The 247,061-nt window shown below is 41.3% G+C and overlaps 19 protein-coding genes across 42 annotated transcripts; 10 read left to right on the top strand and 9 right to left on the bottom strand.

The window, feature by feature from the left end:
* The first annotated feature begins 3,658 nt into the window (after positions 1-3,658).
* Positions 3,659-14,024, top strand: LOC114872746 (serine proteinase stubble). The gene is made up of 10 exons (XM_029180317.2): positions 3,659-3,764; positions 6,632-6,954; positions 7,090-8,524; positions 10,044-10,190; positions 10,351-10,497; positions 10,940-11,016; positions 11,443-11,543; positions 11,980-12,251; positions 12,319-12,473; positions 12,608-14,024. Exons 1-10 carry the CDS (start codon positions 3,659-3,661, stop codon positions 12,770-12,772), a joined length of 2,928 nt encoding a protein of 975 aa, XP_029036150.2. The 3' UTR covers positions 12,773-14,024.
* Positions 14,025-21,080: 7,056 nt separating this feature from the next.
* LOC114872715 (serine protease filzig) lies at positions 21,081-32,465 on the top strand. The gene is made up of 9 exons (XM_046288620.1): positions 21,081-21,144; positions 25,714-25,801; positions 27,832-28,682; positions 28,758-30,278; positions 30,357-30,795; positions 31,156-31,342; positions 31,416-31,681; positions 31,764-31,918; positions 32,028-32,465. Exons 2-9 carry the CDS (start codon positions 25,714-25,716, stop codon positions 32,187-32,189), a joined length of 3,669 nt encoding a protein of 1,222 aa, XP_046144576.1. The 5' UTR covers positions 21,081-21,144; the 3' UTR covers positions 32,190-32,465.
* Positions 32,466-34,069: 1,604 nt separating this feature from the next.
* Positions 34,070-38,789, top strand: LOC114872751 (prohormone-3-like). The gene is made up of 6 exons (XM_029180326.2): positions 34,070-34,231; positions 34,693-34,887; positions 35,352-35,481; positions 35,800-35,949; positions 36,475-36,563; positions 36,641-38,789. Exons 2-6 carry the CDS (start codon positions 34,726-34,728, stop codon positions 36,782-36,784), a joined length of 675 nt encoding a protein of 224 aa, XP_029036159.1. The 5' UTR covers positions 34,070-34,231; positions 34,693-34,725; the 3' UTR covers positions 36,785-38,789.
* Positions 38,790-40,785: 1,996 nt separating this feature from the next.
* Positions 40,786-44,253, top strand: LOC114879975 (T-complex protein 1 subunit epsilon). Its single transcript, XM_029195459.2, has 7 exons — positions 40,786-41,059; positions 41,488-41,912; positions 41,991-42,183; positions 42,506-42,775; positions 43,088-43,273; positions 43,514-43,832; positions 43,906-44,253. The coding sequence occupies exons 1-7, from the start codon at positions 40,952-40,954 to the stop codon at positions 44,037-44,039; spliced, it is 1,635 nt and encodes a 544-aa protein (XP_029051292.1). The 5' UTR covers positions 40,786-40,951; the 3' UTR covers positions 44,040-44,253.
* A 130-nt stretch (positions 44,254-44,383) lies between these two features.
* Positions 44,384-61,585, bottom strand: LOC114879974 (unconventional myosin-Va). 2 transcript variants are annotated; one of them, XM_029195457.2, is made up of 21 exons: positions 60,969-61,585; positions 53,473-53,897; positions 53,101-53,401; positions 52,680-52,997; positions 52,092-52,580; positions 51,812-52,018; positions 51,609-51,731; positions 51,250-51,548; positions 50,457-51,075; positions 50,195-50,386; positions 49,773-50,135; positions 49,402-49,701; positions 49,228-49,333; positions 48,577-48,763; positions 47,816-48,014; positions 47,650-47,743; positions 47,267-47,323; positions 46,979-47,146; positions 46,223-46,898; positions 45,765-46,047; positions 44,384-45,689 (listed from the first exon to the last, which is right to left on the bottom strand). In XM_029195457.2, the coding sequence occupies exons 1-21, from the start codon at positions 60,993-60,995 to the stop codon at positions 45,570-45,572; spliced, it is 5,553 nt and encodes a 1,850-aa protein (XP_029051290.2). In that variant the 5' UTR covers positions 60,996-61,585; the 3' UTR covers positions 44,384-45,569. The 2 variants fall into 2 exon arrangements, with proteins under 2 accessions (XP_029051290.2, XP_029051291.2); XM_029195458.2 differs by lacking the exon at positions 47,267-47,323.
* A 956-nt stretch (positions 61,586-62,541) lies between these two features.
* LOC114879977 (DC-STAMP domain-containing protein 2-like) lies at positions 62,542-65,458 on the top strand. Its single transcript, XM_046288707.1, has 9 exons — positions 62,542-62,690; positions 62,771-63,046; positions 63,125-63,275; positions 63,330-63,489; positions 63,550-63,813; positions 63,894-64,107; positions 64,162-64,477; positions 64,576-64,883; positions 64,945-65,458. Exons 1-9 carry the CDS (start codon positions 62,542-62,544, stop codon positions 65,279-65,281), a joined length of 2,175 nt encoding a protein of 724 aa, XP_046144663.1. The 3' UTR covers positions 65,282-65,458.
* A 3,210-nt stretch (positions 65,459-68,668) lies between these two features.
* On the top strand, positions 68,669-70,546 carry LOC123988453. Its single transcript, XM_046288635.1, has 3 exons — positions 68,669-69,002; positions 69,103-69,336; positions 69,839-70,546. The coding sequence occupies exons 1-3, from the start codon at positions 68,784-68,786 to the stop codon at positions 70,037-70,039; spliced, it is 654 nt and encodes a 217-aa protein (XP_046144591.1). The 5' UTR covers positions 68,669-68,783; the 3' UTR covers positions 70,040-70,546.
* A 446-nt stretch (positions 70,547-70,992) lies between these two features.
* On the top strand, positions 70,993-75,633 carry LOC114879981. Its single transcript, XM_046288706.1, has 5 exons — positions 70,993-71,423; positions 71,521-73,745; positions 73,830-74,375; positions 74,653-74,880; positions 75,059-75,633. Exons 1-5 carry the CDS (start codon positions 71,238-71,240, stop codon positions 75,204-75,206), a joined length of 3,333 nt encoding a protein of 1,110 aa, XP_046144662.1. The 5' UTR covers positions 70,993-71,237; the 3' UTR covers positions 75,207-75,633.
* A 1,133-nt stretch (positions 75,634-76,766) lies between these two features.
* LOC114879976 (cysteine dioxygenase type 1) lies at positions 76,767-80,144 on the top strand. Its single transcript, XM_029195461.2, has 5 exons — positions 76,767-77,206; positions 78,859-79,000; positions 79,063-79,177; positions 79,609-79,778; positions 79,863-80,144. Exons 1-5 carry the CDS (start codon positions 76,974-76,976, stop codon positions 79,896-79,898), a joined length of 696 nt encoding a protein of 231 aa, XP_029051294.2. The 5' UTR covers positions 76,767-76,973; the 3' UTR covers positions 79,899-80,144.
* A 716-nt stretch (positions 80,145-80,860) lies between these two features.
* Positions 80,861-83,313, bottom strand: LOC114879972 (peptidyl-prolyl cis-trans isomerase 6-like). 2 transcript variants are annotated; one of them, XR_006830060.1, is made up of 6 exons: positions 83,170-83,313; positions 82,142-82,346; positions 81,877-82,079; positions 81,671-81,813; positions 81,253-81,501; positions 80,861-81,112 (listed from the first exon to the last, which is right to left on the bottom strand). XR_006830060.1 is itself a non-coding variant. In XM_029195455.2 (5 exons), the coding sequence occupies exons 1-5, from the start codon at positions 83,272-83,274 to the stop codon at positions 81,396-81,398; spliced, it is 762 nt and encodes a 253-aa protein (XP_029051288.1). In that variant the 5' UTR covers positions 83,275-83,313; the 3' UTR covers positions 81,204-81,395. The 2 variants fall into 2 exon arrangements, 1 of the variants encoding a protein (XP_029051288.1); XM_029195455.2 differs by lacking the exon at positions 80,861-81,112 and having other exon boundaries at positions 81,204-81,501.
* Positions 83,314-83,795: 482 nt separating this feature from the next.
* LOC114879973 (carboxypeptidase B-like) lies at positions 83,796-87,125 on the top strand. The gene is made up of 6 exons (XM_029195456.2): positions 83,796-84,090; positions 84,274-84,468; positions 86,026-86,159; positions 86,230-86,405; positions 86,465-86,693; positions 86,763-87,125. The coding sequence occupies exons 1-6, from the start codon at positions 83,796-83,798 to the stop codon at positions 87,123-87,125; spliced, it is 1,392 nt and encodes a 463-aa protein (XP_029051289.1).
* A 136-nt stretch (positions 87,126-87,261) lies between these two features.
* On the bottom strand, positions 87,262-88,648 carry LOC114879970 (trypsin-1-like). The gene is made up of 4 exons (XM_029195453.2): positions 88,456-88,648; positions 88,058-88,364; positions 87,616-87,925; positions 87,262-87,547 (listed from the first exon to the last, which is right to left on the bottom strand). The coding sequence occupies exons 1-4, from the start codon at positions 88,505-88,507 to the stop codon at positions 87,383-87,385; spliced, it is 834 nt and encodes a 277-aa protein (XP_029051286.1). The 5' UTR covers positions 88,508-88,648; the 3' UTR covers positions 87,262-87,382.
* Positions 88,649-88,744: 96 nt separating this feature from the next.
* LOC114879982 (transmembrane protease serine 9-like) lies at positions 88,745-92,471 on the bottom strand. The gene is made up of 8 exons (XM_029195448.2): positions 91,780-92,471; positions 91,358-91,673; positions 91,139-91,301; positions 90,265-90,318; positions 90,119-90,220; positions 89,722-90,028; positions 89,311-89,614; positions 88,745-89,242 (listed from the first exon to the last, which is right to left on the bottom strand). Exons 1-8 carry the CDS (start codon positions 92,460-92,462, stop codon positions 89,087-89,089), a joined length of 2,085 nt encoding a protein of 694 aa, XP_029051281.2. The 5' UTR covers positions 92,463-92,471; the 3' UTR covers positions 88,745-89,086.
* An 85-nt stretch (positions 92,472-92,556) lies between these two features.
* LOC114879969 (trypsin-like) lies at positions 92,557-93,830 on the bottom strand. Its single transcript, XM_029195451.2, has 4 exons — positions 93,721-93,830; positions 93,299-93,602; positions 92,888-93,194; positions 92,557-92,817 (listed from the first exon to the last, which is right to left on the bottom strand). Exons 1-4 carry the CDS (start codon positions 93,788-93,790, stop codon positions 92,665-92,667), a joined length of 834 nt encoding a protein of 277 aa, XP_029051284.2. The 5' UTR covers positions 93,791-93,830; the 3' UTR covers positions 92,557-92,664.
* An 802-nt stretch (positions 93,831-94,632) lies between these two features.
* Positions 94,633-96,333, bottom strand: LOC123988452 (trypsin-1-like). Its single transcript, XM_046288633.1, has 4 exons — positions 96,260-96,333; positions 95,856-96,150; positions 95,097-95,412; positions 94,633-94,943 (listed from the first exon to the last, which is right to left on the bottom strand). Exons 1-4 carry the CDS (start codon positions 96,300-96,302, stop codon positions 94,785-94,787), a joined length of 813 nt encoding a protein of 270 aa, XP_046144589.1. The 5' UTR covers positions 96,303-96,333; the 3' UTR covers positions 94,633-94,784.
* Positions 96,334-97,967: 1,634 nt separating this feature from the next.
* On the bottom strand, positions 97,968-101,153 carry LOC114879968 (trypsin-1-like). The gene is made up of 4 exons (XM_029195450.2): positions 101,094-101,153; positions 100,690-100,984; positions 99,923-100,241; positions 97,968-99,775 (listed from the first exon to the last, which is right to left on the bottom strand). Exons 1-4 carry the CDS (start codon positions 101,134-101,136, stop codon positions 99,449-99,451), a joined length of 984 nt encoding a protein of 327 aa, XP_029051283.1. The 5' UTR covers positions 101,137-101,153; the 3' UTR covers positions 97,968-99,448.
* A 480-nt stretch (positions 101,154-101,633) lies between these two features.
* Positions 101,634-105,216, bottom strand: LOC114879966 (carboxypeptidase B-like). Of its 4 annotated transcripts, XM_029195445.2 has the most exons (10): positions 104,940-105,216; positions 104,545-104,856; positions 104,376-104,475; positions 104,203-104,308; positions 103,948-104,109; positions 102,885-103,098; positions 102,553-102,783; positions 102,304-102,488; positions 101,768-102,002; positions 101,634-101,700 (listed from the first exon to the last, which is right to left on the bottom strand). In XM_029195445.2, exons 1-9 carry the CDS (start codon positions 105,119-105,121, stop codon positions 101,827-101,829), a joined length of 1,668 nt encoding a protein of 555 aa, XP_029051278.2. In that variant the 5' UTR covers positions 105,122-105,216; the 3' UTR covers positions 101,634-101,700; positions 101,768-101,826. The 4 variants fall into 4 exon arrangements, with proteins under 4 accessions (XP_029051278.2, XP_029051280.2, XP_029051277.2 ...); XM_029195447.2 differs by lacking the exon at positions 101,634-101,700 and having other exon boundaries at positions 101,825-102,002; positions 102,553-102,768; XM_029195444.2 differs by lacking the exon at positions 101,634-101,700 and having other exon boundaries at positions 101,974-102,488.
* A 719-nt stretch (positions 105,217-105,935) lies between these two features.
* Positions 105,936-224,636, bottom strand: LOC114879978 (tensin-1). Of its 16 annotated transcripts, none has more exons than XM_029195465.2 (22): positions 223,480-224,636; positions 180,827-180,935; positions 180,396-180,433; positions 154,437-154,619; positions 137,694-137,759; positions 133,607-133,828; positions 133,084-133,247; positions 132,865-133,014; positions 130,258-130,555; positions 129,711-129,948; positions 117,329-117,612; positions 116,605-117,224; positions 113,359-113,572; positions 113,075-113,266; positions 111,743-112,330; positions 111,093-111,442; positions 110,459-110,548; positions 109,396-109,501; positions 109,144-109,276; positions 108,710-109,075; positions 108,347-108,629; positions 105,936-108,220 (listed from the first exon to the last, which is right to left on the bottom strand). In XM_029195465.2, the coding sequence occupies exons 1-22, from the start codon at positions 223,570-223,572 to the stop codon at positions 108,061-108,063; spliced, it is 4,947 nt and encodes a 1,648-aa protein (XP_029051298.1). In that variant the 5' UTR covers positions 223,573-224,636; the 3' UTR covers positions 105,936-108,060. The 16 variants fall into 16 exon arrangements, with proteins under 16 accessions (XP_029051298.1, XP_029051296.1, XP_029051297.1 ...); XM_029195463.2 differs by having other exon boundaries at positions 109,144-109,327; positions 223,480-224,635; XM_029195464.2 differs by having other exon boundaries at positions 109,144-109,327; positions 117,329-117,609; positions 223,480-224,635.
* LOC114879980 (putative sodium-dependent multivitamin transporter) lies at positions 198,658-203,483 on the top strand. 4 transcript variants are annotated; one of them, XM_029195482.2, is made up of 7 exons: positions 198,658-198,889; positions 199,134-199,265; positions 199,884-200,105; positions 200,164-200,507; positions 200,562-200,681; positions 200,942-201,616; positions 202,706-203,483. In XM_029195482.2, the coding sequence occupies exons 1-7, from the start codon at positions 198,884-198,886 to the stop codon at positions 202,968-202,970; spliced, it is 1,764 nt and encodes a 587-aa protein (XP_029051315.1). In that variant the 5' UTR covers positions 198,658-198,883; the 3' UTR covers positions 202,971-203,483. The 4 variants fall into 4 exon arrangements, with proteins under 4 accessions (XP_029051315.1, XP_029051314.1, XP_029051316.1 ...); XM_029195483.2 differs by lacking the exons at positions 198,658-198,889; positions 199,134-199,265 and adding an exon at positions 199,389-199,837 and having other exon boundaries at positions 200,942-201,294; positions 201,379-201,616; XM_029195481.2 differs by lacking the exons at positions 198,658-198,889; positions 199,134-199,265 and adding an exon at positions 199,388-199,837 and having other exon boundaries at positions 202,709-203,483.
* Positions 224,637-247,061: the final 22,425 nt, after the last annotated feature.

Below are 247,061 nucleotides of genomic sequence, written 5' to 3'. Positions count from 1 at the left end.
GAAAGAAGGCACGTTTGGAAGAAGAGAAGCAACCGAGGAGAACGGTCATTGCCACCACCTCACCTCGAGTCCGCTGCTAAAGTCCCCGTCACGAGGTGTATCCTCGACCCTGGCACGGTCTACCGTGCGGAATTGTCCTGTAGTTTAGCCTGGCTTCGTTCTATGGTGGTGGGGCCCCGTTCAACGAGCAAACGATGCGCCTTGCCGGGATTCGTGCATACGGAGCGCAGTCGAGAGCACCTGGATCGGTGATCCAGAAGTCGTGAACCACGTTAAACATCGGCCAGGACCTGAAACCAGTTCGATCGGTGGCGAGCTGCGGAGACCAGCTCGAGTTTCATTGACTCTCTTTACGTGGACACCTTCGTCGTGCTCTCGACGATCCTGTCAACGGATCCTTTTCGTTCGGATCTAACAGTTTTTCGAAAAGAAAGAAAAAAAGAAAATATACACCGTTAACGTGTCCGTCGCGAGCTTTTCTCTTCACGTCGACCGATGAGACCCGGTCTGATCCTACGCGCAAGCTCCAACGGGAATTCGACGGGACACGGGCTGAACTCTACGGTGTTGGCACGGGGTATCGTGCTTCGAAGGGGTTTCAGGTGACTCCTCTGTCAGGTGGACCGGTTAATAGCCACGACAGTATTTCCGCAGGGTGAGAATTCAGGGATCGCTGGGGGGATGATGTCTCTTGGAGTCTGACAACGGAGTAGTCTTCATCGTTGCAGTCGTGCGCCGGTATCAGTCAAGGTAAGGTTATCAATCGGTCTCAAGGTTGTCGAACACTTAAAGAGGATACTCTTTTGATTCGGTAAATCATTGCAAGTTTTCCCTTTTTAAACGAGGACCCCTTTTTTTTATGGGGATCCTCGGTATTCAGGAATCCAAATCTTATATAGTTAAATAATTAATAAAAGGGAAACTTTGTATAGCATTAATAGTATATTAAATTAAATTTGCAATGTGTCTTATAACACATGGCCATTTTCACTCTGCCAGCCAACATGTTAATGAACTCGAAAGGAACTGCAAACTACTGGAGAAACTGAAATCAGAGAATTATTGTAATTTTTATTGAAACTGGTAGTAGCTCTTTTTTAACGGGAACACGTTTATCGTACAGTAGACGGAAAGGTATTTCAGAGCTCGTTGCCACTGATTTGCCAAAGTGAACCGTATGTCGTTCACGAATAGCGGTACCACTCATTCCTTTAAGCAGAATTCAAACTTTCACGAACGGTACGACTTTAGTATGAGTGTCATTCTCTCGATGATATCGCCTCGTTTCGTATGTAATACACGATCGAACCGGAAAAAGCATCGATAATATTCGTGCCGTTCTTTTCCACTTGATGTTCGACTGATAATTGAACCTGCTTTAATCTCTATATTAATCTCTATATTGGAAGTTTCGCATCAAATAAGTGATATTAAACGATCACGAATATATCCAAAAATTAATCGATAATCCAGTAAAATGTTTGATGCATTATCATTAACACCCTATTTAATGTATTTTTTGTGTTTCGTGGTGGAATTTTTGAATAAGATACAGACGAGTTAATTCGTCGATTAAATCAAGTATTTGTGACCTTACTGTTAACTAGTTCTACTTCAGTACGATCGTCTTTTTGTTTCCAAATGACTGTTTTATTTTACTGTACCGTAGTTCGGCGCCAACCCACATGTGCGCCTCGTATTAGATACGTGCGTACAAATGAAAGTGGCCTGTACCGTTACAACTTACGTACTACTGTACAACAAAAGCTTTTTATACAGAGACATTCGTCTACGTACACACGTGAATGTTAATTAGTTTGGACTTTTCGTATTTTCTAATTAACCCTAAGATGAGGGATTGCTGACGTCAACAATTTTTTAATCTCAGATTTCTATTATTCTCACTTCACAAATATTTTATTATCTCTTTGCATGTTATTTTAAAAATTTGAAGGCCTAATTTTATTTCAAACACGGTGGTTAATAATTTTTTTTTCAAGGGGTTGTGAAAAAAGAGTTGCTCTCGTGTCTTCTTTTTTTATAAAACGGAAATTCTCGATTGCCTCCAGTACAAGAATGATTTAATATTAAAGCAGGTTAACGATAGTAATCAACGATAATCCGTTCGATGCTCTTGATCAAAGGAAATCAGTTTTCCTGTATTCTTTCTGGAACGAAGAAACGTTAGAACGACCTAAATAAGGGACCATCCTTCGGCGTATGCTAGTGGAGTCTTCGACAAAGAAATAAAAGATTGATCGTTCAAAATCGAAACGTGGAAGATAACTGTTGCCTAACTAATCATGAAGCAGGAAACCAGTAACCTGACCATCGACAAGCTAACACAACTCACGTCGACATTTGTTGCTTCATCCACCCGAATTCCTGTCTCTGGGTAACTGTAACGGTTTTTATCACTTCCTCCTAAGAGGAGGAGCGAGTGCACACTGGATGAGATCATTGCATTTCTTCGGACACGTTGAAAGAATACTAGAATTACCTGGTTTAGTTTCATAGTAAGATCCTTTAATCCCCTCGCAGATTTCAATCAAACGTTTCAACTTCTTCCCTTAAAAATGATCTTACGGAGTAGTTTCAATCCTAACATCAGAAGAGATCTAATCGTAAGATTACAAAAGTCGATGCATTCATAAAATACAGGTGTTTATTTTACCGCAGTCTGGTAAACAAAATTCTCAAAACTGTACAAAACTTCCGAATCTTCTGTTACGCATAAAATTATGAAAGAATGGTGAAACAGGTAGGGGTTCCTCGATTTGACCGAAACACGATTCACAAGTCCACGGTGATCCGTGATTCAACTGGACAGGATGTAACGTTACACCCGAATTCTTGCTTCTGAATAACTGTAACTTAGTTGTTGTACGATGAATATCGGTTAACCGTGGCTCGACATCGTGTCAACGTAAACGTAGTTCGAGAAAGGTGAAAAGAAAACGATACGAGGAAAGTGGCCGTGCATCTCGAGGGAAAATACGCGAATCTCATTGTTGCTTTCGCGTAATATCGCGGCTCGTTTTCTTGAAAACGAGCGTCTGTTCTCATAAGGTCGTTCCACTCGATCCTTTCTACTCTCAAGATGAATTAATAATTATTAATATTCATCTGTTTTTATCCATCATCTACGAGTTTGCTAATCAACGTCCGCATCCTCTGCAGCTTTTTACCTTCTCTCCTCTACCAACTTCCTTCTATTCTTTCGTTGTAATTATTTTTTTTCAATTGATCGTGAGTTGACACAAATATACCAGTGAATACGATAAGATTAATTATCTTATCAACGAAATTCGTATGTCTTATCATATTGAAGCATTTGTTTGTAACTTATTTACGCTTCTGTTTAAAATTGATGACTACAATGAAGAATCGTTACAATTATTCAGCAAAAGGTTCAATATATCATTCACTGTCATCTAGACTCGAGATTACACTCGCGAAATTAACTAGATTCCGGGCGATGAATTAATTTCGTATAATTGTCGGTTGAAAACAGGGTCTGTTCGTTCCATGAGAATTTTCTCAGGTGTACCTTTATAAGAGAATTGCGTTCTCTATACGGCCACCCTAACGCTACAAATCATTTTTCCTTTTTCTCTTCCCTTCCTGTCTAAAACTCATTCTCGTTTCTCTGTTTCAGATGTGGGATCGAGAGAGAACAGTCTGGGCCTTCGTCTTCCTAGGCAACGTACTGATGAACACCGCGATCGCCTCGCCGATCTACGTTCCGCAATTTATTCCAGGAAGTAAGTCCCTTCGAATTTGCAAACACTATTGAACGGATAAAAATGAAGAATAGTCTCCGGAGGAGAAGGAACGAATTAGTAAGCGGTCATTGAATTACTCAAACGAATGGAAAGCTTAAATGCTGATTAATTGCAATTGTTAACGAATTTTCTTCCATAATTGTCAGCTGAGTAACGGAGCATGGTACACGAACATTCAGGTGCCTGTACGTTTACCGAAACATATTTAAAACGTACACGCCTGTACGGGGATATATGTACAAGTGTGTTTCTTTGTCATCATCGTAGGACGACATTGAACCTACCTTGGATTCGAGTACGAATGAAACGTGGGCGGACTGGTCAGTTTTCTGTACAAGTGGGTCAGTCTCGGTCATCGTCGCGCACGCGACTTACACTGATTTTTCCGACCTCGTCATCCTCCTTCTCATCGGTATTCTTATCGTTTCATTCAGACGCTGGTGGAGGTGTCACATCGAAAATCTTTGACCCTCGAACACCACAAGTGAAACTATTTTCATTGCACCATGCTTTTATTAGCTGGAGGATATTCACCTTTGCGAATTATTTATTAACGGGTTACAATTACATCGAGTATCAAATACATTGTAGATTTGACGAGAAATTTCTTTAAATGACAATCAATTCGAACCGATGATTAACAGCTCGTTTTCGATCTCTTCTCGATAATCAGCGAAATACTTTCTTACCGTGAGTGAAACGCCTTTCGAGCGTGGGCGTACACGTGCCATCGCTGAAATTCCGACGAGCTCGCAATGGAATCGGCAACTTTCTTTCACCATTGTGACTCACAATCGGACGACACTTCCGCTAGCACAGATTTCCTACGCGGAAGCAACCACGAAACGTGGAACACCTTGGACGGAGGGAACTGACCGACTGACCCGAAACGAAGGATACCGAGTTTTGTGTATGATTTTACGGTCGATTTTCACTCGCCACGGTCATCAACCTCGAAGAAAGTAAATATTCCAGGAAAAATGCGTTATGGTTAATTAACAGGGCATCATACCGTCAGGAAAATGATTAAACAGTGACTGATTTCGAAATCTATAAAGTCATGACATAAAAGTGTCAGAAAATAGCATTTATGATGTATCAACTTGAAGTTTAGGGTTCAAAGAATGTACCTTCATGAAAATTCCATTAAAACATTTTGGAACAAAGTAGCTGCCTTTTTGTTGGATCAAAGCTTAAGAGTTATATAATTTTGGAGAATTTAGTTTCTTATCTATTCTTCAAAAATTTCGAACGAAATCTTATCAACTATCGTACACTATTCTCTATGATTTAATCAGTAAATTCAACGGTGTTAAACAATAAATCCTCAAACACACATAAAATAAAAACAAAAACAGAGAAGTATTCAGTCAACATTCTCTGTTATTTTTCTGAATTATTCGATGTTGCAAATAATTTCGTAGACATGGAACATGAGGAATAGGTGAAAAATAACTATCGTTCTACGTGTTTCTCTTTTACGTTGATACATCGTTAATGCGTTCCACTAAAGGTATTCAGTGCACAGGTATGTCCATGATCCAGGGAGGTAGCTCGGGTCAGGTATGACGATTTAATCGCGCCAAGTTGAAGAACCTTGGAATGCGCGCGAGAATTTCGTTCGGTTGGATAGCCAACGTCGGGAAAGGATAAAGAAAGAGAAGAAAGGCGAGATTGTGAGTGAGGTGTCTTAAAGAGAAACGTGCTGTTACATTAGGCTATGACTGTGACCCACTTTTGGCTCGGGCAACTAGCTCATACATCGAAACTTAACGGTACCGAGATGCTTCGCCTTGGCTGACATCAATTCGTTCTTCGATAACGCTTGCCATGTTGTATGCATCATTGCTGCCTCGTAATCGATCGAAAATCAGCCGATAATCATCGACCCGATAATAAGAATGATATATAAGGATCGGAATTTCGATTTGCGAAAACAAATGATAAGCACTTTTTCAGAAACACGTAGCCCAAAAATTTATTTCACTTGTACCCGATAATTATATACTCCAAAATTGTACGAGCGCCTGACGGGTTGAAATTGTAAATGAATCTTAGCTTCCATCCTTTAACTATGCTTGTTCTACATTCCCTTCATGATACTTCAACCTAGCATTATCATCGTTTACAATTCCTCTTAATCGTCGTACAGTGTCTTGTCGCAGATAATAAACGAGATCAAGCAACGTAATTAATTAATAAGCCGTCTCGAAAGAAACTGTTAAATCTCTTGACGGAAACGCGTAGGCAGTTTCTGACGTCTAATTGCATCCGTTATTAACGGATTACTGGATAACAGCAGACGCGATTATCTTTCTAACACCCAAAATATCTGTCCTAAAAAAAAAAAGGAAAAGAATGGTCGAAGTCGGGTAACGGAATGACACGAACGAGCTTTGACAATGATTCACTCCGTCTTTCTGGTACAGTTATTTTCTTCTACTGGAAATTCAGAATACAAGAAGAAACTATGTTTTACAGTTCATCAAATTCCAAATTTCAAAATAACTAGATTGGTTGATAAGTTTCATTTATCAATAAGTACTTACTTACAATTATCAAAATAACGATATATCGTTAAAGATAAAGTACGATAAAGTACGAACGTGATCGAAATTATAAAAATTTTGTAATAATATAAGTGAACTTTATTTAATTTAGTCGATACTGATCTAAACCGCGCATCTTAAAAGATATATCTTATATAAATTGAAAATCACAGCTACGTATTTTAGTATTTGTTACAATGTAACGTGTTCGATATCAGGTAGGCCACTTTGTGGAAGGAGAAATGTTAATATGTTTTAAAACGAACGCGTAATTAATTGTTCGTTATTCCTTTCCAGGTACGGGCAGGAACATTAGGCACTTGCCTTGTGTGTCTCGTAGATCCGGCGAGACTGGGGTTTGCATGTTCGCGTTCACCTGTGCCAAAGCGAATGGCACACACCTTGGCACATGCATCGATCGTTTTTACTTCGGTAGCTGTTGCAAGATGGACGAGGAGCCTGATATTTTCCCTCAGGACAACAGCATCGACGATGGGCCGCTCGTGAGGCCGTTCGTCACGACCCACGGGCCCATCGAGAGCAACGACATACCCGAGTACTTCTCAAGGCCGAAACCGATTAACGAGATGAAACCACCTGGAACAACGCATTCCACCGAGGTATGCGAATCACCGTTTCAGAGAAACTATAAATTAATTGATAATTAGAATAGTCTCTGCAATAAAAATGTTAAGAAAATGTAACTCCACACAAAATCATCATTCCTTTTTCCTTTTTGCCTCATGATCGTTTAGGGGACAATAAGTAGCCAGGTTACCCAAAATACTCGCGCACCGTCGACGACTGTGAAAGACACGACGAAGCTCGCGACGAAAAAGCCGATCCTGACGAGCGTCGAAACGACCACGCAACCGGTTCGATTATCGACCTTTCAAACCGTGCAGAACTCCACGATCGAGGACTCGACGACAAAAAGTCCTCCGAGAATCACGAGCAGTACTGTACGAACCACGCAAAAACCGTCCAGCACAGTCACAGAAATCACGGCCACCACTGGCAAACCTTCCACGCTGATCTCCACGATTTCACAAAGGCCAACGACACTGGAAACCACGACGAAAGTGGTATCCACCGCTCAAACGTTTGCTCAAACCACCAAACCCATCACGAGGAAACCCGTTCATACGTCGACGACCAAGAGACCAACGTATTCGACGACGCGTAAACCCATTCAGTCGACCATACACAGGCCAACGGAAACAACCACGTTGAGACCGGTTCAATCGAGTACTCATAGAACTACAGAATCGACAACATCGAGAACCGTGACCACGACGACCCACAGGACCACCCCTATCACCAGGTTCCCTCCAAGGAATGCGACCACCGCGAGACCGCTCACTCACGCCACCACCAGGAGACCCACCACCGCTACCAAGAGACCCCTGATCAGTACCAGTACAAAGAGACCCACGATCACCACGAAGAAACCGACTGTACCCACGAAAAGGCCCATCCTCACCACAAAACCATCCCCAAGTTCAACTTTCATTACATCGACTTCTACGACTACAACGAAACCTATCTTGACGTCAGTCAAGGATCGACCATCGACCATCGCGACCACTACCGAAAGTGTCCTTCCATCAACGACGGAAACAAAGCCGGCGACTTTCGCCACCGAGACTACGATCATTCAGAAGCTCACGACGACTACCACGAAACCTGTGCAGAAAATCAAACCATCTACGATTCGAACAACGACTTCCAGGCCGTCTACCATCGCTTCAAGACCTCTGACGACTACCCTGAGGACGAAGCCGACGAAGATCAGTACGACGACCACGAAACCGGTGGTCAAGCCTGAATACACGACGACCACCGAGAAAACGGTACCTTTGTCCACCATCGATGCTTTGAATAGTACTGTTACGAAACCTAGGCCAACCACGCAGTCAACGAAACCCACGAAACCATTAAGCAAGCCCATATCCTCCACGACCCCGTCGACCGTGCCCACTGTAACGGATACTAGCTTCGCTACTGTGAATTCTACCGATGGTTCTACCATGTCCACGTTCGCCGCTTCGACGAAGGTGCCCGTGGTCAATCTGACCATGGATGAAGTCTCTCAGACGACTTACGCCCCTGGTATCGTTACTTGGACCTCCAGTTCCGATGACACCACGAGGACTCCCGAGATTTCCTCCACGACCACCGTCGAATCTGGTGAGTTAACAAAATTAACCCTTTCTTAGGATTATGGGATTCTATTTGAATTTACATAGGAATTCGCATCGTTCATATCTAATTATACTTTTAAAATATTTCTTTTTCTACAAAATTAAATTCGAATATTTCTCCGTAACGGTTTCGAAGCAACAGCTACTCGTAATTGATTTCGTAACGCCAATTAACAGTTGTCTATGGAATTCATTAATTTCGAATCGCTGTCGTAATTAATGTGTACGCTGTGTACATTACTCGATACGCGTGTTGCATTTCGAATGCCGAAGAAATAGGAACGATTCACGCGGATTCTCAGTGAAATCGAAGAAAACGGATATCCATTGTATAACGAGACGCTTTTGTCGTCGATAGGAAATCATCTCGACGGCGATTCACGTCGAGCAGCACGCCTGCTGCATTAACGAGCATCAAGAGAACATCCCGGAAAAGCATTGTGAATTTGATTGATTACACACGGATCTCCCTGTGTCCGTTCTTTTACTTTATCGGAATTCTGTCGGTTTTCGAGTAGCGATCAAAGATATCGTTTCGAGAAAGTTCGGTACACATTCTTTTCGTTAAGATAGCCAAAAAATTAGTATCAGATATCGTGTGTTATGAAAGAAAATGCAACAGTTCAATTACGTAACTTTTATTATTCCATCGAGTAAGGTTACACAAATACATTTCATGCATGCAATTAGTCAAGGAATTAATAATTTTATATTTTTCTAAAAAATAAATTCTGCTGATTCATTTTTATCTTGTTAATCTTTTAAGAACGAAAATTGAACTTCAAACATGTCGAAGTGAAATTGTTCACGTGTCAGCGATAAAAATAGGAGTGAAACGTCGTTATTTTTCAATGCTACGCTAGCAATTTCCGCCTATGATACACGTTGCATCGATTTACATCAAACGCGATCAACGTCACCGCCCAAACGTGTCCTTCCTGCAGTTAATTGCAACGAACGCGTGAAATGGAATTTGTCTATGCGACGTTAATCGTATTCGGTAAAACGAGTATTCTCGTTAAATTGAAGTGTTACGTTTGATCGATTGGTAATTTTTCACGAAAGATCGTTCAGTCCCTTTTCCCTCGTTTTATCCAATCATAAAATAAATAGGTATCTTCTTGTTTTGTATACGCTAGGAATGCGAAAATCTCAGCAATTTAATTTAATCAAAGACAACGTTGATATTCGTTCCCCGTTTGATAGAAGATGAAATTCTGCTTTCAAGGAACGTTGTAACGGTTTTAAACCGTCCACCGTAATCTTTCCTCTCGAATGCTTTGCGAACAGCATCCATCTTTCACCTCTTCCCCCGTTTCAATTCAAACGACTTGAATTATTACTGGACAGCTGCTCTCTGCTCCAGTTTTCATAGAAATAAAGACAAGTCGAATGAAGATCGTTTCAGATATTTCGTTTATAAAAGTTTGCACCGTTTAAGGATTAGTTGTAATTTACAATTTCATAACGATTGTTATCGGATAACAATCCGATTATTTTTTTAGATCAAACTGAAAGCGATTGGACGCCTATCACCACTCCAGATGGTTGGATCATGATTCAATCGCCCAGTACGAAAAAACCGGGTCAAATTTTACAGGCAACAACCGAGAAACCAATTTCGGCATCCACGTTACTTGCATCGATTTCGGGTACAACTGATAAACAGATAACTTTTGATAATTATGCGATGATTGAACGTTCATTGAAAAAATTTGTTCATATCTAAAAGAAGATCATTCATAAAATTATATTCCAGATCTTTTTTTCGATTTGCCTTTCAAAATTCAATGAATGTATAATATTTTTTAGTGAAACCAACGACGGAAGCGACCACCGAGCAACAGGTGACGAAAAAGCCTTCCATCATGACAACCCTATCATCGATCGCGAGCGTGACCATAGATACGGAACTTCCGGTACCAATGGAAACTCTCAACATGTCTGATTACAAGCAAGGTGAACTCGAGAAAATATCAATAATTTTTTGCGTAAGCCGCTGGGTACCTAATCAATATACTGATCGCATCAAGTACTCATTTAACAAGATTAGTTTAAATGTTTTTTTCACGCGCACCGAATTTATTAAGGTCGAGCAGATAAAGACAGAAACTGGGTATTATCTAATCTAATTATATAAACCTCTGTATGATCTTTAATCGCACAATTAGAAGAAAAAATTCAGCTAGGATTTTTCCATCGTTAATAATTACGGTTCGTTCAGAGATGAACGAAGAAGATAGAAATGACGATGAGAAGAAAAAAACCTGTTCGAAATAGGCGCGCTTAATAATACTAATTGATTGATTCATGACGAATGTAATGTTCTCCAATATGGCCGTCTCGATGAGGCTCACGAATCTGTTGAAGGGCTTAAATTCAACGATGCTTCTTCTTGCAGTGTGCGGGAGAAGATTATTCCCGGAGCCTCGTATCGTCGGTGGAAATCGCAGTTCGTTTGGAAAATGGCCCTGGCAGGTAGGTACAATTTCAGAGATATTTCCAAAATTTTGTCAATCCTATTCGACTCTCAAATAGCGAAACATTAATTAGACATTATTTTTCTAATATACGAAACTTTTATGATCAAGGCACCATTGTAAAATCGGTTGCAGTGATCTGGGTCATAATTAATCCGGTTCCCGGGATTCGAGGGTTAAGGAACGTTCTATTATCCTTTAGCTGTTCACGCATCGTTTAACGTTCGATCAATTCAATCATCTTCATCGAGTCACGTAACACGATGTTTGTAGAGGAACGATCGTACGATCTATGTTGTGCATGTACATACATGCATGTGTGTTTAATCCTTGGATTTCCGCAAGCGTACGCGTGTCAAGGCGTGCCTTCGTACACATTCGAGCAATGTTCTTCGTTAAAGGAGATGAATGTTTGATTTTTCAGATCTCGTTACGACAATGGAGAACGTCCACGTATCTGCACAAGTGTGGTGCAGCGTTGTTGAACGAGAATTGGGCCATAACTGCAGCACATTGCGTGGAAAAGTATGCATCATGTTTGTTATTGTAATAAATTCTGATTAATTTTCTGTTTCTCTACTTTAGAGACGAGTATCGAAGCAATTTTTCAAAATAGTATATTTTTGAAGTACGTTCTTATCTATCATTAGTAAACTACTTTGATCTGTGATATCATCGGTGATTGATATTAGTTTTAATTATATTTGTTATTTTTCAATCTTACACGTGTGCTACTTTAAATTAGAAATATCTATTAACGTAATTAAGGAGAGTTCAAGGTGAGTCTGATCATCTTATCATTCTAACATTTCAGAATTTCAAGATTTCAGATTACCAAAACTTTAGAACTTCTAAATTTCTAAGGGATTTACTTTAGAATGGTTTCCTAGTTACCCAAATGTGAACATTTCTAATTAATATATCAATTAACGAAACATGTGTCGTTCCATTCATTTTACAGCGTACCACCCAGTGATCTATTGCTAAGAATAGGCGAGCATGATCTTGCGAACGAGGATGAACCTTACGGTTATCAAGAGAGAAGGGTTCAAATCGTGGCGAGTCATCCACAATTCGATCCTCGAACTTTTGAATACGATCTCGCCCTGTTGAGATTCTACGAGCCTCTCTTACCTTTCCAACCAAACGTTCTACCCATTTGTCTACCAGACGATGACGAAAGTTACGTTGGTCGTACTGCTTTTGTCACTGGCTGGGGTCGACTTTACGATGGTACCAATATTACCATTTACACAATGAAGTCGTTAAGCTTTCATACTAATTGAAATTTCATTTTCAGAGGGGCCATTACCATCCACTCTCCAGGAGGTGGCTGTACCAGTCATCAACAACACCATGTGCGAGTCCATGTACAGAAACGCGGGATACATCGAGCATATTCCTCATATTTTCATTTGTGCCGGCTGGAAAAATGGAGGATTCGATTCTTGCGAGGTATACTAATTTTTCCAACCCTATACTACGTTGCAAATTCAGCCCAAAATGATAGAAGTCTAATCGAACATTAAAATGAATTAATTCGTTATTCGAAGATCAATGTATCCAAGGTTTAAATCTAATTTTCGCAGGGCGATAGTGGAGGACCGATGGTGATCCAAAGGGCGCGCGACAAACGATGGATCTTAGCCGGAGTAATTAGCTGGGGAATCGGTTGTGCGGTACCCAATCAACCAGGAGTTTACACTCGTATCTCGGAATTCCGCGAATGGATCAATCAGATTCTTCAGTTCTAAGTGAAGTCCTTGTTCATTTGGAACGAACACTATCGCGAAATTAAATGCGCGATCAGATTCGTTGATCACGAATCTCAAACGTGTACATACGATGCATTCTGTGCAAAAATCGCATACGACGTAACTTTTTCATTTTTTTATGAAAAATTCGCTTGCACAATGATCGTTGTACGAAGGAATATTTTTTTTCATAAAATTTCGATCAGATACGTTATCTAAAGAGATTAGGCTTTTGAATGTGAACCGTACGATACGAGACGTGCGTGCATAATGTATTACGTCACAACGTAATTCACGTATCAGTGGATTATCAAATGCAACGTGTTGCACTTTTTCGAACGAGACCGCCCTGTGACCATTCGTAGCAATGCCATCTTTGGCCTAGGATACGGAGACTATGGAAACCGACAAACCAGTGCTCTACGATGCCAGCAAGTGTTATTTTCATGAACATTCTAGGAAAAATGACGTGTACACTAGTGGCGCTGTGAGTTAGATACTCGTCTTATCAACGTAACTCGATGGACTCGATTCGCGTTGTTATCAGTTGATTGACGAATGATAAGGGAGACGGCGGGAAAATTGAATGAAATCGAATGTGAAATTGAACTGTATTACTTATATAGTAAGGACGGAAGCAAGGACTGTATAAAGGGTTGACAAAGGAAGTGTCGTTCAATTTTCAGCAGGTTGATTAGCAGAGAAACAACCATCTCTGAAGAAAAATTTGTAAGATAATTTAATGGTTCAACAGCACTATGTGGAGGATACGCGTTTCTTTACGATGTGCAATACTGGCGAAACCATTTTGCTCATATTATATTAATATATTAACAGATAATGTCATGATGAACGATTTGTGACAGCTGCAAGTATACTGAAAGATGTATACCGAAATATTTATAGACATTTTCAGGAAACCTTAAGCTTTAAATTAATATGCTATAAGCTTTATTTGGAGATACTTTTATGTCATGAAATCACGTCAGACTGTTGATGTAATAATTTTCATTTGATGAGCATCAATCTAATGTAAGAAGTAATAATTTATTTAACAATTGCAGTTGGGGCTGCAAGAATACGGAACCTCAAGCTTGTAAATATTCGATCGATTGGTGGTGCGTGTTGTATTCTATTATACTCTGTTATTTTCTACCGTTTCGTTACCCTTCGCATTTGTCCCTCGGCGTCTCTGTATTTATCAATGCATTAAAAGAAAAAGGAAAAAAATAAGAGAACAACGTGTCCCTTACCAAGATGGAGTTCACTGATTACCCGATCGTTAAAGTGCAATCCCTTTATCCATCATCATTCTTACTATCCACGTGGGTGTTGATATTTGCGAACCAATTCGTCCCACCGACACTTTATACTTCGCCCACTCGAAACACCTACTCGATTCATTCGTCAGAGACTCGAACACCTGTGAAATTTGAATATAATGGACCAGCTTCTTTAATGAGTCGTCGATTATTATACAGGTGGCGCGATCTTTCATCTGGACGATTAGGATGTAAAAAGATACCAGTTACATTTTTATAAAATTGTTCACGAAGGCGGAACGATTTTCTACAACTTTCTACCGCGCTATGGATATCGTGAAATTTAAGAACTATTTCTCAATGATACGTTATTATCGGGAGATTTGCATAAACTCGTCCTGATTCCTATGAATGCAGTGAAACAAGTATATCCTGATCCACTTGTAATTGGAATTCAAGCAGACGCGAGATGGTAGTGACGTTTCTGCTTAATTGAAAGACGTCCTGCTCGTGACACTTCAATCGTAACTTTGATCATATATTCCACTCCATTTGCATTTAACACCTGGGAGGCCGTCGAATTGTACATGTTACATTTTAATAAATAATCCTCCTGACAAAAGATGCATAAGTCGTGCAGTTGCCAATTTAATATAACTTAGATCGAAGATATTTCATTCATGGTGGAAGGATTAATTCTTTTATTGACACACCGTCGAGCAGACGTCAAATCAATGCCTCGTGAATCGTCCAGAGTAGTTACAGAATAATCGGGTCGATCATTCTGTTTTTACCAGTGTGGTAGTGAAATTACACGCGATAACTTGTTGGTATTAGGAGAAAAACCTCGATGGATGATTGACGCTCGTTTTCTCACCGAAAGATAGTCTCTGGCCTAGAAAGTAACGCGGTTTTTAGACTTCGTTCAATGGGGCAGCAACAGATCGTCGCGCCCAATTGTGTCGTGATGTTTGTGAATGTAACTCTCTCTCCTTTCACGCCATAACATTGACATTCCAATTTTTAACTGCTGATGTTTATGCCTTTTTATTAAATTGCATCGAAGGAATCTTTTTGTTATTTACTTCCAAAATTGATCATTTTCAAGCAAGGCCCTTTTATGAATTCTTCCGGTCGTTGAACAGCTAACGACACTAGCTGCGATTTGGAGCGACCGAAAAAAGCGAGTGCTCTCCAAGCGTTTGCATCACATCCGTGACTTCCGAGCACTCGTCTAGAGTGTTAAAAAGAAACGAAAGAACTCGTCGAGGCCTATTTCCGCGAGACGCTCCTTTCATGTGTCCCGTGGCTGTCGAATAAAACTTCAATCAGCAGAATCTACGGTACGTTCGACGGAAGAATGATAAACGTTACTTCGTCTTGGCCGTTTCCGGTCACGGCTAATTCCGCGTTATTCCATATACGCGGACGTACCGTTGTCCACGACGCAGCAATTTACTCGAACATCACGGAAAAGTTGGCAATTTGAAAGGTGTAACCTCTAATTGGAACGGTAATAGAATGTAACTGTTACAAACCGCACGAGATCCGAGCCGGTGTCGAGAGGGAACAATAATTCTCGTTCGTAAATTATTTCCTCCCCAGTTTTATGCATCCATCGGGAGGCTCGAAACCGATCGTAGAATTACGTGTTCGTATTCTATGTTTTGCATTCCTCGACGAGGCACGAGCGAAAACGTACGCGTTCAGTATGTAATTGAGAGAAAAGTTTGTTTCAGATGTTGCGGTGCCATCGAAAATGTCACAGGCGTGACGGGCTCCATGGATGGATGTTACTGGACCGGGTTAAGTGGCTTTGGAGAAAGCCAGCTTACCTCCGCCTTTTCCTTATGAAGTCACGAAACCAACAAGATAGTTAGCCATTGACGGCCTTCAACTGTCGGTCGTGTCATAAACGACGCGAATCTCGGAGCGAGCATACTCACCTTCTGTAATCTCTGATAGAAATTGATGACGTTCAGGATGTTACAGCTACTCGATTAGAAAGTATCCAGCTTATGGTGATTCTTTTTTCGAAACGTTTCAATTAGCGGGTTAATGAATGGAGGATCGAAGACTTACGATGAAGAATTCTTTTTATTTTATTTCATTCTCGACTATGCAAATAAGGATGTTTATTCTTCCAGATAATTACCGAGTTCCTATTCATTTCTACACGCTTCACTTAGTATTATAATACCAGTTCAAAGGGTTAATTTCAACAGAACGGAATCAGAAAGTTTGCAACTTGTTGTTGATATATTATTTTCCAGAGAATCAGGGTGCAACCATTCTGATAACAGAAAAAAAAAGAGTAATGTTCAGTGTTGCTTGACGAAGCGAGATAAGTAGCTGAAGTATTATAGGCGGTTGCAATTGAAAGTACAAAAGAGATCGCGGAAAGGTGGTAGGTCATAAGGATGTGGTCCTGGCTAGAGGGAGCAAGGTGCAGCATCGAGGACGTGCGTCGGCGCCTACACCCTGATATCGATCAACAAATTTTATTCGAATCGCTAGGAAACTACTCGAGCAGGGTCATGGTCTGGCCTTGATAATCTAAAATGACGTCGTCAGCATCTTGCTGACTTGAATTCTCAGCTACTCGAGACCTCGTCCATTAAGATTTCAGAAAGATTTCTGATCCTTATCATTGATGACCAAGTCTGTCATACAGTAAGATTTCTTTCTTCTATTATTTTACACTAATTAATTAAATAATCATCATGGGATAACAATAGGGTTCACGAAAATGACAAACACCAAGACTTTCATTATTCTTTATATATTTTTATTTATTTTATATTTACAAGAATACAAAAACTATGTCACCTTATGGTATCTAGAAATGAATCATTAGACTAAGAAAAAAAAAGTGAAATCAATGTCTTTTTTTAAGGAAGGATTAAAATGAGAGAAGAGAAAGGAGAGTCTCGGGTACTCGCGATATCCGCGGACTCTTACGAACAACGGTAAAGAAAAATAATGCGCGGAACGTGAAAAGACGCGGCTAAATTCTGACCTAGTTTTGCCAAGCGTGTCCTGGGTCATGACCATCGATTGTTTCTCCTCGTTCCTTCTCGCGGGTGCCTTCCCATGGATATGGGGTCACGACCCAAATGTTTTAGGGATCTATTTCTGGAATATTAAAAAATTCTTTTAAAAAATCAGGTACTTTGTTTAAAAGCTTCTTTTCGATTTTTGCGTTGGAATTCTTATTACCTTTTACTTCTGGATATCCATAAAATTTAAATCAATTTTATACCCACAGACGTAGAAAATATTTTCTATCCAAAACTTGCAGAAAAATTGAACTTCGTTTGCTTCGTCGATCATTAAGTTTCCTTCTGCAGTCTTTAAACTTCTTCGATGCACATTTTTACGTAACAATTCCACGTTTCTTTCACCACTCTCGTAATTTCATGAGGTAACTAAGAAACACTTAAACGAACGATCGTTGCACCTCGACGGTTAATCACCATAATGATAATGTTAATCAGGAGAAACTCAATAACATTACGAGGGGCTCGTAACGCCGCGTTCTTCGCGGATTCAGCAAGGTGTAAAATCCATTTTAAAACGCGGACGAGCTCTAACCTACTTACCGAAAGTCACGATCACGGTCAACGTTTGTATATACACACGTTCCTGCGAAATGCGTCACGTTTCACGAAGTGAAAGAAAGAAAATAAAAAAGAAAGAAGAAGGACCATTCTTACCGTTCGAAAGATTAATTTCCCAATGCCGAAGATTCATCGTTTTGTAAGTCATCGTTGAAGTAACTGTACAACCGAACAGGTACGCGTACGTGTACAATCAAGTTGTTGTACTTAATAAGAAACAACGTAAAAATACGTTGGGTTTATTCATAAATTTCTTTGCCATCCAACAAGGAACAGTAATTTCAAGAGGCTGATATTCGCCAGTCAATTATACTCTCGGCTCTAAATAAATGGGATGGCACACAGCCACCAAAGACAAGACACGGTGTTGAAAGGTACAGGTCCTGACCTACTTAGGACCAGTCACGTTCACGATCAAGGATTGAACTTCATCTTGCTCTCTCTTGAAAGGTACAGTGAGATGCATAAGTATTCGTAACCTTTCAATTAAAATTCATATCCTACACTTTCCAAAAAAAACAAAAACATTATGCTGTGTAATAGAATCGATGGATCCTGGAAGTTTAAGAGGAAATTATATAAATTACAATTAGCACATAATACGATAAATGGAAATAAAGAATACCGACACAGAGAGTGTTAATTAATACCAGGAAATTAAATAACAAGCATTACGTTTAGAAGATTCAATTTAGTGTATAGCACGTCCACGCTTCTTGAGTTACATCGACGATAAGATGTGTAAACATCATTTAAAGGGTTAATTAAGAGGATAATACTTTTGCAATTCACTGTATGTACACAGCGTCTGAACGCGTAATTATTCGGAAAGATCTACTACTGTGCGCTTCTGCAACAGGCACCACAAACGATGTTAGATGAGATCTTATCCGGACATTCTTTGGTCGCAAGGTGAACCGTGTTAGGTACCGTAAAAGATGGCCCGACCAAGTTTGACACACTTTGTGGCCGACCTCGGTGAGATTTCGAATCGTCGATTTATCGTGGTGCTTCGAATGCAAATTCACGTCCTACCGATATTGCGTGCAACGATACACCTTGCTAACTTTGAATTTATTAATTAAAAGGTTTTCCCTCGTGTCCCGGATCGAGCGTTTGTTGCCGCGATACAGCTGCTTTCTTTAAATAATTATCGCTCGTGTGCATCGTGTGGCCCGAAACGCGATTAAATAATACACGAGTTGATTTACCGAAACTTGTCGAAAATTCGATATCGGTAATTAGCGATCTTTGGTTATTCAAAGATGGATCTTCTGGAACTAACGCCACAGAAGGATATTTCAGATTATTTAATTATACCAGCAAAAAATTTCTAAAGTGGTAAATTACATAGATGCTCTTTCCTCCGATTGCAACCCGTACCGATTATTAAGCGTTCGATTCTGCCCGGCTGCAAAAGAAAGTTGCTGATCACTGTTCTAGATAATTATGCACGGGAAATTGGTTGACAGGTGTTGTTGATATTTCAACGAGACTATGTTAGTTTTCATGCTCGATTGGTGCCTCGCGAAGACAGCGTGTCTAAATTGAAATTATATTTTACAGCACGATGTTTAAGGTTCGCGTAGAGTAAAAAGTTAGAAAGTTTCTCTGCGTCTGTCATCCTCTGATATCTTGTATCCGACGTTTCTATGTTATAATTGGTTAATTTCAGGACAGTAGTATGTTCACGATTCGATTCGTCATAAGTAGTTGACATAGATTGACGTTCTGACTCCGAAATGAAGTGAAATTCGATCGATTGAGATTCTTTGCCGACTTGTACCTCTATTTTTTCGATGTCGATTTTCTTTTTGTTCTAGATACACCGGTAAAATTCGTCTACGTTTCGCATAAATCGTCGCGAAACTAGTGAAACGATAATTTAGAAATTTCGTCCGGAAGGTCGGCGTCGCACGATACTATTTCTAATGTAACTTAGATTCTTTGCTTTCAGATAGAATTTGAACTTGCAAACTTTTTCCTCGGTCTTCAGGGTCTTCCTGATATACTTCCTGATAGATACCAAAAATCCGTCCGGCCGGTTCTCCATTCGTCCAACAGCAGCAAATCTTTACCTCATCAAATGTAAGACAAAGTACACTTTATCCTCTTTAGTTTTCTTCCAAGAGAAATTTTCTATTTGCTATAAATACTTGAACGAGAGAAACCAGCTATCCCAATGTTTACCCGTGCAAACATTAAGTTATCTTCGGAATCAATGGCCCACAACTTTTGCAATCACGATTCGTCACTGTCAGAGACTCTGATTCATAAATACTCCAGATTTCTGAAACATCTCTATTTTATATCCCAGAGTTTAACGATCCATAATGAAACAGCGCCGTTTCACCCTTTTAGAAGGAGAAACAGCGTGCAATCACTTTTCCATCGAATCTAATCATGCTCGGGTCGCATTCTTAACCCGGCGACCTATCTGCAGAAGCATCGTGGCTCGTAATTCAGTGTTCCTTCCGTGAAATTGTTCTCGTCAACGGGTAAGCGAGCGGAGGTTGAACGGATCGCGATACGTTTCCTGAATGGACAGATAGAGAAGCGAGGAGGCGGCGGCGGCGACGACGATGCCGATGAGTAGGACAGTGTGTCGCTGTCGTGCGCGTTGGGCCTCGTTCTTCTCCACGTGACCTGGTCACTGGCCCACTTTGATTTCTCCTGGTTTATCCGCTCCTTCTCTTCGTCATCTCTCCTTCTTTCCGTATTATCGTTACCCTCACTTCCCATTCCCTTCCTCGATGTTCCGTTCCCGCTTCGTCGTGTCTACCATCGAAGAGAGGTCTCCACCTCTCTCTTCGATCGACGATCGGTCTTCATGGTCTTACGTTACCTCCACCATAAACGACCTCCACCACCGGTTCGTTCTTCGACCACCACCATCACCGCGATTCCTGGTCGAAGGCGCCGCTTATGACTTAGCCATGCGATTCCAGCACATGCCGTGGCACGAGGTACAACAGTCAGACAGGTACCATCCAGTTGACTAACCGGATGGACGAACGGTGCGCGGAAGAGATCGTTATTGCTATTAAGATCGCGTGAAAAAAGTTTCGATCGAACGTTCTTTCCAACTAGCAGTGTCCTGCGTCGAGCAATCGGCGAAAACGTTCGAAGATCGGTAAGGATCACAGTGTGTCGTGAATTGGGGACTCAGTGAACGAAATTTTGTCGTAGACGAAATTTGGATTCTTCATCGGACGTTCAAAGGCGGCCGGTGTATGAATCGGGAACTAGGTGACGAAAGAAAGGGAAGTGGAAGAAGAAGAAGAAGAGGATAGGTTCAGTGAAGAAGTGCGACACGTTGAGGAACTGGGGTGACAACGTGCGAACTTGATTAAAGACGTTCCGGTGTAACGTTGAGAAAGCTCGTGTTTGCTTCCGGACAACGACCGACGGAGGTTCTATCAAGGATTTCAGACGTTATGAGACGGTTTTAACGAATCGTTTAACGTATCACGGGATAACACGTTGCACGGTAAGCGCTCCTTTCTAACCCTTTGACACTTTATTCTGGGTCTAATATCCAATTAGGCAGATGATTAACTAATAATCAAATGGCTACCTTCCATTGTTAATATAACAGTAATATCGAAGAATTAACGTGTTTGGTAATGGAAAGCCTTCCACCGTCCCGATCACGAATTCGGCCCGCTCGTCTGATTCAAATTAAGGTTCATTAGTATTCCGAAGCAGCTGTAAAACTCATTTCCAACAGTGCCCGCCGCTTCCATTAGCCCAGGCTCGATATACTGTTATCTCATCCCGTTTAGACGACAGTCGTACGAATTCGGTCGATTTCGCGAATAAAAATAATATTCTTCCATATAGCCGGCTAAATTTCTCATTCCGACCCGATGAAACGGAAACGATACAATAAATATTAATGTAGAAAGTCTGTTCTGTGTAGACGAAAAATGAAGAAAGAAATCGGTCGATTCGAGTCGCGTAGGATCGTTTATCGGAACCAGGACGTGCGATCAGGAATCAGTGCGATCGTACGGAAGGTAATCTGACCGTGGAGGCAGGAGAAAGCTCGGTTTCCGACTTTGGCCCGTAGCAAACGAGGTGATATACATAGAAGATCATTTGGCATGCTCCGCTGCCTCACCGCATCCTTCTTCCTTTTTTTCCTCTTTACCTATTCTCTTTCTTCCTTCACCTCTCAACGATTTTATCCACGCGTCGTTACCTACGCGTTGCAGATTCTTAAAGTCTCGTTTCGAGATATTTCAATAGTCATGGGTAATTACTTCGCCGTTCCTCTTTTCATGATCTATCGTCAAAACGCTTGCCCGTAATGAATCTTCCCGTTCCGTCAATGTCAGCTGAAATTTCGTCCTGGATCGCTGTTAAGTTTCACCGGCTAATGAGGGATGCGTCGGCGAATCGATGACGCGGGTAATGACGTTAACCTCGTTCGTGTCGAAAATTGATCGAGCGGCTCGTTAGAACTCTCTTATGACTCGGAGCTTTCGTTAACGACGGGGATGAGCGTGGGTCATCGACGGGCTTCCTTCGAATTCTTCGCCGAACGTATCGATAGTCCCGGTTCGAAACGCAAGGAATAAGATTCCTCGCGATGACCCCGAGTCGTGTCACCGACACACGGCTGCACGCGTGTGTGTATACCTAACTTAGGTATGCCACCGCAGTGGGTAGTGGTAAGTTGGTAACGGTTGTCAGCGAGCAGACGGTTCGTGTCACTCTTTCCAATCGCGTTTGTTGATTTGCCCGTTTAACGCTCATTCACGAACCCTGTCGCTCTACTTTGACGAAACAATTTGGATAATTGATTTGTATGGATCGATGGAAAAATTTCTCGTTAACGAGGGGCACTTTCCTATCGATGTTTCCAAATTTCGTGGAATTCCTTTAATTTCACCACTCGAATCACGAAGACGTCGCTATGTAATGATCGGCTTCGTGACCAGCCTAGATTAGCCGGTTTAATACCTGCAGGAATCGTTGGCCTACATTCCGGTACCACTTTTCCACCCTCTTAAAATTCACACGACGCACTGTCCCTTTCAAGTTGCCCCAAATAACTTAGTCGATTTTGACACGTAGCGAGGATAGAAAGTGCTACCAGTTTAGCCTCGTCCTAACGTTTTCTTCGACTTTTCCTCCGGTTCGATACGGGCCACGGGTAAACTATCACTTTCTGCAATTCGTACGAAGCGAGATGATAGGCTGAACGGTCGTTCGACTCGAACCGTGATGATCGGTTTTGCACGAATGGCCGGGTTTTAAAGCGTTTCAAACGTTCGAGTGAAAGCAGAAAGCGTGTACGATACCGTTGTTTCGTGTTTCTTTACTGCTTTGCCTGTCTGCTCGCATCGGTTCATCGGATTATCCACTATTCGTTACCACGATCCCCAATTTTTTAAAATTCTAAATCACATTGGTACCAAATGGAAATAAATTGGAAAATAGAACAATCCTATTTTTAATGATTGCAATTATGGTTTGTCTGTCTGACTGTATCAATGATCCATATAATAGCAGTATTTCTACTGCGACAGTCAAAGTATCAAGTCCACAGCGCGTCAGACAATAGAACGATCGAGCTAGTTTTTCTCGGTGACAAAGACGCGGAACAGTTGCAAAAGGTAAACGTTCGTGGTTAGATTTACTCGATCCAATTCCGAGTAAAGAAAGGAAGGCGAAGAGGACAAAGATGACGAGGAAGCGTCTGCCCGTTGGCCGGCGAGGCCAACCCAATCGGGTCACCCAGATCCAATAATGAAGAAGAGTCGAACCGTGGGCTTTCTCCGAGGTCCGCGCGTACCTGCAGAATCCTATGCATACCTGTATGCTCCACGCATTCGCGCGAGTTGACGAACGGCCAATGAACGGCGAAGAATTTCGTATCCTACACTTTGACTCCTTACCTTAGGCCATAGAGTCGCGAGATCGTGATCGTGTCCCATGCTTTCGTGCTCGTGTACCCTTCCTGTATGCATCGCGATACGTGTCGTCGTTTGCAGAACCAAACAACTGGAGATCGTTTGTCGTACAGCTGGTTAAACACGAGGGAATTGCTCGAAGCAGAATGGAAAAAATGAGAGATGTAACGGGACAACTCTGCCGGACGAATTTTTATGGTACCTCGGATCTTGGGTGCAACATTTTTCATGTTGTGCAAGAGGATCGAGACGTATATGAGACGTGGGCCGTTTTATGGGTATCTTGCTATGAATTCATAATAGAATTGATGTTTATGGCGAGGGAATTTATAGATAATTTAGCATGAATTGCATGGAAAGGGAATGTCCCAGGCTTCGAGAGTCTGCCCTGCAATTTTCACTTATTCGCGATGTCGACACCTGTCGAGTATAATTTTAAAAGAAGACATAAACTTCACTGGGTGATAACAGGGAACCGTGTTTGCCTGCGTGCCACGAGCTTTGCTTTCAATTTATTGCCACGGTGTTCCGTTTATCCACGTTATGGTACACGAAACTACTTTTAGCTATCATGAAGATTTATCCTCCGGGACACATTAGCATAGATCCAGAGGAACATGGAATGCAGCTTCGTTCCTTGAACCCGAATTCACGAAAAACAGTCTTTCCAAATCTTTTATTTAAAGAAATTCCAAATAAACTCGGTCGCAGAAGCTTCAGTTTAGATCACAGTTAAGGTGAGGATCGTTAACGATAATTACCTTCGTCTTCTCCTGAAGACGTTTTTATCGCGATCGACGGTGCTTCGAAATCGAGCACCGAGAAAACGGAACGGTTTGAAGGAAAGTGATTTCCGGGTATTACACCTATGTCGTATCGGGCGTGAACGAACGAAAGGGAACGATTGTCGCGTTATCAGTCGTTAAATGTTCTCGCAGGAGTTCGCAATTATTCGCGGCGGACAATGAGCATGCTGTAATCGAGCCCGGTAATAGGAAGAAATACTTTCTCCGTGAAATCGAAGCGTTACATCAAACTATTTGTATTTTTAACTTTCTACAATATCTATACTGCTGCGTGTCGCTGATGATTTGCGAGCAACGGAAAACGAATTCAAGGCAGATTTCATTTTTACCGCTTCGACGAATTGTCGCGGCACGTAACTGTGCGTGCAGGTAATGACGCATTCCACGATGAAAATAAACGAGAACGACGATGGATAACACGAGAAATTGATAATTGATAGTACCGGTATCTTCCTCCGGTGTCAATTTCCAGGAGTTCTATTTAAAGAATGAATTAGCATAAAATATAAAGAAAATCTAGCGTCAAAGCTGCAAGATGATGAGAATTTCTCAGTTCTGGTAAGATTGTGTAATTTTTTCTTGAAGAAATAGATAACACCGTTCGGAATAATTAGAGAATGAAAGAATGGAATAACCAGGGGGAATTGGTAACTGGGTTACCGGGTGTCTTCTCGAGGCGATCATCTTCTTACTCTTCGTCTTCTATCTCACGGTCCGTTTCAGTAAGATCAGTCCCTTGTATAATTATTTATTCCTTCTTTCTCACATCCATCGCATTACGGCTTCGTGCGATAGGTAGAACACCTCGTACTCTACTGGGCTCTCTCTGACTGTTATAACGGGATTTTGGAACACGTAGGGACATCGTGTGCTCACCTTCCAGACACGCGTGTACCCGTAAGCGTGTAAATCTCCTCGTGAGATGAGGAAAACCGAGATGACGAAACAGCATCGCGGTACTTTGCTCGGTTCATTTGAAGTACCGTTTATCTTTTGTCACCTGCCTGCTACTTCCTCCTTCTAATTGACTCGTTAAGGATTAAAATACTGCTTGAGCTGCTATGTTGAATAATTAAGAAATTCAAGCTAAAGGCGTGTACAAATTTCACCCCCTTTCTGAATACTGAATAAAATTATGAAATAAATAACTCCATTGTTTAAGATAATTATAATTATTATCTATGACCTCTTCGCTAATACTCCCGTACCGTTATAAAAGGTAGCAAAGGATATTCAGTGATTAATTCACTCGACAACTGATGTAATTATTAAACAGTTTCTTTTGTGTAATTTATCTTCTTTCAGTATTAATGATAGAATCCTTTGTTGCAGATGGCTGTCGGGAAGAATATCCACTTGTTCCTCGTCATCCTTTCTTCGACGTCCGTCATTTCACACTCTCACGTGCCCGAAGCCGCAGGTAACAATCGTGTTGCGTAACAAATTGACAGTTGTAAATAAAGAATGAATTACGATTAAGACAAATACGTGCCAGGGATTGTATTCAATTTAAGAAATTATAAAAGAAATTCAAGTTCAACGATCTTTATCTCCAGGAGGCGCGAAAGTGATTAAAAACCGCGTGCTAATTAATCGCCCAATAAACCTAGAAACTTGATGACCATTAAACCTGCTCTAATTAAACAATTCAGCTCAACTAGTTTACAGATATCTTTCTTTTGAAATTCACGAGACTGGTTTGAAAATTCTTTCATAAAATTGCCAAGTATGTGTGTCACTTTGTGTCGATCGAGAACGCTCGAGCGTGCATTCGAAATAAGATTCGAGCCTGTATGAACATGGAATTCGCGACTTTCGAAAGGAAGTGAGACGTAAGTGGAATTCGGTGTCAGTGTTGGCACGTGAAATTCTAAAAAGCCCGATTCTCGGCTCGGGTAAACAGAGGACGATCGTCCTATTCAAACGCGCGCGCTTTTTCAATGACTGCAATTGGAGGGAATGATTATCTGGGAACACGTTCAGCCGGAAAAACACGCGTGGGAAATTGCGTGTCTGTTCGACAGCGTTGACACGCACAATTACGGGATCGCAAACAATTCGCGCGAGCCGTGTTTTGCCGGTCAATATCATCGTCGAACCGTGTTGAATGGCAGTTTCCACGCAATTGAGACTTTTCATTGACCCCCGACATTTTCTTCCTTTCATGACGAAGAAAAATGTAACGCGGGTTGATAAGTATCGATTCGTTCTACAATAAAGTTCTTCATGCGAGTTCGTGTAATTTTAAAGAGTAGATACTCTTTCAACCCTTCTACTAATGAAATCATTCGAACACGGTTTTATCAGTAAGTTGTTTGTAAATAAGGCTTGTGCGCATCACGTAATGTTTCCTTCCCGAAAAACGAATAATTCAGAAGATAATTGCTTAGTCGGATTAAAATGGAATATTCTGTATAATTAGTCCACAATTCATATTCATAACAAAAATGATTGTGTGCATAGTGAAACTCTGAGCCGTTATCCAAGCATCACGCAATATTCTAATTACCTTGTGTTCGTGCTACCGTATATTAAACACACAATCGATACGACACGGTTTGTACTATCGTCATCCCTGTAGTTGTTAATTAAAATCCGTTGATTAATGAAATTAAATATCGATAAAGGTATCAGGTTGCAAGCTCTATCGAGTGCGAATATTTTTATTTATAATCGAGGTAATAATACATAAAAGCAGGAGAAACGTCCATTAAATCTATAATGATGAATAAATTGATCGTTGGGTCAGAAGTTCATGACAGGTTGAATCGATATCCTTTCGTGGCACGGTTCGATGTTAAACGAAAGTCCGTGAAAAATAAAGAAAAATATCTGGAACGCCGGAAGAATACTGACAAACAGTTCGGCCGATTCACAGAGTAGGTCATTATATCGGTAGTATGTAGGCATATAAGGAGGCACGTGCGAAGCCTACATGCTTGCTCGCCTATATCTTAGTCACCTGAGCATAACCGATCACTTTGTACGTCGACTTCAATACAAGATTTAAGAAAAAGAAAAAAATTTTCGTGATTCCATTCATTTCGTATTCCTCCATCGTTGGAATCCATTGAAAATTTTGGCTCGTCCCCAAAAAATAAACGTAACAAATGCTCTTCCACGCTCGTGACCCACGGTTGAACAACCGATTTCTCTTATAAGTCAAAGAAACAGAATTTGGGACAACTGTTCCTGATTTGCATGTCCGACTAACAGGTCGAATACCAAACGAGTTCACTTAGTTTCGTTTTCGACTCGTTCGTTGAGAACCGTTGTACGTTCACCGTCTAATTACTACACCGTGATTAAAATAATTAGAGATACAAGTATATTGCCAGTTGGCTCGAATTTCAACCGATAGTTAACAAAATTCGAAACCAATTCCAAAGCACTTGCATTCTATCTGTGATTCTCACAGATATTCTAAAACATCTCTTCTTTATTTTACAGGTAGAAGGTTGTTCGGTGGATACAGGATAGTCCCAAAAGCCTGTCAACCGACGCTTCCAACCCGAGCGAATTCAAACGAGCCAACACTATGCATGTTCAACTACGAGTGTTCACGTAGAAATGGAAAAGTAGTCGGCGCGTGTATGGACGGTTTCCTATTCGGCGCGTGTTGCCAGCTGCCGTCGAAAATCAGCAGCGACGGTGACAAAATTCCGTTCACCGATGAACTGTTCAATCTGCACGAAATCGATCACGTCCCAGATATACCGATCCTCTTAAACTCGGATGGCACGCCGCTCGGAATGACGATCTCTCAAGACAGCACCGTTAAAACCGAGACGTCCGGGACATCCAATCACCCCAGTAACGAAGGAACCACCTACACCAAGATTTCAACGTTCGACGCGCCTTCTAGCACCATAAAAGCACCGTCAACTGGTGCACACCATGAGGACATCGTCGAGAACGCGGAGAAACCTCAATTACCTGCTCAGCCAGACTTAAGTCACCTGGAAGAAGATTTTCAGGCTCTGTTGGGCCAACAGAACGTGTTGGACGATTTGGCTCTACCTGGACTGTTGAGTCATTCCGACTCGAACAATGACATTCAGAATCATCAGGACAATTCAGCTGTTAATCCGGTCACCACGCTGCTCAGTCCTGATCAGATACTTCAGATAGCTGATCCAGTGGATCAGTTGCCAGCTTTGTTCTCTCAAGGTTTGGGTCAGAATAATCACAGTTCAGCCGATACCATATTGTTGAACGAGAATGGAACCACACTGAACGAGACGCATAACCCTGACGATTTGTTCAAGCCTACCGCAGAACCCAGCACCGAGGACAGGGTCGTTGAAACTCAGAGCACCACTCATAGATCAAAAGTAACTGAAGGTGTAATGGAGACGAGGAAACCTTCTTCAGAGACCACTTATCAGGGTAGTTCTACGAATCAATGGTTAAAGTTCCCTGCATCCTCGATATCCGACACCATGATTTCTGATTCTGATGATCACAAGTTTAGTACTTCCTCGATGACGAGATTACCGGTTGTTACCCAGATGTACGCCAACACGCAGAGGCTCACCACCGCTTCCTCCATCCTGGAGACTGCCATGGACAATTTCGAGAAGATCAGCACGGTAGAGGAGAGAGTGTCGACGAAGTACGTGGATGCTCTAAGTTCGAACGATGATAAAACCACCACGCCGATGAGTACTTTGAGCGATAAGAAGGAGGAGCTGATCAGGGTGCCTACTATCACTTATGACACGTCCTCAGGGAACAAGAAGGACGATGAGGTAGATAAAGAGGAGCTGGCGATCAATCATATCATATCAATATTGAACGATACGAAACCCGGTGCTGGTACCACTATTCAAACCCCAAATTCGTCCATCAACAAATGGGTCAGCATCGATGAAACCTCGAAGCCATCTCTGGTCAGGATCTCCACAACGAGACCCACGAGTGGACCCTCCTCGACCTTTCCTTACACGTTCTACAAGCCGGGACAATCGTCGAATTACTATATCTACGAAACAGTGCCCACTGAAACGACCTACTCTTCGTACCCAACTTCAAATTCGTATTCTTCAAGGCCGTCGACTCAGTCGACCTTCTCCAGTTATTCCACCAAGACGACCACGAATCCTCCTGCTCCTACTGTGATAGTTCTAGGTCCACTCAACACCGAGTACACCACCGAAATCGCCCAGAAGATCATCACCAAGAAACCGGTGACTGATTCCGTCAGACCCAACACCTCGTCCTTCAGACCTACCTCGGGACCCTTCAGACCTCTCACCACCAGGAAGCCCAGCGTCTCTACCACCATAACCCACAACATCAGCACGGTGATTTCGAACGTAGCCACGAATAACGTCGTCTCGACCAGCTTCTTCAGCGTTAATTTAAAGGACGGGACCACTTCGAAGCCAACGGTGAGCAACAACTTCAGCACAGAGGCTGCTGTCTTAGAGAATGATACTGAACAGAATTCTGAGAAGATATCGACGAAGAGACCTAACGTTTGGACCACTTCTTCTTGGTCCAGTAAACCAAGCTTCTATTTGAAACCATCGACGCCATCGGACGAGAACATGACACCTGTCGATACTATAGTCTTCAAAGAACCTGTCGTTTCGACCACAATCAATTTCAAGGCGACCACGTCGGTGCCTCATTGTGACGAAGAGACAGCAGCACCAGATGACTTGATCAACTTCCCACCTGTTCGAAACCCGAACCTTAATACCTCGACGCCCATCGTTCAGCACGAGAAACCAACCATCGTGGAGACTTTCAATAATACAGGCTATCCAGATATCGAGATCATCAGCGAGAATGATATTCCAACACCGACCTTCATCGAGGATGATGTCTTGAACAACAAAGTCGATACCTTTGTGAATAAGATTGTTCAATCGCTACAAGGCAATTTTCAGGTAGAATTATTTTTTATATTATAAATTAATTGCGTTTCTTATATATAATTAATATACTAATCTTATAAATATTTTCAGGATCTCAAAGATATCGTGTACAATCGTGTCAATGCGACCACTGCTGCTCCATCCACGGTGACAAAGAGACCAGCGACCACCACGAGGAAACCCGTGCGAAGACCAGCGACCACTGCGAAGCCTTCGTACACGACGACGAAGAAACCAGCCACCACGAAGAGGCCAGTTAGTCGTCCAACATCCTCCAGGCCGTCGGTGTCAGAGAAACCAGTTCGTCCGACGAAACCGACTACTGCGAAACCGAAACCGACCACGGTGTCCAGTGCGACCACGAGGAGACCCCAGGTTACAACGAAACGTACGAAACCGACTAGAAGACCAACTACAACGCCAGCGATAAGCACCGAAGCGATAGTCGCTGACGAAGACAGCAGCATTTCGAACAACATCGAAACTACCACTACCCCACAGATCACATCGTCGAACGATTTTCGTTCCCGTGAGTATTTGCACCTTCCATGATTTTCAATTTTCAGATTTTCATGGTTACAATTGTTTTAATAAAGTTACTGTGATATAAGGGTCGATACTTGTGCTTGATTTAAATTTTATAAATGTAGTGTAAGGATAAATATTTCTAATCCAAATCCCAAATTCCATGAGCCTTGAAATGTCTATTTCATTTGGATTCTTGGAATTATCGCATGATTGTATTTCCTCATCGTTGTTTATTTATTAATCATGTATACATTTATTTTATTTTAGAATAAAAGACAGAAAAAAATATGTGGTTTTTGTGTTGTCCATTGCAATCACTCGCTTCTTGCTCGATTGTAACAGGGTGATTAACATTTTGCAGAATGCGGTATAAGACCTCTGATTAAGTCAGGTAGAATCGTCGGTGGTAAAGCAGCGACTTTTGGCGAATGGCCGTGGCAGGTTTTGGTTCGCGAGGCCACTTGGCTTGGTCTTTTCACGAAGAATAAATGCGGAGGTGTTTTGATCACTGATAAATACGTCATCACTGCAGCTCATTGTCAACCAGGGTAAATAACGATCTTCGATTTATATTCTATCCAAGTCAGACCTCGAGTAAACATCTGGATGAATTTTCTGCAGATTTTTAGCAACTTTAGTAGCTGTTTTTGGAGAGTTCGATTTGTCAGGTGAATTGGAATCCAAACGCAGCGTGACCAGGAACGTTAGACGAGTTATAGTGAACAGAGGCTACAATCCAACGACTTTTGAAAGCGATCTGGCTCTTCTGGAACTGGAATCGCCGATACAATTCGACGTTCACATCGTGCCCATTTGTATGCCCGATGATGGTATAGATTTTATTGGTAGAATGGCCACGGTCACCGGTTGGGGACGATTGAAGTACAGTGAGTACACCTGATTCTGGTAGTCATAATCTCACCAGTTTGTACAAATAATCCCAAGTTTTTCGTTTTGAATAATTTACAGATGGCGGAGTACCTTCCGTTCTGCAAGAAGTCCAAGTGCCCATAATAAAGAATTCCGTGTGTCAAGAGATGTTCCAGACTGGTGGACATTCCAAGCTGATCCTCGACAGTTTCTTGTGCGCTGGTTACGCCACTGGCCAGAAAGACTCTTGCGAGGTATTTTTTTGCGTAATTTGATGTACCACTGGAAACCATCAACTTCCCGTACCATTCGTTTCTTTCGTAAATTCGCAACGGTATCGCATTGTTGGATTGACGTTTTTAGGGTGACAGCGGTGGACCATTGGTGATGCAACGACCCGATGGAAGATGGTTCTTAGTGGGCACCGTGTCTCACGGAATAACCTGTGCCGCGCCCTATCTTCCAGGTGTCTACATGAGGACGACTTACTTCAAACCTTGGCTGCACAGCATCACCGGGGTCTGAGGACCAGGAAATCCATTGATTTTCTGGACACTTGATGGGCACTGACGATTCCGTGCCACCTGTATAAATGTACAAAGGAAGACTAATTTATTTCCTTCGGACTAGATTGAGGAATACCAGTTAAGAGATATTAGAACTAAACGAACACGAATACGTTTCATTATATGTAGTATCGGGTCATCTGATCTCAGGGTCCATATTCCATTCTTCAGACCATCTTTGTTAATTGAAAAAATTGAAAAACTAATACTTTATTCTATATGAATCATGACATTATTTATAGGGTGATCTGGTACTTGCGATTTCGAATAACCTCTGTCTAATTATATTTGGAGAATGTTGATCAGTGAAATTTGTTTTTGTTGAACAGACATTTTTTTTCAAGAAACAATCGAGTATTTAACCTGTATCCATCGAACGTGTTGTGTGTTCCCTGTATGTACATATACGTGTTTCACGTACTATACGTATAGAACTACGAGCCTTATTTATTTCGTTGTTAGCTGTTATTTATTAAACTCATTTTTATACGAGATAACAATGTTTTACTTTTCAGCCTTACTACCCTAATCAACTAGACTCTAGCCTAGTTAAAAACATTTGTACGTTTCACGCGAAGACAAACTTATCAATCAAGATTAAAACTCTTCGAATTTCACTGTACCAGCAGTACTGCGATAATCAACCTCCCGTGCGTGTTAATGTTAATAAGTTTAATCGTGGATGAAGTTTTCTTGGAAGTTTAAAACCTGTTACGTTGATCAACACGCGACAGTTAATCCTAAGTAGTACAACTACACGATAAAAGTGTACAATGTGTTTGTTCGTCATGTGGGGAAGTCACTCAAGAATAATGAATAAATATGTTCAACTCTGGTAAGTAATCCGACGGAACATAAAGCGTGATACGAACGAAATACATACAGGGGTGACTTCATCCCTTTAATTTTACTTGATGGATAGTATAGATCTTGATTCTTGCAAGAATAGAAAATTACACAAACCGTGATTAGTTGCATATTATAAAAATAACTTATACATGCAACGTAAGCAATGTACTTTGGCATTTCCATAAAGAGGTGATCGTTTATGCGGTTCAAACATGTTTACAGAAACCTTCAGAAAATACCTGTTCCTAAAGTTATTGCGAGCAATTTGTCGAAATGAAATTTAACAGAATAACGAGCACTGCGAAATGTATACGCAGGTGTATTATTAACGAATCTCCTACAGAAGAAATATATGGAGCAGGATCGACCGCCAGATAGAGCATCAGGACACGTCGGATCAATATGTTCAAGAGAGACCGAAACAACGGTGATCTACTTGGAACAACGAGGAAAGAGCTAAACACCTACACGAAAGTGTGCCCAGTGAATGGCGCTGTTCTATCCTTCGCTGGGGTGCGATCGCAATTTTTCCTTTACCCTTAAACGAAAATTATTAACCATTAAAGTACTATTTGCACAAACAAGAACTTACGACTACGAGTTTAATCAAGCTCGTAAACAATTTTGCGATTTAACACGATATTTGCACTTCTCTGAACAATAAAACGATCCTGGCTATGTACCATTTCCATCCGCGATTGCAAATTTACAAATCAAACAAAATCACTCTGGCAGGAAGATTCAAAGCAAACAAACGGTACCACCTCCCCTCGTTAATTCAACAATCTGTATATATTGATATTTTAATAATGAAGTGAAATATGAAAATGTTTCTTTTCATTTCATATTTGTTTCCGTGTTATGAATAACACATAAAAGAATGGAAAATCTGAATGAAGAAAATGTCACCTAGGTCGTGTGCGTAAAAAGCTCGGCTGTCGCGCTTGCGCCGATGTTTGTACGAGCTTGTACAAGGGAAACCGGAACGACGTAAGAGTATAGATTGCCAATGCTAGCGGAGCTTGGATTCAGTCCTCCGGCAAACTCCATCGAGGACTTGTTGATCCCGTGAGCAAGCACGAAACGCAGCTGATCCTTCCTGGTTGACCTACCAAGAAACACCGGGCAAGAATTAGAGTGACTAGGGATCTCGTGAGTTCAATAATTATTTTTTCATTTCTATTTCTACCACTGTCTTCAATTACCAAATTATTAGCAAATACCTTGTTGCATAATTTTGAATCATTCATTGACGGTGGGTGAAAAAGGTATGGCACACTTTTGCGCAATCAATTTATTGTAAGGGTAGTTACTTTATTTTTAATCTTTTATGATCTAAAAGCGCCTTCTAAGCTGGGGTTTAATTAACCCTCGGCGACAGGTCGCTGAGACGGCGATAAATTTAATTTAATTTTAGACTCCTTCAGATGACTTAGCAATTAGCGTATTAAAAGATATTCAGAATTAATTTTTTCATATAATTTGCTATCTCAAATTATTATTCAAAATTGTCTTCGTTCTTAATTATTTTAATTTAATTGAATTCGTAGTAGACCGACGTGTTAATTATCGTTGGCTCGAAGTAACGATTGGAAATCTTACTTAAATTTCAGAGGTTTAGGAAACAGCTTTTAACGCGACCAAAGATGCACACGTGTTTTGCAGTGACCGTCGTCGTTTTAGCGATCACGGTACACTTTGGTGTCGAAGGATGGGGTGGTTTGTTTAATCGTTTCAGCCCGGAAATGCTGTCGAATCTTGGCTACGGAAGTCACGGTGACTACATGAGCAAAACGGGACTGTACCAGGTACGTACCGTTCTTTTCATTTCATAACTAGCTGCAACTACTTAATCCAACTGTACACAACAAAAATAGCTAGCTGCAATTTTGCTGCAGCAGTGTCGGCATACGATCGATAACATTATTCCCGCGTAACTGTATCCACTTACGTGCCAACCGCTTGCAATCCTCGCGAGAGAAGTGTCATTAAATTTGCTTTGCCGTCGGCAAAGAATCAAATGAAAATTGTTAGCTGCTCGTTAAACGATCCCTCGAGTTCTCTATTCAAATACAAGAGGGAAGGTTTTTAGACCGTCCACCGTTGACCCGAATGCGTCCAAGGGTTGTGCATAATTCATTCGTAACAGGTGTAAGAGTCAATTTACGACAAGCAAAGACACGACCTGCTCCACTTTTCTTCCTGCCACGCGATATTTCAATCGCGTGTCCGTTTCTTACCGGGAATTCTCTAACTTCCGTTTTCATTCAAGCGACCATTGTCGGCTGGATATGGGAATTCTTATGGAGAATCGTTAGAAGACGTGGTGCCGTGTTTCGAAAGAAGATGCACCGCTAATGAGCACTGTTGTCAGGGCTCTATCTGCGTGAACGTTGATGGAGGTAATTTTTACTCCTTTTTTTTATATGACCCACCTCATATAAAAATCCTAGTTACGTCAATATTTCCCTGTACACCTAAGTGCAACGTAGGAATCTCTTGATTAACATTTTCCATCCGATTTGGGATGCGTGACAGCTGTTACGCTGATTTTAACCGGGATTAGGGGGTAGATACTTGCTGTCACTTGCTCTGGGTCTTGGAAACAATTAAGAAAATTCTTCAGAAGGCCATGGAGTGTTAGGAGAGTTAGGGTAGTCAAAGAGAGCCTGCGTTGCACACCTCGAACTCTAATAATACTTACTTTTTTTCTGTTTCAGCAATGGGTCATTGCGTGTACGACTTGGGACAGAAACAGGGCGAATTATGCAGGAATGACAACGATTGCGAAACTGGACTGATGTGTGCCGAGATAGCCGGTAGCGAGACTCGTTCCTGTCAACCACCGGTCACTTCTAATAAACTGTATAGTAAGTATTAATAATAGGTCTATTACCAAAGGTTTTAAAGCGGACTAGGTATTAAGGCATTAGCCTTTGTTCTTTTGATATTATTCAGGGGTGGTTTTAGACACCTTTGGACCCTTGATTCTTTTGGATATTCTTTGCATAAATTTTATTAGAAACTTGGTATAATAGAAAAATATTAACATGTAATCGGCCCTTGATGGGCAATTAAGATACTGTGGTAACCATAAGGGTAAAGGAACATAGGGGTGATCGATAAAGGTCAACTGGAAAACGATTACGTCAGAGCGATAAGCTCTTACGTAAGTCGTTTGCTTATAACTTTTAAAATATTGTACTATAATAAAAGAGAATCTAATTAATTTAAAATGCCAGAAATATTGAGCAAGCCTTCTTTTCATGTTTCCTAATGTTATGTCATTGCACACTTTAAAATGGCACCAGCAGCGCCATCTAATGGTGCCCATGCAATCAGAAAACAAAAAGTTGCTTTCTCCAAATTCAAAAGAAAAACATTGATTGTTCCAGATGAGGAGTGCAACATGTCTGGGGAATGCGATGTCACTCGTGGTTTGTGCTGCCAGCTTCAAAGACGTCATCGACAAACGGCAAGAAAGGTACTTTTTCTTTTCTAATGAATTCATCTAATTTTATGGTTGACTTAATTGCTGAAGAGGTTCTAATTTTCTGTTAGGTTTGTGCATATTTTAAAGATCCTCTGGTGTGTATTGGACCAGTCGCGATGGACCAGATGAAGTCCGTTGTGCAGTACACTTCCGGTGAGAAGCGTATCACTGGACAAGGAAATCGACTTTTCAAACGAGTTCCTTTCGCCTAAGAATTTCACACGAATCGAAGAGAACGAGAGGAGTGTCTACATTAATTAAATTCTGTCCTCATTATTGAAAGTAAAATCCAAGCTAAGTCTTTCGAAGTTCTCCTGATCCCAGATTCTTCTCTGTCTCCGTAAACATTTCATAATTTTCATCATTGCGAGAGTGGTAGGAGAATCTGGAAACAACGTAAACGCGCCTTCCAAATCATTTTTCTTTAAATATTACGACTGACAAACACATATCATAATCATAAGGTAACATATCAATGAGAAGATTTATGTACGCAGAGGCTAATATTAATAATTATTAACAAACAATGTGTACAGGGTATACTTTGAGAAGAAATAAGAAAGTATATCATTCTTTTCATTCCTTGAATGTTGTTTTTGAGAAAATTAGAGTTTTAAAAATTGAATAGGAATTGAATAAATAAAAAATAGATAACGATAGAAGTAGAAAAGATAGATAAATGAATCTCTATTTCTCATAAACCGAAATGATTAGAATATTTAATTTCTTTATTGGTTTACTTCGACATAATTATTTTGCAGTAAATATACGACTGAAGAAATAAATTTTTTGCCCTGTACACGAGCAAAACTTTTCCTGAATTTATTCTTAAGACTTTTACTCGAATTACTCAAACGCACACGGAATAAGATATGCTTTATCATTCTTCTGTTTCTGAAATTGATGATTAGAACGACATTATATATTAATAAGATCAATGTTTCGAATTTAATTGAAGAAAAAACACTTTAAACAAGCTTCGTCGGTGTCTAACAAACGTAACTTAATATGCATCGTGTCGTGAGGTTTAAAAGTATTTTAATTACATATCAATGAAATTTCTGCTTATCGTAGCGTATATTCCAAAAAATAATTGAAACTATACGGTGTGTACGTAGACACATTAAGTAGCAAATGATTTCTTTACGTGAGAATCGCACAATTAAAACGCTTAACGCGTGAATCATTCGATCGAATATTAGTAATTGATTCGCTTTTAAGCGTTACGTTAATTAGTAATATAATTAAAAAAATCTTTCTATGTGTGAGAATTGTTACGTTAAATGGTAATTAGAAAAAAAAAGAGTTACGTGAATAATCATGATCGTGAAGATGAAACACACGAACGAAACAAATGTTGAAAACATTTTCCGATGCGTAAAGTACCTGCTGCGAAAAATTTTTGGACAAGAAAAGCTCGCTTCTATGCCATTGGTGCTAGTCATCGAGTGTCCAAAACACACACAAAATAAAGAGAGTAATATATTTCTAGTTACACGTTATTAATATTATTACTTCCAACGTTGACCTGTTTATCTAATAAGGGGAAACTCGTAACATATCATGCCTAATCCATTAAGGGAATCTTAAATGTGACATGTTACTACAAGATATATATCTAACTGAAATTATATTTTTATCTTTCGATCGATATGTATACTTAAATGCTATATATACACATATTTACATAGTATTCATATATTTTCCGGATGCGTATATCTCTATATAAAATAATGTTACTACCCTCTGATGCGTCGTGCGTCGTCTCTAAGGGTTTATCGATTAGATGATCTTTGTTTCAGAAGAAATGATTTGTATTAATTGTATCAATTGTCACTTTACTCTTATCCTCTTTGTACTAACATTTTCGTCTCGAATAATTTATAACGATAGTTGCTTTTAGTCCTCGAATCCTACTGTTAATTTATAAACCAAAGAGACGAGAATGAGTCAATGAACTGAAACTAATACATATCATAGGATAAGTAAATTTCCCGAAGGAAGATTTGGAAAACTTTTTTCCATCTATTGTTTAAACGTACGACTCATTAGGGGACTACAGCCATTTCCGGCTCGAGTCAAAAGTACCTCTGTCAAATGAATTAATTCCAGCATAATTATGTATGTGTAACTACGTATATGTAATGTTTAAAATTATACTACAGAGTTGAAAATAGTTTAATGTGAAATAAATTGTGATGCATATGAAACAGTTAATTCTGCTTCTCCCATTCTTTTTGTAAATAACCCTTCATTTGGTTTATTATATTTCTGCGTCCCTGATATGTATGCATCTCTTACGTGTCTGACCTTTCTGAATTCTTACCTTATCTTACTTACCTTACCTTTCTGAATTCTTTACGTCCCTGCATCTCTTACATTCCGTTTTTTTTTTTTTTTTTTTTTTTAACGTGGTGGAAATCTTCAGAAAGACACCTCTAGCCCCCCTGGGGAGGGGCCGGAGGTAGTGTGGGATTTTTACCCACTAAAACCACCACGGTGGCCTACACTAGGGCTATAGGGAGGGCTCCGGGACCTTTTACAAACACACCGGCATCCCCGCACCCCTGGCGCACTAGCGCCCATATTCTTTAACCCTTTCCCGTTTGCTAAGTTCCGCCGACATCAGGGGCCACACCCGATGCCGGCGCTACTCGGGCCGCGTGCAGTGGAGACCAGGGCCCCAGCCCCGGCTTCCTGCAACCCTTTGGCCCCGCTTATCCCTTATATCTCCATTTTCTTTACATCCCTGCATCCCTTACATCTCTACATCCTTTACACCTCTGCATTCCTTATATTCCAACAACCCTTATATCCATGCGTCTCCTATATCCCTGCATCTCCCACATCCCTGCATCACGTACATCCTTATACTCCTTGTACTCCGTATCACCCACATCTCCGCATCCTTTATATCTCAGCACCACAGAGAGAAAAATCGTGCAAAATTTAGTTCCAATTTTGTCCACAAGGGGGCGCTAAATTTTTTCGTACTTTAGTTCCTTTTCCCGCCGCTAGGGGGCGCTGTATTTTCGGGAAAATATTAGTTCCCATTTTGTCCACCAGATGGCGCTAAATTTATTCGTACTTTAGTTCCTTTTCCTGCCGCTAGAGGGCGCTGTATTTTCGAGAAAATATTGGTTCCAATTTTGTCCACCAGAGGGCGCTAAATTTATTCGTACTTTAGTTCCTTTTCCCGCCGCTAGAGGGCGCTGTATTTTCGAGAAAATATTAGTTCCAATTTTGTCCGCCAGAGGGCGCTAAATTTATTCGTACTTTAGTTCCTTTTCCCGCCGCTAGAGGGCGCTGTATTTTCGAGAAAATATTAGTTCCAATTTTGTCCACCAGAGGGCGCTAAATTTATTCGTACTTTAGTTCCTTTTCCCGCCGCTAGAGGGCGCTGTATTTTCGAGAAAATATTGGTTCCAATTTTGTCCACCAGAGGGCGCTAAATTTATTCGTACTTTAGTTCCTTTTCCCGCCGCTAGAGGGCGCTGTTATGAACGCCGAATGCGTTATTTCAAAGAGGTAAGTGATAAAGGGATGTAAGGCACCGCAGAATGTAGGGAATAGAGTGTCTGTGGAATGTGCTATAAGGGAAGCAGGTTTGTAAGAGGAACAGACATTAAGAGACAGGGAGATGGAAAGAATTGAAGGGTGTAAGGGATAGAAACGTGTAAAGGATGCAAGGATATAAAGAAAGCACGGATGTAAAGGGTACAGTGATATGAGGAATGCTGCGATGAAATAATGCAGGGAGATAAGGGGTGCAGAGATATAAAGGAATTAGAGATATAAACGATGCACATGGGAGTAGTAAAATCAACACGTTCGTCCGCCTAATTAGTTTATTCAGTCACCTAAGAAGATAAATACAACAAATTAAAAGAACACAGAAAATAAAATAAGGGTATATGTATGTTTAGGAGGTAGATCTGCGTTCCTCGGCGCATACCGCATGCCATAATGTCAGTATGCAGAGTATCAACCAGGCTTCGGGGTCCCTAATACCCGAAGATATTAAGTCGGTGCGCAGAGCGGTCATCGGGGTCTCTGGCACCCCAAGATGATATTTTGTCGATGCACAGAGAGAGTTATCGACTGTACTACGTGGTTGGGGTGTCTGGGAACCCCAACAAATTATGACTCCTTAAGATCAAAGACATGTTTAGTCATGGTCGATTCGTAGTTACTGCCTTGCTGAAGAATATTCTAGAATAGATGGCAGTACGTATTCACGACCATTCACGACATCCGTTGAAGGCAACAAAATGGTCGTGTAATTCTATCGTCGAGTGAACGTAAAATTGTGAGAATAAACGTTGCTTTAGTCGAAACACTAGTATACAGAAAGTATCTGCGTTCATTTAATTAAAAAAATGACCGCGATACCTGGTACTGTGGCCTTTGACGAATATGGACGTCCTTTCATTATTCTTCGTGACCAAGAGAAACAAAAACGTCTAACCGGCATTAATGCAATTAAGGTGAAATTTGCATCTCCATATAATCTCTTCTGTTCTTTCAGATTGGAAAAAGCAGTAATAATTTTATTCTAAGCACTTTATCTATGATTCTGTTGAGTCTAACAATTCAAAGATTTCATCAATGATTTCTTGGGGCGACCACGTGAAGAAAAGAGCAATGGCGACGATTTGGGCTTGGCAATTCGTTAAAAAACTAAAATTCTATCAACCTAAATCGATTTAATTTTGACTGATATTATATTCGTTGTTACCTTAAATTGTATTTCAAAGATATATTTCGATTATTGCTTAAGAAAATTGTAATTTATGAGAGGTATTAAAGGCAATGCTTTTGCCCATATAAGGAAATGAATGAATCCTATAAAACAGCCCCACTTGGTCATTTTATATGTAATCTGTATAATAAATTAATCATTTTTTAATTGTAGTCACATATTTTGGCAGCCCGTAATGTGGCCAACATTCTCAAAACCTCCTTAGGACCTAAAGGTCTTGATAAATTGATGGTGAGCTCTGATGGAGACATCACTGTAACAAATGATGGAGCAACAATTCTGAAGAACATGGACGTGGACCATGAGATTGCTAAATTAATGGTTCAGTTATCACAGTCTCAGGATGATGAGATTGGGGATGGTACTACTGGAGTTGTTGTGTTAGCTGGTGCCCTTTTGGAACAAGCTGAACAATTGCTAGATAAAGGAATTCACCCGATTAGAATAGCAGATGGTTTTGAAATGGCAGCAAAGTGTGCAGTAGATCATCTGAAGGAAATTGTAGATGAGTTTGAGGGCAGCACAGAAAATTTAGAGCCATATATTGAAATTGCTATGACTAGTCTTGGTTCAAAAATGTAATAATCATGTTTTATGTCTGGTTGTGTTAATTGTTAGCACATGTTAGCAATACTTTCTTCATTTGTTTTTTCTAGCATCAACAAGTGCCACAGGCAAATGGCAGAAATAGCTGTAAATGCGGTATTTGCGGTTTTAGATCCTGTTTCGCGCGACGTGAACTTTGAGTTGATAAAGGTAGAAGGAAAAGTTGGTGGTAGATTAGAAGATACTGTCTTAGTCCGGGGTGTTGTAATTGACAAAGACTTCAGCCATCCTCAAATGCCAAAGGTAAAGGCAATTTTAAGAACAAGAAATTATTGCAATAATATCTCGATTCGCCTAATGATGACGAAAAGAAACAGAGAAGGGTGAAGATTCAGAAAAGTTGTTTAGTTTACTTTCGACGTACCCTAAACTGTTCCCTCGGTTAATTTCCTATTAACCTTCGGAAAAGTGAAGGTTCACGCGAGAGTAACTATGCAATGATCTGATCTTTGCAGTGGCTTCAATGATCAAAAGATTATGAGAGCTGAAGGCGCAATAACTATATTTATTATTAGTGAATTTTTAAAAATCGTAACACGAAAAAGAATTGTGCGTTTTATTACAGAGGTTGGAGAATGTTAAATTGGCAATTCTGACCTGTCCGTTTGAACCGCCCAAGCCGAAAACGAAACACAAGTTGGATGTTACCTCCGTCGAAGACTACAGAGCGCTGCGCGATTACGAACAAGAAAAGTTCACGGAAATGGTGAAGAGGGTTAAAGATGCCGGAACAACCCTTGCTATTTGTCAATGGGGATTCGATGACGAGGCGAACCACCTTCTTCTCCAAAATAATTTACCAGCAGTCAGATGGGTTGGTGGTCCAGAAATCGAAGTAAGTTCTACCTCCCTCTATCGATGCACATTTATTTTGCCCGATGATGACGAAGCGCAATAGAAGAGGGTGAAAGTTCAAGATAGCTGGCTAATGTTATTTTCAGAAATTTTTCTTATTCCCGTATTAGTGTTCTATTACGAGAATAAACGGAAATTCTGTAAACGCGGTAGTTAGTAATCTTATCGTTCGCAGTGGCTCTAATGATCGTAAGATTATGAGATCTGAGGGCTTAATTTTTCTTCCTTCCATTTGTTGGTTCAACAAAAAAGAAGGAACAAAGATGTGAGGCAATACTGAATATTTTTATAGCTAATCGCCATTGCTACCGGTGGTCGTATCGTTCCGCGTTTCGAGGAGTTGACACCAGAGAAACTTGGCCATGCAGGCATCGTCAGGGAACTAACTTTCGGCACGACTAAGGACCGAATGCTCGTTATCGAAGAATGCAAGAACTCCCGAGCGGTCACCATTTTCATTCGCGGTGGTAATAAAATGGTAAGTGGTATTTAGTTAAAGCGAAAAGTAGCAAGGAGAATTTCAGCGGTATTCCAATATACCTAACTGACCAGACACCTTGCAAAAACAACGCGTCATGATAATTAATTGAATGCTCAATCTAAAATGAATTTGATTGAGCTTCGTTTATCTGATGCTACAATACTCCATAAATTCTGTTCGATCGATCCGTATGGAATATGTACGGATTTAAAAATTTATTGTAATTTCTCTTCTAAGATTATCGAAGAAGCCAAACGAGCCATTCACGACGCCCTGTGTACAGTTCGTAATGTCATTAAGAGCCAACTAATTTTATACGGTGGCGGTGCTGCCGAAATATCTTGCGCTATTGCGTGCACAGCTCAGGCAAACAAGATCAGCACTTTGGAGCAATACGCGTTCCGTGCGTTTGCCGAAGCTTTGGAAGCGATTCCAATGGCGCTCGCTGAAAATTCCGGTCTTTCACCGGTAGATACCTTAACCGAAATAAAAGCCCGCCAAATACTCGAGAAGAATCCCAGTTTTGGTATCGATTGTATGAATCGTGGCACTGTCGGTAGGTATCGGTATTCCTTAAAATCCTTCCTCCTTACCACGGATAGCAAATAAATAATTGTTTATCATTACAGATATGAAATTGCAAAACGTTGTCGAAACATTGACCAGTAAAACGCAACAGATCGTATTAGCCACACAATTGGTAAAGATGATACTTAAGATCGATGATATACGTTCACCAAGCGATGCTGGTGATGCAGCCTAAAGATTTTCCGTATTTCTTCCTTCTACATTGAATTATTGTACGAAGAGAATCAATTATAATATTTAATTACACCTCACCTCTTTTGCTTCCTCGAGCTTCATTCACATTTCTAATAACTGCGTTAATTTTAGTTAATATTCTTTCATCGGTATAACACAATGATAATTTATACGATAATATTGTGATACAATGCAAATAAAATGTTTTACTTTTACTAATGTTCTTCATTTTTTCTTTAACCTGGGTACATTAATTAATTAACAAGCATGAATGGTATCGGTTTTTTTCATCAACGATCATTCGTTTATTTTTCATTGTAGGAACAAATAAATTTTTGTCACATCGAGTCAAGGTATTAATTATGTAAACGGATTTTTTTTTCTTTTCTGTACACTCCGGGTTTCCGAGGAATTTCGTTTTCGAAAGATTACGGGCAAAGCGTAAACGTAAATGCAGACCAACGTAGGAAACAGAATTTGGTTAAATTCTACTAATAAAATGGCACAAAATACAATCGCTTGTACATTATAGAGCAAAGTAGGTTTCCCGAGGAAAAATGGCAATATAGAACTCTGAAAATTCTAATTTTGACGATATTAATATTAAACGGCTAAGGGAAGAGACAGGAATCTGGGGAAGAAAAGATCTACGGCAATGGCCATCCAGGATCATCCACCGTTTTCCTTCTGGAATCCTGCTATGCTCGATGCTGTACATACATATAAATTATAATAACAATATATACCTCTGTCTTTCTCTCTCCTTCTCTTTGCTCTTGTATTTTCTGCCTTCTGTGTCCATCCTCGCCAGACCTATGGTTATTCTTTCTCGTATCACAAAATATACAATCTATACCCAACGTAACGTTATTAATCTCTCGCCATTCCTTCATCATCTTTTGTACATATTAAGTACATCTCCAACAGACATCCGATAATTACATACAGTTCTTGCTTGGAGTTGCAATAAATTGGCCTCAACAACTTTCAATAGACTAATCGAGAAACAACGCATTTCTTAAACCTCTTTAAATCATCGGTAACAACTTTTCTGTATTTCACAATACAGAATTCGGCACTTCGTTTCGCAATTGCATCGCAGCCTCGTATCTCACTATTCTCGTTTATTTTCTTTTATTCAATTCAGCAAGCTCCAGCAGAGCCTTATATTCGACGCGATCCTTAAGTCTTTCACGTGTAATCATTAAGAACGAAAATGAAATCTGTATTCGTCGTTCGTAAAAGGAATCCTTTAAATCGACACGTTTACGCAGACAACGGTAGGAATGATACTTTGTTGAATACAAATTACTCGAGTAAAAAAAAATATATATAAAACGATGATTTCGATGACCCGCTCGATGCGTTATCTAATTTGTTTTAGCCAAAGTTGTTCAGCATAGCTAAATTTCTTTTTCTCCCGTATTTCTGTTGTTATTTCTTAATAAATAGGCTATACGAATTTGATTACTCGTTACTCAACTAAAAGTTACATGCGCAGCGGGGTCTCTAAGTTTCTCATTTGCTATGATTACACTTTTTTGAGCATGGGCAGGTGAAGTACTTCCGGTATCTCAATATCTTCTAGCCGAATGTCTGATGGGTTGAACGGGAATCTTACTGGATATGAATACATCAGATCCATTAACAGCTGAAAAAGAAAAAATAACAAACAATGAATAATATTTTCTCCTAAAAGATATATTCACAAATTTTTCAAACTTACTTGTTCGTTGTTTTCACCGCGTTCGTTTAATTTCTCTTGTACCTTCTTGATAAATGAAACCGGCACGCGTGTTTCGAAATCATCCGCGGGTGTGTACAAATTTAGAATTTTAACTATTTGATTAGCGGATAATTTATTACACATTTCGCACACGGCCTCTACGTCGTCGTCTGTTTTACGAGCTTGCAACAACTGTGCTGCTTGTATGATCGGTTGAAGGGCTGCTGATGCTGGCTCTAATCGTCGATCTCTTCCCCATTGTTCCAAGTGGCTCAGATTGTACCTGAAAAAAAAAACGTAATCATGAAGGCATAGTTCACGTAAGTATAATTAGGTGCAAAGTAGACTCGATCTAAGGAAGAAGTGAGAGCGGAAGAAGGCTAGTAGCAGAGATTCTAGATTATATTAATAAAGTAGAAGAGCTAAATTATAATGAAAAATAAAAAAATTCCACGAACCTTATTTGCATACCCTTAGTCCAATGGCACAGCTCGTTCCTCAGGAGCAAATTATTCAGAGCGCTGGCGCACATGAAGTAGAAGAGTTGTTTGAACAATTGTACCACGATTTCAGCATCTACGCCATGATACTGAAGCGTTTTGTAGACGGAAGTGAGTTCATCCAATAGTTTGTTAAGTTTCTGTTGGGTGGATTCTGGTTCTTCTCCCATGGAAGAGGATCTTGCTCGGCCAGGTTTATTAGAATTTAAACCTGTGATCGCTTCGTGTTCCAGAAGAGCAGGGACCGTCAATGCCTGGATCCGCTCTCTAAGATTCGTCATGATATTGTTGAAGATCCAAAGCGCCACGTTACTCAACACGACTCTATATTCGCTCAAATCGAAATTCCTTAGACACTGCTCGTTCTGTCTTGGAGTGTTCTCGTTTTGGAATGGTTTGTCTCCGGAATACTGTTTCATATTGTGCAACAATCTTAAAGTGTTACTGAGCCAGAGAACGCTGGAATCGAAATCCTCGCGTTTCTTCACCACTCGTTTTACAGCGTTCAGATAACCCGTTAATAACAAACGAACTTTCTCGTCGTCGTTTATGCAGTCCGTGTGTCTGATGCACATGAAGAGAATGTACGCTGGTAGACCGGGTAGTAATGTTACCGCAACCCTAGGTTTCAAGTCTACGAAATTATTGAAAATATTTAGATTTCAGATTAACCCATTCATTTCAACTCGAGATAATTTAACTTTGTAAATTTACCGATAACTAGGTGGCGTATTATCACGTTGATATCTTCTTTCCTAAACTCGAACATCCCCTCGAAGTCCCTCTCCTTCTTTCGAATAACCGGTACATTACTTCCGTTTTCGGCGGAATGACCAGTGGAAGACATTGCGGAGTCGGTCGTAGACTCTGCATTATATGGTACTGTGAAACACATTAAATTATTAGATAGATGTTGAATTTTATTATGAATTATTTATAAACAGGGGTGAGTATGGTCTGCGTAAAAGGGCGAGGAAAATGATCACTAGACCATACACTCACCGGCGCCCCCCGACGTATAAGGGCGATCCTTCTGTTCCTTAGAATCGTCTCCCTCATCTTTGTCAGCATTTAAATATTATAATATTTTAATGGTCATTTTCAGAAATCATTTCATGGTACTACACATGATCGCACAGTGACTCACATATTTCTATGAAATTAAGATCTATTGATTGATAAAAAAGTACGTCAAATATGACGCCAAAATTTGATAAAAATTAAAGTAGATTTTTTTGTAAATTCAGAAACAGTACATGATATCATTACCTTTCTTAGAATTAAAAATTACCTGAAGAAATGCATGAGTCACTTGAAGTGATTTGTTGCAGATAAGAAAATTTCTTTTCTTTTGATATCTATCTAAAATGTTCAATTATACTCACAGCCTGCATCTTTCAGACGTTTCGCAAGTATCTTGCATTGTTTCTTGAATTTCCTGCATTCTTCCGCTATTTTGTCGTATTTTTCTTGTAGCTCCTATTTTTCAAATCAATATATTTATTAAGCATAATATGCGACATTTACTATAACAGATGATCAGAGTTTTACCAAGTTTTCCGAAGTTAGCCTCGCAATTTCGTGCTGCATGTAAGCCTCGGTTTGAGTCTGCGGGGATTTACTCAAATTTAGGGATAATAATTTCTGTTGTTTTTCGATTTCTTCTTGCAGCCTGTCGACTTCTGCTCGGTATTCGTCCCTTTGGCTTCGCCAACTCTTCTCCTTCATTTGAATCTCATCCTCCAATTGTCTTCAAGAATGAACACAAAAGATCATTTTAATTCATCGTTTAATTCTTCAATTAAAATTATTAATTTAACACGTTGATTGCTGTGGAGGACACCACTTACCACCAGCTATTAGCTCAAATCTAATCTAATCAAGTAATTAATAGAGACGACAAATTTTGGATAGCATTGTTATCGTATGTATTAATAATACAACACGTTCATAATGAAAAATAAAAATGGCTATTATCACAATGGCATCCAACGTGTTAAATATGACAAGGAGATGTCACTCTCTCGAGCCTAGCGCTAAATGATAATTAGTAAATGAAATATGTTTTATGCAGCTGCAACTGTGTCAGCAAATCTCAGTAAAATGATGTTCTCGATTGAATAGATTCATGAAAGATCGCTAGATGAATCTAGTCGGAGGTATTCGCGTCAAAATTATCTTAACTCACTCTCTGGTGGACATTTGCCTTGTCTTAAGTCTACTGAAAATCGACGAGCATGCACAAACGACAAAACACGATTAGACACTATGCCGAATCTTCCTCCATCAACCGACGACACTATTCGATTTACCTGTTTATCTTCTTCTGCGTCTCGAAGGCTAACACCAGCTCTCCATCTTCGTTAATGATGTCCACGTCTCGGCCATAATTCGAGCCTAAACTCTTCATTCTTCTCGTGTTATCCGCCAACACGCTGTGCAACTGTATGCATTCTTCTCTTCGTCTCTCGAGTTCTTCTTGAAGAGCGTCGAATTGTCCTGAAATGGAAATCATTTATCGCGCTTTTTCACCGTCGTCCATATATCAGTTTTCCTAAGGATAATTATGTGCGAGATAGAAAGAGAGAAGCGAAAGAAAAATGACCAATTTTCAACTGAAAATTTTTTTATTGCTTACAATGTTATAAAGGATCACATAAAAAAAAGGTAGTGCGACACGAAACATTTTATAAAGCGTTTGCATATACACATCGAGAATGTGCATAAATCAAATAGATAAAGGATAGGGATGAAATAAAAATCAATGGATACACAGTGTATTTGTGCACGTATTAATAACCACACCTTGGTTAATGGAAGTACAACAAAATAAAAATAAAGTAAAACAAGCGAAATAAACAGATATCAGCGTGAGAGGAAGCAAAAAAAGAAAAAAATAGATTATAGTAGTCGATAGAGTAAGTAATGAAGGATTTTCTTAGCGCTGTAAATTAATGAATTACCCATGAGATTCTGTTGTGCACCGGATAGACCTGTAGAGGTGACGCTTTTCCTCAACGAGCCTAGATCCTTCTTCAACTGAGCATTCTCCATTTCTAGTTCTTGTAGCTGTCAAAAAAAAGACATCGGTGTTACTCGTCAAAATTCTGAACAAATAATTTAATTTTCTAAATTACCCTGAACGTGTCCTGTGTCCTCGAATTCTCTTCGGGACTGTCCCGTTCTAAATCTTCCACCATCCTGATCAATCTACCCTTCTCCTTTTCAACATCCTTCAGTTTCTGTTGAAGTTTCAACACCAGACCGATGTCGACCGGTGCATGTGCTGGTCCATTTGTTTCTGAAGGTGATTTATTCGGTTGCACCTCACCATCTGGCGGACTGTCTGATCTTTGTTGATTCCAATCGATGGTTTCCACTCTCGAGTAAGGAGTCGAAGAGGATGCTGTCGATCTTACCGATCCGTAACCCAAATCCTTTGAAATTAAAAATAAAATTATGAATACATTTACAGTGCAAGGGATAGAAATATGAGAAAATAGCCTACGATATTCTGATCGTCCTGAGGAAGTTCCGTGGACACAATTTGTCCACTGCTGCTGGAAGCATTGCTTAGGGAACGAGAATGAGCCGGTGCATGCATCGCGAGCTTCTGCTCCAACATCTCCGCATGTTGCTCCAACTCGTGATACTCTTTCAGCAACTTCTGATAAGCGCCGCGATCCTGATCCTGATCCAGCAGGAGGAGATCCTTTTCTTGTTCCAATCGGTGCTTCAAATTCTCTTCAGCGCCGCGTTGATTGTTCTTCAGCTTCTCGTTAGCGACCGAAAGTTCTTTCCGCAATTTCTCGATCTCACCCTGAAGCTTCTGATTCTCTTGTTCCTTCTCCAGAGCGGTTCTCTCTTTGTCCTGAGAAAAATTCAATTCATCAGAAAGGAAATAATTCTATGCTTCTTAATTTTGAGTACCTGCAAAATATCCATCTTCTCGTCCCTTTCGTTCTTAACTATATCCTGAATCTTTTCTAATTCTTTTTCTTTTTCTATTAATATAGCGTTCAATTTTCTATTCTCAGATTCCACGGTCTTTAGTCCTTCCAGCTTGTGTTTCAAGTCTACCACGTCGTGCTGAGCGTTCTTTAATATCTGATTCTCTTTGATCTGGAGAAGAATAAGTGAAAATCTTTACTGTTCAAACCTGTTGATAAACGTTAAAAGTAATTAAACATACGAGTTCAGTGATCTTCTGCTGTAACGTGATTATCTTCTTTTCCAACCCTTTGTTCAACGACTTCACGTGTTCCACGCTTCTAGCTTCAGCCTTCAATCTCTTAAACACCTTCTTCGCGAGATACCTTCTCACGCAAGCCTGAACAATGACGATGTTCTGCAATTTCTTCTTGCACGCCATTCGAACGAGGTATCCTCTCGCGAATCTTTGAATCACAGTCGCAGCGGCGTTGTCCTTCATCAATTGATACCTTTGCCTCGCCATCTTTCCTCTGCCGTAAGTCTGAATACCGAGAATTGTGCGTTTTATTCGAAGGAACCGTCGCCTCTTCAACCAACCCTTGACTCGTGCTTGAATTTTAATCGCGGCTCTTTCTTCCCTCACTGCCTGAGCCTTTTGCCTGGCGATGTAGCCTCTTCCGAATCTTTGAAGACCCAAAACGGCGCGTCGGATCTTCTTGTATCTGCTTCGACAAATTAGGCCTCGCACCGTTTTCTGTATCATAATACAAGCGTCTCGTTGTCGTTCAGCTCGCAGCTTCTCCAGGTAGGCCACTTGACCGGCGCGGAAGAGAACCTTCGTCTTGCCGAATTTAAACTTGTCCTCGTCCTTAATGTACCTATTGATTATATTTTATTAATGGAAAAAGAGGAAACATGGCACATCCAAAAATTGCCATTCTAAATGTCTTAGAGAAATAGAAATACTATATTTCTTCTTTAGCTTATTAGAAAACTTCAACGAGGTATTATATAATAAATACCGAAGAATGGATTAATTAACGATAACTGACCTTTCCAATATTCGTCGACAGGTTTCCCTGAGATCATCGCGTCGGATGTCCTTGAACTTGCACAGGCTCCTGTACCTGAGGAAGAACTCGCCGTAGGTCCTCTGACTCGGGAAGCCTGCTGCGGATATCCTGATCGTCTCGAGCACACCGCAAGCTCGCAATTGTTGAACAGCACGAACTGGATTATACTCGAAAGCTTCCTTGGTGTCGTTTGGTTTAATGCAACGCACGTAATGGGGGGTGGTTGCGTTCAATGTCGACATCAACATGTTCAAGGAATCTCGGAATTGAGATCCTACCTACAGATTTTATTTTACAGATAAAAATCTATACGAATCGTCTTCTTATTAAAATATTACCGTTTTCTTATTTTGTTTAGGAGTACTGGGTGCCGGTTTCTGGGCGGATATTTTCACCCTGACATTCGGTGGTACCATCAGTTTTGGATCCTCGTCGCTGAACAGCTTCTTCAGTAATTTATTCTAAAAATAATGAAATATATAGAATCTGGTAATCTAAGGGAAATAGTTAAAATAATTAATATTCATTTTTCTCTGCGTACATCCCCGTTGCGCAGCACGTCGACCTGTTCCTCGATAACAGTATCCCTATTTTTCTCTAAAAATCCAATCGTCTCGTAACGCACTAAATCAGCAAAATGATGAATCAGGAAGGCGGATGTTCCGAATCGTGGTTTCTCAAAGTGCTTCGATTTGCCACATTTCGCGTAAAGTTTCTCGGCCCAAGAACTATCCGAACCTTTCGGCATCTGTTCGTCAAACGATTGTTCAATAATTATATCTAAATAAATGAAATATAATAGTATAAATAAATTTACCGACCCTACATTCTTCGTCCAACAGATCCAGGATACCCAGCTTCGTTTCGATAAGATCGATACAGGGTTGATTGTCGTAGAAATCGATGAAAGTCCATTCGATTTCCTCTCTGAAATATTCTTCCTGTTCCAATTTGAACACGTGCTGATTGAACTGTTGCTGAAGCTTTTCGTTAGCGTAGTTTATGCAGAATTGTTCGAACGAGTTCACTTCGAATGTCTCGAAACCGTAGATGTCGAGAACACCGATGAAGCATTGGGGTTTGTTCTGTGATTGGAGGGAATTATTGATGCCGGTTACGATCCAGTTGAATAATTCCGCGTAAATGTGTTTCGCTAAAGCGTCTCTCGCGCCGATCGCTTGTTCAACGTTCATCGGTTTCAGAAACACCTCCTTCATCGACACGATTTTTCGGTGGCACAGCCACTTCCGCATCGCGTTCACGTCGGTGCCTAATAGCTCGCAAATCGTCAATAAATGTTTATCCGACGCCTAAAAGTTAAATCACGAAGGAAATATTGAAATTACAATTTCAGCAAATTTCGTATGCAAATGCATAAACGTTCACGGTTTATCAACGCGTATATTTACATGAATGTAGCTGGCCTCGGTGTCGTTCTCGTGGCTCGAATTCAGAGCATCAGAATTCCCTATCCTAACATTTCCCAAGTGCATTATGGCCGCTAAAATGCGAAGCATATCGTCCTGCTGTTTGGACGAGAATCCTAGCATGGTAAAAGCAGTTACTGTTTCGTCGAAACACGCCAAGTCGTCTACGCCGTCTATCATCGGGTTGTTTCCTTGATTCAGATAGTGAAACTGATTCTGATGATTTAGGTGCAAATGCGGAAGCCGCGCCGCGGCAGCGCACATCTGGTAGAATATATGGTAATTCCTTTCCTCGTATGCCTAGGAAATTTGGGAACCATTAACGGATAATGGGAATTAACTGTCACTCTCCTGTCACTGATTATCCATCTGAAATAATTACTAATAAGATAATCAATTATACCTGAAAGACGACCCTCGATTTCTCCAGAAGATAAGTCCTCATACTGGCACCGGTTATGTGATAATGTTTATTGAATTGGATCTCGATGAATTTACCAAACCTCGAGGAATTGTCATTTCTCGTTGTCTTCGCGTTACCGATCGCCTCCATGATTGGCAGGGAAGCGAGCACCTTCTTTTCCACCTGTGTCTCGGTCGTCGAACCGCCGACGGTAGCGAAATATCGCATCGTGTATTTTGCGGAAACTGTTTTCCCGGCACCCGATTCCCCAGAGACGATGATGGATTGATCGTGACCCTCTCTGCGTTTTAATGAAAAGTTGATCAATCTCGAAGCAAGTTTCGAGGAAACGATTATGAATAAAACGTGAACCTTTCCAATTTCGTGTAAGCCTCTTCGGCGACGGCGAATATATGGGGCTCCAAATCGCCCATCGCTTGACCCCTGTACGCCCATATCGTGTCATTCCCGTAAATGGGTAGCTCGTTGTAAGGATTAAAGGCGACCAACACGATGCCGCAATACGTATAGATGCAGTGTCGTTGGAAGCGGATTTGGAGATTGTAGAGAACCCCCGGCTCGTGGAGAAACGATAACGATGTCAAATTATTTTCGCCAATAAGTATGTCCGGGTTCCTCAGTGGCGGTAGATCGGTGTCCGATTTTATTTCCAAGACTTTCGTCTGATTCGAATCGTCCGTGTGGACCTTCAAGGTGGGCTGCTTTAACTTGTAATCCTCCAGGAGCAGCGCACCTTCCCACACTTTTTCTGGATGTGGTACCCATACCCTGCCACCCTATCGTCATACGTTTTATTTCAGTATCGAGGCTTTGTTTTATCGTCGAATGATTTATTAAAGATTTACCATCTCGACGATATTCGTGGCACAGGGAGAGAAAAGAAATGCTTCAGCACGGTAGTTTAAGTTTCATGAGTGCAATGTTTGATGGCATCGCCTAAAGCTCTACTTTCTGTATGGCAACATTTTCAACAGTGTGAACGAGCTTGCACGAGTTAATTACTTAGCGTTGAATTTTCCTTCTTTTCAAAAGATGACCTGCTTTTCCATTTTTGCGAGCGCTACGCAGGGAAACGAGGTCGCCAGATCGATTTCGACGACGGCCGCGCCAAATCAGAGGATTCGCTATCGCGTTAAGATTGTTATTGCCTTTCAATCCCGACGAATGGATTTAATTTTCATGCTTATCGTTTCGAATATCCTTAGCTAAAGATCGATGATCTCACCGGAATGGAAGCGTCGCTGATTCAAATTGACGCTTCTTTGAGCCTTGTAACGGTATCGACGAAATTATGTCCGAACGTACCTCGTGCTATTACGAATGAGACACGAAACGCCGAAATTTACTGTTACCGAGCACACACTGGACTGTTCCAGGGAAAAAAGAAAGACAGAAAAAGGAGCAGAATTACGTGATTCGAAGGAATATCGAGCAACGGTAAAATTCACTCCACCTTCGTACCTGTTCTTTCCTAAGCTGTCACTCTTACGTCAGAGAAACTGGTTGTAAAAGACAATCGAAAAGAGTGAAACGTTTGATATGTTGTCTTCAAACAACACGGTGATACATTCGTATGTGGGTCAACCACGCTCGGGGAGAAGTGAAAAATAACCGTGAACTCTCACGATCCAATCTTGTGTACCAATTATTATACAAGACATTGGTTGGATGACATTAAGAAAGAAAAAATAATTAAACACTCGTAGCATTGTCAGTAAAAATTTATGTTCACTGTATATTTCCTAAGGGAAATTATTTTCTTGTTTCTATTTTCTTTGAAGACTGTATGGCGTTTAGAGAGGTACGTTCAACCATGAAAAATTCACTGTAATTCCAGTAATGATCGCTAATGCCTACGTTGCGTTCACCGCGTCCTTATTTTATTTTTGCCTTTCGAGGTGACCCGTTTGCTGACTTAGCAATCCTAAATTGCACAATTGTGAAATCACCGGCGAACGCATCTCTGTGAATTCCAGAATTTCATAACGTGCAACGACTTTCGCTGGTTAGATTGAAAAGTCAATGGGACATGTGAAAAAGAAATGTTATGAAACATCATCGTGATAGAGGATGACAAATGTTAGTCAATGAATCATTTCGAAGATTGATCGAATTCGATTCGATTACTTAACAAGTTAATCCTTTCACTGAGAAAAAAATACAATAAAGAATGAACGAATCGTCGAAGTTTATATTATTTAAATAATTCTGAAATTTTTCGTTCGACGATTACTTTCGATCGTCTATTAAAGAAATTATTTCCCATGCTTTCTATGTTACGTACCCAATAACGATTACTCTTCAGAATCTTACTCAAGGAATAGGCACAGAAAAAGGCTGAATTCTACCGGGTTCCCACGGGGCTCGTTAATTCAAAAGCTGGCCAGAACGAGAGTGAACCACGCATGGTTACCCGTGACAATCGGTAAATTCTAAGATGAGAATGAATATCTAACTTTCCTTCCCTTTTTCTCATCGTGAATTAATTAGAAGGCTCTCCGGCTTCTCTCATGCCACTGGTATATTGCATAATTACTAATTAGCTATGCAAATCTTGAGTCTCTAATTTTCGTCGCGTTTCAGTTTTAATTTAATCCCTGGATTAAAATAAGCTGCCGAAGGATTCGATCGAAAGAATAAGAAATTTTAATGATATTCTCGAGGCACGTATTTGGATGTCGTAGACGGCAAACATAAGGGAAGCTTCGGCGACTGTGCGAACGCAGTCCGTTCATATGTTGCGTCTGAGCTTCGCTAACCGATCTACGGCTTCTGTCGCCGTTTCACCCACGACTAGTTTCTATGTTCCAAGCTACGCGAACTTTTTCCAAGCTACATGCAGTTAAAACTTTAATATCGTCCATTACTCAAACGATAAGTCACATTTAATAGAGTATCTGCAATGCCTATAATGAAACTTCCAGACATTCGATCGACGTTTACATCGAATAATGATTTCCGATTTTCCAATGAAAACGTTCTACCTTCTACTTTTCAATTAAGCACAAAAACATTTGGAAAATTAAAGATTAGATGCTTTGTTTGGCGAGAAGAGGTAAAATTATTTACAATATTCAAGTTACAAGTAGAAAGAGGAGGGCAGAGCTTATAATCTTATCAACAGCCACAAAGCCACTCAAGAATGAATCATTCTGTCACACGTTCCTCCCACAAACTGATACGACGTCCACGTTGTACGATACGATTTCACATTTCGAATTCAAAATTCGTATTTCGACACGTTTTATCAATGTCGAAACACGATGGAAATGTTTCTTTAAGAAACGAAGATTGTAACGTAACCAAGTAGGACAATTGATGCAATTAGATGGTGGTGGTTCAGGTGTACTTGAAACACGATCATACGTATTCCGTCTTAAAAATGGAACACGATTTATCGTACAGTTGGTCGACGAGTTTTGCATAACATTTATAATCGTTATTTACGACGGAACATTCATTAATATTTGCTTTCGCATTGTTTGCCTTATCTGCTTCCTCGTTGCAATTTCAAACTTCCGAAACGAAGCAAGAATTTGTAATTTTAATAATTTTCATAAGTTTTGTAAATCACAGAAGAGAATATTAATGGAAATATATAGGGGTGGATTGGGACTTAAATTTTTACTGAGGGATTAGAGGGCCTTCTTGCAGAATATGGATCATAATTTTAATTAATTAGTCTCCAAATCCTTAATGACCCATCGGAAATTTTCCGGCACTCCTAATAACTCGTCTGCCTCTGGAAATATACTTCCAGTGTTGGGGGAGCCTAGGGAGAGGCCACCCTGGAACTCATTCAAAGGAAGCCTAAGTTGCACGCAACCGTGCCAAGCAGTGAATTTCAAATGCATTCGAAACGTTATTCTGTAATTTCGAGATCGCTCGACATGGTATTCGCTGCAAGATCGATCGTTGCAACCCGGCATCGTTGCTCCCGAGAAAGGTGGCGAGTTCTCCGTTATTGAGAATAACCGGGTCAAGTTTCTCGCCCACCTACGCTCTTTTTTTACCGTGTACTTTGAAAATTGTCATCGTTGATACCGGATGCTACGTGTCGCTCGCGCCCTGTGCCACCCGACAGTTTCCCTTTCGATGAACCCTTTCGGTGCACCAGCACCTTCTCCAACGTGTACTCGAAACTTTTTCTGTCATTCGTTCTACACTGGTCGTACGATATCCGTTCTATTTGCGATGCTATCAACAGCAATTGCGAAGCCTGTACAACGATAGCGTATCGTGTAAAGTACGAATCATGGTCATCGTATAAAAATCAACGAGCTTGCTTTTCATCCAGCGCGGTTTACAACCGTGAGAACGCGAGTTTACGCTTCTGTTTGTGTCCCTGTTCAGGCAGGATCGCGAAACGGGACGCGTTCGTGGGAGATTGCTAGGAGGAATTCTTGTTTTTCACGGAGGCTGCACAAAAGGACGATAACCATTGTATTTAATCAGACTGTTTTGTTGTGCGTTAAACTGCTGTATCATCGTGTCATCGTACGTTGCACATTTACAATGATACGCATTATAATTTTTACAAAATGATTAATTATGGAATTTTTTAAAAATTGAGTATAATTTAGATTCGATCAATGTTTCACGAGTTTGCAATGGAAGAAAGTGAAATTTTCCTAAGCAATTTGTTCAAGGGAAAGTCCGCCTGACCTTTAAGATAAAATCTCACGGAACAAGGAACAAGCATCCACGATGGAACAAGCGTCTTCTCGTGACGGGACACGAAGAAGCAAGGAGAACTACCTATTCGAAAGACGTTTTGCTTCTCTGTCATGAAGAGAAAGGGAACCGTTTGCTAGCGAGCGAAGTCTAGCGATCACGTTCCTCGAACCGATCGTGCGAGCAACAGTTTCGAACGGAGTTACCTTACCTTTAAATGTAAAGGTGCGATCAGAACTTTGGTTCGAGTTTCAAACCTGTTACACTATAAATTACAATTCCATTGTAACTTTAATGACTTTTTTCTGAAATATCCTTTTGAAATTTTTATTTAAAAATGTATTTTGAATTAAGAATAATAAGGTATTCAGAAATATATTATGATTTATATTTAGATAAACATCCGCAATCTATTTATCGCCATGGGTTGCGCAATGGTCACTGTATAATTAATTTCCACGAGGAAATGTCAAACGATATTGTGAACTGTGTCGATGCCAGTTTCGTACCCGATGAGTTTATTTTATGCTTTAAATAGGAATCGTAATGGTAAATCGTAAAATTGAAGAACCATTTGTAAAGTGTGTCGTGATCGATACAGACCTTCTATGCGACGAATGTCCCTGACTTTAACTGTGTCTACAAGATAGGATCAGTGTTGAGTGTTATCGAATAGTCTATTATTCAACTGACTATGAAAATTATTTTTTAATAAAAGAGAGAAATAATTATTATTTTGATTATTAATTATAAGTGCGTTAATGTTTAAATTGGAATGGTGTTAAAGGTGTGTTTCATAAAAATTGCTGTACGACCTCGGACAACCCTCGCAATTCACCTGATCAAGGCAATAACTCAGCCAAGATGGAGAGTTACCGTACGACCTTAAAGGGGCAGGTTTCAGCTGGATTAAACGCTGTTCTCATCGACTGAATATTCTCACATGGGTCTCTACATTCTTGAAACACTTTATACAAAGGAATTCCCATGGAGGATGAAAATTGCTGACTCAATTATTTGACCATTTCGAACACTATACATGCACGATGGTATTTTCAATAGGATTTTACTTTCTAGAAAGACTTTCTCTATTGATGAAGTTCAATCGAGTGTGATCGAACGTTTTCATCAGGGTATTAATTTCTCCGTGACTTTGACCTTTCAATAGACAATTAATAGGGGACGAAGTTAAAAATTGCTATAATTATCTCATAATAAATGGATCGAAATAATGAAAAAATATGAATGTTCGAGGCATTGAAATGCTGGCGATCGAGAGCGTACGATCGGTATTCCATGTTCAAGAACATGAAACAAGTGTGATAGACTCCTGTCAAGAACAGTTTGCACACAATAATCGTTATCGTGTACATCGACCTACCTAGTAATCGTACCATCTGATTTTGAACGTAGAATTAAACCTTATTGATTATTGATTTTTGATTCGAAAAGAATCTGTAACTTTATCTATAACTTAATTATTTTCTAAAATAATTAATTTAGTTTTTGAATGGGAAACTGGTTCAAAATAAAACTTTGTTCACTCTGAATATAATGAACTGAGCATTCACATCTCAAGTTCAAAAGCTAGAAATTACATCACGAATGTAAATAGATATGAGTCACTATACCTATCTAACTATAATTAACAAAGTTAACTGCTGTTCTGTCGAATATAATTAATCGCCAGCCATCGAGTTACCTTAATTCCATGATCGCATAAAGGTTTTCACTTTCGCTCGAAGGGGATATGAATTAAAATCAACGATGGATTCTTTATATTAAGCAGATTGTACACTTAAGAGTATTACAAATCGCTTGCATATAAAGCTGAAGAAGCAAAACACCTCTGGTGAAAGTCGTTCCTTAGAGGCAACTTGAGAAAGACACCTTCACTTGGAATCAATGATGCGTGCCTTTCGAACTAATTAGAACGATATATTGTCTTCCTAAATAATTAAGATTGTACAGGATCGTTTAGGATAAAGAAGAAAGTTGTACTTAATTTTGCAAATCACCCGATTCTTCGCTGTACCATCATTCTTCAAGCGTTCGAAAAATGCAAGAAATATTATGTTTCTCCTGGTACAAAATTCTTCAACGAACGTGTAGAGATTGAAGGAAGAACACAATATCATGAACAAACTGAAAATCGATAGAATCTCGGCCAATCTACTTACACCAGCTGTTTACTTCGAAGCGACAAACCATTCTCTGTGCAGTTTTTATGAAATAAAAAGATGAGAAACATTGAAGAAAAACGAGAAGACCTGTCACCGAAAACCTTCACGATTTTGCGAAAGATTTCACGAATGTTTACACGTTGGAGTTCTTAAGCATTTGCACGAAGACCTTCTCTGTTGCTTAACGGCGACAGCATATACCTTCGTTTCAAATTCGAAAAAATAAAACAACTTTGCATAATATTGTAGAACGAGTTGTGAACAATTTCATCCAAGTACGCGTTCTAAACCGCATTTCTTTATGTAACTAGATGGTGAAACAACAAAGCCCTCGGGTCTTAAGAGAATTGTCGACTGTAACACGCAAGAGAATTGTCATCCTTTAACCCTTTCCAACGTCAAGCATGACTTGACATTTTGTTTATTTTTTTCTCGAGTGAATCATTTCGTAGCAGGACACATTTGTTTGGTAAGAATAGAAATATTTTCTATGAATCATACTTTCAAAAATCAAAACAGCCAGCAGTCAAATTCCACCTATGATTCAATATTTTATAAAAGAAGGGATTCTATTAATTTTTAATTAACTCTCAATGTAAAGAAGATTTAAAATGAGAATAATAATATAAAAGGTTTCTACATTGGTAATTATCTATCTTTCCCTCTGAGGTCTCACATTAAGGGTTGAAATATCCCCTCTTGGTTGGGGAGGCTGGATCCTCCAATATTACAGAAGTACCTTAAACGTTAAAAAAATGAATTCAAAGCTGATGAATGAAAATACAGTTGATTTTCTTACTGTAAAAATTACTTCCAGTATCAGCAGAACATTCACCGGATGTCTAACTGTAACTTCGATTCAGAAAAACGAAGCAATTAGAAATGTCAACAGACATTCTCGTCACACTGTTGCTAGACTAGTAGAGCAGTTTCAGGAACTGGATCCGAACGGTAGCAGATCGGAGCATAGAATCTGGACTAGTTCCATACCTTAACGTATAACTCCCTCGTAGTCATCGTCGTTCGGTCCAGGTGATCACCTGGGTCAGGTCAGGTACGAGCGAGGAGAGTAGCACCCACAGGCACGCACACAGGACTTCACTCTCACACACGCACACACCTGAGCCACAGATAAGAGTACCTACGACATTTGTCGTCCAATCGAATGTCGTGCGCGCTACGAGCACCGTGATTTTCCTACGACTATACAATACATCCTGGTGTCAGTCGTGTTGCGGTCACGGCATGTTTCTGTTTTTATTTTTTTCTTCTTCTACTACTTGCTGTTGCCTGATTCCTCAACGAGAACTACTTAAATTTAGCTCCGGATCGCCGACGATCGATGGGACCACTTTATCACAAGGACTCTGGTACCACTATCGGGACACTTTTCTGATCGTTTTCACGGGGAATTTTATGATTTAAATTATCAACGATGGACCAGCTGGAAATGGATTTTCGCGAAGGTCGTACGTGCACGTAAACGTCGTACGACGGCACTGCCACCAGCTGGTTCGTTATCGGGTTTGGATTCGGCGCCCCTCTTCAGCTTCTCGCTCGACCACTCTTCAGCTGTCACCTCCTCTTTCCGCTCGTACGCTTATACTAGCCACCTCTCTCTTCGACAATCGAACCACTAGTTCCACGCCATCTTCTAGTCGAATGGAGAAACAAAATGGTGATTCCCAGGCCTTGCCACAGTCTCCGCGTCGATTTTTCAAAGAAACTCACTGTTTCTTATCGATTTTTGGGAGATTTATGGGTTACACTTTGGAGATTGTTCAACTTGAAACATTTTAATGATTTATGTAGTAAATTAAAATTAAGAAATTGATGAAAAAAGCTTGTAAATGATGGAGGATGAATCTATAAGTGAATTTTGAATTTCCATCTTTAATCATGCACAGAATTAATTAACCATTTTTAATTAAAACTTGCTGTGCGGAAAGTATAAAAGCATGGACATGGTAGGAGATTAATAATTTTAATTGCGAGCATTGGAAGTTGATGTTAGCAGACATTAAAACCTTGTTTTTGTATTTATATTGATAAGAGATGTTAAATGACTATGTAATTATTTTTGTAATGTGTGAAGGAAGCAAATAAAAGTATTTAATGGATAAAAAATCTGTCTTCTTTATTCTTTGATTTCAATTTTAGCGCCAGTGGCGCTGTAGTCTTATTCCGAATCAATACATCGCGTAAATTTACGAAAAAAATTTGCGAGCCATAAAATTATACGTTGAAAATTTTAATTTGATATGAACTATTTGCAACTTTCAATATATATATTATTATTATTTTGTTCTTTTCATATCTGCTCTAATGATACTTTATCAACCGAGTAAAGAAACCGCGGGAAAAATAAAATTTTATACACGATGAATTTCAATGATTAACTAGATCGATATTTGATTCGATTCGATGGAAAAAAGAGAATTTCTCTGTTATAGAAAGATGCAGTATTTACAGCAACATATTAGCCTTATAATAAATTATGCAAAAAGAAATTAATTTCAGTTATAGTTAGCAGTATGATATATTACTGACAGATACTTCGATCATGGCATTTTTCCAATTACTTCTTAAAGCCAGGAAGCTAGAAAAAGCTAGGGTAAAATACGAGGATGAAAAGTTCTTATCGATTGAGATTTCAAAAGGTGCCAAGCCTAAATACACTTTGAAACAGAAATTCCGACGAAAGAAACTCTTGTGAGCTTCAAAATTGACCCACTTATTCTACCTTCTTTTATGTATAAAATCCTTAGACTATATTTCAACGATATTGACAGCTTGAAGAAAAAGGTTAAAAAGTTCTTTGACAAAATCCTTTCGGTACCAAAGAATTCTTGGTCTTACAAAAAGATTATTGCAATTCGTACCGATGGCACTTTGGAGAATTTCGTAGCGAAGAGTCTCTTTGGTTTCATCAGTGGTATACTCCTCACCTACATGTTCTTCGTGTTTTTCGTTTTTCAATTAAATTTCAAGCTATCATCCGCGACAACAATTTGTACGATAATAGGAGTGATACTCACGATTGGCCTCGCTTTTTCTTATCGAATACGGTAAGTACACTTATCATTTTTGCCAATTTTGCACACCCTCGTGCACGATTTAAAAGTTTATCTATAAAAATTTTACAGATGCGTCGTGTTACTCTTGCTGCCACAGTTTTTTTCCAAACGAGGAAGACAAGCTCTGATGGCGTACGCTTTTATTTTAGCATTGACTGGACCAGTGAAGAACACTTTGCACAACACTAGTGTACTCACAGAATCATTGGCCTGTGCACAAGTATGCTGTCACCTTGCCAGTATAATTCAGCAATTAAGAATGCGTGTTATTTAGGAACAATTAAAAGAAGCAGTGAAGACAGTGATCGATCTAGCAAAGCAGCCATTTTATGCTTTGCGAGATGCCATTTCGAAAGTCATCAAATCAGTGAAAGTAGTAGTGAAGAAAATTAAGCAGACACTGGTCGCGATTAAGAGACTTGTTCTCAGTATACGTACGCTTAATTTTTCTAAATAATTACCACTATATTTTACAATAGCCTCTTTTCTTTCAGTCAAAGTAATCACTTCCGTATTCCAATGGCTGGGCAGTGTAATAAATATATGCAACAAGAAACTAGGCACCCCTTTCGACAGGTGTCAAAGGGTATTCGAGGGTGCAGTGGCTGATTGCAAAGCGAAATTGGGACCCTATTTCGGTGTCGTTTGCAATATAACTTACATAGTCAGTACCCTATGCTACATAGTTAAACCATTGGATTTCATATGCATGCTAGTCTCTTACGTAGCAGACACTGTGGTTGGTGCTGTACGAACCAGTAAACATTATTCCTGATAACTGAATCAACATTTATCTGATCATTTATTGACGGTCTACTGTAAATATTATCGTTCGTAGAAATTAAAAAATTCACGATGCACATGAAGGCAATGTTCTACGTCAAAGTGAAGTTCTCTCATTCGTTTCACTTCGAGACTAATCAAAGCAAAACTGTGGGGGAAGTGTCTACTAGTATCGCTACGGAAGTAAGATCCAGAACGGATGCACTTTTTGGATTCTTTGATTGGATGAGTTTCGTCACCTCCTTCTTCACTTTCTTCATTTTGCTTAGGTAAAAGTACTAGAATACTTTCACGAGCTTCGATAAAATAAAAAATATTTCTAGGGTGATGCGTTATCGCTACAAATGGCTAACTAGCGAACGTTTCGATAATCGATACATAACCGATGATCTACGCACCATTGATCTAATAAGAGCTCGACAGGATAAGGAAACTGTCTTACCGCTTAATCCTCGAGAAAGAAATAAATACGTACCCCTATCCTCCGTCATGTTGATCAAACCTGAACGACTTAAATTAGGAAGATCTGCAGTGTTTTTGTTTTTGGCCACTGTTAAACTCGGCTCTTATATGATCATCGATTATAGTCTTTATTGGGTATTGAAGACTATCCAACTCTATGGACGATTTCAAAGTAAGGTAATACCAATTTTCAATTCATCGTTCAATTTCTATCGTTCATGATTGATTTAAATAGAACACTTTGAATAATTTATTTATGAAAAATAATCAAATAGGTCGAACGACCAAGCGTGGTGACCATCCACGTTTCCGGAGATGGATATCTATCAGACCTGTACAGAAGCATCGTGAAAGCCTTCACTCCGCAGGGACAAGGTTCAGAAATCGATACGATGTTGTGTCTTCCGGCTCCCGTGACACCGGACCTAGACAAATACACTCAAATCATTACCCTGATCATATTCTGTTGGCTGATGGCATTTTTAGAACCGTACGGTTTACGACTGAGACAAGTGGTCATGTGTCAGTATTATCCGGACCGAGCTAAACAAAGAGCAGCCTGGTTGTACAATCACATAATCAGGTATTGGTACCCGCTTCACGTTCATTTCGAAAGCTCATTATCGGCTCGCGAATGAAACCAGGTCGAGGGGAAGCTTTCTCAAGTTCGCCAGACGTCAACTGCGCCGGAAGTTCGGTCTGGCCGAGGGAGAAAAGATCGAAAGAGTGACTCTGAAAGAGAGATTGTGGGCAACGTTACCGTGTCTGAGGGTTCTCTTTCCTATGAAGCAAAGGATGTGTCTTCTATGCGGCGCTGTGGAACGGGATGATAATTTGCATATCAAGTGCCCGACTCCTGGCTGCGTCGGACTATATTGCTCCCAGTGTTTCGCTGATTTGCAGAATCTGTGCACTATTTGTCAGAGTCCAGTGGAATATGGTGACCTGTCCGACATGAGTGAAGAATTGTGGGTTAATTAGATCCTCGAGTGTTGAATGATTTTCTGGTAACAGATTTGTGTAATACAGTGATTCTTCTGATGATCAATTGCCGGTGATCAAAGTAGAGCCAGCTAAGCCTGAGGAAGAAGAAGAGGAGCCATTATTGGAGGAAGAAGAAACAGTGATCGAAGAAGAGGAAGAGGAGCAGACGGAGGAACCAACGGAGGAGCCAACGGAGGAGCAAACAGTGGAGCCAGAAGAAGAAAGAACGGAAGTTGAGGTTGAGGAAGAAGAAAAAGTGAAGAAAGATTTATCGAAGGAGGAAGAAAAAGTGGAAAAAGAAGTAGCTCAGCAGACGGATGATAAATACGTAGAAGTCGTAGATCGAAGCTCTGAATCTAGTTACAGTTATAGTAAGAATTTGACATAGAATCTGAAAAATTGAAAGCTTTGGTAATTATTTATTTCAGCATATCAAGACGAATCTCCTCAGGAAGTGGAAACTGAGAAACGCAGAGAGCCATTCAAAGACTTGGAAGCGCAGAAAATTAGAGACGACGTGACGATCCAAGTACGTTTGAAAGAATCTTGTTAATCTCGAAAATCTATCACGTGCGAGCTCTTCTCCAGATATTCAACGAACCGTTCATAAAAGACACTTCCTCGAGCTGTGATTCCCCGTCTGGTTTCGTTGTGAGGGCACGTAGGAAGGTTTGTGCTAGATTGAAAAAGAGGAAACCTCGCGAGAAAGATTCCGATTCGTCAACTTCGATCGCCGACACGGAATCATGGTCGACCGAGGAGGTCGACGAGGAAGAAGTGATACATATAGAAGTGGACGATAGCTCGGAAGAATTACTTCCGAAGGATCGAAAGGATAAGGAGAAACGAGGTCGTATAAATAAAATCGTCAGCGCGGTCGCGAGGATTCCTTGGCTTGGTAAAGCAGAAGTATGAACTGTTCTGAATCCTCTCTAATTCTTCGACATCCTCAATTTCAACGTTATTTCACCTCTGAAAAATCTTCAAATTCTTTTCTCCCAAAAAGGGGAGGATTAGACTTAAATTCGAAAATGAAATAATTACAATATTTCACGTGTGAATCTTGATTTTCATTTCTTCTAATAGGATGATCAAAAATGTAGAGGTTTACAAAGGAAACGACCATCTCTGATGAACAGGATCGTAAGCATGCTTCATAAAAAGCAATCAATGCCAGTCCAATCGTACAGAAGAAGTAGAAAGACAAAGGATTCATGGTCCTCTTCCACTTCCTGTGACGATGAACAGGAAACTCTGTTAAGTAGTAGAGATGATAGACACCTAACGAGACGAAGAATTAAAAGAACAACAGATGAATCTGATGAAGCGAAGAATTTAAATCTGAGACATCCGTGTGAAAAGAGATTCACTACGAAAAGATTGCCTAGGTAATTTCGTTAATTTTCATTATTAATTGTGATTATTTTATATGGAGGTGTGGTGATATAGGTATTTGGAGTCTACTGCGAGAAGTACTTCGTATTTTGAAGTAGACGAGACCGAGGATTCGCGAACTGCAAGAAAATGCGTTCGACGAGTAGATGATATCAATAAATTGTCGAGCAAAGGGTCTTCGGATGTGAAAAAGAGAGATTATTGGAATATAACAGAGGATGATGAATTAATAGTAAGATGAATTAATAATAAAAATGAATAAATTATAGGTAAATATATTTTATGTCATTTTAGGGACCTTGTTCTTGTACGTCTGAGATCACGTATGACACAACTGGAGACAGAGAAATTTTGGAAATGACCACCATATCAGAACATACTGACGATACTAAAAAACATATCAAGGAAACGGAAACGGAAGGTACAATGACTATTTCAGAAAGTGAAATGGATTATACTGATGAAACGGATGAGGTGGAAATTTCGAGGAAAGCTGATGATGCAAAGGGTACTATTAAATATCCTGATGAGTTTGATGATACAAAGGATACTATTAAATATCCTGATGAAACTGACGATACAAAGGATACTATTAAATATCCTGATGAATCTGATGATTTCTCTGAATATAAGAAATCAGTAGATTTGAAAGACAAGAAAGAAGCAGGGAAAGGATTGAGTAAAAAGCCAGAAAAGAAAGTTAAAACTAAAGTTACGAAGACTAAAATAATTTCTGCACCTCCAAAAGAAGATACAGAAAAAGTTGCAGAGATTCCTGCTCCGACGTATGACCCATTAGCAGGTTTAGAATTATATGGCGTTAGTTATAAACCGAAAGAAAGACCTGCACCTAGGAAACAGAAAACAGACATAGAAAGAGAAGTTGAAGAAACTGAAGAAACTGAAGAAACGAAAGCTACGAGAACTAAACAGAAAAGTAATATAATTTCTGCACCCCCAGAAGAAGATACAGAAAATATTATAGAGATTCCAAGACATAGAGGCGGTGGCTCAGTATATGATCCATTAGCAGGATTAGAATTATATGGTGTTAATTATAAATCGAAAGGAAGATCTGCACCTGTAAGGCAAGAAATAGATGCAGAGAAGAAAGCTGAAGAAGTTGTAGAAGTTGAGAAGACTGAAGAAGCAGAAGAAATTGAAAAGATTGAAAAAACTGAAGAAATTGAAAAGACTGAAGAAGCTGAAGAAACTGAAAAGACCACAGAAAAGGAATTAGGAAAAGATGTTGTGAAAGAAGGGACAAAGCAAGCTGCAAAATTAAAAGTTGATAAATCTACAGATTTACCTGACAGAAGTAGGTCTACTCAAACAAAGTTGCAGAGTCGTGATAAGGATATGAAAAGCAAATATGTTAAGAGAGTTTCAGATGCTCCAGATACAAAAGAATCTAGAAAAATGTCTAAAGAACCTGAGAAGATATTGACGTCTCAGGAATTGATTAAAAAAGAGAAAAAGAAGAAACATCAAAAGAGGTGATTTATCAAAATATTTCATGATTCTTTTTTAGAAATCTTTCAATAATTAATTTTCATTAGATACAAAGAAAAGGACCTTCTTAAACCTTGTACCTCAAAAAGAAGAAAACGTAGTTGCTCAAAAAGAAGAAAACATAGTTGCTCAAAAAGAAGAAAATGTAGTTGCTCAGAAAAATCGACGTTAACTGAAGATGAAGAATTCCACGCGTAAAAATAATTTTCATTAATTAAGTATAGGAGAATTGTAGACAAAATGTAATTTTTTTTTCAACAATATAGATCGCAGTTTGAAGATAGAGAGCTACCTCCAGAACCAACACAGAAGTATCCAAAAGAAGAATATTGTCCTGGAAAATCAGGAAGGCCATTTTCAGGATTTCAGGAATCAGAAAAATGGGAATCACATGGGAACGCATACTCTCCTTACGATTCCCATACAATGGGAACATATAGAAGATATCCTGAGCAATCTTGCAGCACGTATGAAAGGTGCACATTTAAAAAGAAATAAATTGGTTCAATTAAAAGAACACAAAAAATTATATTTCAGTCCCCGTCATTTTAGTCCACGAAGTTATGAGTTCGCTCATCAAGACCCCAGAAAAATGATCCATCCAGAATCAACGGAGCAAGGTTTTGAAATGCCTATGGTAAAGAAATATTTGCCAATGTATCAGAGTCCAGAATTGATCGAAGAATTGAAAAGACACGATCGAATAAGACTGATTCGAGAAAGAGAGGCTAGGGAACGTGAAATTGCAAGTTCACCAGGTTCAATTTCCACGTGTTCCAGAATGGAAGCTCCGAGGACCAATCGTAGCATTGTATGCGATTATTTGACACCTGTAAGAAATTAGAATTTTAAGAAACATAGATTTGAATTTTCGTTTCATTCAATTTTATTTTAAGAGCAAGATAGCCAAGGAAAAAGATATTTTTCCTTATCAAGAGACTCAAGCTTACAAGAACGTGTTACGTGAATTTCAAAGAAGAACCTCTCGTCAAGAGGCCTATAAAAAATCAGATACCATACCTTTGATGCATTTATCTAAGAAAGCAGATAAAAGTAAACAGGTAGAACTACTATATCCACCTAAAAGTCGAAGAAGATCTGACGCTGTGAAAAAATTTGCTAAAAGAATGATTGCACCTTTCAAGGTACCTTAATAATTATAATATATAGGGTGTCCCGTAACTGGTGGTACAAGCGAGTAGGAGGTGATTCTACGTGAAAAATTGAATCGAAAGTGTAGAATAAAATTTTATCATATGACGCTTTATTTTCGAGAAAAATAAGTTTGAAAAATCGAGTACGCGTGTACTTGATTTAGCTTTAGTTCGACGGATTTTACTATCTTACTGTTCCGAGTAGGAGAGTACTTACTTCCATGCTTCTTGCAATGTTTACTGAGGCTGAAGCTGATCCAAGTACTCGACAAATTTTCAAACTTATTTTTTTCGAAAATAAAGCGTCATATGAAAAAATTTTATTCTACATTTTCAATTCAATTTTTCATGTAGAATCACCCCCTATTTGCTTGTACCACCAGTTACGGGGCACCCTGTATATATTTGATATTATTCGATATAGTATGATAATTATTGATTGGGTATCGATCACTAATAAACTATAATAAATTTCCTAATGATTTGCTTGCAGCCAGTCCCGTGTGAAAAACACAAGCAAAAGGCTGTTCCTCGTTCGACGTTTAAAAAAAAGGGTGAAACGTGTGATGAGTGTTCGTTCGATCCAGAAATTTTCATCGAGATATCATCTGTTTGCGATTGCAGCGAGAAGACAGAAAAATCTGATGGGTCTACATCCGCCGATGAAACGACAGATAACGAGTCACCACGATGAGTGAGGTAAACGTACTCGATAAGAGGTCTCCTCGACAACACGTCAGTACGAAGTTAATTTTATCATATTTCGTCATTTTTATCGACGTAAGGAGATCGTCGATTGTTTGGAGTCGTTTATCTAACCTACAGAATGAACGCGTACCGGAAGAAAAATTAGCAATATGTGTTCGCGATAAGAGGAGATCGATGCACTTTCGTTCGAAACGACAGCAAATTACACGAGTTTCGGCGATGTCGACAACAACGAGAGATAATTTAAGCACCCAAGTAAAAATTTTTCAAAACGGGAAAGACGACGTTGAATTCGATGTAGATAGAAGGAAAAAGAAAAAGCGAAAGGATTGAATTTTTGCAAAATGGGTCTGGGAAAATTGTTGAGTTTCAAGAAATCAAAACCGAAACAGGATCCACCGGAGAAGAAGAAAGATGCGCCAACTGCGAAACAGCAAACAGAGGCTACAAAAATTAACAAAGCAAATGTAGTTTACCCCTTTCACGATGTAAAGGCGACTAGTTTCCCTCCTCCTCTGTCAATAGACGCGTCGGTGTACACTGATCCTAAAAATTTAATCACTGCACACTCCGAGAATGAAAAGGTACCTGGAAATTCTGATAAAAATGGTAAACAAATCTTACAGAAGGATGAAAAAAAGAAGGAGGATAAAATCAAGGATAAAATTGAGGATAAAATCGAGGATAAAATTGAGGATAAAATCGAGGATGATAAGAAAAGATACTCCTTCGAACATAAAGTTTGTGATTCAAAAACTTGCACTAAGGAAAAATGTAACTCAGATACATGTGTGAAGGATAGAATCGATACTTTTAAGAAACCAAGTGACGTGACAGATAAAATTGGCCAGGATAAATTGACGGAAATGATTAATACTTCGATCAAGGAAGCGATGCAAACGATCGTGAAGCAATGTAGAATGGTATTTAAGATGCAAGTATCCAAGATACTTAAACACTTTCGTAAAATCTTCATTTTTACTCTGAAAGATAGTTTTAAGGTATAATGGTATATTTTTGAAAAACAGGACGATGAAAAGGAACATAATAAACAATTGAAAGATGACAAATTAGTGTGTCATACAAAAGGTAAATACGAGTATAGACCGCGTCGAAGGTCTCCCAAAAGTGGTTTAAAACCGAGTTACTTCCGGGAGAAGCACCACGCTGTTCGTTCAAAAAGAATGCACGAGGGGAAGATAAAAGGTCACGATAAGAAAGGTATTGAGATCGAAGGGACGGGGAGTAAAAAACACTCGAAATTGGCGAGCGATTGTCGAACCGATAATCGTAGGATGACCGGAAACGTGAATATCTATATCTGCTCGGAAACCAACGAGAATACACAGGTAAGTCAGGACGCATCTGGTGTGTCATCGCTTCCAAGCTTTCCATCACAGATAATATTTAATTTGCTAAAATAATGATATTCATTTATAGCCGTGCATATCCAAAAAACCTGAGCAGCCGTGCACAGAATCGAGTTCGGAAACAACCACGGACCGATCGAAGATATGTTCGAGTAAACTTGTGACCTGCATCCGAAACAAGCGCAGGAAATGCAAAGAACAAAAATCATTGGATCTTCTTCCGCAAAAAGAGGAAAGCAGCGACAACAGCAACATATCCAGCCTCGTTTCGAAATCCACAGATTCTAACATCGTGATAGGAGAAGAAAGTAACGATTTCCTTGTGTGCAAGGATACAGAGTCCACTTTAACCGAATGCGAATGCAAGGACAGTAGCAACAGCGATGCAACGATAAATGGATCGGATGAATCTTTCACAAGATCGAAGTACGTCGTGTGTGATAGCGTAGAAAAGCCTTGTTCCACGATTTATCCTTCGAAAATTCATTCGAAATCAGACACCGATGAGTGGTCGTCGAAATCAGTCTGCAGCAGTCGAAACGATGATTACACCTCCCTGGATCGGCAACGTGGAATCGTGTTGTGTGATAAAAAGCCTGAATTTGACTACAGTAATTATAATAATTTGAAAGAGAGAAGGAAGTTCCCGAAGGCTTGCAGATGTCGTAAACAAAATCGGGAACCCGTTGGTGATAGACGGTGCAGTTGTGGTGGAAAGAGACGAAGGGCGATGGAAAAAGAAAATTGTGTTCAGCCATTGTCAACCTGCGCTTGTATTGCTGAGGAAGAAGAGGAGGATGTGTGTATGGATGTTGAAACTTGTAAGAAATCAGTGGAAGATCCGGTAAGCGTTTGTCGAGATGCTTCTAAAAGTTTAGAAGAACCTGTAGAAAAATTTGTAGCGTGTACCAAAAAAAGTGCTGGGAAAGAGAAAGAAAAGGAAAGTGAACAAATTGATGAAGAAACAGAGGAAGAGAAGAAAGAAAATTTAGAGAAAGTGCCAGCTCCTCCATCGACGCCTCGAAAATTGATAAGACCCGAAGCTTTGGTGCTAAAAAATATTTTAAAGCAGCAGAATAAGCTAGCTGCGCAAACTATTGATCAAACTAATACTAATCCAGCTCCATTGACTAAAACAAATGCAATAGAAAATAAAATGAATCCGTCGAGTAACAATGCAAATAATTCTCAAACGAAAGCTGAGCCAGCATTTTTAAAAAGATTCAACCTGAAGGAGCAGCATAAATTTATAAAAAAATCAGAGGTTGAAAAAGAACAGACCCCTTCACAGAAACCGGAAGACAAAACGCAGGAAGTTAAAGAGAATGAAGAAGATAAAGGTGCCAGGAAGTCCTTCCAGGAAAAAATGAAGAGTAGCATGTTCTATAAGAGTTTCAGAAAAGTTCTCGAGAAAAAGGAAAGTCCAGAAAGAAAATCTAAGGAGGAAGATAAGGTCGGTGAAGATACGAAGGGCAGCGCCGACAAAAAAGATTCTAAAGACCCGAAAGAGAAGGAAAAATTTTTTCATAAAATGATGAAAGGGAAAAAGAATAAGCATGAAACAAACGTTTCACAGAAGATTTCTGAAAATGATGCTGATTCCAAGCCTGTTGAATCAATAAAGATTGAAGAAGAAAAGAAGAATATGAAAGAGGAAACTTCTGCTATTAAAGAAAAGGAAGAAAAGGTAAAATTATCGACCACGATGGTTAGTAACAAACCTTCTCCTCCTTTAATTAAAGATACTAAAGTTGAAGAAATGAAACAGATAAATCCTGAAAAATCTGAAAAAGTATCTGAGTCTTGGGATTCGAAGAAGATCGAACCTGGACCACCAAAGGACCCAGAAATTCGACAGAAACCCGATGACCGAGAAACAAAGAAACCAGAAACTCGAAAATCTCTGACGGAAGACAAACGTATAAAAATTGACCTACCTTCTGAAGCAGCTACTGTGTGCGCCCAATGCGTACGAAGGAAGTCATTAAATCAAGAATCGAAACAATGTTCGCAGATTCACGTATCAGAACCCCATACAACCTGTGTGAATCCAAACTTTATAAGATGTACAGATATTAATGAAAATTGTACCGTGGGTAATGAGAGCAGATGCACATGTTGTTACTTACCAATGTCACAGAGCACTAATGAATGTACAAATCATCCGAAGAGCTGTTTGAAAAAAGAGAGACAGTTTCGTTGTCCGAATTCTCAGGAAACCAGTTCTTCGATTCCTTGTTACGATAAGAGGAATTGGGCAGAGTGTGGGTGCAGAAGGGCGCTTTGTTGCGAGGGTTGTCGAAGGCCAAGGACCGAGTGCAGGTACATTTCTCCTTCCCTGAAAATGAAATTTTATGGTTAGTCGAAAAGAAATTGATCAACAAAATAATTTTACTGATCAAACAGTTGCAGGTCCACCTATGTACCCTGCGCTAATTGTTGCAAACCTAGAAGCAAGTGCTCGTGCAAATCAATTTGCAAAACCAGAAGCACCTGCGGACACATGAGGTCGATGTTTTGTCTATATTGCGACAATCCTCGGGAAACGTGTACGTGTAGAGCGCCGTTGCGAAAATGCTCGTACTGCGAATTGTCGATAGACCTGTGCAGGTGCGAGGAACGGAAGACGATTTGCGATGGAAGACCGGTCCTGACCGAGGCCGATAACGATCGCACCATGTACGTTACCGCGTGGAAACCGAGGGAAGAGATACGACGTTACTTCTCGAGAAACTTGGACGTTCTTCGAACCGATTCTATCAATGAATGCTGGTGCCATGAAAAGCTGAAACACCACAACTCCGATGACCTTCCTTATCAACGTTTGAGCGTCTTCTCTGACGTGATGGACGAGCTGCAGCAGAAGTTGAGCGAGTCTTCGTGCTGCACTCGTTGCAGGAAGATTCCCTGTTGCTGCAATCCTAACGAGGGAAAGATAAAATGCTGTGTCAGGTGGTTTCATTATTTATTATTACCGAGTGCAAAGTTCGTCTTCAAATTCAAATATTAGATTGCTGCGTACTAATTGCATTTCATGACATGAAAGTATTGCAAAGTTGCACTTGTACCATATCAATTTAAAGTTTGTTCAATTTCTGATGTTCTGAAATTGAATGTAAAAATTTCAATCTTATTATAAATATTTATTCAGGGTAGTTTGTTGAAAGAAGAAGATAAAAGCTATTGAACGGTAAATGTTATAATTCAATACGATTCGATATTGTTGCAGTCCTAAAACAAGACGAAAGCTGGTAGCAGTATGCATGGAGAAGCCAAAGGTTAAATCAATGGGCAATTACAAGTGCGACACGGGCAAGGAAAAAAGCGATAGATCGAGAAAAATAATAGTATCCCTCTGTTGCGAGTGCAAATCTACACCGTGCAGATGCAAAAAGTCTAAATCGAATCAGAAGAAACCAAGAGCAAAGTGTTATTATTGCAAAAGCTCGCCTTGCATGTAAGTAATCACGTATCAAATAGAAATGCATGGATAAAGGATATAAACAAATTTAAAAATTAATAAAGAAAATATGAAGGCGGTTATAAATGGCGATCTAAGTACGTTTTAATTGCTCTAAAGGTAAATCAAGTACTTCCAGTTGACTTTTTCTCCCATTTGTTCTTTTTTTCCGCAGCTGCATTGCGACCGGAGAATGCAACAAACCGAGGCCGTGCAGGTGTAATGATTCACCTTGTCGCACGAAAGAGAAGGAAAAGGCACTGCGTGGAAAAACATCCACGAAACCAAAGAACAATGACGAAAAGATAATTTGTGTGCGGTAGAAAGTCACCTGTGATTATTTAACAGAAGAACACATTCGTATATCGTCGAAACGATCTAGTAACTGAGATCTTGACACGATAGCTGATGGATTTTATAGCTTTGATGATAAACAAAAGAAAGATTGATAAGTTGTTATTTTTTTAAGCGATTATTTAACCCCACAACACGTATTATAAGGAAATGATCTGGTAATCGGGATCTGAGATCAATTATTGATGATTTGTAAATGATAAAAAAGTAGGAATATTACCATGATTTTCCATGAATTAAAATTATTTACCTTGTTTATTAAACGCGTTCTTGAACATGTTTCTAAAGATTTCAGTCATCAAAGGTATTCAAGTAATATTGATTTTATAAATTATGTAATTTTGATAATGTTCCCTTGATTTAAGATTAAAACACTTTGTGTTTCATTTAAGAATAGATAGAAGTCTAGTTTCATTCAGCTTCCTTTCAAATCTTTCCCCGTTCCATTGAGATATTTCTTCGCTATTACGTTAATCAGAATGTGCGTGCGAAATATTACAAAATTGATTATGTGAATCGTAGCGATATCATCGAAGCAAATATTTAACTGTTCGAAGGTGGTATGCGTTTATCTCGTATCGTTTTTTATATCAAAAAATAACAGCAGTTGCTGTACACAATAGTAGGTATGTTGTTTTTTGAATCATATAACAGCTGTAAATTAAAATGAAAGACATACGCGTGCGTGATAAGAAACCCGAAATTATTCCGGTCGAAGGTAGTGGAATTAAAAACAAATTAATGCCACGAGTTTCGGAAAAAATGACGGAACAGTGAAAATAATTTGAAACGAATACAAATTGGGATAATAAATTCTAATATTGATTATAAAAAAATATAAAATAACCAGAATTTTCTGTCACAAAACCTTTCCTGTTTGAAATCATTAGGGATAGAGGATATCCTATAATTAAAATACAGGGTGATTCTCTCGCACCGCAACACAATAGCCGTCCCGCACAATGGAACTCTGCTGTGTTTGCAGGTAAAAAGACCCAGGGGCCATATCGCCGGACCCAAGACTGTTCTGTGTGTGTTTATGGCTGAGACGAAGACAAGAAACGAAATAGCAGGGGTTCCATTGTGCGGCACGGTTTGTGTTGCGCTGCGAGAGAATCACCCTGTATATTGATTTTTGAACCATGGACCATGGGTCCACTGTGACCCAGGACCTACGAAATATATGTATATGGATATTTGCTCACTGCAAGACAATATTTAAAGTAATAATCTAAAATTTAAAAAATAAAAATAAGATTTATATTATTGCTGTCTTAACATTCCATCTTTCAAGGGTTAATTATTCCGTCCATATAAGATTTAAAGGAACTTCGCTGTGCCCTCCCATGAATCATTAGTTATTGAATTATATAACAACGCAAGTTTTATTGTATCACTCGATTGTTTAAATAAATATTTTTTACCGAATGCACTAAATATTTGAAGCTGCTCGATGCCATGAGGAGTAGGGGATATCTTAGGCTTCATAAGAGACGCTGTCTCCCGTGTTTTACTAGATCGTTACGAACTGTAGACCGGCAACGTGTTCTTTCATCGCTAAACGCATTCTTCGTTTCCTTTCGCTTTCAAACAGCTCTCAGTTCTTTGCTTCTTGTTTCTTTCCAAGAATCGTTTGCACTGCATCGTTACTTTCTACGCAAATTGAGATTCGCATTGTCGAATTTTCGCGTGTGAACAAAAACTGATTCGCTCAGTTTAAAGGAACGAGGGGAAAGATGCAAGTTTACAGTGAAGATCCGAGATTGTTCCGTGTTTCCCGTGAAAAACTCTTGAACGAGAAGAACCCTGTACAAGAAAAGGTTTCTCTAACTCTTCGAGAACTTATCGAAGCTCTGCACGAAGCTTTCAAGACTGACCATGTTAATATTGACCATGTGCAAGATTTGATGGCGTGTTACAGGAGTAACCCCTTGGAATGGAAAAAATACGCCAAGTTTGATAGATATAGGTAAAATAGAAATATTTCAACCCCTTTTATGGATTTTGAAATTTAGTTCCTTAGAAGAAACCCTGGGAATATTATTTCGTTCCCATCTTTTTAATTGATACTTTCAATTATTTAAATTTAAGAGTATAAAGGGTCGAAAATAACAGTTATGTTATTTATTTAACTATTGCCTAATGAAAAATAAATCAGATTTATCAAAAGTGATTCTTCTGAATCTCGGTAAAAATCCCCATACGTTTTAACAAAAGCTCGTCAATAATTCTTGTAACTTAACAATTCGTCATTTGGAGGGTTTTCCATTGTAAACAACATTTCTGTACTTGTTACGTTCGCGAACAATCGAACTTCTCGGGTAAATATTTTATCGTTTCGCGTACAAACAGAACTACGTCGGACTTGAGAAATAAAATTAATATGACGAAGTTCATGATAGGTTATCGCTCGTTACTGTTTCTCTAACCCTGACGGTTTCGTAGATTTTCTGTTTCATTCGTGAAGCTAATCAATCTCCAATAACGAGGTACTTAACAGTCCGGTTATATATTGATACGCGAAGAAAGTAACTGACCTGATGAAAAAGTGTAAATAATTAACGATTAATAATTATTGAAAACATCAACACGTTTATCGGCGGGGGAATAACACGCTTGTAAAGAACAGATTTATTGTTCGTTAATACGAAATCAGAACGTTAGAAAGCCAACTATTCGTGCATGAATGTGAAAACGATAAGACGGAGGATTCCAGAATTGTTCGACAAAGACTAGTAACTTGTCTGATAATTCTAATGTGTTTCGTTAAGATAATTCGAAATATAGCAATTAGTACAATCCTTTGTTTTATTCGTGTTACAATTATTCTCCACACTGTAATAGCTGATGTAATTGATCACTTAGCAGCGTAGATTACGAAATTTTTCTAAATATTTATATTCGTGGAAAGGAACTTCCCCCGTGAATGTACGAAACGCAATTGCAAATCTGAAACAAAAATTGCTTCGCCAATCGTTAAGATAATAACGAGAATGTTGTTTATTAGGATTATGACATGCAATTGCTAATACGATCGATTTCCACACGACACGCGAAAGTACGAATACTGCAGTACAAAATAGAACATGTTATATTAAATATAAAACGAGGAATAATTAAAATCATATGAAGTTATTTTGTAATTAGGGGATACTAGACTTCCACCCCATCACCCTTCATTTTTCTAAGGTCAATGGGTTAATGTTGTAAGAAATCATTGTGGTATAATTTAATTAGACCAAATTGAATTAATTATTCTTAAACGATTTAGTATTTTTTGTTACCACTGTGTTCGAAAAAGTTCAACCCAGGTATGCGGAACACTGGAAGATTTATGTGTATTGCACGTAAATCGATGGTGTATGTTCGGTGAACGGTTGGTTACATATACTTTCCACGTATGTCCCCCTTCTCTAAACTTTACACTTGATTCGGAATATCGGTTCTTTGACACGCGACACTTCAGCGATCGAAAGTATCTCGCGTCTTGATAAAATCTGTAACAATAAAACCGGTTAATTGCCTCTCCGTAATCAGTAATTATCCTTGTGACATGTCGAGCGTGATTCACGTCAAGGAAGAAATCTATAAAAAGTAAGTTAAACTAGTCGTTTTATGCAGATACACGAGAAACTTGGTCGACGAAGGAAACGGAAGGTTCAATCTGATGGTTCTGTGTTGGGGAGAAGGACATGGGTCAGCCATACACGACCATGCCGATGCACATTGTGTCATGAAAATTCTACAGGGTGAACTTTGTGAGGTATGATAAATTTTTTTATATTTAAAATGAATATATTTGTAATATTCTTTTTTATTTTATAGACCAGATATGAGTGGCCCAAGAAATGTAAGGAGAATTTTGACACGGAGGAACCGGAAGAACTTCGAGAATTAGAAAGAAACACTCTCGGACTAAATGAAATATGTTACATTAATGGTACCATTGTTAACCTAACCAGTTTTTACTTAATTTGAACATTACGCGCGATTTAATATAAATTCTACGCATCAGAAGCATCATAAGATAAAATAAATGTTACTAATTGCCAATTAAATGTAAAATAATTTAAAAAACTTGGGAATGATACGAGTGAAAATAAATTAATAAATAATCACACTTTCAATAATATACATAACGCTTTGAGACGATAAAACGATACATAAAAACAACGATAATAGAGTATCTCAGCATTTTGAAACGTTTAAATCTGTCGAAAAAAATTGATACGGTACAAAGTATAAAGAACATGTAATTTCATCTAATTGGGTAAAAAAAAAAAATTGTATTAAAAAATTTACTTGCATACTTAAATTTTCTAATGTGGAAGGTAATGAACGTTTTACTGCACCTCATTAATTTTTGTATAGATTCCCTGGGACTGCATCGAGTCGAGAATCCAAGTGCAGTAAACCCTGCAGTTTCGCTGCACCTGTACTCGCCTCCATTCTCCTCGTGTTCAGTTTTCAATAAGCAAACTGGTCAAAGAACAACGTGTACAGTCACCTTTTGGTCGAAATACGGAGAGAAGAGAAATAGGGTAAAATTCTGTATTATTTATTTTTGCTGTAAAGATAAAAAGAAAATGAAATGGATTAAGATGGATCTTGTTTTCTATTTGCAGGAGATTCAAGACGCCAGGTGTCCTGAGGATAACTAATTTATCATTGTAGCATTTTTCGTTAAAGTTTCTGTATGTTAACTGAAATGAGAAAATAGAGTAAAATTTAGTATGTTCATACGTAGTTTTATAAAGTTTTAAGTACTTAAATGCGTTTAAGATTTGCTAAGTATTTCTACTAATATATATTTCAATTCGAATGATGATCGGTAAAGAGAATGTTCCTCCAAATTTTTATACGTATTTGCTTGTTATATGTTACGAAAATAAAATGAATTTATCAAGTTTGGATGTAGTCAATGAACCACAGAACATTTAAGATAAAATGATTAACGATATCGTAAATGATGCTGATTTCTCAGCTTACACCAAGGATAGTCGATGTTGTATTCAACTCGCGATATATATTTATTTCGATCACAACTTGAAATACAAGCGAAGTTTTTGATACAATATTCGTCGTGACAAAAGTAGAATCTAGTATTTTATAGAATCGGAAAAATAGGAAGGTGGGAGTTATTGTGGGTCCAGTGGTCGATAAGAGATGAGATCATGAGGTCAAGATTTGGAGATGACTAGTTCAGATGAATCATTAGGAATAGAAGGAAGGATTTGGGGTGTTTGTTGTTGAAGGTTCACTTATAATACGATGAGAAAGCCGCACTATCTGAGTACGATAGTGAATGATTCGGTATATAACATCGGTTACGAACTTAAAGTAAATATTAATTCATAATATTGATATATAATCACTTTATAAACACGGTACTAAAATAGAAAAATTCATTTAAGAATTTCTTATACTAATAAGTAATAAATATTGAAACAATAAATCGTGACAAATAATAGTGTAAATGTAAGTAAAATATACACAATATTCATTTAATCATAAGAGATAATAAAATATATGTGATTATTGATTAAATAAATTTTAAGAAAATAATTTAAAATTCTATCACGGTAAATTGCATTTCAATAAAAATATATAAAAACATTAATATATTTTAAAAGATTATACCACCATATCCAAATATACTGAAATAATAAATGTTATTTGTTAAAACAATTGTTTAATACAAGAAAATAATAAAATTTTGAAGAATAATGATGAAATAAATTTCGGTACACCGATTAGCATCCAGGTGATGCTCGATGAACCGTTGAGGACGAACTGAAGCGGCGCAGGCTCATTGCAACTTCTCAGCCGCGGTTGTAAACAATAGAGTGCGTGCGCACACCCACCGTCACTACACCTATGTACAATATTATAGGGTGTACAACTCTAGAAATCTCTTGAAAATTATTTGTTTTAACGTTATATTAATTAAAAATATAATTTAGTACTTAAAATAAATTTATATATATTTAAACTTTCATATTTTACAACACTTACTAAATCATTTATTAAATTCTCTTGTTTGTGTTTTACTGTTAAATCTTTATATTTATAGCCCAGGTGTTTATGTCTATCGTTTGCCATAAAATTTTCAAGGGTTATTGTAAAATAAATCATTTGCTAAAATTTTAGGAAAGTATTTATATCTCCGTTATATCCAACTGCTTCAACATGTAATGGAAAAAGCCAAGGATAGAGAAGCTGAAACCTAATGGTATCGATGTTGCTTTTATCCATGCCCAGATACTGTAAATTTTATATAAAATATAAAAAAACTATAAAATATATAAATTTGCATTTATGTAATTAAAACTATTGTCATTAAAACTAAAAAATAAACAATAAACAAATTGCAATAGCTTTCAATTGTATTATTTATGAATTTCCAAGTTTTGATAAAATTTCATTTACTCACTTATAAACATGATCGTTTATTTTAAAAGGCGAAGGCGTAGGAATAGAACCACTATCATAGATAACCACTGGTTTAATTGGCACATCATCCGCGTTTGTTCTAGTTTGTTCAATTTTAAAAACCACGTGTTCACCGTCAATAACCTATGCAAAAAATAATCTTACCTTATTAATTACTTTCTAATTTAAAACAAAAACTTATCTCACTTTTCCAAACACCGTGTGTTTTCCATCTAACCATGGTGTAGATATGGTTGTGATGAAGAATTGACAACCATTGGTATCCTTTCCAGCATTCGCCATACTCACATACAGGGGACCATTGTGTCCAAGTTCAAAATTCTCATCCTCAAAATATTTCCCATAGATACTAATCGATCCAGTCCCATCATCATTTTCTATATCTCCACCTGGAAATCATTAATGGCTTGTTGAGCAAATTCGAATTTAACAAGGTAGCTTGTTTAATTACCTTGTACCATGAACTTCTTAATTACACGATGAAATATACTTCCCTTATACGTTTTTCCTGCTACTCCAGTTGTCGATAAAACAAGAAAATTCTTCACAGTCTTTGGTACAGTTTCACCGAATAAACCAATTACGATTCGACCAGCTGGATGGTCGTCTATCATAATGTCGAAGTAGACTTGATCGGTGACGGTCAGATTATCGTTCTAAAATAAAAATCAATAATATTAGATAAATTTGCTTTCGTACTGTACATTATAAGGTGATTTAGATTGTAATTAAAGTTGCAGAAAGGAGTAATTGTTTGATGGTTCGGATATTTTAACACTCTTTGGTTAAACTGATCCGAAAATGAATAAATTCTTAATGAAGCATTCTATTTATGTGGAATTTACTAATTATTATTAAACGTATTTGGAGAATATATTAATCAATTAGAATATTATTTCGAACATTAGAAGAAAGTATACTTATATCGATAATGTTTAAGATAGCTAAATTGGTTTCTAAATATTGGAAAGATAGCGTCTTATCAATTCTCTCAATCGTAAAACACATTGTATTCACGCGTTCGCAGAAAGTTATATATGTACGATACGTAACAACGAAGGAAACCTTATGTACACTATATAACTATAGATCGCGTCCGATCTATACTTCGATTCTCTTCTCACGATTCCTCTTTAATCCAATTTCATGTGGCAATACGTTATCCAAGTTTCACCAAATACTGAAAATTGCTTTCAATTCACAGAAAATGTATCCTCTGTCCAAGAGCACAACGCACCAGGCTTTCACTGCACTTTTACCTCATTTCTCGTCTGTTATTTCTACCATCATTCAAACATTTTCTAAATTTTGTAGAAATAGAAATAGTATTTTTAAAATTTCATGTCTCATTATTTCCCGTTAAAAATGTTCACACGACGAAATCTTGCACCAAATTCCTCAATGTATACGAGCTAACGGTATGCAGAAAAACGCAAACGCGTTTTTCGTAATGTAATGTTCTTGATATTAAGCAGGTACCTCTAAAGTTGAAGCCAATGCAACCAAACAGGCTATCGCCAACAGGATCTTCATGATTTTACGATTAGACACAGAAAACTCAGAATTTCCAACTTTTAACTTCATCGATTACGAGTCGAACGACGTCTATCAAATGCGATCAGAAGCACCGCGCGGAAACCAAATGAACGCTCCAAACGCTTGCGCGGAACGTGTACCGTTTCAAGCGTTTTGCCGCTATTTTGCGTCGACATATTTTAATTCTAAGAAAATTGACTGACGCTTAAAAGTAAATCACTTAAGAGTGTCTATCCCTAAATTACAATAATTAATTTTTAATTTATTTTTATCCTCAAATATTCAAAATTAGGATCGGTTATCCCAGAATTATTAGCTCGTATCCAAATATAAAAATCCTTTCATTTACCAAAATTTTTAATTAAATTAAATTTAAAAAAAGGGGGCATCTCGCGTGGATGTGAAGCAAATCCTCGTTAGGTCAAGGATCCTCGAGGCTGGCAATTCGATCGAGCTGCGATCGAAGAGGTACCGAGGTTCGCTCGTCAGGTACCGTTATTCCCGATCGTCGACCGGGTCGAATATTATAAAAGGTGGGACCATCGACGGTCCAAGGATAGTTGTTCGCGATGGAGAAGAGCAGTAGGTCGCGTGGTGCGTGGTTCACGTTTGCGTTTCTTCTCGCCGCTGTTCTCGTCGTCGAGGCGGCTGTGATCGATCGGCAAAGACGAGAATTCGTGATACCGGATTGGATTGAGATCGTGGACGAGCCTGTCGCCGAGAACTCGCAGACAATTCAAAGGGCGGTTAGAGTTAGGGATGCCAAGGTGAATTACGGGGGAGCACAGGTGTGGAGGGTTCAAGCCTCCGAGAGTCAAAAGGACCTGGTGTCGAATGTGACGATGGACTTTCAAGAAGCTGGATGTTCGTAAATCTTTTTTTATCAATTCACTTCGATTCAACTTCATTTCAAATCTTCATTCAAAGATATTTTATCTCTTATCGTGATCGATATCGTTTTCGAATTACAGAAGTTTTCTCTTATCTCTGTATCTAAATTAATGAATCCTTCAAATTCTGCAGATTAATTATCGTTTCTTAATACAGTGCTCTCGTTATGGGCTAGCAACGAAACAGGAGTAGATGTGATGATTCGTTCAGAAGAAATTCCGAGAGTGGCTCGTTATTTGCAACAAAAGGATCTACAATTCCAAGTGGTAATCGAAGATGTGCAGAAAGCGATAGACGAAGAAAATCCATCGCTTTCCGAAGAAGAGATGGAGGAACTGGAAGGTCGCAGAGGTTTGGAGAATCTCTTATTTTCTTATACATCATCAAAATTATTTCAAACGATCTAATGTAAATTTCATTTTGCTTTATATACTCTTTCTTGGAAAGCTTAATGTTTCCTCTTCATCGCTGTACTTTACAGAAAGTACTGGGGCACATGGTAAAAAGACATTAAACGACTATTTGTTCGACAGTGAAAAGTTGTTTCACTTGTCATTTTACCCGTTCCACTGACACAAATGGCGATGACTTGTTTAATCGCTGTTGTGCAGTCTAATCACGTAGCGAAGAAAGCTGACGGGAACGAATGGTAGTAGACACGTGCGAATTCGAAAGTGATTATGATAAGCATTCATCTTGACCATTAGACGTTCGGTATAAATTAATCATTAAAAAACTAACGTTTCAATTTTTAATAAAACTCCACGTTAGAGGTACATATTTGTACATTGCAAAATTAAAAATAATGAAATGTAGCTATTTTTATTTTTATTAATGTGCCTTAATTAGAAACTGAAGTAATTAACTGATGTTTCATTTTACATGGAAAAGGAAATATCTGAAATTTCCCTAAAAATGTTAATTCTCATTAAAGTGTGTCATACCACACGCAGTCATTTCCAATTATAGTAATTAACGAGTTAATGACGTTATAATACCTGTACCCATATTCTGGCGATAATAAATCAATGAATCCTCAAACTATCACTCGGAATCATTAGTTGCTAGCTATTTTTCGATGGAAAGGTATGATCGTACAAACCGAGGTTACCGTCCTCGTCGTGAGTCAACCTGCTAACCCAGTTCCGGTTCATCGACAATGCTGATTAACATTAACAGTTATATGTGCTCGTGTGTGATGGTGTGCGTGCATCTGCAGCACACGTAGTTTTCACGAATAACCGCGTTGTTTCGATCCCGTTAACCCGTTTCCAGTAAATCGTCAAAGAACTGGCAATTGGCCCGACTGGAAAGTTGTTCGAGAAATCGGGATGTCCAGTGGAGAATCGTAAACAAAGAGCGATCTTTGATAGACCTGATAGAATTGTTATTCTCAGAGAAGAATTCGTGCTCATTAGTTATTGCATAAAATTAATTAGTATAGAACTTTCTCTTTCCAATTGTTTGAAAACATCTTAGGTATTTCCTTTCTCTGCCCATATGAATTTCCGTAAAGAATCTATCCATTTAATCAAAATTTCTGGCTACGATTTTAACTAACCATATCAATATTAAGCTTCTAAGTAATTTTCTAGCTCGTTACGCTTGGTGGCAGGGAGTCAGGGTGCGAGGTAGATATCCACGTCCTCCTCGTCCTGTTCGTTATCCTGTAGCTAGCGTACCCGGTGGTTGGCACTTTAGGGGTGAGCTTCTTGCACGCACAATCCGCTTCGTCGATTCAGACTCATCTTTACAAATTTCTTTTAAAATCCTCTCGATCGATCCATTTGATCGAATACAAATTCAGTGTCAATTCGTATCTGAATCCACGGAGCGGAATGTTCTCACATATCGTTTAAGGACATCGAACGTGCAACCATTGAATAATCTTGAAGGTATACCTGTCAGGTCATCGAATGGAGTGGACAAGTTACCATCGCCTCGAAGACATCCATGGATACCTTGATTACCTGGCTGAGACTTTTCCAGACGTCTGTTCTGTAGTCAGTATTGGAAATTCTGTCGAGGGACGACCTCTTAAGGTATTTATTGCTCTACAGGAACCCATGTTGTAAACATCCTACAAGTTATAACAATTTATTTGTAATTTAGGTTTTGAGAATCAGCAATGGGAAGCCCAATGAGCATGCATTATGGATCGATGGGGGAATCCACGCTCGTGAATGGATCTCCCCAGCTGCGGTAACTTACATCATCAACCATCTGGTTGAAAACAGTGAAGATTTAGAGGCTGATTACTATATCCTCCCTGTAGCGAATCCTGATGGGTACGTTTTCAATGATACCAGCTTTCAAACGAAACAGTACCATAATTATATATTTACAGATACGAATACACGTTCACGAGGGATCGTTTATGGCGAAAGAACAGGAAACGTCCTGTAGGTAGCATGTGCACCGGAATTGATCTAAACAGAAACTTCGGTTATCGCTGGGGTGGTATGGGAACCAGCAAAGATCCCTGCCGTGAAATCTACGCAGGTTCCGGGCCGTTCTCCGAACCGGAAACGAACGCCATTCGGAATTTCTTCGAGGCTAGCGCTGCTAACTTCAAAGTCAGTTACATTCTTTCTCTCAACGACGAATGAGTTAAAATGAATTCTCTCGTTACTTTTGCTCTCCAGGCGTACCTGACGTTTCACAGTTACGGTCAGTATATTCTATACCCATGGGGTTACGACAAACGCGTCCCACCGGATTACGCGGATCTGGAAAGGGTTGGAAGACAGGTAGCCGCGGCGATGAAGAAAGCAGGTGGGGCAAACAGCGAGTACACGGTCGGAAACAGCGCTACCACTCTGTATGCGGCTTCCGGTGGTTCCGACGACTGGGCAAAAGCGATTCTAAAGATGAAATACGCTTACACGATCGAGCTAAGAGACACTGGAAAGCATGGTTTCGTTTTACCAGCTCGTTACATCGTCCCGACAGCGAAGGAAGCATTGGCCGCGGTAATGATCGTCACAGAGGCTTGCAAATTATTGTAATTACTCGTTGTATAAATACAAATCAATACCTATCCTGATATTGTACGTACGAATTCGTGCACTGTAATTATTAGCTGATAAGTAAGAGCGTCTATTTATTAAACAGAATAAACAGTTAACAATAATTTCCTTATTTTTTATTGTTTATTATATCGTGTGATTTATTTCTATTGTATATATGTATATCGCTAACATTGTGCTCGAGCGGTAGCCGTTGACACTCTAGCAATATTATTATGCCAATCGGCAATGTAGTGTTATGCATACATCATAATATTAATAATCCAATCAATATAAGGGTATACTTCCGTGTAGATCGTTGGTGCACCGAACGTACCACACGGAACGATTCCCCAGGAAGCGATGCCGATCAGTTCATAATTGGTGCCGTTACTCACGACCAATGGACTGCCAGGGTCACCCTAAAACCACAGTTACGATGTTGAACAAAATCATTCAAATTAGTTTAAATAAAAATTTGATTCCTTACATTACACGTGGCAAAACCACTACTGCGGGGACCAGTACAAATGGTGTTGACAGATAAGGAAGATGAACCTGTAAGCTGTATTACAGATTTGTTACAAGTGTCTATGTCTATCGTATTTAGTTTCAGGAGTTGAAGTTTGTCAGGCATAATTGGAGCGTATGTTCTCCAAGATGATCCCCAGCCTGTTAAGGTAACAGCAGCTCCGTTCGATACGTTTCCTGATTCCGGTAGATCGATACTATTGACGGAATCGGTGTACTCCAATGATTTGGACAGTCTCAGCAAGGCGATGTCATAGGGACCCGCTTCTCTAAAATAGCAAAATCAGTGTGTCAATTATAAATTGATAAAATAAAGGCTGAAGAAAGAATAATGTTATCTTGTTTATTCGATTATCAATACTATTCATGGAAGATTGCGATAAAGATAAAAGTGTACTTACCCATCATAATTCCTCTGTATGATAGATTTTTCAACAAAGACCGTTTGTTCAGTGCGTTCCTTGATTTGCAAGTCATGCTTTCCTACCTTAACCACAAAGTCACCGTAGGGTGGAACCATCAAAGCACAGTGTGCTGAAGTGAGGACCCATCGCTCGTTGATAATAGCTCCGCTACAGAAGTGAGTGTGAGAAGTGTGACCCCATTGAAGGGAGGCTTGCCATGGGACAGATTTTATTGGAACTTCCGTTGCTTCATTGGTATATTTGGGGTAAAATGGTAAAGGATAACCGCGGTATGGTTTCCCGTCTTTAGAAAAAAGAATGCAATTTGATTAGTTTAAAAAAGTATAGAGGAACAGGATTAATAGAGAAAAGAATACTATTAATAATAGACTTACCAGAGCTAACTACGGCAAGAAAGGCAATAAAGACAATCAGTTTCGACAACATTTCGATGGTATGATACGTCTTCACTCGGTTGGATCTTATATACTAGCATATACGATAGCACACGTGTGCTATGTTTAATCGCACCTGTTAAAATTATGCTGGCGTGAAAACTTTGTGCAATAGATAAAACGTACCTTCTGCAAATATGTAAATAGAACATAGATTGGCTTCAGTTCAATGGATCCTTTCAGTTGGAAGGGAAACACATAATCCGACACAGACAAAATGATAGCACACTTGAAAAATAAAGATGTATTGTATATTTCATATAACGAAACTTGTGCATATATGTTAGCATCGGGTACTTGGTGGAGGTGAAACGCGTGTCAGGGTCATTACATTTAGGGACTTCGACCTATTTTTCAATGGGTTATCGATACCCGGAACCATGTGTCTGTCGTCGGTGTTGGGAAATACAAATCGTTGTAATTACACGTTATATAAATACAAATCAATACCTATCCTGATATTGTACGTACGAATTCGTGCACTGTAATTATTAGCTGATAAGTAAGAGCGTCTATTTATTAAACAGAATTAACAATAATTTCCTTATTCTCAAATACACGAACAAATGTTTTAAAACGTATTTTTAATCCAGTCAACATAAGGGTATACTTTCGTGTAGATCGATGGTGCACCAGTCGTACCACACGGAACGATTTCCCAAGAACTGATTCCGATCAGTTCATACTTGGTGTCGTGTTTCGCAACCAATGGACTACCAGAGTCACCCTAAATTCACAGTCACGATGTCAAACAAAATCATTCAAATTAGTTGAAATAAAAATTTGTTTTCTTACATTACACGCAGAGAAGCCACCAGTGAGGGGACCAGCGCAAATGTTGCTGTCGGCCAAAGGAGATGAACCTGTAAGCTGAATTACAGATTTGTTACAAGTGGCCATGTCTATCTTATTTAGTTTCACGAGTTGAAGTTTGTCAGGCATAATTGGAGTGACTATTCTCCAAGTTGATCCCCAGCCTGTTAAGTAAACAGCGTACGGTATGACTTCTGATTGCGGTAGTTCGAGACTTCTGACCGAATCGGTGTACACCAATGGTGTGGACAGTTTCAGCATGGCGATATCGTAGGGACCCGCTTCTCTAAAATTGCAAAATCAGTGTGACAATTATAAATTGATAAAATGAAGGTTGCAGAAAGAATAATGTTATTTTGTTTATTGATTGCGATAAAGATAAAAGTGACTTACCCTTTATAACTCTCGTGTATGATAGACTTTTCAACAAGGGCCGTTTGTTCAGTGCTCTCCTTGATTTGCAAGTTATACTTTCCTACCTTAACCACAAAGTCACCGTAGGATGGAACAATCAAAGCACAGTGTGCTGAAGTGAGGATCCATCGCTCGTTGATAATAGCTCCGCTACAGAAGTGAGTGTGAGAAGTATGACCCCATTGAAGGGAGGCTTGCCATGGGACATATTTTATTGGAACTTCCGTTGCTTCATTGATATTTTGGGGGTAAAATGGTAAAGAATAACCGCGGTAGGGTTTCCCTTCTTTAGAAAAAAGAATGGAATTTGATTAATTAGAGAAATATAAAGGAACAGAACTAATAGAGAAAGGAATACTATTAATAATAGACTTACCACAGCAAATTACGGCAAGAAAGGCAATAAAGACAATCAGTTTCGACGACATTTCGATGGTATGATACGTTTTCACTCGGCTGGATCTTATATACGAGTCTCCTAGCGGATGTTGGTATCAAAAATTTATCGACAAGTACATACACCGTTTATCTTATTGCCGCAGGCTGTGATCATGTTCAATTCCATGAACGATGTATCTATTAAAATTTTAAGAACAGATCTTAGATGAAAAGCCGAGATTTTCGGAAATTTTAATTACTTGTAATTTCTAAGGACATTGACCGATCTCGATGAAATTTTCATTGAAAACTCAGATAAAAAAGTTAAAAAATTGCCTTTTACTATTTTTTTTCCCGATTTCGACAAATTGTAATTCTTTAAAACGACAAAAGCACATATCTTAGTGAATTAATTTGTACAGCTTCTCGAGAAATCTGAAGTCATTTGGTCCAATTTTAAACGAGGTACTCTGTTTTAAATGGTGTACAAATACTTTTTGGACCCACTGTATGTAAGTACATATAATTATTTGAATTGAAGCATGGAAAGTTTTTTCCCAAAATTGCACCCTTTATTTGAACGAATTCAACACCATGAAAATACAGTTTCAATTTTTCATTGGGACCTTTGATTAAAAATACAGGAGTACAACTGATGTTCTTGGAAAGTCTAGCTGATAACACAGTTTATTATTTTCCAATTCGAATTTACCTATCCAGTATGGAATTCACCTATATCTATAATATTATAGCTGTTCGTTTTTATCACAAGTAATCGTGAATCATTTTACTTTTTCCGCTGTTGCAACGAACACGTCTTCCGCGAATAATCATTGATACTTCTGTCGAGTTTATCATTATCAGTGACTCGTTAATATTTTTGTAAGCAGGCGGAAACGAAATGAAAGATAAAAAATATCTTCGTCGTAACCAATATAACTTTGTGATTATAAACGAATCGCTATTTATTCAACAAAATAAGCAATTAACAATCTCTTTGGTGTGGTTCATTAAGAATAATTCAACATGATCACGGTGATCCACGTAACGAAAGCGGACACTCTGGTGTATACAGAAGGTGCGTTCTTTCCACCGCACGGAAATAGTCCCCAGGATACGATCCCTACCACTTCCGCTTCTCCAAAACCGTTTCTTGTCACTAATGGCCCTCCTGAGTCACCCTAAAATTGAAAACAATTTTTCAGCACAAATTCTATAATTAAAAATTCAATTGCACCTTGCAAGCTGACAGACTTCCGTCCAAAGGACCGGTGCAAACGTTTGTCGAATGAAGAGGATTCTTCTCCTTTCCTTTCAAGCTTTTGTCAAGCGTACTCTTGCACAAGTCGTAATCAATTATCGGTAATAAAGCTGCTTGCAGGTTCTCCGGCTTTTCCGGAGCGCGTGTCCTTCCGATGCTACCCCATCCGGTGAGCATAACGTCTCCCGTGGGAATGGAGCCAGGATACGGTAAGGACACCGTGGAGACGAATGGATTTAAATCGAATGGTTTTTCCACTTGCATCAGAGCAATATCATACGGTGCGACGGTTCTAAAACACACCGTTTCTCATTTAATTCTTAACCCTTTCGTTCCTCTTGACACCTTGGGGCGCTAGAAAAATTTGCTAGCCTCGTGTTATAAATCACAGGACTCACCCATCGTATTCCGGATGAACGAAAACTTTGTCTACCAGTCTGCTCTGTTCGGTATCCTCGAAAACACCTAACTTATATTTACCAGCTAAGATCAAGAATTCTCCTCTCGTTGGAGTGAGGGTTTTGCAGTGGCCAGCTGTCAGTATCCAGCCAGCAGTCAACAGACTGCCACCGCATATGTGTCTAGCAGGTATCTTTCGTTCTCGATCGCCCCAATGCACAGAAACTTGCCAAGGATGCAGTCCTTTCTCGGCATCCTTCCCTCCGACTATTCTTGCCGGTCTTTGTGCCAGCATAGCCATGTACGACATCATATCTGTCGAGAAAAACCATGAAATTAAATGAAATAAAATGTTATTCAAGCAGAAGGAAATATTCTCACCGCTGGTTCCGCTGTACATTAGGAGACTGAAACTTAGGATAATTAACAATTTTCTGTACGTCATTTCGTGAAATTTTTTCGTCCAACACCATCGGAGAATCGAGATTAAATGACGATCTCGATACGATGAAGGTGAGAGTGATCGCGGAACAACATCCTGATGAACGGGATCTTTCTTCCTACCTGTCAGCTTGTAAACTAGTTCTTCTCGTTGTACAGACTTCCATTGACCATTTAGAGACGATTGATGCAATTTCTTTTTCACTGTCACGCATTCATTTTGACTGTGAATTAAGACCATGACGATCGTGTCGCGGAAAAGGAAAGAAGGACGAAAGAGCTGTTAGTCGACTCGTCACTGAGTCCACACTATTTTCGGTTTCTGTAAAGTGGACTTAAGTTATAGAGAAGTTTATTTTTGGTTTTATTTTACATATATCAATATAGTTGCATTTCACTGTATATATCTGTACATATTATTCATTAGAAAAAATAAAAGTTTCTTAATTCTTAGACATAGTGGTTTGAATCCAATCAATGAAAGAAGAGGTTTTGGTATAGACAGATGGTGCACCGGTTGTACCGCATGGGACGATTCCCCAGGACACGACACCGATGAGCTCGTTGTTGAGGACCAATGGACCACCGGAGTCACCCTGAAACCACGATCGTGATAATTAATAAAACGGTACCAGTTAGATCGGACAGAATTGCAAGATTTCTTACGCTGCATGCCGAGTAGCCACCACTGAGAGGACCAGTGCAAACATTGGTCTCGTGCAATGGAGATGGGCCGGTAAGAGATTCCACGGCTTTTTTGCAGGTGGCAAGGTCGATCAGAGGTAACTTGGCGATTTGAAGTCTGTCAGGCATGATTGCATTGTTAGTTCTCGAAGTTGATCCCCAACCTGTCAATGTAGCTGTTCCGCTTGGTATGCTTCCTGCTTTTGGTAGACTCACTGCCTTGACTGCGTTGCTCATCTTCAAGGGTTTGGACAATTTCAACAAAGCGATGTCATAGGGAGCTACGTTTCTAAAAATGTTCAATTAGCAAAATTAGAAAGCAGGCTTGAAATTTTAATGCAGTGCATTCAGAAAATGAAATTATAGAGTTTGAAGTCTAGTCTACCCTCTTACCCAGGGTATTGTGGATGAACGAAGGACTTCGCAACTTTGATTACTTGTTCGGAATTTTCCACTGTGTTCAAGCTATGTTTTCCACTTTTAACCACGAAGTCACCATATGATGGAACAGCAAGGACACAGTGTCCAGCTGTAACGATCCATTGGCTATTTATGATAGATCCACCACAGAAATGTTGGAAGGACATGAAACCCCATTGAAGAGAGACTTGCCATGGGGCGGAACCTGGCTGAGCTTCCGATCCTCCAACGATACGACTGTCTAAAAATGGCGTGGGGAACCCAAGGTAGGGCTTTGCTGTTGAGAAAGAAGAACAGTGTTAAAGTCAAGGTGTCGTTTGAACAATGTGACAATACAATTCTAATTTAATATTGTATATTATTTTAGATCGTAATATTAGTAAAAATTCACTTACTGGCTGCAGCCACTGCAAGAAGGGCAATAAGGATGATCAACTTCGAAGACATTTCGATGGTTTGACGCATTTCGATGCTGTTGGATTTTATATAGGAGTCGCTTTTCCTGATACCGATAACAATTTCTTATCGACAAAGGTAGCTTTTAATCCCTGTAAATGACAGCGGTACTCGTTAGATTAAAATGATTGCAGCATGTCTAGAGATTTCATTAATTTTTATGATCGATCTATCGATCCTTTATCTGTCGGATTTAAGATTGCGAAATTTGGAATTTCCTTAAAACTCGGACTATCAAAAATCTTAATTAAAAAGTAATCGATAGAAGAATCATGTTTTAGACAGTTCATAATGTATGCCACGTGATTGTTAATATTCAAATTGGGATAAAAGATTATATATCAAAATTACGAACATGTGACATTCTAAACGTGTTACGTCCTTAAAATAACAATAATAATTTTCTACTACGATTGTAGTGCAATGATTAATTAAGGTTATCTATATTGACATAGCATATGTACCAATGATCATGAACTACTATTTCAATTATATTTTTTTATTTTGGAAGGTCTAAGTAACGATACAGTTATACATTATCTTTAATTATTCATTCTTCTTTTAGAATTTTTAAGCTGATAACGTGATATTGTTCTCATCATAGCTTCCAGTATTTCAATTATTAGATATAATCTGCTTGAATGGATTTACTTTCATCGATACGATTGTAACGGTTTGATTGACACACAAGTATCCTCAATCCATCATATCTACCCCGCCATTGAGAAATTATATTTGCTTGCTACGAAAAATTATCGATATCTGGAGTTAATCGAATCGTACTTGCAATTACTTTCGCCCGCGATGTGCGAAGAGGGGCAATGGTGAGATAAGGAACATACGTGCTGAAATTATTATTATTACTTCTTTATTTGTTGTATTCTATTTTTCTCTCAACTTGTCACATATGTACTGCGGTAAGTATTACTACAGTACAAGTGATAGCGAATTTGTTGAAAAAAGAAGTTGTAATTGTAGTAGCCGAAGAATGCGTGCTAGGTTGTCAATGCATGTTCTGGTGGATCCAGTCAATGTATGAGGCGACACGGGTGTATACAGACGGCATGTGGCTAGCTCCACATGGGGTTATTCCCCATGAGACAATACCAACTTGGACAGCTGCAGCTCCATTGCCTTGGGCGAGTGGGCCACCAGAGTCACCCTGCAGACAAGAAATAAACGCATGTTGAAAGGAAAAAAAAAGAAATTAATATTAATAAATGTGTATGCTAAATTCACTTTCTCTTTATGTCTTGAAAAAATTCCCTTTTCTGTTAATTCGCTGCCCTCCAAAAAGAACCTTGAATCTACTTACGGAGCAGGCAGACAGTTCCTTGCCAGAAGTGCCACTGCAGACTTGAGTGCTGAAGAGTTCAGGTTCTTTGCCAGCGGTTGGCTGGGATTTCAGTTCCTTCAAGCATTCTTCGTTGCTCAGGATTGGAACAACAGCCTTCTGGAGTTTGTTTGGTAGAGCAATTTTGTTGCTCTTGGATGTTGAACCCCATCCGCTAAGAATAGCCTGACCACCTTGATTTTCTCCTTGAGCGGGCAGGTGGATCGGCTTTACGTTGCTGTTGAATTTCAGGGGTTTCTCCAATTTCATAAGGGCGATGTCGTGTTGGGCAACACCTCTGCAAATTAATTGAAAAAAAAGGATATAAGTCAATGGGACGTGGAATTTTATTTAGCTTATCTCATCGTGTTTGCGTAGGAAATAGAGAATGCCGAACTGAGATTGTGGATTATCAAACAACCAATAAAGACGTGATAAGAGATCAAGTAGGCTGATCTAGTTTTTAATCTCATTTTCGAGGTTTCCGTTACGCACTTTGAAGAGTAATGGAGAGAGGGATGATGCGAAAGGTCACTAAAAATTTCATATATAGACAATAATATTTGAAATATTAAAAAATTTAGAAAACGCAATTTCAATTGCCCATTGTCCAGGAGATAATAACCATCCTCAACAAAATACAGTTCATAGAAATAGCAAAATTTTTCTTAATCGATTAATGCCACACCACTTAATTATTTTCGCTTGGAATATTGATTTGGACGGAGATTCAATTCTTACCCTGGGTATTGACTGTGGACGATAGTCTTGGCAACGTTGATAGTCTGTTCAGTGTTCTCGCTCTGTCGCAGGTAATATTTGCCAGCTGTAATCCTCAGTTTTCCAACCTTCATGTTACAGTGTCCAGCGGTCAGGATGTACCATTCATTTAAGATAGAACCACCGCAGTTGTGGGTGTATTGAATAAGGGGTGGGATTCCCCATTGTACGGATACTTGGTAAGGGAATTCGCCAGGCGTGGCGTCGACACCATCGGTGATACGTGGTGACAGGTTGTAGGGGATGGCCCAGCAAACTAAAAGGACAAGTTATAATTCCAAGTGAAATTAAGAAGAAAATATGACAGTATAACTATATTAATCTATGAATGAATTCGAGAAGTAAGAAAATGTTTAAATTCTTACCCTGGAGCACGAGAATGGCAGCCAAAACACACTTGGTCAACATTGTTACTCGCTTGTTTCGAAGTAACTTCTGAGATCAGGTTGAAACTACGATTTATATATGGTGTTACACATCATTATCTAGTGATAATTCAAAATTGTAATCGATAACGGGTCCTCCTGATGCTATTTTTACAACAAATACATCTGCCCGCAATGAGTACGTTACGATTATCATCCATTATCGTGATTTCTTTCTTGATTACTTGACAAGTAATTTTGATTTATTTTTTAAGTAAAATTGTTCACTTGTTAAACAGATTGCAATCATGGAAACTCCAAAAATATTATTCCTAAAGATTTTTTTCTTACTGTGTACTTATTAAATTTTATTAAATAAATACATCCCACTTAAATAAATACATGACACATAAATGACACCATACTCTAATCAACATTTAATTACACATTATTGATGCCAAGATCGAGAGTTTACAATATTTACAGATCGCTCATAGATAAAATCAATCGTATCATTAAAATGATGTTCTGGTAATTATTTTAGTCATGGTAATCCATTCGATGATGTTTCATAAGGTCCAAACTGCTGAACTTTACACTGTACCTCCAAGGACGTTGTAAAGAAACGAAATTGAGCGTTATCATCGATAACGATTGGACAGTTTATCTATTCGATTTGTTGAGCAGTTATCAACATCAGTCCAAACAGATCTTTATTACGATATTAACAAATTAACAATATAGGTTCTGATTGAAACAGATACCAGAGACGATTCATGAGTCCGCAGTACGCTGAAACCATTACGTTATTAACGATGAATTTTACGTGTTGCAAGTGACTAGACGGGCGATCATCCTGATCCCAGCCCAGATTTCGCGAGCTGTGGGCACGACTCGCTGGAAGAAGAATTCCGTAAGTACCACAATAGCAAATCTCCAGGGTGTAGGCGTATTTTATTCCAGCTACACCTATGGCTCATCATCAGAAGTACTTAAAAAATTAAAGTTAAATAGTACCAAAAAGGGTCCAAACATCACATTGAAGCAAAAATATTTAGAGTCCGATCATTTTTTGTTAGAGGTGAATTTCAAATTTTTGGTGTGGAAAACTAGAAAGTCATTAAATCTTTAATACCTGAAATTTTTAGTCTGAAAAGGTAAATCAATAAAAGAATAATAATAAACATATAGAAATGATGTGTATTGACCTTGAAAATGACCCTATTAATTGTGTATGTTATATCATCGTGACAAATACTATAATCTCAAGAAGCAAACTTCGTATCTAGGTTATCGAATAGATGTAATAGCAATCAATTTAATTAGTTAACGAGTACGGCGGTATCGTTTCTGCTCCACTAATTAGTTCTCAACCAGAAAACGATAACGATCCAATATTTTCTAGTTCACGCAGACGAAATATTTACTCACGTCGTTGTCGTACCTGAAATCGGATACAATAAATCAGCTGACGGACCAAGTTTGTAATTGGTATCGCGTACTTTCGAAATTTTCACCGATAGCTTTTTTCGCTGCACTCAGTAATTCGGAATAGTCGGAGGGTTTCAAGTACGTGTATCCCCATGGCACCAGCCACATTTGCGAATAGGAGTGCAACGTTAAGTACACCATGTAAATTTCATTCATTATCATTTCGCCTAAAACTGGAAAATTAATATCTCCCATTTATCTACCTAATCTTCTCTTTGTTCGCCAGGATGTGTTCGGCCATCGCCTTCATGGCAAGGGTCAAAACTTGCCCTACCCTCCTCCACTTCAGCCCAATGGTATCCAAAATTACGATTCGGGTCGACACTCTCGCATTTACCCCATAACCATCTAGTATAATGGTTCACCAGCTAAAGCAGCATATAATGGACGGACATATAAAGACGATTAGCAAATCATCGACTAACAGTAAATTATAACTAGCTCGTAATTAAAGCTTCAGGTTTTCTGAAGCAGATTTTTACAGGAGAATCGTATCGACTGTCGTCCTGATCATCCCCATGATTGCTTCGAGTCTTTCACCACAATCTGTCCCCAGTGTGAGTGAACTCGTAGCCATCAGGATTGGCGACATGTAGAATCATCCAATCGGAATTGTTCAGCAATTTTAAGTAGCTGCTGATTTTCTCGACCAGCTGGCTCATAATGTACATAGGTCGCCACTGCGGTGCTGATCCATTCATGTGCGTGCATACCTATCGAATACGAAGACAATTCGAGAAAAATCGACAGGTAACGGGACAGATCTCATGAAACACGGCGGATACGAAAATTCTTTGCGTGTATGAATTCAGTAAAACATTCTTGGCAACGTAAAAAAGAGGGTAGGTCGAAATTTGATTGAAAGTTAATAGAATTTCAGAAATGTAAGGTTCCTTCAAGTAGGAATATTTCCTTAATAAAAAGATTAAATATTGTTATTAATATCTGTTCGTAATGATAGAAGATTGATCGATTCGTCCTTTATACGTCGACTTTTTTCTGCAGAAGGGTAGATATCGATTGTGATGCAAACTCAATCGAAACTTCTCATTATTGCTCCCAGTATTTTAATTTTTAGATACAATCTGCTTGGATTGATTTATTTTGATCGATACGATTGTAACCATTTGATCGGGACACGAGCACCCGCAATCCATCATGAGTGTCCCGTCCTTGAGAAATATTTGCTTTCTACGAGAAGTTATCGATATCTGGAGTTTATCGAATTGTACTTGCAGTTACTTTCGCACGCAACGTACGAAGAAGAGTAATGGTGATATAAGGAACATATGTGGCCTTGGAAGGTTTCGCGAAAACCAGACTGCGTATAAATGTATTTTATTAAAATTAAGCTAAACTATGTATACTAATTAATCACGAACACGTTTCATCGCCACTCTACTCCACTAGATTCTTCAATCCACACTGCTTGCTTTTTCTGCTACAAGCACCTTGTCAGCAGTCACTCCTTCTCTCTCTCTCATTCTAAACAATAAGTTCAAAATCTAACTCCGGAGACACCGGACATGGTGCTGCAGGCCATCACCGGCCGCTTGCCAACAATCCGTGGCCCAAGTGACCGGATCATGAACTATCCGCGTACCCTGAATGTTTGTCCCTACACGCCACACCCGACACATACCCGAGGAAACTATTATTGCTTCTTCATTTGTTGTATTCAATTTCTCCATTGACTTGTTACAAACACAGTGTGTTAAGTATTACTGCAATACAAGTAATAGCGAATTTGTTCAGGAAAGAAATTGTAACTGTAGTAGCCGAACTAGTCGAAGGAGTCACTTCGGGTACTTCAGCCGGAGGAGCCGGAGGAGCCGGAGTAGGCGGAGTAGGCGGAGTGCCTGATCGCTCATCCATGTACCAGTGGATCCAGTCAACGTAGGAGGCGACACGGGTGTATACAGAGGGCATGCGTGTAGATCCACATGGCATCATCACCCATGAGGCAATACCAACTTGGACAGCTTCAGCTCCACGGCCTTGGGCGAGTGGGCCACCAGAGTCACCCTGCATACGAAATAGAAATAAACGCATATTGAAAGAAAATAGAAATTAATAAATGCGTTTGCTAAATTTCTTTTCTATTCATGAGTTGAAAAAATTCCTTTTTCTGACAATTCTTTGCCCTCCAAAAAGAGCCTTGAATCTACTTACGGAGCAGGCAGACACTTCCTTGCCGGCAGTTCCACTGCATACTTGAGTGCTGAAGAGTTCAGGTTGATCACCAATGATTGGCTTGGATTTCAGTTCCTTCAAACATTCTTCGTTGCTCAGGATTGGAACAACAGCTTTCTGGAGTTTGTTTGGTAGAACGGTAGGGCGGATGCTTTTTTGTGTTGAACCCCACCCACTAATAATAACATCTCCATCTTGTTTTTGTCCTTGAGCGGGCAGCTTGATGGGTTGTACTTTCCTGTCAAATATCAGGGGTTTCTTCAATCGCAAAAGGGCGATGTCGTGTTGAGCAACACCTCTGCAAATTAATTGAAAAAAGAAATAAGTCAATGGAATGTTGTTTAGCTTAACTCATCATCTTTCCGTAGGTAATAGAGAATGCCGAACTGAGATTGTGGATTATCGAACAACCAAGAAAGATGTGATAGGAGATCAAGTTGGCTGATCTCGTTTTGAATCTCATTTTCGACCTTTCCGTTATACATTTCGTGAATTTTTTGAAAAGTAATGAAGAGAGAGATTCAGCGGAAGGTCACTAAAAATGTCATATATAGGTAGAAAATAATATTTGGAATATTAAAAAGTTTAGAAAACGCAATTTCAATGGCCCACTGTCCAGGGGTTGATAACCATCCTCAACAAAATACAGTTCGTAGAAATAGCAAAATTTCTTTTAATCGATTAATGCCGCATCATTTAATTATTTTCGCATGGAATATTGATTTTGATGAAGATTCAATTCCTACCCTGGGTATTCAGCGTGGACGATAGTCTTGGCAACGTCGATAGTTTGTTCAGTGTCCTCGTCCTTCTGCAGGTAGTATTTGCCAGCTATAACCCTCAGTTGTCCAATCTTCTGGATACAGTGTCCAGCGGTTAGGATGTACCATTCATTTAAGATAGAACCACCGCAGATGTGGCTGTATTTAATAAGGGATGGGACTCCCCATTGTATGGATACTTGGTAAGGGAATTCACCAGGCGTGGCGTCTTCACCATCGGTGATACGTGGTGTCAGGTCGTAGGGGATGGCCCAGCATACTAAAAAGACAAGTTTTAATTCCAAGTGAAATTAAGAAGAAAATATGACAGTATAATTATATTAATTTCTGAATGAATTCGAGGAGTAAGAAAATATTTAAATTCTTACCCTGGAGCACGAAGATGGCAGCCAAAGCACACTTGGTCAACATTGTTACTCGCGTGTTTGGAAGGAACTTCTAAGATCAGGTTGAAACTACGATTTATATATGCTGTTACGCTTCATTATCTAGTGATAATTCCAAGTTCTCATGAATTTGTTTTTGGCAGACACATCATTTTAACAGAAGCGTTACTATTATCATCCAGTATCGCGATTTCTTTCCTGATTACTTGGAAAGAGTCTTGTTTTTTATTTTTCAAGTAAAATCGTTCACATGTTAAATAGATTGTATTGATGGAAACTCCAAAGATACTATATTTAAACATTTTCTTCTTAATGTTTATTTATTAAATTCTATTAAATGAATACATACTACTTAACTAAATACATGACAAGATTTACAGTATTTACAGATCTTTCATGGATAAAATCAATCGAATCATTAAAATGACCTGCTAGTAATTACTTTAGTCATGGTAATTCTTTCGATGACGTTGTAGAAGGTCCAATCTGCTGAACTTTACACTGTACATTCAAGGACGTTGTAAACAAACGAAATTCACCGTTAAAAAACAGCCGGTGAATCATCGATTTGATGGGCAGTTATCAACATCTGTCGAGACATATCTTTATTATGATATCTACAAATGTACGATATAGGTTCAAATTGAAACTGATACCAGGGACGTTTCATGAGTCCGTATTACGCTGAAATCATTATGCCCACCCACGACGAATTTCACGTGTTGCAAGTGACTAAACGAGCGATCATCCTGATTCCAGCCCAGATTTCGCGTGCTGTAGGTACGATTTGACTCGCTGGAAGAAGAAATCCATAAGTCCCACGATCGCGAAGCTCCAGGGTGTAGGCGTACTTTATTCCAGCTACACCTTTGGCCCAATCATCAGAAGAGCCTAAAAAATTAAAGTTAAATGGTACCAAAAAGGGTCCAAACGTGACATTTAAGAAAAAATATTTAGACTTCCTTCATTTTTTATTACAAGTGAATTTAAATTTGAGTGGAAAATCAGGAACACATTGAATCTTCAATACCTAAAATTATTAGTCTGAAGATGTAAATTAATAAAGAAGTAATAATAAACATATAGAAATGATGTGTTTTGACCTTGAAAATGACTCTATGACAGAAAACGATCACAATCCAATATTTTCTAGTTCCCGTAGACAAAATATTTACTCTCGTCGTTGTCGTACCTGAAGTCGGATACAATAAATCAGCTGACGGACCAAGTTTGTAATTGGTACCGTGCACCTTCGAAATTGCACCGATAGCTTTTTTCGCTGCACTCACTAATTCGGAATAGTCAGAGGGTTTCGAGTACGTGTATCCCCATGGCACCAGCCACATTTGTGAATAGGAGTGCAATGTTAAGTACATCCTGTAAATTTCATTCATTATCAGTTCCCCTACTTCTTGAAAATTTATATGTTCCATTGATCTACCTAATATTCTCTTTGTTGGCCAGTATGTACTCGGCCATCGCCTTGGTTTCCCGCTCGGAGAACGCGTGCGGACCAGCGTATGTTTCGTGGCAAGGGTCCAAACTCGCCCCACCCTCCGCCACTTCACCCCAATGGTATCCAAAATTACGATTCGGGTCGACACCCTCGCATTTACCCCATAACCATCTAGTATAATGGCTCACCAACTGAAGCAGACTATAATGGACGGACCTATATAGACGATTAGCAAATCATCGACTAACACTAAATTATTACTAGCTCTGATTAAAGCTTCAGGTTTTGTGAAGCTGATTTTTACAGGAGGATCGTACCGACTGTCGTCCTGATCATCCCCATGATTGCTTCGAGTCTTTCGCCACAATCTGTCACCAGTGTGAGTGAACTCGTAGCCATCAGGATTCGCGACAGGTAGAATCATCCAATCGGAACTGTCCAGCAATTTTGAGTAGCTGCTGTTCTTCTCGACCAGCTGGCTCATAATGTAGGTCGCGACTGCGGTGCTGATCCATTCACGTGCGTGCATACCTACCGAATACCAAGACAATTCGAAAAAAAGCGACAGGTAACGGGACATATCCCATGAAACACGGTGGACACGAAAATTCTTTGCGTGTATAAATTCAGCAAAACATTCTTGGTAACGTAAGAAAGAGAATGGATCGAAATTTGATTGAAATTTAATAAAATTTCAGAAATGTAAGGTTTCTTCAAGTAGGAATATTTCCGTAATAAAATTGGAATTAGAAAGATTAAATATTGTAATTAATATCTCTTCGTAATGACAGAAGATTGAGCGATTCGTCCTTCATATTTCGACTTTTTTCTGCAGAAAGGTAGACATCGATTCTGATGCAAATTCAATCGAAATTTCATCAGAAACTAATAACAAAAAGAGATATCGTAATCCTTTCAATTATTATCAAGTACTTCAAACTTTCGATGAAGTTTCATGAGAGCCATGATATGCTTCGATCCAGATATCATTTATACAACGCAATCAATTAACAAAACCTTGCATTGCAAGTGATTTCAATGCACAACTTTCTTGCTTGAATAATTTATTTTTCATAAAACTGAGTAGTGTTTAGAATCTTTAAGAAAAATAGCTGCATTTGCATATCAAAGCGAAGGCATGAATTTGCATTAGAAATTGCCTCGTACAAAAGATCTTTCATCTTATGCAAAGTCTAGGAGAGATTTAATGTCACGTTTGATAAAGATCAAGATTTCATGTCAAACGCTAGAATTCTAGAGTTAACTAAATGAATGTGAAGTACGTACATGCATACAAAACCTTCTATCTTTTATGAATTTCTTTAAGGTAACTAGGTAAACGTGTTCTCGGAAGAATATGTTGAAGAAACTGGGACTTACCGGCATCTATCCAGATCGCTGGTTTGTCATCGCCATCCTTAGTTGGACCAGATGAAATTTTCACCATTTTAATGGGTTGCCCCTCAAAACTGTTGCCAATTGTTATCAATTCTACCAGCCTTGGGTACCTGAAGGCTAAATATTCCATGTATCTAACGATATCTGAAAGAAAATCGTTTGACGATCTAACAGTTTCCCAATTTCTGTAGAAGAAGAAGATTAATTTTGTAGCAATTACAATTGTGAGATTATTACCTCCGTATCGATGATATCTCTTCCAAGTCATGCTGTGACCTCGACTGGTGACGAGATCTTCGCGTTGTTCTTTGCTCATCTTTGGATTTTGATGAGCTATCATTTTCTATTACAAAAAAAGATAAATGTCGAGAAAAAATGTATTAGAAAAATATTACCTAATTATTTCATACCTGAAGATCGGATATCAGCACTTTGAAGTCAATTCCTTTATTCCTGAGAAACGTCTTCACATCTGAGACAAGATCTGGCGAGACCACCACGTCTGTCGTCCTAAAATAATCAATATCTTTTTTATTACTGTTCGATGAAACATAAAACGAGTGCAAAAGTGTAGTATACTTGTTGCTCATCGGTTGTGTCCAGAATTTTACATCCTCAGGTTCAGTATCCATAAGTTCCTTCAATTCTTTCACCTGGCTCTGACTGCTAGGGAACAATCTGATTAATTGATAGTTTCTGTAATTAACCCTGGTAGATCGTGGTTTGGAGCTTTTCTCTGTGCCTATGAAACTGGTGACGATAGACCCAAGTCCACTCGCCACTGCAGAAAACATTGATTCTACGATGTCGCCAAAGGAAAATCCTCTGCTATCTTCGTTATTTGAACCACCATTAGTTTCGTTTAATAGTACATCTTTCTCGTTTATGTATCTGAAACAAAGTCCATGAAGAATCCTAATTTTGCTAAATATTCACCGTAACAAGAATTCAAGTTCACATTAGGCGACACAAACCTATTCGTTTCCCTTTCCTCTTCAAGAAATAAATCGTCCTTGTTCACTGAGGAGCAATTGTCATTTTCCCAAGTGAAAAGTTCAAAATCAACGCGGTTCGGTCGAGCATCGATCAGATTCAATGAAATGATCATTGACAAACAAAATACGAGCTGCAGGATCGACTGAACGTCGACAGCCATGGTCGGCCTGAATCAGGCCAGGATATGTGATCTTCTCGAAGGCTCCTTATTGACTGTTCTCGTAGTCGGAGCCGGACTTGTGAGCGTAAACGAAAAACGACAGTTTCACCGGTCTGCCCCACAGGCCTGGCTTACGGGATTTCTCTATGGTATTCAGTACTCAAGCTCCTTCTCTAGCAACAGTGGACCGAGGTTAGTGGAATGTGACTCTACTTTTCAAAAGGAAGTCCTTCCGGTTCAAACCCTTCAAGGGCGATGAACCCATTATGAATTCAAAGATCATCACGATAGTCTTATCAGTTTTTGGATAAGATAGTCAAGTTAACGATTATCTTCTGACGTTCTTAATATTTCAACACCATTATTTTTCATTTATTTCTCTCCACTTTATTGATATATACTTCATGTCAAAAATGGATTATTTAATTCTATTGGAGAATCAATATTTTATTGTATAAATTATGCATGGATGTTTGATTAATATGGACGATACGCGAGAGGAAGCTAACTGGAAATACTTCTTTTATTTACGATGCTGCTCATTCCAATATAATCTACTAACGGTAATCGAGAGATAGTCTTCTACTTACCATATCTGCGAACTCAACAGACTCCATTCCACTCGATATGAATGAAATATCGGCTGTGAAAATTTTCTGGTTTCTTTTCCTTCTGTCGTAGAAAATGTTTCAATTTTTATTAAATTCGATCCAAGACTACGTTGAAAACAAGAAATGAGTTCTGCCTAAAAATGGGAAAAAATTAGGCTACACAATATTGCTGGTTCCTATGTTAATTAAAAATACAACGCGTCTTACGCTTCGAATATGGGTTTATTATCGTTACATCTATAAAGAACATACCGTTCCGGTATGCAACAATACAGTTATTGCGTGATCGTACGGTAATAATAGAGCGTAAATAAGTAAATAATTAATTCGATAATTATTATATAATGACTGGTGTTAAATTAATGTTAACTCGGTTAGTTCAGGTTCCCGCGAACACAGAATTTGAAACATACAATATAAGAGACGAGACAACGATCGCGTCGCGGTTGGAAAACCGCGAAAACGATGAAACAGAAAAATTTAAAAAAAATGACGAAGGGAGAAGAAAGATCGGGTCATTACCAGCACCTCGTCCATCGAGGCTTACACCGAATTTTGACTAGCACAGTGGTCTAATGAGAATTCCTCTTCATCGGTTCCCTTTCATTAATTATCAACCCTCGAATTATGAATCTTTCCTCAAATTTTAAACGAAGGATGCTTTAACACACGTTAATATAATAATTTAAAATTTGCTGCAATCCTCATTATTTGAGAGTCCCATGAAATTTTTAAATATTGTCCTAAGATATGGAAATAAATTTGGAAATCCAAAGAAGGGTTTTGTTTTTATGTTGTAAAGGATTGATAAAAATCATTGAAATTGGAGGGACGAAGAAGAGGAAGCATAAAAGGACCCGACCAATCTCCCCACGTACATTAAAACATTAAAACATCGAAAAGAAGACGAAGAGGAAGAAATATGTGTCGCGACGAGAAGGATTACGATACAAATGTCGATCGTAGATCCTCTCGTGGCTACAGTATTGTCGTATTAATTACATTTAACATTCTCTCGTACAATAATTGACTGCTTATTCTCGTCCTCGTCGACAGGATCCTCCTTCGTCGGTTCGACCGTTTTCTTTTTTCAAAAACGAAGGATATCGCTCGCGAGGACGATTTAATGGCAAGAACCTATGGGTTTCGGGAGGATGATGATCAAAGAAGAAAAAAAAAAAAAATAATTATACGACGATGTGATGCTTCGTTTCGATACGCTACTCCTCTTCGAGTATCGTTTATTTCTGTTCCGTCTGATTTAATTCGACGCGTTTTTCGAATCCTCCTTCTTCCTCTTCACCGTGATACGTCCATCTTCCTCGACGAATCACGCGCGTCGTTCGTTTCTTTGTTCACTTATTTACAGTTATTTATATGTAACACGCTAGCCTTTTCTTCGTGGGCTAATAGAGGCATGGCTCCGCAACGACGTAACATTTCTTCGCTAAACATTACTCGAGAGTCCCAAGTATAACGCTTTCATGATAACGTACACATTGATTCAACTATTCTTCGCAATAGTGTATAACGTATATATTTCTGTGTATGAGAGTGTATTCATGCGATCGAGACGTACTCGCGATTTTGCGCTTCGAGCGCTGGACGATCGTCGAAATTACACGACCGATATGCTCTTCGACTAATAGCTACCGAACTCTATACCGATATACGGTATCCTTTCTGTAACAATTTTGCCCTGGAAGCAAAGTATAATTCTGCATTTTAGAACTTTAAATACTTTCATGTATTGGAACAATAATTTTTAAAGAACACTGAAAAATTTATATTAAAATTATATTAAAACTGTAACTCTCTCCATGGTCCGTCATCCGTGGGTTCTGAAAATTCCATTTAACCATAGAACAGAAGAAAATTAAAGTTACCAAAAAATTAATTAGTTATCAAACCAATTATGGACCAAATTACTCTGCATCGTCGTACGTTGCTCCAGGTTCGCTTATATTACTCTGCTACTCGCTAAAAGATAATTCTGCCAACAGTAACGATCGTCAACAACGTTTCTCTTCTCGAGCGTGCGATCAACAAGGATGGAATCAATTTTTCTCTTCCTGATCATTCTTCGAATGATCCACAACCCTTAAGGATAATTTCTACGGTATTGTTTAGAACGTTCATGCTCTACTGACTCCGATTCTACGTTCAAGAAATGCACGAAGATCTATTACGAGTCAATTAGATTCATTCAAGAACCACACATGCACGATTTCCTTCTTCGACGAATCTATCTTTCGTCCATGGCCAACGCCGTACGTTGAAACCGTTACTCGAAAATTTTAAGAGGAGGCGTGCGATGAATATCAGGATTTAAACGATGTTCGCCTTGGCTATGGAATTGCCCATCATGACCTTGTTCACGAAATTCACTATGGCCGTGGCTGGTTGCTCTGGTTCAAGTTCGGCGAACACGTGGCATTGATTGTCCGACTTGTGGGCGGGTTTCCTTGCCACGAATCCGAAGCATCGACTGAAGAAAATACATTTTTTTTTTTATAGAAAAGAACTAGAAGAGATACTACTCTTATTGAGATAGTGTTAGGTTCGATGGTGAATTTCAGGAACTTTCTGAAAAATTTCCAGGAAAATAACTTACTGAGCGCTAGCTGATCGTCCAGAGTCGTCGCCAGTGAAATCCCAGGTGCGTTCCTCGGTATCTAAACCGCAATAACTGATATTGTTCGTCGGGTAATGTCTACGGAAGAAAAGCTTCCTCGCGTTATCAGTCAGGGTGATCCCTTGTGTAGAGACCTTAAAATGAACGATAGTCGCGGTAGGCAGTGGTTTCTGTTCAAACATGGTCGTGACTGCTTTTTTAATCGCTTGAGGTCCCGTCAGCGATTCGGTATCCATTGTGAAAAGGTATAAAACGTTGCAGGCTGAAAGGAATTAATTAAACTCAGCAAGTAGTTCGTTAAACTAGTTCAACAAACATTCGTGTATTTTTGATAAGATTTACCTGCACCCTGCGCGAGCAGCTGTTGGGTGCTGTTCGTGGTAGATGAATCTAGGGCTCTGGCCGCAGCTTCCGGTTCCGGGAGCAGCAGCTGGCAAGGAAGAGCCATCGCCATCAAGCTATGCTGATAAACCAATGCCGACAGCGAGCTGAAAACTGGTTCGTTCGCGCAACCCTTTAACCTGACACCTCTGGAGGTAGGTTCGATCAAGAAATGCCTGACCAACTCGCTGGACGGGTCTCTGGGACTGCTCGGTGCACCTGGAGGTGGAGTTGCTACCTTCAAAGCGAGTCCAAAGGCACCTGGGAAGGAGTTGCTGTCTCTGACAACGAACGTTCCAGGTGCTGCATCTTTCAGCATTGAGATGGCTGCAAATGAAGAAAAATAATTAAAGGGATCCCACTATTTCTCTCGATTTTAAATAGAACACACTTACCTTGCTCTCGAGATATGTTTGGCTTGTACCAGATCCTGCTGGTGTCGCGCACAAATTTAACGTTCGCATCGGCCACTTCCTGGGGCTCGGTGTTCGAATGAACGCTGGACCGTCTCGAACCATAATACTGGACCTGTGGAGACGATTGGCCACCGCTGTTAATGGAAGTGTACGATGTGGCACTCTGAAATATTTTCAATAAATTCCATTCGTCTAATAGAATTTTAATTTCATTTTATATCGCATAAATACCTTGGGACTCTGCGAGAACTCGATGTGAGTCGGAGTACCAGGGCTGCGTGAGACAACTTGAGACTGCATCGTCGACTCGTTTATCGGAGAAACAGATCGGTCCTTGCTGCAACGAAGCAATCACACGTATCGTTATCCGATGCATTTCGAGCAGGGTTTCGTTTCCGCGTGCAGGCAGACGCGTGTGGTTTTTCACTCAGTGTGTGTGTTTCATGGGTGACTCGTGCAAAGTGGTGTACGTCGTGAAAAAACATCGGAAATGCAACACATATAAAAGTCCTAGGACCTTCCTTGGATTTTCATGAAATTTTAACGGATATCCTATGACTTTTATGCGGAAGTGTGTAAATAGGAATTAAAGGAACAGGATACATCGACGGAGGAAGCACAAACAGTACAAAGTATGAATCAGCCGTAATTTACAGCTTCTTTTATGCCTTGATACGAATGCACGATTCACAGACAAATACACACACGTATGTAAACGTAAAAAAAATTGTTGTCGAGCAGGTGACGGTGCATATATTACTTTTAATATCATATTGTTAATTAGCGATGTTGATTTCTTGCTGCAGTTAAAGATTTGCTGGGGACCATTAATTATATTCATCGATATATGATTATTGATACGTGTCGTTTGTATTTCCTGCAATTTGCTTTCAAGGTGATACACGATGCAAAAAGCTCGAGCTTTTGTTAGTTCAACAGGTGCAATACACACACGACGAGTGTCCTCGGCTTCTCGTTTTTAATTATACTGCTGCAAACTGATTGCAATTGCATCGTATTTAATTATCCTTCTAAGTATAGATATCAATGGGTAATTTAGGAAAAAAATTTTAGCAGCTTACGTAGAACTAGTAAGTGTGTAAAAATCCTAGATTTGTAAATTAATTTGATTAATTTTCTAGTACGATGCAGTTGCAACGAAAAGTGTTCTAATACACACGGTTAGTGTCACGACACAAAACATTCAAAAGGCATCCTCGAGATCGATGCGTTTCCGTCATTCAGAAAGCGCAAATCATCTTTTGTTTTCCAGCGCTCTCAAATAATATATTACCTATAGTCGAACGACGCCGATTGGTTAGTGAGCGGCCATCGTTTGTTATGCGTTTGTTTAAGTGGCCCGCTTGCCGGGAAACTCAATCGTCTAGAATCACGAATATCAGTCTGTCATAATCATGGAAGTAATGTCTCATAAAACGCGGGAAAATTATTTGATGCCTACGTAAACCTTCATTTGAAATCGTTTAACTTGATGGAGGATCTTGATTGATCATAGTAGATAAGGGGTAATCTTAATGCTTCCATCGATGTGTAATCTTATCGCTGAATTAGGGGTCGCGATTTATTTATTGATTCAAGCTAATTAAAGGATAAAACGCGTTAATTTTAACGGGTTTAATTCACGGAAAAATAAACTGAACAGCTTAAAGCTTAACACTTTGATGATCGCGTATGTTATGGAATGTTACATTTCCCTTTATATTTAGAGAGAAGATAATTAATAGGATCATAAATACAATTTTGATTTAATGTATGCTGCAAAAAAAGCTAATTTTCATAGAATGGAAACACCAAAGTGTTAAATTTCAAATGTCAAACTTTTCGAATCTTTCTCCAGGTAATTAAACTCAAACGTGTAATCAACAAAATATATTAACATAAATAAAAAAAATAAAATTGCAGCCTACCTCTGTGTTGTCGGACTCTTGGGTGGAAGTCCCGTCTCCTTCGAGACTTCTCTTCGTTCTTCGATATAGATCGTTCGTTCGCTAGCGTAATTCCCGACATTATTATTATTGTTTCCGGCTGTCTCGACGTTGTTCACATTGTTATTATTGTTATTCACGTTGTAACTAGTGTTGGAAGTGGAGTAAGCACGATCAGCCGCGAACGTCACCGTCGGTGATGAATTGTTGACGTACGGTGTTCGAGGATGCACCGGAAACGCTGGGGTCTGAGGCCTCGAGGCGTTGCTGACCACTGCACTTCCGGGACTGACGCTCCTCTCGGTCCACGATGACGCCGAGTCATTGTGCGACTGCGAATTTTCATGGATTTTCAATTCTCGTTTCAAGCGAACGTTGAATAACGTTGCTCTTTATGTTTTTGGCTCAAGCGAAAATATGTACATGTAAACTGATGAAATTTTTATGAATAAATATAGCGAGGCTTTCTACACCACGCTATACTTTTTCATGTGCTAATTTATCAACAAAAATATATCTTTCTATTTTTTTTTTTACAATCTGAATGCACAGGCACGAGAATGAATAAAACTAGCGTGCAAGTCGAACTATCGTATACGACGAGGATACTCGCGGGAAGAGGGTGGACAAACCTGGGTGCAATTCTGCCATGCTTTGGGCGACTGGTTAGGGGAGCAATTAGTGATGGTGTTAGCAACGTTGTTGCTCGCAGTTGCCGCAGTTGCTGCGCTGTTGCTTGGAGAGTGATGATCGTTCACGGTCTTGTTAGTCACGGATGAGGGCGAGCGAACAGGCGAAATTTCGGCCAGTGATTGAATGAGGCTCACGAGAGGATCAGCGTTGTTTTGACCGGTCGATTGCTGATCGACGACCGCCAGCAATCCCGCGTCCACGTGATCCACGCTCCTATCGTTGCTGGTCATCGTTGTGCGATCGTAGCTCTGATAAGCGATCACTCTGTTCCGCGATTCCGGTCGCGAACCTCTCGCGAAATCCTGTTTCTGATCCGTGTGATTGCCGATACTGTTGCCGGTTGCTAGCTGTTGCTGTTGCTGACGATGTTCGCGCAACAGAGCGTCAGCTCGAATAAAACTGTCGCTTCGAGATTCTGGCCTTGGTGGTTGCGGCTTGTCCGTGCTAACGAACGTTGCTTGTTGCTGCATTGCTAATCCTAAGGGTTGTGTGCTTGCTAAGCCTGAGCGGGGGGATGTCGGAGGGCTCTGAAAAGCAAGCCAAGCGCTTCATGCTAAAGGGAGCTAGGTATATTAACCCTCGTGTAAACCGCGCGGTCCTATGAGGGTTAATCCTTTCCTTGCTGCCATCACGGTATTTATATAAATCATAATTCGTCGTTAGTTAATTATTAATCGTATTAATTTTTAGTCAGCAGTGCTATCATTTTCTTTAAACTCAATATAATGGACAAATTTAGCAATTTTCTCAGTGCAATAATAAAGGTGGGCAGAAGAAAGGTATAAGCTGTTCTAGTGGCTACAGGGACGTGAAACTTATCCCTTTTTGTGGTCACTACGATCTAAGGGGCCGTTTCTTGCTGTTTAGGATCTAACTGTAGGGGCATAACCATAAAACACGGCACCGCAGCAGTCGCTCTTACAATCGCTATCTACGGCCAACTAAATTGTAGCGTTCGTGCTTCCGCCGTTTCATCAGCGCAAGCGTAGAATCGATCGTGCCGCCGCGCCGTTTCGAATTTATTATCCTTATTATCGATAATTATTTCAAGCAGTCCGACGCTTAAAGTAACAGGCTCCGATGCGCTTCTTGCCGCGGTAACGACTTAATAAACATTTATCCGATAATCGACCGACACCGTTGTGTTTCGTTGCTTCAAATTACTATGAACATCTCTAAAGACTCTCGCGAAGACGATCGATTCCAAGCGTGCAACTCTTTAACAGCAAACCGTTTCTGCTTGCGTAAAACGTAAGTACTTCCTCGTTTACCTGGCTGTCGCTGTATTTGCGGTATTCGTACGCCCGTTTCACAGACATGAAAGGACGCTCATTCACGCTCTCCGCTCGAGGTCTCCCCAAAGTACCGGTTCCGGCGGTTCCGTTGTACTTCCGGCTGCTGGAACGCTGCGGAAGCAGAGGGCTGGCTGGCGCCGATGTGTAGGGAGCCGGTCGCGTTTGCGTCTAAATTTTCATTTTAATTATCACATTCATTATCCGATCCCTCAAACGAGAAGCTGAATTCAGGAAAGACGATTCGCAGGGTTGTTCCTCACCTGTCCGGAAGTGGGATTGTCAACCCACGCGTCGTCGTCGTCGTCGAGGACAGCCGAGTCGCTTGCATATCCATCGTGCCTAAGTCTGTTTCTCTGCAAGCTCCTCAGTTCGCCGATCACCCGATTTCCGGTCTCCTGTCGCCAAAGTTTTCCCGGGTTCCTTTCGTCCCTCCTCGCGGCCAGTTTCAATTGCTGCTGTCTCAGCCAGGATAATCTGCCAACAGCAGGAAGAGGAAAGTGAAACTTGGCCACTTTGCCAGGGAACTTTCTCAATCGTCGACTTGTTCGATGAAAGGAATCCGCGACGAGAACTTTAAAATGATCAAACTCGATCTTTTCGCATAGAAAGACAAAAGTTTCTTGAAAGGATGCGCAGGATGTTTCTGTCACCTGTCGCGGATTACGATCTCCGTTACCGCGGCTGCAGCTGTTTTCATCCTGTAAATCGTGATTTCTCGCTTTTCTCGCCTACGGTCGGCTCGAGTTACTCGCGGAGCAGATGAAAACACGAGAAGCCACTTTCTCGATGGAACACGAGACGCGCGAGTCGAGTAACAAAGCCTCGTTAGAAACGGCCACGAGAGCGAGCCGAGTCCCCGTCACGGTTCCAGTCGGAAGATAGCCGGAACCAGGACCTCCTACCACGATAGATCCTGGATAATTACATCCTGATCGATGAGATCGCCCCAGGCCATCGATTTCATGCCTGTCTTTCGATCTCGCGTTTACCGCTCGTAATAAATGGATCGTACGCAAACCGATCGACTCTCTCGCTGTTGCTCGTTCGATTTTCTTTACGACTAGCGAAATTTATACTTTGCTTTAACGGGGCTTGCCACACCCTTGCGAACATCGTAAAATGCCTCGTCGTGTATTATACGAAACCATCGATGGTCGAGAAAGATCAAAATATCGGGTCATTACATTCCTCGTGGCCAATTTCGAAATTTCGACACAATTAAACTTCTCAGTGTCAGAAATAACTCTTGGAACACCAAAAAAAAAGAGGTATGAAATTCGTGAAAAAGTGGAGCTCCTTTGTATTTCTGAATGGCCTCTTGAAAGAGTTTCTCAAATAGAATTTTCCTTGATGGAACAGGAGAGCGTAATAATCGCGTTTTCACCAAGAGCCCTCGCATTTTCCACTCGTGAATTTTTGACCGGCTGAAAAAAAAGATCTTTTTCGGAATAATAGGACGGCTGGAAAGGGACAAGCTATTCGTCCAGGATCTTCCAGGAAATAAAAGCTCGCAGAGGAAAATTGTACAAGTCTTTACGAGCTACTGTTCCGTTCTTACTTCAGCCTCCGAACGACTTCCGTATCCGAGTGACTTTTGCTGCGGACCCACGGGGATACCGCGAGAATAGAAAAATTGTCGGCGGAAAGGAACACACTTGGAAGAACAGCGGGAAACAAAGAAAACGAGGAACGAAACGCGAACGGGAAGGGTGAAACTTGTGACGGTCGATTTAGCGCGTCTCGCCTGTTCTATATTTATAATTATGTCAGAGGGCGGCCGGAGAAACGGAAATAACTTCCCTCCCTCTTTCTTCTCTAAAAATGTGGATGAAATTCTTTAAATTTGATTAAAATCTGCTATCAGATTAAATACGGAGCGAAAAATTCAAATAAAAATCATTAAATGAAAATAACTGAAGACTAATTTTTAATTCATTAGGGTGTTAATGCTTAAAGTGTGACAAAGATGAGGTGCAATTGTTTCATGAAGAAGCAGCCTTCCCTGTGGAAGGATGCTGAGACAGATAAGTGCAAGAGAACCTGAAAACCAAGATCGGGACGAGAAACGAACGGTGAAGCCCCGAATGGAGAATTTCTTTGCGTCTGAGAAAGCAGACCTGCCAAACGTCTGTCGACCTCTTCGACCATAAACGTCGCCTGTTTCTCCATCGTAGCGGACCACGGTTCTTCATAAATATCCAGGCGAAACTTGCGGTTTCGCAGGCTGAACTCGGCTCGGCTCGGCTTCAAGAAGGGACGTTTATTTTCACGGGTTTCGTGGCTCGAACGACTCGATACACAAAACGGGACATATTTCACGTCCGACTGGTTCGACGAACTCCGTTTTACGAACTCGTTAAACCTGGATACCACGGCTTTCTCTCGTATTCGGATAAGATTTCGACCGCGAAAATCGTCGTACAGCTTGACCGACCGAATTACGACCGAATGGACTTTCATGGTGACAGAATTCCCTTTGACAATTCAGAGAAGAGAGAATTGTTATTGAAACTCGTTCAATGGTCTTTTGAAAAATCAAAGCAATCGTTCTTTACGGTCGTGCTGGAACGAATAAATTTACGTTCGCCGAAGCAAACGGGAGGAATAACAAATTGTCGCGTCGACAACAGGATTCTGTTCTCGATGTACACCCGCAAAACCACGAAACTCGTATTTCATAACGCGATACCAACAGTCCGTCTACGAGCGCGATGACTTTTCTCTTTCCACTAGCCTCCGACTGACAATGACTCACGATGACCGCGTTCGCCATTCTTGGCAGAAATACGAGGACCAGCCTCGTAATCTCGTCCGCCTATGGGTAGACAATTTATTAATTGTCCCCCGACGGGCTTTGATAATTCCATCCTCGTCGCTCTTTCAACGGTTAACACGATTCTGTCCTTTTTCCAGCGACTCTTTTGCGGCGCCCGTTTCGGCGAGACGCGTTACGAAACACCTTGTCGACCAACGTCTGGAAGCTCTGCCAGATGAATGGCCCACTTGCCGTCACGATTTCCACGGCAAGTTCCGTGGAAAACGCCTAATCTTCTCGTTTCACAATATATATCGAGCGTGACGAAACGCTTTTCGACCGGCGACGCGTTACGTATTATTAGACGGTCCGAGCATTTAATTACGGGATTTGTTACGGCGAACGTGGATGGGAATCTTGCCAGGAAAAGGGCCTTCCGTAAGTGGTCCGCAGGTGACATTATATATAGGACGGCGGTGATGCGAATTGTGTTTGGAATATTTGCTTTTCATGGTTTTGGAACAAAGGTGGCAGTATGGTGGAGGGTGGTATTGTGGGTGCTGAGTATTGGGAGAGCTGGGTATTAGGGGTATTGAGACTAGGGAATATCAGACCTTGGGAATACTGAGTACTGGAGGTATTGGTATTAGACCTTAGGAGTGTCGGGTACTCTGGGTATTAATCTCTGACAGTATCGGGTACTCCAAGAAATCAGATATTAAAATATAAAACATTTCCAAAACCCACTCACCCATCGACGTGATCCGAATTGCCCTTGGTCGGTCCATTAGCGAATTCCGGCGGAGGATCCGGAGTGTTAGGGCTGAGGGGACTGATGGGTCTCCTCGAATTCTCTCCGAGGATATCCTCAAAGTCCACCATGGGTGCGGTGCCTCGTACAGAAGCTTTCCTGACCAACGAAGGCGACGAAAGCTTCTGATGTTTGATCATGTCCGAAGTAGCACCGTACGAAAACGGTTGACTCGTCTGTCTGGCGTGATAGGGAATGTCTTCGTCGATATAATCGATATTACCAGGCGGCGAAAACGAGTCTGTGTGCTTTCTATACGAATCGGTGGACGATTCAGAGATTTTTCGATCGGGCGACACTCGATAATCGAACTCCTCTCTTCGATGCTCGATCTTATTCGGTTCACGGTACTCGTTCTTTAAAGTACTATAACTGCTGCTCGAGTTATACGGGGGACTCGATTCTTTCCCGGCGCTGTAACTTCTGTAAGAATCTTTCAATGTAGAGTACGTCGATGGCGAATGGCTGCTCGTGTGACTACTATAACCGCGGCTCTCTTGAATGTACATCTTCTCGTTTCTTTCTCTTCTGTACTCCTCGCTTGGAGGATCCGGCATCGACTAAGAAAATATTCAGAAATGTTTTGTTACCTTTAAAATTATAATAATTCTGCAAGAAAGACATTAAAATTCCTTGAGCTCACGTTGAAACGAATAAAACTTACCTCAACAGTAAGCATCATATCATGAAGAAGCTTATCGAGATCACCATGAGCCTGGTTATCCGGTTCTGGCTCGGGTGGACTAGGTCTCTGTGGTGGAGCACTGCTGATGCCGCTGTCCATGGAAACTGTCAATGGTGAGCCACGGGCACCACCGGCAGCACCCTGGTGTACCACAGCGTACAAGGATCCATCTATGGGACCGCAAGTGTAACCCAATCCACGAGGTGACGTCTGAACGGAGGAACTCGAAGGTGGCGGTGGTGATAATGGTGTTTCCCGTCCTTCTGAAGAAAAATTCCACCGTCAGATTAAGTTTCTTACTTGCACAACCACACGATTCTTAAACGGTTACAAGCGAACGAATTTTGAAAAATTCCCAACACTCGATGCCTCATCCTTGGTCCTGAGTTTACTGTAACGAAGTTGTTCGCGCGCGATCGACGCCCGAGAACAAAAGATCGTCTCGTTAAGTGAGGAACAATCGGCTGTAAATCGTTTACCCGATACAACGGCACGGACTAATTGCAACGAAAGGTTCAAGAACCGTCGGTCGTTCGTTCTTCTTCCAGAACGTCGCGCCAATTTAACGCTACTCCACGTCCTCGCGTCACGCTAGAATAATTCGCGTGTTCTGTTCACTGACGTAACATCGTTGCGGTAGGTTGCCGAGATATCGGCTAAAGTCGAAGTTCACGCTGGCTAATGGAAGCGGAACGAGGCAATCCGTGGCTTTCCCTTGGATTTCCAGAAATCCCTGTCACGTAACGCGACAGCCATCTTGCTGCTTTCCGAGAACGTCCTTCGTGTCGAAGCTTGGCAAAAATACGTCTTGCGGGAGGTCGTGATCGAAATTCCAACTAAGGTTCAAAGAGGATAGATCGTCATCTCCGGTGATATCCAACGGAGTATCAGCAGGTAATCGATAGGGAACAGTATTTTTACGATCTTCGATGAATGAAAGATGAAAGCGAACAGACACGTAAGATTATGGAAATTGGATATCATAAAAACCTTTCCTTCGTATCTCTTTGCATTCCTTAGCCATATGATACGAATTCAGAATAATTATTACTTCAGATGAAAATAGTGAAACGTTATTTTGCATTCAGAATCTTTTCACTGCATTTTGATATTTTCTATATTCTATGGAATAGTCTGGCAAGGAAAGTGCACTCATAAAAGAGTTGTAAAACCGTCAGTACTTATAGACGTGCCATTAGGCTCGAGTAGGTAGTCTCGCCAATGATTTTCTCTGTGCGAGAGTTGGAATTTTTTAAGCGTAGCTGCATAGTTGTGAACATTTTTGGTAAGGATTCTGACCACGATAAAAATAAATGCGAAACCATTACATAGATTATCGAATCATCGTTTTTGGTATCAGAAGGAGAATACGCAGCGTGGGTTTTGTACTTGATGAATAACAATAATCAAATATTCTGATCACGGAATGATTAATAATTCAAAGACAACTATATTTCATCTCCACCTCGCAATTTTATATCACAAATTAAATTCCAAGATCCTACCTTCTCCATCTCCTCATCAAAGTATACCGAGTCTCGAACCACTCAAATTTCTTTAAAAAACGGAATTGATGATTCCCTCGGCAGAACGTCTTCTCATCACTTTCCCAGATTAAATCTCCGAGCAGTTCAATCCATCTCCTCGTTCCGATCTTAAAAAACGACTAAAAAGGATCACACCCTTTTAACCAACATTGAACCGGAAGATTCGAAAAAGGACACCATGTAGAAAACCCTCGAAGAAGGGATCTCATCTGAATTCAATCCGTGCCGGTGCTATCGCGACGACGAATCGCTTCAGGTATAAATCATTTTTTTATTCGATCGCCGATATATTATATTCGCGAGGGCAGCCTGTTCCTCAATGACGGCCGATCTACCTTGGATCGATGGCAGATGGAACGCATTTAACACCCGCGCGAATGCGAAACACTCGAGTACCGCGAACGAGCAGCCTGTTGCTGTTGCTCGTCGATCGAGATCAGAGGATTATTGCACTCGTCTGCCAGTAACCAGCTCTTTAAGAACTGGAGTAACATCTACACTCCCTTTCATAAGTCATGTAAGCCCTTACCATTTTGAAATAAATCTTATAAAGTACAGAAATCCTCCTGTATTTCCTTGGTAAAAGAAAATTCTTGCAATTTTTTTTAACGCCTGACGTGGATTTTATCGTGCGTTGGAAACGTTCGAAAACACAACTGCGCAATATATCCCGGGAATATTTGCAAACCGCGATAAGCGACTGTTACAATAAGGATACACCTTTATCGGAGTGTCTTTACTTGGGGAATAAATATGAATCGCAGTTGAGATAAAACCGTTTGTCAGTTATGTTTTTAATAATACAAAAGGAACTCTTGTTCTGTTGACAAAAGGATGGTATTTTTGGTAGGTGGTCTCAACTTGTCCATTGCCAAAGTGGAAAAGGCCACATGTAGTCAGACATACTGATAAAACTTGACAGAAGTTATTCACGATATCAAAATAAAATTAATTGTACAATTTTTTGTTAAAAACATTTGTGAATCAAATTTTTCCAAGAAAAAAAATTATTATCAACAATTATACGAAATAATGAGTAATATACTTCTAATTAATCAGTGGAGTGTGATAAATTTTTAACGTATCAAAGTTACATATAAGAACAATATTGCTAATGGAATAACTTGATAATAATGACTAATCAATGATTAACCCGCTTACATTATCAATTCAAGTTAAGTTAAATACTTTCTTTTTAGATTATTTATTAAAATTATAGTGCCATTAATGACGCGCTAAAGAAGACCACCCTGAAGTTTTTCGAAGAACCGAATTTGACTCGAGGGCTAAATTTCGGGGTTTCGGTTGATTCGTTGATGGTTCCCATGGACATAGCCCGAAGGAAGAATCTTAGAGGAAGGTAATGGTTCCGTATCCCCGAAATTGCGTGTTCGAAGATGTTCGTGCTCTCTCAAAGAACTCCGGCGCTAGATTTCTTAGAAGACTTTGTACGTTTTATCGATTGTGTACATCAAGACGATCTACGAGCAGCACTTAACGCGTGCAAGCCGCAGCTGCAATTGCGACTGTTGTAGATTATCCAAAGGATAGCCGTGTGTCGCCTTTGGCCAATGGTCGCTCATGATTCTCGCGGATTTATTGCACCAAATGATACGTCCACGCAACGATTACGTTTCAGCTCGTCTGTTATTGCGACTCGATTCTCGCGGTTTCCTTTTGAAAGCTATGTGCATCGGTGAAAATGCCGATCAGAGCCAAGGACGGAATTGATCGAGTGCCAATTCAGTTCAGAATGACCAGAGAATTTGTTTCGTGCAAAAAGACGCGAGTGCAATTGTCAGATGCACATGCACCTATGCACCTAAGAAAAATTAAGTTTCTGAAAACGCATTTTCCTTTGAATCATTTTCTTGTTTTTTCTTAATTACTGACCTATATTAATTATTTAATTTTGAATGAAAATTAATTTTGAATTCGAATTAACGTGACATTTGCTAAATGCATTCTGTCCAAACTTTTGCCAGACAGTGTACATTTTCCCCGCGCAACGATTTCAACATCCAGCTTCGCCTCGCACTGTTTAATGAACACACACTCGGCGAACGCGCGTATCTTTACGGCAGGAGAGAATATTCAGACGTTCTCCGAAAGTGCCATATTTTGCCGGCTACGAAACACCTTAAACCACCCGATACATTTATGTCCTGGGATTCTTTCTTCCCTCACACCAATTTTCAGGATGCACGCGTATATTAATAAGCGAGCAAAGCAGAGAGGCTGCTGCGCCGAGGTGAATATGGTAATTAGATTCTCGCACGAAGACGTCATCGCTTTAGCCGGTTCTCCCCTTCTTTCTCACACCCGAAGGTTTCTCCGTTTTCCTCCCTTCTTTATTCCCCTCCATTCACGTAACCGTGCAGATCACTCTTGAGGCTAGTAAAATTCGCCATTGATCGGCGTTTTCTATACGTACACCGCTGTGTCGGTGGAAAATTTGAAAATTTTTAATTTCTTTAATGGTTTCCCTTTCGAATACTCGCGCACGACCGTCGCGGACCCTCGTTATCTTTGGCAAAGAAGGGAAAGAAGGAGGAGCAGCAGAGGTAGAGGAAGAGAAAGGGAGACGTACGGACGAATTACTCGTTTGACGGCCTTATAGAGATTCATGGGACGCCGATGGGAAGTGGGCACCAATCCAGAAGGAATATATACCTTGTTCTTTGGGACCGATGACAAAAATGCACAATAAGAGCGGGGGCGTGGTACCCATGGGCAATTTTACCTGCCCCCTTTCATTCACCCTTCCTTGCAATACGAAACTCGAAGAACATGTCTCAATAAAAAAAATGGCAAAGAAAAGAAGTATGGTATTATACAACACGTACGATTTAAAAAATAGATATCGTTCGCGCAATCAGAGATAAGATTCGATAACGTCACCTTAGGTCACGAAATTCCAGTCGGTTACCGGATCGATGATGTTTGCTGGAGAGCGATTTTCACGAAAAATCATCGGTGATTTAGCACGATGAAGTTTCAGCGAGGAGAGAAGAAACGCGTGTTCCGTTCACCGGCAGCACAGAAACGGCACTGTACGTTGCAAATGCTGCACGATGCTGATCAACCACCACTACCAACACCGTCATCGCGATCAGCATCAACCACCACCACCCAACTACGTCACACCATCGTTCACCAGCACCAACGAACGTGCTATCGTCATCATCATCGGAGGCAGGCCTCGTTTCTTCCTACGCAAGAAGCTGTCATGCCGAACTTTTCATCTGCCTCCACACTCGCCGGTGAATAAACACGCGTACACGTTGTCTTTACACACACACACCGATAGTATGTAGTGTTGCAAGTGGTACCGATCAAGGAACACGGCCACGCCGAGGCTTCCGTGTGACGATGCTGGTGTCTATCGAGGCGGTTATTGTTAGCTCGTTCCTTCGTATGCTGTTACACGCGTGCGAATTTCAATGCATTTGGCAGTCGCTCCGTAACTTTGTCATCGCGATGGAAAAATTGAAAATTGAAAATTGCATGACATTGAATTCGAAGACCTCTAGAGTCAAAGGGTTAATTGTATCACTTGAGTAGAAAAGATTATTCAATTTTTGTTTTAATCATCTCTTTGTAGGCGACTCGTGATTTTGTATTCTTTGAGACATCAGCATTCACGTGGTTCATAAGTTCCTGACCTGCGTAAGCGTGTGTGGACTTTCAGGCGTACTTTCGAAGCGGTTTGTACGGGTATTGCGTGTTCACGGAGAGACCCCTCTACTCATACGATTGGCCTCCACTCGCCAGTCCTTCTACGGCAACACTCCGCTTCGCACAAGTCCGCTTCGTCGTTGTCCTCGTCCAGGTCGATCGTTCGAGCCGATATTTCGTGCGTGTACGCACGGGTGTCGTTTCGACCAAGCCTACGAGAAAACGGTACTCCGTACCGTGTACCGCCGGCTAAATTCGGTACTTTGCTTTCTGTACCGTGACGACACGATTCGTCTTCGAGATCGCGGCTTGTTAACGCTCGACTTTCCGGAAACGAGAAATGTTAGTCGCTTGGACTCTGATTCAGTTTGCTACTTTGCGTTGTATCCCTTTCAGAAATAAAAAATTTCAAGCACCCTAAAAATAAGAATCTTCCCTGACTTAAATTAATTACCCTCCATCCTTGAATATCCCAGTGATCATAGTACGAAATAATTCAGCGTATTCAGAGTAATTATCGTCGAACATTGCCTTATGAAGGCACAATCGTTTCTTTGAGAGCGTGCACCTCGTATCGCGTTACGATACACGCTATTTTAATCGAGATCCGCGTGAATCGTTGTAGAGACCGGTAGCGGCTCGGTGCAAATGAATGGCCGGCAATTAATAATTCATCATCCACCGGCACGATCGGGCCCGTTGAAAGGCCACGCACACGTGTGCACAGGTAAGAACGAGCGTGCATGCTCGCAAAGGACACGTGCCATAACGCGTAATATTCATCTATGCCGGCTGGTACGAGCCACATAATGCGTGCTCGATCGTCACACGCGATGACTACTAATTTTTATCATGCATTCGTTACAATGTACTTTGTACTGGAATGATTGCATTTGAATTGCAAACGAGATGATTAAATTTCAAACGAAATCCATACGAAATAAGGATAATAATTTTTATTGATATAAAACAACGTTGCTAAGCAAAGGAAAATGATTAGGAATTAAAACGAAGCAGATAGTTGCTTGTCAATTGTGCTCTATCATCTATGATTTGTTATAGATCACGTAACCGATCGTTCAAGTATCAATAAAAGACGCGTGCCGAGAGGTATAAGCAACGTAACATACGTATATTAGTTTCAGGTCGGCGTCAAGTATGCCAGCATGCATTCACGAGAATCATACGTGACACTCGTAACGATTACTAATCACGTTCGCTGCATACACGTGTACCAGTCTCGGTTGTCGGACAGATCTGTGTTAAATAAGTATAAGGGACGTAGCTGGAACTCCGGTAGCCTAATAATAACCCGTTTCGAGTCAGAGGTCAGGCCGCGTAATGGGCTCATATGTCACGTGTAATTTACATAAATGCACTGCACGAGGTAACTAGATCGTAGACGGAGTCCTCGTTGCACGCGGGGACTTACTAATCAGCTTCGGTTTCGAACTGCAGCGTCTAAAGAAGAAGTTTAATCTCAATTATGCAAGCTATTTACTTCGTGAAAAATTAGATGAAGAAAATAATTAAAACGATATTTGGAAAATATGAAAATTTAAAACCTTGATTGCCATTTCGATCATAAATCATCCAAAATCATCGAGTCGACCGGGTGTGACTCATTGGACGTAAATCCAGATCACCGGTGTTTGTCTGACCACCACGACTACTGATTCTCGCGGCCGTCCGAGCGTATCGTGGCTATTTCTACTGTCGGCCCAGTGATGAGGAGAACAGAGGGAAAAGTTGGTCAGCTAGCGTTGGCAAGTGGTAGTGGTATTCCTAGGTGGCTGATCTAGGACAAGGACGCGTGCACGATTCGTGGGTAAGGTGAGAGGGGACACGCAGGAAAGGCACGAAACGCAGGATTAGGAGAATCGGATGGTCGCAGAAGCAATAACCATCGCGGAATTGCGGGGATAAGTCACGGATGATCGCGCGAAACGAGATCCTCCTCGTAAAACAGCTTCGCAAGCATCGATTACGCACGCGTTTGTGTTGCTTGAAATTTATATCGCGGATACCGAAGAAAATGATGACTGGTGGCAATTTTTAGAAGATTGTACCATCGGTTTTATTTTTGATCCGAGCCGGAATGTTTTGAACCGTGGAATCTTAATCATCTGAAGAAAGAGGAAAGAGAAATACTTCTGAAACAGCATATCATTCTTTCCGAATGTTCACTGACGTATCGATTCCGAACGAATGCCTCTGCACGAAGGGGGAATTATTTTTAACCGGTCTGTTGAGAAACAAAGCGGCGTACGGTGTGCACGCTGACTCTCAAAAATCGTTTCCATGGCTCGACCTCCGGAGCCTTTTGTTCGGTCCCTGTCGAAGAAATTGTGCGGCGCAATCAGAAGAGAAAACGTTCCCCGTACCGACTGGATGGGGAGCGAGAAAGATAGGGAGAAAGGGTTGAGGACAGAGAAAACAGAGACAACAGGCCATTGTCTTGTCGCTCCGGCCGTACGTCTTCCTGCTGTTACGTCACCATTGTTTACTCTAACCCCGAGCACTCCCTTCGCGATACCTCCTGTACTTTTATTTCGTCACTTCGGCACCCATTGTGCAACCGATTCGCCCTTTTACGCCGCTCAACGGGGCCCTGGGGTTGATCTTGTCAAACGGTTCCTCTATGTCAAATATTTTATTTCAGATTTCTACATTTCTAAGTTTCTAAATTTCTAACGTCCCCAAGTTCCAATAAGTTCTGAAATATCCTTCTAAGCAATTAGATCGTTGGATAACGACCCGGAAGAACAGTTACTCTCCCAATTACTGTCAATATTGAATTTTAAAAAAATTTATAAGACTCTCAACTCGGACTTGAAAGCATCTGGAGAACAAGGATCGCGACTAGTATCGTCTAACGATGCTTCAAACGAGTCGTGAGACTCAGCCGGCAGCTTGAACGCAAGGCAAAGGTCAGCATTGCAACGTTGAACTCAACAAATTGAAAGCGGCTTCGCGTGGCACAAACTCGAAGAGAGATCGCGTTGTTCCTCTTAAGAGATATTACCGTCTCAGCGGCGACAACGTGAACGGAGGAACGACGGATGGAAGCGGACTAGAAATCGTCAGAAGAAAGCGGTATAATTATGACGTTCGGTCTTGACAATATCGACAAGCAGCATCCTTTTAACGCGTGTGCCCACCAGGTGAAATCTCTCGAGGCCTCGAACGGAAATCGTCGTCAACCGCGTGGCAAGTTCCATGTAAGGACCGTTTTTCCAAAGATTACGACCGGCCATCACTTTCCAGGAACAGACTTTCCAGCGGTCGACGGACCCTGTTTCTCGGAGCGAGAGTACCTGGCGACAGGCTGATTTACCAATTTTGGATCAGAAGTCTCTATTCTCTGCACACGATTTTCCCCTCTAGCGGAGCAGTTTCCATTCGAAGAAACGCGCTCCTATTTTGGAGGTTGCTTGTAAAATATACAAGGTGTATCTTGACACATCGATACCGGTGTCGTGAATACGGTCAAGGGATTAGAAAAAAAAAGAAGGAGAAAAAATATTTGGACTAGTGGATGTTCCATTAGCCGACGGCGAATATTCTCTTCCCACATCCTAAGACTCAAATGGCTACCGCCTACATTTTATCAATTAAGCCTAGTTTATATTGGTAGAGTAAATGGCCGAAGGCTGATAGAAAAATCTGTTTACTATACCCGTGGAAACGAATGGGCGAGTAGTTAATAGAATACGTAAGCAGAAATCAGATAATGGGTAAATTGAGAGTACTGGTTTACTCTATCATTTATTCTATTAAATGGAAATTAGGCATTATGTAAATTGATGACTACCATTAATGAGAATTGCTCATTGAGTATGTATATTGTATTAGGATGCTCTAGATTTGTTAAATATTTCACGAAAAATTGTAAGCAAAAATATCTTCATTTTTATCACCCTTTTTATCAAAATTAATGTTTAATTTTGAAAATATTCCCACGGATCTATAATATTGAACTCACCAAATACGTTCTCGACGTTTTACAACGTTCCAGCGAATTTGACACTCGGACTGGTTTTCGAGTCAAAACTGCGATCGAATTGCACAAACAGGTCCGATATATAATGGAAACATCGTAAGCACCAGGAGTTGGAGTAACGTAAACAAAATCACGCGCACAATTGGCCGTTCGAAGATCAGAGATTGCTCTGAGCTTGGTGGCTTCGGCGTCGAATCGCGCGAAAACTATCGAGCTCCTCCTCGTCCCGAGAGGCGTCCCGACGCCAAGAATAAACCGACGTCTCTCCCCACTACGAAAACCACCTTTCATATATAACCACCTTCGTTTCCGTCTCTCCCTATCGCCACGAAGAAACTCACGAATTAATTAACTCGCCAACGAGACAAGTGCAATTAATATTTGCAAATTCATTAAATATTAACGACCATTTCACGGAGGAACGATCCTCTGCTGGAGATATCTCTTTAAAAGGCGAACGGAATGTCGCGAAGAACTGACCGTGGAAATAGGAATGAGAATAAAACACGAAGAATGAGAGATCTAGAAAAGCTTTCGTGACGTCTGCAGGCACAGAAAGTCGATATCTTAATTCGATCATTCGGTATCATTAAGTAGAACAAGAATGGCTGAAAATAAAAAGGGTGCAAAGAACAGTGGTGTTCTCTTCAGGAAGCACTCGATTCAAGAGGGTTGCTCTTAATTTTAGATTTTCATATCGCCACGAGGTTCCTTGGCCCTGTTTTCTTAGCTCACGGTTGAATAAAATCGATAGAAAGAACGCATTAAAGTTCTTTGTAGTAAAAGAACAGTACTGTGGTAAGAGATCTTCATAGAATCAAGTGTACTTACTTCGCAAACGATTTCAAGTAAAACGGGTGAAAAGCGTCGGAGAAGAATTATACTCACGTGTTCGAAAGGTTGCAGAATTTTATTTTATGGAGTTGAAACGTTGAAAAATTGGTTCATTGGGAAGTCCATATTTTTCTTTCAACGCGGGGGGTAAAACTTTCGCGCTGACTAGTAGATCACTATAGCTCATCGGATCGTTAAAGTCGATCGTTCGCGAAGCGAGAATAACGCTCTTAGAATTTTATTTTCTATCGCGCGGTTGCACCGTGTGGGTTCGCCTAACTATGCTATTTTACTGCTCCAGGGTGAATCTGGAAAAGTTTCTTGCTGTAAGAAAGTAAGAAAAGAAGTGATAACTTTTTACGTTACATTTGAGAGACCATTCACTGCTGACCTATCGTAGTTTCTTTTTACTTTTGTTAAAAATTTTATTTCATGAATTGAAATTGTGAAATTATTAACTAATAGTACTTTTATTACACCCTCTATGATAGATGGGATACGATACCAATATTTAAATCACAGTATGGAATATAAAAGAACCACCCTTTCGACCAGAAACATTCATCAACCTCTATTTCGATACATTTCGTCAGAGACAAGAGAGAAATGAAAAACTGCCGGCGACATGACATGGCGCGTCGATAACAGGAAGAAAATCTGTGTCAGTTTGACGGAATATAAATGTGTCCGAAGAATGAAGTCAATAGAATCGATTCGAACCATGACAGTGACAACGTTTACATTTTACCGAATGGTTATCGTGAGCCAAGATTGATTTTGGTTCGGTCACACCCACGTTTTGGCTAAAAGACAGACGTTCGATCGTTATCGTAGTGGTTAACCGATCGTTTAGTAATTGGCCCAACCCATCATCCCTCTGTTTATCTCTTTCACCCTTGTGTTTTATCCGCAGCCCCTATCGTTTCATCTTTCCACCTGTCTTTTGTTTCATTTTTATTTTCGTAACCGAACCAACATCGATGCCTACCATCGTCAATAATTTGGGTCATAGCTTTATTGGAAGCATGGGTTGATAGCTAACGAAATGAATTGAATCGGAGTCGTCTCCCGTTTCTTTCCCCTCACTTTTGACGGACGCATCGCGCTGGTGACGTAATCGTTCCGAATATTCGAAATGGTTCGGTGAACCAGAGGGGAAGCGTGGGCGACCATTCGTTTCGTTTCGTTTCGTTTAACGTAGGTCGGAATTTGGGCTGGGAAAATCGGACTCGTTCCAGTTTTCCTCGTTCTGCTGGATTTCCAAATTTACCTACGGATTCCCAAGTTCCTAGGTTCCCCAGGTCCCAAGTTGCTAAGTTCCCAAATTCCCAAGTTCCCCAGGTCCCAAGCTCTCAAATTCCCAAATTCCCAATTTCCCAATTCCTAAATATCACGATAGGAGAAAGCAATCCTCCTAAGAACACCTTCCATCATGGACCTTGCCCATCCACCGGCCCGACCTTTGATCTATTTCCGGCCGACGACGGTGTGTCGCCACGACAAACCGTCATTTCACCTCCGCCTCGCAGGACGTATTTCCGGCGACGTTAGTCAGCCAGTTTAAATACATCGCATTAACTGCTAACTTTTCGTCTCTCTGTTTTCCCTCTCCTCTCTACCTGAATGCCCGCTTTCGATCACCGTTCTCACTCTGGTCGCAGCCAAGTCGTATTTCTGACTGCTTCCCACTGACAGATCGAGGTTAATTGGCTGCCATTAGGACGAAAATTAGTGCGAATTAGTCCCCGGACGATGAGTTCCGTCACTTGAATTACTGCTCACCAGTTTTGGTCTATCAGTTAATTAATCGTACGCAGCATCGTACCGTTATTCGCTCGCAAACACCCTGTTCGACTTGAAAAATCTTCCTAACCAGCTTGACAGATATCGCGAGTGTCGTTCTTTAAGTTGTACCATTAATCATTCTAATACTCTAATAATTTTCCACTTCAATTATAATTCGAGTCCGTTTGTACATTATCCTCTTCAATTTTTGTAGTTCCACTCAATTCACCTTCGACAGTGTTTTAACTAGCCTCGCCAGTGACCTCCTAGTGACCTGATCTAACGCAGCACCGTGGCAATTGCACCAAATTAGACCGTCGCGTTGTAATCTACTCTAATCTAACTTAATCGAGTGCCTCGTTCCACGCGAACTCCCTTGGCTCCGTTAGCTATCATTGATCAACTTCTTGAAATTCCCTCGTTCTACTCGTTCACCATTTACTCATCGTTACATCTCTATGCAAACCATAAACGATGCGAGTTAAACGATGAAAAGATGAAATGGGTCACTTACCATCGTCGCTGATTTCGAGATTCGTGTAGCTGTCCCAGTGTAAGATCGGATCGTGGTGTGCGGAGGCGTGCGGCACAGCAGGCGTCGGTGCAGGTATGGGTCCGTCTTGACGCTTGGCGTCGCTGGCGAAATACAGAGTCACCACGCTATCCGGAGGACATCTAGGATCGTCGCAAGCCACGTCCAGTTCAGATCGAGGGAAGGACACCACGTTCTCCGAAATCACGCACGTGTGGAACTGCGGAAACGAATACCGATCTCTGCAGATACCCGAACGATCTTTTTCTTTTGTTATCGCTGTGATCCACGTTTCTCCCTCCAATGTGTAACGAGACTCGGAAAACCGATAGGATCTCAGTAATTGCATCCTACGAAGATCGCGAGCCGATGTTACATTTGAATTGGAAAAGTTTGTGGGAAACGATTTCTGTTACGGTTCGAAGGGTTCTTGAATTATTCGTTTGTGGGAATAAAAGAATTGTTCGTGACTGAATTTATGTTTAAACGATATCATCTATCGGATAGCTTTTATCGCCTCGTGCCTTACCTGCAGGGAGAACATCACTTCTCGGCTCTGCTTCGAATACACCCTGTGGTAACATTTCACCAGAATGTCACCCCTCAGACGTAGACCCCCGAGATTCACTGTGAATTCACGAGCATTCGTCACGGAGTAGAGATCCGAAGTATAGACTGGAGTGAGCCCTTCGTACACCTTCAGGAAGGCTCGACATCCCGTGGGTTCGAACAGTGGTACACCGAGGACCGTGAGATGTGTTAAATACAAAGGCGACTGACTGATTCTCAACGAGCCAGATAACAGACCGCTGAAGTATTTAATGTACCTGCGAAAAGGAACAAAGAAATTTTTCAATTTAAACTTTCAACTTAATACCTCGGGAAACTACCATCAACTTAATGTAACAGACTAATTAAGACGAAAGGAACTTTTTATAAATTTCGTTCAAGGTATTAAGCAGAAAATTTTAAATTAAAAAATTAATTACTAATAAAGTAAAAAGCGTATCGAATTTCAGAATGACGTTCGCTGGAATTAAAACACTCGACACGATAGAGTTATTAGCGCTCTAATAATGCTTCCCAGAAATCCCACCATTTATATCACTTAGGTCAAGGTGAAACGAGCTTTTCTACCAGCTTTCATCAAGTAAGATAATCGTAACGACCAGTTTCGGTTACATCACGTAACACTCGAGGGAACAAAAGGAATGGTCTAGGATCGTGTCTGACCACGAATGGACACTTTTACGTCGTGTAAAAATACCAAAGAGATGGTTATGAAACATTGAACAAGTACGACATCGCGTATGGCCATGAATGGGCTTTTTTTATAATTCTTTCGTGTATTTACTTCACTCTCCGATACAATACACCGTGTGAAAATCTAAAAACAGCTGTCTATTATTAATTCCTGTGCTCATTGCACATGTTCCAATATACTGTGTGAAAATAACAAAAAAGGAATACGCCATGAAATCTTTTTGTACAATTTTTAATTGCAAGGACGCATTACCAGTGTCTGACTACCAATGGAATATTCTATAATGCACAATGTATCTATGTATACTCACTGCACTGTTCTTATATTAAATAGTATCTTTGTACTTTCAAAAAAAAAATAAATTTATTTGCAACATCCACGTAGGAAATTGAAAATTTCTTTCACCCTCCTAAAATTTCCTGAAACCAGAGACTGTATAACACGACGATAGATACACCCGATCTGACCACGGTATTTCTAAGAGACCCCTATGGCTAAATAACCCTCGTAAACCCTAACCACGTATGTAAACCTGTCAACCCTTATCCATCCATACGAAGCATCATCAAACATGTATCACTCGCTGTCGATCCAAAGTCCTCGTCGCCTTTAGCTTTCCGTCGTTTGACGCGAGCACGATGATCGTAATGATCCTCCCATCGAACGGTCTGTCCTTATACGTATGGAACGTCCCCATGGGCACGGTATTCGCCGCTTCTTCTTCCTCGTTCCCCGACCGATCGAGTTTCCCCATTAATTCCACGAGCAGCAAGCATTTGCATGTCGTTAGCGTGGCCGTACTCTCGCGAACGTATGAATCCATTATCGAGGGAGAACCTTAGCCTCCCGGAGCATAAGCTGCACACCTTAGGTGCCACCGGGAACTGGTTTTTTCCCCGGCGATGACCGCCGATCGTATCGGGCTTCGTTACGAGCGACACGCGAGTATTCGTGAGAGGAGCCCGCGAAATTACGGCCGTGAACGCTCACGATGCTGTATAATCGGCAGGTACTTCGGCATCATGCTACTTTCGACCGCTCTTCCGTGTTTGTCGTGTGTATTACAAGTCGAAAATTAATTGAAACTCGGGGAGAAAGGTGCCTTCGGTATCAGCGATACTTAGGTTTAGGCTTTCATCTCTGCAGAGACGAATAGTTGGCTACTCGAATGGTTTCAAAAAGGAAGAACCGTAATTGAAATTTATTTATTCATGAAAATCACTTGCTGATTGAAATTTAAGAAATTTCTCCTGCAATTGCAAGTATATTCTGGTATGTTCTGTATTAAAGAGATCGATGATTACGAGGATGACGAGGCTCGTAGACTGCACGCAATCTACCAGGTGTACAAGTACGAGCGTTCAAGGATGCGTACGTAAACCTTGCCGGTATTCTCTCATGGGATTTATGGGACTGTTCCACGATCATTTTATTAACGTTACAATACGGAAAAGTTCTAGCTTCCGTTTCCTATCAGAACGCTTCATGTAAGTACCTCGAATAAGTCTCAGTCCAAGGCTGAAAGCTTCATTAAAACGAAAATGATTACACAATTCCTAACTACAGATATCGGTGAATCGAAGAAACTAACAAGTTGAGAACAGCCTGTGTATTAAAAATAAAAAAATTATAATTACTAGTTCATTTTTCAATCCTTGACATGCTCATTAATGATGATATAATAATTTACGTAAAACAAAAAAGAGGAATATGCGGATTTACGAGCTAGTCGAGCACGGGATCGTGAGTTTTTAAACAAGGATCAAGGAACTTCGCGATTAATCATTTCCAGTACTCTTTCATGACCACACCCGTGAATATTCTTATCGTCGTATATCAACAACTAGTAACATCATGCTCTGCAGCCATTACCTTCGATGCGACGGAACCTGGAGGGATCCAATCTTGTCGTCGAGGAATCTTCTCATAGCGAACCTGTCTAACGCCTGGTCACGTCCACCGCATATGCTGCTGTAGTTCATATACGCAGAAACAGCCACGCCCAATCGTTCCTTGCTTCCCCTGAAGACAGTCGAGCAATGAGCTTCCGGCTTTCATAGAAAAGCATCCTTCGTCCTACGACAGACTCACCTGGCGTGAAGAACCACCACGCGATTCGGAGCACCGTTCAACCAGGAGTCCAGCTCCTTGCACAGGGCGCACAATCTCTCCAAACTGGGTGCCAATCCTTGTGGCCAACCTGCCTCCCGGGTGTTCGGTTCCCCCGGGCGACCCGGTGACGAAAGATTGAATATCTGAAAGATGAATCGATCGATTGAGTTCTATAAAAATCGCGAGTAAAGCGATAGAAGTCCAGGAATAATCTTGAGAATCTAGGAATTAAAGTTAATGAAAATGATAGTTTATTAAGTTGATAGTTAACGATGATTTTCTTCTAAAGAACTTCAGCGCAATTAAAGAGTAATCCCCGTTGGATATTAACTGCCTGAAAGATAAATGTTATGCTGAATGTAATAATTGAGTTTTGCAAGGATTATCCAACGGCGCGCCGTTTATCTTACCATCGCTTCAGTTTAATAACGATGATTATTTAATAAAAACATTACGCCCTAGCGAACTACCATTAATTCACTGGCATCCTTTCAACGCTCACCATATAATTATCAGCATGCTTCCCTCGCAGGAGCGCCGTAGCGTGTTCAAGGACCCCCTGCGCATCCTCTCTGTACCAAAGAGCAATGATCCTTTCGGTGACGTAACAAAGTTCCATTACTTCCGTGACGCGACCTCCGCCCTTTCCCGATCCTGTAGTCGTCGCGTCCGCGCCGACGCCCGGCGTCCTCGCGGGTGTCGTCGCCGACGAGGACGTCTGTATCTGTAAAAATCAACGTCAATTTTTTTTTAATATAACACGTGAAACGAAGTCCCTATTATCTCTTCTCTCGAGTCAGAATGCATAACAGAATGCGGAACAAGAAACCTTGGTGAACTTGGGCGCGTACAGGATCCTAACGACCATAGTATCCGGCATGCCGGTGCCCTTATGGGAGTCACGGTGTCACATGGAATCGACATGAAATCCTGCCGCTTTAACGCGAACAACGCGTTTATCCTGACAGCGAAGTCGGCGAAGAAGGATGCGAGGAGAACGCGGCACGACGGAATGACAGACTGGCTGGTATTGTGTTCCGCGGAATATCCACTGGTCCCGACGGTCTTGTCCAATAGTTGCACCGTGTTTCTCGCACACCTGACGTTTATCTACATACGCTCCTTCCACCATCGAGGTTGAGCCTCGATGTAACGATTTCTCAGCGAACCAGCTATGATGTAACGAATTCGTCCAGGTAGCGTGACTTCAGTCCGCGCCGCTTCGCGCTCGTCATTAGAGGCGAGACGCATTAGCGAACAGGAAGGTGAGTCCAGTGTGTCGAATAACGCGACAAAGCGAGGAGCGCGAGTAAATCGATTTCAAGGGCAGACAGGAAAAATCGGAGACGACACGAATAACTTCCTTGTCCGTGAATTACGTCTCATCTTCGCCACCTATCTATCAAACAATTCTACCGGGGTCACTCGAAAGATCACCTGGATGATTTTATCGATCTTTCGAGTGAAATTCTGGGTATCCAGAATTCGAGGAGACCTAGCCATCCTGAACGAGGACCATTAATCCTTCAAATGAAAAATCAACTCCGTCAGGCAATATTACGACTTACTCGTCCATGACACTAGACAAATCGTTCGAATATCCCAACACGGTGGATTCTTTCTTTGGAAGGATGCGAGAAGACCCCCCGTCGATCTTCGAATCCTAAGCAAGCGTGAGAAACAGCAAGGACATGCAAGCTCGGCTTCCAAGGAACGACAGCTGCGGTAGGAGTGCAGAACGTAATAGCAATTTCACACGTGAGACCGAAAACGGTGGGAGGGATTTATGTTCGTAACAGAGCGGCGACTTATGCGCCTGCGAGGCTGGCCACAGAGCCGCGGCAAGCAGCTCGCCGCGTTATGATCCCATAAACGTATTTTTAGAGACTTCCTCTCTTTCCCACCCGTTATATTCCACCCTCTTGCCCTGCCTTTTCATCTTTCACGGACCCGAGCTGCCGGCCACCCGATGCCTTTCTCCTCCTCGACCACGTGCATCGTTAAATTTTCAATTTGCACGCGGCCACGCGTGGGCGGAAATCGCTTCGCGATTCATAAGGGATGAATGAATATTGTCCAGTGAAATAAAGGCGAAGCGATCGGTATTACGCTGATCTAACCCGTTTCTACGAATTATTAATGGGTACTACGTTTCTCGAAGTGCAATTTCAAAGCTGCACGTGCTTAGACATAAGGTGCTGCATATCAAACCCTGCGATTTCGAAACATAGAAAGTCTGACATGATTTGATGACATAAAAGTGTCGTAAAATAGTATTTATGACATATCAATGCGAAGCTTAAAGTTTAATGGTTTTTCCTAGTTTTCTTTTTGAGGAATTTCTACAGTCAAATGTTGTGTTAGGCGAAGCTAGAAACGATAGCTATTGGCTACAGCATTAGTAGGAAGCAATTATTCGGGAGCGTGAACGTCGCGCCGGTAATGTCAATTATCGTTAATCCACGTAATTGCCGGCGGCTAATTTCTAATTGGAAGCATAGCGCCAAGCGAGAGTGGGCTTTATCGTTATCGACTTCTTTCCGCTCAACGAACCTCGCAGAGACCAACATACTGTCCGAGGTCCAATCGATGGTGTAACATTTTAAAAATTCGAAATAATGATGTCTTAAAATTGCCAAGATCAATAGTGTGTATGAAAGCTTAAATAGCCTTCATTTAACTAATGCACACCACGTATCAACCTAGACCCATTTGATCATTATCTACATGGTCATCTAGGATACATAGTTTCATCACCCATTATGGTTCCATCAACGAAACAATTTCTACAGGAATAGAATAATAAAATGAAATTAAAATTGTTACTGTCTCAGCGATCCATAATTTCACTTTGGAATTGCGAGAAAATTCTGAAAAATCAATGCACCCATTTTCCCATAAATTTTGCTATCGCTATTGGCAACCTCTTCTCACAACACTCGGCAATAACCATTTACGAGCAATTGTCAGTATTCTCTCACAACGTCGCGAGTTTTGCATTGAACGTTCTTCTCGACGTAAATTTTCACAAGAATGGCCGCAGTCTATGAGCGGATAAGGGTTCCTCGAATGCGTTACACGATTAACGTCAATATACATGGATTATCTCGACGGAGCATCGGTTGATACTTGCCCCGTTCATACGGTGCACTAGCTTACTGCCATTTTATCGAATAATTTTCACCGACGTCGACGTTAATCCGTAGAAAAGAACTAGCCGCCAGCCTAGGCGCTGGTATAATTTAAAAAAGTCTTAATAAACCGTAACTTGCCCCGAAGGTAGATTTTCAGTTTCCCTTCTGACATTACCCTTAATCTCTTCAACATGTTGCATCCTTAGATGGTTATCTAGAAAATCGTGTCTTCCTAGCATCGTGGAAAAATAATATGTATGGTAATTGAAGGAGAAAACTGGCGAACGTGGCTTAATTAAGAGCACGACGAAGATTACAAGCTTAAACCTCCTTATGCCCGATAAAAGGGTTGTAAAATACACGGCTATCGGAATAATTAGAACACTAAGAATAATAAATTACTGCTTTTAAGAAGGTTTGTAATCTTCATAAGGTCACTCGAGCAATCGATCCTCCGAGTATTTTGACTGCTCCGCTAGCATGAAATTTTAATTTCCTTCCCTCTTAAATAATCTTATTTGGCCTGCTTCCATTTAACCTACTTCAGGCTGATTGAATTTCAGGTAATTAACGTTTTGGCAGTAATTTTAGATCTGATTTCCTGCTAGAAATATTCTGAAGTACGATCTTATCTTTAATCATATTCTGTTACAGTTTAATTATCAAACAATTCTTGATGATTTTCAGAGAAATCTAACGTCAGAAAACCATACAAAAATTCACCAGGCGTCCGAAAGGTTACGCGCAATGATGAAATATAAATGACCTGTACTGAACAGAGTCTCGAGGGCGATTTTCAAGGCGACAAGGCCAATTTTGTGTGGGAATCGTTCTCGAAATTCTGAGGAATATAGGAGAGGCACAGCCGGTTTGAGTGCTGTTTCGAATGTAAATAGGGCTACGATCGTGTTTTTCCGCAGAATAAATGAAGGCCTGATGCAATCGGTGCCACGACCGATACGAAGACGATTTCACTGATGCCCGTACCAAGGCACTTCGCTTTAATATTAAATATTTAGAGTGGCCTGTTACAAATGCTACGAGTCGCGACTTCTTATCGGCGACGATAAACCTTGCGCTCGTAGCAGATCACTTTGCATAACGATCGTTCTCGTCGTATTCTCGACTTTGGTAAACGACTGTTTCATCGCCTGTACGAATTTAGAGAAGGGCAAACACGTGTAAATTTACCGAGGGTGGATTTAGATCTGTTTCATTATGGATGGGTAATTTATGGCCGACGAAGAAGCGCCGAAGCAATTTCGCGGCAGGCAAAAATGCAGGAAACCTCGTTGAAGATGATTTATTGAGAGAAAAATATTTCATTGTTTCTTTGGTCGAAGATAACTTATGACTGGCTAGAAAACACGCAGAAGTAACCGCGTAAAAAGAAAATGATTTATGAAATTGCCATGGAAGAAATTTTTGTATATATTTAATTAAAAAATAAATTACCTGATGTTGTTTGGATCTGGAGATGGTATTAATATTCTTAGGTTGCACCTCGTAACCCCCATTGTGCTGTAACAAAAAAAAAAATAATAATAAATTCAATGGTCATCGATTGAAAAAAAAAAAAAGGATAACGTATACAGGGCGTAAATTATTCCTATTGTTCGACCGAAAACAACTGTTGCATAAATACAGCCTATCCACGGTTCGATCTACGCCACGTTCAATAACAAACATAATCGATCTCGGCTGTTTCGTTTCTCGTAAATCTATCGGGTAGAAAAACAAATTTCGTCCGACGGGGTGTCTCGATTCGATTGGCCGATATATCGATCGTACACGATCTTATCGAAAGGAGAAGGACGTCGAGGCGGCGTCGAAAAGCTTGCTGCGAAACGACGACACCCACGCACCTCGCTCTCTATATGGAGGGCAGTATGCCAAACCGTGAATGCGATACGATGCAGAAGAGTCTCCGTTTTCTCCCGCAACGGCGTCTCGTCCTTAAGATTATTGTTCACGGTGTCCTGGCGCGTGTCACCGCAGCGACAGCAATTTGCTCGAAGCCATGCGCGTGACAGCGAGCTACTGTTCGAGTTTGTCATCGTTTCCTGAATGAAACACCGATCAAATTCTTTCTGAATATTCCTCTTATTCGATTTACTGATAATTCTTCATAAAATTTTATGTTAATTTCGTCCTCGAAATAACAATAAGGAATTTCAAGAATCGTTTGCAATGAAAAATTGAGCAATTGAAGATTTTCATTTGAAAATTTTGGGAGTTGTTCGAAATGTAGCGCAGCCACGTGTCCGTTCTACGTCGGCGCCGTGGCACCGTGCTCATTACGAATTGTTCCGCAACATCGGGCACCGCCTTGCTCTTCCTTCCTTCCGTCTTCCCTGTGTTTTTCTCCGAAAGCAGCGGAAACTTTGCCAAATGTATTCGAGGATGATACATCGACGAAAATCACGCCGTTAATCTCTCGCCGCCTGTCTAGCAGGTTTCGTCCGCCTTTCCATCATGCCTTGTTCGCCTTTCGATTACGCTCGTTCTTTTCATACGTCACAGAAACCCCTTCATTCAATTTAATTAAATCTTCTTCAACAATCAACTTTCCACCACTTCCACTTTTTCTTCCTCCTGAAATTTCCAACACACATGGTATTCTCTTTTCTCCAACCATACAGCAGGGTATCCTTCTGACATTTGTAAATTTTAATTAAAAAAATTCTTTGTATTCCTTGAAAAATTGATTTCAGTACACCTGTGCAGATCCAGGCACTCAAGGTCACCGTCTTGCAACCAGCCTCCAGCGAACACGCTTCTCTTCTCACCCTTAAACGTCGAGGAACGTCCTCGAAATGTATCCTCAATTATTCCTTGTTTAATTGTTTATTATTTTATGCACATAAGGAGAGACGACACTCGGTTAATCAGTGAAGAATAGCAAAAGAATGATGGTGAACGAGAGAGAATCACGCGACCTGGGTCAACCGGCACGAACGTCTGCGCCACACGGGAGCCGCCCCGGCGCTGCGGCCGGATAGAGGGTTGAAAGCCTGCATCTCGCCTCCAGAGGACGTTCACGGGGGTTGGAAGAGGGTTGAGGGGTGGAGGGAAGGCGACACGTAGCCATGGAGACGAGAAGCAGCGTCCCGAGGTTGCACGCAAGCTTGCTCCTGCGCCGCGGATTCTACAGGATCGCGCGAGTTCCCGTGCGCGGCACAGGGATAAGGGTTGGAGACGAGTTCGAGTAGGTCGAGTGCCACTCCCTGTAAATATAATTATCCGCGGAATAGCCGTATCGCGAAATCCAGCCCGTTACGCGCGATCGGAACTTTAAGGAAGGGAAAGGAACATTTTTATTTTTTAAAGAAAATTTGAAGCGGAATTTTTTTAATTGCCTAATATATGACGCTAATATTTTTGAATGGTGAAAGGGTTAATTATAGTTTGAAATTGAGGCTGATTTACAATTGTTTTTGATAGGTGTTTGAAGTTGTTTGACGCGGTTTGAAGCGAATCTAAAGGGGTGGATACATTTAGAAGCGGTCGAGATATATAATCTGAATCTTCTGGCAATTTTCGCGGGTGATAAATATGAATCATCTTCCATCTCGTTGTGCAAGATCCCGCTACGAAAGTTTAATGATACTCTCAGAGAAGCTGCCTCAAGATTCAACGCTTTTTATTTAATTTTAGCCAGTCCGATTTATCTTGGCGTTATCCATCATGAATAATCATGAGATGAAAAACAAGAGAAAAAGGACGGACATGGGTATACATTAAAAGGTTATTCTGCGTGTCAAAAACAGAATCCGCATTAATGATGTTATAAATTTAACACTTTCTGACATTCACTCTTTTCATTTAGCACGCAATCTTATAATTGCGTAATATTTCATACGATCGTGCTTAAATTAAAAAAAGAAACAAAATAAAGAAGCAACAATAATAATAATTAGAAATTATCAATGGAATTGGATGAAATTTCAAGAATAGCCTGAACAAACTTGGAACCGAATTTCATAACCGAATGCAACATTGAACAATAAGAAAATCCATCTTGAGGATTGAAACGAAATTGGCCACTGTCTGTTTCTACTCAAATTGAACGGACGAGGAGAATATTTTACGAGACTATAAATCACCTTAACTATCCTATAGGCCTTCGCGGGTAGAACACGTTTAACCAGGACTAGATGGCTGGATAAATGGGTATCCTTGCCCAGAGAGTGGTGCGAATAAAGATGCGAAACATAATAATTCACGGTAGCCGTGAAAATGTCAAGGCGAGTAATAAATAAATAAATGATTTTTAATTTTCTTCAGCAAAAGTGGATTGAAAATGAAATATTGCCGCCTTCCGCATTATTCTTTCATCTTGATCGATGGACACTTTATCAAACGAAATCGAATTTATTTCTCAAACGAAAGACCCGCGTCTTTCTGCCCGCACCAGCTGCAGAACGATATTTTAATTCAACGAATATGTAATAAAGCAAACGTCGTCGCCAGTTGGATGGATTGCTTAGCTGGCAGCTCGAGTTTCGAATCGGGAATGTCTGCGTGCTCGTGGTGGCCGACTTACAGACGGATGAAACTTTAAAAATGCAAATTTTTCGCCAGGAAATTGGCATATTTTAAATTCGAGCGTAACCTTCCTCGATGCTAATCAACCACGTGAACGATTGTGATATACTTTTCAGTCGCGCGTGGCACTCGAAGAACAAAGCTGTACACACACAATGATTCAGAATAATTATGCCTCGATAAACAGACGAATTAGTATGTAAATTACATATCGTACGATACGTAAAAGAGAAAATAAAAACTATCATCGATATTTTTAGCAGAATAAAAGAAAATTCTAAAACAAAGTTAGCTACCCAAATTTTCAAATTTATTTCAAACGACACTTATTTAAAAGGATGAAACGTAAGTTATGAAATATAGACGTGACATTTTCAGCTGCATCGTTGTGAACGAAATAATCAGCGAGATGGCAAGCTGTTCGCTTAGAAAGACAGCCGATTGGCCAATACCGGTTTAATTGACTTATGCCCCTCAAGAAACCGCGCATTACGATTGAGAATCACGTCGAACGATCAACGAGAGCACAGCTGCGAACGAATCAGCCGGCTCTTCGACACAATCGTGACCGTGCCATGAGGAAAGAGTTGGAACAACAACAGCGATCGTAGTCACGTCGCCTTACATTAATGGATAAATTGCAAGATTGTACGCTAGAAAAGCGTCGTTGCATTAGGTTATTCGAGGATTATCGGGTTAAGTACGTGGAATCCTCGCACGCTACTTTCCTTAGAACTCGAAGCTGCTTACTCTGTGTAACTAAATAAAATCCTGATCCGTTTCACTTCCCTTCCGTAAGATTATTTAACACTCTATTCCGCACAGATTGCAAATTTTTGGCTAGAGAAACTTTAATTATTTTCTTCTATTGCAAATTCGAATCGGTTCAATTTGTCTTTTCACTGAGAAAAATTTTTAAAAATTTAATTAATCAAGAAAGACATCTTCCATTACGTTACATGGTGAGAAAATTGAGATTAATTACATGAATCGTCATCCTTGGAACGAGCGCAGGAAGCTTTGTGCCATGAGCATCAGCTCATACCTGCATTCGTCTACCTAATGACAGATGATTACGCAACGGAATGGTTTGCGCGAACATGTAAACACTTTTTCTTTTCATAGATTATTCTTGTGACCTCACAGGAAGTGACAACCTTCTCGATTCATCGTTATAAATATCCGCGTAACGTGTACGATTCGCGCATGCAAATGTCTCGAAGAAAGCGATTTTCTTCTCCGACGATCGTTTACGTAAATACGCCGCGATCATCGTAAGCGTAATATAGTACGCGATAGAGATCGTAAAACACGACGTTGAACAGAGCACGCAGCTTATCCGAAGCTTCGCTCTATCTTTGACCCATGACCCCTCGCGTTAACCAGCCGGTTTCACCCTTTCCTCCATCTCCACGTTGGACAAAAGTGGCCCAATAGAAATTTACGAACCACTGACAAATTACTTTATTCGTCTCTCTTCGCGTCTTCAAAAAAATTTCGACTGTTTAATTACCACTTTTATGTCATTAGCGATGAAATATGATATAATTTAAGATTTTTTAATTTAAATTGGCAGAAAAGATACTGGCTCTATTCTTCGATGCATTATGCAATATTTTATGACACTCGAGAACAATTTAGAGCACGGTATACAGTTACATTTCTCTTCCTAGACTAGCTTTCCCAAATGGTGGCCAGAAACGTGATCTCTTAATTGTTTCGAGTGCTGCATTTACTTATTTCCCTGAAACCTTTGTCTCCTTCTCGTTGAAGTAACGCGCGCTGCCCCAGGCATTCTCTTCAATTAAACTTTAATTATGCTTTCTATTTCGTCGATGTACTTTCTTAGAATTTAACGCACTTATCATTTAAATTTAACCTGATTACAAATTGCTTCCACAAAGATACCGTTACCTTCTCCGTGACTAAACGTTTCAACCTCCATAAACGACGAAGGGAAAGGTGTGAAAAAATACACGCTCAATGTCACAGTACTAGTTTCTCGACTTAGAATTGTCCTGACTCGCTTGAACAGGTGTTTTAGGTGAAACTAGAACTTTTAGAAAAGAGAAATCAGAACGACGATCGCTCGGATAAATGATTTTCGTGATTCGTGGTTAGATTAGACGTCGAAACTGGACCGAATCGACGAGACTCGGTTACCGAAAAGTTCCTTGGTAGCCAACCGGATGTTGGTAACCGAATAGTTTGCGATGGCGGTTTCGATTCGGCCTTTGGATCGTTGCCAAGCATCGAAATTTCCTTCTTCGAAACGTACAAGACGTAGTTTCTTACAGGATCACCGCTGGAAAAAGGAAAATAAGAGAAAGCTTCTTTATTAAGCTCCCTCCAGATGGATGTAACGTCATGGACTTGGATCACGACCCACTTGCCGTGTTCCTGTATTTTGTTCACGTTCTGTTCGACTCGTTTCCAGGTTGAATCACTTTCGAACAATTTACGAAATGCCAACTACGATTTCCCCCTCGTATTGCACAATTTTTCTCTACGATATTTCAGTTACCCTTGTTATTTCCATCGTTGGATAATAATTTGAAACCGAATCAATAACAAACGGGCTGATCCTTATAATCTTCAACTTGAAACTTAAAAATTTGGAAAGTTTCAAATTCCTAAATTCTGAGTAGCATTGATGTTATTTTAATTTTCTAAGATGGCAAGTGGAAAATGATAATTATTTTGAAAAGAAACAGAAAAGCTTGAAAATTATCGAGCACAGACCAGGCGTGCGTCGAGCTATAGATCATTTCAACAGACTGTGACAAGCGTAGAGGCGAGTTATTTCTATGATTCCATGTATGTCGTACAGTGCACGCTCGTCTGGTCTGCGTACACCAGATGCCTACTAATTCATACAATCTAATCCTGGATTTTTAATCGTTCCCGGAGAGTATGTTTCCGTGCACTCGGCTGGCAGCGATGTCGCGGTTTCTGAACCGATGTAACGAGCATTGTTCAACGCTAAAGTCGTCACGAATTTAATAAATCACCGTCGAAACGGCGTCGTTATTATCGTCGGAAGTGGATGATTTATTGGTACGTTTCAATTTGAAAAGCGACTCGATCCAAAGGCATTAGAAGAGTGCTTGTTACGTGACGTCAAGCTGTCATATAAATATCACTTAAAAAAAAATTGCAAAGACATCGTATTGACGAAAGTAAATTGTCAAACGTAGCCTATGAAGACTCTTCAACGCGTTAAATGCCACAATGACCGCGGCCATAATTGTAATTATTCAGAATACCATCGGGCTACGCGTCGTCTAAAAGCTAAGATATATTTTTAGAATATTCCCCACGTCCATTGCTGCTTTCGCTTCGCATTGTGATTTATAAACTAAACGATAATGGCGTGAAACATCGACAGTACAGCATTCCTCTTCGAACAGAGCTCTTATCAATTTCCTGATACATTCGACTCGCGTGAGTTTCCAACGTCAATGAAAACTTCCTCGCAATGTATTCTCGTATTACAAAACGAACAACCGCTGGAATAAATAGAAAAGCTCCGATTGTTCGAGCTCGAAGATCACGGGATCTTCGTAGAGAGAAGATGGGCACAATAAAATCTCGCGTATGCATCGGCAACCAGATACGTCGCGTCAAGTCGATGAACTTGAAGACTCAACGAACTGGTACTTTGCGAACAAGACCATACGCGTGCTAAACTGGTTCCCTTCGACTGGTGCTCTTCGATTCGTCTGTTATACGCACGCCTCGTCGAACAAATGGAGGCAAATCGCTAGCTAGAGTTAACCCGTTCGCTCGTTCGAAACATTAATTAGCGGCCTGCCGAGTCGGCTCGTCCTTTCCGATCGTAAATAAACGCCTCCACCTTGTTCGCATAGGGTGGCTCTGTTTTCTCCTGTCACGAGGAACTTTTCCTTCTCCACTTCAGCTGGTTTAAAGGACACTCGAGAGCTGTTTGTACTTGACGAGGGTCGAGCTGATTTCTTCTCTCCAACGTTGTTTGTTCTTCGGACGTCAAACTTTATAAGCGCATTCAGAGAGGATCGTTTTGAAAGACGATTGCTTTTTCGTATGATTTGCTTAAGCTTTCATCCGGTTCTTCGCCAGTTGGCAAGCTTAGAATCGGATTACGCGTTCACACGATACACGTGTACTTCCGCGAAAGAGTCACTCGACGCCACCTTCTTTTACCATCGTACACGTCTCTGCAAAAAGCAGAACGACGTCGACGCTTCCTGATTCTCGCGTTTCCCTCGCGGTGGTCGCGCGGACACCAGGAAACGAGAAAATCTCTTCCGTTCAAGCGTCGAAAATTAAGAGGCGAGGAATCGAAGCGTGAATTTAATCGATCGCGGCACGAGGTCCGAGATAATCCATTTATCCTTTTCCTTTCCGTTCCGATTATCGACGATAAACGGGCCGCTTCGATGAAGCTTAATGCCTCCTAATGCGCGCCGTGATCGAAATTATGGAATGTTTAATGTCGTAATTCAATTTATCCGTACGGTCTGAGCTGTAATTTACTCTCCTGTTACGCTGTTCCTAGATCCGACAGAGAACTCGCCAACTTTCTTGCGCGGACACGTACCTCGCTGCAACTGATTGTTAGCTAGATTGTTACCTTTACCGCGCTGGAAACGTGCGAGATAGCGAAAAACTTCCCGCGCAGAGAACTCGTGTTCCTCGGAAATTTCATCGAAATTCATTATAGATGCCTAATGCAGTAATGGTAAATTGTACGCGAGTATTAAACGCTGCGAAAGGTTGCAAGAAACGCGAGAAAATGGTAAGATACGAGCGGAAGCGTAGCAGGTGTACCTGCAATTAAATTTACGTTATCGCGTGTACGTAAGAAGTTTAAGAAAAAGAGTTTTCCAAGCGAACTCGCAGTTTACGAAGCGAGATATCAATTTATTTTACACCGTATGATTATAAATTCTAAAGCACGATTTACAATCACCACCCTATTTAACTGAAGTTACACTATCCGCAATTCAATTATGCAAAGGAGCATACAATGCGAGAGCAAATTTGTACGAAACTATAATAGATTCGCGACCACCCTCCCTAACTGAACTCGTAGAGTTTACGATTTAAGGATTCAAAGCGACACACGTTACGAGGGACACAGCAAATTCATAGGAAACTGGATTCCCACCCAGCCTTCCTAACTAAAATAGAGTTCACAATTTGCGGATGCAAAGCAACATACAACCGAAGGGCTACAGCAAATTCGTACGAAACTAGATTCACGAGCTCGTAAATTCTAATTTCCTTCGTATAACGCAATTGAAAGAGTAGTTTTTGCACAGAGGGAAGCGCGCTGCCCAATTAGGCAAATTTTCTAAACTCTCGCTGGAGGAACTCAAAGAACAAGAGAAATTAATGTACCCTCGTGTCCAACGCAACGCGGACACACGTAGACGAGTTTTCATGGTATCTAATCTCCGTGCGACGGACATTTCCATGGCTTTTCTCCGCGTACGTGGAAAGCCGTGGCGACTTGGAAATTACGCGACAGCCGGGTAAACGCGTTATACAGAGTCGCGATAAAGTCGAACCGAGAATAGACAAATGACGCAAGGCGCCAGGAGGTCGCGATACATGTTCGATATGTATTTGCGAATCGTGCGAGGAAGCGTGTTTTAAAGCAACGTTGTTGTACAATTCTTTTTTCCAGACGTTTTCGTTGGGTCATGGGGCAAACGATATCTTAGAACGTTTAGACGAACGTCTGTTCAGATTCTGCGGAACATTTGATTATTTTTAATTCACAATTCTGCATGATTTAATAATTCATACGCCGACTTCAATATCAACATGTCAAAATTTAACTCAAATGATTTCATAATTTGCGTTCTGTTTACATCCTCCCCGGTAGCGCGGAAAAAATTTGAGCAAACGTACTCCGACGCATACTGAATAATTTCCAATCAATATCAAAATCAATATCAGTAATTTTTAATTTCTACCTATAGAAACTAACTTAAGGTACTACTTTCTGTACTCTTCCCAGGTCTTTGTCATACCTTCGTATAATGTAAACCGAATAAATAAAATAAAAATCCATACCAAAATAGAATACAAATGAATGGAAAAGTGATTTCCCGCGTGAACCATCGAACCTCCTCTAAATTCCACTATTTTTACTCCCGCGGCTCGAGCGGATGTAACGCCGGGAATATTTGCGCGCGGCGATCTCGTGTGCTCATCGAAGTAATCTCTATTTCAAGCGTGTTACACGACACAGGAATTTCTTCGAACAACGTTACATCCGTTTCGCTTACATCATTCCACGGATAGCTGATCGAACACGAACGGTGCCGTGGTTAATTATCTCCCTCTTCCACCGACGCGTCTCGTCGATTCGATCAACATTACCAGTCGATGCGGCTATGAAATCCTCGTGAAACTAATAAAAGCTCACCGTGTACGGGACGTGATAGTTCCGTCGGTGAACGTCGCCGTGGCACTGAACGGTTGACAGCATGTTGACAGCTGTCAAACGACCAACAATTGACAGAACGAATAATTAATTTCGAATGCACTGAACTCGTCCGGACACCAGGAACGATGATCGTTCGAGTATCATTTTTTTAACCGCACTGTTTCGTCGTTTGAATCATCGTCTCTTTAAAATCCTGGCCGACCGGAAACGCGTAATTATGCGAGAACGTTTGAACGACATCTTTCCGCGACGATGACAATCGATCGATAACTTCCTTCTTTTTTTTATCGTGTCATTGTCGGAGATGATTGTTAGAGAGTTTCGAGGAGACAGCGGAAAAGATCGCGACACGTACGATGGCAAAAGCCGACGGAACTCGAATGGAGCTCATGTCTTTCGGATCACGCACGGAACGTATAGGTTTAGGTATACGGAGAATGCGCTTGCGCGGTGCCCCGGCTAAGGCGCCCCAAGACCAAGCTTGGTCTCTCCTTGTTCTCCACTTCTTTTTATCCCTCTTCTTTCTTCCTCCTAACGTTTCGTCCTTCCCCACCCTCGCACCCGCCCCCGCTATTCTTTCCTGATAACCGAATCGGCGAACCAACGATTTGAATTTCTTCCTCAGGGTTCGAGTTCGAAAACCCTTAGATAAGTTCCAAAATTAGAAAAAGAAATCTTTCGGAGAACTTTGACTAATCGATTCGGGTTTTAGATTTTCTTTTTTGGAAGAAAATCTGCAACGCATCCGTTATGCGAACAGCATACTTTGTAATATTTACATGCATCAATATCGTTAATTTAAACCTGTTCCTCCACAAGGTACACTTAATGTCCGTTTAAAAAGTTGTTTGCTTCCCCAGGATACAAAAGCCTGAATTCCAGTCTGATACAAAAATAGTATTTAATATTCAAGAGAGGAATGAAAATAACAATGTCTATTTTTATGAAAAACGCTTCGTCGTGTTTGCAGCTACTTGCACCGTTTTGTGCCTGATTTTGAACCACACTGTCACTGATAAGTGTAACTATGTAACTCTATTAAAACGAAACTGGATAAACTAGTTAAATAACAGCGATTTCGTCGTCTAAAATCGTCGTGGAATTTTACAGAATGACATTTACAGTCACAGAAATATCGTGAGCAATCGGAATGATTTTAAAACACGAGGAAATTTTAAGCATCTCCTCTTGTATCGCGATAATATGCAAATGAAAAGATTACCACTGATCAACGAGCCTTGACGTACAGGTTTAACTACAGAAAAATGCAAAAAAAGAATGTTTTATAGAATAGAATAAACCAGGATATTTGTGGTTTGATGAAACAAAGGCTGAGAATCTTGGGTTTCAATAATTGGCAGCCTAAATACCCTGCGTCGCCGACATTCCGGAACGACTTGATTCGTTCTATCTTTCTCTCATGTCATCATCGTCCTTGATCCTCGATCGCGTTCTGATTGGATGCAAGCGATCACCAACACTTTCGTTGATTCACAAAAACTCGTTTCAACCCGTTGCATTTTCGCACCGCTCCTCTTTTTCGACAGTCATTCGAAGTAATCACCGAAACAGCGTGGCATCGCGCGAAATTAATTTCACGTATTTAATTAAACGAGCTGCTTTAATTCTTGCAAATAGAAGAACAGGTGGAAGATTTCACCGTGACTCGATTAAACGAACCATTTTATCCTTGCATCGTCAATTCCAACGTCTTTCTTGCTTCGATTAAACTCTGATGATTCCTACCAGTTCGATTATCGCGGTTCGATTCTATCCCTGAGCGAATTTCGTGGGATCAAAAGGACTCGTGTAATATTTAACCCTCAATTGGTGGGACGAAAGCTGAATGAACGGCTGATTGCAATCATCTGCTTCGAACTTGTATATCGAATCTTCGATCGGTTGACGAAATTGAATTGATATTGAGACGAATGTAACAATTGATCCTTTCCTATTGATCTTACGATTACAATGTCTCTTAAAATTCTCCACTCCTTATGTAAAAGTAACGTATTAAAAGTAACGTACTGGGCATTGTTGGTTCGCACTTTATTTTAATTTACCTTAGATTTTCAACAACCCATTTATTTGCAAATCTTTCCTCGTTGCTCGAAATTAGATAAATCGTTTCGCCCATTTCTTCGAGCAGGCTGAAATTAACCCAGCCCCACCGGTTACGCGACGAATAATTCACCCCGGCGATAAAGGGTTAGAACTGGTCGCAACAATAGGGAACAGGAACCGAATGCCATGGTAATAACACCTTCCAACGTTTCGAGCCCATTTCTCGTGGCCATTGTATTAATAGAACTCGATCGCCGTTTAACCGAGTCGATAACAATAATAATCGTTGTTCCGTTAAAAAAAAAACGCACGCACTGTGATCGTGTTTCGCCACCCACGCAGCAACGAAACGAGAATGGAAGTCGACGGAGAATTCATTTCAAGTGAAAAACGAGATGGAAAAGAAAGAGAAACGATCCCGTGCTCCTCCCCGTTTGAAATTCTTTATCGATCGCGAATCTCCGGCATAATTAGAAGACGCTGCTTCTCTCAAAAAGATAGCCGGTTTTCGAAAGGGTAGCCACGCCACCGAAACGAAATCTCGTAACGCCCGAATGATATTTTACGACACCCTTAAATCTCTTTTATGCACACCGATGCCACGCGAACGTTTGCGCCGGACGAATGCATTCGCTGTGCAATTTCACGACTGCTATTTATTAGCAAGGATAATAATAATGATACATCTTTATTGCGAATGCGTGGACGACACAATGTTACCGAGAACAACCGGCAAGACCGGGTCCTACAGGGAGGATATTTAAGACCGACATAATGGAGCTTTAAACGATCGTTTCGCTGATCAGGAAGCGAAAATATTCGTAATAAAATGTGACTAATTATAAGTGAAGAGGAAAAAGATGGTGCATAAAATTTGGAGATACGATCAAGTATCATCTTTAACTGAACAGAATTAAAGTACCGTGCGTCGCCGACCTTCCGGACGGATTCTTGGTATCCACAGAGCACGGTACCAGGAAGACTAATGAAAGCTAAAAATCCAAGTTCCACTTGAACTGAATTTTATATTTTTCAAATAAAATGTTAAAAACGAGGGAGCTTCACGAAGGATGGCGATAGGGAACCGCAACATTTTTCACGCTCCCGGCACAAAATTCTGCCGTAGAAACGAAACATTAATCGTTCAACAGATTCGTGCAGCGAGGGGGTCAGAGGTGGTGGTTCATAAATTTCGATGCACTTAGAGGCGACTGCAGCCATCCCTTTTGGCGCATCGAAACGTTGCAGGGAGGGGTTGGGACGAGTGGACGAGGGGTGGGCGCAGACGATCCAACCGGCGATGACAAATCGTTCGCGCGAAAGGATTGCACCGATGGAAATACGAACGCCATTGCAAAGTTTCATGGAAGATCGTACCGATTTGCCGAGTACAAAAGTCGAATACACGAGACGTGTAGCAGCTTTTCCCATGCTCAACTCCGTCTGCATATTCCAGCAAGTTTTCGTCGACGATCTATGTTCGATACCATTTTGCAAACTGAATGCATATGCACAAGTGCATACACTATCAAATGCATGAAACCATCTACATGTATGAAAACGCGAAATAAAATTCTTTAAATATCCAATGAAGAATGTATTTTTTCAAATTCAGGATAATATCTTTGAATTCATAGGATTTTAAATTCGAAAACGAATGGAAACAGCCCACTCTTCCCTGAAGACATCGTAATCCCTAAATCAAGAAGAAGAATCTCCGTTCGTTTTCCAATTTTCTGGCCATCCTCCAATTCCCCTTCAATACGTTCGGATAAATTTCACGTAAATTCTGATAAAGAGGATGAAAATACAGGCCACGTGAGTACATAGATGCCTAAGCTCGTACGTCTAAATTTAACCGGAAGTTAGTGGCCGATAATACGAGGAAGGAGTAAGACGAGATTACGTCTGGTGCCTGGCGTTCGAAGTGCTTGCTTCCCTTTTTCCTTCTGTCGCCAAAGATCGAACCCAGCAACCCCTTTCGAACCGTAAATAAATCCATTTCGTTTACATGTAGACGAGGGCGGATGTTGCTGCGTTGCCTCGTGCCTCGGTGGCGAAAGGAAAACAGAAGAGAAGCTTGGAGAATGTCTTTGAAAGATATACTTCTTGGACAGACTTGATGATGCACTTTTGCAAGTAAATTTCAGTTGTTCTTATCAACTGACCCAACACCTTGTGTTATCCATTTTCGAGCGAAGCTACGATTGGGCAAACCCACCAGGATTTTGTTAGGCGAACGTGTGTGCAGAACGCTCGACTAACAAGGCAAGCTGTGCAATTAACTTAAATAAGATTAATGCTCGGTGAGATACAACTTCAATGCCGCCGTGTAGATCTACCGAGGCAACGCAAATTCGTACGTTCGTTAGTACTTGGACCCCGCAAGACAACGTAAGATTAATTGCATCGAAAATGCAGCAAGGGTTTCGCGTAACTGAACAAAGCCCCCTTTATCCGAGCAATCAAACACTTGCGAAACGATGATTCTCTGTTTCGATTAAATTAACGTCGAAAATAATCATCAAAGTTGCCTGAACCAGTTTGGGACAATTCAGGGGGGAGGGTCAGGTGATGATCAAAAGCATATTCCACAATTAATAATTTGCGAAATATTAACAAAAATTGCATTCTGCCCTAGACCTATCACGAAGACAAATCTTTGGATAGCACTGTAATTTAATGATCCATCAAACGTCACATGGTTATTGTGACATCTAATGGACAGTATATACTTAAGAAAAAAAAACAGAGTCCTTACGAATTGCATCCCATCCTGTCGACACTTTAACGACCTCAACCCTATTTTCTTACCCTTCCAAGGTACTCGACTAAACGGTCAGGATGTAGAACACGCGCGGTACTTTACTCCGTTCAACGAACCAATGACGACTGGCAGCTGCAGGACTCTCAAGGACCTGCTACCTTTTTTTCTCGTCCTCTTAACCTCCGCTTCCCGTTTTCTTGTTCCTTCTCCCTCCCTTTACCATGAACGGTTACCGATTTCCAACGACCAGATTCGTCCCTGAATTACATTTCTCCGAACACAAACAACCCACTCTCGTCTTATCTCAGCAGCGTATCTTTAGATCGCCCAAGTGATACGTGGCGGTTAATTCGGTGCTAGTAATTGCGGTAGGATCGTTCGATTAAGACGTTAATTATCGAAAGATTGACTCGTGGCCGTTCGGGCCCCGGGCTGGAACTCCCGGTGGGTTAATTAACTCGTGACGACGAGAGGAGTCGGGTATTGCGCTAGTAAAAACGTTTAAGGATTAATCATGACCCGGTGAGACGGGCTCACCTGCGTCGAAGAAGCCTCGCAAACGACTCACGGAACTCGCCCGACATCCGGGGGTAGTGGACTTCTTTGCATGTTTAACAGCCGACGTCCCGATCTCTGACAGTGCTAATGAAAGAAAATCTTTAATGCGACTGGTTGCTCTTCGGCTACCTGCTGGGATTTCTCCAGCCAGCCTTTTGCATGAAATGAATATTTCGTTTCGTTGAAATGGGAAAACTGATTTTAGTTTGGAAGAGTTTCACGAGGTCGAAATATAATTTCAAAATTATGATCTAATAGAGAACGCTGCCTCAATTAAAATCATCCAGCGCCGAAATTGGCCGGTTATAAATGTTTTGACGGCGAATCTGCATTATGCTTAGCAAACATGCAACCGACTAATCGACATTAACGCGATAATAACGTCGAGCTGGAATCGTACGTGCAATTGAACGAGCGTCGATAATCCAATTGGACTTTACACCAATTGGATGTTCCGATAGGAGTACGCTGTCGGTCGTTTAATCGACGCCACCGTGTATACATGGCCGCGGTTTTGTTTCCACGGTGGACGCCGAAATTCGTGGCACACTGATAATCTACTAGCCCCTCGTAATTGCTTAATTAGGTCAACCGGACAAAAAATAAGGATGGGATCATCGACGATTACACGGGAACGTACAAATTGTCGTTCATGTCAGCGGAATGTTGTTGCTCGATTCTTCGTATCAACTTGTCTAGTAACCTCTCCTCGAAGATGATCTCGAGGAATACAAAAACAAGATTAAGTCGAGTGATTATGACACACGATTGCATATATATCCTCTGACGTACGAGACGATTTAAATGCTTGCTCGATAACATTTTTGTTTCATATTTTTTGAATGAGAATTTTTCATTCAGCAGCAACAGGTGGACCTCGGTTAATTTTTCTGCAAATTCAATTTATCAATATTAACGCAACCACTTCGAGAAGGAATTTCTATCCCAGTGATTTCTCATTAAGTCCCGGTGACCCAGAATCAAACTTCACCCAGACATGAGAGAATAATGCCACTATGGACGAGGGTTGCCCCACCCTAACTTCTCGATCAGTTCAATTGGATGTACTGCTCGAATATCGATAGCCCCTCGCGAACAATAGCTGAGTGTTTAGTTCTATGCATTCGCTAATGCATTCAGCTTTGCAGTGTAATTTAAACAATAAAAAAATTCAGCAGAAACCTCTTTTGAAATATTTTGAGTTCATAGATTCGTAAGGGGAAAAAATTAAGTACAGAGGAAAATATTTTCCAGAGAAACGGTGAAGGAAAATTGACTGTTGCTGCTGGTGCACCCTATACAAAGCACGAGAGTGCTAACTTAACCCACACGTATGTGAGAATCCCGGCTGGTGGTTGATACATCCCCAGAGAGTTTTAGAAGGTATTCGCTGCTCCCGTATCTACGTTCAATCGCTATCCTCGAGATTTACGCCCGGAAGGGGTGCATACATCGCGATTTCACCCGTTTCGCGTGCACTGCAGATAGAACCCCATTGGTTCCGGGAAGCGAGGCTAGGATTTTTACAAGCTTCGTTGCATCTCCAGGATTTCAGATTGAATCGCATTGAAAGTGCTCGCAACTTTGAACCGAGTGATTTTTAAATCCACTCCACGATATCAATATTTTTCATTTCTTTTCAAATTTTCATTTGTCAACTTCTCATTTCGCTACGATTCTATTTACCTCTGCTATCAAAATTATGATATTTCACTACCCTGTCGAGCTACTCTAACTAGTTTACAGATAGTTTCTAAATTACAGCCTCTCGTGGTCGGTGAAATGTGTGACGGACAAAAACAACGGGTCCAGAAACACTTACCGTGACTTGTTGACTGTTCGTAGGACTAGGACTCGGGCTGGGTGTTGAATTCGGGCTTGAAATGTCGCCCGACGTGGGGGACACTGAACCTGTGGTGACGGTGCCGACTGTTGGAAACGCTCTTGCCGGATCTGCCTGCCATTGCTTGTGTATTTGTTGCGAGGTATCCCGGAATCTAGCACCCTGTAATCAGAGCATCGAGACGATCAGTCGCGAAGCTTAATCCTTTAAACAGCTCGGTTGGATGATGTTTAAAAGTACGACTGGCATCCTTGAAGAATCAGACCGCACGAAACGCTTACGCACAGTGCCATACATCATAAATTGCACGATGACACAGTTCGATTAGTCGCGGATATTTGCCTCTGAACAATTGTATCATAAACGATCGGCCGGCACGGTTCGCTGAAAAACAACTTTCGAAAGGTGCGTTCGTCTACGCGATTGTTACCGAATAGAGCACTCGTGCTCGCTCGAAACGTATCTTCTGAATAAATTAAAAACTTTATCTAAATGAAGTTAATGGTCCTCGAAATGAAGTAAAATTAAATCTAAAAAATCTATTTTGGTTCTGATAATGATCCAATTAAAACAACCCTTTCCTAATTATGAAATTTGTGTCACCGACTACCCATGGCAATCGACCCACTAAACAAGCTGAGTAATTATCAACAAGAAACATTAGGAATGTCAGACACCTTGCGTGGAAGGTAAGTTCGTAGACCCTAGCTGAAACTACAAAAGATCGCGTGCGAGTGTGCAACCGAGGAACGTTGCTCCACGAGGTACGATAATTGCAGTTATGCAACAACTTGCCATAATAACGATTAGCATAGAAGTATAATGGAAGGCGTAAGTGGAGCTGTTGGCATATATGTCACAGAACAAAACTTCTCGTCCTCTTTCGAATTAAGAAAGATAAACGAAAAAAAAATAAGAATTCACACAGAGTAGCAATTAATTTCCTGACGAATTAGGATAATTTCGAAGTGCGATGCAACTGTTGTGCAATTTCTTTCATTGCACTTTTTGGCAAGAGAATTTTACAAACACTTGTATCCCTTTTACAACAAATTCTAATGGCAAACGAATGGAAGAAAGTAAAACACGAATCTTTGCAGTAGATTGATGAGGAGGAATAAATATTCGTCGTGCACGTTTTCAGATAAGCATGCACTTTCATTTACAACGAAAAATATCTCGACAGCATGGTTTTTCATTTTCTCCTTTTCTCGGCACGCAAATTTTTATGCACGCTTCATTAATTCAGCCGTCACCAGACCCGTTTAAAAATCCGATCCTGCAGCAGTTTTTTGCATTTATAAGCGTTTCGTTCGTTTTAACAAAGCTCTGCGGCAAGGACGATCAATCTTGCTGTACGTTGCCGCCAGGAATAAAGAAGAAATCCTTCGTTTCCGAGGAAAAACGATTTCAGGGTTTCAATCTTTATAAACCATGAAAGAATCAATTTCTCGTGTTAACAAATTCAACCCTCTCCCTTTCTCTAGTATTCCATTGTAATAAATGCAAATGCTTAAAACACGGATAGCTTGCAAAAATCTCCGTTTCGATGTTCAATGCGAAATATACTCATTTCAAACGGAACACACGTCAATCATTTTTCATGCCAAGTAGCTATTTGTTTCAACGATGCTACAAAGTGCATCGCGTTTAGCTTCACCGGAGCATTACAGTGAAATAGGCACAGACAAACGTACGAATTAGAATCGAACGGTGCAATCACGATCGACCTCTCAAAGCCCAACATCCAGAGCGATCAAGCACGATCGAGATCGACAGATAGGTCCGCGGGGTTCCTGGTATCGATCCCGTCGATCGTGGAGGTCGCTTACCGGAATACGGTACACCGCGTTTACACCAGCCACGATTGCTTCTCGTGTAAATAAAGGCGTGGTTTTAATTAAGCAACAAATAGATACTGTTACTTCCTCTAGTTACAAAGAATTAAGCAATACGGAGTTGCATTTCATACTTTGTCTTATTGCTGGATTCTAATAAACTAAGGGATCGTAGTCAAGGTCTGAGAACTGATTACGGCTTCAATTATCGATGATATCAAGATTACACAATACTCGTATTTATCTCTAATACGTAGGTCAATAGAATGCATCACGAGTGCAACGCGTGTCCAAGAAACTCTTGGAACTCGATCAAAAAATTAGCTTCATCTAATAACAGCTTACGATAACGTCAAGATCACGCGAACTGTACTGTTCGTAATCAATAAGGACATTTATGAGATACAAGATAAATGTTTTCTGAAATTAGTGGCGCAGAAAGTTTCAACGAAGTCTCTGGATCCAACCCGACCCAAAGCGCAGACAATCTCCCCGTTTCCTTAAAATAATTATTCCCAGCGCTATAATAGCCGTATCAACCGCTACGGTTCAATAGAAGCGTGCAAACAAACATTCGCGTCGCGACGAAACTGTCGGACATTTATCGGCGATCGAGCGTAGAAAAAGGAGGAGAACAAACTCGGCGACTCTGAGCAAAGATATATCGTGTGTTCAGGTTCGAATAGCGAGCAAGATCTGTTCAAGTGGAATTGCATCAAGCGTTTCAGCCTCTCGGGAGGCGGGGGGTAAAAAAAATTAATTGTCTCTAATCCATGCTGCCATACGACGTCGTTTAAGCAATAACACATCGGACGTGCCGCGGATGAAAGGATAAAAAGCGAAAGAACGTCTGAGAAGAGTGCTCGTTCCGTTGCATATAGGCGTCAATGCGGTCCAATCAATTTCCTTGTTGCTCGTAAGTCACTCGACCGTGTTTCTACTCGTACGTATTCTTGTGGTCGTGTTGTACGAGCAAGAATTACGTGATAGATAACGGTGGTTGATCTCGCGACGCGATCTCAATGACTAGATATCGGTGTTGATAAAAGAAAACGAACGAGAGAATGTGGGACAAGCGCTTTTTTTCTTCTATGACAGACCTTATCCGGTTCCTAATTAATTTTCGGAAAATCATTGATTTATCATCACCTCTTTGCCTCGCTGCACATTGTACGTATATTAATTGCATCAGAGATTAGAAAACCGTCCCGCAGATATCGAGTCAATTAACGAAGTGCCGCTCCAAAAAGGTAGATACAAGCTACAGATAGAGAAATATCACTTATCAAGGCACGCGGACTTCCCGGAGACGCATTTCCACGGGAATCAAGCTGATAAATTATTCTATCTGTGACCATGAACTTCGTATGCAATTTCATTGAAAGTAGTCAGAGATATGCAAATAATTTTGCATAAAATGAGCAAGTAACTCCAGCACGTTCCATCGTAAAATCGTACCTCGCCGAAGAGATCGTCCAGCTCTTTGCGTGATATCTTTGCCTTCATCCCTCGTGCATTCTTCTCATCGAACCGGGCCGAGAAATCATCGAGTCAGTGACCAAGAATGAAATCGACGTTGCTCGCTGATCTTTGTCTCTTCTCTTTCAGAATACGCCACGTCTTTTCATACGCATAAATAGTCGATGACGTGACTGGCAAACTGCGACAGAAGGTCGTGCACTAATGTATCGCACGATCGGTCTGCACTTTTTTCGCCAGGCATCGTGTTATTCATGCCAAACGATCACAAGTTCCATTTATCCACGAGTGTACTTTGTAATTAACGTCGTGTCAGCGAGACTCGTTGCAATTGAATTCTGCGAAATGGACAGTCGTAAACGGGGGGATGCGAACGTCGGGTCGTCGAAAACGCGAACGGCTTCGATCTCGCCCTCGATGGATATCGAAACGAACGACAGTGCACCGGTCTGTAACCCTTCGTTCGCGAATCCACGCCCCAAATTCGCGTGACTTCGCGTAGATAGGCCAACGGATCCTTCCGAAAGCGATATCGATTCGCATGCTGGCCTCTTTTTCCGCGAGCCTGGCGCCCCGCGCTTTTTTTTTCCACCCCGATTGAAACACTCTGGCGAAGCAGAAACTCGCGGGCTGATCCGCGGATCTCCGATGAAACTAATAAACAGGGACCTTCAATGGCGAAAAAATTAAAAATTGCATCGAATCGTTAATTATGCGAGGTGTCGAGTGGACAACTTGAAACTAAAAATTTTTCATCCCCGAGCACAGATTGTAAGTTTACTCCGTGAAATTGATTATACCACACTTCGCCGCGAGATTAATTAAATCGAATCGAATCACCCATCGGAATTCGAACTTGCCGTTTGGAACTCTCGTCAACCTTCGAGCGTAACTGGTCCGAACGCCCACGCGAAATTACCGGCTCTCCTTCTAACCCTTTTTATTCCTCCTTCGACCGGTACTTCCGCCGGTGGCATCTCGTGTTTCAAGCCGGTACTGGATTTCGATCCAGCTAGCCATTGATACGAGCCAAGTAAAATGTCTATGGTTTCTCAATGACATCAGGGAAATCGGTGTGATCCAAGTTCTCACGACCGTTACCGACCGATTCTTTTCCCAGATTCCGCGTAGTTTCCGTGTGCAATTAATCTGCCGCGAGAATTCTGCGATCCGTCGAGGTATATAGGAATAAATAAGATAAACAGTTTGAAATACGCTTAGGAATGATAGAAACGCATCGAAGAATCCGGAGAATTTCCTATTAGCAAAGAAATGTGGATAGTTCGATAGAAAATTTTCTATTCTACATCATCGATAATAATATAACGTGTTCGGACTCCCGCAAATTTGCATAACTACCCTTACCAGAGAAAGGGTTAATTTCAAATTAAACAGTGGAGTAATAAATCATCGATTCCGACAAGCACCGTGAGCTTCCACTTTGAAATTTCTTATATCGGGTTTCACTGGACGGGCTTCGCTCGAAGAAACGGTGGAAATTTACGTTCTCCGGTTGGAAAGGGGTTGCGGGCGAACCCATAATATCCATCGACGAGCATTCTTGCCGGCTTTCTGATCGTCCTCTAACGGCGGTATGTGTGCGCGCGTTCTGAACCCCGCGGACCACGTGAGAACGAAGCCGGACATCTCTCGGCCGCATAGCTCGAGGGAGGATAAACGACCTCTCGGTCGGCGAGATCGAGATTACACCGGCGGCAAAAGCTCGCGAGATCTCGTGTACCACTCTAATTTAACCGTTGGACGCCGTTTGTTCCGGACGACGTCGCCTTTGTCCCGGTGCAAGAAATTCAGGTTACCTGTCCGACTGTGTTCCAGCGTTCTCGCTTTAAGAAACTTTTCTCACCGATTTACGTTTCCACCAGCATCCGCTATTCAGAGCGATGAAAAATTTAATATTAAATATTCGAAGCGATTTAAAATGACCGCTGGAACTCATCGCTACCTGTGCCCACCTTTCTTCTCACGATGCTATCGCGCCCTTTACCTACCAGCACCCACGTCCGCTGATAAAACAATATCGCCGGGCTTTTTAACGAGCGTCGAGAGGGGAACTTTTAGTTGGCGGCGTTGCGAAATCGACGCGAACCACCGGAACAATCGAGCGTACGTTTCGTAACGCGCATCTGCACGCGCCGTGCGAGGAATAAACATCGACGGAAACTACGAAGCGTGTGTACAAAAGATTCTCAGAAAAGGGAACTAACAGTTTCCCTAGCGAAGAGAATCCGTCGTTTGAATCGCGCTTGTTCGCTCGCCGGACACGTGATTTAATTTTCCGATAATCACCCAGGCATGTTCATTTATCATTAATGATAATTGAAACGAGGTCCTGTTATCAGTCGTGAGATTGACGATGCACTAATTTGAAATTAGAAGTTCGAAACGAATTTCGTTGCTTTGAAAAGTATCGAAACGTTCAGATAAAATGAAGATGGATAAAGAGATTAAAGTACAAGGTCTGACAAAAACCAGAAGCAAGATTAAACGATCATTTCACGTAACAGCCGTTTTATGACCAATCAAGCTTCTAACGAGTACTTGCATATTCAAAATGGCTGGATAGTCTTTATGTCACGTCAATTTGCATGAGATGTTTTTATCGTCAGCATTAGTCGTTCTACTGTTAACACTTTAACGACTACGAGAGTTTTATGAAATTTACGACCTGTGTAATTTTATTTGCCCCTTTTACGTGCAAACAAAGTACACTCGTTGATACGTAAAATTTCACAAAGAAAATTATTTACACCACCGAAAGCACAAAACTTAGATCAATCCAGAAGACAATCATGTTTTCACCATTTTCTTAAATTGAATTCTTTCTACGGATAGATAAAACAATTCACCATGGGAAATTCATAAAACAAAATTGAACCGTATCGTCAGAGTGTTTCATCGCTGGAGGAAATGAAAATAAAATTGTCGAGGGTAAAACACGAACGATCGAGCCGTTTGTTGGAGGATGAACGACCCAAGGGGACCAAGAAATTTTTCCGTTGCACGTGAAGATACGCGAAAGTAACAAAGTTTCTCACGAACCCGACGATAGAGCCACGGCTACGTGCTCTCACACGTATACACGTATTCCGACTGGCGATCGTACGCTGCACGATCCGCTTGCCAGCTCGCTAGCTCGCTTGCGAGTCAACGATATTCCTCGTAAATATTTACATCGTTCCGGGATCTAGATCCGCGCAGACGATCCCGTAGACCTCTGCTCGAAATATTATATTCAAACGCTGCTTCGTCTTCCGGAAACAATTAAATTTTTACGAATGGATTACCATCCTTATGACGAGGTGTCTTAATTTAGCAATCAACGATGGATCTTATCGCATACATAGTAACAACTACGATGAAGTGTTGATTGGCACAGTAGAAATAACCGTATTTAGTCAGACATGAATGTAATTTGATATAATTAAATAATTAAGAGAAAATAATATGAAATAAGAAGCAAGTATAAAGCTTAAATTGAAAAATAAAACCATCATACTTTGAATAATTGCAATTATAATTTGCACGATAGTCTTTAATCTCAATTTTTTTTCAATTTTAATCCCATCGTATACATCATTCGTCTTCGAAATCGAGATTAATCATTTTGAAACATAGTCGCGACATCGAGTTTCGAGGGTCATCGCGAGCGACACTTGGTCGGAGTTTAATTCGATCAAACGGAGCCAATTGCACTGACACAGGTTAATCGCACAGTCACCGGCGAACTTTAGAGCGAAACTTCGATCCGCGTGGAACCGCGAGAATATCTCTCACGAGGAAGTATCGAAAACACGCTCGAACGAGCCATACGCGACGATAAATCGAAGCTAAACTGGCAACCCACGATTTACTTGGCAATTTTCCGATGTCACGGAAATGCCTGCCCCGAGCCTCGAGACCTCTCACGCGGCTAGCGTGCGCTTACACGTATGCTCGTACCGCGACTGGCAGCTCGCGCGGAAACGCGGATTGACGCTAAACAGTGCGTCGTGTGTGCTACACACGATAGTCTTCCATGCTCGAACACGACCCCTTTTCTTCCCAATCTGTTCCTCATTTTCTTAACAATTTCATTTACGCGAATTCATTTATAAATTTTCTCGTTTGAATCGAGAGTTAAAACACGCGTCGCTCCGTTCATTTTCAGCGTCGAATCTCGGCTGATACTGTCGAGATTGCCATCCCCTTTATCGCGGTTATCTTTGCGATTCCCGCAAACATTGTTCGCGTCGCGGAGAGCAACGAAGAGACTGGATTGCTGGAACGTCGAGGAAAAGGTCTCGGGTGGGGACGTCGACTATAAACTGCAGCAGGAGAGCCTGCAGTTGCAACGATGCGGACCGAACGCCTGCTGTGCTTGCGTAACCAATCGGACCTTGTGCTTGGCGGGAAGAATTATGAACTCGACGAGAAATTGGTCTCATTCGAGCCAGGTTCCTTCGTTGTACTCGGTATCGTGAATTTAACCCTTAAAAATCAAACCCTTCCGTCGAAACGTCACGGTTATATTATGCTATAAAACGCGAGGTTCCATTAAAAGATTAGTCCTTTCACTGATAACGAGCAATCTGTTTAATTGAACTATTTGATAAGTGAAACGATAAACATAAACTGTGACGATAATTAAATTAAATTTACAGACTGTAGAATTTATTTCGATGCTGGTCATTTGTAGGACAAAATTATTATCAAGTTATAATTGCTCTTAATGGCCAGATATCTTTTTACGACCGAACCTAATCATTTTGAGTAGCAAAAACTTGAAAGGTTATTCTGTTTAAGTTTGAGAGATAGTGCAATTTTCTGGACCCTAATTAAATTTAGATTCGAAAGGATAAGACTTTTTTGATCGAGTGTGTCGATTCTATGAAGTCTCGTTTGAATGAGCTGTCACTCTAGATTGATGTAACAACCGGTTCTTGGGTAACTTGCCTTGCACTGCTGTCAATGAAAGAGAACGTAATGCGTTATTAGCGTCTTGGCGGACGCTTTAACAATCGGCCTTCGGAGGAACGGAAATTGCGATAACACCAATAACCGGGTAATCAAGATCACCGGAGTTTACCGTGCCGACTTAGTGCACGTGCGAATGACAAACATTTTTTTCGGAATGCAAACATATTAATACTTGTAAAAAAATTGTACCTGTATGTAGACATTCTTGATTAATAAAACTGATTAAGAAAAATTTACCTTAACATTTCATTGATTTCTTGACACCACTCAACATCCGAGCATTGTAATTTTTTCTAACGGTTTTCACAAAATTTTCTAACGATATCGAACTGACGAAGAAAATCCGGAGAGTAACGCAAGATCCATGGAAGAAGAAGGTGGGCACGACACCCACGTGTCACGACCACGTACAGGATATTCCGGCGCGGACGAAGCGGAAAAAGGCTCCCCTCGCGACCCACGCGCGTGTAAGCCGTGATAGTCGGCCCGGTAATGCACAGTCGTTTGCACGAGGAGAACGAGTTCCTTTCTGGGCAGTGCCGACACGTGTAAACATCTGCCTGAGGAAGGATTGGTCCCTAAAGGGTGGGTACGCATCATCGAGGCCATCCTTGCTTGCGTCGATCATCGACGCTGTCCATTGTACGCAAGGACGTCGTACAATGGAGTCATAAGGAAGTTGCCTCTGAGTTATGAGACATTGTCTGCCGACCTGTCTCTACCGCATAAGTGCATGCCGATCGGTCACTTCGCGGAATGCAATTTATTTCTTCAACGCCGTCGGAATCCGTCGTCGTTCCACTGGCTAATTAAAAACGATGAAACTTACTTTCATGATTGTTTCCGACGCTCGGATAATTTTGTACCGGTTAATCGGGGAAGTTGCAGGTGATTCAGGGGAAGCTATGAGTGTCATGGAAATGGAGAAAGTGACACCCATGAGTAATCATCAAGTATTCTAAATGGTTTTGAGAAGAAACGAAGGACACTAGCCCATTTCTTTTTTTTGGTACTTAAATGGATAATCTGAAAACTAATTTTCTCTTGAGAATTACATTCGTTGCTTTTGCAATGGCCGATTATTGCACCGTTATCGTTCATCGTAAAGTCGAGCAGCGCGCAGTTTTTCCATGAACGTTATCGCGAGCAAAAGTCGCCGTTTACACGCGTGTACGCGTTATTATGGCTCGAATGTGAATGCCAGGAACGAGATTGTTTGGCCTCCCGTATCGAAACGATGCCTTCGAAATAATATCTCGTTAGCTTTGAGATCCGTGAACAGGATCGGATGTCCTGAAAAATGGACTGAAACCTAACACCGGAGACCCGTGTTTTCTAATATTTTCCAATGATACAATCCTGAGAAATTCTTCTTGTAGCCAGAATACAGACGTCGGATCCAGCGGTAACGCGTCAAAATGGCGGGAATCGAAGGAAAGGAATGCAAACACCGGGGAACACTGTGTGCTTTGCTCGTACGTACACCCACGTGGGTGGTTGACTAAAGTGGGTGGCTGGACGATCGGGCAAGCAGCGAAGCTCAAGTGTGCTACGGATGTGCTAGACGAGCCCGTAACCTTTTCGTTTACTATTCTTTCGACCTTCGATGGCGACGAGGTGAACAGCCGCGATCTTGAGCGGACACAGACCGATCGAGAATAGCTCTGCGAACACTTTACCGAGCCGAGGGATTATTTGTTCGAGGGAATCCTCGCTTTATTCGGTGGCACGCCGGCCCACCGTGCCACTGAATCAACACGATAAATATTATATCTGTCTCTGAAAGGTAAATCCGAGGTCGTTCATCCTCTTCTCAGCCAACATTGCTGAATCCTCGCATGTTTTAGCACTTCACTTGCAAGTTGTGGACACTCGATGGTAAAAATACATCGCTTCGGTGAATTATGGCCGGAGGAGAAATTCTTGCAGCTTAAGTTTACTTAGCGAACTCCACCTCTGCAGTAGAGTAGTCATAACACTCGCGTCTGACCATTGATGTCTAATTCCACTGTGACATTTAAAATTTTCCCTTTTCGTAACTACACGCTGGAATCTTCAATGGGGACACTCGTTTTTCTCTTCTTTCTTTAATTCATTGAGATTGCTGAACGGTATCGTTCAATGATAAAGGGGAGCAACAATATCCGGTCTGACCTTAGGAACCGAGGATGAGGCTCGGCCGTTAGACCGTCGCCGTTTAATCGTCGGTCAAAGCCCCTTCCAACTAATTACGTCGTCGTTGCCTCGAATAAAGAATGAATGGATCCAGTGGCTTCGTAGGCGGTCCCTTATCTCGCGCGGTAGTACTACGAAGCCTTTCCGTGTTTACTCTCGATAAAGAGTGGCGGATCGATAAGACGAGTTCACAGATGTGTCGTCGCGTTACCCGTTGACCCACATGCAAATGCGTAGAAGGTGAAACGTCAGCCGTGGGATTACGTCCAGTTGCGAGGTGTCGCGTCTCGTCGAGACAGTGCCACGAATTCGTTCGAGAACGATCGAACGTAATCGATCGGCCTCCCTGACCCAGTTCCTCGCTCATGAATAATAATAAGAGGCTGGGATCACCTTTGAGTTACGACTTTCTACCAATGCGTTTCGTCTCGAACGTCTCACGTGCTGTCGATTTCGAGAGCACCCATCGCTGCTCCGTCTGTTCTCGATCTTCCTTCGATCGATTCGATGGCACGCCAGCAAGTCACTCGTGAGATGATTTTTACCGGCATCTTGAGAGCGCGCATCTGCGCGCGATATCGAAACGGAGAAAAAGAAAAATGATGTTCGATCGCACTCGATGTGTCGACAGTCCGAGTCGCGAATGAATGAGAGAGGGCCACTTCGATGAAGGGCTTCTCCTGTCTGCTTTGTCACGATCGATCAGTAGAACTCGTGAGACATAGTTAAACAAGCTGGTGTATACACTGCTGCTCTTTTTATGGAACGATCGAACGGAGCTCGTTTGTTGCGCAACCACTTGAATTTGTGAGTAAACGTTACGGCTTGTCGATGATATTTCCGTTGAGAGATTATGATAATATATATATTATCAAACATTCGTTTTATCTACGAGGGTGACGTACTTTGGGAACTTTGGTACCCTTTTGCCCACCGAAAATTAGCGGCCGTAGAATCTCGTTTCGTTATTCGTTATTTCGCTTATTCATTATTCATTTTATTCGTTATTCGCTATCCGCTATTCGTTGCCAACAGCACACGGTCGCCCATCTTTTGGCAAAACCGGGCCCACTTAGCTTGACTTCGGTGATCTTACGGGTACCGGTATGGCCTAAGTGGCTAAGGCCGTTGACAAATCAAATTTCTGTTAACGATCAACGAAGAAGAAACGAGGATACTACGGCGCGGTGTGAACGATACCTAACATCAAGCTGACGAAGAGACCCCATAGGACGCATGATAAGAAGAGCGGAGGAACGAGAGGTGAGGCCAGTCGAGGTTGTTCGCCGATGTTATGGTAGCCATGGTTTCAAGGTCGTCGGGATTACCACGAGGACGCGTCCGCTGAACCAATCAGGATGCTCCCAGAGTCGCGCGATTCTTTGAAAAACTCTTACCGCGTGTTACGTTTTTGCGACACGTTCACCGACCAGTCCCCCTCTGTCGCCATTAAGTACGCGACGAACAGTCAGGAAATGAGCGACGTTTCTTCGCTATCGTTACATCAGCGAATCTCTTCAGCTCGTCGTGAAACCATTAATCTTTCGAGGCTTCCTGAATAATTCAACTGCTCCAATAGCGGCTAGGTGTCCATTTAGAATTCCCTGGCTACCTCTTCAGGTATTATGTGTACCAATAAAGAGTTCCACGTACGTAAGGTCATTTATAACATTTATGTGAAAATATCCATACGATGATGGATTAAAATCATTCTTAGAGCATCTATCTACCTTTGAATGGTTACTTGAAAATCAAATTTCAGGTTTAGGATCGCCGAGAAAATCATTGAAATAAAGAGAGTTAAAAATCTGTCCCAAGTTTCGCATAAAATCACGAGGACAGTGTAACAGCATGCGGAGAACAGCATCGTTTATAGGCGGAAAATGAACGAGCCTCGAGCGGAATTAACATAACCAGCGTAGACCGCGTGAAACGGAACGTTCGAGCGTAAGCATCTTTCTCATCGTTGTCATCGCAAACGAGGCTCGTTGCGCGACTAGCTTGCCGTTAATTGGCAGCAGAAGCAAGAGCCCAGGTATCCCGGCTATGAAATTTCTCGCCTCCAGTCCTCCTCGGCCTGGTACAATTAATTGTTCCTCAAAGGACAACGCAGCTGGAGTATTATTTATCGCGAACGATGAAGCGAGGCGCAACTCGGCTGGAAACGAGCCGTTTCACGCTCCAGCCGCGAGATTTAAAGGGATTCGGCGGCGAGCGTGAAATAACTCGAACGCTTTACGATTACCGGCTACCTTCTGGTAATGAAGCGTTCTAGGAAGATGTAAAACAACTAAATAAATAAATTCGTATTACCTAGTTTTACTGTATTGTTCATTTCTTTCATTAAACCCCTGAACAGCGAAGGGCTATTCGAGATAATAAATTTAAATGTATAATTTTTAATTGAAAGAGCTTCAATAATTTCTAAAGGAACTGTGTAAAATTTAGGAAATGAAAGTAGTATGAAATAATAAATTGAATGAAAATTGGGGCTCTCTCCATGGTCCGCCGTTCGAGGGTTGAACACACCCACGTGTTCTTTTTTCTTTTTCGCGGATGTCAATTCAAGTTCGCCAGGAGACGATCATCGATCCGACGTGCGACAAGATGTCGCGGTTTCGCCAAAGCGAAAAATCCTCCGGTCGCTCACTTTCACTTCCGGCTCGCGTGACACGAGAGGCGACCACCGGTCGACCAAACGACTTCGCTGGTGTTCACCACGGAATACATATCGATCATTCGTTTCGCTGCCAGCAAAACGTCCCTGCAGATATCGTTAAGTCGACCTGTCCCTCTAGTTAAAGCCCACTTCATCCGGTTCGCGAAACCAAAGACAAACGAGACACTGTCCGTTCCCTGTATCGTCCGCGGAGTTACACGCGACGTTCCGCTTTCCTCTTCCTACCGGTCCATTTCTCATCCTGCGTTCGACGAACGAGATGTTGCGCCGCGATAAATCTACCTTCGCATTAGCGACCTGATCGATCTACGCTTCGCTGGGAACGCGCCGCGTCATGAAATTGCGGACGCAAATGACGGCTCTAATGAGCCTCGAGATCGGCACCGTGATCTTGTAACTTTCGAATTCGAAGCTTAGAAATTTCGATCTAGAAACCCGAAGCGTTCGAAGACTTCCCGAGGAAACGAAGAATGAACGTTTTCTTTCCGACGCGTCTTTAAATCAATTCTTAGCGTGGGTAGATGCTCGAGCGTGACAGCCAGCGTGAATCCTGGCGCTCGCCGACACTTGTAAACGTAGCTTTAAGGTTACCGAGGGGTGTAGACACGCTAGGACAAAGTGGCCGTGGTGTGTTCGCGGTGTAACAGCCGTGCGGTTACCGGTTTATCGCGCGAGAATACCTCCGCCAGGCGTGGAGATGCATACAATGAACGAACATCCACGCAAACCGATCGACTCGAACGATTTTCCGAGCTGAATTCGAGGCTCGAGGCGGCGAACGACGCCCGCCGCTCGTGATTAATATACCTAATTATCTATCTTGGCTCCTTCGCGCCGTTCGAGCCTACATAGGACCTCGCAATTAGCCTAGGTACTTCGTAAACGCCATAAACGATACCTTCTACCTGTCTCGTTTACTCTGATTCTTCTCACAAAGAAATTCAGAATTAATAGTTTCATTGTTCGAGATATCTTGAAGGAAAGAATGATAGCTGAGGATTCTTCCTTCTACCTCAAATAGAGACGTTACAGTTATAAATGTTCGTATGCTAATGAAGATCTCTAAACGAAGTTTAAACGACGTCTTGTACATTTGTCAACATTATTCAGATATCGATTCGTGTCTCCCGAACTTGTCGTTAGTTTCTCACCTACGCGGACACGAACGACCAGGATGATATAAATCAATCAGTCACAGAAGATGAATTTGAAACGGCGAATCTTTGATTGCCGCGGGTTAAGATAGTGCTGATCATCAGGAGGACGTGATTCTTGCTCGTATCAGCACATTAGCCACGGTCGAGCTAATGAAGCACAGAGATAGTAGTCTCCCATCCCGATTGCCATTGATCATTCGTAGAAATTATAAGCCACGGGGGTAGGAATTTCCGATCGATGCGGCAGCCGGTGTACCAGCCGTTTGATTAATAATCGTAAATAATCTCGCGATTCGAATCCGAAGCTTCACTGCTATCTTCATCTTGCGCGCTCGTAATCATTCACCTTCCCGAACGACGGTAATTAACGTCAAACGGTGTTCTAGCTCGTCGACACAGATAAGGGTTCTCCTTTTCCATCTAACATTCATGTCGAACCCTTTGCTAACCCTCTCCTCTATCCTGGTGACACACGGTAGAAACGTGAATGCCGGAGAACTGGTCCCTAGATCGCCCACACGGATCATCGACACTCGGCAGAGGAGCAGGCTAATCGATGCTTATTCCTGCTTAAGCCTGGTGGCTAGGCTGATTAATAGTTGTAATTATTATGCAGCTTCCTTTCCACTTCTTTTACCGATTTACTGTAAGGTTTCTACTCCTTTTAGTGGCGAGTTGATGTCTCTACTAGCTTCCCGCCGTTTCGTAAACGCTTAAGGTTGTCTCCCATGAGAAAAATAATTTTCTGAAATTTAAAATTTTATATTTTTCATTTTCCCTTCGAGTCCTCCGCTCCAAGTGGCTTCTATGTTTCTATTTCTACCCAGACGAGTATAAATCTCAGAAAGGAAGTATATTTCCTCGCACGTATAATCACTGCCTTTCCTCTCACACCCACAAATACCACCATTCCACGAAGAGCAACATTATTCGTCGTTTCTGGCCACGGAAGCCGTTCTGCGATCGCGATCGGCCCACTATTCGTCGAGAGTAGAGCGTGACTCGTAATGAAAGTTCGTAATTAGCGTTTCGTACGGCGCTCGAAGGAGTCACGGATAATAAGGAGGCAGGCTCTCTCTCTGCTGGCCGTTTGTTAGGATTCCTTTCTTCCTTCGAAGGCCAGACCATCTGGACGGACAACGTGATATTAGCCGCTTGACTAACGGCCTCTTCTCGCGTTCTCCGACGCGATAGATCGGCGTATAAGCGGCTCGGTAATAGAGCGATTCCTTTGCCGTCATTCTCGGCGACCACCGCGAGCTGTTCGTTCCATCGCCTTTCGGGCCATAGGTGGGCGAGTTATCTCGATTTCTCGTTCAGATAACATCGTTCGTTTATTCCGCGTGTGGGATACTTGCAAAAAAAAAGAACCGCAAAGAGGTGGTGCTTCATGCGATAGAACTGTACGTTACCTTTGTGTTTCTCTCTTTGAAGGATAGATTGAAATTGCTTTTCTAGCCGCTCGAGTGTTTGGTATTCGATACACTCGGAGATGTTTGTATAGGGCAGCTCCTAGGTGTTCTCTTTGAACGATTCATTTGAAAGTTCTTTCCCGCGAGGTGTTAATCATACACGACGATTTATCGCTTAGATTATTCCACTTGCTTTTCAATCACCTATTTCCAATATTCGATGGAAATTTCGAAAGCCTTATCGAGGATCTACCGTTCGATAAGCTTGATAAACGATTGAAAAGTAGAGAAATGATCTTGTTGAAATAATCGAGGGAACTATTGCTGAATAGCGCTCGTCGATCGTTCTTCCTCGGTTTAATCGTCGGACCGATTCGAAAGACTTTCCGGTTGAAAAGTTAAGTAGCAGGTCGAGGGAAAAAGTTGAAAACGGTCTTTAAAGGTAATCGATAAAGTAAGAAAACATTCGGCTCTGGCTATCGGTTCGAGTATCCATCCACTTTTTCTTTCGGTACCTCTCATAAATTACTGTTCTAATAAAAGGAGAAAGGAGTTTCTGAAACTATCGAGAAAATATCGGAGCTTGTAAATTGGCTACCATGGATAAAACAGTCGATTTAAGCCGATTCAAATCGGCCGATCTAGTAAAGGGATAAGGGAAGCAACGAGCTGACACGAATCACCGTTCGAGGAACGTCATTGGCCATGAATTTGACATGGGACAGACATTGCCGCTTCCCTGCTAACATCTAATCGCATTAAATTGTTTCGTGGTCTGCCAATTGGTCACGTTCTAACCTCGTTCAATGCTACAGAGATTCTACGTTTAATTTCCTCGACCACCGATTAGATACCATCTAAATGCAGGTTTCCACTGACGACAATTTGACTTTGAACTTCTCCTATCTCCTATCGTTAAGATGGGCTTTAAATCGAGAACGAAAAATGGACACGTGTCCGTTAAATAATATAGTGATTACACAATGAGGAATAATTTTCCCCATTTTCGAAGGCGTTTTCTCAGGATGCTTTTTTGTGTTCGGACTCCTCTTTTCAACCGAACGTTCCTCCCGTGTCGACGGGTAGCGTTAATGATGCTAATGCATCGACCTCGGCTAGAGCGAACCTGTGTGAAGCATCAATATTCATTAGCGCTTCGTTCCACGGGCCGAATAATTCCGCGTGGCCGCAGAGTAACCCACAGACCCAGTGTGTGTGCTACGCCCTCCTATCGCGTGTGAACCCGACACTGGTTTCAAAGGATTCCTTTTCAGAAGCGATTAACGCGGACACGCGTTTGTTTGCTCATCTCGACCGACTACTTTTCTTTGGGAAAGAGGTGACAGAAAGTATTCGTAAAATCGAGACTGAATAAATCTACGTATCTTGAAATTTGTCAGGAAACTTTTTCGGAATATCGTTGCTGAAGATATATTCCCTGGCAAGAATTTGTGGGCGGATTTTACAAGCCGGCTGTTTACGAAGCAAACGTCTGCCAAGCAGGCGAAATCCCTCGTTATCTTATCAGGAATTCATCCGCGGGAATTAAAACGCCGTGCCGCGTAACGAAGGTGTCTGGTATTCTCTCAATTCGGCCAAGCGGGAATTATCTAAATCGTTCTCGTTCGAACGCTCTTGAATTCCGAGGGGAAAGATAACGCGATCGTTGGACCGGCTTGTCGAATGAAATTTCACGAGATGGTTCCTTTCGAATGCGAGAAATCAGAAGGTAATCCGCCACGATTTTCTCCACCTTCGACAATTTATTCGAAGGATTTCGGAAGAATCGCCGAACATTCCGCGGGCCAAATGGACGATCGGTGTCGGCCACACGATGCCGACTGTTGCGAATCAATTTTATGCAACTCGTTTACGAGCATCTTACGAGCCGTCCACATGGACTGCATGGTAATTCCGGCAGGGTATTCGCGCTCGTAAAACGTTATGGCTGGTAATCCGAGGTTAACTCGACGAAAACCACCAGGATCCACCCTCTACTTCGTCATCTCATTCTCACCGATGTACATTTCATTCGGATTAAGAGGAAATTGAGGTTTCGCGAAGTGCTTCGTTGGGAAATTTGTAAACTCCTTAACGATCTAGAAAGCTATGATGATATAGAGATAGTATATCATTTTAATAATTTTAACAGAATAACCTGACATTCGTTTGACCATGTTTTCTCAAGAACAAATTGTATATAAAATAGGATAAAGTTTGCACGACTGTTTCTTTTTTCCTGAAAAAACGATGTACGTATATACGGTAGTCGGGAAACGGAATGACCGGGCTATTTTTCAAGCAATAAGAAAGTCCCGAAAGTCGGCTCGCAGCTGCGAACTTTCTTAAATCCTATAACGGATCCGCGAATCCTGGTAATATTTAGAGTTTCAGCCTCCGGGAAAGTTTCTGAAACTCTGCTAGCGAAACTTCTAGGATCTTACACCCCCGTTGGCCGTGAGCTCCTCCCTTTAGCGTTTCGACGATCGCTCAGAATTTCACGGACGCAGACGCGAAGGAATTCGGGCCAGAGATGATTTTAATTGTTCCGATCTTTGGAAACGCATCAGGAACCGGGCGAAATGTTATGAATATTTCATACGGTAGCCGAGAACTTTCGAGCAGACGTGTGTTTCCAAGTGCTTCTTGGCAAGATACACAAAAAGAAAGAGAATCCACAACGAAAATACATTATACAATGACCTTAAAAACGAAGAAGCGATTCCGAGAAGGACCATTTCGGTTCTCCTTTGTGAATTTCAAAGATCAACCTTGACTAGGGAACAGACCTTGTGTTTAACCTGTCGAGTTCACGAAAAAGAGAACACGTACGCGTTTCGCTTTATTAATCGAAGATTAGGAAAGTAAGACAAAGAAGATCGGAGCCCGGCTTCGGTCCTGGCAATTTGTGCCCGAACTCATTTGCATGCCAATTAATCGGCCATGATTATGCGAGATTAATGGCGCTATGGCCGCTGTCGCCGCTATATAAACCCCGTTCTCGTTATACTTGTTCCGCGATGGAAATTAAAAGTTATAGCACTCCGAGGACCAAGGATATTCCCTTTGAAATTTTTCATTCGATGCAGACTGCGCTCGTTTAATGCATTCATTGCAAGGGTTAGCCGGCGCCGGAAATTTAATATAAAAGACATTTGAGAAAATATTTTATGGTAATATCAGAATAATAATGCAAGGAATAAATTGAAACACTGTTAAGATAAGACGTTACTCAACACAGTAGAAACGTCCAGACGTGATAAGACAGATTTTAAGTAGAATTGCATGATTTCTTAAAGTATTAAGCGGATTATTGATTGAAGAAGGGCGAGTCGAAATTCGTATCGAGCCTCAAACGATACTGGCTATGCAAAACTCGCGGGTAGATAAAACGTGACTGATATCCGGCCGTTCCCGGAACCGTGATTATCGACGTGTTTGCAAGCAAGGGAGTGTACCTTGTGGTGTATGGAAAAAAAAAGAAACATCGCCTTTCGATTTTCGCTATTGCGTGTAAAAGAAAGCCTCGTCTAACCGTGCGGTTTTCTCTGTGGGACTCTGTTGGCTTTTCGCCAGCTATTCCTCCATTCTGGATGTCCAATCAATCCCGAGTCCCGACTGGAAAGATGGAAAATCGCCTGGCCTCGATATCTCGAGCACGGTTGCTCGACTATCGAAATTTCAAACGATACGTACGCAAGCGGAACACGTTATCGTCGGTATACCTTCAACCATTCGTCGCTATCTTCGTTCGATAATTAAAATTGCCTGCCGACGATACGCGTGTTCTTTATCAGCGGTATTTACGAACAATCCCGTGGATAACCGGAGCACATTTTCAGTGAAAATCGTAGCAGGTATACCAAGAGTGATCGTGATCACGGCAAGTGTTCCCGAACAGTTCGGCACATCGATCCGAGCTGATTGGAAAAGTTTCGAATGCTTCTGACGAATGTGGAGCATTGAAAAGGTACCATGCTAGTTTCGACGTGCTAACAATGCCATACCTGTCACCGAGGCTTATCTAATCAGCCAGTTATAACGCCTTATCACCCTCGTTCCGTCTTTCTTCATTCAAGCGAAACTCGTTCAGAAATCGCAAAGGTTTCGCGTTGGAAAAAATAACAGAGACAACGCGTGGTGTACAGAAGCCTTCGATAACGGTCATGCCGATAAGTTTGCATTGCAATATATATATCGTTCTATTCGAATAAAGTTTCATAGGAATTCAGATAAAATTGTGAAGACCGTTCAATAAGTTCGATGACTTTTCGATGAAAAAATAATATCTTTGATAGAAGTATGCGCACTGAAAGTTTACTGAAAAATAAACGAGTTATTTAAAACATTCCGAGCTACACGAGCACGCAAGACACGGTCGCGAACTTCAAGAAATTCCACGTCTTTGCAACAGCTATATATATAAGGGTTCGTGCACACAAACGCAAATAAAACGTCCGAGACCGACTGCAACTCGAGCATGTTGAACGAAACGTTTCAGAAAGCCACGTAATATCGAGTTCCTTACGGCCGATCAAAAGCGCAACTATTTCTGCATCGATCAGCAAACAGCTGCAGCTTGCAAATTTTCTTTCGAATAATCAGCTGAACCATACATACCCAATGACCTACATTATTTTTACCTATCAATTTGATCAAATGATGCTTCAATTAAATAATGGCCCTAGGAAGCCATCTATGGAATTAAATTTAAAAATTCGAAGGATCGATGCAATATTGGCTTCTATTTTTAAGCACCGACTTTCATTATTTTAAATTTATCTTTTGAAATGACCTAATAGAAACTCCGTCGAGCGTTCTCCAGACGACGATGGTTCACCCCGCGCAGTGTGTACGAGCCCTAAAGCCCGTGGCGCGTCGAATTTAGAACGCAACAAGAAGAAGAAAGCGCGAGCACGCGAGCGACATGGCTAAGGAATAAAAAAAAAAAAAAAAAAAGAAAAGAAAAGAAAAAAGAAAAAGCCAAGGAAAGGAGGAAAAGAAACGTCGGACGTGAACACAGCGCAAGTACCTCATTGGTGGAACCGTGACCGTTCATCTTGCCGTCACCTCTGGTATCCCATTACCGGTCTGCGGCGAAACGCTCCAAGGATCGTTCACCTTCTCGCATCGGTTCTCGAAAATGGCGCATCTCAGGTCGGTACGCCCTTCCGTCGACCTGTCCTTCGGCACACGGCTACGAATCCCCTCGGCCGATTCGCCACTCTCGATTTTCGTCAGGTTGGTCAACACCGGTCAAGGTCACGGCACGATCAACGCCGTGGCTAATTTCGTCCGTGTCTCTTCGGGTTCGACGACCATGCCGCCTTGGCCATGCTTATTCCTTGTTCGCGCGCCACGCTGCCCGAGAATTTTATCGTCGCATCGATCGAACGTATCCGAGGCTTTGGACAACGAAATATATGTCGACCGACACCTCGTACAGGATGAACAGGTTCGAAACACAGGTCCGACACTTCTTCACTTCACAAACCGTGACGAGTTTTCACTCGCCTCGTCCCCGTCACGATGTTTCAACGGAAGAACTCGATTCGAGTTGAAGGAATTGAAATTTCGCGCCAGTTTCGGACAAGTGTTTCGTGGGTAGCGTATAGAGAGCACTGGATCACTGGGATAATTCGTGATTGCGTTAATTGCGATCGATCGAAGGAAGGTATAACGAGAGTTTGTTCGATCGAGACGCAACGACGAATCGATCTTTCCCACGTCCTTCGCGTTGGAGCGCTGTTCGCGGACTGGAGAGGTCCGCATCGCGCGTGCACGGAGCCCATCCGCTATCGCCGCAGGTAGACACCCCACCAAATACGCGGACAGACCGGCAGAAAATTTGTGGTCGAATCTTTAACAACCCGCTGTTACACCGACGACACTAAGAATTATACACGACCGCTTTCTGATTTATCCTCACAACCGCCTGTCGCGGAATACATTTATTTCGTAATGTATAGACAACGGGGCGTTGTTTATCGCGAGTTCGTTATCGCGCCGCGAAATAATTCACACTTTCAATCTCCCCCGGATGATAGTGCATTCATAATTCATGCATAGAAGCGTCAAATAACGACCGGCTATAAAATTTACCCCTGCCGTAATTCAAAATCCCTAATTATTACTCTGATCAGCTGTAACAAATGACCTGATACGTACTACCTATAGTCCACGAAGGACTTGATCCCTTCAGCATTCGAATCAGATCTCACGACGACTCAATCTCACCGGATGACAGTATACATGTCACTCAAACGTCGAAGCCTCAATAAAGCAAGTTCAAGGTTCATCTCTGACGCGTGCACGTGCACCGTAGCTAAGGAAGATCTATCTGATGGTAGGATATAATAGATCCTTCCATAATGGCAATAAATCGACGGGAGAAGGGTACAGAGGATACAGCGTGTCCCCGTAAATTGTGCCTACTTTCGCGACACGGTGTCGCGGGTTCGCGGCGCGTTCAATCACGGATGTTATTAGTCATTAGGCCTGTGTTACCGGCCGCGGAGTCAGTGTCACGATACCGCGAATCTTCTTTTTCGAAACTCTCCTCGTCACGTTTTATCTCCACCGTCTCGTCTTACCTCGTACGATCGACAGCCCCGACCCCGCGCTCCGAATCCCGTTACATCCCTCGCACGCGATCCCATCGATTTTCCTTCCGCGATTCGAAAACGCGTTCCAACTCGCGCGAATGCGAAGAGAGGAAAAAAAGAAATTCAAATTTCCCTTCGGTTCCCACCTCACGTCGCGTTTCCCTTCATCAAGCGTCCAAGTGTCGCCTATTCATCTCCGTTTCTTAAATCAACACCGCCAACAATCTGGCATTCATCGCGAACAAGGATATCAAGGTGGCTCGCATCCGAGCTGCTGATGGTGCATCATCTCTTGGCGCAAAGTTGCGACTGAAAATAAAGAGAAAGGAGATAAAGATGACGTATCATCACAGAGGCAACACGGTTCCAGTGTCCTCCCAGTGGAAACAATGCACCAACGATCCACCATCTTTCCGGGCCCATTCTTCGTCATCGTTGCCACGAAAACCATCCTTCTCTGTGTTTCTTCATTTTCATACTTGCTCGTCATTTTTTCACTTCGGCACTACGAGAAAGCGTGTACAAGTGCCCTATTAAAGTGGACGCTCCAGGAAGAAGAATTCTTTAATTGCTGTAATGAAGGTGATTTCGAGTCGTCATCGAGCGCATTTTGTCAAAGGCGCGTCGCAACGAGAGGGTTAATATATCGAGCCGTTGCAGCTGGGCGCATCTCGGCGAGGAGGCAAGAAGATGGAAGAAGAAGAGGCAGGAAGAAGGACGAAGAACCGGGAGCAACGTTACCCATCGTCTGGTTTCCCCGGTTCTTGCCGGCTGTTTACAATCTTGGAAGGCCGAGGTGGTGGTACGGACGGCGTGGTAGCACCAGGTATGGTAGCCACGGCTTTCGTACTTGGCGAGGACGAGATGCGAGCACGGTTTACAACGGCAGGACGGTCGATGCACCTCTCGCGACCGGGCTGGTAAGCCTCTTGCCGTGTATCCCGTCTGTTTAAACAGCCTCCTGGAGCCCGCTAAAAGGGCTTGGTCGCTCCTGCTCACTGCTCCTCCCTGTTACACGAGCCAGTTTAATCGCAAAGGTGACCGTGCACCGAGGAACAAGGACGCGTTCAGAAGTTGGCGAATCAACGAACGACGTGACACGAATCTAGCGCGAAAGAACATTGAGCGCGGACCAGGGAGAGGGACGAAAGGGGTGGGATCGATTTTAATACGTACTCAAGAATCCAAGTCGAAAAGGGTTCGATCCCATCAAATATTCGAAACTATTCAATTGAATTGAAACTGATACAGAGGAAGGCATTGATCAGGAAGTTAAGAGAAGTTTGGCTTGTTAGATCACAGAGCTTTTGGTGTTTGGGAAATTAATGGTGTTAGGTCGAATTTCGAAAGTGTCCATCAAAGGCACAACTTCTCTGGAGTTAGGAGGAGAATAGAAGCGAGTTGATCAGACTTTAACGAGCTTCGATCTCAAAGAAACGTCTGATTCTCCATATTCGATGAATGATATCGTCGGTTTAACTGGTCCCAGCGGTTCTCAGCTGGTATTCGCTCCAGTTCCAGGAGAAAAGGCGTTAGGGCTGAAACGATGATATCAATACCTTCTCGCAACACACGTTACACAGACAAGGAGGTATCTGGTGGAGATAGGAAACACGATGCATATAGCTGGCTCGTGTACACGGTAGCGTTATAATGTTACACGGGACTCTAGATAGCTGTACTTTCTAGCCAATTTCCAGCTTAATGCCGCGCGTGTTTGCGTAAACGGGCGAAAGCAAGCATGATGAACACGATATATCATCATTTTTTCTAAGTAGTACGTCGAAGAAAAATTGCATAGAGAAATTGTTGGCGTACCGCTGGTAGAATCAGTTATCCAAGACAATTTTGCCATTAAACGGAAATTTAGAAATCTGGATGATCTAGAGTAACAGAAGTGCTTGAAAATGATCAAGCATTCGTTGTAATATCGTCACGCTTTCATGCTTGAATTCTGCTCGATTATTCATTCGAAATTGGTGAAATTTTGTCATTTTCAAACACACACGTGGTGGTCCAGCAAACAGAGATGGCACGAGTTCAAGGCGACGAAACGAATATTTCCTGTGGCTACCGTGTCTGTAACGAATTACATCACAGACTGTTATAAGTCCGACATTCGTACACAATACCACAGCGACGGAGCAAAGAGATGACGCGACGAGTCCTGGAAGAAACCTTCGAGCTGCCTCGAATTTCAAAACGTCCAGAACGAACGTGACCTACACGTAATTCTTCTACGGAAGAAACGGAACGGACCGGCTGCTTTTGTGCCTCCACGAAAGGGCAATAACGTTCGTGTACAGGCCTGTAAACCTAACAAGCCCGAATCGCCAACTCGCCTCGCTATCATACCGAACAGGAAGAAGATCGATGATTCGATAACTCGCAAGGGTGGTGTATCTGATCGCGGATCTCCCATTAGTTCCATGTTTCTCTACTCATTAATATCGGGAAATGCCTCTTGGGTCGCCAATTACACGAGGATCGTTATCCATCTTTTTCTAATCAAGCTGTATCGATATTCGGCTACTCGAGTTTCAGTAATTTCATCGAAAATTTACCAATCGCCAATTATTGGAAATCCTTGCGATAATTAATGCGTTAACGCGTTAAAAAGCCAATATGTTCGGACCCGTTCGAGCATTAATCGCCAGAAGACAAGCTGTACGAGATTCCTCGACTTTCACCATGACGGCCCTGAGAGGAGATCCAGCGGAGCGAATTCTTGCCGCCGGTAATGGAAGCTCTCCGGCGTCGAAATAGACGTATCAAAGGGATCGTAGCCGACCGTTTTGTTCGCGGTGTGGCCACAAAACCTTCGCAACAAACGACGTATCGCCACTTACAGAAGGAAGTCGTGCTCTCCTACTGTCCGTGGCACGTTCTCTCCTCCATGTCTACTGTTCATCCTTCCGCTACTTTCTGTGTCCGACACGTGTGCGCGCACACTCATGTATGTGTGTGTGTGTGTATGACCGCGAGTGTGACACAGGAGTACTTCAAGATACGAAGAAGGTAAGGTAAGTAAGGCTCGTGCCCTGCCCGGTGACTGAACCCACACCGTGTTTCACACACTGAAACCGAGACGACTGGGTCTATTCCCACTGGAACGCTTGTTCGCTCGCGCGCACACGCTCGTGTGGTCATCCTATCGACAAAGACTTCGAAGAACCGAGAATCTCATCGACCACGCCATTTGCTGGCGTGCTCGAATTAAGATGCATCTACTAACTGGGATCTTCAGCGTGGTCCTTGATCACTTCCGGTACCATTCCGCGAACCAGACGCGTATCACCGTGGAATCATGAAAAATCACCGGATGGATCTACGCAAAGCGGAGATGTCGAGTCTGTTCGAAACGTTTTGTTTCGCGTGTTCGAGGCACGAGAGATTTGTTTGAGTACCAGGAAGTACGAACGACAACGTGCTCGCTCGGGAGAGCCTCTCCGTGTACGAGGAAGTGCCCTCCACGTTTCCCTCTGTCGCAAAGTTTCCGAGAAGACACCGGCTTGATTGCGGACGCTAATTCGCGCGAAATGACGCGTCGTCCAAGCGATTTAATTGCTGTTCGTTCGAAAAAACGAAGATGAAGGGTTGGTAATGGTCACTCACCTTGTCCTCGCAGCTCTTGTGGCAGATGTACTTGCAGACTGAAACGATAAAAGAATTTTGATAGCACTTTCTTTCGATTTAAACAAAGTAGGTTTTAAGAATCTTTGGGTTTAGATAATTATTAATTAAAAAAATTAATTTGTATCCGATAAAGTAGATAAAAATAAATAATAGAAATATGTAATTCATAATTGTATGTAGGCTAAGATACTTTTGTATTATACTTTAAAAATAAAATTTTTAAAGAAACAACTCTTCTCTCATTTCTCGTTGCCCTTACAAGTTCTCGATCAATAAGTATTTGAATTACCCTCCACTTTTTTGCGTTCGGTTCTTCCCAAACTTTCTTACCATCCACCGTTTCAACAGACCTACCGACATAACCCTTTCTGGCCGCAAGTAAGATACAGGAAGTGAACTTATCGACTCACCTCTGCAGCACGATGCCTGTTTGATCACCGCCTGATGGCACAAATGGCACGGTCGCGGCTTGCGCAGCTGCTTCGTTCGGAACACGTGACATTGCGGTTCAAAATCGCTCTGAAATCAAAACAAACACTCGATTAGACCAATGATTAAAAATCTATAAAAAAAGTAGCATTAAATTTATCAAACCTCTGATGCACGATGATCCACTCCTTTTTTCCATGAATTTTTTTAATGGGTATGCTTAATTAGCGCACAAGTACCTCTTCAACGAGGTCTAGACGGTCCTAAATGAAACGGTTCTGTTCAACAAGGTTTTTGGTCCCGAAAAAATTCATTCTTCCACTCGAAATTACTATTCATAATCTCGTAATAAATTACACCGAACATGATGAGGGTCTCCCTTGAAAAAACCTCCAAATTCGTTAGAAGATCTAAAGGAGACGAAACTACCGATATTTCTCAACTCTTTTTCATTCCGAATCAATGCTCAATTCGTTTATGACCCATAAACGAATACGCGACGCTATTTAGAGAGGTTCTTCGCGAAGTTATGCACAAGTAATCGCTCCGGGCACTTAAGACGAACGCGCGATGAGCAGGTTCCGATTACGTACACGCAACAACCGATTCCCTGTTCCCTGCGAATACCAGAGGCTTTCACCGAGGTTGTTCGATCGATCGGCATTCCCAGAAAACAATATGTGGGATACGAGCCAAAATTTTAGCCAACCGCATCGTTCGACATCGCTGCCCCACGATTCCACGAGCCTCGACAAATTATTCAATCGGATTCCAGGGAATTCGATCGCGCCTTTCGATATTCCGCATCTCATGCATTTCTATATTGTTTACCATTCGTCTCTACGGTACTCGACTGGCTTTTTCCCGCGACTTTTTCCCGCAAGGAGATACGGCATTCGATGATCAGACGAGTGCTATTAGGATCATCGATGGATTCAGTATTTTCTTTGAAGTCTGCTCACTGCGAACATTGATATTTATAACATTTTGTAACATCATTCGATAGAAATTCAGCCGCGCCAAGATAATTTGAAATGGAGAAGCGTATGCGTCGGTCGAGCGATCAGAAACTCGGCTTATTGTTCGATAAAAGAAAAGAAGAACAGAGGCTATATACGAGTACGTTTACGATGACATTGAATGCAGCCAGCTTTTGCATACAGTGACCAATAAGGAAGCTCGTTCTTCCGCCTCCGTACTTTGGCGAACGTCGGGTGACAATAATTTAACCGGCGACTCGTGGCCAGGCGATAAAACTGATAATTACGAAATATTACGGTCTCTCTTAATGGCTCGCTATTTTACAATCTACGTCGGACGAACGTGCCGTTGCCCCTGTATGGGAAACTTCGATAAAACGAAACGGGGAAACGATAAACGGTGGATTCTCATTGAAAAGCTTATCAATTGAACGTTATCGCGTTAAAGTTTAAGAAATTTCGCTGTCCAGAGGCGCGAATCGTACCGGTGAATGGGAAGCAACGGCAACACAGAGGAAGCCGAAGTTGTGATAAGGAAAGTATGGGAACGTGCGCGGAATGCTAGACCAATGTTGCGTGTTCTTTGCTATTGGGTTAATTGCAGGCTGCGTGAAACCAATGACACAGAAATATTCGCTGCAATTATCGTTCCTTGGAGACCGAATGAAAAAAACCCTCGGAATCTCGTTGCATTGGTTGTTTTAAATAAATTTCTGCTATCCGTTAACTTTTAGAAGGACTCTGTTTAGTATGTCATATTATAATTGCAATTAGGTAACAAATTGAGAGTTCAAATTGAGAAATGAAACGATGACACTAATATGATAACGGATACGTTAAAATAGTATTCTGAATTCAAGAAATGCTTGATAATATCTGCAATTCATATCTATCTGAATGCAATATTAATACATTATATTGCAGCAGCATGAAAACAGAGTTCAAACGGTTCGATTATGGAGGAAAATGATAAGTGACAGGGCTATTTAAATTCTCGGCGATTCCACGTTCATCGTGGAATGATTAATAACGATGGGAATTGGCAAGCGAACGATTGAATAAATAATTTCGTTCCAGCATCGAGCCAATCGATCTCCGATGAAAGTTGCGCAAAAGACTTCAATCGTTCTGTAATTGATGTTTCCCGTGGAATCTCAATGCTACTTAATTTCATCCTTTCCATTCGTGATTACGATTTATCGATCACGCTCGTCCCGTCAATGGAAAAACAATGACGTTTCTTGCGGTCGTACGATTTCACGGTAACTTAATTCCATCTCGTTGCGGTCGGTGATCGTAAATACGTGTACGTATCTCGATAACTAATTGCTGGATTCATTAGTACAAGTGACCTTTGATGCCCGACGAATAAACCGGCGCCATTGATCACGTACGATTAATTGATCTTTAATCTTCAAGGGAATCCATTGAAAATCCTACGATCGTTCATTACGTGCCAGTCAGTCAGTTGCGCTCTCACCTCTATCTTCTTTCTCCTTTTTACCTTTCTCCGAGAACGCGATCTACCTCGAGGTCGAGGTCGCCGTTGACCCATGCAAATATTTTTTTCTTACCGGCAAAAAGTAGAATTGTTATAAAAATTCAAATATTTTGACTGGGAGAATTATTCGAATAGTCAAATCATTCTTAGGTTTACAACCCCATCAACCCCTTGTGTACCAATGAAACGCAATAACGCAACGGAGCATGCGAAACTAGGACTGCGTTGAGACAGAACGAATTCAGTATCCGATTCGATCCCAAGGAGGAAAGAAGAGTTTCAAAGAGAGTAATCGGATCAACTGACACTTGGAATTTTAATAGCCGCGACAGTGTCGCGATTGCGTTGTTCCATGGACCGGAAATTCGCATCGAATCGTAAAATTCCGATTTAAGACAAGAAAATTTGTTTCTCGAGATCTGAATATTCGAAGAGCTCGTACAAAATCATTCAGTATTATCATAGACAATATTTACAATGGACCTGATCATCGGATAGATCCTTTGAAGTGGTAACGACGAGCGCCTCTCACTCCATAAATCCAATTTCCCTTTACGCCCATTGTGATCGGCGCTTCACGCGGGAAGCCAATTTCAACTTGGAGGACCTCGATTAGATCAAAGCTGCACACCTCGGACGTAACCTGGCAAAAGGACGTCGGATGGCTCGTTGGTTTGAAATGTCACGAATACATTCGTCTAAAATCAACTTACCCCAACGTACAGGACGCTCCAGTGATCGTGGTACAAGAAACCACCGAATGTACATTATCGAGCAAAGTAGACTACCCTGATAAAAATTGCACTACAGAAATCCTCAGGATTTTAATTTTGACGATACTAATATTAAAAGTGATCTAGAAGGAGAAAAGAATACTTATGGGGGTAGTGGAGAACGTGAACCCTTGGAAGCCTAACTGGAGGGGGAACATTGCCATTTTTTCAAGGGAAATCTATCATGTTTGCTACTGTACCATGGCTGAGACACCCTGTACGATGGAGAAGGTTGGAGACGCGATGGAACGTGGTTAGAAGCGAGCAAGCGTGACGAGCATCGAGTTAACATCAGAGCTTGCAAAGGAGAATCGGGTTGTTGTATTTCCAGGGAGAGAAATGGCGAATTCAGCCCAATTTCCAGCATCGTTGTTAATTAACGGAATGCTACCTATCTGGTGCTCGCGATCGTGGAACTGACACAGAGAGACACTCGAACTACTCTGTATCAAGTTGAACGAGTTCAAAGTTCTGGCAACCGAGTCGAGTGGAATTAAGTGCGTTCCGTTCGGGACGATACATCGGTCGGTTGGTCGGTTCGCGAACGGTTTATTGCTGCAAAAGCGTTCGAAAGAGTAGAAAGGAACGAAGGCGGAGGCTTCGGAGCAGGACGAGAGCTGGAACAGAGGCCGCTTTGTCGGGTTGTGTTTGCGCTTTGACTCGGAACACTTCGGCTCGCATTAACCGCGTAGATACAAAGACATACCCGTACCGAGAGATCACATATATTATATTCTTTCTCTCCTTCTCCCATTCGCGTGTCTCCCCTGCTCTTCTTCTCTGTATTCTTTCAGTCTGCCTTCAAAGAGACGTTTTTATCCCCTCGCTAAGTGCCACGGAACGCGCGATTACGCGAGACTATCGTCGCGGCTCTAGGCGCGGGTATTGATAATGACGTCTGCATGCTGATTTTATGGAGTTTCTCGTTAAAACCGAAGTTTCATTCGAATAGAATTCTGACAAAATTTAATCCTTAAAAATTGCAGATTAGAGATTTGGTATTTGTGACTCTGAGAAAAATTCTGTTGATTCTATACATTCTATAATCCTCACAGGAGGGTGCTGATATTTTCCTACAGGACTGAGACAGAAGTAATCTGTACGTATGCGAAAAACATCCTACCATCAGCTGAACAAAAATGAGCTGGAAGCTTTAGATACATCGATACCGAGTTGCGGGGCTCGTAAATACAAATTCATCGAGCTGGAAAAAGGGGAATACGAGAGGGACAGGCAGAAAGAAGCACTCCGTAGGAGTGTCAGTCGTCGATCGAGTTGAAATACGATTTAACAGGGTGGTCTAACGCGATAGAAACCGCGTGTGCAACGGAGAAAAGATGAATATAAACGAGGCTAATGCATCGAACGACAACATCTTTGCGCGGATGATAGAGCGTGCACAGGAAGAGGCTTGTACCGTCCGTTGGAGCTTGAATGGTACGGTGGCTTTAAATCCAGCGTACTTCCTCGAAAACATCTCTCTACGATCGCGTTACACCGCTTGGAAGTCGTGTACGGAATAGAGGAGGAGCTGTACCGTGAAAGATGCTGAAGAAGGAGGACGGCAAGGGACGAAGAATTATCGAGGCCAGGATTGAGAACAGCGAGTCTCAGAGAGCTCAAACAAACTGCAGAAGCGTACGGTTTGCATCTGCCTGCTCGTCCGCCATCGTGACGGAACGAACATCCGCGACCTGTTTGCTCGAACACCGTGGTAATTTAACGAAACACCAAAGAAACGGTGCCTTTTAATGATTTTTATCAAAATCAGCCGATTGATACGCGACAGTCTAAAACCGAGTGATTTATGAAAGGTCCAGGATGTCCTTGCCTAAATACCGACCCCGATGTCCAAGCGGCTGCCTTCGAATGGAAATTTATTCGTGCGCGAATAAATTTTCGGTGCTCGTTTGCGCTCCTCCTTCGATCAACCGAGCGCACACCCAAGTCCCGTATCGTTTCTCCTCGGTTTCGTTCTCTTTCCGCCACGGATTTACCGCGCCGTTGGCACCAGGGATTACCAATCAAGACCGTACCCATCTCTCGATCCTCCTTCCACCTTTTATCTCGCTGTTTACCCTCCTCTTTTTCTTTCTAGTGCTTTTTATTCGGACGCCGCGCCCGGAATGCCGATGACCTGACCCACGACTCCGACTTTTCTGAGTTATAGTTCTGCTCGCGGCCGAAACGCCGCGATTCTACACGGCTGTATGCCTGTTCGCGGAAAAAAATTCAGCGAAACGAGGGATTTTTTTTACAAGGTACATCGCGATACTGTTCATCGCTGAACGAGGTACTTGGAAAAAGGAGAGGATTTTAAACCGAAAATGGAACTGCCTCGTCCGGGGCTGTGATTCTGATTTTTTAGTCCAGTTTAGGAAAAATGAACAAAGAATAATGAATCTCGGTTTCATAGAATTACACGGACCTTCGTACGCGTCCCATTTCGCGGTTCGTTATTGTAAAATTGTCATGAAAGTTCTCGTATTGTAAATGAACCAACGCACCAGTGCATAGTTTCAGCTTTTCACTCGACTGATAAATTATCCTTCGCATCGAAGATGGAATCCGCATTCCTTTATACAAGGAACGTGCAACATCTACATATCGATCATTACTCGATCCTCCGAGGCAGAAGGATCGAAATAAAAGCCGCTTCAGCGCGAATGACCACCGTTAACGCTGCTAGCTACCGCAGTCTATCCCGATTCGAATCTCCTCTTACGCGAGAACAGTCAAGAGATTTTTCCCCGTCGTCATCACGATGCAACCGGAGATATTATTGACACGGAGAACTCGAATTGCACCGGCACGATCGTGCCATCTACGCGGTTAGACGAGCGGCTAGATCTCGCTGAAAGATCCAGATACACGCGGATAACGAAGCCCAACGCTGATGCTTGACACGCCGATGGAGATTACGTTGCACGTGCAACACGGCCTGGCGATTCAGCTAGGCGAATGAAACGCGAAATGACCAGCCTCTTCCCTTCGACCGGTTTCATTTAGCGAGCGGATTTCAGCGTGGGAGTGTTCGCGATCGCCGCCAATTGAATACAAGCGCGTCAACGGCGCCTTTGCGCGTCAACCGGCGCGAAAAATTCGGCACAGAAGCTCGCAACCGGCAGATTGAACGGGATAAAATTCTCTTTTAAACGACGGAGAAGCGTGGGTGGTAAATGGGAACTTTAGCGGGGACGGTAACCCAATGCTGAGTTAATCTTCGGGTAATCTAGCGCTTGTTAGGACTCCTCGCTTCCGCTTCGGTAAAATAGCGAAAGAGGAACTGCTCGACTGATTTAGATAAGGAAAAATTATTGCGTTAACGAGGAACCGTTTTGCAGCCGGTCAAATTAATCGACTTTTCTTCCCGTTCCCAGAGCAAAGGATCCAATCGTTCAAAGTCACTCGAACACGCGCTCGTTGCGGTAAGATAAGCCTCGACATCGCCTCTTGCTATCATACTTTTTCCCCGTTGCGATCCGACTGTCAGGGTACCAATGTGTTCGTCATTCATCACGGGACTGCAAGGAATCCTTGCATCCCGAATCACCGTCTCCGGAGAAAAATAAAGGATACACGGGGATTACCAGCTGCTACGATGAATACCGAAGTTTCAAGGGACCACACAAATTTTCGAAATTTACGACGTGTACCTTTCGCGGAATCGCGTCTCAACAACCATCCTAAACGATTGATTTATCGGAAGAATTCTGAGAGCGTACTGATTTATTATTGCTCGGAGTTTTGCTTCCCACGGTCTTCTCCTTTTTAACAAAAATTATTTTACGATCAGAGTTTCCTGCGAAGATACATCGTCTATTGAAGGCAATAACAGGAAGACAGGCGTGATACTTCAATTATGACTTGTTGAATATCTATTGAATAACAACCTTCTCCAGACGGTGATAAGAATGGCACTGACCGAAGAGACGAGAAAGTCTCTCGCAATTCTGCTTTGCAATATTTATCTCTGAATTGAATATAATTTTCATACGAATCACCAGTTTCTAGATCTTATTTAATAAACGACGCGACTGTACAAGTACGATCAAGCAAATGCGACGATTTCGCAAACCATATTTCATCATCGTTATCAATAATGCTGTAACGTACAGCGCAGATAATACAGTGACCCGGAGAAGAGCAACAAAAAGAAGTTCACAGAGTCCGTATTGAGTCTGTCAGAGAAACGAATCGACCTCGATGCCACTGTTCGACTACGACCAAAGTGAAACGAGGAGAAACAGCTCCGAAACTATTACGCCAAACTGGTAATCTCATCTGCGAGCGGTTCGGATTCGCGGTTTTACCTAACGATGACAAACGGCTCGAGATTATTTGGTTGATCATGATTTCTCTTACACAGGGTGTTCAACAAATTTCAACGATTATATCATCTATTCTATTTTTCCAAATCAATTCACAATATTTTGTGTATGCAATTTCGGATATATCTTATTTTAAAATTATAAGAATGAAATTCCTGCATTTTTGTGTCACCTCACGTATGTTGCTCTCCTGAATCTGTTACCTGAACGAAACGAGCGAACGGGCCAATAAGCCAGCGAACAGGCACGCTGAAAAATGGCACACCTTGTGAAACCCACCACGGAGTCCTAAATCTCGGACCCGTAAAATCCGGCGTTACACGTTTTGCTCTTCGCTTTGGAGCGTATTTCTAATGCGAGAAGGTGTACAGCCCGCGCGGAGTGTATAAATCCAGCGTTATTACACTCCCTTTTTCCGCTCCTCTATCGAAGTAAATGCGAATTTATCGCGCGTCGCGAATCAAACGAGCCGGATACATAAAATTTCGCCCCGTGGCAACGAGGAAAAGGAAAGGTACGCGCAAGCCGGATTACGATGGTCCGAGCTGTTCGAAGCGAGTATACAAGGCTTTAACCATCAGATTCAACTTCTTATATCTTTTTTCAAGTATCCAGTTAAACTACCCTACATCCTATTTATTTTATTTGAAATATTATACTCGATATCAAAATGAGCCATCACAGAGTGATTCATTATTTTCATAATTAATCTCCAACCCATTGGAACCAAAGTTTTGTATTTAAACCTTGTTCCTTTCCTGACATGCCACCATCGAGGTCGGTATAGCGCCATAAAAAGGGAAGAAGACACGCATAGAAGGCCACACGTGTCCTCGTGTAGGGCGTGTGTTACTTGGAAACATCATAATCCTCGTTCGATGCGCATATGGGAGGAAGGCACCGTATAAATCTTCTCGCGGCCCTTCGTTACAGACGCCCTCGTCGTCGTGGAATTTATCCATGAACGAGTTGACGGCCATCCACGCGGCTCCAGACACCATTCTCGAACAAAGCCTGCATGGCGTTCTTTGTGGCGACCGATAACTCGTTTGTTTCACAGACGGTCGTAATTTTTCTGACAGCAACCCCCTAGCCGCGAGGGGCGTAGTTCGAAATTGTATTTAAATGCCTTCGAGTCTCTAACATCTTCTTCGTACATTATCAAACGAGATATTAGAAAGCTTAAGATCGGTATAATTTATTAAGGGTATTGTCTTCGAGGGTGTTCCGCCGTAACTTATAAATTATCAAAGTTTTCTAATAAACGAAGGAACCTCCTTCCTTCGAACGTCTTTTTATCCACGCTATAGTAAAGAAGTTTCAAGGCGAACAAGCATTTTTTTTCACTCATCGATTTCCGCGTTTCTTGCAATTAACTCTTCATACGTCCGTCGTCGTTTACACTCTTTCCTCGATTTCTTAACGACGTCGAGCGTACGAGTGTTCCTCTTGTCGTCGAGAGCCACTTCAAGGGACGCGTTATTCACGGCTGCGAAGAGAAAGACACGCTTTATGATTCTCCTCTCGTCCGCTGGCCCTCGTCTTCCGGGGTCCCGAGCGGCCGCTCCACTTTCCTAGTTTCCACCATGTGAAACGTTCCTCGAGTTCTCGGCAAACGCTCGGGGAACAGTTGTCCTCGGCGCCGGTGTTATTACAGAATCACCGATCACGATCGCGTTCCGCGTCATGATTCCCGATCTACCAGGGAATTCGAAAGCTTTTGACACCGCGGTGCAAAGTGGACGTCTGTTTGCAAATATTTTGCAATAGTATCGTGGCAATGTTTTTTTAAAAAGAACTTACAGTGCTAATAGATAGATCAAATATTCTTTGTACGTGTAACATCACTTGGGTCAATCTGACCGATTATAGCTGTGATATTTTGAATAATGTTTCCTGATTTTATTTTAAAACGATATAAAGAGAAAGCGAAGTGAAACGAGTAGGAGATTCTAATCATAATAAGGGTACACGTGTATAATAATTTACGCCAGGATAGAAAATAATGTACTCCTAGCTGACAATTAACTAACGCTAGCCTCGTAATTACTTATCGCTAATTAAATCAGCCTCAGACTTATCTTCCACGGTCCTTCGTGCGTTCTAACAACCCCTTCAACCGCAAGTGCCTCTTTTGCTCGTGCTGCCTAGAACCATCGTCCTCTAAAGCGCAAGCATCTACCACATGCCGTACATAACGAGGCAGTAGAAAGAAACGAAACAAGTGTTTTAATTATATTTCAGATAAAGAACATCCGAGTCGTTAAAATTTCTATGACTAATTTCAGAACACCCTGAATACAAAGAATTAAAAATATCTTATATAGAATCTCTAAAAGAACCAAAAGTGCAAAAATCGATTTATAAAAAAAGTGCATGTGTATCGCTACACTTGATTTGAGATATCTCTCAAACTATTCTGTTTTCAACATTTTATCGTAATATATAGTTCTCTACCAAAGTACACTTGTACTCAACGGTACATTTATCTTTTCAATCCTTCATGTATGAAACTCTTCCATTGCCCGAGGATTAGAGATCTAAGTAAATATTAGTCAATCGCTAAACATTTCATACTGGAACCCCTCTAATTTTCCCTTGGTCGTGTTACCTTAGCCTGGGGCGAATTTTTTCGCGCGCCAGTTCCGCCCGATAAACGTCTACTCCCGAGTCGTTTGAATTAAAATAATTTTCTATCTGACCGTGTAAGAATGTCCTGGCTTGCGCCATGTAACAAAAGTAGGATAATGACAGAGCAGAGCACCAATGAACGCGGAACGATTTGAATTATCCCGAGTGACGCTTGCGTAATACCGATCGTTTGATCGGTTTTACTAAAGCAACTATCCGTGCTGTTTAAGAAAAAAAAGGTTCGGTGGCTTTTAGGCAACGTTCCGTGTCTCGAGGAATTGTAATTTGAACATTAGAATAAATTAAATTATAGTATAATTAAAATAAAGTCAGAAATGAAACTGTTTTTGAAGCCTTAGGTATTTGAAGGCGGTTCGATTAACTCGTCGCGATTCACCGAAACCTCCCGCAACCCTGAGATCATTCAGAAAACGCTTCACGTACGCACCTATGGGTTACTCACGTCTCCACGTGGTGCACAAGACATACCAATCACGAACAAAGAAGCATCGCATCTGTCGGGAGATCGTTTCGCATAGCTGCACACTATGACCAGAGGTTACGTAATCGGTACGCACATTGTGTTGGCCATTTTCGATGCGTTCGACGTCCACTGATCCTCGGGAACACGAAGTACAACGTTAATTAACCGCGAATACGAATTATCTGGCATCGGTAATTAACAGCGACAGCGAGGTCTTCGTCGAAGATCTTTAAGTGGTCAGATTTATTAAATTGAACAACATGCTTGTTTACTGAATTGGAAAAATATCTTCGTATCGATGCCAATTAATACAATGTAATTTGAAGTATTTCAAGTAGAATATTAGAAAAATTCTTCAAGTTTGCAAGCAGTGAGAGTGCATATCTCAAGGTAAAAAGGAAACCCGCCTTTATGCAAAGCAAGAACGTATACTCCGAAGTTTTAATTAGCTATTTCAGGAACTCGCCACACGATAATTCATCATTAATAAAAGCTTTCGGTTTCCTCGGCGAAAAATTCAGAACGTATAATTTTGACGTACGATTCCGTGGGACGTTGTTATTGCAAAATGTGTAACGTTACAGGCGAGTATGTATCATGAAAGTTGATGATACCCATGGAGTTTAAGCACGATGGGAGGTTAATTCACCGCCTTTCTCTCTCTCTTTCCATGGAAAATCGTAAGTCAGACACTCGTGACGTGCCTATGCTCGATCGGCCGGTTATGTAACGTAATAATACTTGCGTTCTGCGTAATTGCAGTGTCCCATATTCGGACCCACCGCCTTCCTTCCATCCGCCTGTCCCTTTCTCTCTCTCTCTATGCTCGCACGATCGTGAAATATCGAAAGGAAGACGCGACTTGAAACGATCATCGGTTTCGTTTAACATTGAATCCTACCTCTTCAAGTAATACCTGATTACTCCACCGCGCAAACGATATACGATGTTTATGAAATCGTATAAACGTTGTGTAACAAATCACTGGAAGATCGAAGATAAACCCTTGTCTTACAATTTTATTATCTTGACCTCCTTAATTAACAGTCTTAAGACTTCTATAAATTAATCGTTTAATTTTTACAATTTTTTATTTGCCACGCTCGCAAGAATTTCGAACCACCATAAACCGTTGATGGAATCATGGTAACTTGAAAGCAGGTTGATCCCAATTTGTAACAATCCATCGAGGATTGTGTTTTCAGTATCGTCATATTTCACACGTGAGTTTTGCACAAACTTGCTAATTGAATCGGGCAGACAGGAGGTTTGAAATTGAGAAATACACAAGGCAAGTCACGAAGGCGTTCAACACACAACAGACAACTAGTCACGACCTCGTAACTATTTTGTCGGCTGATTGGTGTCGACGGGTTCGTCGCGTTCTCGTTGTCACCACTAATTGGTACGAATTAAAAAGTAGCTCTAATTCAAGGCGATTCGAATCCCATGCGAATGAAAGTTCAAGGTCCCTATGGAATTCCTGTCCAGTGTACAAACTCTTGGACAATAAAACCTTTAGGGATCATCTTTTATCCCTGTACTATTGTTAACATGATCTCAACGCGACCACATTTATGCTTCTAATGGATGCCAAATAGATCTCATTGTCAGGGTCTCTGTACCCGCGTGTGTAGTCACGCAAATCCTTAACAGAGCTCGCAGCATATCGATCGCAGCTCGTAAATCACTATTTTAAACGGCTAAACGACGTTCGCTTTAGCAACGATCGTTTACCGTGAACTTCTCGCTGGATCGCGATAAACAATGACGCCGGTTCCGAATGAAATATCGACGAGGCATCGATAACCACGAACGACTAAATGAATTAAACCTTCAATTACTTTACGACCGGGGTCCAATTGAAACAACGGGAATCGATTAAATCGTTCCCGAACCACTCTTCGCGAAACGAGTTTGATTAGCTCTGACCCAAATGAATTAAATTTATAACTTCATCGATTGGTTGATCTTTCATGAGATAATTTCAGGAAAAGAGTAAAATAAAATGAGATTGATTAATTTGAACGTGGAGGATGATCATCGTAAAAGAAGTCTCAATGATCAAAGCTATTGCGAACATGTGGCCCATCGTTATTAAAATTCTTTTGTGCACCACGTCAGTGCTTTGCATACAGAAAAAAAACTACACTTCTTTCTTCTCGGGTTCAATCACACTAATGGCGGTCGAAAGAATGCGTCTAGGCGATGTTGAAATTTTAGCCACGAGGTTGATAAACTCGCATGAGAAAGACTACTGTCGACGGTTTCCATGTACAATCATTATTTTTTTTTCTCGATTCCATCGAACTTAGCGTGTAACGAGTGGAATGGTTAGCGAGAAAAAACGTACGTCCTCGAGTTGGTTCGATGACGACACCGACGATACCAATATCTTCTTAATGGATCCGCTTAACGAGTCGAATTACGAGCGTTGCCGGTCGATGTTGACGTTGGATCTAAAATTGCGTAGGGGCCATGTTATTCTGTCAATCATTATTGACTGACAAGCTAATTTACCATCCGAAGCCGTATTCTAGGGTCAGATACACGATGTATGATCAATAATACCGGGTAATTCAGCACGGTTCGCTCGGGGACAAAGGGATTTATTTGTTCGATCTCGAGTTCTCTGTTATTCTGTTAATTTTCTCATTCAACCACAAATGACTCAATCCGAGCCCAGTCGTCAGAAGACGAAGCGCGCTTTGTAAGTCACGCAACGTTTTCGAGATGAACTCGTTTCCGGTGTTATTGGTGCCGCGTGAATCGCAGAAGAGCACCGTTCGTTCGGTCCACGGGATAATTAGCTGGCAGGCCTCGGAGGAAGATTAGCGAAGCGGAGAAGCGAGTTGATCGTCGCGTGTTGCCGACAAGTAAAAGCAATTTCATGTAACTGCGCTGCAATCGCGATTCTTTCGAACCGTTCAACGCAGGATGATAAGGAAAATTCAAAAATTCATCCGAAGGATCCGAATCCTCGCGTCGACTGAAATAAATTCTGCTGGCTGTACAGCCTCGCCGATTATGAAACATGAACGGACTAGGAAGACGAAGCACCTCGGCCCGACTGGCTGAGAGGACATTAATCCTTGAGCAAAATTCTCTACCGTCGATTACCGTACTTTCAGGACACGCCTCGCTGTGCGCGCGTTATACATCAATCCAGCTCGGTTGCATCGCTGACTCGTGTAGCCCGTTGACCCGCGGATAAACGAGCCCCGAGACACGCGAGTGTTTCTCAAGCGGACCGCAATTTAGAGGAATTAATGCGCGCACCTGTGCGCCTAGAATCGCTTGACAAATCTCACGCTTCAAGTATTCCTATTTTCGCGATGAAGATGAATTTCGCGAACCAGGGATTATTATGAACGGGTCCTAGTCGATAAATGTGCAGGAGCAAGATTTCTGGCGCCTGGGCCATCAAACTTTCGAGAGTCCCCTTGGTTAACAATAAAAAAATTTGATTCAATATTTTTTGACAAATAAAAGTCTGTGTAGACATACTTAAAATCCCGGGTTTGGAAATTCATCCCCGAAAAATATAAGTGATACTACGAACTCATGAATGCAAATGGCAACTATTAATTCGAAAGCTGCCATTAAATTTCATGACCTTTGAATTTCCAATAATGGTCCCGTGCTCGTAAATCGCCGAATTCGTGTCGCGTACTTTCGATAATTTCTACAGGGATTAACATAATGAAAATTCTGTTGTTACCGATTCCTAAATGATTCTACGGAGGATCCATATCAGTACACGTTTACACGTGTTCGTATCTCGTTAGAGATCGTTTTGCGAGATGCATAATTATCGACCGTTCCATCCGCGACAACTCGCATTCAAATCGATCCATTGTCGACGATGTATCATCGATGCAAATGATCGAATTACGCAATGTCGTTTCTCATGCGGACCGGCCAGTTAAGCCATTGTGAGGTTATCGTTGGATCTCGGGTAAGGGAAATAGAAGTGTAGAATCGTGGTTAGAATGTTCGCTAAACCCGTCAACACCGAAAAATCCTCGATTGCCACACTTCGTTGCTCGCGGTGGAATTTTAATACACGTCCATGTTGTGTGGGACTTTCCATGATATCTGATTGCTAATGAGTTCACGAGGAACAGAGTCTATCGACACTCTGTTGATATGTAAAAAAAATATTCCATTTGGTTTAAATAAAAAAATTCTATCGAGTCTAGGAATGCTTGCTCTACAAAGGGTTAAATATATTACACATGCCAGGTTTCATTAGAAAATCTTAAAAATAGAATAATAGAATATGTATAGCAATCACGTGGTATAATAATTCACCGGGGTCAAAGCACGATATAATTTATGGGACTGTCTTCCAAACGCAGTCTGATAGGAATTCGTTTCGCGCGAATGGAGCGCCGTTTTTCGAATACATAATTAGCGGTAATTGCCGGGCCTCGTAGCAGCCAACGGAATCGTCATAACTGTAATAGGCGTTGTCGATCGACAAGAGGCGAGCAAATTGGACGCGTCGAATTAATTAAGGCCACCGAATCGAGCCGGTGTGCAGAAGAATCATGCTCGGTAAAAAGGCTGTAACCGTGGCACAACATTTTGTCGTTAATTAACAGAATTTCAACGAGCCAGTGTAAATGAACCTACTCGATTATCATATCGTCGCTCATCGCTGTATTCGAACAGTAGCGATTTCCTTTTCGACGTTATCGAACCAACAACGTGTTTTTGAAATTTCAAAACGACTTGATAAGACTCGTTCGCGATTGCATACGGCCTTCAGATTATCACACCAGTGATGCAAAAATATGCTGCATTGTAATGTGTCACTGTAAGTGGAACAGCTGTTAGCCTTAGCGTTTCAATAATCAGAAATGCTTGCAACACTTGTTGTTTTGAATAGAATCGATGTACTTTTGGTGTACCAATAAACAATCCCCTTTTTGGGTCAAAATCATACTTATGTTTATGTATGACTATTGAAAATAAAAAATATATATGTATTCCTAGATAATTTTTCATTGCGAAATTTTATGCTAAGATATTACAACCAACGTGTCTTATGATAAACTGGTAATTACCTTGAAGGAATAATAAAGTTTGTACCTGAACTTTTAACGAATCTGAACGTTAAGAATTTCTGTCGTGTACACGTTGGAATGCGTTCAGAAGATTGTTTACGAGGCAGCTTATGCAAAACCGCTGGAACAAGTTGGCTTGTTCGAGCAAACGTCTTAGCGTGGCTTACGAGGCGTGGTTTAATGAACTGTTTGCTCTTAGAAAAGACCGCTTGCAACTTCCACGAGAGCGTTCGAGATTACACGGGCGAGTGTCTCGCCGTAAAAATGTGCGTGCGAATGTAAGCAAGTTTAAAGAAGACCCTTCAAGACGTCTTACTACGAGTATCCAACTATAATAACGAGCTTCTCCTTACGACGCTCGAGTCCGCGCGTGCTTTAGGCAAAAGCACGTCTGATCTTCAATCTACGAGTGTGTCTCACCTTCTACCGTCTAACTAACTGAAAAAGGGGAGACCATGCGAGCGGGAACACGACATCGTGATTATCTGAACAGGAGAATCTGGAGAGCGACTCGCGGTATTTCTCTTGCAAGCTGAATCTTAGAATTCATGCTTCGAAGATTTATGTATTTTCCAATCTGCTCTTTCTCTCGTCATAGAATTCATGATATCGGCTGTTTCGATATAAAACGCGAAGCGGGGGTGAAGACATGTAGGATAAAGTTCGATCGGCCGATCAAGTTCAGCAACCAGTTAACCGACAGTTAAGCCTGATGTCCTCCTGCGTCCGACTAACGACTTAATGACGGGAATTCGCCACTTACGGGCTCCTCCTTTTCTCCTCTTTCGTCGTTCATCCCGTTCGTCTATCGTCTTTCAGCGGAGCTTCTTCGTCGGCGACCAACATCGGCGTAAAACGAACCAGTCAACGGTCGAGTAACAATGTCGAAAATTGGACGACGCTCAACAGGGATCTCCATTAACCTCCAGAACACGGGGCATCGTGCAATTACGTCGGGAAGAAATAAATTCGTGTTGGCAAATCGTGTCGGGTAATCAACTCGCATTAGACGGTGAAGAAGCGATATTACCCGCTTAACACTTTGGAATCAACCGCTCTTCTTCTATTAAACTGGCAACTAAAATTCTTCCGGCGGAATTACTCGTTCAATTTTAACAAATAATTTTCTTTTCTATATTTTATAAATTTCTCACGATCGATTCTCAACGGGTGGAGCTATACGCGTCCGTATTTCTACCGATCTTGATGAACACCTTTGTGCAGCGTGGATAAAGATCGACGGAACCCTGTGGAATCTTCTCGGTGGTCGTACGTTTCTATGGGTGCTTCCCTGCTCGGAATAATAGCCGATGGCCCCTCGTCGATTGTGCCTCGTAACGCTAGGAAATTACATTACGACCGGCAGCTACCGTCTTGCGAATAATTGTTATGCACCAGCGACACGACATTGGCGTAGAACAACGTTCATGACTACGAACCTTGCGCGTTACACTCGATCGATCGATCTCCATAGTTCGGCAAACAATTGCCCTTTGATCTTTTCATTTGTTTGCCTCTCCAATTAAGAGGCTTCAAAGGAACGGTACAAATCGATCAGCCTCCAACATGAATTTCCTCGTCGACCAAGGGGATTCGAACGCCTCTTTGCTTACAGATTCGTTCACTCGGCCCCGCGACAGGAATTCGCCCGACGAAAATTCCCCTTTATCCTGAATTCATTAACCTTTCCGAGATTAATTATTCGTGACGGTCAGCTTCGCGTCGGTAGACCGCGGCTCCATTGGAAATCGAACTGGTTCTTTCGCAAGGGTTCCCTTATCGACTTTACATAATTAAACAGTCATTAAATCATAAGATTCATTTTTCTCGTCGTCAAATAGATATAGAGTTATCTCAAAATTTTGATTTCCTTAATTTTTACAAAATCGTCGTTACGATTCTTTCCATTCGAATTTTTTTATTGGTAAAAAATGACTCGCCTTTGCGTGTTTTCGAACGAAAAAGATGCTGAGCCAAGCTTTACGTAATGGAACCTCTTTTTTCCCATCGTTCAAAACGAAGACACTCGGCCACAAAACACGCAGGTGGCGAGTCCCGGTCGCTTCTTTCCCCAGGATATTCGCCTGGCTCTTCTTCTCGTGCCATTGGTTCACGCGGGTTCCGTCCGTCTGTTACGTTGTCAGCCTGTTCCTCGTCGCCGCAGAACGATTCAGGAAGAAGCACGATACCCGGCGAAACAAGCTCGCGATATCGAATTTCTCGTGTATCGCGAGTTGATGCTATCGCAGCCAACGGATCCCGCAGAATGGACGTGAGTGCTCTTTCCATAAAAGCCCTGCAACGTATACAGCTTCTCTATTCCGAGGAAAGCGTTCAACAACTTCAAACTTTGATTAAACTTCACTTTAAAACGTTCGATCGAGCCTTTGTTGCGAGAGTCTGGTACGCGCGAAACGTACAGTCTCAAGGCGGTTGTAAAGTTTTGCTGATTCTTGATAGCTTTTTTTCTGTTTTTGAAAGAATTTGCACAAAGGAGGGAATCAATTTCGTTTCAGGAGCAGAGGAAAGATGATAGGGTATCCACGTTGCAATGGGCGGATTATCTTGTCATCGGTGTAATGCTGTCAATTTCAACGGGGATCGGGATCTACTACCGATTCACAGGCGGCAGACAACGCACGGCCGAGGTTAAACTGTTGGAAAATTAATTTCGACGCGGAAGATCGAATCGACGCGACGTCGAGCCGGGTTCGATCCAATATCCGTGATAAAACGTCGCTCGAAATAGCAGAGTCCGGCTTGGCACGTTCTTAGATCACGAGCGGCAACCGAGTTCGAGGGAGATCTTTCACCGCTATCGAACGATCGATCTTGCCGCGCGATAAATATTGCTATCGACACAAATTGCCAACTATCGAGAACGCTATTTAATTTATCGATACACCGCCGTTCGATCGGCTGACCGCGGCCGAACGTTAATTAACGTCGAAACGTTATTGCGAATCGAGTTAGGTCCAGGCGAAAAGTGTCTACTCACACGGTACGATCGCTCTCCCGTGATAACGATACAATAACAATGATAACGTATGAATTGCGCGAACAACATTTTCGCTCTTTCTGCTACTCATTCCGTCGGAGGTATCGCGTCGAAGGCACCAATGAAATACTCCTTCATGATCGATCGATTCATTCCGTCATTCTACCGACCACGTGTTTCGATGCCCGAGTCATTCAACCCTTGAAACGATCCGTCTTCCGGGTGAGTAAGTTTTTAAACCGATACGTTTCTTGATTAACACCTACAGGAATACTTCTCAGCGAATCGATCGATGGGCGTTGTACCTCTAGCGATCGCGCTGGCGGTGTCTTTCATGTCGGCGATCACGTTGCTCGGAATCAGCGCGGAAAATTACGCCCACGGTACGCAAGTCACGCTGCTGTACTTGGGCGGAATCATCGGTACACCGATCGCCCTCTACCTCTACCTTCCGGTTTTCTACAAGCTCAAGGCAACGAGCGTCTACGAGGTAATTGGCCAACGATCCATTTCAAATTTCTTCCATTTTCTCTTCTTCTGTTCATCAGTATTTAGAAAAACGTTTCGGGATGAAGGCTCGTCTAGTGGCTAGCGGAGCTAATTTCCTTCAGCTGATGATGTACACCGGCGTGGTGTTATTCGCGCCCTCGTTAGCCCTCGAAGCAACGACCGGTCTGTCAGGGACCACGAGCGTGTTGCTGATCGGGGTGATTTGTACCTTTTACTCGACCGTAGGTGGCATCAAGGCTGTCCTGATCACCGACGTCTTTCAGGGACTGTTGATGTTCGCCGGAATCGCTTGTGTCCTAGGGATCGCGGCTACCGATCTCGACGAAGGCTTGTCCGATGTGTGGAGCATCGCTAAACAGGGTGGACGATTGAATTTTTTCGAGTAAGTACACGATCGGGTGTACGCGGTACGTACACGTATGAAATTCCTCTCTAGTTTCAGATTTGATCCAACGATACGGCACACTTGGTGGTCCCTTCTGATCGGTAGCACCACCATCTATGTCTCCTTGTACGCTGTGAATCAGGTTCAGGTGCAACGTTTGCTCACCGCCAGGTGCGTGTACTTAATATGATTACCGGACAGGATATATTTACCGGAGGATATGTCGAATTATGTTGAACTGGTTAATGGCCGATTACGAGGGACATTTTGATAAGCTTGAACGAGACAGCTGATCAGGTTTCATCCAAGTTTCATTAAAATTAGAATTAACTACTTGGAGTGTTCTTGATATAAATTGTATTAAGATTAATTTTATTGCTAGATCCTTGTAGCTTTCAATTAATATCCCATAAGTGCCATTTCATGCGTAGGAGCTTTAAGGATTCGCAGAACGCGTTATTGCTGAGTGGTCCCGTCACCTTATCACTGGGACTGCTGACGTCCTACTCGGGTTTGGTCCTGTACATGATCTACAAGGACTGCGATCCCGTCACATCCGGCAAGATCTCAAGCTTCGACAAAATAATGCCCTTCTTCGCTGCAGAACGGATGTCACGGGTTCCGGGTATCACTGGACTCTTCATCTCCGGAATCTTCAGCGCTAGCCTAAGTACCATTTCCGCCACGTTGAACGCTTTGGCCGCGATGGCATTGGAAGACTACGTGAAACCTTTATGCCGGGCGACCGGTGTGCAATTTCCAAACGAGAAAGCTACTCTGATCGGTAAATTATTAGGTATATTCAACGGCTTGGTTTGCATGGCTGTCGCGTTCATGGCTAAATCCATGGGCACCCTGGTCGAAACAGCAATAGGGATCTCCGGGGCCATTATCGGACCTATTCTCGGAATTTTCACGCTGGGAATGTTCGTCGAAAGCGCGAACGAGACCGGCGCTGTTGTCGGAACGATCTCTGCTCTGATCACCTGCCTCTGGGCAGCGTTTGGCAAACCGAAACCGGAGGCACCCTTTCTTCCGTTGTCCGTCGACGGCTGTGAGAACTCCACAGCGTTGCTTCGTTATCGAAACGCCACGCAACTTAACGGGTAAGTTTCATTTTTTGCTTGTTAAGAAAGTGAACTTGTTACAGTTGCTTTAATACACCCTGGCAGCGGTACTTCAAAGTATAATTAGGGGCTCTTGAACGTACTCTGGGAGTAGATAAATGAACGTTTCCTAAGTGAACCAGTTTTAAAACTGTTCTGAGAATGAAAATCGAGTTCGCTGGGATTTTTATATCTTCTCGTTATCGTCTTTTGATCATGGTTCACCATGCATAATATCCTAAGTACTAGAATCGGTGATTTACTATCCGATTCAACTTCTTCCTTTAGCTTTCTCTGTGTTCGGTTAGAAATGAACTGTGGCGCGACCCAGTTTCCGGAATCGGTATAAAAGGCTTCCCGTGATCATTTTTATAACCGTTCACGTTCCCAGACCGTTTCAACGAGATTTCCTTTCCAATAAGGAAATCGTAGACACACGTGTTACCAGTCGATTTAGCTATTGCCGCAAAAAGTCGGTAAAACGTTCGGCGAGCAAAGGTCGACAGATTGTCTAGCAATATAGAGCGAGAACGGTATAAATTTATTCGAAACGGAAGATTTCATCGACAGGTAAAAGTTAGCGTCAGATAAGAACGTTGATGAAGGATTAATTAAAATGAATCGGTTTCAGTATATACGTTATCCTTGATTCTAATCACTTGCGACGCGATAACATGGGTGTGGAGGTATCAGGTGGTAGCAATAATCGGTTGAAAAGCAAAACGATTACTTCCCGGTTTCTTTTTCATACGCTGCTTTCTCATAACCAATGTACATCGTTTCCCACGATAGTAAGTAACGCTAATTGCCCGTTAATAAACCACGATTACGACCTCTTCAAGTTCTTGCCGCGTTCCAGCGGTATTGCTTTCTCTTCGCTAAACTACCAACAAGGTGTTTTTCGCCTTCCGTTTAGGAACGTCCTATCTACTGCCACGCGCTAAACCTGTTCGATCATTCGCGACGATAATTATTATTTTACGTTAGAATACGTCGTGGAATTTTATAGAGAACAGAGTGTTTATAATTTATTCATTGGTGTGCTAGAAAATTATTCAAATCCTTGGACAATTAAATTTTAATTTACAGTAGCACCGAGACACCGCCAGAAGATCCTTCTTACTTCTACTTGTATCGTATTTCCTACATGTGGTACAGTCCCATGGGATTAACCATCACGCTGCTCGTGGGCTACCTAACCAGCTTGCTCGCGAAGAGGATATGTCAGAAGGACACTCGTGAACCGGATCCCAATTTGTTCACGCCTCTCGTGGCGTCCAGGATTAAACGGCGAAGAGAGGACGCTGAGAAAACTAGAAGCAGTCAGGTGTTCGTGTTGGAGAACAGAAGGTGAAACGAAGATGGATTAAGTCGACCATGGTATCGACACGAATGGAAAGAGGTGAACGAGATCAGAGTGGAGCGTTTTCAAGTTGATCGAACAATCATAAATTGTAATTTTGCACCCTATTTTGCAATTATTCGATAAAAATTTCAGCGATATTAAAATGATGTAGAATTCTCTAAAAACTTCAACAGAGCTCGCCGGTGAACGTAAATAAATTCGTGTTTAAGCGAAATTGAAATGTGGTCCCACGAAATTTATGCAACAGTAGGGTGCTCGTTATAAGAGGATTTGCAACAACGATCGCTGCAACTTCGTGGTTTACCAGATATGTACCTGGAAACATAAGCACCAACTTTCACGAACAAGTTTGACCAGGTTTGGGAACCTCTGCTGAATAACACGTGTTCAACCCGTTCGTGTTGGAAATAGTAATCTCTCTATAAAGAAAATAATCCAGTATAATTCTTCTAATAAGGCTCATTAATAAAGTAAACACAGGTCGATCGAGTGTCACGTTTATATGACCGTAATTATTAATCGTCCCGACGATTTCATTAGCCGTAACTCATCCCCCCGCGACAGCCAGATGGTAATTTAATAAAGTCTTGCAACCAGTTTAACACGCGTCGTTCGATCGCGTGCTAAATTTACCCACTCGACTCGCTCGTTTCTACGTTCATTTGCAACTCAACGAGCGACGATTGGCGGAAAAGGATGCAAGCCATCCGCGAATGAAGCTGTCCGACCATGTGGGTCAAACCGGTGCGTGGACGATACCGTCCTTTCGTTGTGAAACACGTCGAAAAATTACCGTGACTTATCTCGTGATAGCCCGCGACCAATTTGCCACGACACGGTGCGAACGATCTCGTAATTCCTTTAATTAAACCTCATTCCACGGTCCCGTTATCAGGCCTGCTTCTCAATGAGCGTTAAAAGACAGAGTTCATGAGTTACAGGGTAAGTGGTACTAGTTGAAATGAATAACGCTTATTAGAAGGAATATCATTCAACTGACATGGAGAACTCATAAAAATAAGTAGTAATGGTAAACGTATTAACTCTCGGACGACGGACCACGGAGAGAGCCTCAATTTTAATTTAATTCTATATTTTAAATAACTTTCATTTTCATTCTCTAAATTTTACACTGTTCTTTTTCAATTATTCTTCCAATATGTGAAACCTTTTCGTTAAAAATTATATGTTTAACACACTTTATTCACCCCACCTTAAAAAACACAATATACGATAATTGCTTCTTTCATCGAAAGTGACCAGCCGTTTCATTAAATTTCCCAACCGAAATGATCGCCGGTCATGTGTATCTCCCTGGCAAAAATTGTTGCTGGCAATGATAACGCGTTCGCTCCCCGTTGTTTGCGGAAACAGAATTGTCGTAATTTACCCTCGCAATTGCTTCCTCCGCCCAATTCTCGGTCGAGTGGGAACGGTGCTTTATAATTCGTTTAATCGCGGCTGGTTCGAATGTTCGTTCGGCTGGCTTTCGACGTAGAAAATTTAAATAAAATCTCTTGTAAAAAAAAAAAAAAAAATAAACTGTTTCACGGTTAAAAATGCTCGCGTTAGATCGAATCATTCCGTCCGGACGAGCTTGTCGAGCGTGTGGATGAGAATTACAAGCGGGAATGAACAGGTAGAATTTAAAGCTGAAATTCGTCGGATACGAGGGTACGGGTGAAAAATAAAACAACAAACGCCGCCTATGGCGTCGAACAGTCGATTAATTTCCTGTCGACGTGACGCTGTTTTCGTACGCGTCATCGATCAACTAAATTTTCGGACACGTGCGTCGATTCGCACACGTTCGACCACATAAATTTTTCACCGGTACCAAGAAGAAGAAGAAAGGTGGCTTCGCGCTGGCCTATGGTTGCCCGTTTGTTGACGCAGGCACACCCATCGCGCGAGAACGAACGCTCCCTTGGAAAAGAAAAGGAAGAGAATAAAGAGGAGAAAGAAAAACGCGCGTGAGAACGTTGCTGGTTCAACGTAATATCGGATATGGCGTTTAAACAGGCCCCTATCCAACGCGTCGTTAACGTGATTAAGGGGTTGCTCTTCGACCGGTGTGCACGAGGAAATTGTTATTTTATTGTTGCGACACACACGGCCGCCTCTCTTTCAACGAAAACCTTTTTACGAAACGCGTTTATTAAAATTTCAAACACACGTGTCTTTTGTTGTTCCTCCTCGACTCTTTTGTTTCTCGCAGTCGTTTATCATTTATGGCCACGCTTGCAGCTTCCATTTGCTTTACGAAACAAAAGAAGACACTCGTTAAACGCAGGGATGAATTTATAATCTACTAGACTTCTTTATGAAAAATCCGACTGGGGAAGAAGGTTGCAATCGTATCAAGTTAAAATATTTTAGAAGAATACTTGGAGCTTCCAGAAGCAACCCGGTATTCGTTCCGTGACCGTAAAACGAACAATGCTCCGATCGAAGCGGGTACATCGAACACCTTTCGTGCCGTAACAACCGTGCCGACAAAGTGCGAACAAATGCTCGGACGAATAAGTGCGGGAGGGCAATAAGATCGCGGCAGATGGAAGTATCAGCTGCACGGCCAGGCATGGATCGACCACGAGAGAGTTTGCCTTTCACGAAACTCCTCCGCTCGATCCATCAGGAAGTCGAGCGAAAAAATTCTTATGCTCGAAAGAATTCTCTTCGAGCGCCCTTCGTTGTTCCACGATATAACATAGTATTCTGAATAGTAACTGACATTATGAATATCGCAATCCCTCCGCAAAAATTCTTCCCAAGTGTTAATTAAATCCTTCGTTGGCGTCGAATTCCTCGGAGTGAAATTCCTCCAGGTGGATTGCCGATTGGACGCGGTGTTTACAGAAGCACGTGGTTGTAGCGAAGAAACGCAAGAAAAGGTAAGCATGATGTGGCACGGAAACCGCCTTCACGGACAGGTCGAAAAGAATGCGAGAAGAGACTATGGCCGTATCCTGGGTCTTTCACGATAACCTATGCAAAAGACAGTTCGTGCGCGAGCTCTGGCCGAGGCGCAAGACGCTTCTTCACGGAATTCACGATACGGCCGGCTATGCATTATAGGGAATACGATATCCATCTTACGTCAGATCCATGGGATCTTATGGCCGCGGCGGCACCTAGCCGCTGCAAAACGAGCAAAAACACCATGGCGACTTATGTTCGTGGAACTAGTCCTTTTCGTCTTTGAGCGTGCAACAAGCGTGTTCGGTTCCCTCGCCGCGTACACTGCAGCGAGTCGAATGGCTCCCAGCCGATTTAACCGCAAAACCACCCAATGAACCTCTCCTACCGACCTTCGCGACGCGATGGAAGAAGCAACCACGGCCGTTCGCCACTGTCTCCATGGGACAACCGTGTGAAATGATTATTGCTACTGGGAAAATCCTATCCTTTATTTCGAATCGTTCTTCCAGCCAAATCAAATAATAAAGTATTTTTCGAATAAACCCCATCTGTACCGCGATACCTTCTCGTCACAGTGCAAGCAATTACTACCAATATTATCGTATTAAGCACACAGAATTCCGTCGAAGTGCAAACACGCGAGGCGGTGATTGTTCGGAGCAAACGTATGCAGCTTCCGAGAGCGGATCCGTGGCAGTATAAACACTCATCCGTCGACGGACAGGATCGATGAATGAGTCGTTCGTGAGAAGGATCGCTGCCAGAAATTCGTCCTGGACCAGCGCCAGACGGCTAGGGCTCATGCAAATTCATGCGACGCCGTTTATGAGCGACCGCAGGAACGCGACGAGATAAAAAAAGAAAAAAAAACGCGGGTGATGGAACGAGAGGACGAATGGAAGGGCACGAAGAGTAGGATGAGATGAAAAAAAAAAAAAATATATGCCGTGGAAAAGGAGCGTCGATGATCAAGATCGTACGAGTATCCTGGCGAGCGCATATGAGGCACGAGAGAACCGGAGAGGGTTCGTGATTTCAATTTTAAATGCGACTGCGGCTGCGAAAGAGAAGGGACGAGAGGATGCTTCAAAAGTTCGAACGGCCATTGTGACTCGACCTCCTATGTGCATCCCTATCGGACCTTCGTCCTGAACCATCTTCCAGACCGCACGGGCTTCTTCGATGATTTATTTTTTTCCGTTCATTCCCGGGGAACAAATTGAAACGATTTGAACGTGAAATATATACAGAGAGTCATTCGATGGCGCAGTCGGAAAAATTGTATTTCTACTGTATGCTGATATACCTAAGACCGTTTGAACTTTGTATTCTGCAAATCACCACACCCTCCATGGAAAATATGGGCGCCATTAGTCACACGTGTATCGAAGCTAATAGCTACTGTCAGACGTCGGAGTTTCCAATAGTTCCTTTGTGCCATAAGAGTGCCATTAAGAATGTTTGACCGCGATTGATCACCTTTTGTTATTTAGTATTTATCGAAGCGATCAGGTAGCGCTAATATCTCGCACATTGTTCGTCTTATTTATTTATTTCTCAATTGCTTCTATATTATTTTTTCGATGTGAACTATTGAACACAATTCGAATCGAGATTTACGAGAAATACCGTCGTTTTAATTATGATGCATTTTTCGTGTCGTTTCTACGATTGGCTCAATTGATATGCAACGAATTGCATTAGAATAATTATACAATCGTCTTGCGATTACTATCAGAAGAAAGGAATCTATCACGAGGTCTTTATTACGCAATAATAATAAAGTATGAGAGCGAAGGTCGGCTCTAGATCGCTTATCAAAATCAATTCGATTTGCATCGGACTTAATTGCCTCGGAGACCAGAATAATTGCCTTGGAATCGGATAAAGAACCAGTCCGCATACCCTAGGGCGTAGCCCGATTGAAAATCAGGAACGTGTCTTAATGTTGTCTCTCGCATTATGATAACCAAATGTTATGCTAATGTATGTCTTCGATTAGACCGTGGATTGGAAATGTGTTTTTAATCATTTTTTCACACTTGCACGCGTTAAGGGTCGTTTGCGTCATGCGGCGCCATTGAGTGGAAAGAAAATAAGCCATAATCGAGACCGGTCTCCTCCATGATTACCATGGAATCCAGGAGAACTCGATTGCCCGTCCGGATTGATTGTTTCGCATTCTTTCTCTCCTTCGCCCTCTTTTCTCGTTTATCTTATTCCACGATGTTGGTTTCGCGGTCTAGTGCCAGCATGGATTCCTTCTTTTCCCGACCAGCGACAACAATGTCCTCGTCCCGCAAAGACAATGGCCTCGACCGGACAGTGATGGACTCTCCTCGTTGACACACGTTAACGATCGCGCGGTGCCTGATCGAAGACCGGAACACGGCTTCGATGGGTCTCTTCTGGTGACACTCGAGGAAACGTTGGATCGCGACAGAATTTATCCGACGCTTCTTGCATTATTTAACGCGTGTCGGTTAATCGTTTACGCTCAGGCATGCTTTTTGCTCGCGTTTTCCGTGAAACGAAGGTTGCTTCAAGATTGTCCGAGATTGAGAAAAAATTTAAGGAAGTAATTACGTGAAGGAATCTTGGCCTAGAATAATATTCCATTGCAAAACGTTCGAGGAATGAAACTGAAAGGTCTAAAAATACAAATTTCAAATAGTTGAGGTACCAGCGTTCGACCCCATTTGAATAACCGGAAACGAATATTATCGGGAAACTGCACGTTTGGAGCTAACAATCTAGGCTATTATTCTTGGTCTAACCTAGGATATTTCGGAATTTCGTGGTAACAAGGATGACTAAGGCGGAACCGAAAGCAAATGGCAAAATTTTAGCACGAAGTGCAACGACCGAATTACGTAACTCTCTGAGGACGTGCCAGAATCGAAGCTCGATTTTCGATGTTCGTTTCGAAAGCTCTGATGAAGCCGACTATCGACACGTCTCGTTTCCTGGCAAGTGCCAACCGCGATTAACGAGGCAGACCTGTGGATTTTTCCAGAAAAATTCAGCGAAAGAAAACTATCCAAATACCTCCAGAAAGAAGGAAAAAGAAAAATCTTTGTAAAATGAATCTACAATAAAATAAATCAGCTTTACTCGAAGACTAATCAGTTGACTTTTCTTTTCAAAATTTCCCACTCCTCCTCTATATATAATAAAAAATTAAACGACCAACACTTTCAATTTTCCCCGGAGTGTAGACGGAAGCACTTAACTGTTGGATGTGATAATCACGGTTGGATGCTGGTGGCAGTTCGGTCCACATGTTTTGACACGACCCGAGAGGTCTCCCTCTCCGAGAGTGGCGCATTAATCTCGTAGGACCGTTTAAACTGCCACTTGTGGGGAGATTCACGCCAGAAGGATCGAGGGGAAACAAGTCCCTGGTCCTTTCTTCCCTTCGAGGCAGGTCGCGTATAAACAAGAAACAGGCAACTTTTTTCATGCGTAATTCGAGATCCCAGGTGGACAGGTTGTTCAGGTGATCCAAGATTAACCGGTCGATCGAGAGAGGAACCCACAAGTGGAGACGGTGTTAACGGAAGCATGGAACAGCCAGCTTTCGGTCCCACGACGATTTATCCTGCTGGGAGGTCACAGGATACAACCCGAAAGATCTCTGGTGTCGTCGATCATCAGATCTCCCTTTGTCTTTGCTCGACCAACCATCGAGGACCTTTTGACTTTCCGGCCCCTTTCTGGGATTAGAATACCTTCGGACCCTTTCATCTATCTTAAATTACAGCCCTCTTTTTCCCGGAATCAGGGATAATCTCGGATGAGTGAAAGATTTACGACGACTACCCGATTATGAGATAATTGTATCGTCCAATGGAACGCAATACTGCAACCTGTCCGAACCGATGAAATGCACCATCATAGGTGTGCGCAATCGTAGAGAATGGATTGAGTTTCAGGAAGATACAAGTCCCGAGGCGACTTCTACCAGTTTAAGCTGTTGCTGCTCTCGAGAGGATCCGGCTCGCAAACGGCAACGCGTCGTTACCCTTCGCGACTGACCGATTATGTAAAACGCGCTACCACGGGTGGCCTCACCTCCCACTGTTGCGTCGATTCCACGTCCATTACCGCACACGATCGCGGAACTGCGTGGGTGCATCCACGAATCCACCCACTTCGATCGAACTGTGTTGTCTCTCTCTCTGTTCCCGATCGCTCGACCAATTGATCTTCGACCAACAATGCGTTGATAGACCTTTGTTATTACGATGAAAAAAAATAAAAAAAACGCGAAACCTATTGTCACAGCGACGATTTATAGTTGCTATTCAACATTCGAGTAAATTAATTTGGCAATTATAAAAGGAGGTCGCGAAACATATTTTTTAAACTCGAAACACTGGGTCATTTGCGAAACTAATGACCTTTTTTCAGGTTCCTCAATTGTTGCAATAAACAAAACGATACTTAACGCTTGCCACGCGATGCGACAGAAAAAGCAGCACCGTTTCTCGACCGGTTGACGGCGCGGCAAATAATTAAACAGCCCCGAATCTCTTTACGGTCCGTGCACTTTTTTGCGGGACAATCAGGGGCCTGTTCGGGTTAACGCGATCCTGTGCTCGAGTTTCGTGGCTAATGAGGCGACGGTCCAATTAGTTTGAGAAAATGTCCTCGTGAGAAGTAATGGAGCCGAACAATGAACGAGCGACGAAGAGAGAATGAATGGTAAAGATGAAAGGGAGACAAAGATGAAAAGAAACACGTGTAGGGAAGGAAGGAGGTTCTACCCGGCTGGCAGTCGACAGCAGGTTCCTCGAGGACCTCCGCAGCTTTCACAGTTTTTCACGGCTTCTTATTTTTGCCGACAAACGAACGAATGCCGTTCCGGGAAGCCGTCGGAATAATACAGGCTGGACGCGATCCTAACTCAGGACGAAAACTCCTCCTAACGACCGGGACCATTGTTCCCGCGAAATGTTCGCACGTGTAGAATAATGGCCCGCGGCGAAAACGTGGAATCCTCTCTTCATCGCTAGCAAGGACCAGCCGGCAAGATTATCGTCCTCCTCTTTCGACCTGATCCTACCTTGCCTCGCGACTCTGTAGCTGAAGCGCGAACGCCTTGTCTCGTTTGCTTAAGCGCTTAACTCAGCCCCGAAAGCGCAGTTATCCGGTAAACGCTAATGGTTTGTTGGTTTTTTCGACGAGAGGTTGAAGCTGAGACGTTTAACGCGTTCAAAGTGAAATATATCTTCGCCGAGGAGAATATTTACAATATGTTTAAAATGTGACAATAAGCTCCTAAGTATAGCGATGCCGACAAAGTTTAATATTTCCATTATAGCGCTCTATATCGCAGGGTCACTTCAGAATTTAAATTTAGAGCATCGTACCCGCATGGACGTCCTTCTTTTTTTTCATAAACAACGTTAGCGAGATTCCCTCTCAAAAGTACCAGCATGCATCGCGATGCGCAGGATGGTTTCAGACGAATTTATCAAACTCCACCGTTCCTCTTTTCCACGACAATAACTTCGCTGTTTCTCGCGCGGAAGTAACGCGAATCCGATTTGTTCTCCGCTAATGCAACGCGCAGGGAAAATTCATTTCCACGCCGGTACATGGATGCATAGAAGCGATACGAATTTTCCCGATAAATCCGACGAAAGAAATAGCGAATGCACGAAAATTCGCGAAAGGCACGACGATTAATTCCCCATGCGCAGCCACACGCGAAACACCTCGAATGCATTAACGAGCTCCTCGCCTCGAGACGAAGCTTTATATTTGCATAACTCCTTTTCTTTGCTCCACAGTCGAGACGTTTCCGTGAAATCCCTTTCCCGAACGGCGGGCAACGTTTCTTCCTTCAAACGGAACGCGTGTTCCCCGGCGAACAAGCGGTGAGTTCTTGAATGGCCGCGACGAACGTGCCCTCACGATACGGCGACACATTAGCGCGGCATTCGAAATATTTAGATATGCGTCGGGACCTACGAAAGGGCCATTTATTCGCCTTAAATCGAGCCATTGTGCAGGGACAGGGGTTGAACCCGTTCGTTCAAGGATCAAAGGATTTCGTAGCGTGACAACGTCAAAGGGAGAACGCACCGCTAAACGTCCACTATATTTTCTTAATCGATTCCTTCCGCCTGGCTTTAGCGTCCAACTAACAAAATATACCTCAAAAGCATTTGAAATTGAATCACTTCGTCATGAACGTCGATAATTGATAATTAAGAACAGCCTTGATCAGGCTATCGAAATCAGATAAAACGCATTTACATGAAGTCAACATGATAGATGATTTACAGTAGCGACTAAACATTTTCCGGGAGTCCATCGATAGAACCGAACGCAAAATTAATTGCCGTTTAATGGGACCGTGTCGGGGCAGGAAGAAATCGTGTAACGAAGCGGACACGTGCAAAATGCAATAAAAACAATCGTCAGGACACGCGCGTAATAAGCCGTCATATTAATGAACGGACGATTCTTTGAACGAGCGAGATGGGAACCGGTTTCGATTTTTCCTAGGTGACGATAAGGAAGAACACAGACGTGGCCCTGCGAAGGGCACGCAAGGCCTTTAATCGTGTGCGTTCTATCGTTAGGGCGAAAGGTATTCAAGGGCGACAGGAGAATGGGTGGACGCGGAGGAAGAGGGTGAGAGGAGATGAAAAGCGGCTGCCTAGAGGACAAGCGAGATGAAATCTTACTGTGCCCGACCTGCTCTAATCTGCTTTGCCATGCTAGATGCTGCTGCTCTTCTACCATCTCTCTTCATCCTTCCATCCCTTCACCCTCCATTCTCTATCATTCTTTCCCGTCCCTTTACCAATCCCTCCAGCCGTTCGATTTCTCTCGATCGTTTCTCGAACCGTGTGACACGACTAGGCCCGTTCGAATATCTCCAACTTGTACCCAGCCACTTAACGAGAATGGAATTTCCATTCGATCGATTGGACTTTGTCCCCGAAGATTTAAAGAAGATTGGAACACACAAAGCAGCGCGAAAGCGAACCTTTTCACAACGTGCTCTCCCGTGCAATCGCAACCATCTCGACACGATTATTCGCTATCGTTGCATCGATCGCGACCACCCTAATTGGATTTATTAATATAATTAAAGGGGGATAGAGTTATGATCACGTGTAACCTAACCGCGATCAAACGTACTGATTCATGCAGGACTATTAGATCGTTAGACTGATTCATGAAGGATCATTACAGGCCGGGGTGTTGTTTTTTCCTCAACAACGAGATTGCAGTTTTATTTGCATCAGATTGTCGCGATGATGCACTCTCGTTTGCACTTCGCTGATGTTTGTTCCCGAACGTCCCTCGGGAACACGTAATCGTCGGTAAATATTTGCGACTATTTAATGCAGGTACGGACGTTTGTTTCTCGACAGAAGGGTGACTGTAAATGGTAGAGAGTTCGATAAAGCGACCCACGTGTCCAAAGGTCACCCAACCGGCGATCCTCGCGAGGCAAACAACCGAGATCGAAGATCACGATCCACGTATAGAAGACGTCTGCGAATCCAGCCGGAGCATAAATCCGTGTCACGAAATGGATAGTTCGAGAGGAAAAAGGAGGCGACCGGAATTTCTTAGTTGTGGGAACTGGTGTGCTAATTTCTCGGTTCATTGTTATCCTCCCTTTGTTTGAACACGTGAGAAGATACGTATTGATCGTACAGAAGAGTCCATTGAATGCGCTTAATTAAACAATAACGGAATTAATAGCTTAATTAAGACGGCTTTCTCTTGGACGAGTCAGAAAGAAACTCTACCACTGAAAATCCTAATAAAAATTGAGACATTTCTCACAAAGTATCATCACCTGTCTACTGTGTCATCCAGTCACACGCTCATAAATCATCAAACACAAAGCGACACGCGTTCAGAGCTCGAACAGAGACGTCGATCCCGAGGTGTCACAGCTCGATAGCATTAATAACATATCACTACCGGTTTTTTTTCAGCGGAAATGATCAGAAACGAGCGGACAAATCAGCCGTGATCTCCCTCCGTTCGTTGCAATTCTTGTTTGTGCAACGCAAGCGACTAGACACCGTTGTTATTGTTGCTGTTGCCGCAAACATGCAAGGGGTTGCTTGAAAGCCGGCAGCGTGGCGGGCACGTGCACAATAACGCGTCTTTGTCACCAGGGAAAGGGGGGTGGAAGTTACATCGTGGCGGATATTAGTCGTCTCGCCAGACTGGAGGGTTTGTCACAGGTAGAAATAACAGCGGGGACCCCGACGGGGTGTATTAACAAAGAAACAAAAAAGAATTTCGAAACGCGAACGCGGGGAAATGAGGCGGACAATGATTTCACGCGTTCGTGAATATCCTCGTGGAAAAATTTAATAAGCGACAGAATTTACCTCGAGGGACTTGTTTAACGATGCCAACAGTTCTTTGATTTCGATCAACTGCGGGGAAATAATTGAAAAAGGGAAAATTTTCAACTAAGAATTTATCTACAAAAATTAAACATAATTTTTAACCTCGACTTCTTGAATCAGATATCAAATAATGAAAGAATTCTTCAATGTCAAATAACTAAATGATGGCCTTGAAGAGTGATTCAAGGCGGGTCTGTTCGAGCCCAAGGAACAAACGATACCCGAAGTTAATTCAAACAACAGCCGGAACATCGTGGTTGTAAAATTCAAGGATAAACCGAGGCAGGAGATAATTGCACACCTGTTTCCATCTCTATTTGGTTTCGCGCATAGGTGAGCGGATTATAGGCGCCGCCGACAGGATTACAGGGAATCCGTGCCCGAGGATGTAGAAAATTCGGGATGACTTTTAATCTGGCCACACGTACACGCTCGCCCACACAAGTCAGTAAAAGTGTTGTTTCAAAGGAATATTCGGGAAGCGTGCCAGACCCGACGAAATATATGGAACGACGACTACGCGTCGCATATTCCAGCATCCTGCTCGCAATAACTTGAATAATGGCCACGTTTTCTGGAACAGTTATATTATCGAGGACAAAGAAACGTTTCCAGACACACCAAAAATCAGGAATTCAGTCGAGTTAACTAAATTTCCGACAATAAATGGTAGAAGATTATATAGTTCCACTTCCTAAACTGACTAATGGCGTACTTTTTAATATAAAGAAGACTCAAAATCGCTGAAATCTGCCTGGATTTATTTCAATAACACTGTCCTTTCAGTTGGACTCCGAAACGTCGACATCTAAATCGTGAATAAAACACAATGCCCAATTACCGTCTTCATAAAAATGAATACAAAAATCCAGCAACGCTGTTAATAGCATCGTTTACCGTTCTCGAGTGGAAGAAAACATTATATAAGTTCGATTCAATTTTACCAGCCACGTCATTCTATTGTGCGTTCTCTAACGAGGCCCTCGTTTTCATTAGCACATTATCTTTCATCAAAGGACACCGTTGCGCAATATCGTTCTTTCAAAGAAGCGATGATCGATCGATCGTGCAATTAAATCGCACGTTTCCGCGCGAACAGGCCGATTGTAATCGTTAAATGATCGGGAGTTCGTGCGATCGACGCTAATGTAATAGATATTAAATCGATCCATAAATTCAGCTCCCTTTGTCCACGGGCAGTGGATATCGCGGAACGATCGCAATTTTCGTGGGAAATCCTGGCGTCTCCGCGGAAGTTAGCACGCGACCATTACGTAGCTGGTCGCTTCAGCTCGATTGCGCCAGCTCGTGGCGGGGCTAATGGTCCAAACAGGAAGCGGGAGCGTGCTTAAACGTTTATCCGGTCGATCGAATTCCGTTCTCCTTTCCGACTTTACGCGAAACCGCCGCTTTCACGGTCCGATCGGACACGAGTGTGTCTTGATTCCAGCGAAACGAGGCTGATCATGAAGAAGCAGGATCTTCTGGGCCCAATTAAGTCGTCGAGACATTATAGAATATTTAATTTTATAAATAGTTGATTAAATGCGACACTCGAAGAATACACGGGCAAAGTGTTACACTGACAATGAGAATTGAAAGACTCCGCCTAGGTACTTAAGGCTTAACTTTCCTATCGTTTGTCTAAGTAGATACCTAATTGAGCATTTTTCCTTTGAGGAATTCATTCTTATTTAACGAGGCGTTTTCTCCACAGACGCCAGTAAATCGTGCCAAACACGATCAGTACGGTCCAGGGTAGCGGGTAATGGTTACGATGATCGTTTAGTCATCGAACCATTATCCTAGGACCCGGTACCCGATATCGTTGATGAAGTGAAACGCTCTGTTCCGCGTCGTAAACCGACGATAAATCCTTCGGCTAAAGAGCGTCTCGTAATTCTGGAAATTCGAACCGACGATTAGACTATTTTCTCGATGAAACACCACTTTCAGTCCAATCCACAATATCTCACGAATTCAGTCTAAGTGGTACCCTGATTACCGGACACTTTTGGCTCGGCTGTAAAACCTTGTTAATCGACCGGCAAAGTGTACAAACTTGGGATAAAATTTTAACGAACCTGAAGATTGTAGCGGTAAACGAGAAATCGAGATGGGATTAGAAACGAAGAAACGGATAGCGAACTATTCGTGACGGGTTTGTGGGAATACGGATCAAGGAAGAGACTTTCGCAGGTGGACGTTGCTCATAATTCAGGGAAAGACAGTGGCGAACGCGCGAGGGTGCCACCGTGGGGCCATGCAAAGCCCCTATCTGATCGATTTAACTAAACGCCTTCACTATATCACCCTTAACTGATCTTCACCTTTCACCCCTTTATACACGCTACACTGCGTTCCTCGCCTCGCTCTCGTACTTCTTCGCTGCCATGGCTTGCCACACGAGCATCTCCAACCACACGGCCGGTTTAGAAAAAGACGCTCGTGAGAAATCCGAGACGTGACCCGGCGTCGATGACTTTTCGACCGACCACTGGCTTCGATGATCACCTACCTCGTCTCTTTCCTTTTTTTTTCGATTACGGATAAGACGATTGAAATTCGTTTGACCTGATCGATTGGGAAAATCGAGGTCGCAGCTTTTCCGGGAGATTATAAGAAGATAAGAAGAAATCAATTCTTTGGTTCTGAATATTCATCTTTTGTAACTGATAATTGTATGCAAAGACTTTCCTGGTCGACAGGTAGCCACGGAAGCATTCAACCGACAGATTTCACGTATTTTCCGCTTGCTTCTCATTACACGAACTCTCGAGAAATCATCCGGCGACCTTTGTTCACCTCGAAGACCACGGAAGAATTCCGTCGTGTCGCGGTACTCCCGGTGAAAAGGGTTTGTTGGGCTGATTGCTTGGAATTACCAAGATCCGACTGCAATGCTAAGCGTTCGTCGAGCTATGAAACACGGATAAGAAAACAAGCCGATTCCGAGGGAGACTGTAATTCTAATGCGATGCTTCGATGGAGAAATTGTTGGTTCGATTCGCAACGGTGCATCAAACGTAAACGATTCAACCTATAAATTGCACTTTTCCTTCTTTATGCAACGAAAGTTGTACAAAAATGTTGCAAGTTAACATTAAAATTTGAGAAACTGCATAGCAATCTTGCTTAATTTATCGTGTACCTTGAGTTAATAAACGAGATACTAGTTTAGAACTGATTTGTTATTCAATGACCCTATCACATAAATTTTGATTTTTCCTCGATATCTTCTACTCATTAAAAAGCAGCTAATTAGGACATTCGAATGCTTCAAGGTTGGAACACATAAATTCTAATCTTCTTTTCAGCGCCCTATACTCATTAGAAGACCCACCTAATTCATACCATTAATATATTCCACCTAAACAGTAATTATATTCATGAATTAATTTATCACCTAATACGCTAACAAGCAGACCAACAAATCTCTATCTCAAGAATCTGGATAATGGCCGTTCAAGTGACCAATTAACTCCTCTCGCCCAATTAACACGTTCGATGAGGATTAACGGCGCGTTTCGACGTTACACGAAGGGTGTGCCGGTGTTAGTATAATTCACGTGGAACATAAAGGTTCGAACAGTATGCACGCGTTCGCTTGAAAATAGCTGAACGAACAAATTCCTTTCGCAACCGATGCAAGCATGTTGTTTGCCTTTGTAAAGAGATGCAGCTACAACAAAACCGCGCTTCGCTTACCGACATTTCGCAATATTGACCAGATTATCATATTACACGCGTGTACATGCCAACTTCGCGAGATTTACTTTTCGCGATTTCAGATAGTATCGCCTTTAGACGGATGGATCGTCGCGACCAGGTGGATCTCGTCCGACGTGCCACACACGAAGACATCGATTGTTCTCTCGACGATCGAGACACGCCGAGTGCCGCATCAATTATTCAAAAACAATGAGCAAGGATTGAGGCACTCGAACATTCTGTTGCTTCCTTATTGCCTGCTGCCAGGACCTGCCTCGACATTTGCTTCTATTTCTTTTTTCGATAAAAAGAAAGTTAGGGAAAGTTTAAAAAACTGTCTAGAAATATGAGGTACGTAAAGATAATTTCAGTAAGTTGAGAAATTATTTTTAAAAAGTTTGAAAAATTGTTGGATCTAGATTAAACATTTCTAGAAGTACGAGGTACGTGACGATAATTCGAGTAAGAAAACGGTGCCAGTTCTGTGGAAGTAGTCGGCCAAAAGAAGGGATAAAATTGCGAGACACTGCGAGGCGAGACGCGTGTCCCAATTGAAGAACTTTTAATTGCGCACCGACGTGCAACTGCAATTAAGGAATCTCAAGGGGTCGGGCATCGTTCCTCGCGCACGACTCGAATCGTTAGCCGTGATATCGTGCGATTTAATCTTCGCCACCGTTCGTTTCTTTTCTCTCAACGTGGCGCTCGTTAAGTCTCTTTCTCTGTACTATTTTTTCCACCGGAGTTCCTCCTCTTTCTCTTCGAAGGATACCGTCACGTCTCGAGAACGTTGCTGAATTAAATTTTCCTGCCGCTGATTGGAAACCAGCGTGGAAATTTCCTAAATCTAGACCTCTTTTATAATCTTAATGCCATTGGAATACTAAAAATATTCAAGAATCATCATCGTCTCTTTAAGGTTTAAAAAGTTGACCGCCAGAATTGGCAAGAGTACAGAAAACATTTTTCTCAAGTCGTCGGATGAAAGAAGAAATTTTCAACGCGTTATTTTTGGTGATCATTTGAGAAGGGGAGAATCTTGTATCTGGATGCTCAATAACGGCCCTGGCGCCGAAAATAGAGCAAACAGAGTTATCTCCTAATTGACTAGCTAGTTCTAATCTTGTTAAAATAATTTAGTCTGTTATTTGAGAATATCTTATGAAAACCAGGACGAAGAAATTGAAAATTACCCCTTTTTTCTTTTAACGTCTGGCGTCTCCGGATTCTACGAATTAGTCAAATAACCGACTAGTTACGCGTTCCTAAATTTATGCCGAAGTTCGTTAGATGACAAGCGGCTGTTGATCTTTTGAAAGGTTAGAAGGCTGGATATCCTGCCTACGCGCGTGAACTCGCTGCTGAAAACAGTGTTGGTGCGCGCATGAACCTCGCTCAATAAACTCGAAAAATGTTTGCTTTGCGCACACCTTTTTACTTTACACCTTTTAAGCGGTGTCACAATATTATCGACGCCCACGAGCTGTCTATCTATTGGACACCTTGATTGCAGGGAAAAATACGCTATCTTTCGACCTTGCATGTCGACGGAACCAACCCTTAAATATGAAACACCTATTATTAATAATTCTCCTTTTAACGCGTTCATTAGCTGCAACTATTATTAAGAATTCTCTGTTTGACACGTTCACTGACACAGTGAAAACGAACGTGTATAGTCAGACAGGTTATAATTAAAATTACTTAATTTTCAATTTAAATTTATTGGGTGATATTCATTCTCCTTAATTTCTATTTGGTATTTGAAGGATAAAAAATATGATGATTTGAATATATTACGTATGGATTATTTTAATTGCTTTCAAATTAATCTTAGACGCAATAGAAAAACTACCGAGGGAGTGCGTCCAGCCAATAAAACATTGTTTCGCCGATGTACGAGTCAATGGCATATGCACATACATCCCGAGTAATATACGACCCGGTACACGAACCGCTTACCCGTTTGCATGCACTATGATGACGATAGTTATGAGGGTTTCCTAATCTTCCCCGAGAATTATGAGTCTTCGCTGATTCACCGTGAAGGATACCTTTAAAAGCCTGCCTTCTAACCTTTCGCCGAGAGATAATCAAATTTTATCGATTCGCGAAATATTTCACTAATAAATTCCTCGAGAATTTTTCAAGGAATAAAAGCCTTGTTTGCAGAAAGAAAAAAACTTGGAATTTTCCTGCTGCGTTCGAAAGTGACTTTCCAAGAAAACATTCATGCACAAACTGATCAATTTGATTTAAATCGAATCGTGCAAGTTAGATTTGTAACATGTTTGTATTAAAGTGCAGGTTCTTTGCAAAAAAAAATGATATGCAATTAAAAGTTAAATATATAGCTTCGAGTTGAGAAAAAATATAGCTGCTTGGCAGGTGCGCCGAGTTAATTGCCGGTATTTGTACAAAACATTCATAGCGCCACATGGAACGTGCACTAATGAGTAGAATTTTCAACGAATGATTAAAAATACTTTTGTATTTGTTATTGTCAAACGAGAATCGCGTGTATTTAAAATAAAGCAAGAAATTATTATCTAACATAATTATAGAATCCTCCTCCTTCAGCTCACTGATTGGATACAATCATCTCCGGAGGAAGATCCTTCGATCTCATCGCCTTTAATTAAAACAAAGAACCCATGAATTGCCATTACGAGGTCGAAAGGATTAAACAAAATTTCAAAGACACTCCTCCGCCCGGCGACCTTTCCGCCTGGCTCCGGGCTATTACATAAAGTTTCGTCGCGCAAAAACTCGCAGAATTGCCAGGGGCTCGCTAATTTAATTGCCAGCTCGCCGGTACGAACGTGTACCCGCCGGACGTTGTGTGACTAGAACCGATCGTACAGGTGTATAGTACCGATAATAGTACGGTTATAATAACAGACAACGGGCGTTCGCATGAGCGTGGATAGCTTGCACACGTCGTCACGTATCCATGGATAACGTTCGAACCAAACAGCCTTTTTTTTCTTTTCTCTGTTCCCTATACAGGGTGGTCTGGGGAAATCTGAATCTCAAAATCTATTCAAGAATGATATTCAAGAAAATTGAAAGTCCGTTCGGTAATCTGGTACCAGGACACCATGAATGCGAGAAAAGCTGCGGGGTTTTATGTCGTTTTTACGCAGACTGGAATGACCATTCGAATGGCCGTATTCATTCCACGGAATACCGCGACGCGCTCCTAAGTGGCGCTTTAATGAAATCGCCGGTGTAACGTCGCCGCGGGTGGTACACGTTTCGCTATTATTTAATTGCGCGCTGCTATTAGCGCGTGATTTTTTCCCCGTTGTATAATTCGCTTAACGATCGCCTCCGACTTGGCTAACCGGTACTCGAAACGACACCTCGAACGAGGCGAGAGAAGCTCGCGGGACCACCTTCGGGGTCGTGAGAGAAACATTCGCACACATCTGTGCAGAGTTCAAGTGAGGTGTACATGTAACTTCGAATGATTTTGACGAATCGGTGTCGCGTGTGCAGCGATCGAATCGCGGGAAACGAACGGGTTGGTCGTGACACGAAAATCCGGAATTTTAAGTGGGCACCAGAAGAGGAGGGGATTGGATTTTCGAGCGAGTCGTTTAATTAATTCGAGGTTCGACGCGGCTTCTTGTTGTACGAATTAATTCGATGTTTTGTACCGGCATGCTGATTTAATTTAATTTCGTTTAATCATGAGTTAGCGGGGGCACGGAGTCGGGTTATTTGCACAAACAATATGGCCGAGTAGTTGGCGTTGTTTTTCAAGAAAGATGAACGACGAATATCCCGGGTTTAATAGCGGAAAAAATATGCGGTTGAACCATGAAAAAAATTACTCCACTTCACGCTTCGATGATTATCATGCTAATTGTAAGCCAACGCCGCGCACCGCTATTTCTTTTGTATCAATCATTCAATAACAGTATCGGAAAACGATTCTGAACGAATCGAGAAAAATGGGAACTTTGAAGCTGACCGATCTGTTAGCGACGAGTTGATCGTGAATTTCAATATTTTTTATTCGAGAGCAATTTTAAGCGGAAGTGCTACGGCATTCGCGCAACGAATAGAACTACATACCCCGACACGGTCCCAATTCTAATTGCTCTATACCGAACCAATAACTTTATCAAGTCAGCAAAAAAAAAAAAAAACCAAAATGAAAAATATTGAAACGCAGGAATGTTTGATTGTTCCTCTTTGCAGTCGTCCTACTTTTTGTTCAGTCTCCAGCGCTAGAATCAGATTCAACATTTACTCATTAACCAAAAATAATTAATGCGATATATGACAAATGTAATCGCAACTTGGTATTTCTTGCAATATTACTTGAAATCCATCTCTACCAATCTCATCTGTTGGCCAGCTTCTCTCACCGTCACGATCGTACATAATGTGTGGGTGTCACTTAACGATTGCGTTAAGAGTGAACCACCAGGCACGATAACGAGCAGGTAACGCGGCGGGTTATTATCAATTTAATTGGTGGGTTGTGACGAGGATCGATATAGTCGCGAGATGGCTCGTGTACGGGGTCGAAACACGAAAGAAACAGGCCTTCGAAAAAAATTAATAAATCAGAATGCCAGAACGAAAGGGCCACTATGGCGCCCTTCGTCATCCCAAGATTTCCTATCTGCTCGGTCTTTATAACATTCCAACGTAAAAGAAACGCTCGTCTAATAACCGGGGAAAAACTTTCTTCTTTCGATCCTCATTTCCTTCGCTCCTCTCTTTAAACTAAACGTTTCACGTAATTCCTATCACTGGTAGATGGTAGACACCTTAATTTGGTGTCTTTTGTACCCGTGAAACAAAGGGTCGAAGGGGTAGGAGTAGCTAAAAGCAATTAGCTGAACGAAACAAAAGATTAGTTTCACTTATCACCTAGTTATGGAGGGAACGAGAGAGGTAACTCTACAACAGATATCGCGTTCAAGAGATTATCTCCAACGTTCCTCGCATTTTGTTTATCAATCGATTTTTACGATGTCTAACAAGGATTAGTCTAGCTATTCGTGGAATATCTCGCCGACTAGACTTTCAAAACAAATGACACGATTAATGCTTGGACAGCGAGCCCCAATTTCTTCTCTACTTTAGAAATTAAAAATTTCATAATTAATATTCTAAATATATCGATGATTTTAAGTGGTCAAACGTGTACAAAGAGATCCAGTAGCATGCAATCGTGCCAATAAACTTGAAGAGTGCTCGTAAAATTAAATATCGTGTACCAGAATCCCTTCGAGTGGTTGAACGATAGGAAAAAAAGGAGAATGAAATCAATTGATAAGCACGAATTAACAGGGCCATGTGCTCGCGTGTCGAGCCAATCATAAGCATTAACGTCGATCTTTCGTGGTCCACTTAAGTACTATACAGACGCCTGGCACGAAAGGGCGTAGCTCGGTTTCGAGAAAATTCGTCAAGCAAATGGAAAATCAAAGAAAATCACTCACCTTGACGAGCAGGTGGATCGGCTGGCTGACGCTGAGTGGTTTGCCTCTTCTGGCCTTTCCGCCCCCGCCACCCAAACACTTTATCCACGGCATTCCTCGAGTGTTTTCTCGCCTCTACGTTGCCTCTTGTTCGCGGATCCTCTTCCCTCGCTCTTTCTGCTCCTGCTTACGCGTCCTCCTTCCGCAAATCTTTCAAGGCTCCCACGACTTTCCGCTCGTATCCGTGTCGTTCGTTCGCAGTCGCTGCATCTCTACCGGAAACTTTTCCAGCCCCGAAAACTCGATAAATTTTATCGCGAGATCCTTTGCAGAGAGACACAGCTTCAATTTCCTCGAAAGTGTGCCGAAAGTTTCAAAATTCCCCCTGATTCGAATGTTTCGTGGAAACCTCCAATCTCGTCGACGATTTTTAAAAATGATACGGGAGGAAAGGGGTTAATTATAACATGTGCTTATCAAGGCACAACATGGTGTTAGGTAAAATGATGGACGTTCGCACTTGACGATTCACCAAATCGATGACAACACAATGGTTCGTTTAAAAAATCGTAATGTTCGCGGTCGTTGTAGTAAAACAAAGCGTTGCGGGGGAGCATCGGCGACTTTTCACGTTTACGCGTCGCTTTTCCCGCGCGTCGACATAAGCCACGAACGTCCGTCCTCTCTCGCGCACGGCTCCCGCAACACTGCCGGCTGTCGACTTCGCTATCGTCGATTTTATACGAGCTTCCACGGGCCGGGTCACCGCGTCCCTTATCTTCGTTCGTAGACTCTTTGGCGATCACCCCCTTTCACACCCAATCATACTTTTCCTATTTTCCATTCGAATTCAACGAGTACTCAATTTCAAAAAAATTATTAACTTTCATTTCTTTGTTCAGGACTCTTTCCTTTTTCTCTTTTTGTAAAATTTCAATAACACCCTTAATTATTTTTCAATTCTTTTCTTTTCAGTGTCCTCGACACTGCTCCCACGAGGATCAGAATTGAAATTTGTTATTGTATCAGTAATAGAAAACGCCATGAATTCTTTTCATTTTTCCCTGCGTGCGAGGAATTTTGAAAGATTGTTCGCAGGAAATCGGGAACACCCGGTGTTGCGAGGAGCACGCGTGTTTAATGACTCGATTTAACGACCGTCGCCTTTTCTCGACCAGCTCGTCCCGCGGCCTGCCGTCGACTGACAGAAAATACCAGCAGGGACCCTGAAGAGCGCTCCGAATGGCTCCCAAGTCCGAACAGAGGGGCGAAAGGAATCGACAATTCGTGTCGAAATGCAACGTGCCTCTTCGCATCTGCGCTGCTCCGATCCTTCAGATTCGTTTTTGCGTCGATCGTAGATCAAATGATCAATCAAAATGCATTAAAGAACAAGGACGAAATAATTTTCAAAATCGATCCTCAGTTGATTTCCAAATACTTGAACAAACAAAATGGTGTGCCGTAATTAGTCATTAACATCAATATCTATAAAATAAATATTACCTCGTCAACATTGCAGTATTTCATAGACTTCTTCAAGTATGTTTCAGCTGCAAGATAAAAATGAACACTTCAAGCAACGCAGCGATGATTGTCTAAACATCTTGTTCTTGTGCGGTCTTCTCCTACGTTAATACATCCTGTGAAGGGGTTTCCTTTTCTTTTTTTTAATTCCTGAGGAAACTTATTATCCACGTGTTTCGTGGTACACCCGTTAAACTAGACTCCCTACATCCTGGTAGCTGTTCGTCGATGAAATAACGTCGACATCGGTGCCGGATGAAAGCAAATTACATTAGCACGTGAAACAAAATGCGCTGTACGTTGCACTATGTCGTACAAGCTGGCTATCAAGGGGGAAGCGTGTTTACATCTCGTCGTGGTGCAGCAGCAGGCGGATCTTTACGACATTTACGTACTCGCACGCGAGCGAGCTTGGTTCACGATGATCGAGCGGAAGTCAAGGTAAACGGAACGTATTACGCAGAAGCCGTTCTCGATCTCTCGATACGGTGACACACCAATGAAATTTCGACAACATCTGCGAAGAGGAAAATAAAATATCGTTCACTTGACTCTCTCTTTCTCTCTCTCTCTTTCTTGCGTTAACGAGCTCGCAAAAGGGCGATTAATCATCGGTTCGAAGTGAACCAGTTTGTTTTCTCAATGAATAAAATTCCCACGACAGGATCACGCTGATTATCCAATTAAAATCGTGAATGCTGTTTACTCGTCCGTCTGAATTGCAATTTCATTCATATTTTGAATTTGATGACTCCCTTTTTACGTTCACTCGTTTGTATCGATAGAACCGTGGCTCTCTTCATGGTCCGCCGTCCAAAGGTTAATGGAGCTTTGATAGATTTCTCTAAGGCGGACAGGGACAATTCTATTATCAGCAAATAAACAACTAAATATCGTTGTCCCAGAAACTGTAATTACAATCGAAGCAGCATTCTTTCGCAAAGTACACGCCTCGATGAGAACGAGATTCCACGCTCCGGGGCATTCAGATAAATCATCCGCTTCTTCGAAGTGTCTCCCTTTCTCGATGTCCGGCTGGCCAGAGTCGCTAATTAAGTTTGCAGAACGCTGCTAGTGCCGCTTCTGGCCGCATAACGAGGCGTGTGTAACTTTCTGTTCAGCGGGAGGTAATGCGAATGGAATACTTAATATCGCGGGCAGCCTCGGAACTCTTTCTGGGCACGTGCTGTTCGCCTGCGGCCAGAAAGGGCTGAATCCGGAAGCATCCAGCCTTTTCTTCGCTCACACGATGCAACGGGAGGCAAGGAAAATTACTCGAGGTGTTTCATCATGAAATTTTCCGGAAAATTTCTTGCGGCTGAGTAAAGTTTACTCGAGAAACGTTGCACCTTCCGAGAGCTTTAAGAAGCTGCAAGTTTGAAGAAAAGGAACTACCCAAAATTTAATGGACGAATTTTTTTTACTGTACTTTGTCCGATGGAATAATTAATAAAGAATACCTCTTTTCCATTTTAATTAAAAATGTGTTTTTCTTTTTAACACTGTCGCTATGATACGCTCAACATTTCAACAGTGTCGCTGCGTTACGAGAAAGTCGAAAGTAACGGACGAAAAATGTTATATCTGATCGTCTGTCGCTTTTGTACGAATAGGGAAGATAGAGAAGAAACTGGTAGATGCATTTCACCTTCACGCGAACACCGATTTCCAGCGGATATACATTTTAGCCATCCTAGAGAACCAGGTTTATTTTCGCCAGCATTTTCCACGATGAAAACACGTGGCCGCGTTTCATCGATTTCGGCTACGGAAACGCGGCTCGCGCAGATGGTGGCTTTCCACGGCATGGAAGTTTCGTTGAATTCGAACCACCGCACCGCTTTGTTGTAATATCGCATTAGCGGCTCGTGAATCAGGGTACAATCGGGTCGGCGTTATTAATCGGAATTAACAAAGGTGAAATTTATCTCCTCGGCGGTCGTCCACACGGGATTTTTAATTTCCCCGTCGTAATTGAGCGTCGAGCAAATGAATTATCGTCCATAAATTTCCCCCTCACAGATTTTCCATTCAATATGCATATCGCCATTCATAAATCCTTTCCACACGAATTTCTATCGAATACCGGAATCTTCGTTCACCGTCACAATATTTTGATACTCCCGTATCTGTGGAACGATGACGTTTTCATTTCGAAATGATAAATCGCTGATTCGACGTGTTCGCGTTATTTCACGCTATGATTTTCGAGCAATACCGGCTTCCACCTTTCTCGAGAACGGTATTGTTCCACGTTACACGGGTACACCTTAATATAGGTGTATAATATAGGTGTAATAACGATTTCTACAGCCATTACGAATATTGTTATGGTTATCGCGCGAATTCACAGGTAACGCCTTTGAATTTTTCCTCTCCATTGCAATCTTACCAATTACTCGAAATGGGGCCTCCGGTGTTTCGAATCAAAGAATAATCTCAGTTTCCGCTCTTATATATTCTCAAAAGTTTCCTTTTTTAAATCATCCTTTAAAAACAAATCTGTCCGCGATCCAATAAATCGACGAACAGAATGCAATCTCAGCAAACACGTAAAATATCTGATCGTTTTTAAACCTCTGTCCTCGAGAAATACGATCTTCATTAATCAACACTTTTCCACGGTTCTTTTATCGAACATCCGACACCAGCTGCGAAAGCGTTCAATCGAGGGCGGTACGCCGGGAAGGGGGAGGTGAAAACGAACGCCAGGAAAATGCAGGCCACTGCGGAACACGGGTCATTTGGCTATCTGACGTAGCACGAAAGTTAACAGGACGCAAGCATCGCCGGAATTGGCTGACCTCTTGGCCCTGTGGCTACTGGAACAACTTTGTTCGCTTACCCACCCTCTGTAACCACGTACACTTGGCTGCAACGTAGGCTTCCTTTAACTAACAAGGGATGAGCATCATTGTGTACTCATTGATCTGATTTCAATTTTACACAATAATAGATAATTCTATGTAAAATTAAGAATTTTACTTTTTTGAGAAATGAGGAGTCTCCTTTTAATTGCCTTCGGTTTTGAAAGAATCTAGGGAATGCCTAGATCCCAGAAAGTTCACATTGCAACCCAAATATACATACATCGTCACGCAATACCATTATCCGCAAGGGTTATTGAGTTTTGTTCCGTCGAGGTTGGGACCATTGTACCAGGTTCGATTTCTCGTTAATACCAGTCGCGACGAGATTTCCTTCCCCGCCTCCGAAACGCGTTAGAGAAAAGAGCAAAAGTTTTCTCATCTCCTATGCGACCTGATTCTTTACGATCTTCTGACCTGGTTTCCCGTTTCCGTGCACGCCTAATTCTTTGCCATAGACCCGGCTTTGGAAGCACCGTTAAATAGCCCGATGCACTGGAAATGCGAGAGAAATAGAGAACACCCTCGATGCTATTTTCCTAGCGAAAGTTGATTCAATTTTTTCCGAAATGATCCAAGACCACCTGGTAGTTCGCAAATAATTTTGTCGCGACGGGACTATTCTTTGACCACCTAAGGGCGACGTGGACAAATGGAGCGATAAAACGGATCTCATCGGCGAGACGAAACCCTCGCCGACTGGTTTACGCGTTTCCGGTGCACGAGACTCTGCGGTTTCTCTCCTCCTCCCGGCGTTTCGCTTCGAACGAATAATAGACCACGAAACGCGTGGGCAGAAACTCGTGTCCGAAGGGAAAGAAACGGTCGTATAATGTCGGAACGGCGTTCGAACGGACGAAAAAGGGATTTTACACTTTGGTTTTCTAGCTGTTCGATCAGTAGATTAAACAGAGATATCAACCCTCCGACTAGGATTGATGGCAAAATTTTTCGAGCCGTGCCGTATAAATTACACGCTCGATAAAGTTGCAAATTTTTCCATCATCCTGGCTCGGAAACGATTTGGAGCACTTGCTATCAACTATTTCCATTAACTTCCCTTTATTCTATTAAAAATGATTGATACGCCGTGTAATTCTAGCAAGCATCGATCTGCTGTCTTTAAAATGGATGGATTGAAAATTACAATAGAATAATAAACTTCCTGAACTTGGAATTTTTGTCTCTGTAATATTATTTCCTTTACGAGTAACAAAAATGTATTGTAATTAGTCTTCATTCAGCTTCTTATTAACTTCGTAATGTAAACGTAAATCCTTCGCGGTGCCGCAACAGTACAGTTATAAAGTCTTTGAAAAATGGCCAGGAAGGGTCCGCGACCGCAGTAATCAAAGACTACAATGAACGTTCCCGGGGTGCAATTAAGCGGCGGCGTCCGCGTAATTAAATTCCTGGTTACGGTGAAAGGCGCGGGTGGATAGAAAGCGCGCGAAAATCGGCGTTCGCCTGATTTTAGTGTAATAAATCATGCATGTTGCTATTGGACTTGGGTTAAATTTTGAACTGAAGTAATTGAAAATTTTTTATGGTATTCAACACGAGGGCCCAATTAAAATTTCCGGGGCTATCGAACCTTCGAGGATTCCCTTGGTTGACAAACTCGAAATTTACCTTAAATAAAACTAAATAACATTTAATCGTAAAGAAAAAGTCCCAGGGGCTGCAGCCTCCCTTAAAATCGGCAATCCTTCTGATTTACGACCTCGAAAGGATCTAATCGTCGCAAACAGATAACAAGGCTCCGCGAAGCGAAAGAAACTTTCGCAGGTGCGATAATAAAGTCCAGATAGCGACACGAGAGGTTAGGGGGGACGAAACGTGCGGATTAAACGAGCCGAGCCGACTAAATTACACGGCGGATTAATCGAACAGAGAGTAAATAACGTGAATTAACGACTCCGTGTAATGAACGAATAAATCCGACCGGCGATTGCGTATCGAGATAGTTCGAATGGGTCCACCGGCACGTTAGAACTAGTAAAAAGAGGAAAGCAGGAAGAAAGATCGCCGAATGACCCCCAGCACCGGTTACTATCGCGAGCTGTAATTACTTTATCGATCAAAAGTTTCGGTACTCCTATCGTGGCACGTTTCGCAGACAAATGTGAGAAAGGCCATAAGTCAATTGGTTGTTTTTCCAGATCCGATGAAAGGAAAAATTGTGGAAGTTGAAATTAAATTGTAGAAGGTGATTCATGAGAGCGGAGAAAGAAGAAAATCATACCCGGATGTTGTACTCAATTTGTCCAACCCCCGTTTCAATATGGTACAAGATGTTTCCCCCCTTCCGAGAAGGAAAAGGTTTCTCGAGAGGGCGGCGCTGAATTTTGACACCGGCGTGGAAATTCTGACGAGGAATAACGGGAATCGAGTTCGTATCTCAGTATGGGGCAAACGGACGGTCTTATGGTTTCCGTGACACGTGACACCATAACGTCCGCGTTTGCGTATCCCTTGCCCTACGCTGTTTATCCCACGATCCCGTTACGGTTCGTGGCAAGGTGCGAAAGCCACCCATAACATAATAATGATACGTTCGGTTTCGCGGTCGGTTTAGCGCTCTTTTTATACGCGGCAAATCGCCATTATGTCGTGACCTCCAATTATTGCGGCGGTCAGTGTTTAACCTACTTGGTGCATTCGAAACCTTGACCGTCCGAGTTGCTGAGAAACTTCGCGTTCTAGTAATATTTTCGCGCACCCACTGTTAAACCATTGCATAATATCAAAAGTATTTTGCCGATTCCACGGATACGCGCTTCGTTTCCTGCGTGGAAGTTAACGTTGTTGCGAGCCGCGTAAAATCTTGAGCGTTCCGCCGGTGCGTTTGATACGCTCACGCAACGATCCTCCGCAATTTATTGTTTGATGAAGACGTAAAGAATGCGTGTAACGGTGGCCAAGTCGAATCGAGGTATGCGAGCGGCAGAGCCGGCTTTAATGCGGACAACGGCGCCGAGTAAACGGCGAACGAGCGCGAACAGAATGACATTTTATAGGCCATCCTGCGGACTCCTCGCAAGAATTTATTATATACGCCACCGCGGACCTTTAATCGACCGCGAAAATTACGCAAGTTCGCCAGAAACAAACTTGCATTAGCGGTTGCACCGTGAGAAAGAGATCTGTTGAAAATTCGCAAAAAGGTGGTATAATTCAAAATGTAATTGAGTATGCTACGTGTAATTAACTAGAGATTCATTGCTTTGATAACTGAAAGTGAAGAGAATGGTATTATCTGATTGAAGTACAGTATAGAGAACTGTCTATGGAATACAAATGAGAAAGCGTGGGTGTGTCGCAGAAATCGATCCGTCAAAAATAAGGGGAGCGTTTTGAAAAGGAGCATTGATGAAGGGAACACAGATGTCCGGGTGCAGGAAGTCCAGGTGCGAAGCTCGGCACGCGACTCTGTAGCCTGTCAAAAATGCATTAAAGGACGACCCGATACTTCGGGATGAATGAACAAACCGAATGAATGGGACGAGCTGGCGAGCGAAGAAAAGCTGTTACTCGTAGGATACGTGATAGGCCTACGGAACAGTAAAAGAATTTCAACCTTTGTCGTTGCATTTCATTCCAGCTTTCTGAACTGAAATTTTATTTCACGATATGAACTTTTGCAAATTAAGTTTTGCGGAATTGACATGTCAATTCAATTGCGACCAGCATCGAAAAATGGCAGAAGAGAATAGAACGTATGATTTTCTCGAATCTTTAATTGGGCATTTAGGTTGGTCGACTGGGCTCTATTATCGAGACAGTCGGTGAAATCTACTCCAGGTACGATCGGTAAACCGCTTTTTATTCATCGCGCGAAATAGCTCTAGAATTCCCCTCTGTCTCTCGGCAGACTAGTTTATACGCCGTCTAACTGTAACTTTGCAGTAACTGAAAGTCCGCTTGAAATTCAATAGAGTCGCCAATAAAATTGCAAACAGACGTTACAAACTGTCACGGTGGTAAACATCGATGGGTACGAGGGTCGATTTGCTTGTCGATGGAAAAATAGATGGATCAGAAATTCGAGACAACCCTTCAGGGAATTGAAAATTGATCATGGAAATGTTATCGTCGCGGCGCCATTTATCGAGTCGCGATAGAAGAAACAATTTTCTAAGGATCCTCCGGTAGATTCGAAAGCTGTTGTCCGCCTTTGATCAAAGTCTCCTCGTCTGGCTTTCTACTGAATAATGGAAGAACAAAAATCCGCAATCGCCGTTATTTCGTTCGTATCCGTCCCACGCCAGCCATCACGCAAGAATTAATTCCTTCTCTTTTCCGCGACCCACGCCATCAGCAACGGTCGAAATAGACGTGAAACCGTCGGGCTGCCATGTGCTGGTAACTAGCTAGTATAACGCGTAAATAGCGTTGCGTGTGCGAAACGTTTGTCCTCCTGTAATACACGCTTATTTATCGTGTCTATTTCTCATTCTGACACGAAGCTTCTGGTCGGGTCAGGCCTTTAAACGCGACATTACAGAACGAAAATCTGAAACGAATCGAGTTACATCGTAAGAGATCACCGAATCTTTAACGATTCTCTTCCACGTATTGAAAAACGAAAATCATCGGTGCATTTTATTTCCAGGCAATTTACCATCTTGGATGTATTCGAAACCATGAGAATTTTTGGCAGTACCGCGTGGGGCAGAAATAATTTGCGATACAGAATGATCAGAAATAGCGTGACCAGTGGAAACGACGAGAGGGTCAACGAACGGTCATCGTCGCGTTAGATCATCGGGCTAGATCGCCACGTTTGGGAGCTTAGGCGGAGACAATCGAGCAATCAATGTCAGGGACCAACCCTTTCACGACGAAACAGTTCGTTTCCGTTCGCGTGCGAATCTCCGGCCGCATGCCAATCAACGATATTTGCTTGCTCGATATGGCGAGTCGGGAAAAGAGAAACAGTTAGACGTTCCATAGGTTTCATCTATCGTTTCTACGCACGTATCGACTTTGACGCCATCGGTTTTCACTCTTTACCAAAGGAGTATCTTAATCCACTTAGAGCCGGAGAATTTCTCTTCTCCATCCGCCAAATGGCAAGGAAGTACAAGCTATTGAAAACAATTAGGCCGCGATAGAACTTGTATGACAATGGACGTACAACATTAGGAAGAAGATTGATTTCCATTATCGTTAGTAAAGTCTGACAGTGACTTCTATTGGACCCTTCCTCGGGGCAGATGGGTCTTTTAAGTCATTATAGTTATTGTTTGTACGCCGCACGCGGTGAGGGAACCCGCTGCGAGAGCCGGCTTTTAATATACATCGGGTGGTGAAAATATACGGATGGGGAACACGGAAACCGACATGATTCATCGAGGCGCCAATCGTCGTGCTTTCTTGGACGCGGGCCACGCAGGTAATTGGCCGATCGCACGAAGACGAGTTCCACGGTTGTTTCGTTGTGTGACGATCGCGGTCGAACCGTCGTGCCTCGTTGAGTCATCCTGGTGACACGCACGACCTGAGCCTTTCAAACAGACCCTCCACTTCTTTTTTTTTTTTATTTTCCCGTCGACTTTGTCACGGACGGAAGTTGCACGCGGAAAGGGATAGTGCAGTTTTTTTATGGCTCGCGGAAAAATTGACCGGCGTTACAATGAGGCGTTAATTGGTCGTGAAAGGTTTGATGGATCTTCCAGGAAGAATCATGGGAACCGGTGATTTCTGGGTGTGGTACGATCGCTTCTTTTTGGACAAAGAAATAAATGTTCATTGTGCTTCCTGTTTGAGGACAGAATCCAGTTTTGAGAAATTTGTGTTGAAAGGCGTGTGTGTAACCTTTGATAGTGTATCATCGTTTTAATTACAGAAAGCACAAGGATCGATGAGAAAAGGGAGCGTGCAACTATAGACGATATAGTTTCGTCTACAGGCTGGCATCCAATTAGAAAGGACTTTGGAAAATAAAAGGGGAACTCTCGTCCAATTTCGTGCGCATCCGTCACGATGGCAGTCCAAACAATTACGAATTGCAATTTCCTTGATTCGTTTTCCAAGAAAACTCGTCATTGCCGGCTTCCCTGACGAAGAGAATCGACGCGTGCTCGCGGAAACGCGTTGTCACTGGTAATTATGTGAATGCCAGTCAGCCGTGACACCGAGAACCGACCCATTTTTAAACGAGTTCGTGGCTGTTGACCGGAGGGAAGAAATTCTTCGCGCTTTCGCAACTGTTACTTCCATTAAAGATTTATGTTATTGCTTTTGCGGCATGCGGTACGCGAGAACCATGCCTCTACAATAGATGAGAACTGTGTTCGATACATTGTAAGAAAAAGAAATTCTTCCCTTCACTTTTATTCATTTTTACGCCAAAGTGTAATATCCGTAATATTTATCCAAGTATTTATACCAAATTAAAGACCAGCTATTATACCCCGACACCTAGACATTATATCTCGTTGTAAGGAAATGTTTCTCTCTCACCTGACAAACTGCAGCTACACGACACACGTGTGTACACACGTGTACGCTGATGGGTGTATATTGACAGGGAAATAGAGAGGTTCGAACAAACTCGGTGGCTACAAATAACGAAGCATTGTCCGTGAAAAATAACGCTCTGTCCCGGTCATATTTTTCGAGTGCATTCTCTCTTTATGCAGCTTGGTTTTATCACCTGAAAACGGAAGGGGATCGTTAGCACCGACCGGCAAGAAACTTCAAGAAAGAATTCGTCGAGTGGCTGCGAGTCATTAGTAATTCAACGAAATGCTGCAGTTAATTCTAAGAAGAAGAAAGAAGCTTCTTGACATGACCTTGCGAAAAGGAAAAGTAATCAACGAGCGTGCTGCTCTCGTAGAACACATTACTCTTTCATGAGGCACAGTTTTCAAGGGTGGAGAACTCTCCCCGTTGAGATTTCTAGCGCAACGCCGAAGAAACTTAGGTATATACATATCGTTGCTGGTACAAAAGTCGACTTCTTTCCTTTTGCACCAAGGCCAGCCATTTGTTTAGGCATTAGCGTGAAGTGCATCAAACTTACAGTTCCGGTTACGTACATTAGCAGCTACTCGAAAGTCCTCAAGGAACACTGTGCTCCGCTAGCTTTTCTTCCTTTCGCTCCTGGCTGCTATTCTCTCGTTACTTTGTTTGACGTACAAAGAACGGTGAAACAATCCCCATAAGTCACTTTCGATCATCTGAAACAAAATGAGGGGTGAACTGAAGCGTGAAAATCTTCGCCGAATCCGCCAGCTGGAAGTGTTGCACAACAAGTCGACGATCCTTACTCACAATCGATTCCTACCGTGGCGATAACATCGAACGAGTCATTGTACGGGACTGTAATAATAAGTACGAACGGTCAGCCGGGAATTCAACCGATCCTCTCGGCGACCGGTTGATCGTTGGTCCCTGATAAAACGGCCCTAAGCTCCACGCCAGGATGGGACCGATGCTTTCGCGCATCCTGAAGAGTTATCGACTTTTAAGTGGACTGAGATTTACATCTACGTGATCATTATTCTTAGCAAGGGAAACCCCTCTGTTCGCGCCGCGTTTGAAAGTCAAAGTACATACGATTTTATGAGCGTTTGTCATGCGCGTGATGATCCGCGTTACATATGGTGAATGCGTGTCCACTTGTTCAAAGAATCTTGCGACATGTCCCATGGCCTTGTTACAAGGGGGAAAGGTTCATTAGAATGTGTTGAACAGCATTTGAATCGATACGTTTGAAATTAGTAATTATTCTTTTATCATTGAACTGCTTTTCTCGTTACATGGTATCCCGTATATCCGCCGAGTGAAAGTAACTTTCAGCGACATCTGCCACTTGCAGTACATGTATCTTTATCGTTGAGACCATTCACTGCAGATACAAGAAGACTGGACATGGCTTTGTTCGCGAGGGATCATGATTTTGGAGTCCCATGATTTTAGCGCGCTAAGAATGATACTGCTGGTGTCATCGAGTAGAGAGCGGTGGAGGTACTAAAAGAAAAATGATTTACCGTCGGTAAAACAGTCCACGTTTGATCGAAAATTAAGTTCAACAGAAACTGATTTAAGCGCCACCTCAGTTATAGCGGCATACTACATCGCGTCACTTTTCGCATGCACTAACGATAAGAAAATACTAACGCAAACAAAATTCACAATTAAAACCTTTTTATTTTTGGTTCATTTTTTATGAAATTTTTACCAAACTGTTTATGAAAATCTCCTGATTAAAATGATACCAAATCCGACATAGTTTTTGGTACTACAGTGTCATATTGTACGACATTATTTAAGTACATAAGTAAACAATACTGACCATGCATTCATTATTACTAATTTGCTGTCCGTAAAACTGTATTTGCAATGTGGTATACTTCATAATCTGAAAGGCATAATTCCTGAAAAAAATATAACAGAGATTAAATAAAAAAAAAGCATAAATTTCGCAGCCAATTCGCTCGTATTATTTGCTGCATAATTAATAAATGTACCATAGAAATAATGATACAATTATTAATTAGTCATCAAATAATAACGATTGCCCAGGTCTCACCACGGGGAGGTTGCTGCGGGTGGAGACCCGCCCTACCTCATCCCATCCACCCTCCATTTATGCAAATTTTTATTTTTATTCAATATATCATCCTCTTGATGTACATTTGCAAAACATTTCGACTGTTGTGCAAATTGACAACAAAAAGAGCATTATCTCTATTCACTACCTAACTACTTATATTTTTCTTTCTTAATCATACCTTACAATTTTTTCATTTTGATTACAGATCTGTAATTAGTAATATGCAATTGCATATTTGTCTTACATTAAATACTAAGAATACGAGCACTCGTATAATGACAAAAATTCGCTTAAATCTAAAATTTCTTTATTAAACTTAATTACATACTTATTCAATTACTTAACCTGAGGGTCCTTAAAAATCTAAAGAGATATAAACAAACACCTGTTGTTTTGGTTGTCCTTAACACGATACTTCCTGAAATAAACTAAAAAGAATACAAGATAATTTAAAAAAATTTATATTGCCTTAACCATAGACTTACAACTTCCCTATAGAAAAATCTAAAGGGATATAAACAAATACCTGTAATAAATTTGTTGGTACGATGATACTTATCAGAATATTTCCTGAAATAAACTAAAAAGGATTACGTACCATTTGTAATCATTATTATATCACTTTAGTTAATTGAATACCTTAACTTCATACTTCCTATGAAGATATTTCTCTGCAACAGAAACTGATTAATTGAATCCAGATAAACACAAAAAACATTAATAGCTGGAAAGGAGATATATTAGTAACAATAAAATTTTACAAAAATCAGAGTGGTTGTTAATAACTCAAAATCAATTTGATACGAAATATGAATTTAAAGCAAACTTCAGTACCAAAATAAAGAGAAAAAAATTCAGAAAAATATATATTTGAGTTAAGTGATTTGAGTTAAGAACATTAATTATTTCATTTTATTGTATTTAATATTCGTTCATTTCGCGACAAATAGCACACAATATTTTAATTGAAACAACTGTCTTTTACTGCAATATATAGTACGTAGAACCACGACTCTACTTGACTTTATTGCATTATATTGTTCAATACACCTTTCAATGCAAATTTATTGTAAATGGAAAAACTGAAAAGAAAATCGCGAGTGGACTTTGCTTTTCAGGAAAAGAATTTGAAAATTTATAAAAGTAATTTAATTAGCTTCTCCGTAAGCTTGAAACGAAACATCGCGATCAAAAATTAAAACTGAACAACTCGAACAACAATTATCCACTACTTTTGTTTAAATTAAGTGAAATTAAAATTTAATAAGCTATCTCAAATGAATAAATATTCCTTGAAATAATTTATCACCAATTATCACAAAATAAAATGAACATCCATTTTAAATAAAACTTTGAATAAAGTTCTATTTAAAACTTTATCGTATCTAATATCCTGAAAACATTAAATTCGTACATTATTTAACAGTATTTCCAATAACCGAATGCTCAAAATTTTCAAAATTGAAAAAAGGGAAGAAAAAAGAATGGGGGCGGGGCAGTGGGAGGGAGGGTACAGGGGAACCTGAAAAGAAAAGTTTGACTGCCCATAAGATCAATCTCTAAGCAAACCCTATAAAACAAACCGAAATCACACGCAACACTAATTTCAAAATTGCAAACATTCTGAACTATGACAAAACACCGGCTGGCAACGAAGGGTCTCACGCCCCCTAGTCTTACGCCAGACGCTACATACCACCCACCCCGCCTGGACGTCGTAACGCCAGGACAGAGTGCACCCCTTCGCTAAGAGCGCTACCCGCCCGTCCAACACGTTGCATCCAACGGTGTCAGATTGACGGACGCCCATAGTATAGACAAAAGGACTGCAGTTTAGAATATGGTAACATATTTTCATATGTTCCCTATTCTAAAACTGCGCCTGCAAAGGCCTAGTAATGCATGGGTATATCTCCCAGAGATGGTGTTCACGGTCTCAGGCCGCGGAATCCTTAAAAGGATTCCCACCGAATGTGAGTCATAGTTACTTCCACTAATTTAATAAATGCAAAAAAGTAAAAAATTTAATAACAATCGCGAATTCATTCGCAACACTAATTTCATTAATTATATAATATGTACAAATTCACGCGTACCCGTGAAGGCTGCTTCGGTATGCGCAACGCTAAGCTGAAAAAAAGAGAAAACGCGAACTGTAACGCAACACTACTCAAATCTACCGAATTTTGTAAGACGCAACACTAATCTAAAAAAGGGGTACAGCCAATCCAAGGCTGTACCACGGCAGCTGGTCCATGGCTGCCTTATGGACCATGGCAACTCCACTGGATCGTTTTGGGGCATTTCTAATGCAAAACGCGAATATTCATTACCGCAACACTAATTAGCAGGGAACTCTATAAACTAATGCAAAGCAATCGCGTATTTATAAGTCGCAACACTGGGAAACAATCGCGCTAATGTCATTCGTAACGCTATCTTTAACAGACATGCAATTGAAATGCAAAAAAAGGGGATTCTCAAACCGTGAATCTTTTACTCGCAACACTAAAGCAATGAACATTAAAAAGCAAAACTCTCAAAAATCTTAAAGCAATCAACATTGAAAAGTTAAATTCTATTTTAAAGCAATGCAAGAAAGAAACGCGATATTTAAAGTTCGCAACACTAATAAAAATCGCGATAATCATGCATGCGCAACATAAAATTGAACCGTGATCGATATTCATTCGCAACACTAAATTGAACCGTGGTCAATATTCGCAACACTAAATTGAAAACGCGATTTGCCCAAAATCATGGGGGTCACGGGCCCCCTCTTCTCCTGCAATTACAAAACTACAACTACAGGCAAACACAGTGACAAAGTAGTAACGATAATGATTTCCCATCCTTTTTTGCAAAAGGATGCAAAATCATTAGTAGTTCCCCTCTTGAAAGACAGTTTGTCGGGGCGCTTCGGCATATAGCCTTTTCTTTCTTCGGGCGGTCCACCCACCTGAAACTTATATCTAAAGCTCGAGACTTGCAAATTCGCAAAACAAAAAAAAAGACAATCAACAAAAAAGAAAAATCGCGAAACTCTAATTGACACGTAGACGAAAAAGGACTTTATATAAGTCGTTGTTCGTGCACACGTGCCGTGCTCGAGCAGAACTTGTACGTTTCGTGCCATCGCGAACGCGTATGACGACTTATGAAGTCGCCAAAAATTTGAAAAATTGTACAGATAGATTCGAAGGCGAACGGCATACTCCGTTCGTATCGATCGTATCGTCAATTCTTCAAATATATTCCAGGTACAGGTTGATCACGCGAAATCGCGCCTACCCGACCAAGAGACTGTGACAACCTGTCCCGGCCTTACCTACTTACAATCTATCACACACACCAGAAGGTATACTACCTACCTACCTAACGCTATATTTAAAAAAGGCAAAATCACATTCTCACAAAAATTCATTCCACGACCCCCATACACTCCACCCGGGCGCAGAGCCTACACTAGGGAGAACGTCCCGGGACGCCTCCGTCACCCGAGTTTCATCTCACATCACACTCTAAGGTACGTACCATTTTTCACTGAAATCGTCTGGCAAGGCTAGCAATCATTGCGTATAATGATAATTACAAAATTTAATTAACTACTTTGATATAGAATATTTCATAGTAATGGTAATAATCATGGTAATAGTAACGATAACAATAATATTTGGTTTATACGTTCATCATACATCTTGTTGAATAAAATATTATTTCAAATTAAAAGTAAATGAAAAAGTTATTAAACCGACGCAATCCCACAGCCTAAAAACACACACACCATATGTGGAGATTACGTCGTGCACGATATACTAACACAATGCCAGCCGCTTATTAATTATTATTCTTATGAACTAGGTCATCGTGCCCATTGCCTCTACCCATCCAAGTAGCACCTGGGCACGTGAATGAGCTTTGGCAATAAACACGGAAAGGGTTAAACCTGAAAATCCTGATCTACAAACATGATTAATACATAAACATCTAACGGGCTAATATTTCACTATTTTAATAAAAGTGACTCGACTTTGTAAATATAAAACTTCAAGAACAAATACTGAAACGTAAAATAGAGCAACTATGACGCAAACATGGTGCACTGCTAATACCAGCTGGCAACGAAGGGTCTCACGCCCCCTAGTCTTACGCCAGACGCTACATACCACCCACCCCGCCTGGACGTCGTAACGCCAGGACAGAGTGCACCCCTTCGCTAAGAGCGCTACCCGCCCGTCCAACACGTTGCATCCAACGGTGTCAGATTGACGGACGCCCATAGTATAGACAAAAGGACTGCAGTTTAGAATATGGTAAGATATTTTCATATGTTCCGTATTCTAAAACTGCGCCTGCAAAGGCCTAGTAATGCATGGGTATATCTCCCAGAGATGGTGTTCACGGTCTTATGCCGCGGAATCCTTGTAACTAATTTGATAAATTAAATAATACATAGGATTGAGTTTAAAAACCAAAAGGATTCCCACCGAATACTAGTCAGTGCATTGTCATATTTACTCTCGCGCTGGAAATTTTAAGAAATGCAAAATTCTAATAAAAAAGAATTTAATGTCTCTAATTATGAATTCTTTTGCAATGAAACAAGAATTTATTGTGAAAATTAATCAAACATCCTCGGGCGACTCCCTCCTCAGAGTAAATTTTCAACAATACGCAAAATGTGTTGAAATAGATCACTCTGACTTGGAAATCTACCCGTCACGAATTGTCTTCTTGTACATAAATTGTTCACTTTTTCATGAACGTGTAAATAAGTTAAACTTCGCTATTGAATGAATGAGATTTAAAAAAATTCTCAAATTATATTTGAATTTATAATGTACAAAATGTACTTAAATCAATGTAATAGCATCATTAATATGTATATTCAGTATACATATTACATAATACTATCAATATTATATTGCTTTGAACCATCGCAATAATTAAGTCAGATAGTATTTGACTTCTCTATTACAGACAAACTAAATAAAATTGTTTCGGTATTAAAATATTCTAATTCCACACTTAAGAACATTTAAGAGTATTCATATATTTCATAAATATCTATTGGAGTATGTGGAATTAAAATGATATTAAAACGCGGAGTACAAGAAGACCTAGCCTAAACTAAATGAAATGAAACAATAAAAATGTTACTACTCATGGGTATAATCATACCCATGGTCACTATGTTTGCCAAGCACATATACAACTAGTAGCCCGTGTCGATTCGGACCATTCGTCCTACGACATGATTGGGCACCAGAGGAACCATAAAACATGCGACTCACCGTTCGCAGATATACTCTTCTTCCGACAGTCAAGTAGGAGGATGGACAACACCAGGTAGGAGGCTGCCTTGTAGAAGAAGATTCATCTGTAACAAAAAAAGAAGAATTACGGTTAATTTTGAAAATTATCGATTTTTATTCTAATAAAATTATATATGAAATTGAATTTTATAAAATATTAACAATTAAAAAGAAATCTCAATTATCAGGTGTTGAAATTGAAAATTATTCTATTTTAATAAAAAGCAATTAAGTGACGTACCAAGACGGAAGTCGTGAAGAAAGCCATCATCAGGATATCCAGGAACTCGGCAAAATCAAAATATTCATCTGTAACAAAACGAAAAAGAATTACGGTTAATTTTGCAAATTATCAATTTTTATTCTAATAAAATTATATATGAAATTGAATTTTATAAAATATTAGCAATAGCAATTGAGAAGTACTCTCAATTATCAAGTGTTGAAATTGTAAATTATTCTATTTGAATTAAAATTAATTAAATAAAGTGATAAGATACTTACACTCTTTCCTCATGGAGCAACGCCCAAGACTCCTCTTCAGTGGTGCACTGACTCTAATACCGGATATATCGAGCAATTAAAAAAAAAATTAAAAATAAAAATAGAGATATAAAATACTAGTAACGCGACCGTGAATAATTTTCGGCGAACAATTGTAGTGACTCTACTTTCGCGATGAAAAAAGAAAAATCAGAGCCGCGATGCTCTAAAAAACATTTTATAATACGCAGCAAACACTGACTCTACTATCGCGTGATTCCTAATTGTACAAACGCAACTCTATTCAGGGTCAGTTCACCCTAGACAAAATCAAAACATTGAAGGTATGTTCGTACAAACACGGACTCTACCGACCGCCTTGCGCGCGGTCACAACAATTCCTGGAAGAAAAGATTAGTGAGGAGGTTGGGGATGGGTGGAAATATAAATACAAAACAAAACCAACATTCTTCTTGTTGAACGTTCGTTAAGGAAATACTGTTATATGTAAATGGAAATATCAAGGAACACGAATATTATTGAAGTTGAATATTGATTCTAGATTATCTCGTAATAACGAAATGTATTAAATAATTGTTGATAATTATTCCAATGAATATTAAAAGGATAAAAAATCATTGTTAAATACATATAATAAACTATTTTATTAAAGTAGTGGATTTTTGTTGTTAAGATTGTAAGCATATTAAAAATTGTTGGAAATTCTATTACCCTCGTAATTTATAAATTATCTAATTCTTTTCAATAAGCAAAATCCAAATAATTAATCATGCTTAAACAGCATGTGATTTAAAAACGTGATTCTATTTTAATTTAAACTTGCATCGAAAACTGGATATTATAATTACTACGATTTAACAAAAATAGATTGTTTAAAATAATTTATAATTGCAGAAGAGAAGCAATCATTTGCAGTAAAATACAAATTATTTCAATTTTGTTCTAATTTAAAACAAATCTATAAAAATACTAGACGAAATTATCTAATAAAATGAAATATTAATGATACTTTTTGTATTAATTGATAAAAACAAAATTCTAATTTTTTCTTCCTCGACTTTGGTACCAATTAATTATTAAAAATGCTTACACTTAACAACGACTCAAAAAAAGCAATAATAAATGTTAATAATTGATTATAATAAATTAAAACGTTACCAATTATATTATATACCCTTTACAAAATTATATTTCGAACCAATATCAATGGCGTCGTATCCCATGGCGCCTTTTTGAAATCAAATAAATATCTGTAACAAATAAAAAATAAAAATTTATGCAAATTAAATTTAACCAACAAATAAACAAACGATCGAAGTCGATAATTTATGCAAATTATTTAAATAAGTAGAGTATGCGTACTTTTGTATTGCTTATACGGGAGCACGACCTCGACACGTCTTCTCACTTCGACGCTCGAGAGAGCAATGGTGAGCAATGGCGAGATCTTCCTTCCCATCGTAGACCAGTCGGCACTTCGGCAACACTCGGCAATGTTCGGTATATTCTGCTATCGGCCGATACCTAAGCAAGTACACGAACACGTCTAAACAGGAACAATATTACGATGCTCAAGAAAAGATGTTATTAAATTAAAAACAGCAAATTGTGTGAAACAATATGAAAAATACTCGATAATGTTTAGGAACTTAACGATATAAAAGAGAAAATAATTCAGATTCTGCAGTTCCACTCTTATTGTACATTCCCGGCGAGAGCAAAAATTTTCAACTCACGTATTTTTGAACAAAAAGCCGAATTAATGTCGAAGATCATGAATTCAGACTTCTCTTCGATGTTTCTTTCTGTTTTTTTGTACTTTTAACACCAGATCGGTAATTTAATTTAATATTTGAAGATAATTTAATCTTACCTGTTGCAGACACGTGAAAGACGAACGAAGCTTCGGAGAGGACTGATGCACTACGCCACACTCCGCGCACCACAACCTGCAACGATGAATCTGATTGGGAGGACGCCATAACGGAATGACCAATCACAGGCATTGGTAGAAACTTCGAATTTCTTTGAAACTTTAACATTATTAAAAAGATTATTTTTTTAAATTTAAAGCACCGAAATATAGGAAAGAAGATAGAAAAATACATAAGATATTAATAAATATGTAATAAATTATCATCATAAAGGCAGAATAAATGAGAAATATGTTATTTTAATTCGTATCTATGTTGGCAAAATAGATCCTAAATTTTCAGCTTACGCATTTCTGAAGACAATGTGAAAACTGAATGAAATCGTAGTTCTCACTATTTTTCTAAACAGAGGCTTGTACATCATCACCTGAGTGCTCGTTTTGCTCTATCCAATCCAAAGAATGGCTGTCTAGTCTCTGTTTGGACATACATACTGTCCGCTTTGGACACTTTGATGTTTTAAGCTGAAAAAATTAATCTTGACTTTAGCTCAATATGGCATTTTTTTGAAATATTAATTAGTTGAGTACACACAATGTATCATTGAAGCACACATTTGTAAAAATATGTTCTCCCATTTTACAGAATTATATTTGGATATGAAATAAAACACTATTAAATAAATCCTTACCAATGTAAATGCAGTGTTGTTGCTTTAATAATTAAAAAAATGCAGCATTTTAGGCAAAATAAATAAAATTTCCTGTGTTACACAGCCAAACAAAATCAGAATAATCACTCATTTGTTCATGTCGATTGAGAGCATTTTATAAAATAACATACAGTTCTCTATTGTACATTAAGCAGATAATACAAGGGTATATCAAGCTTTCCTTTACTCCTTTAAATTTATGTGATATTTAATACAATAGTATTAAATATAAGTTTGATGTCAGATAGAAACATAGTAAGACAATGTTATATTTTGTTGATTAATTGTACTGAGAAGCTTTATCCATTTGTTATTTGTGTATGCAGAATGTCGTTAATTTTGATTTGTTCTATTTCTTCCTATAAGAGTCGCATCATTTTTAATCAAACCATGGTTTATTTCTCTTGATCTGTGCCTTATCTCCTTTTTTAATGCACTATTATCCCAAATCAACAGATCTGTTTGCTTCTACTTTCATTGTTGCAATTATGTTATTATTGAAAGTTTTTATTGGTACTTCAGTCACTGTCACTCAGGTTGCTAACATGTTTAGATATTGATTATACTTTATACTAATCTGAATGAGTTTTCCATTCACTATCATTTGGCTTGATTGATGAAGTCAACTTCATCTTCTGCATTGTTCTCCACTTTATTGATTTTTCATTTGATTTTTATTGAAAAACGAAATTTTTATTAACATTATTTAAATACCTGCTGTTTTTTGAAACATGATTGTATCTGTCCAGTATTATCAAGCCAATTTATTCTATTGTTTATTCTATTATCATCCTGTAAAATTTAGTGGAATATCTTCTGTTTTTCTGCCGTGTGTCAAATTTGTTCTTTCAATGACTGATTCTTCTATACTTGATTATGGTTATCGATTTGGGAGCAAAAATCCCCAACCACTATTATAGGCAAATTGACTTCTACTTTATCTTCGATCAATATTGCCTACAGTGTTTTCACTAGTTGGTGAGAATTCTATGTTTTTTTGATTGATTATAATTTTTGTACATACATACTAACATTTCGCTTATACATACATTGCACATAAGTGTCAGAATTTATATCTCAAATAATATGTTCATAAATATTTCTTAGCAAAATCATGCCATAGGAAAGTGTTATTAAAGTAATATTTCTCTTTATTTATTACATAATTACAAAAATATAAAATATAATACAAGACGGGTGTTGCTAAAAAAGTAATAAATAAATAAAAAATAATATATATAATAAATAATAAATAATAAATAAATGGTATTTATTATATGAACGTTTCCATTACACTGTTGTTTTAAGCTGAAAAAAGTAATCTTGACTTTTGTTCAATATGGCGTCGATAATTTTTAACGAACCTTTCTCTTACGATTAGCATTAAAGTTTCGAAGTATTTCGAAACTTCTACCAATGGCTGTGATTGGACAATTCCTTCTGCGTCTTATCATTTCGACCAATCAGATTCATCGCTGTGGGGGTGCGTGTATAGACTTGTAGTATAACGGAACATTCGTCTTCGAAGTTTCGTTCGTTCTGCACGCTTTTGTAACAGGTGAGATTAAATTATCTTCAAATATTAAATTAAACTGTGTTTCTGGTGTTGAAAGTACAAAAAATAGAAAGAATAGCTGAGGAGAAGTGTAGATTCCTGATTTTTGATATTAATTCGAGGTTTCTTATAAAAACACGTGCGTTGAAATTTTTTGCTCTTGCTGCGAATTGGGTTGGAACAGCAGAATTTGAATAATTTCCATTTATATCAATAATTTCTTGAACATTATTGCATTTTTTCATGTTTTTAATTCATATTTCCCATAATTTATTGTTATAAATCGTGATATTTGATTTTCCTGTTTTTGACTATTCTGCCGATATAGATACGAAATAAAAAGATATTTCCTTCATTTATTCTGCTTTTATATCGACAATTTCTTAAATCCCGTTAATATCTTACGTTTTTTCTACTTTCTGCGCTACATTTTGATGTGTTTTAAGCTGAAAAAAGTAATCTTGTCTTTATTGCAATATGGCGACGATAATCTTCTATACTTTTTAACGGAAAATCCAAATGTCTCCTTTATCCTACCCAGTGTTTAAGCTTTCGTATTTGTTGATTATTGATGATCTCAATTCATATTTAACTTTTATATAATGAATAACACGTATAATAATATAATAGGCATGGAAATTTGATTAATATTAATGATTTAAAAAAATATTACAAAATTTTTT

Source organism: Osmia bicornis, chromosome 14 (assembly GCF_907164935.1).
Source record: "Osmia bicornis bicornis chromosome 14, iOsmBic2.1, whole genome shotgun sequence".
Classification (NCBI taxonomy): domain Eukaryota; kingdom Metazoa; phylum Arthropoda; class Insecta; order Hymenoptera; family Megachilidae; genus Osmia; species Osmia bicornis.
The sequence above is the reverse complement of the archived record's forward strand: the minus strand, read 5'-3'. Positions and strand labels throughout refer to the sequence as shown.

Excerpts from the sequence above, each read along its gene's own strand:
- LOC114872746 (XM_029180317.2), top strand. The coding sequence starts at position 3,659 with ATGTGGGATCGAGAGAGAACAGTCTGGGCCTTCGTCTTCCTAGGCAAC. Across the intron at positions 10,191-10,350 it reads GTTACTTGCATCGATTTCGG|TGAAACCAACGACGGAAGCG; the intron begins GTACAACTGATA and ends AATATTTTTTAG. Across the intron at positions 11,544-11,979 it reads GCAGCACATTGCGTGGAAAA|CGTACCACCCAGTGATCTAT; the intron begins GTATGCATCATG and ends TTCATTTTACAG.
- LOC114872715 (XM_046288620.1), top strand. The coding sequence starts at position 25,714 with ATGGCTGTCGGGAAGAATATCCACTTGTTCCTCGTCATCCTTTCTTCG. Across the intron at positions 31,682-31,763 it reads TTGGGGACGATTGAAGTACA|ATGGCGGAGTACCTTCCGTT; the intron begins GTGAGTACACCT and ends AATAATTTACAG. Across the intron at positions 31,919-32,027 it reads GCCAGAAAGACTCTTGCGAG|GGTGACAGCGGTGGACCATT; the intron begins GTATTTTTTTGC and ends TGACGTTTTTAG.
- LOC114872751 (XM_029180326.2), top strand. The coding sequence starts at position 34,726 with ATGCACACGTGTTTTGCAGTGACCGTCGTCGTTTTAGCGATCACGGTA. Across the intron at positions 34,888-35,351 it reads GCAAAACGGGACTGTACCAG|CGACCATTGTCGGCTGGATA; the intron begins GTACGTACCGTT and ends TTTTCATTCAAG. Across the intron at positions 35,950-36,474 it reads CACTTCTAATAAACTGTATA|ATGAGGAGTGCAACATGTCT; the intron begins GTAAGTATTAAT and ends TGATTGTTCCAG.
- LOC114879975 (XM_029195459.2), top strand. The coding sequence starts at position 40,952 with ATGACCGCGATACCTGGTACTGTGGCCTTTGACGAATATGGACGTCCT. Across the intron at positions 43,274-43,513 it reads TTCGCGGTGGTAATAAAATG|ATTATCGAAGAAGCCAAACG; the intron begins GTAAGTGGTATT and ends TTCTCTTCTAAG. Across the intron at positions 43,833-43,905 it reads TATGAATCGTGGCACTGTCG|ATATGAAATTGCAAAACGTT; the intron begins GTAGGTATCGGT and ends TTATCATTACAG.
- LOC114879974 (XM_029195457.2), bottom strand. The coding sequence starts at position 60,995 with ATGACTACGAGGGAGTTATACGTTAAG. Across the intron at positions 53,402-53,472 it reads GCTTACACGAAATTGGAAAG|AGAGGGTCACGATCAATCCA; the intron begins GTTCACGTTTTA and ends ATTAAAACGCAG. Across the intron at positions 51,076-51,249 it reads TGTCGACGAATATTGGAAAG|GTACATTAAGGACGAGGACA; the intron begins GTCAGTTATCGT and ends TATAATCAATAG.
- LOC114879977 (XM_046288707.1), top strand. The coding sequence starts at position 62,542 with ATGGCATTTTTCCAATTACTTCTTAAAGCCAGGAAGCTAGAAAAAGCT. Across the intron at positions 63,047-63,124 it reads GCTTTTTCTTATCGAATACG|ATGCGTCGTGTTACTCTTGC; the intron begins GTAAGTACACTT and ends AAAATTTTACAG. Across the intron at positions 63,490-63,549 it reads GAGACTTGTTCTCAGTATAC|TCAAAGTAATCACTTCCGTA; the intron begins GTACGCTTAATT and ends CTTTTCTTTCAG.
- LOC123988453 (XM_046288635.1), top strand. The coding sequence starts at position 68,784 with ATGATCCATCCAGAATCAACGGAGCAAGGTTTTGAAATGCCTATGGTA. Across the intron at positions 69,003-69,102 it reads CGAGGACCAATCGTAGCATT|GAAAAAGATATTTTTCCTTA; the intron begins GTATGCGATTAT and ends AAGATAGCCAAG. Across the intron at positions 69,337-69,838 it reads GAATGATTGCACCTTTCAAG|CCAGTCCCGTGTGAAAAACA; the intron begins GTACCTTAATAA and ends ATTTGCTTGCAG.
- LOC114879981 (XM_046288706.1), top strand. The coding sequence starts at position 71,238 with ATGCACGAGGGGAAGATAAAAGGTCACGATAAGAAAGGTATTGAGATC. Across the intron at positions 71,424-71,520 it reads TAAGTCAGGACGCATCTGGT|CCGTGCACAGAATCGAGTTC; the intron begins GTGTCATCGCTT and ends AAACCTGAGCAG. Across the intron at positions 74,881-75,058 it reads TGCAAAAGCTCGCCTTGCAT|CTGCATTGCGACCGGAGAAT; the intron begins GTAAGTAATCAC and ends TTTTTTCCGCAG.
- LOC114879976 (XM_029195461.2), top strand. The coding sequence starts at position 76,974 with ATGCAAGTTTACAGTGAAGATCCGAGATTGTTCCGTGTTTCCCGTGAA. Across the intron at positions 77,207-78,858 it reads GCCAAGTTTGATAGATATAG|ATACACGAGAAACTTGGTCG; the intron begins GTAAAATAGAAA and ends CGTTTTATGCAG. Across the intron at positions 79,178-79,608 it reads TGAAATATGTTACATTAATG|ATTCCCTGGGACTGCATCGA; the intron begins GTACCATTGTTA and ends ATTTTTGTATAG.
- LOC114879972 (XM_029195455.2), bottom strand. The coding sequence starts at position 83,274 with ATGAAGTTAAAAGTTGGAAATTCTGAGTTTTCTGTGTCTAATCGTAAA. Across the intron at positions 82,347-83,169 it reads CATTGGCTTCAACTTTAGAG|AACGATAATCTGACCGTCAC; the intron begins GTACCTGCTTAA and ends TTTTTATTTTAG. Across the intron at positions 81,502-81,670 it reads ATAAACGATCATGTTTATAA|TATCTGGGCATGGATAAAAG; the intron begins GTGAGTAAATGA and ends TAAAATTTACAG.
- LOC114879973 (XM_029195456.2), top strand. The coding sequence starts at position 83,796 with ATGGAGAAGAGCAGTAGGTCGCGTGGTGCGTGGTTCACGTTTGCGTTT. Across the intron at positions 84,469-86,025 it reads GGAACTGGAAGGTCGCAGAG|GTCATCGAATGGAGTGGACA; the intron begins GTTTGGAGAATC and ends TATACCTGTCAG. Across the intron at positions 86,160-86,229 it reads TCGAGGGACGACCTCTTAAG|GTTTTGAGAATCAGCAATGG; the intron begins GTATTTATTGCT and ends TTTGTAATTTAG.
- LOC114879970 (XM_029195453.2), bottom strand. The coding sequence starts at position 88,507 with ATGTTGTCGAAACTGATTGTCTTTATTGCCTTTCTTGCCGTAGTTAGC. Across the intron at positions 88,365-88,455 it reads TCTTGCCGTAGTTAGCTCTG|ACGGGAAACCATACCGCGGT; the intron begins GTAAGTCTATTA and ends TTTTTTCTAAAG. Across the intron at positions 87,548-87,615 it reads GTGGTTTTGCCACGTGTAAT|GGTGACCCTGGCAGTCCATT; the intron begins GTAAGGAATCAA and ends CTGTGGTTTTAG.
- LOC114879982 (XM_029195448.2), bottom strand. The coding sequence starts at position 92,462 with ATGGTCTTAATTCACAGTCAAAATGAATGCGTGACAGTGAAAAAGAAA. Across the intron at positions 90,319-91,138 it reads CACCGTGATCATGTTGAATT|ATACATCGTTCATGGAATTG; the intron begins ATTCTTAATGAA and ends AAATTTTAATAG. Across the intron at positions 89,615-89,721 it reads ATACACGAGAGTTATAAAGG|AGAAGCGGGTCCCTACGATA; the intron begins GTAAGTCACTTT and ends TTGCAATTTTAG.
- LOC114879969 (XM_029195451.2), bottom strand. The coding sequence starts at position 93,790 with ATGCGTCAAACCATCGAAATGTCTTCGAAGTTGATCATCCTTATTGCC. Across the intron at positions 93,195-93,298 it reads GTTCATCCACAATACCCTGG|AAACGTAGCTCCCTATGACA; the intron begins GTAAGAGGGTAG and ends GAACATTTTTAG. Across the intron at positions 92,818-92,887 it reads GTGGCTACTCGGCATGCAGC|GGTGACTCCGGTGGTCCATT; the intron begins GTAAGAAATCTT and ends TCGTGGTTTCAG.
- LOC123988452 (XM_046288633.1), bottom strand. The coding sequence starts at position 96,302 with ATGTTGACCAAGTGTGTTTTGGCTGCCATTCTCGTGCTCCAGG. Across the intron at positions 95,413-95,855 it reads GTCCACAGTCAATACCCAGG|AGGTGTTGCCCAACACGACA; the intron begins GTAAGAATTGAA and ends ATTAATTTGCAG. Across the intron at positions 94,944-95,096 it reads AGGAACTGTCTGCCTGCTCC|GGTGACTCTGGTGGCCCACT; the intron begins GTAAGTAGATTC and ends TCTTGTCTGCAG.
- LOC114879968 (XM_029195450.2), bottom strand. The coding sequence starts at position 101,136 with ATGTTGACCAAGTGTGCTTTGGCTGCCATCTTCGTGCTCCAGG. Across the intron at positions 100,985-101,093 it reads TGCCATCTTCGTGCTCCAGG|TATGCTGGGCCATCCCCTAC; the intron begins GTAAGAATTTAA and ends TTGTCTTTTTAG. Across the intron at positions 100,242-100,689 it reads GTCCACGCTGAATACCCAGG|AGGTGTTGCTCAACACGACA; the intron begins GTAGGAATTGAA and ends ATTAATTTGCAG.
- LOC114879966 (XM_029195444.2), bottom strand. The coding sequence starts at position 105,121 with ATGGCTGTCGACGTTCAGTCGATCCTGCAGCTCGTATTTTGTTTGTCA. Across the intron at positions 104,476-104,544 it reads ACACAACCGATGAGCAACAA|GACGACAGACGTGGTGGTCT; the intron begins GTATACTACACT and ends TGATTATTTTAG. Across the intron at positions 103,099-103,947 it reads AGCGATCTGGATAGATGCCG|GTATGCACGCACGTGAATGG; the intron begins GTAAGTCCCAGT and ends GGTATTCGGTAG.
- LOC114879980 (XM_029195479.2), top strand. The coding sequence starts at position 199,655 with ATGATAACGTATGAATTGCGCGAACAACATTTTCGCTCTTTCTGCTAC. Across the intron at positions 199,838-199,883 it reads TGAAACGATCCGTCTTCCGG|GAATACTTCTCAGCGAATCG; the intron begins GTGAGTAAGTTT and ends TAACACCTACAG. Across the intron at positions 200,682-200,941 it reads CAACGTTTGCTCACCGCCAG|GAGCTTTAAGGATTCGCAGA; the intron begins GTGCGTGTACTT and ends TTTCATGCGTAG.
- LOC114879978 (XM_029195463.2), bottom strand. The coding sequence starts at position 223,572 with ATGCCGTGGATAAAGTGTTTGGGTGGCGGGGGCGGAAAGGCCAGAAGA. Across the intron at positions 137,760-154,436 it reads CGAACAGTCAACAAGTCACG|CACAATGGGGGTTACGAGGT; the intron begins GTAAGTGTTTCT and ends TTTTTGTTACAG. Across the intron at positions 108,630-108,709 it reads GCTGCTCGCGCAGGGTGCAG|CCTGCAACGTTTTATACCTT; the intron begins GTAAATCTTATC and ends AATTCCTTTCAG.